Source organism: Capra hircus, chromosome 23 (genome assembly GCF_001704415.2).
Source record: "Capra hircus breed San Clemente chromosome 23, ASM170441v1, whole genome shotgun sequence".
Taxonomy (NCBI): Eukaryota; Metazoa; Chordata; class Mammalia; order Artiodactyla; family Bovidae; genus Capra; species Capra hircus.
In genome coordinates, this window is record NC_030830.1 from 31582032 (window position 1) to 31862625 (window position 280594).

The window sequence follows — 280594 nt, forward strand, 5'->3', positions numbered from 1 at the left end:
CTGTCCCTGGGATTCTCCAGGCAAGAATACCGGAGTAGGTTGCCATTTCCTTCTCCAACACATGAGTGAAAAGTGAAAGTGAAGTTGCTCAGTCGTGTCCGACTTCGCGATCCCATGGACTACAGCCCACCAGGCTCTTCCATCCATGGGATTTTCCAAGCAAGAATACTGGAGTGGGGTGCCATGGCAAATACCCATCTTACAACTGTCCTCGAGAGTTCTGGGGTGTTTTGAAGGTTTTGAGGGGGTTAAATTTGGGTTTTCCAGCTCAAGATGGCTGGGGATCTGCACACAAAGCCAACCAATACATGCAATCCCCGATCACATTAGTATTCCATCCGTTCTGGCAAATCTTACATAAGTCCGTTTTTATGTAAGTCAGAATCCCGTCAAGTCAGGAGATAAACGAAGCAGGTATCTGCCTGGCAGCAATGTAAACCCAGGGGAGCATGGAAACCTGCCCAGTGAGGGTGTCACAGCTCCCCTTGCCTGTGAACAAGGGTTATTTCAGAACGAAGGAGCAGAGAGCGTGACACATGCGTTTACACCCCATCAGCCAGTGCTCTCTTGCCAAACAAAGCTGCTGCAAAAGCTTGACTCAGGCTGAGTTTACATAAGTCAGCCTTACGTAAGTTTTCACCTATAAAGACACTGGAAGGCACAGGGAGAACTGTAAATAGCCAGGATTATGGGTGTGAGTTTAAAAGGGGGGACCCGATATTACGAGACCACTTTAAAAATCATGTAAGCATGATCAAGATGAAGCTTGGGCAGAATGCCTACTAGCGTCCAGCCCTGCGGAGGGGTTGTCAGATGATTAAGAGACGTTATGAGATGGTCCCTGCCTTAATGAAGCCTACAATCAAGTTATGGAAAGATCTAGAATCCACTAAAGCAGCTTCCATCTCCCGCTTGGCTGGCCATTCTTAATACCCCTCCCCCGCATTACTCCCTAGCCAAGCCCTCCTCTCATCCTGTCCCCCAGCTTGTCCCCACAGAGGAGTAAACCTCTCCATGTATGGGACATTCCTTGGCATGTCACTGATATTCACAGCAATGACAATGTCAAAAGGCACCCCTCTCCACGTCCCCCTCCCTCAGCTGCCCTCCTTGCCTCCCCAGTATCTTTGGTGGGGGGGCGGCAGTGTTCCTGACTCCACTCTGTCCCCAGTCACCTCTCCAAACACAGCTCAGGGGGACTCAGAATGGGAATGAGGGTGGGAGGGGAAGACAGGCCTCCACCATCTGCATGTTCTCAGCAATCAAATCAGTCCTCCCCCAACGCCTATCCCGGGCTGGGGGGGGGGGTGGGGGGGAGGCAGACAAAGGGGGGCGAGTGCTGAGTCAGGATATTCCTCACATTCCCTCCCTTCTCCTGCCATGCCACAAACCCTGCCTCCAAGCGACCGGCCTCAGCTGAGCGGCTGCTCCTGACACTGATCCCAACTCAAGACCAGCCCTCCTCCCGCACACCCAAGCGGGAGGCCACAGGAAGGACGTTGTATGGCCTACTGTCCTCTGGGGCCCTGCTAGGAGGAGGGTGGAGGGAGAAGGAGTCCCCCCTTCACTCCAATTCCATCTCCCCCACCCAGCCCCACTCACAGAATCTGCTGCCCCTGGTCAGGGAAGGACAGCGAAGATGGTGGAGGATGAGAAGGAAGACCCCTCGAAAGGCACACACAACAGGGCATCTCGTGGGGCACGGTCCCCTCTTGAGGGCAATGTCTGGAGAGCCTCCGGGGTGCAGAAGCAAGCCTGAGGGAAGCCCCAGGAGAGGCTTCCAACTCTGGGGAGCCCCCCAGTCTGAAGGGAGGTCATGCTTGTCCTCAGAAAGCCCAGAGTTTGATGAGGGAGACTCCCCAGAAAGACTCTAGGGAGGAGGCTGTGCTCTCGCTAACATATACCAATAAATAAAGACTCGGAAGTTCAAGGGCAAAGCTCTGTGAGTGAGCCTTTTGGGGAAGGGTAAAAAGCACAGAAAAGATCAGCAGGTAAAAACTGGTCTAAATAGCAAAGGAAGGCTTCCTGGTGGAAGAGATTTAGGAGACAGAAAACATTTCCAGAGGCTCAGATACGAGCAAGGACGACAAGAGGAGCGGGAGGGCCCAGGACACAGAGAAGACTTTCCAAGGTCCTGAGAATGGGCTTTGGACAGGGAGCAGGGTCCCAGGCTCCTTTCCAGGGAGCGGCAGCCGAGGCTCTGCCCCTCTCAGGCCACGGACGCCTCCTCAGCACAAGGTGGGGCTCGGCCCCAGGACCCCGAGGGCACCTCCAGCAGGGTGTGTGTTGGGCCCTCCTGCTCAGCTCAGTGCTCTGATGTCTAACAAAGGACCTGTGTTTTCCTTTTCACTGGATCCACAGATAATATTTCTGGTCTTGCCCCTCAGCCTGGAAGGTCTATTTCCTTCCCTCCTCTGGTGAAGCCCTAGTGGGGGAGAGAAGCCCAGGATGGCTGCCTGTAGGCTTGCTTCCCAGCTCCTAGAGGCTTCAAGCAGGGAGGAGGCGGGCCCCTCCACCCCACAAGGCTGCATGGCCTGAGTCCTGGCTCCCGGCACATGCAGGTCCCAGGCCTGACCCTTGGCAGCCAGCAACAGCCCGCTGAGCCCATAAATGGCCTCATCCCTTGGAGGGCCCAGCAGGATCATTTCACAACGTGTGCGCTCTACAGGGTCCGTTCTTGGAAAGCTAGGGACGGGACAGCTCAGTCCTGGGTGTGGGAAAGGCCTCAGCCCCTGGGGTCCGCACTTGCACGATAAACAACCAAGGGCCAGCTTGGGTAGGAGAGTGGGTGGGGAGAGAGCATAGCCAGTGCTCTGTGGCTGGAGGGAGACAAGGGTCCCCCGCAAGAGCTCATCACACAGCCGTTCCTGCTCAAGGGGGAGACTGCAGTCAGATGCGGGGCACGGGAAGAGGCTGGAGCTGAGGATGTGGGAAACACGTGGAAGGTGGCAGGGGAGGCTGTCGTAGTTCAGTGGGCTGAATGGACCAGTGAGCACCCGCACGGGTTTGGGAGATGAGAACTTGGGCAGTAGCTGCCCTGCCCTTGCACAGCGGGCATCAAACCACCTGAGCTGGGAAACAGAAGCAAAAGAGAAGCCGGGACCCCAGGAGGGTTCAATTTGCAGGGTACAGACTCTGTCCTAAGCCTAGTAAGAAACAGGGCAAGGAAGCTGAGCCAGGGGTCAGGCATTCTCAGAGAATGCTTCCCTGAGAAGGGGCTTGAAACAAACCTCTTTGTGACAAAGGAGAAAGAGTGGGGCTTTACACAGAATAGGGCCGAGGCTGTCCTGGCAGAGAGAAGAGCCTTTACAAAGGCCTAGAAGTGCCTGGGAAATGAAGATTCCCCCACCCCACCCGCTTCGGGTGAGAGAGGGGCGGAGCTGGGCTGATCCATGGAAAAAAAGCCCCTGATGACGGATCAGGGCCAATCCGCCTTTGATGTGCCAGTTCGAATAACTGAGGCCTGGATGCTTCTAAGAGGTGGGGGCCAGGCCGGCCTCCTGGGGGCTGCTGGAGGAGGGGGACTTAGCAGTATGACCGTCATTGCGCAGGTGCTCAATAAATGTCTTAATGAAGGCATTGATTCACAGATTGATTCACTGATTGATTGATAGGGGTAATGAGTCAGGGGTGGTGCTTTTCTGAGAGACTGGCAAGGGCCCCCTTCTAATGCCTCGGTGGAGATTATATAAATACACTGCAAATTCCACCCATGGGTTAGTGCCTCCTCCAGGCGGCCTCCTCAACTCTCCTGGCTCCTCTACTCAGAGGCATCAGCCTCTACAACAACACAAAATTAGCAAAAAGGATTTCCACGTACATATAAAATTCAAGTACATATAACAGCAATAATAATTAACATTTAGTGATCATTTACTGCGTGCCAGTTGCTTTATGTGTCTGACCTCGTAAACCTCGGAACAACCCTTGCAAGTAAACACAACTAGATGCAGGCAAAAATGTGCGTCCAAGAGGAATGTTTTTAAATTTCTTTTGGTTCTCTGACACACATTTTTCACATTTTAACATCTCTGAAATCAGGATGTGCCCTGCAATCAATAACAAGAAGGCACTGTGTCAGAGTTTAATTAGCAGTGTTCTTTTCTTCCTAACAGTGTGTAATTTGTTTGTCTTGCTTTTGATGAAATATAGATGATTACGTCCATGGTCTACATAACTGACCACCTGCCCTTTTCAGTCAAGAGCGAATGAGAGTCAGCGCCTGTTTCTAGGTTTCCGAGTCTGCTTTCTGGGGTTCGTCTCAACTCATCAGCCTGGGGGCTGCCTGAGGACAGGCTGACTTCTCTCCCCAGAGCTCCCAGCAGCCCTCAGCCCAGCACCCCCAGCTAGGGAGGCCCCTCAGACATGGCGGGGCAGAGCATGATGAGTGGGCACAGAGAATCCTGGACCTTCCAACCAAGCCCTTTTTAGGCAGCATAGAAAGAAGAGCCCCAGGAAGCTGATCTCAGCAGATCCCTGAAGGAATGGAGGTGAAAGGGAAGGAACAAGATTGCCCCACACATCTCCAGGAAGCTCCGGACCGTTGGAAACCACTCAGGCCGGCACTAGGCCATTCAAACCAGGAGCCAATTGTAAAGGCTGGCCCCGGCCTCCTCCAGCCCTTGCTCTGCTTACCTGCCAAAGTGTGTTCCTTGGCCTTCCCCTCTGCCCTGAGGCCAGATCGGAGGAAAAGCAAGAGAGGAAGGGACCGGCCCCACTGGAGAGCCGAGGAAGCCGAGGCCCCGGGGACCCCAACCTGGCTCTACACCAGCAAAGGTGCTGACTGGGTGCCTGTGCCCACCCTCCAGGCTCTCCTCAGTGGGGGATCTCCGGGAGGCAAGGGGCGAGGGGAAGGGAGAAGGATCTCTTGCCAGGGACTCTCCCACTTGGTCAGAGCAGTGCCACCACCTCCTCCTCTTTCCCTCTCTTCCCAGGACTCCTCCCCGCAGAGGCCCATCTTCTCTGTTCTCCACTTCCCAGAAGCTCCATCCCCGGGATGCTGGTGGCCCTCAGATGCCCGTTGACCGCTGGGTCAGGTGCCCAAGCCCAGCCCAGCTGGTGGCGGTGGGTGAAGGGAGGAGAAATCACTGCTTGTCCCCTTCCCTCCAGACCTGGGGATGGAGGCCTCTGAATCTGCAGCAGGGCTGGAGGATTAGAGTCTTTAATGAGGACCAGGGGCTGCCAGGGTTAGGGAGGGGGGCTTTCATCCTGGCCTGGGTGGGGGAGGGGAGCCCAGGGTTCTGTGCTGGGCTTCCCAAGCCCCCTCTTTCAGCACCTCCTCCCTACACCCCTGCCTTTGGAGGCTCACTGTTGGACCCTGCTGCAGTGCACGGGGGAGGCTGAATCATGGCCACCCCTCCTGTCCACAGCCCGCCAGAACTCTGCAGTCAGAGCCACGCATGCCCAGAATCCCCACTCACAGCTGGGGCTTAAGCTGGCCCATGCCTCCTGCCTGTCTTCTACCACACACCCTTGCAGTGGATTTCAGAGGCTCCTTCCCTCTCTCTGTGCCTCCTGGCTGTGGGCAATGGACACAGTAAATGACCTCTGGCAAAAGGGTGGGGGTGTTAGGGGCACAGACACAGGGACCCGACTGTAACCACTGCCTCAGCCACATGTGCAAGGGGAGATGGTGAAAGGGGAGCAAGTGGGGTTTAGGGCAGACACTGAGTACCTGGGTACCAAGACTGAAGCCTGGGGAACTGGGGCTGGGATCCCTGGGACCTGAATGCATCAGGACCCCATTTCTCAGGGACAGATTGCCCCACACTCCAGGAATGAAGAAGGCAAGGCCCACTTACAGGGTCTGGGCTCCCGGGAAAGAATCTCAAAGGCTCTTAGAGATGGGAGGAGCTTGGAGACCAGTAAGATCAGCTTTTCTTACAGCCTGGGAGCCTCAGACCCAGAAAGGGCCAAAGGCTAGTCAACCTGGTGCCCAGTGCTCACACCCACCAGCCTAGTGCAACCAACCCACACTAACACTGAGACCTAGAAAGGTATTAAATCACCTAATTCCTCTTATGAAGAAACTGAGACTGAGAAGCCAAATAAGTTGCTGAAAGTCACACCAGGAGTCTGTCTTTAGGTCACTGAATGGTTAATGAGAAACATCTCATGGGATGCAGGGATGCAGGAACTGAGGTCTGACCCCAAAGCTGGGGGATCTCTACTTGGCTGGGGCATAGAGCTGGTCCCTGCCCTGTCCACAGAGGAGGACGCCAGGCAGGAAAGGAGACCCGGCAACCCCATGCCCACCTGCTCACTGTTTAGTGGCAGCTCAGCTCTGCCCTCCCAGCACACGGTGGGGAGAGAGCTGCCCCTCTGTGGTCAGCTGAGCCTGGGCTCTGCTGGACCCGCACCCCTCACCCAATTCCAGCCCACGCTACAGTGATGCTGGGAGACACTGAGTGGCAAAAAGAAGGGGGGACTCTGCGAACATGAATATTAACCTAAGCACAGTGCCAGGTGCTATACGGGGCACATCTTTCACCAGAAATATCTCCAACCCCCAGCATAGTGCTGGCTTTTGAAAATACTCAGTAACTGCTGTATGAAAGGCTGAGAATAAAAGAAGGTAAAGACCTATAGAAAATAAAACCAAAATAATTAAGAAAATGGTAATAGGGTCATATATATGGATAATTACCTTAAATGTAAATGGATTAAATGCACCAACCAAAAGACACGTATGCATACATTTCCACTTACCACACCGCTCTACTTAACCCCCCAAATTGTATGTAATTTTATATTGTTAGGTTAATCCTAACCATTATGGCTTGCAATTGTGATGCTGTTTCCGTTTTTGTCTGGCTATTGGTTGTGAAAATTGGTAAGCATCTACTACTATTTTGAATTTTGCTTAATAAAATAATGGGATCATGATTGGTCAACAGAAAATAAAAAAAAAAAAAAGAAAGGCTGAGAAATACAGAGATCAACGAGGCACGGACCTGCCCTCCAAGAGGTGACAACCTGATAGAGGAATCAGTTGTGCAGATTACTAATTAATTATAACATGAGGCAAACAAAATATCGTAGAAACTCAATGGAGGGAGAGGTTAATTCCAACTGCAGGACTAGAGAAGACTTCATGGAGGAGGTGGCATTTGAGCTACATAATAAGAACAATAGTAATGATGATGATGGCTTAGATTTATTGGATTTGTTCAGCACTCTTGTCAGTGCTTGTTACACATTACTATATTTATTCTTCATACTACCATCAGATATAGATACTATTAATATACCCATTTCACAGATGATGAAACCGAGGCTCAGACAGAGTAACATGCCGTTAAGTCACACAGTTCTAATAAAAGAGCAGAACCACAGTCTGAGCCCAATTCTGACTCAAAAGGATGTTTGGGTTTCTCTCTTCGTCCATTTGACATTCATTCAACAATTACTTATTGAACTACTGCTCTGTGCCAGACAGTCAGAGGCTAACTGACCACAAAACTGACTTCTACAGGTGATTCAGCAGGACTATAAATAAACTTAACATAAAACAGGAAGTGATTCGGTTCATAAAAGACGTACAGAGGATGGAGAAAGTGCAAGGCAAGGGTAACAGAAGCTTCATGGGGGAGGAGGCCTGTGAGCTGGACTCTGAGGGATGGATAGAATTTGGGCACCCAGAGATGGCAGGGGGTATTTTAGGCCAGAAGAACAGCTTAAGCAAAGGTGCTAAGGCAGGGGTGGGAGGGACCCATACAAGAAACGGTGAACGGTGCAACTCGACCAAATAGATTGCAAACTGGCACCTGTGTGCCACATCCGAGCCTCAGACATGTTCTGTCTGGCCCACCTGCACTGGCCTCCACAGCGTCCTTGAAAAAGGTGCAGTCCATCGCCAGAGCCAGAAGGTAAACAATGAAATTGAGGGTGGAGGGAGGCGGGCTCAGTAGTCTTAAATTCCAGAAATGCAGCAACCATTGAGAAGCTGAGTGGCACACCTCCCGCCCCAGCCCAGTCCACTTCCCTTGTCCCCAGTTACCTGTCTGGCCCCTGCAGGCACTTGGGTTTGAGGACCTGGATGAGAGCCCAGGACGCCGAAGAAAGCAGCAGTGGATAACCATGGAAAGATACCTTGAGGTCTAGACACAAAGGGCCTTGAACCCTGGGCTGAAGAATACGGGCTTTATGTCGGCAATAGCTGTGTACAGCCCCTCTGCCACCAGCAGTTGGGTGAGAAGAGTGTGCGTGCACACACACACACACACACACACACACACACACACACACACTGAGGGTCTGGGGACAGTCTAAATTGATGCTCACTGTACTTGGGAAGTCCCAAGAGAAATCTTTACACATACTGTCCTGGCCTCAGTCTTAGTTTTCACAGCCCTCCTGTCCCCATGCCCAGCTCCAAAGTTGCCCTAGCTGTGCCCTCAGGAAGCTTCTCTCTTCTTTATGCAGAAGGGAGTCCCAGAGGTGTCTCCTGACCCCAGAAGCTCCCCAACCCCCAGTGCGGAGTTGGCTGGCCAGAGTGAGAATTCCGGACAGGATTTAGAACTGGAATTTCCCTCTGGGTGGGCGGGGCTGATCAGGTGAGCTGTGTTACAGGGCTGGGGGCTGAGTGGAAAAATTTGGCCTGTCCCGGCCCCTTGCCCTAGTGACTCAGGCCCTGGGTGGTGGTGAGTCTGGGGAGGGGACGAGACAGGAACCCACAGAGAAAATTTCTCTTGTCTCTGGCTCTGCCATGGCTCAGTTCCCCTCCTCCATTCCGCACACACACCCAGCCTTGCTGCTCACCACAGTCGCTGTCTGTACCTGCAGCCACAGACACAGAGCCAGCACGTCCCAGGGCTTCCCAGCCTGGCTAGGAGCAGGGTGACCAGTCCACTGGAACTTGAGCCAAGCCCACTTCCGGGCAGCCTAGGGGAGATGGTTGTCCCCATGGTGGTTGTGGGGATAGGCTCGCAGGTTTAGCAAATAGAAAGACAGGATATTCACTGTCCCACGCAATATAGTAAAAAATTATTTGTTATTTCTTCTCTCTTCTTTATGCCAAAGGGAATCCTGGAGCCAAGCACTCTGAAATTCAAATTCAACCAGGAATCCTGAATTTTACCTGGTGAAAGGCAGGGGTGGGGACCTGACACCCCCACCACTCAGGCCCAGGATCTTCTCTGCCCCGCCCCCCTGATCACATGCCCCTGCTAAGACCCCTTAGTCCCCTGCTGTAACTCACTGCGCCCCTTTCAGCCACAAGGCCTCTCTCAGATCTTCTAAGTCCCCAGGCATCAGGCCTTTTTTTTTTTCCCCAGAGTCCTGGGACCTCAACCCCCATGCCAGACAGGGAGCTGGCAAGGATGTAGGGGGTAGTTTTCCAGCATGACTATGTCTGAGGACACTTCACCTCTGCGGCATTCAGCTTCAAGTTAGGAGGACCGTGGGGAAGAGGGGTCAGCTACTCCAGGGGGCCTCTCTCTCCTCTGAGTTTCTCCCCGGCACCCAGGGTCTGGTTGAAACAGTGTTGCTCATTCCCTGTCTTCTGGACCCCACATGCCTCCCAAAACATACTTGCCCATGACCTTGTTATAGCCCCCATCCCTGCAGTATTCAGGCCCAGGCCAGGGGGCTTTGTCCAGGGAACAGAGCAGTGGGGGAGGCGGGCGGGGGGGAGAAGAGGGGGGTTGGATTTCACCAGACTCCCTGCCTGCCTGGAATAAGCACCTCCTATGTGCAGACACGGCGCTAGGCCTCAGGACAGCGGTGGCCAAGGGCTTCGAGCTGCTCCCAGCTTGCTGGCAGACAGAGGACATTCACCAGGCAGTGAAGGAGGGGCAGAGAGAGGGAGGAGAGAAGGACAGAGGACGGGGCTGCCTTTGGGGATGTCAGGAAGGACTTGTAGATTTCATAAGGCAGACGAACCTGAGCAGCCACTGCTTCTAGATTGCTGCTGCGAAGGGTCCTCCTCCCCCTCCCCTGCCCCATCCTCCTCAGGTTTAAATTGGGCTCCTGTCTGCCCCGGCCTGTACCAGCTGACTGGCTCTGACAGTAAGCTCCCTGAGGGCAGGGCCCTCAAGCTGTGTCAGATGTGCTCTGGAGATGGAGTGTTTTGACTCAGAATGAGTTGACCAATTGCTTTTTTTTTTTTTTTTGGCTGCAGCTGCCTCAGGCCATGGGATGAGGGATAGGTAGCTGCTGAAGGACCATCTCGTCCCAGAGACACACCATCTTTTTCCTGGAGACTCCCACACCCACCTGCAATAGAGAGAGGGCAGGGCCGGGACCCTTTGTCCACATGGAGAAGCCAAGTCTAAATGACTCACCTAAAGTCATGGGGCCCACGGAAGGAGGGTGGAGCCAGGAGAAGAGCCCAGGGGTCCCAGAGCACACTGCAGTGCACCCACCACCTCCCTGCCTCCATCCACCCACAACTTCGTCTGGTGATGCTGGCCAAAAGGGAAGACACTGGCTGTCACCCTAGTGAGGCCCTCTCACTCGTTCAAGCAGAGCAAGCAGAAGTCAGAGGGAGAAGAGAAGCATTTCTCTGACCTGTGGGACCCCTGCACAGTCCAGCCAAGGTCCTGACCCTCAGAAGAACTGGATCCTCAGATGCCAGGTTCTGAACTGGCTCAGTCAGTCTTCCCCTCCCACCTCCTCTGGGATCCTGACTCCCAAACCGCACGGGTCCTGCCCAGGTTGTTACCTCCATATTCATGCACACCCTCCCCACCTCTGGGGCTTGCCTTGGACAATCACATCCCAGCAGGGATCAGCCATCAGGCCTCTGTCAGTCCCCAGACTAGACAGCGCAATGGGCAGAACATGGAGCCATGAACCCAGCAGAACCACTCTGGCCACCACCCAAACCAGACACTCCCCACACAGTAGCCTCTGGTCTCGGAGTCGGGAGAGAGGGTTTTGTTGAAGACAGAGGCTGAATCTTCAGGAAGGGGCCCTCACTCCACCCCAGCCACCTTCACCAGCAAACCTGGGGACCCTCAACAGGGAGAAACAAGGAGGGGAAGAGGAAAGACCCTGAGAGGCCCACAGTGGTCCCTCAATACACAGACAGGGAAACTGAGGCTGCAGGATAAGGGAGAGAAAAATGGGCTTCCAAAGCTCTGTGGTTAACACTCTCTGCTTACACGGCAGGGGACATGGGTTCCATCCCTGGTCAGGGAACTAAGAGCCCACATGCCCTGCAGTGGGGCCAAAATTGTTTTTAAAAGAAAAAACAAAACTCTGGGTTCTAGTACTGGCTTAGCCACTGTGTGGCTCTGGGCTAGGGCCTTCCCCACGCTGTGCTCTGGGGTTCCCTCCACCTTTGCTGTCCCAGGGTTCTGGTTAAAGCACCTTGCCCAAGGAGTTCAGGTCTGACCACAGTCAGCCTCCTAAGGACGCCTCTCCTGTCTACCCCTCTAGCCCCCTACCCCAGCTGGGTCCTGGAGACTTAGGGCAGATGGGGTGGAGGGAGGGGAGGAGGGGGGTATCACCCCAGGGAGGGGCAGTAGGGAAGGGAAACTGAGTATGTCCCTGGCTTGCCCCAGCCTGTCCCCCGCATCCGGAGGAGGGTAAGAGTGACTGTCAGCTGGGGAAGGAGGGGGCGAGAGGGGCAGGCTGGGGAGGGGCAGGGAACCCCAGTCCGGACTTGTTGGGGCGGCTAGGTGCCGCTGTTTCCGGCTGATGAAAGGGCCCTGATTGATATGGCAGCAGTGACTGACTCTAACCTCCAAACCTGAGCCCTTCCCGTCCTCAACCTGGGCACACCCAGGGCCCTGCTTTAAGGATAGGCAAAAGCCAGGGATAAGGACTGCCACCAGGGACAGTACTCCAAGGAACGCGAGAGGGAAGCTTGTCTAATCTTCCTGCCCCAGCCCAGGAAGACAGGCAAGGGAAGAGGGGCAAGGGGGTTCTCCTTCCTCTCCGCATCCTGGGGTGAATACACACACGTTTGATTATTCAAATATATACACACAGAAATAGATTTTATCTCTGTAGCCTGCAGGGATGGCAGGGAGGGGAGCAGGGATTGTTGCTGAATACTCGTTTTACCGACTATCTAGCCATTTTCCTTTTGCCAGGCCCACATAGTAAGAGCTAATGTTTATTGAGCATGTCCTCCTGTGTGCAGGGCATCTTTTTAAGACCTTAAGGGGGATGAGCTCGTTGACCCCTCACCACAGCCCTATGAGGCAGATGCTATCATCACCCTTATAGATAAGGACGTAGGGGAAAAAAAAGAAAGGACGTGGAAACCCAGAGAGGTTGAGCACTTGCCAGTGGTCCACAGTGGTCAGAGGCAGACTTATGTGAACTCATTCTCCACTGTGCTACTGCCTGCAGGGAATTCACGGTGGAGACCCTGCCAAGTTGTAACCAATTTGTAAATCAATAACGACCTTACAAGTGGCAAATAAAGGTGTACAAGGTACAATGAAAGGCACAGTGGGTGAGGGTAGAGGGGAAAGGGAGAACCATACAATAAACATATTAATTGAAACTTAAAGGGTTTTTTCTACTTTAGGCTTTTGCGGGGGGTGGAGTTAGTTGTTTCTTTTTTTGTCCTTTAGGTTTTTTTGTTATGGTAAAATACACATAAAATCAAGATTGCCTGGAGAAATCAATAACCTCAGATATGCAGATGACACTACCCTTATGGCAGAAAGTGAAGAGGAACTAAAAAGCCTTTTGATGAAAGTGAAAGTGGAGAGTGAAAAAGTTGGCTTAAAGCTCAATGTTCAGAAAACGAAGATCATAGCATCTGGTCCCATCACTTCATGGGAAATAGATGGGGAAACAGTGGAAACAGTGTCAGACTTTATTTTGGGGGGCTCCAAAATCACTGCAGATGATGAGTGCAGCCATGAAATTAAAAGACGCTTACTCCTTGGAAGAAAAGTTATGACCAACCTAGATAGCATATTGAAAAGCAGAGACATTACTTTGCCAACAAAAGTCTGTTTAGTCAAGGCTATGGTTTTTCCTGTGGTCATGTATGGATGTGAGAGTTGAACTGTGAAGAAAGCTGAGCACCGAAGAACTGATGCTTTTGAAATGCGGTGTTGAAGACTCTTGAGAGTCCCTTAGCCTGCAAGGAGATCCAACCAATCCATTCTGAAGGAGATCAGCCCTGGGATTTCTTTGGCGGGAACGATGCTGAAGCTGAAATTCCAGTACTTTGGCCACCTCATGCTAAGAGTTGACTCATTAGAAAAGATGCTGATGCTGGGAGGGATTGAGGGCAGGAGGAGAAGGGGACGACAGAGGATGAGATGGCTGGATGGCATCACGGACTCGATGGACGTGAGTCTGAGTGAACTCCGGGAGATGGTGATGGACAGGGAGGCCTGGCGTGCTGTGATTCACAGGGTCGCAGAGAGTCGGACACGACTGAGCAACTGAACTGACTGAAAATACATGTAATATGAAATTTACCATTTTAACCATCTGAAGTGTACAGTTTTTTTTTTCAGTGGAAGTTTTTAACTTTGATGAAGTTCAATTAATCTCTTCTTTTAAAGAAATCATTGTCAAATCCAAAGTCTTGAAGATTTCTTTCTGTTTTCTTCTAAGACTTTTAAAGTTTCGGCTCTTAAATTTAGATCACTAATCCATTTCGTGGTAACTTTTATATGTAGTGCAAGGTAAGGTAACATTATGAAATCTGCAAACAGATAGTTTCAGTTCTTCTATTCTCGCTGGATGTCTTTTATTTCTTTTTCTTGCCTACTTGCTCAAGCTAGGATTTCCGTTACTGTGTGGAATCTTGTCTGATTGTAGGGGGAAAGCTTTCTGTCTTTCACCATTAAATATTATGTTAGCTGTTGGGGAAACAGTAGAAACAGTGTCAGACTTTATTTTTGGGGGCTCCAAAATCACTGCACATGGTGACTGCAGCCATGAAATTGAAAGACGCTTACTCCTTGGAAGAAAAGTTATGACCAACCTAGACAGTATATTCAGAAGCAGAGACATTACTTTGCCGACTAAGGTCCGTCTAGGCAAGGCTATGATTTTTTCTGTGGTCATGTGTGGATGTGAGAGTTGGACTGTGAAGAAGGCTGAGCGCCGAAGAATTGATGCTTTTGAACTGTGGTGTTGAAGAAGACTCTTGAGAGTCCCTTGGATGGCAAGGAGATCCAACCAGTCCATTCTGAAGGAGATCAACCTTGGGATTTCTTTGGAAAGAATGATGCTAAAGCTGAAACTCCAGTAATTTGGCCACCTCATGCAAAGAGATGACTCATTGGAAAAGACTCTGATGCTGGGAGGGATTGGGGGCAGGAGGAGAAGGGGACGACAGAGGATGAGATGGCTGGATGGCATCACGGACTCGATTGACGTGAGTCTGAGTGAACTCTGGGAGATGGTGATGCACAGGGAGGCCTGGCGTGCTGCAATTCATGGGGTCGCAAAGAGTCGGACACGACTGAGCGACTGAACTAAACTGAACTGAACTAGCTGTGTATTTTTCATATAGGACTTTGTCATGTTGAAGAAGGTCCCCTCTATGCCTAGCTTGAGAGTTTTTATTATGAAAGTTTTTATATTTTGTCAAATGCTTTTTCCACACCAATTGGGATGATTATATGTCTTTTTTTCCTTCACTCTTTTAATGTGGTATATTACATTGACTAATTTTCATATATTGAACTATTCTTGCATTCAGAGGTAAGTCCCAGTTGGATCATGGTGTATCATTCTTTTTAAATACTGTTTTATTTGGTTTGTTAGTATTTTGTGGAGGATTTTTTTGCACTTAGGCATTTAAGGGGTATTAGCCTGTAATTTTCTTTTCTTATAGTGTTTTTGTCTGGTTTTGATATCACGGTGATGCTGGACTCATAGAATGAGTTGGAAATGTTCCCTCCTTTTCAGTGTTTGGAAGGTTTCGAGAAGGACTCGAAGAACTAGTATTAATTCTTTACATATCTGGTAGAATTCATCAGTGAAGCCATCAATCCCTGACTTTTCTGTCGTGTTGAGAAAATTCCCTTCTGTAGCAGTTTCATTACTGGTTCAACCTTTTCCATTGTTATAGATCTATTCAGATTTTCTTTTTCTATTTAAGTCAGTTTTAGAATTTTGCGTGTTTCTAAGAATTGATTCATTTTATGTAAGCCATCCAATTTGTCAGTATATTATTTGTTGTAGTATTCACACATAATCTTTTTTATTTCTGTAAGATTGGTAGTAATGTACCCTCTTTCATTTCTGATTTTAGTAACTTTATCTTTTTTAGTAGCTTTTTTTAAAATCTGATTTTAGTAGCTTTATCTTTTTTTTCTTCCAGTCAATCTAGCTAAAGATTGTCAATTTTGTGGACCTTCACAAAGAATTTTCGGTTTTGTTTATTTCCTATATTGCTTCTCTATTCTCTACTTCATTTATCTGTATTCATATTTATTAGCTTTGCCTTCTTCTGTTAGCTTTGAGGTTACTTTGCCCTTCTTTTTCTAGTTCTTTAAGGTATACACTCAGGTTATTGATTTGATATCTTTCCTTTTTAAAGTAGGAATTTACAGCTCCAAATTTCTCTCTGAGTACTATTTTCTCTACACCCCACAGGTTTTGGCATGTTGGGTTTTCATTTTCATTCATCTCAATGTATTTTTTAATTTTCCTTATGACTTCTTTGATTCAATTGTTAAGAGTATACTGTTAGATTTCTACATATTTGTGAATTTTTCAGTTTTACTTCTGTTATTGATTTCTAGTTTCATCTCACTGCGATCAGAGAAGACCCTTTGTATGATTTCAGTATTTTTAAATTTATTAAGACATTTTGTGGCTAAGATACAGTCTGTCCTAGAGAAAGGTCCCTGTGCACTTAAGAAGAAAGTGTAGTCTGCTGTTATTAGATGGTGTGTTTTGAATATATCTGTTGTGTCTAATTGGGTTCACAGTGTTGTTCAGTCAGTCAGTTCTGTCGCTCATTTGTGTCCAGCTCTTTGCGACCCCATGGACTGCAGCACGCCAGGCCTCCCTGTCCATCACCAACTCCCAGAGCTTGCTCAAACTCATGTCTGTCTAGTCGGTGATGCCATTGTTCAGGTTCTCTATTTCTTTAATGATCTTTTGTCTAATTGTTTTATCGATTTTTGAGGGTGGTTTTCTCCAGTTGTTGGAACTATGGGAAGAGTAAACATTTTCTTTTTTTTTCTAGTGCATTCTTTACTGTTTTAATTATTTATAGTGAGAATTCATCATTTTTATAATCAGGAAAATCAATGATGCCTTTTTTGTTTTGAAGGGTAAAAAGAATAAGTAGGCATTCACTGTGGAGACAAAGTGGGGAAAGACTTTGGTCCTAGCAAGGCAGAGGAACAGCAAAGGAGAAGCGACCAGTCATCAATCCATCCTCTATTCCAGGAACTGCCAGCCATAAGGCATAGCTGTAGGGCATTGTAGGTGGCTGGAAAATGTGGCCACAGTATCAAGGGCTTCTCACATCATTAAAAAAACGAATACAGTGTTAGTTCTTGCCTCAGGGGCAGGAGATAACAGGTTTTGACTTTACATGTTAAGCAAATTAGTTAATGGGGATGGGGAAGAGCCCAGAGGCTGGAAGGCCACTGGGGAAGGTGTTGCAGTAATTAAGGAAAAAGAAGGTGGGACTGAAAGTGAGTCATGGCTTGGAAGGTAGAGAATAAAAATGGAAATACAAGATAAGTGGAGGCCAAATCAGACAAGAATTACCCATGAATGGGAAGTGGATTTGTCTGTTTCACCAGGGTCTCCAGTGCTGTAGCCTAGCCTGGCATATTACTTAATGGCAAGAAGCCAGGTCCAGGGGTGATCATGATCACAGTTATAATCACTAACATAATCATGATGAAAATAATGCTGATTCACAAGGAGGAGGAAAATTCCCATTGAAGGAGTGCTGTAGCCCCTTTACAGCTGGGAAAATCCTCTGACTTCCGTCTCCTAACATATCGCAATGTTACTCCCATTCTACAGATGAAGAAACTGAGGCCTGGAGAGGTAATGCAACTAGATCAAGACCCATACTCCTTGTTGCTAACATTTATTCATCCATTCATTTATAGCCACACAGAGGGAAGCTCTGCTATCCCCCAGCAGAGCCTGAGCAGTGACTGTGCGTTCACTTTCTACTTGTACAAATTTTACATTTACTATACCTCAGTCTCCGGCTCTATAGAATGGCAGAAATAGTACACTTCCTCATATGGTTGCTGAAAGAATTCAGTTACTTAAAGAACCTACAGCCTGGCACATAGTAAGTGCTCAGTAAATAGGTGCTCTGATTACTTTTTCTAATTATCACTAGTATCTACATAGTATCCCAGGCAGATGACCTAAAAAGAATGAAAGGAGGGGGAGAGGGAGTGGAGCCAGACTCCTAGCATCCACCAAGCCCTTTCCTTACTTCTCAAACCCTGGCTCCTATGAAGAAGACCCAGAGGTTGGAATCTGCATCTGTGGTCTCTTTCACTAGGGCTCTGGGCCTCTTTGCAGCACCCACCATTTCTGTTCCTTTCCATGCTTCTTGGTGCTAACATTTATTTATTCATTCAACAAACATGCACCAAACTCTGGGCCCATACTGAGGGCTTAGGGCTACAAAGAAAATTACAGCCTGGGCCTCCCTTCAAGAAGTTCACCATGTAGTCAATTCAACTTACCCACTCCCTCACTCACCCAGTCCCTCATTTATTCATCATTTACTAGGAGCGTCCTCTGGGCCACACACATACACTCTGTTTATATCTCCTCCTGTCTCTGGACCCAAAGCAATTATTCCAGGAGTCTGTTCCCAGGGTTTTTTTGGCTTCCAGTCTTTTTCTCATACTTTTCTTCTGTGTACCCAGATTGTGCCCACACACGAAATCACAGAAAGAAACCAAAACAGAGATCCCGGAAGAATACACTCTTCTCCCATATTTCCTGTGGCTGAAGACTTTCCACTAGTTCTTGGAGTCTGGAGGGGAGAGAAACAACAACTGAATCCTTTGGACTTTCTTCCTTTCATTCATTCGCCCATTCATTCATTTATTTATTTAGCAAACTGCTTACTGAGCACCATGTCTGGGCCAGGCCCTGTACTGGTCAGTACAGAAAACTGAAATGAATAACCAAAGAGTACACCCTCCAGGCATCTCCACTGAGTGGCTCAGAGGCTCCTTCTTTCCAGGAATATTTACTGAACACCTTCCACGCATCAAGCACCAGTTAAGACTTTGGGACTGTGGACAAGAAAGACGAAGTCCCTGCCCTCCTGGAGCTTACCGACTACACAGAGAGACAAACAATGGGCAACCCACACATAGACAGGCAATGACCCATGACCAAAGTTTAAAGAAAGTAAAACAGATTGATACGGTAGTGACTGAGGGTGAATAGCACAAGCTATTTGAATCTCAGCCGGGCACTTGCCTTCTCTGTAATTACGCCTACCTCTGCTGTCGGACACGACTGAGTGACTGAACTGAACTGAACTGCTGGGAGGAAAAATGAATTAACATATGTGAGGCCTAGCACACAATAAGCACTGTAAGTTATCTATTTTTTAAAAACAGATGCATAAATGGGTTATCAAAACACTGGCAGCCAGTGGAGGAAAGAGTGATAGAGAGGTAAGGCATTCTGAGAGCGCTGAGGAGGGGCCCCAGGGGGCCAGATGTGACCCAGCCAGGGACAGAGGTGACACACTGAACACAGAAGCTCTTCTTCCTCCTCCCCCACCCCCACCTGAGTCCTGCAGTCCCACGGCCACCCCTAAAGATGCTGGTTCTCTAAGGAGATAGAGTGGGTGGGGTGGGACAGAAGAATCGCACATGCCTCCCCTCTCCCTCAGACTGGAGAGGAGGCAGGGCTCACAGGTGTCCACTGAGGCACAGGGCAGGGGGCAGAGTGCCTGCTTTCAAGGCCAGAGCCCTACCAAGGCCCTTGGCTCTCCCAAGTGCCCATTGCTTCATCTGCTGATGCAGATGCAGGGGCAAGGGTACCCAGATGCTCAATCCACGGGAGAGTGAATGAAAGGTCAATCTCCATCCCTGGAGTCCCTCCCTAGATCCTAGGCTCCCTTCCAGCATGCCATCTTTCGGATGAGCACACAAGGGCAGAGGGAGAATACATATCATTCTTGGTCACTCCGTTCAGAAATGGCAGTGGCAGTTAAAACCTGGCCTGCCCAGCAAGCGGCTATTCCTTTTTATCTTCCTCCATTCTGCTTCTCCTCAAAGGGAGCGAGGAGCCTTTAGAAAAGACTATGGGGCGGGGGGAGTGGGGGATTGCGGCGGCTAGCAGAACCGGGAGACTCAGGAGGGCGGAGGGAGTGAGACACGAACTGAGGTGAGGGCTCCAGGATTGGGGGGGGGGGGCGGCGGCGCGTAATTACAGCCAGGAAGGGACGCAACCACAGGAGAAAGCCCCACCTGCCCCACCCCCACCACAACAGGCATCCTGGCAAACAGGATGAGGATGGAGCAAGGCCCTCCTCTCCGCACCAACCCCCCCACAACACCCGTAGCATCAGCTGACCCGGCAGCCCCATTTCAAGCCTTGTGCCCACAGGGACCAGGATGTGGGCACCCCAGGGGCGGACAAGCCCTGACGTAGACAAGTCTGCGGCCCCCCATGCCTGGCCTCCGCAGCCGCAAGCCAAATATTCCTTGTGGTTTGGGCGGGGAGCCAAGAGCCCACACCCCGGCTCACGGGACCGGGACCGCAACTTCCCTGTTGCATCAGGTTACCGAGCGCGCACACAGCCCAGAGCCTGTTACACAACCGTGGTGCGCGCCCCCGGCACCCACACACCCCGGGTGGCCCGACAGCCCCGCAAAGGAAACTGCAGCCGTGCAGGGAGGGCACAGGCCCCTCTACAAGCTCTGGTGTGGAGAGCAGTTGGGGGAGCGGTGGGGAAGACACCCAGCCGGGAGCCAGGGCTCTGCGGGCGCCGCCACCGGCTCACGGCGAAACCCCTGTAAGCCATGTCCCCTCAGAGCCTGTCTCCCCACCTAGAAAGGAAGATCTCCTTCCACCCTCATGAACCTGAGACTCCCTCCCCTCGATGCCACTCAGCACCCTCTGAAACACCACCACCATCCTCCTTCCCCCTAGGAAGATCTCTGAGAAAGGGAGGCATGAATTATGCAGGGTGGAGACAGAGGGTTAGATGTGATGACCGCTAAAAGGGCCCTTCTCAGGATAGGGCTTCCCCCTCAATAGAAGTGGGTGTGCCTTGAGGGGAACCCCATGGTCACCTCCTCCCTGGGAAGAGGGAGGGCAGTGACCAGAGCTTTTTGAAGTGACTCTAAGGATCAGGAGATGAGGGAGGTAATTTTCCTCCTTGCACTTTTATATTTTTTTTCCTTTCTCTATAACAAACATGCTGCTGCTGCTACTGCTAAGTCACTTCAGTCGTGTCCGACTCTGTGCGACCCCATAGACGGCAGCCCACCAGGCTCCCCGTCCCTGGGATTCTCCAGGCAAGAACACTGGAGGGGTCGCCTTTTCCTTCTCCAATGCGTGAAAGTGAAAAGTGAAAGTGAAGTCACTCAGTCGTGTCTGACTCTTAGCGACTCCATGGACTGCAGCCTACCAGGCTCCTCCATCCATGGGAACAAACATACGGTTGCATATTATTAATACTTTGTGATAGAAGCAGGGATGGACTTAACTTTCCCTGGGGCGTTTACCCTCCGCCCAGGATGGTGCCTGAAACCAGTGTTTCCCTAAGTGTGCCATGTGGTGAAAGGGCTGCAATCAGCATCGGAAACCTGGGCTGAACAGTCTGACACTTTTTCCTGCCTGCAGGACCTCTCTGAGCCTCTAACGTGCTAGTATGGGCTGAGACCTTCTGGGAGGAGGAGAGAGATGAGGAAACACATTTGGATGCAGAACTCTCTATAGGGAAGCATCTCCAGAGCCACTTTCTAGGGACTGTGGGAACTCAGGTCCAGCGGAGGCAGGAAGCCAGGCACACACCCAACCGTGAAGGTCTGCCATGGGAGGAGAGATGGCAGGCCCTGTAGGGCACAAGGGTGGACGCAACTACATGAGTCAAACCCCAACCCCTCTGCCCAGAGCTGGCCAGAGCACCGCATCCCAGCGATGATGGTTGCGAAGGCAGGTAGTAATGTGAGAGGGCCCTTGCGTGGCCCGGGGACCTCCCTGAGGTTACCTAGATCTGCAGTGACCCCTGCTGGCTCTGCCCAAAATCACCCCTCCCCTTATTCCTTGCCTTCCTGGTCCACCTCACTCTCCTCACCCAGTCTCTGACCCTCCAGCATCTCCCCCAGTGCTTCCACCCAGCCCTGTCGGGGTGTACTCTGCAGCTAGGATCTGGCTAGGCTGGGATCTGGCTGGGCTGTGATAGAGTGCATGAGTGAATTCTGAGCCCTGAACCAGGGAGACTCTGATGGCACAAGGAAGGGGGCTTCAAAGACTGCCTGCCTCCCTCTCGAGGGCATAGGACACCCCTAAGAACACTGTAATAATGGCAGACATTCACTGAGCACTCACCATCTTCCAGGAACACAGCTAAACCTTTATGTAGATTACTCCCTTTGAGTCTCATAAGAATCCTAAGAAGTAGGCACTATTTCTTCCTCTGACATTAACCCAGTTTCTAGAAATGAAACTGATAAGTAAAAAGGTAGCGAGCTGCAGAGCCTGGATTCAAATCCAAGTCTCTAACTTCACTTATCCATTAAGCTATTTTATTATTCTCACGTCTCCCCACCACCAGGACCACCTTCATGTTCCAGGTCTGCCCAGTACCCATTGCTTTAGGGAAATGTGCCTCCAGGGGGCCTTGGCCCCTGACCTCCAGGGATGGCCCAGGGAACCCAAATCTAACCAGTTCTTATACCGTTCCTCCTGGTGAACTGGGCTACAGATTTTGATTTCTCTGCCTAGGACCCACTCCTTCTTCTGATCATCGTGTCTAGATTTCTTCTGAGCCCTCGATAGAAATGACTTAGATGGAGATGACTCACTTCCGCCCCCATCTCCAGGGGGAGACATGTGATTCAGGCCTGGCCACTCAAGTGCCAACACGTCCTAATTGGTTCAGGAAGTCACATATGAACCAAACCAGGCCGATAGAGCCAATGCTGGGATTTTACTGAAGCCCCTGGGAAGGAGAATATTAATAGTTGTCTGCTCTGGAGTTGCTAACTGGGTGTGCGTCTGTCAGAAGCTGCCTGAGAAGGAACCCGATGCAGGGGAGCAGAGACCAGTCCTGATGACATTATTCCTGCTGTGCCAAAGACAGGTCCACTTGTGGACTCTTCAGTGACCATAAGCCAATAAGTGACTTCTTTGTTGTTCTTGTCTTGAGCAAGTATGAGTTAGGTTCCTTCCTTTAAAACAGAGATCTATCTGAGCCTCCCCCCTATGGTTAATCATTGTTAACAGCTGTGTCTCCTTCCTGCCTGTTCCTCCTATGCTTATTTAAACATACTGGACATTTTTTTTAATAAAAATTGACCCCACTGGCTACTCCTTCCTTCAAGATATATATACTCTTTTGCTTATTTTTTACGAAACTCCACTCCCCTAGTTTTCCTCTGGCCTCTCTGAAGTCCCGTCCAGCTCATTTTCCTTTGCTGGCTCCTTTTTATTTGTAAGTAACAGAAACCAACTCTGGCATTTATAAGGCTCCCCCCCCCCCTGCCTCCACCACCAATAGCATTTATTAGAAAAATATTGAGGAAGTAGCTGGGAGACTGGAAATGAGACATAAATTACTTGGCTGGATTCCAAAGGCCTCTTCCATGCTAGTGTTAGGACACTCATGATACCCGGTCGCAAGGCAGAGTCTGGTCACCTGAGCCCAGCTCACAAGGCCACCGCTAAGCTGTCCCATGCAGGTGCGAGGGAGGGTCTGACAGGACAGGCCTCTAGAAATCCTTCTAAAACTCTAGAATGAGAGGAGATTATCTGATATATCACCTACAAGATGGTAGAGAGACTATCCCCAAAGGGAAATAAGGACCAGGAGGCCACAAAATGAGGGTTCTCAGGGTTCTGCCTTAGTGCTTCCTCTTCTCACTTTTGACTGCTCGCTGGACCTTCTCATTCCCTCCCGTGATGACTGCAGTTGCCACTAACATGCCTGTGTGTGTGACCCTTTTTGCAGCCCCATGGACTGTGGCCCACCAGGTTCCTCTCTGTCCATGGAATTTTCCAGACAAGACTATGGAATGGGTTACCATTTCCTACTCCAGGGGATTTTCCCAACCCAGGGATCGAACCCACGTCTCTTGTGTCTCCTGCATCGTCGGACAGGTTCTTTACCACTAGTGCCACCTGGGAAGCCTCCAGCTGACAAGCCTACAATTTCCAATATAGACGTACAACCCAGGCTCGTCTCCTGAGGCCAGATCCATATCTCCAGGAGCCTTACTACGTAGATGATTCATAGGCCCCTCAACTCAACTGTCCAACGCTTGTGCTGATCCCCACATCTGCTCCTTTGGACTTCCCTCAAGGTCCAGTGGTTAACAATCTGCCTTTCAGTGCAGGGGATGTGGGTTCTATCCCTGGTCAAGGAACTAAAATCCCACATGGCATGGGGTAGCCGGGCCCACGCGTCACATCTACTGAGCTCTGCAATAAGAGAAGCCACTGCAACAAGAAGCCTGCCCGCTACACCTAGAGAGCAGCCCTCACTCTCCACAACTAGAAAAAGGCCGGGAGCAGCAGCCAAGACCCAGTGCAGCCATAAATAAATAAATGTTTTAAGGTAAGTGTTTGGAAGGGGGGAAAAAAGCCTGCTCCTCCTTCAGGGTCCCTCAGCTCAGCAAATGCAGCCGTCAGTCACCCGGCTGATCAGACCAGAAGCTGGGAGTCAGTGAGTCATTCTCAATGCCCTGTCCGCCTGAGTGCCTCCACACATGCAAGTCTCTCTCTCCGACACCCTTTTCAGTCTTCATTGCCCCCGTCTCTCACCCAGCTAAGACCTTGTGTCATAGACTCCTATCCATCTCTTCTTCTTTAGTATTAATAGTAGAACTGCTGATCTGTTGCGGAGGCCATGGCCATCTAGCATAAAGACAAGGTTCCTCAGCCTCGCTAAGTTAGCCTCAATGGGTCTCAGAATTCCAGCTCAACAAACAGGCTCATATATAGCTGAGAGTCTCCTCCAGCAAAGAGGAAGATGGCACTCACCAGCATCTTCCCATCAGGTATCAGCCCCAGGTAGCCATGAGAAAAAATGGGTCCACAGGCCAGGTGTGCCCCCCAGGGTCTACTGTCTCCAGTTCTTAGTGCTTGCTCCGGTGCTCCAGATTTTCTCTGACCTCCAGACTCCAGAGAATTCCCCTCTCCACTTCTGTCCTCCACCCTCGTTGATCTCCCAAACACATGAGGATGTGTCCAAGAGGTGAAGTACGGAGGGTAAGGGATGGGGGACTGGTTTGGGATTAAACCCCACTAGGCTGTGGCCTCCTTAGGGCAAGGATCAAGTTTTATCTGTCCCTTCCCTCCTACACCTGGAAGGGTACCTGGTGCAGAGTGGGCACTGAGTGAGCACCTCCAGGATAAATAGAAAGGCTCTGGGGTGTGTGGCGGGGTGGGGTGAGGAGGGTAATTTGAGATGCCGCCCACTGGGTGCTCTGAGGGCTGCAGGAGAGCATGAGATGGGAAGGGAGTGACAGCTAAGGGTCTGCCTGGTCCCTACCCCTGCCTTTGACGGGGAAGGGGACACAGTCAGGGGAGGCCAGGGGGAATCCAGGGTTGGTGGGAACTGGATCCCAGCAGACCCTCCTCACCCCCACAGCCACCCAGACGGGGTCTGTGAGTGAACAGGCACATTCGGCTATTGTCTCTGATCTGTGATGGCCCTGCTCCTCTTGATAGGGCACAATCAAAGGGGCACTGCCATGAAGCCACATAAGAGCCACACAGGGGCCTTCCCGGGCACTGTCTTCTCTCCACCCCCAGCCACTACCAGGACCAGGCTGATCCCAGGGAGGCCCCAGAAACAGGAAACGTTCCAAACAGGTAGCTCGACTCCAAATGTCACCTGGAAAAACCTTCGGGGAGCAGCAGGTTGAGTCGGATGACTGCAGAGAGCAGATGAGGAAACTGAGGCCAGAGAGCAAAGGTTTGCCCCCAGTCACAGAGGATGCTACCTGCACAATATGGTTATAGCAGTGGTTGTACTCATCTTACAGTGATGTGGGGGAGCTTCATCAGGACACATATCGAGTGCTTGGGAGGGGCCTGACACGTAGCAGGCGCTCAGTGAACACTGGCTCTCGCTACTGAATCGCCATCAGAAGGTCCCCTCGTCTTGCCAGAGTCTTTCCCAACCCAGCAAGAGCCTTCCCCTGAGGAGTGATTTGCAGGAGTGAGCCGCAGGCAGCTCCAATCACACCCACTTCCCAGGGCGTGGGGAGAGCCTGGGCCCTTCCCGAGGCTCTCACCCACCCCGCCCTCCACTCCTCGGTCTCTGGGATTCAGTGGCCCCTCGGCCTCTCCAGTCGCCAGCCTGTCTGCCCGGCTCTCACGCCTGATGCAGAGATAAACACATCCCGCGATAGTATTGTTTCCCACTTCCAGAAGCTCTCAAGTGCGATCCTAGATGGTGGGATTAGCCAGGCATTTGGGCAGTTTAGGGGCTTGGAAGGATTGAGAGGCTGTTCCCAGAACTGGCCAGCCCCGTCCTTAAAGGCAGTTGAGGTTGGCTGGGCCTGCAGACAAGAGGTGAGGGGAGCAGCTGTGACCTGAACTTCTGGAACATTCTGCCGTCCTCCCCGACCACCATACACATTTGGCCTAAGATGGCAGGAAGGGCTGCCCAGCTGAGTGGAGAAATGAGATAACTCTCTCCAATAGTCAGTTCTCTCTCTGCCCCTAGAACAGAGCCTTCTGGTCCCTCTATTTCCCCAGGTGACTGAACCACATGACCAGCCAGGGTCTCCTGGGGAAGAGAAACTCCAAGCCCATGGCAGAGAACGCCCACAGCATCCAGAGCCACTGAGGGGCAGGCAGAGGGGAGTGGAGTCTGGAGGAATGAAGTGTCAGGACTGCGTACATCAGACTCCCCTGGTGGTCCAGGGGTTAAAAGCCCACCTGCCAGTGCAGGGGACGCAGGTTCAATCCTTGGTCTGGGAAGACTCCACATGCTGTGAGGCAACTAAGCCTATAAGCCACAATACTGAGCCTGAGCTCTATGAGCTGCAACTGCTGAGTGCTCGCGCCTGGAGCCTGGGCTCCGCAACAAGTGAAGCCACCGTAATGAGAAGCCACGCACTTCGACTAGAGAGCAGTCCCCAGTTGCCACAGCTAGAGAAAGCCTACCTGCAATACAGAAGAAGCAGCACAGCCAAAAATCAAATGATAATTTAAAATATCTTTTTAATTAAAATAAAATTTTAATCTATGTGTAAAAAAATTAGAAACAGGGCTTACCTCATCATTTCTGGTAGGGTCAGCCTGAGGAGAGAGGCCTTTCTCTCCCAGCCAGGGCGGGCCCTCCTTCCCACTCCACCCCCCAGGACTCTGGGTACAGCTACTCTCATGACCTCACTATCACGGCCAGGCCAGGCAGGTGGCCGGGAGCCAGGGACCCGCCAAAATCCGCATCCTCTCGAGATGAGCACGAGCCAGGCAGGGCCGGGACGTGTCGCTCAAATAACCTCCACCCGCCTGAACCCACGCCCATGAAGACAGCCTGTGTCCCACTCCGGATTTACAGCTGCCAGGCAGGCTCACCCCCCCTCCCTGCAAGGTTGAATTTTGGGTTCCCTCCACTACCGATGCCATCTGTCAGCCGGATATATACCAAGTATACCCAAGTCCTCCCCTGCTAGGTTCGGCTGCGCTGTCCCAGCACAGGAAGTCTCCCCCGAGTCCCCTTCCTGCCCCGACCTCTCCGGTATGTCACATAGTGATCGGCCATCGTGGTGGTGATGGTGGAAGGGGTAGAGGGGAGGCGATGGAGGTGAGAACGTGGCCGTGGCTGTTGCGGTCATCCGAGCAGTCTCAGTGGTGGGGGTGGGGGTGGAGCTGGTGTTGATAGTGGTCATGGTGACGGTGCTCGCGGAGGTAGAGGTGATGGTGGTGGTGACGGAGGGCTGGCAGTGACAGCAGAAGTGATGGTGTTGCTGGGAGGTGACGACAGCAGAGGTACGATGGTGGCTGAAGCAGCGTGCAGGAGGTGGACAGGGGTGTCTCTCTTCCGTCCCTAAAGCTGGGGATGCAACCAGACCCTCAGACGTGTCCCCGAGGACTCCAGGGACAGCGGTGAGTAAAGAGTGTCCAGGACATTTAGTCACAGAGGGCCCCAGAGCAATGAGGTAATGACTCCTCGCCCAGTTCCCCCGTGAGGCATGGCGTGTTCCCCTCCTGGGCCCTGGGAGAACTTCCCTCCAACTTGAAGCATGTATCCTCGAGCCCAGAAATTGCTGAGCTTCCCTTGAGAGAAGGTGGGAAGAGGCCAGGCTTCAGAGACGGAGGATCCGATACTGGAATCCCAACTTCGTGGAACAAACTTAGGTCTGAATCTCTCTATAGAATGGGAATCAATTCTTACCGGCAGGGTCCTTGTGAAGAATGAGATAAGTATCTTCAAATGTGCCTGGCACAGGAGAGTAGTATGATGAATAACAGAGCTTTTTCATTTTTCACTCTGCTTTACACGCTTTCTTATCAACCCCTGGCCCCACCAACCCCTTTGCCATATGCTTCCTTTTATCTGTTTTCTAGAACTGCCATCACAAATTACCACAAACTTGGTGGCCTAACACAACAGATATGCGTTACATTGCCATTCTGGAGGCCAGAAGTCTGGAGGCAAGGTGTCAGCAGGGTCAGGCTCCCTCCGAAGGCTCTAGCAAGGAGTCCTCCCTTGTCTCCTCCAGGTTCCAGTGGCTTAAGGCGTTCCCTGGCTCCGGGCTTGCATCTCTGCTTCCAGCTTCATGCACTTCCTCTCGTGGCCTTCTTCTCCCTTCTCTCTCACATCTTCACATACAAACCTCCCAGGGGTTTCTGTGTGTTCATTTCTGCTTCTAAGAACACTCTCGTTGGATTTAGGGCCCAGCCTAATCCAGCATGATCTCATTTCAATCTGTACCTTAATGATATATGCAAAGACCCTATTTCCAAATAAGATCACACAGTGAGGTCTCAGGTATAGATTTGGGGGGCTGGGGGTATTACACCACTGAACCCCTCCCCAACCTCTGCCAAACCTAGCTCCCCAACCACCCTCCCACTTGGCAGGACCATGGCCCCGGTCCCCCTCTACCTCCCAGGCCAGCACGCAGACGCCCTGCCCCGCCCCCGTCCTGTGGCCAGCCCGGCCCTCAGCCCCGGCCGGGCTCCCTGGTGCCATGCCTGCCTGCCTGAGTGCATGTGCACAGACTCTCCTTTTCACTTGGCGGTGAGAAAGGGGGATTCTAGGTTTGAGTTGGAGCCCACAGGGGCCTCTCTGCTCGGAAATGCTTCTTCCTCTCCCCCTGGCAGCTGTTTGGCTTGGCGGGGGCCCAGCTGGCAGGCTCAGCAGCCAAGGAGCCCTGGGGGGCAGGGGGAGGGAATAGCGAGGGGCAGGCAGCTCCCTCTTCGGGCCCAGGCCCTGGGAGCCGGGCCAGTGGCGGGCCTTCTTGCTGGCCGGCTCCAGCCCCCTCCGTCTTGGTCCTCCTCCTCCTGTCCCCTCCATCCCACAAAGGGGAATTCTGGAGACCCTCCACCACTCCGCCCCGGCCAAAGAGAAGACGTGCAGAAGCGGAGCAGCCCTGGCAAAGCAAGAAACACACACACCAGGAGGAAGAGCGGCCAGGAGGCCCAGGGGCTTTGCTCAGAGGGCTGGGGGCACTCTGAGGGCACCTCGGGGCAACCTGGACTCCTCCCAACCTCTGGATCTCTTGTCCCCAGCCTCCTAGCCCCGCTCCCCACCCTGCTCCTCCCACGTCCTGAAATCTCCTGTTCTTCGTGCCCCTCTAGGGCCCTTGGCTTCCCCTCCCAGGGCCCCTCTGAACCCCTGAGCTGTTGCCCATTTTTCTGACAAGGTCCTCTCTTTAGGTGAGCTGGATTGAAAATGATGCAACCCAGCCCCTAACAGGTCTTGGAACCTTGCACTACTAATTGAAACATAGTAACAATAGTAACAAAAACCAGGGAGGGGCCCAGTATAATGAGCCTGGCTTTTAGGGTCTAATAGGTCTGGGTTCATGTTGACCCATGTGACCCTGGACGGTCATTCAGCCTCTCTGATCCTCAACTTCTGCTCATAAAAATGGGGGTACTCATAGTTAATTTCCAGGTTGCAAGGGTAAAATGGCACAGCTTCTGAAACAAGGTAGGTGTTTTCTGAATGGTAAAAATGTACTACATGCCAGGCACCACGTCAAGTGTTTTGCATAGATTAACTTATTCAACTCTAATAATAGCTTCATGAAACAGAAACCATTGCATGGCCAAGAGTGCTGAGCAGTGTGCCTTGGGTTCCCTAGCTGGTAAGTGGCTGAATTGGGATTCAATTCCAAGTGCTTAGAATTCAGCCCCTGATCTCTGCCTCCACCACTGGCAGTATAGCCAAGGTCGATAGTATCAGGATTAATATTAGTAGAGAAAAAGTGTGCTTATGTAAATTTTGGAAGGGAAAGTGTATCAAGAGTATAGTTTTAATCTTATTTGGGCTTCATTTTAAAACTTTTTTTAAAGCCTCAGTTATCTTATGGATTTGTTAGCTTTTGGGAAGAGATGCAAATTTGGGACCAGCCCTAGAGGCTCCATGTTTGCGTGACTGGCATTGGTCGTCATCTCGAGTCTTGCTGGAGATGAACCATAGCACCAGAGCCCATGCTTCATCGTCAGTCTCAACCCAAAGATGTCACCATTCCTAGTTACCTGTCACCACATAACCAGCATTGATTGGAAACTTTTCCCGAAATAGGATAGAACCGCTCATTTGTCTCTTCCAAGTCATTTAAGCTTAGTGATATAAATGAAGTAATAATCAGGGATTTCCCTGGTGGCTCAATGGTTAAGACTCCAAGCTCACAGTTCAGGAGCCGTGGGTTCAATCCCTGATCAGAGAACTAAGATCCTGCATGCCGCATGGTGCAGCCTAAAAACAAAATAAAGTAACAGTTGGATGTTAATTTAAAAAAATTTTAAAGGCATAGTAAGCAGCTGGGCCACAGGGGTTTTCCCTGCAGGTGCAGCACAGAAGTCTTCCTTGCCCTGCTCACATGGATTTGCATGAAGCTCTTGAGTAGGGATCTGCCCAGCTGCCTTGGCAGTCCTGAAGTCTGGGACACAGAGGCCAGCTCCTCCCAGCCTCCAGCCACGGCAGGAGGCTCCTTCGGCTCTCTCGTGCCCTGGCACATCTGGAAGCTGTTAGCCTCCATCCCTTCTCCCACCTCCCCCTCCCTGCTCCAGCTGTTCTTGGTGGCTAATTCTGGGAAAGACCCCCTCAGCCATGGATGCCTGCAGAGTGGGCGGTGGGGGAGGGGGGCCTCCCCACCGTGTGGGTGAGGTGGGAGGGAGGTGGGCAGGCTGCAAAGGGTGCATGTGTGTCACCCAGAAGAGCTGGTCTCCTCCTCCTTCAACCGTGCAGACAGTCTGCCTGCCCTCAGGGTTACTAGGGGTTGAGTAATGAGGAGAAAAGAGAGAGGGAGGAGGCAGGGGAGAGTGTGGAGGGAGACCGGGGACAGAGACGGAGAGAATGTTTCTACTGGAAGAAATCTGCAAAAAGTCATCCGATATTGTCTATCCCCCTGTTGCCTGGAGGTCATGACAGCAACCACATCATGTAGCGGACAGAGGGCAGCCTTTGTGGTTGAGCAGAGCTGGGTCACAATCCTGGCTCCTTCACTGTTGGTCCATGTGACTTTTGAGCAAGGTCCTTACCCTCACCAGGTCTAAGCAGCCCCAGCTGTGCAATGGGAGGATGGCACTGCCCTCGCCAGAGGGTTCGCTGGTTTGGTTTACACCCAAGATCACTGCCTGCCCCCTCTCTAAGAACCGCAGGAAACTGCATGGGATGCCTTCCCTGACTCCACACCCTGCCCCACTTTCTGGTCTCACTCACTGTGGCTTCATCCAGTTCACTCACTCCCCCACCTTGCCTGGACCCACTATGAAAGCCAGGCCCTGCCCAGATGGAGCCTGACCCTCCTTCCACTCTGCCCAGTTCTGCCCTCCTCACTTTCTAAACTTGCTGAAGACCTCCTGCCGAGGGAGACTGCCCCCCAAATCTCCCTCTGTCCCATAGTAAATGTGACCATGGGGAGGTTATTGAACATCTCTGAGACTCAGTTGTCCTAGGGGTTAAAAATCAGCACTGCTGCAAAGATACGACATGTCATCATCACAGAAATTCTGGAAACTATGGTTTCTTCGCCACCATTCTATAGATATGGAGAGAAGGACACATGCTGACATTCATTAAACCCCTGCCACACAACAAGCCATGTGCTGTGCCTGGAAGAAAAGCCGAGGAAATTCTGGATTCTTCTCTTAAAAGATGTGGGCTTGAAAAGGCCAAGGACTGGTTAATATCTCCTGTGGGTGCTGCTGCGTAAGGACAGCGTCCCCAGGCCACCACACAGCCTGCCCTGGCTGTCGTCATCCCGGCTGGGACACTCAGAGCTACTCAGTCCCAAGCCAAGAAACTGATGCGAGCACCTGCAGTTGGATGGCCCTACACCCACCCTTTCCTGCTGGTCGACAAGCTCCAGTCCCCCTGGAACAATGAAATCACATCCCCTCACCCCCACCCCTGGGCTCTGACCTCATTCTTAGCCTTTCCTCTCCCCACCCCTTATTCCACACCCCCTTAACCCGTTTGAAGACTGGTCCCCAGAAGCCAGGGCTTCCCTGGTGGCTCAGATGGTAAACAGTCTGCCTGCAATGCAGGAGACCCCAGGTTTGATCCCTGCATCGGGAAGATCTCCTGGAGAAGGGAATGGCTCCCCACTCCACTGTTCTTGCCTGGAGAATTCCACGGACAGAAGAGCCTGGTGGGCTACACAGTCCATAGGGTCCCACAGAGTCGGATGAGACTGAGCAGCTAACGCTTTCACTTTTCTTTCCACAGGATCCAATCCAGGTTGGCTCCTTGTTATTTTTTCACGACCATTTCATTGCTTCTTTTGTGCCAGGCGTCAGCTATCTCATTTGACCTCCCGCAGCAACCCCCCAAACGTGTATTATTTATGCCAGTCTTGCAAATGAGGAAACTAAGCCTCAGAAACAGAGCTACCCCTCACGCTGTGCAGACCTGGTCTATGGGACCAGAACCCTCTGTACCTGGAAGCAGCCTTACACAGGTGGTAAAGAGCAGACTCCAGTCAAGCCAGAGCACAGGATTCTAGACCTGAGTAATCAACTGCCTATGCATCAGCGCCCCCTAGGTGCCCTCTAGGGACTCAGGCTCAATATGTCCAAACCAAACCCCTGATCTTTCCCTCCAAAGGCACTTAACTTCACTCACAGCTTCCCCACCACAGCTAATAGCAACTCCTTCCTTCCAACGAATGGACACTTCCCTTCATCTCACCTTCAGTCATCAGGAAGTCCTGTTGGCTCTACCCTCAAAATACATTCAAGCCCTATGACTCCCAACCACCAAGCTGCCTTCCCCTCTCTCCTGGTTTACTTCAGGGACCTCTCACAGATCTCCCCCCTTCTGCTCTTGGACCCTGCAGTCTACTCTCTACACAGTCACCAGAGTTAGAGTTGATGCTTTTCAAGCCAAACTCATCCGTCCTCTGTTCAACACACACCAGTGTTACTTCCCACTTGGAGTAAAAGTCAGGGGCTCACAATGGCTTCCAGCACTCTGCCCTCTCCCTTCCCTCCTATCACCCTCCCCTTCCCTCTGCTCCAGCCACACTGGCCTCAAACACTTTTCTGCCTCAGGGCCTTTACTTCTGCTGTTTTCTTTGCCTTGAATTCTTTGCCCCCAAATATCCTTACCTCCTTCAGGTTTTGATCCTAAGTCTCACCACTCAGTTAGCCTACTTTGACCCAACAATATACTTCTGTAACCAATCTTCTATCAACACTCTTAATCTTCTCCCCTTATCCTATTCAACTCTTAATTTCCAAAGTCCTTATCAGTCTCTAATATACCCCAAAATTTACTAATTTTTGTGTTTTCTTCTTTGTCATCTCTCTTAACCACTAGAGTGCCAGTTCCATGTGGGCAGGCAAACCTATCTGTTTGTTCACTATCAAATCCCAAGTGCCTAGAACTATGCTGGGCACACAGTAGGTGCTTAATTAGTATTTCTTGAGTGAGGTGGCTGAGCTGGTACATATCCCAAAGACACCTATGGAACACATCTTGAGGGATTCAGATGAGCAACAGTAAATCTACTTTTTTGCTAAGCAGTTTTGGAAGTCTGCCATGTATCAAACCCTGTGCTGAGTCCAGGAAAGTGATCAGGGACAGACATGGTCCCTGCTTGGAAGACTTCTTACCCAGAGGAGGGCACAAGTACCATCTCCAGGAATGGGGTCAGGGCAGAGGTCATTGAAATTAATACGAATAGTAATCAATGGGCACATGTATGTGAGGACTCTTCACTAGGACACCAGTTTTATTTTGTCCTTTAATGTAGATTTCACGATTGAAAACACCTTTCTGTGCATATCTCCTGGGTCACCTGCTGTCTCACTACCATCGTATCAACCCCCAAAGCCTCCCTCTTCCCTGTCTTCCTCTATCCCTCCCTCCCTTTATTCTCTCCTTCTTTCCTTTCTGCTAAAACACTTACTGAGCACCTGTTCCATTATAATACAGCAAGGTGGGACTTCCCTGGTGGTCCAGTGGTTAAGACTTCACACTTCCACTGCAGGAGGTGTGGGTTCAGTCCCTGGTTGGAGAAGGAAACTCCCTCATGCCATGCAGCACGTGAATGTGGTATGGTAAAAACAAAAATAAAAATTACTTTTTTAAAGTGCCAGCTGATCTTGTACCTGATGAGGTACTTTAAAATGATAATAATAATAATACAGCAAAGTGTGGGTTGCAGTATACCAATGTGGTTTCAGAGTCCCAGGAAACTTAAAACTACAGTCACAGCCATTTCAATAAGAACAGCAAGCTGTTAGATAACAAACAAAGCAAGTCATAGCCCTCAAAAGCAGGTTCTTATCGTTCAGCCACTCAGTAGTGTCCGACTCTGCAACCCCATGGACCGCGCAGCACGCCAGGTTTCCCTGTCCTCCAGTATCTTCTGGAGTTTGCTCAAACTCATGTCCATTGAGCTGGTGATGCCATCCAACCAATTCATCCTCTGTCAACCCCTTCTCCGAGGCTCAACCAAAAATATAGGGCATTCCCAAGGAGAGAGTAGAGCTGAGCCAGATCTAAGAAGGGAAAAAGAAAAAAAAAAGGATTATCAGATTTTCAGATAGAAAATAAGAAAGAAAAGGATGCCAGGTGGAAGGAAGAGCTTGAACTAAGGCTGGAAGAAGAAACAGTACTGGTCATCAATCTGATTGGCGCAGCAAGGTCATCAGAGGGGTGCTGGGAGGTACTGGGTGTCTGTAATGACATGATGAGTAAGAAGGTCAGCAGTTGGACTGTGCAGCTGGCCTTGATGGCAGGCAGTAGAGCAGAGCACCCACTCTGGATTCACACGAACCTGGAACCAGATCCTGGCCAAAGCCCTGGGGCAAGTCACTTTCCTTGTATTTCTCACGTCTAAAATAGAGATAATAATTCCCAGCTCACAAAATGTTTATGAGGATTAAATGAGATGATGTATATGAAAACTTCTGGCATAGTACCTCATAGATGCTTTTTAAAAAATGTTTATTGAATCTGAGAAAATGAAGGCAGTGGGTGTGAACCACTCATTCAAGAAGCTTAGTCACGGAAAGAGGGAAACATATTGCACAATGGCCAGAGAGTGCAGAGCAGGGTCAAAGGAGGCTTTTTTTCTTTTAAGTTGAGGAAAACTGTGGGTGTTTGAAAGCTAAGGAAGATGGGTGCAGCCAAAAGATGGGTGGGCTAGTGATGGAAATGTTCTAAAACTGCTTGTGGGGATGGTTACACAACTCTGCAACTAGACTAAACCATCGAATCCTCACTTTAAGTGGGTGAATTGTGTGGTATGTGAATTACACCTCAAGAAAGTGGCTTTAAAAAAAAAAAAGCAGGCTGGATAGAAGGAAGGTGATGCTCTGCTAGGGCCAGACTTAGAGAAGCTAGGCAGACTCAGAGTTCCTCAAAAGAGACTGGCAGGCTGGTGGACTCACTTCTTGGTGCCATGGGCTTTAATGAGTGGCTTCCCAGGTGGCTTGAGTGGTAAAGAACCTACCTGCCAATGCAGGAGACGTGGGTTCAATCCCTGGGGTTGGGAAGATCCCCTGGAGGAGGGCATGGCAACCCTCTCCAGTAATCTTGTCTGGAAAATTCCATGGACAGGGAAACCTGGTGGGCTACAGTCCATGGGGTCACAAAGAATCAGACAATACTGAAGCGATTTAGCACTCACGTAGCACACAGCTAGTGCCAGGCACTATGTCAGAGGCTGGGAGGCTGAGATGCTCTCAAGGTGCTCACAGGGCCTGGGAGAGGCCAACAGGAGCCGAGCCATGGCAGGGCGTGGTGAGGGCAGGGGAGACACTGCCCTGCCCGCAGTCTTCAGCTGGAGGGGAGCTGATCTCTCTCTGAGACAGACTCACCAGTGGGCGCAACGCTGCAGCAGAGAGATGCCGGGGCTGTGACTGAGGGAGAGGAGAGGGGGTGCGAGGAACAGCAAGGAGGGGCGCTCCCTAGCCTAACTGGGACAGTTGTTGAAAGTGCCCCATTCTGAAAGAGGTCAGAGTGTCTCGATGCCATCACCCTTGATCCCCAAATCACTTTCATCAGACCTGGACAGGGAACCACCGAGAGCATTTATGGAGTCCTCACCATGTACAGTTCTCACCTGCCCGTGGTTCCTTTGTTTCCTTGAGTAACTGCCCCCGATCGGACTTCCCTGGTGGCGAAGTGGGTAAGAATCTGCCTGCCGATGCAAGGGACAAGGCTTTGATCCCTGGTCCGGGAGGATTTCACATGCTGCGGAGCAATTAAGCCTGCGTGCCACAACTAACGCACCCCTGTGCTGCAACTACGGAAAGCCCTCGCACCTAGATCCTGTGCTCCGCAACAAGAAAAGCCATCACAATGAGAGGCCTGTGCACTGCAGCTAGAGAGTAGCCCTCACTCTCCACAAGCAGAGAAAGCCCGCGTGCAGCAACGAAGACTCAGCACAGCTGGAAATAAATAAATAACAGATAAATATAGCAGTGTGCACCTCAAAATAAATTTTTAAAAATGTCCCCCACCCCCAAAACATGATGAATCCTGCTTATGTGGTAAAATGATGCTACTGATGACAGCTGGGGAGAAAGAGAGAGTTACCTGGTGGGCTTGAGGACAGGGCAAGGCATTAGTCTGGGTCACAGAAAAGCCACCAAGTGGACAAACCACAGTTGAAAGGGCACTAAGAGTCAGATAGATCTCATGAGTCCACAGCAGGGGTCTTTGGGGGCACAGCCCAGTTCAGCCTGTAACAGCAGTTTGTTTAGCACATCTCCAGACACCAGGCTGTCCCCACCACCACTGCCCAGAACAAACCGCCATCTCAGAACCACATGCCTGCTGACCCTTCCCTCACACCACCCCGCCCCACTTTGGGCTCATCAGGCAAACTGAGGCAACGTGCTAGCGGAAGGGTCCTCAATGCAGTCCTGGCTTCTAGCCCCCTAGGTTTTGCCATCAATCTGTGGTGTGACTGCCTCTCTGGGCTCTGCCCCTCACCTGTGAAGCCAGGAAACACGGGGAGGTTCAGAGCACAGACTCCAGACCGGAAGCTCCAGACTCCTAGGTTTTGATTCCCAGCTCGTCCCCCGGCAGTTACGTGAGCCTGGTGGTAAGCTTAGTGATGGAGGGCGGGGGCAAGGGCACATTCTTCATCATTTATGCCTTCATACACTTAAAATTTTGAAATACGCAAATATATTACCTACCGAGGAAAAATAAAATTTTTAAATCCAGATGACACTCATTGGAAGTTCCCTGGTGGTCTGGAGGTTAGGATTCTGTACTTTCACTGCTATGGCCCAGATTTAATCCCCTGGTTGGGGAACTGAGACCCTGCAAGCTGCATGCCATGGCCAAAATTTAAAAAATAAAATTAAAAAGATGAGATTTCATTTGACCTAGAGATGTCTTTGCTGGTCCTCACCCACTGAACCTCTGCTGGGTTGCCTCTGTGAAGCCACTTTCCTCAACATCTGATAACATGCAAAACTTTCCCTCTTGACCTCATCTTCACCTATTCAAGGCCAGGCCTGTCTCACCCAAAGGTCCCATTGCTGTATTTCCCCACAAAAGAACCACTTCCTCAAGATGAAACATAGTACATTCCTCGAAAGCAGAAAAAGTAGCTGTAGCTTCTATATTCAGTGGCCCTTTTATTTTTCTGCCAGGTCTGTTTCCCCACCAGCCTCCCATCTGGACTGTGAGTTTCTTGGGGGCGAAACCTGTCTTATTCATCCTCTGTCTCCAGCCTCATGTGTCCAGGGGATTCACAGCATCCTAAGGGCAGGAACTCCAACTTAACACATCTGTTCCTCCGTCAATGCCTGGCACAGGACGGCTCAGACCTCACACAGAGAGCACAGCAAGGAAATGTCTGTCAGATTGAATTGGTCTGGTGAGGTAAGTGTGTGGACGTGAACGACAAACAGCGAGGGTGCAAAACGGGCCAGATCTGGAACAGGAAGGCAGCGGCTGTGTAATAAGCACAGCTCATGTGAACTGAGCATTTTACGACATGCCAGGTGCTCCTCTAACAGCTTTTCATGCATTAACTCACTTAATCGCCACCACAACCTTACCATCTACCAACAACCCTGTATTATCCCCATTGTACAGACAAGGAAACTGAGGCACAGAGCCATGAAGGAACGTGCCCAACATCACAGCTAACAAGTGGCACAGCTGGGATTTGACCACCGTCTGAACCCACAGCATATGTCCCCAACTATTTGAATTGTCCCGAGGCTTCCCTGGTTGTCCAGTGGTTAGAAATCCACGCTTCCACTACAGGAGACATGGGTTCAATCTCTAGTCAAGGAACAAAGATCCCAAACGCCTCACCATGCAGCCAAAAAATAAACAGCAAAAGCCAGAAAATCCATGTATTCAGCACCTTATAAATATTCAATAAAAATTAGCTATGGTAGAAGCATGATAAGGGCTTTCCAGGTGGCTCAGTGGTAAAGAACCCGCCTGCAATGCAGGAGAGGACGGGTTCGATCCCTGGGTCAAGAAGATCCCCTGAAGGAGGACATGACAACCCACTCCAGTATTCTTGCCTGGGAAATCCCATGCTCAGAGGAGCCTGGCGGGCTGCAGTCCATGGGGTTGCAGAAGAGTCAGACGTGACTGAAGCAACTGAGCACATACACAGAGACATGATAAATGGTTATTAATGAATACAAATTTAAAAATCATTAGGATAAATAAATAACCACAATTTTTATGCTCTCTAGAGAGAGGCTGGCCTGACCACCACACAAATGAGATGGAAAGGCTCAGCCCAGCAAGAGCCTGGTGTTGAGAGGTGGAGAAAAGGCCTTAGAGAATCTCCCTCTGCAGAAGTTTTTCCAGTGAAGGGAGGACCACTCTCAGTCTAGGCCTGCATGGAGGCCAGGGGCTGGATAATATCACCTTCCAAGGTGTTCACCCTCTTCTGATCCACACCTGAGCTGAGAGCCCTAAGGGCAGAAGTCTATGTCTGGAGGTCACTCAGTGCCTACTGCTTGGAACAGCCACCCATGCCAGAGGTTAAAAGTGAGAGCGTCAGTTCCTTCATACAAGGAGAGAGACAATGATCCATCTGACCCCAAATCCCTGCCTGGCAGACAGAGGCCCCGACAAGGCTTCCAGGAAGCGGGCAGGAGACAAGAAGCCTGGGCCTTCCAGCTCCCAGACTGCCAGCCCCAGCCCAGAGTCGCCTGACCCTTCCCACCAACTACCCATGCTCCCAAATGCGTCCCAGCCCATCAGCAGGGCCCACACCCTCCCGTGGTACAGCCACTCTCAGCTTTGATGTGTACCAGTAATTACACACCCCAAGAAATCCGTTCATTTTCCTCCCACAAGTTTTCCCTGGGCTCGCCACGCTGAAAGTCCCAAGTTAAGCACCAGAGATACTGGCCCGCAAAGAAGTTGCCCATCCAGGGACTTCCCAGGCAGGCCGGTGGTTAAGACTCCACCCTTCCACTGCAGGGGACGTGGGTTCCATCCCTGGTCGGGGAACTAAGATCCCACATGCTGCGTGGCCAAAATAAAATAAAGAACTTCTTCCGAAAAAAAATGAAAAAGTTACCCATCCAGTGGGGGAAACCAGTGGTGTTTATGTGCCTTGTTGAAAGGAAGCACACGCCCTCATCAGTTAGATGCTGAGAAGGAAATACGTGAAGGATGCAGGAGTCAGTCAACGCTACTTAAAGGAGTTAATGTTTGAGCTGAACCTTGAAAGAAAATAATAAATGAGGTCGGGGGAGCAGGGGAGGGGATGGGCTTTCCAGGCAGCGCTGAGGCCATCTCATTTGTGTGGCGGCCAGGCCAGACTCTCTCTGGAGAGCATATGCTTTATACTGTGGGAGCCTGCGGGCCAGCTGGGGAGGGTAGGTCGTCTGGGGTGACTGGCTTGTGGAGCCCAAGACTAACATCTAGAGACAAGATGGAGAGGCGGGGGGAGCAGAGGGCTGGGAGCTGCTCGGGCCCCTGCAGCGTCCTGGGCTTATGCTGCTGGAGACAGAGAACCGTGGAGGGACTGTAAGCAAGGGCATGACAGGGTCTTCTTTCTGGCTTAGAAAGATCATTCTTTCAGGGAAAAAAAATAGTGATCCAAAGGGGGAACCCTTGACTGTCAACCTCATGATCTGCAGGCCCCTCTGCCCTTCACACCAAGCAAGACTCTGTTGACGTGTGTTCGAACCACACTTCGCAGGCATGTGAAGGGCAGAGAAAGGAAAAGGGCCCCACACGTGCCTGGTCTGGACGCTGTCCTAGGCCCCAAAGGTGGCAAATGCCAGGCCCAGCTGGTCGCCGTTGCTATCGACCACATCTCCCGCAGCGGCTCAGAGGAGAACAGAGAGCCTTTCATGGGGCAGGAGAGACTGAAAAATAAGGTGAGGGGTTTAAGATGACAGTAAACACTTATTGAGTGCTTAGCATATACTGGGGACTGTCTCAAGGTTTTATATATGTCAGTTCTAGGAAGTAGGTTCTACGACTGTCATCGTTTTACAGAATGAAGCAAGTCCCACAGTATCTACCAAGGGCATTCAAATCCAGAGTCAGGCTCCTTTTATTTATACTATAAATACGTACTGAGCACCTACTATGTGGATGGCACTGTCTGGACACTTAGTATGCAATGGTGGGTAAATAACAAATTTGCAAATAGTCCATGTAGTCAGCAAGTACTCCGTGCTACCTCCCTAGGGTGGGATGAACAGAAGCAAAGGTCAATCCTCCTACCTGGAGAGGATGCTCAGTGCCCCCAGGGCATCACTGGCCCAGTTGCCAAGGAGAAGGAAAAGCCCCTCTGCCAAGAAGCTGGTGGCATCTGAGGCTCATGATCCCCTCTCTGATAGCCAGGCTACAGAACAGAGGACCCAGGGCTCAGGCCCTGCGGCACTCTCACCACTGGGCAGAGTGCCCCTCCCGTGGTCTCTCTGCTCTGTACCCAATCTCTTGGCAGCCACTGGGGAGGGGGAGGGGTGAGAAGGGTAAAGGGCAGTCTGCCAGACAGACTTTACAGGAGAAACAGAGAGAGAATTTCTCCTTCCCCAAGCCTGTTCCTGACCTTACAAGGGTCTCTCTAAGGCTGGAAGTCACTCAGTCATGTCTGAGTCTCTGCGACCCCATGGGCTATAGCCTACCAGGCTCCTCCATCCATGGGATTTTCCAGCCAAGAGTACTGGAGTGGGTTGCCATTTCCTTCTCCAGCTGATCTTCCCAACCCAGGGATCTAACCTGGGTCTCCTGAATTGCAGGCAGACGCTTTACCATCTGAGCCACCAGGGAAGCCCCTAAGGCTGGAAGCAGAGCCTATAGGCTGGAGGAAATGGCAGAACACTGGGGCAACTGCCTGGGTGGTCAGCGGCTACCTCTGCGATAGTGACTCAGCAGCAGCCTCTAAAGCCAAGACAAGGGCTTTGGTGTTGCAATCTTGCACCAGCTGCTCCAGGCAGGCGGGCTAAGGGCCAGTGGTCTGGCCTCAAGGGTGTGGAAGAGGGTAGTGGTGTGTATTGGAGGGATCTTTGGGGACTTTCTCAAATTCATAAGCCAAGGGCAAGAAAGACATTGTCTAGCTTATATTCCTGCTGCAGGCTTTACAGAGCTCCAGCCATGCCCTTCTTCCAACCTGTTCGTTTCTTCCTCCCCTCTCTCCAAGAAGCTCCCTGAAATGCTGCCTCCTCCAGGTAGCCTTCCTGAACTGTCAGGAGTTAATGCTCCTCACCTGCGTAGATTGACTCAAGGTTTCTCCAGTGTTTTCCTCCAACTGTCATCCAAGTCAGGGAGTATGGCAGGCCAATGCTTCCTGACACAATGGTCAAATTTCTTTGACATCTAATCTTTTAGCTCCAAACATATGTGAGCTTTGCATTCTATTCCAGGATATAGCTATACATATCTGTTAGTATATATATTTAAATGTCTTAAGTTACTTATAAGGTGAATCATAATTTTTCTCCTAATATCTTCTAGGAAATTGATGCACCAAGAAGATACCCCATGTGTAAACTGTAACTTCGTAAACTGCCTGGGACTTCAGCACAAAAACATGAATTTCCTCCATTGCAGGACCAATGAGGCAATAAACTTCAGCTGGAAAGGCATGAGCACTTCTTGCTGACACAGAGGTATGGAGTCATGCAGTCCTTAGGGACAGCCAGACAGGTGGACAGCTGGAGTCCTCTCTGTGGTCACCTCTGGTGACATAGAACAAATACATAGAACAAATATCCTGCTTCCCTGGTGGCTCAGAAGGTAAAGAATACACCTGCAATTCAGGAGACCCGGGTTCAATCCCTGGGTAGGGAAGATCCCCTGAAGAAGTATCCCACTCCAGTATTCTTGCCTGGAGAATCCCATGGACAGAGGAGCCTGGCAGGCTATAGTCCAAGGGGTCACAAAGAGTCAGAAACACGACTGAACGATTAATACTTCACCCTATGGATATCATGATGAGACCATGGTCAGAAAGAAGTTATCTAGAACAGTGGTTCTCAAACTTGAGTGTAAATTAGAATCTTCCAAGGACCTTGTAAGAGGAGCCTGGTGGGCTACAGTCCACAGGGTCTCAAAGAGTCACACTGGCTAGTGAAAGTGAAAGTGAGGTCGCTCAGTCGTGTCTGACTCTTTGCGACCCCGTGGACTGTGGCCCACCAGGCTCCTCCATCCATGGGATTCTCCAGGCAAGAGTGCTGGAGTGGGGTGCCATTTCCTTCTCCAAACTCTGACTAAGGACCTTGTAAAAGTCCCAGTGCTCAGGCCACAGCCCATACCAATTAGATCAGCAGCATCTCTGAGGATGAAATCCAGTTAAGGGTAGTTTTTAAGGCTCTCCCAAAGGATTCCAACACGGAGTGTGTTTGAGAAGCAGGGATCTGGGCCAGCCCCTTTCTAATGCAGATAGAGATGCTGAGATGTGAATGCCCAAAGTTATGAAGCTCAGCAGTGGCCAGACCCGTCTTTCAGTGCCCAAGGCAGATGTCCTTCTGATGTGCTCCTGCCCCCATCTTCCACGTTGCTGTGGAAACCAAGCCGGCCAACTGCTACTCCCAGAGGGACCTTGGAGTTCTTGGCTCAAGGCTGGCTCAGAGGAAGAGATCCAGGACAGGCTGAAAGAGTCTGCTCACCCCAGTGTGCCCCCACCAGGCAGGCCCTGAGGCTGGACACCTTAGGGCAGGGCCCCACACAGAAATCCTTTGGGCCAGACACCACCCTGGATTTAACGGGAGCTCAGGGAGATGGGGCGGTGGGTGGGGCTTGCATCAAGGACACCAAAGGGAGATGTGCTACAGCCTGGGGGTAGAGAAGATGATGTCCCTGGACCCGCCCTATGGGGCCCCAGTACACCCCACTCCCTCCATTCCCCACCCTGCTAATGACGAACTGACCCCTGCCCTCCACTTCACTGTCTTCACCCCCAGGGAGGTGACAAAAATGCCAGCAGCCTGTGGACTATCAGCCACTGTTTTTGTTCCGGAGTCTGGCTGGGCTTGATGGGTCCGTCCCGGGCCCCGCAGGGCCCTGTATCCAGGCCATCCTCTTCGGGAGGCACACTCGCTACACAGAACTTCTAGAGGCAGGGGAGGAGGCAGCCCCAGGTTCTGAGCCACTGGACCTGGGGCATTTGTGGCCCTTGGAGGGGGCTGGGGACACAGGGGAAGACCGAGGGGCTGAAGTGGGTGGGAGTGTCTATCCTTCTTCCTCTCTCCTAACCCAGTGCTTCTCAACCCTGAGGGCATCGAGAAGCACTTGGGGAGGTTATTTCAAAGACTGATGCCTGGGTATTTGAAAGTCACTAAGACAGCAGATCTTAAAAGTCTTCATTAGAGGAAAAAAAATTATCACTTTCTGTGGAGATGGATGTTAACTAGACATATTGTGGCTATTGTTTCACATTATACACAAATATCAAATCATCATGTTGTACACTTGAAACGAATATAGTGTTACATGTCAATTATATCTCAAAAAATATTAAAATTTAAAAAAGAGGACTGATGCCTGGGGACTTCCCTGGCCGTCCAGTGGTTAGGACTTGGCGCTTTCACTGCCAGGGACCCGGTTCAATCCCTGGTCAGGGCACTAAGATCCTGCTAAGACACTGCAGCACGGCCAAGAAAAAAAAAAAAAAAACTGATGCCTAGGGGCCCGCCTGCTTTAAATCCCCACATCAGATGCTAAGGCACAGCGCAGAGGGAGAAACTGGCCTCACTGAATCCTGGGAACTGGAGGATGGATTCTCAAACTGGGCAGAGACTCAGGGAAAGTGTCAGTCCTTTCCAGGGGTGCAATGTGGGTGACATACCCTGGGCCTCCGTCTTCAGGTCCGTCATCAAGACAGTGCAGCGAAGGGTCATGGCTGGAGCACACATGGATGATGGTGCTCACTCTCCCCTTTCCTCGCCTTGGGTAAAATCACTTGGCTTTCCAGAGCCTCATGGAGAGAACTGTTGCCACCTGGGAGATACCGGTGACAATTAAGTCATTATGTCTATGCGGTTCCAAGCACACAGTAAGCAATCAATAGCAGGTAGCCTTTTATTATTTTTTTAAAAAGCTAATTTGTACACCCATGTTCAAAGCAGTCTTATTCACAACAGCTCAAACTGTTGGGAAGCAACCCAAGTGTCTGTTGAGAGAAGAACGGCTAAGCAAAAAGTGGTGTATACATACAAAAGAATATCATTCAGCCGTAACAAGGAAGAAAATTCTGCAATATGCCACAAGGTGGACACACCTTGAGGCTGCTACGCTAAGTGAAATAAGCCAGTCACGGAAAGACAAATGGTGTATGATGCTACTTATATGAGATACTTGGAAGAGTCAAATTCAGAGAGACAGAAAAGATTGGCTTGGCCAAAAAGTTGGTTCAAGTTAGTGAATACATTGTTCAAAACAGTTCTAAGTGAAAATGGAAAAGGTGTCTTTTATTTGTACTTAAAGTTGAATGAACTTTTTGGCCAACCCAACACAATGATGGTTGCCAGGGGCTGGGGAGAGAGAGGAACAGGCAATTAGTGCTTCATGGGTACAGAGTTTCATCCACAGATGAAGAGAGTTCTGGAGATGGAGGGTGGAGACGGTGGAGATGGTGGTACATTACAAATGTACGGCAGACACCTGAACTGCACACTTTAAAAAATGGTTAGGATGATAAATTTTATATTATGCATATTTGACCGCAATTTTTAAATGTGGAAAAAGTAAAAGCGCATTTTTAAAGAATTGGTGATATGACTGACCCCAGGCCTGAGCAAGGCTGTTCCCAGGAAAGGGTGGACACACGGCCCTGCCTTCGGGCCTTTTCCTCTGAGACGGTTCAGGGAGACAGATGTACAATGAATGAACTCAGGATTTACACTGCTAATAAACAGGAAATAATAGATGGGTTTAAATATTTACACGGTATGCAGGCTTCAGGGTGAGGACCTTACTGGGGCAGGCCAAGAGGAAGAAGGGGAGGAGGGGCAGGAGACACCCGGAGAACGTAAACCCTGGTAGAAAATGGAGGGGGGTGAAGCCGCCCAACTACGTGTTTCAGGCGCACCCAGGAGGAGGGGGAACCCCTGTTCAGGCCCTGGGGAGTGTGCCAGAGCCTGGGCAGCGTGTCCCTTCCTTCCACGGGAGATTCTTGTTTACCCTGCGAGGCTGGAAGAGAATGTAATCAAATTATGGCTCATTATTCTAAATCACTGCCTCCAGCGGGGCAGGCAGGGAGCCTGGAAAGGGGAAACAAGTTGTTTTCCAGGACACTGCTTGTTTGCTCATTCTCCAGCTCCCTCTGTCCCCAAGCCCTTTCCTCCCTTTCTGCCTCCCCCTTCTGGCCTCTCCCTCCTTCCTTCCTGGATTCTGCTCTCTCCCTCTTACCAGCTTCTTGGGCAGATTGAAGGGGGTAGAGTGCACAGTAGGCATTTCTTAGCAGTAGGCACCATGGGGAGGACCACAAGGAATAATCTACCACCCAGGACTACCTGACCAGCCCCTCCCCGCTCCCAACCAGAAAGCGCAAATACAAGGCCTCTTTTTCCAGATGTCAGGTCATTTGATTGACTCGGACTTTGCCTCTAACTTTCTGTGTCACTAGACGGCTCTAGGACTGGGAGGTCCTTCCAGAAAGAGGAGCTCCCTCTTCTTGCCCTTTCCTGCCTCCCAGGACTGCTGCCACCAGTTGGAGACCCTCGGCTCTGGGAGCCTGCAGGCCTGAGGTGGGGGCATGCGCAGGTCTTCAGGGACGAGACCACAGGTACGGTCTCCATGGAGATCCCAGGACCAACCTGGCCTGGAAGGGCCCCTCTAAGAGCATCCCATGCGTCGCCCGGTCTCTACTCAAGCCCACGCGCAGCTTCTCAGAGAGGAAGGTCGCGGGGACATAGATCCCTGTAAAAGATCAGATGGGCTAGAAAGGAGAAAGCAGAGAAGACATCCACCCCCACTCTGTGCCCGGGGTGCCTTTCAACAGCCCCAGGACTGAGCAGAGAGGCTGGTTTCACTACCTCCCCTGCGTTCTCACGTTCCAAGCCCTGGTGGCTTGTGGTGCTACACAGAACCGAAAATCTTCTCAGGGGTCCAAAGGAAACGGAGCCAAAGGAAAAGGTGGCCTTTTTCCAAACTTGACAGACATCTCTGCCCTCCCAGCACGCACATACACAAGAGCACACACCACGTGGTCACGAGATCTGTGTCACTGATAAAATCTAGTTTACATTCTTTTATTATTATACCCTTGACTTTAATCAATTCACCCAGAGACTGTCGGACTCAAAGTTCATCCGGAGGCTGCCACCAGCCAGGAAGGACGGCGCAGAGGGGAGGTTGTGACTGCCCGTTCCTGGCCCTGCAGTTTTCTCACTGCCTACAGCACCTTCCAACCACCACCCCACCCCCTTCTACACAAGGGCAGGTTTCCCGAAGGGCCAGCAGTGGCTTCTGTAGGGACAGCAAGGCCAGAGTGAAGGAAAAGAGGAGAAAGCTTAGCTTTCCGGCTCCCAGCCTCTCCCTTACCCATCATTGCCCCAGAACGGAGGTGCAAACGACGCACTTCAGCTCATCAAGTCAGAGATGACCTCAGAGACTCACACCCCACCTCTCAGTTTCCAGTGAGGTCACTAGGGGCTTCTCGGGTGGCTGAGTGGTAAAGAATCGACCTACAATGCAGGAGACACAGAGACACGAGTTCAGTCCTCGAGTTAGGAAGATCCCCTGGAGGAGGGCATGGCAATTCACTCCAGTATTCTTGCCTAGAGAACTCTATGGTCAGAGGAGCCTGCTGGGCTATAGTCCATGGGGCTCACAAAAAGTCGGACATGGCTGTAGAGACTGAACACACACGAGGTCACTGGAGTCCAGAGCAGCCCAGGGACGTGCCCCAGGTGCCGCAGGCAGCGGAGGGCCCAGTCCTGAGAGCCAGGGGACTTGCCTGTAAGCCGTGAACCCCCGGATTTCTCAGTTGTCTCCCTCCCCACCTCCCACTCCCATGCTGAGTAGGATACTACCACAGACTGGACGGCTTCAAAACCGGACATTTCATTCTCATGGTCCTGAAGGCTGGGCAGGCCGAGATCCAGGTGCCAACCAACAGATAGGATTCTTGGTGAGGGTCCACTTCCTGGTATGCAGACGGCCCCATTCTCACAGTAGCCCCCCAAGGCAGAGAGAAAGTTCTGACATCTCTTCTCATGAGGCTGCTAATCCCATCACTGGGGATTCACGCTCAGGACTCATCTAAGTCTAATCAACTCCTAAAGACTTTCACTTCTCATTCAGTCACATTGGGGGTTAAGGGTCCAACCTATATATTTGGGGTGGGGGGCCATGCCAACATTCAGTCTCTGACAACCACGTTTTGGCTTTTGCCAACCTCCCATCAGACCATTCCAAACAGCAGAGCTCTCCAGGGGTTCTTGCCAGTTGGTCCCTAAAGTTGCCCCTTTGTGACCTAGATGCCCATCCCTGGCCTAGGACCCAAGTGATTATGTCCTCTGATAATGTCCACAGCAGCAAAGATAAGATCGGGGGTTTATGGGAGGACCTGGGCGTGGCCTCTGGATTCAAATCAAGCCTTTGAATAGAGCTACTCCCGTATCCAATCACTCTCCACCCATCTCACCTGGTGATTCCCCAGACATCAGTTTTTACAAGAGGAGAAACTGAGGCTCAGAGACATGAACGGACTGGCCCCAAACGACCCTCCTGATCAGCGGCAACTGTGAGCCTGTAGGTCTCCCACTCAGTGACGGACTCCATGAGGCATTGTCCAGTCCCCACTTCAGGAATAAAGGGCGGATTTTTCCAGCTGCTGAGAGTGCTGCAGACAGAAATACCTGACCTGCCAACCTCTGCAGAGACTACCCACCTCCGATGGTTGATTGTCATGAGGCTGTAAAGATCAGGCCCTCCTGTCCCAGCTGGAGTCACCCTGAAGGATCACCCCAGCACTGGAACTCCTTGTGAGAGGCAGGGGCAGCTCATTGAGCCCCACCACAGCCTGACCCCTCTATCTGTCCAACCTCCCTTCCTTCCCTTTAGCAGAACAACCAAGTACTCCTAGAACACCCACTGCATACTAACCTCTGCGTCCGAGTCCACTGCTCAGGAACCCAATCTGTGACATACTCTGAACGCAGGGTGTGGGTTTCCATTGCTCTGGGAGATCTTGCATTTTATCTAAGAGGATACATTTACCCGAAGGGAGACAAAACACAGACTGCTCCATGGGGGACATGGAGGGTGGAGAGGGCACGGCTTCTGACCTGGCAGAAGTCGGAGGAGAAAGCAGATCCACCAACTGACAGTCAAGATATTAAATGAAGGCTTTGCAAGAGCAAGATGGCACAGATGCTTGGGAAGCCCCTTCTGCTTTAGGGTCAGTCTGCGGAGGAGCAGATTATGGAGTGAGGTGTCATACCAGGATGAGCGTGAGGTTAGAGGACAACAAGCCCCTCGAACCAGGCACATTCTGTCACAATCTGGGGACCTTAACAGATGTAGGGTGTTGAAATGAGGGTACCAAGAGCTCGGCTATATCTTGTAACTGGTCACACAACATCTGGGATACTGGGTCCAGCTTGCTGCTGCTGCTAAGTCGCTTCAGTCGTGTCCGACTCTGTGCGACCCCAGAGATGGCAGCCCATTAGGCTCCCCCGTCCCTGGGATTCTCCAGGCGAGAACATTGGAGTGGGCAAGAACATTGCCATTTCCTTCTCCAATGCATGAAAGTGGAAAGTGAAAGTGAAGTCGCTCAGTCGTGTCTGACTCTTCGCAACCCCATGGACTGCAGCCTTCTAGGCTCCTTCATCCATGGGATTTTCCAGGCAAGAGTACTGGAGTGGGGTGCCATCGCCTTTTCCAGGGTCCAGCTCACAGCATCTCATTTTAAGGAGAATACTGACCAGCCTCAGCTGCATACCAGAACCCTGAGGTCTGGAACCTAGGAGAGAAAAATGGAACTTAAGGATGATCAGACCAAACAGATTTGGGTGCCAGGATTGTCTTTCAACCATTTAAATGCCATAGTGTAGAAAAGGGCATCCCATTAGCAGGAAATGCCCCCTCAAAGCCCCTGGTGGACTAGGGTCATGGCACATCCACTGTCCTCTGACATCCATTCTCTCCTTCCCTTGTGTTTAACAGCACTCCTGACTCTTAGCTGTGCACATGGCTGCTCAGAATTAAGACATTTCCCAGAAGCCCATTCAGCTGTAGCCATAGAACTTATTTCTGACAATATAAGGGATGTAAGCTAAAGCATGTACAACTTCCAGAAGGTGACTTTCAAGGATAGCAGGAAGTTGGACCATCCTTTTTAAAAAATATATTTACTTATTTTGGGCCATACTGCACAGCTCCTGGGATCTTAATCCCCCAACCTGGGATTGAACCTAGGCTCTCAGCAGTGAGAGCTTGGAGTCTTAACCCCTGGACCATCAAGGAATTCCCAAATCATTCTTTGTTTCTTTCTCCTTTCTGTTCCCTAGATCATACAGGCAGAAAGGCTGGAGCTCAAGCCATCATCCAGGACTAAGAAGTGGCAGAGCAACCAGCTAGAAGGAGCTTGGTTTCAGAGTCCTTGGCCACCTTATCATCTAATAGACACTGCTGCTCGGGGTTTTCTGCAGTGCATAGCTGACCTGACTTCTAGCTAACACAGTGGTGACCATGTGTTGGCCTTTCTATCTAGTACTTTCCCTTTCTCTTTCCCTTCTTTGGGGAAACTCCTTTTTGTCTGTCCTGCAGTTTCTCCATACAGTTCCACTGGGGCCTGCCAATCTTAGTGACTCAATCCCTGCCTCAAGGCTGGGAACCACTGGCAGCCTCTCAAGGAGAGAACAAGGAGAGAATTAAGGCAAAGTGCAGAGAGAAACAGAGATAAGAGCAGGAGGGGAAGAGCCTGATGGTGGCTGAGTCTCTGGCTCCAGGTGTCCCAAGGCCCCACTGAACCCTCTCCACCCAGGGTTGCTTCTAAGGGGTAGCAAATGGGGAATTCCCTAGTGGTCCAGTAGTTAGGACTCCAGGCTCCCACTGCCGAGGACCTCCATCCCTGATCGGGGAGCTAAAATCCCACAAGCTGTGCAGCCAGAAAAAAAAAAAAAATTAAAAAGATAAAGATAAAAGGTAGGAAATGTCCTTCAAACTGGATGACTGCCACTTACATCTCAGAGAGTCCTGTCTAATGTGGAATAGCATGTACCTGACCTGCCTCTTGAGAAATCTGTATGCAGGTCAGGAAGCAACAGTTAGAACTGGACATGGAACAACAGACTGGTTCCAAATAGGAAAAGGAGTACATCAAGGCTGTATGTTGTCACCCTGCTTATTTAACTTCTATGCAGAGTACATCATGAGAAACGCTGGACTAGAAGAAACTCAAGCTGGAATCAAGATTGCTGGGAGAAATATCAATAACCTCAGATATGCAGATGACACCACCCTTATGGCAGAAAGTGAAGAGGAACTCAAAAGCCTCTTGATGAAAGTGAAAGAGGGGAGTGAAAAAGTTGGCTTAAAGCTCAACATTCAGAAAACGAAGATCATGGCATCCAGTCCCATCCCTTCATGGGAAATAGATGGGGAAACAGTGGAAACAGTCTCAGACTTTATTTTGGGGGGCTCCAAAATCACTGCACATGGTGACTGCAGCCATGAAATTAAAAGACGCTTAATCCTTGGAAGAAAAGTTATGAGCAACCTAGATAGCATATTGAAAAGCAGAGACATTCCTTTGCCAACTAAGATCCGTCTAGTCAAGGCTATGGTTTTTCCAGTAGTCATGTATGGATGTGAGAGCTGGACTGTGAAGAAGGCTGAGCACCGAAGAATTGATGCTTTTGAACTGTGGTGTTGGAGAAGACTCTTGAGAGTCGTTTGGACTGCAAGGAGATCCAGCCAGTCCATTCTGAAGGAGATCAGCCCTGGGATTTCTTTGGAAGGAATGATGCTAAAGCTGAAACTCCAGTACTTTGGCCACCTCATGCGAAGAGTTGACTCATTAGAAAAGACTCTGATGCTGGGAGGGATTGGGGGCAGGAGGAGAAGGGGACGACAGAGGATGAGATGGCTGGATAGCATCACGGACTCGATGGATGTGAGTCTGAGTGAACTCTGGGAGTTGGTGATGGACAGGGAGGCCTGGTGTGCTGCGATTCATGGGGTCGCAAAGAGTCGGACACGACTGAGCGACTGAACTGAACTGACTGAATTGAAGGAGTCAGAGGTAGAAATCAGACAAACACTAGAGCAGCAGGAAGAAAAGGGTGAGAGAGAATGCAAAAAGATCAAATGGAGGAAGTCCTGACAAAGGGGGTGAGGGGTGGGCCAGGCTCTGAAAGACGTGGGGATTCTGACTGGAAGGTGAGGGAGGGTATCCCCAAAGAGAAACATGATGGGGTGGACAAGGGAAGGAAAATGAGCAGGGGTGGGTTTTTAAAAAAATATTAATTATTTATTTGGCTGCACTGGATCTTAGTTGTGACATGAGGGATCTTTGGCCAGCTTCTGTCTGATTGTGGCCTAGGGCTTAGTGGCCCCACAGCAAGTGGGATCCTAGCTCCCCAACCAGGGATGGAACCCGAGTCCCCTGCATTGGAAGGCAGATTTCCAACCTGGGACCAGGGAAGTCCCAGGATCTCTTCTTTCGTTTCAGCATGTGGGATCTAGTTCCCCAACCAGGGATCCAACGCCATGCTCCCTGCAGTGGACATAAGGAGTCTAAGCCCCTGGACCACCAGGGAAGTCCTGAGCAGAGGTAGGTTTTGAGAGTCTGTGCGGGAGGAGAGGGAGGAAGAGTGGGGAGGGGAGGGGAGGCATATCATAGAAGGCCCCTCATGTCAACCCCTTAGTCAGCAGTTTTCAGACGTTCATCTTCCTTAAAAATGCAGATTCAGGCAGTAGCTGTGGACGATGAGACCCCATCGAGTGGGAAACTGATTGGGGTGTTTCGGGAAATCAGACAGAGGCAGCAGAGTAGACTGAAGATGGGGAAATGGATGGGCAAATTGAGGCATTAGAAGACGGTGGGAATTCAAAGGTTAAGGAAGATGAGGAAATCATGAAACAATTTTGAAATTCATGAAAGTTATGAAAGCTTTGGAAATTGGATGAAGGCAGTCAATGGTGACTATCTGAGCCACAGGAAGACCAACAGCCCCGATAGCAAGAGAAAGGCTGTCGTGGCCTTGGGCTTCCCAGGTGGCTCAGTGGTGAAGAATCTGCCTACCGATGCAGGAGACGCAGGAGACGCAGGTTCAACCCGAGTCAAGAAGATCCCCTGGAGAAGGAAATGGCAACCCACTCCAGGATTCTTGCCTAGAAAACCCATAGACAGAGGAGCCTGGCAGGATACAGTCCACATAGTCACAAAGAGTCAGACACGACCTAGCAACTGAGCGTGAGGTGGCCTTGCTTAGAGAGGGTGCTTATATAAGCTCCTTCAGAACCAAATAGAAATTTCTGCAGGCAGTTGGAGACAGAGGTTGGAGCTCAAAGGTGGGTTGCTGTGGTTAAGATTCCTCCCTTCAACTGCAGAGGATGATGGTTCAATCCCTGACATGGCCCAAAAGATTTTTTAAAAAGCATTGTCGTGGATTTTGGACTTATCAGCCTCAAGGTGAAAGCCGAGGGTGAAAGTGGGTGAGATTCTAAGAGAGCAAAGAGAGGGGTGAGGACTAAAGACTGAACTCTACCACTCTGGGTTACAAAGATAGAAGTGTTCACAGAAACAGAATCCTAGAACCAGACAAGACTCCTCACAGATGGAGAAACTGAGGTCCAGAGAGCAAGAGTACTGACTTCTGCTCGCCTGTTGGTTAGAGGAGAGCCTGGTTTTCAGCCTGAAGCTCCTTCCTTTTGCTTTTGTAGCCATCCCCAGTGCATACAGGGGACAGCATCTCCTTAGGTGTTATTTTATACTCATCAGCAAAAATGTGCCAATAAGTCCAAAGTATTCTAAATGGTTAAAAGCCTTTCTCTTATACAAGAACTGAATTGAGGCACTGGGAGAAAGAAGTTTGATGAGTTTCTCAGCTGGACAGGGACATGAAGTCCTTTTCTGATAAAGCATCCAGCCCATTGCAGAAATGCCCAGTCACAGCCAGGGCTTGCTTGGTTTGGGTGGCAACTGAGTGGAGCAGGTCTCACTGGCCCCCACCACTGGCTGAAGATGGGGTGAGGTGAATGCCAGCCAAGTGCTGGGGGTCCGGACTAGGATACACTCGCTTGGCATGTCTCCTGGCCTCAGCCTGAAGAGTGGACACAAAGGGCATTGCAAGCCCACTCTCCCTCCTCTGGCAGTTCTATTTTGGGGTTGCCTTTCTCTGGTCTCACTTTCTGGAAAGGTTCTAGGGTGCTGAAGGCCCTTAAACCTGCTTCCCACCAATCCCACTTCTCTTGGATTTCTCCCCCTATCCATATCAGGGTAGCAGCATGCCCAAGTGATCTAGCATAGAAATAAACCAGTTTTGCTTTGCAATTAATCTATTATACGGCACAGTCAAGTTTTATGTACATTTCCTGAATGTGTGTTTTATTTTATTTTTTTAAGAATTTTTGCAGGGAAGATGGGGGAAGGAAGAGAAAGCAAACAAGCCCAGGTCAACCACCCAGTTTATTACAACATACTTATCAGACAAGAACTTTTATCCTCGGAAAGTGTTCCCCTGAGGCATGTAATCATTTGTTCACAAAAGGTACATAGTAGCTGCTCAGCTGAGACTTGCTGGGAAAGCAAATCCAAGAAGGAATAAGGGGATAAGATGAATAACTTGGACACAGTAAAGTCCCAATGAGGAAATGAAACAACACTGGAAAACACTGAATGAGTGAGGACACACCCCGATGGTTCCCAGGGCCATTGCGTCAATCAGGGCACACCTGTAGGTAGAGAGGCCATCAGTGAGCAAGAGGTTCTTTGTCCAAGGTCTCTCCATCCACCCCCACCCATACCTGTTTGGAAGCAGCAGCCCAAACAAGCAAAGAAGTGCCCTTTTTTAAAGGTCATAGGAAACCGAGGTGAGCAGCCAGGCGAGCTGAAAGCCAGCAGTCCCTGGCTGGCACCCCCAGCCCCAACTAGGGTGTCATCCCTTCCCTCATCTGCACAAAGCCAGTTGGGGAGGAGGGGCAGAGGCCACAGAGGAAACCAGACCCTTGTGGGGAGGCCAGCAGCCTCAGCTCCTGGCCCGGGCAGGCCACGTGTTGTTATGGTTTGAGTTGACCAGCTGGAATCAGCGGGGGGATTTGTAAGGAAACCGCATTAATTAGGAAAAAGCAAACAGGACCATCCCTTGTCCCTCTCTCTGCCAGCCCTTTCTCCCAGTTTCTCATGCAGCCTCCTCCCACCGTTGTCTCTACCCTATCAGCTCTCTCCACTTTCCTGAGCCTTTTTGCAGCTGCTGCTTCTTCACAGCGAACATCTGTGTGGCTCTTGGCTCTGACCCCCTCTTCCTGGGCGAGGTGGGAGGAGGGCTGAAAGAGCGAGCACACTCATCCACAGCTGGGACCAGGACTTCCTCAGCCCCGAAGCCATAGACAGGCTGACCCACCCAGGGCTTCCTAACGCTTGCTTTTGCTCTGACCTGAGCCGGCTGTCCCACTGGCCAGCAGCAAGTCACTGAGACCAAACAGATCTTCTCTGCTGCAAGTTTTTCTTGGGGAAATGAACATTTTCCTGGGCTCCTCTGTTATGAATGTTTCCCTGAACATCTTCATTAGGACAGTTTACTTGGGACTTGAGTTCTCTCCAGGTCTAAGATCTAGGGTCCAAGAAGGACCCCAGAGGAAAGAAGGAGGATTTTCTTGGAAAATGGGGTGAAAGCAAGGGGGCTGGGTTCCTGGGAAGAGGAGGAAGATTGTGTCAGGATAAGGAGTTGTTCATCGGCCTCCTTTCTCTCATACATGTGCACACAGTGAGGCGTCTTGGTGGCCTGTTCCAGGGTTGCTATTGCAGCTGGAAATAGTTCCTTCCCATGCATGAGAGTGAATCTGCCAACAGCCCTCTGACTCTTGAAAGGACCTCCCCATTGGGTGGCAGCTACCATTTTGCAGCCCCCCAGAGAAGGGCCCTCACTCCATTATATCCCACAGTACAGCTGTACTTGAAAAAACAATAATGACAAAAGCCACAACCTACTCAACTGGGAACAAGGTATGTAAGACTCACTAATGAAAAACAAGATGCTAGTTTTGGAGTAGGGAGATAGGTCTTCAAAAATATGTCTGAATTAAATGCAACCTAGTGGTTCAGTGGTTAAGACTCCTCGCTCCCAATGCAGGGGGCCTGGGTTCCATCTCTGGCCAGGGAACTAGATCCTGTATGTTGCAACTGAGAGCCAGCATGCAGCAACAAAATCCTGTGTGCCACAACTAAGACCCAGCACCAGGCAGGAAAAAAAAACAACTTAAATGCCTAGTAATTGGGGATTGATTAAGCAAGTAATGGCACTTCCAGACAATGAAAAACAGAAAAAGAGACCAAACAGAGATTCCAGAAATAGATCTATATCAGATAAAATGCAGTGGGGGAAATTATAATATATTTAATAAATGATGCAAGGTCAGTTAAATATTGCCATGGGGGAAAAAATGAATCTTAATCCCAATCTCAGACCACATAATAAAAGAATTCCAGATGAGTTTAAGACCCAATGTAAAAGTGGAAGACTACATAGAACATCTTCATGACCTTGATGAGGAAAAAATTTGAATAAAAACCAAACAAGCCAACAACAAAGGAAAGAAAGCTGATAAATTATATGATGTTAAAATTTAAAACACTGCTTATCAAAAAATATACAGTTGGTGTATATATATAAATATATATATATATATACACACACACACACTCACACACACAGTTGGGGCTTCCCTGCTGGCTCAGTGGTAAAGAAGCCACCTGCCAATGCAGGAGACACAGGTTCAGTCCTGGTCCAGGAAGACTCCATGTGCGGAGCAACTAACCCCATGCAGCACAACTATTAAGCCTGGGTTCTAGAGCCTGGGAGCCACAGCTGTTGAGCCTATGTGCCGCACATACTGAAGCCTGCATGCCCTTGACGTCATGCTCCACGGCAAGAAAAGCCACCACAATGAGAAGCCTGAGCATGGCAACTGGGCTTCCCTGATAGCTCAGTTGGTAAAGAATCTGCCTGGAATGCAGGAGACCCCAGTTTGATTCCTGGGTCAGGAAGATCCCCTAGAGAAGGGATAGGCTACCCACTCCAGTATTCTTGGGCTTCCCTTGTGGCTCAGCTGGTAAAGAATCCACCTGGAATTAGAGAGTAGCCCTCACTGGCCACAGCTAGAGAGTCGACACAGAGCATCAGAGACCCAGCTCAGCCATAAATAAACATAATTATTATTTTAAAAATATAGTTGACCCTTAATAACATGGGTTTGAATTGCATAGGTTCATTCACATGCAGATTTTTTTCAATAATAAATACTATAGTACCACTCAATCCTTGGTTGGTTGGTTCCATGGATATGGAACAGTGATTATGCACAAACCTCATATAGGAGGAAGCCTGTCTACAGAGGTCCAACTACAAACTATACTCAGATTTTAAACCACATGGAGATTGGTGCCTAACCCCTGCATTGTTCAAGGGTCAACTGCAATGTAAAAGAATGAAAAGGCAACCAAAGAGAGGGAGATGACATTTGCTATACATACATCCAACAAAGGACAAGTATTCAGAGTATATAAAGAACTGCAAATCAATAAGAAAGACAACCCAACATAAAATGGGCCAAAGACTTGAACAGACACTTTACAAAAGAGGATGTCTAGATGGATTGTAAATATATGAAAAGTGACTCATCCTCATTTAGGCATCAGTTCAGTTCAGTTCAGTTCAGCCTCTCAGTCTTGTCCGACTCATTGTGACACCACGAATTGCAGCACGCCAGGCCTCCCTGTCCATCACCATCTCCCAGAGTTCACTCAAACTCACGTCCATCGAGTCGGTGATGCCATCCAGCCATCTCATCCTTTGTTGTCCCCTTTTCCTCCTACCCCCAATCCCTCCCAGCATCAGGGTCTTTTCCAATGAGTCAACCCTTAGCATAAGGTGGCCAAAGTACCAAATGTAAATTAAATACACAATGAGAACCTACTCTGTACTCACCAGAATGGCCAAGATGAAAAGTACAAAAAAAAAAAAATCAAATATTGATAAGGATGTGGAACAACCATAATCAGTAAAACTACTATGGAAAACTGGACTTCCGTGGTGATGCAGTGGATAAGAATCCGCCTGTCAGTGCAGGAGACATGGGTTTAATCCCTGGTCAGGGAAGATTCTACATGCCACAGAAAAACTAAGCCCATGGGCCACAACTATTGAGCCCTTGAGCCTTAGCTACTGAGTCTATGTGCCACAACTACTGAAGGCCATGCGCCTAGAGCCCGTGCTCTGCAACAAGAGGAGCCGCCCCAGTGACAATCCTGCACACCTCAGCTCAGTTCCCCTGCTCGCCACCAACTAGAGAAACCCCTTGCAAAGCAACAAAGAACCAACACAGCCAAAAATTTAAATTTTTAATTTAATTTAAAAAACTGTTTGACAGAATCTACTTAAGCTGAGTGTACACATACCCTATAAGCCAACAGTTCCACTCCTAGATATATTCCGAAGAGAAGTTTGCCCTTGTATTCACCAAAAATCATATAGAAGAATGGGTATCACATCACTATTTGTAACAGTCCCAACTGGAAATTCCCTAAATCCTATCAACAAAAGAAAGGATAAGTAAATTGTAGAATAATCACAATGGAACATTATATGCAATAAGAATGGACGATGATGACAATGTATAATAAAAATGTGGGTGAATCTCACAAACCTGACATTGGTGAACAGATGAAAGTAGATGGAAAGAGTACATGCTACATGAGATTCCATTTCTACAAAGTTCAAATGCAGGGGGGGAAATTTATGGTGTTAAAAGTCAGGATAATGATTATCGTGGTGGGGTGTAGGGAGTAGCGTCTGGAAGGGGACACTAGGGGAGTGCTAGTAATGTTCTACTTGTTGGTGTGGGTAATGTGTTCCCTTTGTGGAAATTCATCAACTGTAGATAACTTGTATACTTTCTTCAATAACAACTTTTTTTAGGTAAAGGCTAGTCTCTCAGCAAAATCTGGTCTCACAAAATTCTTTTTTCACATAGAAACTAATTACAAATGGATTCACAGAAAAATAAGGGACTTCCCTGTGGTCCAGTAGTTAAGACTTTGTGCTCCCAGTGCAGGAGGCCCAGGTTCAATCCCTGGTCAGGGAACTAGATTCCACATACTGCAACTAAGACCCAGCACAGTGAAATAAATAAATATGGACTTTCGTGGTGGTGCAGTGGATAACAATCTGCTTGCCAATGTAGGGGACACAGGTTTGATTTCTACTCTGGGAAGATTCCATCTGCCAAGGGGCAACTAAACCCATGTGCCAAAACTGCTGAGCCTGTGTGCTTAGAGCCTGTGCTTCGCAACAAGAGAAGCCACCACAATAAGAAGCCCTCATACCACAGTAAAGATTAGACCCCACTCACTGAAACTAGAGAACAGCCCACTCAAAAAGAAACAGAGACCCAGCACAGCCAAAGATTAATCAAAAAAAGACATTACAAGACAAAGAAAACACACAGTATTATTTCATTTTGCTGAATGCGAATAATGCTTATGTCTGAATTATGGCTATTTATTTTCTCTTCATTGTTTCATTTTTTTTTACAATGATAACATGTTACTTATTGTAGAAAACACAAGTTTATTTTTTTAAATAAACTTTGATTAAATTAGGATATGATAACAAAGAGAGTGTTAACATTCAAGTCTTTTGACTCACTGCGTCCAAAACAAACCCTGGATGGGGCTCTGTTACTGCCTTGGTCCCAGTTAATCCCCAGAAGCTGGGGGCTTGTAAAGAAACATGGGGTGTGGTACAAGCAGGAAGGGTTCAAGGTCATCTGTACAGAAGGAAAGTAGAAGCTACCAGGACAGATGAGGACTTCCTGCCCTGGCTAGAACACCTAGACACACGCACCACCAAATTCCCTGCTCCACTCCTAACCTACGTGTCTGTCTCACCTCCTAGACTGACCATTCTCTCAAGTTCCCCCTTCCTGGGGCCTGTCTTTTCCGAATGTGACATTTTAAGGAAACCCAGTGCTACATTTTTCCTTCTTCCCTCTTAGTTGATACCACTCAAGTACCCCATACAGCAGCTGCTCTGCATCATCTTAGTCCACGAATGTGACAGTCCCACCTGGAAGATTGACTCCTTCCCTCCCCTCATCAGAGAGTGTGCTCTGCCCTTTAATAAGCCTTATTTCCCCATGTGTGAATCAGACTAGGATAACTAGAAAATCCCCCTTCAAGTGTGGAAAATAATATCCTAACCACCATGTGGAAGAACTGAGGTGTAAATGGCTTTCCTTTCTTATATAGCTCTAGAGAAACATTCTGTTCATCCTGCAAATCTAAAAGATAGAAAATTGAGCTTTATTTTTGGTACTATAAATTTTGTTATTAGACATGTCAAACTTGTGAAAAGTACCTAGCACACGGTCATCTCAGTAACTGCCTTATTAATAAATTATGGTTATTGAGCACTTATGTTTTTATCTCATCTAATCTTCACAAAAGCCGTAGAAAATAGGTCCTGCTTATTCACTCAACAAATATATTTTGCACTCATTATGTGTCAAGCACTGTACTAAATGCTGGAGACATGAGCGTCAACAACAAAATCAATGTCCTTGCCTTCCTGGAGCTTACAGTTTGATGGGGAGATACATATTACACAAATTGATACAAAACTATAATTGAACAGGGTACTAAGATGGAGGGGGCTTCCCTGGTGGCTTGGTGGTAACGAATCCGCCTGTCAATCCCCAGTCTGGGAAGGTCCCCTGGAGAAGGAAATGGCAACCCATTCCAGTATTCTTGCCTGGGCGATCCCATGGACAGAGTAACCTGGCAGACTACAGGTTAACCTGGCAGACTACAGAGTAACCTGGCAGTCCACGTTGTCAAAATAGTCGGACACAACTTAACTAAGAAACCAACAACTAAGACGGAGAGATATCTGGTGCGGAGAACCAGTGACAGGGAGATTAAGAAAGACTAACATGGAAGTGAAGTTTGAGCTGAGCCCTGAGATATAAGCTTCAGTTCAGTTCAGTTCAGTTGCTCAGTCATGTCTGACTCTTTGCAACCCCATGAACTGCAGCACACCAGGCCTCTCTGTCCATCAACAACTCCCAGAGTCCACCCAAACCCATGTCCATTGAGTCGGTGATGCTATCCAACCATCTCATCCTCTGTCTTCCCTTTCTCCTCCTGCCCCCAATCCCTCCCAGCATCAGGGTCTTTTCAAATGAGTCTCGCATCAGGTGGCCAAAGTATTGGAGTTTCAGCTTCAACATCAGTCCATCCAATGAACACCCAGGACTGATCTCCTTTAGGATGGACTGGTTGGATCTCCTTGCAGTCCAAGGGACTCTCAAGAGTCTTCTCCAACACCACAGTTCAAAAGCATCAACTCTTCGGCGCTCAGCTTTCTTTATAGTCCAACTCTCACATCCATACATGACCACTGGAAAAACCATAGCCTTGACTAGATGGACCTTTGTTGGCAAAGTAATGTCTCTGCTTTTCAATATGCTATCTAGGTTGGTCATAACTTTTCTTCCAAGGAGTAAGCATCTTTTAATTTCATGGCTGCAATCACCATCTGCAGTGATTTTGGAGCCCCCTCAAAATAAAGTCAGTCACTGTTTCCACTATTTCCCCATCCATCTGCCATGAAGTGATGGGACTGGATGCCATGATCTTAGTTTTCTGAATGTTGAGCTTTAGGCCAACTTTTTCACTCTCCACTTTCACTTTCATCAAGAGGCTCTTTAGCTTTTCTTCACTTTTGCCACAAGGGCGGTGTCATCTGCATATCTGAGGTTATTGATATTTCTCCTGGCAGTCTTGATTCCAACTTGTGCTTTCTCCAGCCCAGCATTTCTCATGATGTACCCTGCATATAAGTTAAATAAGCAGGGTGACAATATACAGCCTTGACGGACTCCTTTTCCTATTTGAAAGCAGTCTGTTGTATGTCCAGTTCTAACTGTTGCTTCCTGACCTGCATACAGGTTTCTCAAGAGGCAGGTCAGGTGGTCTGGTAGTCCCATCTCCTTCAGAATTTTCCAGTTTATTGTGATCCACACAGTTAAAGGCTTTGGCATAGTCAATAAAGCAGAAATAGATGTTTTTCTGGAACTCTCTTGCTTTTTTGATGATCCAGAGGATGTTGGCAATTTGATCTCTGGTTCCTCTGCTTTTTCTAAAACCAGCTTGAACATTTGGAAGTTCACGGTTCACATATTGCTGAAGCCTGGCTTGGAGAATTTTGAGCATTACTTTACTAGCGTGTGAGATGAGTACAATTGTGCGGTAGTTTGAGCATTCTTTGGCATTGCCTTTCTTTGAGATTGGAATGAAAACTGACCTTTTCCAGTCCTGTGGCCACTGCTGAGTTTTCCAAATCTGCTGGCATTTGGGGGCAGGAGGAGAAGGGGACGACAGAGGATGAGACGGCTGAATGGCATCACGGACTCGATGAACATGAGTCTGAGTGAACTCTGGGAGATGGTGATGGACAGGGAGGCCTGGCGTGATGCGATTCATGGGGTCGCAAAGAGTCGGACACGACTGAGCGACTGAACTGAACTGAACTGAGTGCAGCACTTTCACAGCATCATCTTTCAGGATTTAGGGCAAAAGGTCAGCGTCAAGTTACCAGAATGAGGGGAGGGGAGCGCAGCTTGGAGACCATGGGGAGGGGGTGGGCTGGGGCTGGGGCGTGAGCATTAATTCTATCCTAGATCTGTGGGATACCTGATGTTCCAGAATCATTGTCCTAACCATTTCAACTTCTCTGGTACAGACTTAGGCGCAGCCTCAAGAAGCTGAAAATCCACATCTCACTTGTAAAGAAAAAGTTTTAAAGAAATAAGGACAGTGCATGTGATTTTACTGAAGTCTTCCGGGGAACGAAAGCGACCCTGGAGACTTCGAGGACTGGCCGACAGGAGCTAAAAACCTCCCCAGCCTCTCAGAATGAAAGAAGCACAGGCTTCACACATTAGCTCTGCTTTGCTCCGAGCTGTAGAGGTGAGGTAATCGAAGTAACTGATAAGAGTAACGGAGCTGGACGCTCACAAGACGCACTCTTCCTGCCCAGTATTGCGGCTGCGCGCGCGCCCCGTTCCGGAAGCGGAAGTGCACAAGAGGTCAGCGATAGTTTTCAAGATGGCGGCCCTCAATGTGCTGGTGTCCGGCTGCGGACGGTTTCTCAGAGGGCTGTTGACAGGCCCGACCGTGACCAGCTGGGCTAGGCCACCAGCCCGCTGGCTCAGGGAAGGTGAGTGCTGGGTCCTCGTGACCTCCTAGGGTTGAAGAGAAGAAACGATGGCTGCTTCTGCCCCCATGCGCCCCTCCCTCCCTTTCGCGCGATTCTGAAACGTCGGAGATGTTTGCGCTCCGGGAATGCTAGCAGTTTTCTTCCGAACCCTGCTGCTATTTCCTTGATCTCTCACCCATCGTGAGTGTCCTCATGGGTGGTGGCAGGGAGGGAGGCGAGGGGGATGAAGATCGGAGAGAAAGCCTTGCTTATTTAGGAGCAGAATAGAAACCTGTCCTAGGGTTCAGAAAAGTTTTTTGTTAAGGGCCTGGCAGTGCAAGAGACATAAGAGACATGGGTTCGATCTCTGGATCCGGAAGATCCCCTGGGGGAAGGTATGACAGTTCACTCCAGTACTCTTGCCTGGAGAATCCTATGGACAGAGGAGCCTGGCAGGCTACAGTCCATAGGGTCACAAAGAGTCGGACACGGAAGCGACTTAGCACCTACGCACGCAGGCACTGGATGTTAATTCTCTATTCCGTATTCTTCGAACCGCCGCCTCCTTCACTAAAGAATTATTGCGCGATCAGGGAAGGTCAGCTGGATACCCTCCCCTGGGCCTCCTTTTCCAGTTTCTCATCTGAAATGCTATAATCTTATGGCAGCTTTCACTGCCCGAACCCTTAGTCTGAGAGGTGGAAGGTAAGGTGGAAAGGCCATTGAACAGCTAAAACAGGCATATCCTGGATGGTGGGTTTGCTTTTCATTTAGTCTGGAAAGGCAGCCTGACATTGAACTGAGAGCTTACTTAAGGCGAAGTGCTATACTTCAAACTGTCAAGGGGTTCCTGAGAAGTTAGGTTCTAATGAGATGATGCAGTACTCTCCAATAAATACAATTTAGGTATTAGGTATTTGGGGCTTCCTCGATGGCTCAGCGGGTGAAGAATCCTGCAATGCAGGAGACACGGGTTTGATACCCGGGTCTGGGAAGATTCCCTGGAGAAGGAAATGGCATCCCGCTCCAGTATTCTTGCTTGAAAAATCCTATGCACAGAGGAGCCTGCTGGGTACAGCCCACGGGATCCTAAAAGAGATGGACATGACTTAGCGACTAAGCACATGTTCAGAGAGATTTGGTTACTGGAAACAGCAAACTGAATTGGAAGTTTTCCTGAAGGGGGTGTGTCTTTAATAGGCTCATAAAAGGATGGAATCTGGCGGAAAATGGAAAGGTCTTTTCAGTACATAACCTTCCTTTGTGCACTGCTGGAAGCATGAAAGGATAAGTGATGTGCAAAGAAGTGTTTTTGTGTGTGTGTGTTTAAGACCTGGAGTAGCATATCCTTTAACTAAAGCTGAGATATATCCAGGGGAAAATGGTGATCATTGTGCCAAGGGAAGCATAAAAGTCCAAAAAAACAAAAAGAGCCTAACAAGGGGAGCATTGGATTTGTCTCAGAAAAAGTCTTTTGTAAGTTTTCAGTAAAATGGCAGATAAGGAATCCAGTTTGGGAAAATTAAAGAGAGAATTAATGAAGAAATGGAAATAGGTGTTTGAAGAATTTAGCTATGAAGGGAAGATGGAACATTTGCTAGAAAGAAAAACAAAATCCAGGTACTGCCTCCTTACCGCTGGATGAACTAATGCACTGATAAAGAAAGATGCCGAAGAGATCACGCTGATGGTAAAAAGGACTTGGAAAGTTGTTTCATGTGTTCCTATGCTGTAAAATAGGCGTATGCCCATAGCTTTTTTTTTTTTTTTTTTTTTGACCGTGCCACTTGGCTTGTGGGATCTTAGTTCCCCAGCCAGGGATCAAACTTGGATTCTTTGCAGTGAAAGCACAGAGTCCTACTAAACACTGGGCCACCAGGGAATTTCCATGCCTGTAACATTTTTGATGGCATCTACCAAGTGTCAAACATTAACAGCTACAATGCACATATCCATTTCGAAATTAGAAGTTGAGAACATTTCTTTGCCATGTTCCCAGAGGATAGGCAAAAGGAATAGTTTTGTTTTTTTTTACAAAGGAATATTTGAGATTTGAATTTTTCAGTTGGAGAGATGGCTATATGATGAGATGAATATTTGAAGTCTTCCTCACCATGAATACCTGCTAACTTCTCTGTGTTGCTGTCAGACCTAAAAGCCAAATAATTGAATTGATGTGATCTTACTTGAAGGCATTAGCTTAGCTTATACTTTTCTTGAGAACCACCTATCTCCAAAGCCTTTAAATTAAAAACAACACCAACAACTTTCTCTTGATATTCTATCCATTATGTGTAAAGCTAAAAGAATTACACATATAGCTAATTTTGACTGGTCCTGGCTGGCATATTTGAGGAATAATATTGTATAGATTTGGAAAAGACTCTGATGCTGGGAGAGATTGGGAGCAGGAGGAGAAGGGGACGACAGAGGATGAGATGGCTGGATGGCATCACTGACTCGATGGACATGAGTTTGGGTAAACTCCGGGAGTTGGTGATGGACAGGGAGGCCTGGCGTGCTGCGATTCATGGGGTCGCAAAGAGTTGGACATGACCGAGTGACTGAACTGAACTGATTGTATACATAGAATTTAAAGTCACAGAGAGGGAGCTGGCGTCTTGCTGAAAACATTCAAGCATTTCTACTTTTCTGATACGATAGAACTCTTTAATTTTAGTCAGAGTTCTTGGGCACTCAGCACTACTGCTCCTGCCTGTAGAAGCTCTCTGTATGAAGCAGTGATTCTCAGTCAAGGGCAGATTGTTCTCTCAGGGACACTTGGCAATGTCCAGAGACATTTTTGGTCTTCACAGCTGGGTGTGTGGTGGTAGAAGCCAGGGATGCTGCTAAGCATCTTCCTGTGCACAGGACAGCCCCCCACAACAAAGAACCACCTGGCCTGAAATACCAGTCCTGCTGCTGTTGAGAAAGCCTGGTCTGATCTTTGACCAGATGGACATACAGAACCAAAAAAGATGATTATGGAAGAAGCAAGACTTAAGGGAAGGGAAAAAGTGGAAATTGTGATTTACTAAGTGCCTGCAGCAAGCACTCTGCCAGGTTTTCCACATACACTTTTCAGTCTTCTCAGCAGCCTTTAAGGGTGGGTATTACTGGCATTTTTACAAATGAAATCTGGTCCAGAGGTGTTCAGTAGCTGTGCCCAGCATCACACAGCTAGTAAGTGCTGGAGTCAGAAGTAGGGCCAGCAATCTTCCCTCTCCACCAGTGACACCACCTTGGTACTCCACAGCAGGGCTTCCCGGTGGCTCCCTTTGCTAAAAGCTCTTATCAGTTAACTTGCTGGAGTTGATTTCATGATTGGCACCGTAAGACCTAGCAGAGATAAGACCTTGTTCCTGCCTTGTCACTCTTAGAGCCGTTGTGAAGGAAAGCATTTAAAACAAGAGTAATAAACACATATGACTTTCTAAATGAGCAATAATGATCTGGCAGACCCTCAGAGCAGAGTGTGTTGAAAGAAGTAAAAGCTGAAGGGAATGTTTTTCTTCTTTTCCAGTTAGCTAAGGGAGCTTTCTGGAGGACCTAGCATTTCAGAAAAGGATGTGCCTTGCAGGATGGACAGCCCTGTAACTAAAAGCTTTGAGATAGAAGTGAGCAAGTTGGGGGCTTTAAAGAATTCAAAAGACATGGTCCAGAGTAACCTGCTAGTGGAAAGAGATTTTTGTGTAGCAGTGAGACTCCTTGTTTGAAGGATAGTGCAGAGGGAAGTTCCCCCAGGTCCAAGGGAAAAGGAAAGGGTAGGTGGTGAGAGAATCAGAAAACTTTTTTGTTGTTGTTGAGCTTTGGAGTTTATTTCTTTTTAGAAAAAAAGAGAAAATTTATAAGATGCAAAGGTCTCCCATAATGTATTATCATGGACGACTGTTCTCTTTACATCCTAACATGAGCCCTGGCCTAGCCAGTGTTGGGAAAAACATGGACAGTGTGACCGCATTTGGGACCCATCATGGACACTCAGAAATACACCACAGGGTGAAAGGAGGACTCGATGACAAGTGATGTTGGGCCAGCCTGTTCCAAAAGCAAGCCAAGAATCAGAGGTACCAACGTGGCCTTCCTGAGGGGACCCTTGGGTGTGTTCCTTGCTGCCCTGTGCATGGGGCATCTTCCCCACCCTGGCAGCACCCATCTCCTCTATTAAGCCACAGCAGCAACAAAAAATGGAATGCTCCTTTAGTGGGTTTTTTGTGTGTGTTTTTGTAGGTTCCCAGTTTCTTATTTCCATCTTCCTTTTCAGGATTCAGGTCCAAGTCTTTAAAGTAGTATAGGTGCCTAGCATCTTTCATGAATTTTTCAGGATCCAGTTCTGCCCAATGATAATGCACTGTGTCCAGCCCACCTACGGCTCCCGCTCCAAGGACACGTGCCCCTCGGCCCCACTGCTGGCGCTGCGGTCTTCCTTGCGGGGAGTGCTTCTCTCTTTGCTTGACTCAGAAGGCCCTTTGGCTCTGGTTTTTTCTTTCCTCTGCTGCTGCTTTTCAAGCTTTGACAGCTGCTTCGGGTCAGAGGCAGCAGCACCAGGGGCTGGAGACTCCAGTTCTATGGTGACAGGCCCGTCGTTCTGAATGTGAACTTGCATGTAGGCACCGAACTTGTCATCTTTGATGAGCTCCGGCCTGTAGGCCTTGCGCAGCTGCTCCAGGAAGCCCTGGTAGAAGGACTCAGCCTGCTCTGCAGGCACGGCCAGGTGGAAGTCAGGCTTGTTCCCCTTGAGGACACACTGCAGGGTGAACTGGCTGACGCACAGCACCTCGTACTGCTTGTCCATCACGCTCTTCGACCAGTGTTTCCCACCTTCATCCTCAAACACACGCAGGTTTAAGATCTTCCAGACCATGTGCTCCAGTTCCTTCTGCGTATCTTCCAAGGAAATACCCAGCAACACGCAGATGCCCCGTCCAATGGTGCTTATCTGCTCTCCTCCAACTGTGACGCTGGCCCAGGTGACGCGCTGCACCATGGCCTTCATGGCGGCAGCTGCCGAGAATCAGAAAACTTTTGTGGCAGAGTTAAAGATGAGCAGAAGGGAGCAGTGCTTGAGGGAGGAAGAAGTTTGAGAAAAGTAGTCAATGGCCACACTTGCGAAGAGTGCTGTGTAGGATTGTTGGTGCTGCCTTGTAGCCACCTTCCCATTCAGTTACTCCATCCCTTCGTGCTCTGCTTGGGACTTGATTTCCATGGAGCCTTTCCAAGAAGGACATCGGTCCTCTGGGCACTTCTTGCAGGAGTTCCCTCCAGCTCTTGTCATTCATCTCCCCTCACTTCCTCCTTTACTAAACAGTTGGGCCTTTATCCCGCCGCAGTTCTCTGTGTCTGTTTGTGTGGCCATTGAGGTCTTTTTGCCTCACTGCAATCTCACTGCAATGCTGTTTGCTCTAAACTTACAATTCAGTTATCTTGGACTCCATCCTAGGTGAGTATTTACTGAAGTACTCAAAGGACCTCTTTACGAGGCATGGACTTTATTAGAGTGAAGTTCCCATGCTTGGTTTAGTTCTCTTTTCTCCTCCAGGGCAAAGACTGTGTCTCCTCTTAGAGGGGAGCTCTCCACGGTGGGTGGAGCCCAGTCGTACACTCCACAGTTGCTTAGCAAATGCCTTGCCTCCTGTGGCACAGGTTATGTGATGTGTAAGATCTTGGCCCTTAATCTTGGTTTAGAAAACTGCTTCTTTAGTTTACTTGATCCAGCCACATCTCAGAACACAAGGGCAATTCCATCTTTTTCTAAACAAGTTTTCAGTCAGTGACTAATGGTCTCCTGTTATTCCAGCTTTTCTTAACCACCCCCACTTCTCTTGAATGGAGAGGAGGCCAGGGACAAAATGGATCTCAGGTTTTGTTTGGTTTTGACATGTTTTTGTATGCATGCTGAAAAGCAATACTGTTTTGATTCCTATCTCTGTTTTGAGAGGCCTGCAATCTACTAGGGCCTCTTCAGGCTCCAGTGGGCCCTCAGCCCCTGCACTGAGATACCGCCCTGATCAGTCTCAGATCCATATGAGTTCTCAAGTCATTCCTCCTCGTTTGACAAGTTGTCTCTATGAGATAAGCATCTGCCTATTGTTTTACCCGCTAACTTATAGTGAGATGATTCACTGGCTCAGAGTGCTGTGTGGGGAGCTTATGAATAGTGGAGCTTGCCATGGACTTTGATCTCTCTTCCAGGGGCCAGTGGGATGACTTCAGGGTTTGGTTCTTTGCCGGGAGTGATGTGTGTTTTGCTCGACTTGTTTACCTCATGGTTAGGACCCAAGTGCCTCCACAGAGAGGGGAAGCACATCTTGGTCTGCTTCACTTCAGGGCGCTGATCTCACGCCGACTCAAGTGATTCCGGAGTAGGTCTCTCCTTTTGTTTCCTATCAGGATTCTTAAAAACCTGTGCTGCCCCCCTCACCTGCTGTTACTCAGACTGGGTCATCCTCCGCCCCTCTTCCAACTTGGTTTTTGCAGATTTGCAAAGTTTCCTGGGTGCCCAGCTGGGCTAGGTCTCGGCCCTTCTGCCCCGATGCTCTTGTAAGCTGACGCAGCACAGTGACCATCCCCCTGGAGATGTGCTGGCCTCCAGACTGAGTACCAGTTGAGTCTCACCCACATCCCGTTTAGGCTGGTCTCTTGGGAACAAGTAGATCTGTACGTGGGGTGACGCATTTTGTCTTAGGGAGAGAAGCTTAGTTTGTCTTTGAGTTGATTAGTAACTATAGTGTTCTCTGGAGAAAGCCTCAGGGCCTTTCTGGCCAGTTGTCACTCCCTTGTGTGTGTGGAGTCGCAACTGAGGGGCTCTCAGGTTGGTTGTTTGGAGTAATGGGTCTTTATGAATGGCCGTGCCCAGAAAACGAATAGGGGATAGTTCCAGGCAGTCTGGGTCCAATTTGGTGTCAGTCACAGAGCCCAGTGATCACAGATGCTGCCCTGGGCCTCCAGGTGGGTTCGAGTTGCCTCACTTTTTTTTCTTAGCCTCTCTGTTTTTACTGCTTATTTTTATTGCAAAAGAAGTACATGTTTATTTTAGAAACTTTAGAAAATCACCTCCTGCCACCACTGAGGGAAAACCAGTCTTACCATTTAGGTACATAGCTGCAGGGGTCTGTGAGCTTCCTGTAATCCGTGTCTAATTGTGTGTACACCGAGGGACGTGTTTCTAGGGCGAGGTCCGTAACTTTGATTAGATTCACAAAGTTAACCTTGGGTTCTTTCTAATCTGTACTGCTTCTTTCCTTGACTAGAGCTGAGTAGAACTAATTGTGGTAGCCAAGCTGCTGTTAAAATATGGTTTTAGCATTTGGGGAGACCATTTGCAGCCTAGCTATAGCTGTGTGCACTCACATTTTCTGTTACGGTAGTTAGCAGTCAGAAGGGCATCGCGACCAATATTTTGCTCCCTAGCGTTTATGGAGCATCTGCAGTGTGCCAGTTCCTGTGCCAAAAGCCATGGCTTCTCTCTTTCCAAAGAAACTGGGCGACCATGGGAGAATCTCCAAGAACCTTCTGTTTGATTTTATTTGCCAAATGTGGGTTATGAGCTTGGTTCTCCCTTAGGATATTGTTGAAGTTGTCTTTCTGCATCCTGGTTAAATAAGAGGACATAAGTACAGCCTGACATACATGCAATGAAATTGTTTTGCCCTTGGGTTCTTTTCTGACTGCCTGTCTCCTAAATAGGCGAAGAGCTGAGCGAGTCCCTCTCAGGATGGCTCTGCAGTCCTCTCTTTGAAATTCTGCTCCAACCCCAACCCCGTACCTGCAGGCCCCTCGTTCCTGTCACTCTTCCCTCTCCAGTGTGGATAACAAAATGCATCCCTGCAGGGAGGAGAGATAGCTGCCTTTGTACAGGTTTAACACAAGGCTCTCAAGATGTTCTCAGAGTGAACTGATCTCATTATTACCCATTGTGGGGCCCCTGGGTGCTGCATCTTAGATTCAGACTGGTCAAGGTCAGGAACCACATTTGTCTGGTTTCTCTTCATGAAAGAACACATACAATGGGTACTTTTGAAGGTCTTTTTATGGCCTCTGTCCACCCCCAACCCCTCAGCTCTTAGGCCATGATTGCTAGCCACAGTAGGGCAAGATCTTGCCAAGTACCTTGGATGGAACCAAGATAAATCTTGGCTCAGAAAGGCAGAAACAGTGTGAAGACCCTTAATCTCAGAGGTGATTGATACGGGCATCTGGATTTGCCCCCACCCAGCCTGCAGGAAAAGTGAGAGTGCAAGTCGCTCAGTCCGGTCTCTTTGTGACCCCGTGGACTATACAGTCCATGGAATTCTCCAGGCCAGAATGTTAGAGTGGGTAGCGTTTCCCTTCTCTAGGGGATCTTTCCAACCCAGGGATCAAACCCAGGTCTCCCGCATTGCAGGCAGATTCTTTACCAGCTGAGCCACCAGGGAAGCCCAAGAATACTGGAATGGGTAGCCTATCCCTTCTCCAGCAGATCTTCCCAACCCAGGAATCAAATTGGGGTCTCCTGCTTTGCAGGAGCCCTTACGTTATGGGCTTCCCCAGTGTCTCAGCAGTAAAGAATCTGCCTGTAGTGCAGGAGCCACAGGAGACATGGGTTCAGTCCCTGCGTCGGGAAGATCCCCTGGAGGAGAAATGGCAACCCACTCCAGTATTCTTGCCTGGAGAATCCCCATGGACAGAGGAGCCTGGTGGGCAACAGTCCATGGGGTCGCAAAGAGTTGGACACGACTGAAGCACCTGAGCACTGCTCTGCACAGCCTGCTGGGCACAGAGCCGGGCCCTGGGCTGCAAACCCTGCACCCCCCGAGTGGAGGCCATGGGAGGCGCAGACAGAGCGCTTCATCTTCGTTCATGTGTAAGGTTTGAGCTATTGTTTAAAACGCCTGTTCCTTATTAAATGGCTGACCTAATGTTTCCCCTTTATCTCTGTAGTGGTGGAGATCCAAGAAGGGAAGACGACTATAGTAAGTATTGTCGAGCTGGCCACTTCCAACCTCTGTACCACTTGGAGCTGCCTGGCTCCTCTGAGAAGAGGGTAGGAGCCCCAACTGGAAGCTTCAGGATTTGCTCCCTCTGTGACCATAAATCCCGCATCTACTATTTTCAACCTGTGTGCGGGAGTGTGGTTAATCAGGAACAGTCGCTGTGTTGGACTGAGGCATCTGTTACTTGATTAGAGTGGTCTTTTGTATGACACGGGCTCAGAAGTATTTGCTGCTATGTTTTTTGGCGGGCAATAAGTCAGTTTTCCAAAGGGGAAACTAAGGCAATGGCAAGGCTAGAAAGAGTAAGTTGACCCCAGGCCAGGAGCCTGGATCTGTCTCTTTCCTTTCTGGCTAGAATGACTAAGCTACTCCTTCAGTGAGGCTGTGAGGAGGTGACACTTTCTGGGCCCTGGGCTCATAGCTGGCGCCCTGGCTCATCTGGTGGTGAGAAAGCTAGACGCTTTTTCATCCCCTCTACTCCTCCCCCAACCCCCACCCTTACTGGGCCCATCTCACCTCCCTTCCTCAGGGAGTCATGGGGCCTAGATTATCCTATAATCCCTAAAAGACAACGTTGTTTTCACATGGCCTTCTGTGCCTCCCAAGAAATCCTCAACCACTCCACAGAGTTCCCAGAAGCCTCTGTGGCTTCCATGTCAACCAGGGATTTAACCCTCTGGCAGCTAGCCATGCACAGCCCTCCCCAAGGCCTTCTTATCCCCAGGACAAGCCCTTAGGGTTCCCTCTTTGGGTCTTCCCCAGAAGGCTCCCTCTCAATCTTTGTACTTGAGGTTAAGACCTCAAGGCAGTTCTTTCTAGAGACTCCCATCCCTTTAAGAATAGTTCCCTTATCCCAAACTGAAACAAGCGTTCACCCTGGAAACTCCATGTTGGTGGAGAGAAACTCATTGGGTTTCTCTGTGTGCAGAGTGTTTTTCCTGTGGGGCATGAATTTGCTATTTGTGGAATGAACTCAGAGGCATGTGGTCCCATGAGAGCCCTTGGGGAGGGAGCCTAGCCATGCCTGGAGAGGCAGTGCCATGGCTGACTTTGGGTATTACTCATTGTCAGAGTCTCACTTCTTCATCAGTAAAATAAGATCATGAATCTGCCCTCACTAGGCTGTGGAGTTAAATGAGATGATCCATGTGGACCATTATCAGCACAGAGCCAGGCCTGTAGTGGGGAGTGTGTAAATGTTAGCTCTCCCCACCCAGGCCCACTTTGACCCCCTCCCAAGACCTTCCATGCACCTGCCCATTTTCCCGAGCTCTTGGCTCCATTTCTGGCATCGCTGGGGTGGCATTGCTGGAAAGGCAGTAACAGCACCCTGTGCAGCCAGCTTCTTTGCCTTTTGCCACTTCTCCCCTGGGAGAGTTGCTTCCCTCCCAAAGCCTCTCAGACTTGGCCCAGCCTCACTCTCATAATCCGTGGCCTCAATTCAGCAAGGCTGTCTAACCTCCCCCTCCTGCAATTGGAGCTGACGCCCAGGTCACTGTTTTATTGCGCTTAGTCTCTCCAAGGCTGTGTCACAGGACACAGCAGCCATGGCGGAGGTCACTTCACACGTGGCCCAAGTGGGGTGTGAAAGGTGTCATCCAGAGTGCTGAGAGGAAGCAGCCAGGGGACTGTGTCCCCCGCTCTGTGTCTTTAGAGGGGAGGAGGGTGTGTGCACACAGTTGTCTGCTCGTGTAGGCCTAGACCAGGTTTCTTAGCCCCGCACTATTGGTGTTTTAGATGGGCTGGTTCTCTGCTCTGGGGGCTTGTGCTGTCTGTCATAGGATGCTTATTAGCAGCTTCCCTGCTAGGGGCTTGTGTTAGGTCCATACCATTTCTGTCCTTTATCGAGCCCATCTTTGCATGAAATGTTCCCTTGGTATCTCTAATTTTCTTGAAGAGATCTCTAGTCTTTCCCATTCTGTTCTTTTCCTCTATTTCTTTAGATTGATCACTAAAGAAGGCTTTCTTATCTCTTCTTGCTATTCTTTGGAACTCTGCATTCAGATGCTTATATCTTTCCTTTTCTCCTTTGCTTTTCGCTTCTCTTCTTTTCACAGCTATTTGTAAGGCCTCCCCAGACAGCCATTTTGCTTTTTTTGCATTTCTTTTCCATGGGGATGGTCTTGATCCCTGTCTCCTGTACAATGTCACGAACCTCATTCCATAGTTCATCAGGCACTCTATCTATCAGATCTAGGCCCTTAAGATGGGCTCGATAAAGGACAGAAATGGTATGGACCTAAGAGAAGCAGAAGATATTAAGAAGAGATGGCAAGAATACACAGAACTGTACAAAAAAGATCTTCACGACCCAGATAATCACGATGGTGTAATCACTCATCTAGAGCCAGACATCCTCGAATGTGAAGTCAAATGGGCTTTAGAAAGCATCACTACGAACAAAGCTAGTGGAGGTGATAGAATTCCAGTTGAGCTGTTTCAAATCCTGAAAGATGATGCTATGAAAGTGCTGCACTCAGTATGCCAGCACATTTGGAAAACTCAGCAGTGGCCACAGGACTGGAAAAGGTCAGTTTTCATTCCAATCCCAAAGAAAGACAATGCCAAAGAATGCTCATACCGCACAATTGCACTCATCTCACATTCTAGTTAAGTAATTCTCAAAATTCTCCAAGCCAGGCTTCAGCAATACGTGAACCGTGAACTTCCAGATGTTCAAGCTGGTTTTAGAAAAGGCAGAGGAACCAGAGATCAAATTGCCAACATCCGCTGGATCATGGAAAAAGCAAGAGAGTTCCAGAAAAACATCTATTTCTGCTTTATTGACTATGCCAAAGCCTTTGACTGTGTGGATCACAATAAACTGTGGGAAATTCTGAAAGAGATGGAAATCCCAGACCACCTAACCTGCCTCTTGAGAAATCTGTATGCAGGTCAGGAAGCAACAGTTAGAACTGGACATGGAACAACAGACTGTTTTCAAATAGGAAAAGGAGTACATCAAGGCTGTATATTGTCACCCTGCTTATTTAACTTATATGCAGAGTACATCATGAGAAACGCTGGACTAGAAGAAACACAAGCTGGAATCAAGATTGCCGGGAGAAATATCAATAACCTCAGATATGCAGATGACACCACCCTTATGGCAGAAAGTGAAGAGGAACTAAAAAGCCTCTTGATGAAAGTGAAAGTGGAGAGTGAAAAAGTTGGCCTAAAGCTCAACATTCAGAAAACGAAGATCATGGCATCCAGTCCCATCCCTTCATGGGAAATAGATGGGGAAACAGTGGAAACAGTCTCAGACTTTATTTTGGGGGGCTCCAAAATCACTGCACATGGTGACTGCAGCCATGAAATTAAAAGACGCTTAATCCTTGGAAGAAAAGTTATGAGCAACCGAGATAGCATATTCAAAAGCAGAGACATTCCTTTGCCAACTAAGGTCCGTCTAGTCAAGGCTATGGTTTTTCCAGTGGTCATGTATGGATGTGAGAGTTGGACTGTGAAGAAAGCTGAGCACTGAAGAATTGATGCTTTTGAACTGTGGTGTTGGAGAAGACTCTTGAGAGTCCCTTGGACTGCAAGGAGATGCAACCAGTCCATTCTGAAGGAGATCAGCCCTGGGATTTCTTTGGAAGGAATGATGCTAAAGCTGAAACTCCAGTACTTTGGCCACCTCATGCGAAGAGTTGACTCATTGGAAAAGACTCTGATGCTGGGGGGGGATTGGGGGCAGGAGGATAAGGGGACGACCGAGGATGAGATGGCTGAATGGCATCACGGACTCGATGGACGTGAGTCTGAGTGAACTCTGGGAATTGGTGATGGACAGGGAGGCCTGGCGTGCTGCAATTCATGGGGTCGCAAAGAGTCGGACACAACTGAGCGACTGAACTGAACTGAACTGCTAGGAGCTAGGGACCCATCCCCACCCCACCTCACCCACGTGGGGACGATCAGAATTGTTTCATTGTCTGGTGTCCCCTGGAGGCCAAATCATGCCTGGTTGTAGACTTACCTGTGTTAGAGCTGGAAACTGCAATTTCTGCTAAGAAGGATATGCCGGATAAAGGGTGAGACTTCCTTTGGACTACACATCCCTGGGCAGTTTGAAACTTTTTACCATGTCCATGGATTACTTTTTCCCAAAGCAGGGAGAGGGAAGCATAAAGCTCTGGAGTTTTTGTCATTTTGAGGATGGAAAGCTAGCATGCAGCAGATAAAACACACCTCTCCTCTTGCCACCAGCATTAAGTTCAGTTTCTATTACCCTCACAGGTCACCAAGCCCAACTCTGTGGCCACCTGAGACCCAGTGTCCAGCAGCCGTATTCAGGCAGAGAGGCCCATTAGCTGCTCCCCCAAGGCCTCTAGAGAGGAAGCCTCACCAGCTTTTGGGGGTTCCTCAAGGATCGGGGTCTCCACACAACTCTCCCCCTCATCAGCTCTCTTTCTCTGTCTCCTAGATTGAAGGCCGAATCACAGGGACTCCCAGGGAAAGTCCAAATCCCCCCAACCCCTCTGGCCAATGCCCCATCTGCCGCTGGAACCTGAAGCACAAGTATAGCTATGAGGTGAGTCTGCGCATCTCAGAGCTCCGTTTCCCGTGGGCTTAACAGGCATCTCACGGAGCCACCAAGACAGAAGCATTGTGTCCAGCGGCTCTCAACACTGAGTCCCGGGGGAGCTTTAAAAATGCTCAGACCCCACGCCTAGATGATTCTGCTGGCTTGGGATGGAGCCCGACCATCATTATTTTTTAAAGCTCCCCAGGTGATTCTAATGTGCGCCAGGGTGAAGAGTCCCTGACTCAGTTCCTGGTCTGGTTGCAGGCAGCTCAGACCACCAGGGCCCTGGAGCCCAGTCTCGTAGGGCTGTGTTCCTGAGGGATGGAATCAGTCTGGGCTTGGTTTTCCTCCTTGTGTAATGAGGGTGTGTCTTGAGAGTCCTCACTGTGATCTGAGGGCACTTCACTCTCTTCCCACACTGGAGCTACAGGGACCCCTGTTTGTTGTAGCTCTTCCAGAGCTGTCGTTTCACGGAGAGATGATGAGAGCAAACAGTGGTAGGGGCATAATTCACTTTGTTTTCACAATATCCTGGTGAAGCAGGTACTGTTTTCCTCCTTGTTTTACAGATGAGGCAATGTGAGGCATGGCAAAGTTAATGCACTCGCCTCAGATCACATAGCTAGTAAGTATCAGAGCTGGGATGCACTCTGGGGTATGAAACCCAGGCAGAGCTGCCAGTCCCAACTGCTATTCTGCATCATATCTGGAGATGAGGCGGGCCTAGGGGATGGACACAACCCTGGAGAAATACATACTTGTCCTTCAGAGTTCTGCTGGTGACATTAAGCACCCTATTTTTAGGTTTCAGGTGATTCAGGCTTTGGGCCAGTTTGACCTGCATGTTGTCCCTGTGCCCCTCTGTGGAATGGGATGACTAAGGGCAGAGATCCCGGTCAGGTGGTGAGAGCAGGAAAGGCCACATGCCCATGGGATCTGAACAGAACAACCCAACTAATCTCCTGGGCTGGGAGCCTTGGCCTCACGCCACCCCAGGGTGGGGGGGTGGCGGTATTCTTTCACCCTATCCCCGCCCTTTTGCTGATGGCCACTTGGAGTAACAGGGAACTTGCAGGCCACAGGCAGTGCTCTCAGCTTCTTGTGACATGGAAGTTTGTAGGGTCCTGGCCATACCTAGGATCCCAGCTGTGGATGGGGAGGGGAGCCCACACCTGCCTGACCACTGCGGAGTACTCTTCCTACCAGCCGTTTCCAGGAAATGGACTTGGTTCTGTTTATCAAGCAGAAGAAATCCAATCCCCTCCAAGGTAAAGGCTGGAGAAGTTGTTTCCCTTTTCACCCCTTTCTGCTCAGGACAGCGCCACTCTGAGCTGCAGAGAGCTGTCAGCCTCCTTGGCAGCCTGCAGTGGGGGCAGCGCTGGGCCTGTGAGCCCCATGTATTATCCCCAGATAATCCAGTCCAAGTTCTTTTCATCAGATTCTGAGGATTACGAGGGTGGGAATTGGGGGCCTGGGTCCCCCTGGAACTGACCAGTGATTAAAGCAAATCTACAGTTATACAGTGAGGTGCCTGCCAGGGCAGCGAATCCATGTGAGGACCAGGACTGTGGAGGCAGGCATGTCAGGCCCCTGGGGTGGTGTGGGAGACTTTTTCTTTAACTGTTGCCATCCTGTGAGAGTTGAGAGGGGACTTGCTCTCTCTGGATGCTGTCTTTGTTTATCATTATTTCCTTGACTCATCCAAAGCAGTCTGATGGTTCAAAGGAAGCCCAAGAATCCATTCCCATCTGGGCACAGGGGGCGTAGAAGATGTGGGATTTAGCTTCACAACTTGACCTCATCCTCCTTAGCTTATTGCTACCTGGTGCTTCGTTCAGAGGGCATGGCAGAAGGTGGAGGGGCTCTCTGCATGTCTTCTGGGCTGTGGTGTGTAGGCTGTCATATGTAGACTTTGGGGGCAGAAATGGTACAGGTCTTCCCTCTTGTGTATAAAGACATAACATATCCCCTATGTCACCCAAAGAAGATAACACACTTTTCATCACCAGGAGAGATACTGTGGGCGCATGATAGCTTGTTAACCTTCTTGAAAAGTTCCCCTTCTCTCACCAAGTCTGTCGGAAGACTGTCTCATAGAGGAGCTGAGAACTCTTGGGGTTGATAACCGGGCCAGGAAATCTTGCTAAGCTGGGATTGAACTTGTTGCAGTGGAGGCAGTGGGCCTGAGTGCAGAGCTCTGTGTGGAGGGAATGGTCTCAGGTCGCTTCTCAGGGTGGCGTCAGCCCCTTACAATGCCAGCCACAACAGTCTACCCTGCAGGCCACTTGGCCCTGGCTCCCTGGCAGCCAGCACCCGTCCACACGATCCTCCTCTCCTGTCTTCCGCTTCCGCTAGGATGTTCTGTTGCTCAGTCAGTTCATCCGGCCACATGGGGGCATGCTGCCCCGGAGGGTCACCGGGCTGTGCCAAGAAGAGCACCGCAAGATAGAGGAGTGTGTGAAGATGGCCCATCGAGCAGGTAAAGGGCCCTCGGGCAGAGGGGGCAGGGGGCTGTGGGCATCATTACACCTTCCACCCCTAGTTCCTCCTGAAAGAGCAGTGTGCGTCCAGAGACTGCATTATACTCGCCCCCCAATGCCAGCCTCCCACCCCCTTGGGCTTTCTGTTCAGCCCCCGGAGCTGCAGAGGGAGTACAGAGACCATCCTCTTAAATGCTTTTCCCTCCATTCAGGTCTGCTCCCAAATCACAGACCCAAGCTTCCTGAAGGATTTGTTCCAAAGACCAGACCCCGACTCAACAGGTACACAGGCCTGGGCTGGGGAGGCCAGCTCCTGGAGCTCATCCTGCAACTCAGGAAAGCTGGAGCGCTCTGTCCCTTCCAGCCTGAGCGCCACCCCCACCACCCAGTCAGTCCCACCACGGTACACGCCTGTTACTCTCCCTCTGCCAGCCTCAGCGTCTGTCCTTGTCCCTCCCCAGCAGGGCACTTAGCCCAGGGGTAACAAGGGTAAGAAGATCTGCTGGTTGGGCATTAGAATGTGCTAATCCTCTGTTTATGACATCATACTGGGTTGCTATGGGAATGTCAGAGCAGTTCTACAAACTTTCAGTAATAGCACTGGGGTTATTAAAGGGCAAAATGAGACTTTAGAAATAGAAATGGGAGGGCTTTCTGGGGTAGGACCACATATAGAGCTGTCAGATCATATACTGTAAAACTTGAAGGCAGCATCCATGTAGACTAGATTCTGAATGTTCTCCCTAGAGTTGTACAGTTAACAACCTGCTCAGCTGCGTATGGCATCCCATGAGATCCTGAGGTTTTACGGAACAGGAGAAAAAGATTGATTCTAGAAAGATTCTAGAATCAATCAATCTGCCTTTCAGCCTGAGCAGGGTGGCCCCCTGTGGTGTAGGAACAGGTTCCTGTCTAACACTCAAACAGCTATCTCTGACATTACCACACTACACACTCCTGGAACTACAATACTGTCTTATTGAGAGTAGATCCAGGTCTGTAAAATTGATGTTGGTGTTTCTTGTTCTCTCCTATCAACGGCCCTCCCTCCTTCAGCCTGTCCTAATGCCACTAGATCTGCACTCTTCGGGTGGAGCAAGGCAAGATCCCCCACCCCCAGCAAACCTCCTAGGCTGATCCCCAACAGAACCTGGGAATGGAGGATGGAAGGCCAGGCAGATACCGGCTCTAGATTGCTGGGCCGGGGGTGCAGGGCCAGAGCTGGGTCTTCACTGACTCCTTGCCAGCACCCTGGCCCTTTGCCCATCTCCACCTGCACCTCCCGTGCTGCCAGCTGCCATCTGCCAGCAGCTGTGGGGAACAGGACATATTAACTTCCTCTTATCTTTCCCAAATATGCTGTGGACCATTTGGGAGTTGAGCCCACCCCCACTTCAACTTGTTAAGAGACAGCAGCAGGCCTGAGGATACAATCCATCCTGCCCTCAGCCTCTGAAGCAAAGCCAGGCTCCCTCCCGTATATCCGGTATCCATTAGTGTGACGCAGGATTGATGCTGTGTGGGGGCTCGTGGGGCTGCAAAAGGCCCTCCTGGGGAGGAGAGGGAGTCCTGGCTACAACTAGGGACTTGACAGTTGTCAAGCCGTGCCATCTCCTTCCCCGCCCCTTCCAGAGAGGTAGGAGGAAGGAGCTCGATTAGCAGGGAGCCTTGGTTCTTAGAGCTGGAGTAGTCCCAGAGCACTGACCGGAGGCCCCAGCCCCTCCACAGCAGCTGCTTGCTCCTTGTGGCACAAGCATCAGGCCCAGGGCCAGCCGAAGCCCAGCTTCCCAGGGTGTCTCCAGGGTGGGAGGGACAAGGCTGGGCGGAGGGGTGCAATAAGGCAGCAACCTCTGGAGAGCCTGGTGTGCTTCAGGATCTTCAATCCCAAGGAGCCTGCTTCCACATCCCACCTCCTCACCCACCCCTCTGAAGCCAGGGAGACACCAGCATAGGGCCCTGTCAGGTCCCAGCACCACCAGCCACAGCAGAGGCGGCTCTGGGGCCAGCTAACTGCACAGAGACCTCCCTGCTGGGGGGCTGACAGCCACCCAGTGGTCGTCAGAAGCCCTCTTGCCTGCCCACCTCACACGTGGCGTGTAGTCCCACAGCTTTTACTTCCTCTCAGGACTCAGAAGACGGAGGTCCAGGGGAGCTCAGTTGAAATGTATACATTAGCAGTCACTTTTTCACTCTTATCTAAAAATTTTCAGCCATGGTTATTCATTTTTTTAATTAAAACTTCTCATGGGAGGGTCTCTAGAGGCACTGGGTTGAGCCCTAACCTAGTGGAAGCAGGGGAGGATCCTGGCCTTTGCCGAGGCTGAGCTTTCAGGACGAAGGGTGGGCCTCTGGATAGGATCCCAATTTCGTTCTGAACAGAGTAAACCCCAGTCTTAGCCGGCATGAGCCACTTTTCCCGGAACTGTCAGGGCCCTGCCGTCCCCAAGGAGGCCAAAGGACAATGGGCGGCAGCCATCTTTCCCCTTCCCCGCTCATATTACATGAACCTTCCTGGCCTACGTCTGCACCCACGGGCCCTCACCCTTGGCTCCCATCATGGCCTGCTTGAGGGTCAAGGGTCAGGGGTCCTCTGCCAGTTATGGCTGCCCAGGCTTGTTCCCTGAGGGCTGGGGTGGCAGAGTGAGCCAAGTGGGGGAGAGGGAGGGATTCCTCCAGGCCCTTACATCAGCCTCTCCTCTCCCCACGACTGGGCCAGAGAGGGCCGATCTGCTCTCTGAGTAGCCTCTTCCTCTGCCTCCTCCCCCAGCAGATACACACGCACACACACTGGCAACTCATAAAGACAAGCGAGCACGTGGCCACACATGCGTGCGGCCGCCAGAGCCCAGCCCATCTGTTTACAGCACACCGGGCAGTTGCTCCCAGGAAAAGCCCCTTCTCAGGAAAGGGAAGCTGGTGAAAGTGTTTGGTTGACCAAGTGCAGCTTCGGCCCAAGGGGCCCATGCCCGTGGTCTCTGCCGCATCCTGGGCTGCCAGCCCTCATGGCTGCCTCCCATCCTCCCCTAACAGGTACCTGACCCGCTGGTCTCCCCGCTCCGTCAAGCCCATCTACAACAAAGGCCACCGCTGGAACAAGGTGCGCATGGCTGTGGGGTCCCCCCTCCTGAAGGACAACGTCTCCTACACGGGCAGGCCTTTGGTGCTGTATCACTGACTGAGAGCAGGGCCTCCTGAGAGCCTGAGCTCATCCTGCACTCCCACCCCATCCCACCAGGGCGGCCCGGCTCCTCCAGTGCAGATGGCACGGGGGGGTGGCAGGTCTGCTCCAGTGCCCAGGACCTGCACCACTACGGTGCTGGGCGCTGGCGGCAGTCAGGGCAGGCGACCCTGCGCAGCTGCGGTGGTTTCACGACTGGCCTGGGCTCAGGGCTGGGGCACCGGCCCTTTGTCTGAAGGAATATTATAAACCAGGCTTGTGCTCCCCCGCTGGGTGTGTGCTCACTGCTTGGGGAGCGCGGGGGGCTCAGCCCGTTTCTGGCCAGTCACTGCGCATTGAGTCACCGGGCTCTGGTGGTGGGCCACGTGGACACATCGAGCGGAGCTCATGGCCACACAGGTTCCCTTCCTCTCTGTTGACAGCCGTTGGCTTTTTGTTAGGCTGCCCAGCCTACGTGCAGCTCTCTTCTGAGTCCAAGAAGCTGCCCTCCTCAGAGGCCTCCTGGCTGCCACCTTCTCCCCCATGCTGTTCCCTCCCACCATTCTCTCTTGTTAGCACATTCCAGCCCTCTGCCACTTGCTCTATTTAGAGCTGGGCCTCTCCTCAGCCTGGACACCAGATGGAGGTGGAGGTGGGGGTAAGCAGCAGCACAGAACAGACTGACCAGATCCACCGCCTTTATGAAAACACTGCTCAGACTGCACACCCCCCGGGCAGCCTGCCTACAGCATGAAGGGCAGGTCTAGGTTCTTCTCGCCGGTGCCCACGTAGATGTAGCCATAGTTCTTGGTGCGAGGAGCGTGGTAGAAGGTGAGGCCGGGCCAGAGCAGGCTGCGCAGCACCACCAAGGCATTGCCTCTCTCCATCTGGACACTCCAGGACCCTGGGGGGTGGGGAAGAGGCAGCAGAGGGCAAGGCCTGGGCATCGTGGAGGCAGAGCCCGGCCGGGGGTGCGGAAACCCCAGCTCCAGGAAGCCAGGCCTGAGCGTGAAGGTTCCACTGGGAAAGGGGAAGACAATTTAATTATCCCGGCGCTTTACTCCTCTGATTGCCTTTGAGCCATTTCACTGCTCATTAAAGCCACTTCCAGAGGGAGGGCGAAGGAAATGAAAAGAGGTGGAACTCAAAGCAGTCCATTTTGTTCCTGTCAGCAAGTCCAGTGACAGGTTGCATGGGGGAGGAAGCTGGGTCACCCGTGCACAGGCGGAGCGGGGTTGGGGCTAGGCCGGGGAGACGCCAGGGTCCTCTCTTCCCTGCACTCGGGCTCGCTGGTGGCCTGCTGTCCTGGTGCACTTCACCTCTCTTGCAAAATTTTGCTCCAGGCCCAGCAACTTAACTCTGAGATGGATGAGACCTGCCCAGGCTCACATAAATGTGGCCTTTTCAGGCCTCCAGCTCAATAGCCCTTTTCTGGCAGCTGGTAGACTGAGAGCCATCCTTGGTGGGAGGGGACTTGGGCCGCAGCTAATGAGCCTTTGTCTGTCCTGGGTTCTGCCCTGGTTTTTGCTCCCCAGACGGGAGCAGCCCAGCCTGGGGCTGAGTTGTGCAGCCACGAGGACTTGGCGGGAAGGGCCTGATCCAGCTCCAGAACCAAGGGAGGGAGCCGCTGTGTGGGAGGAAGGAGCCTGGGAAAATCGCCCCTGGATGCAGATCTGGAGTTCCTATTCCCCTGCGCCGAGGCCTCTCCCAGCCCAGCCGCAGCTCTGCCCCAGCCCCTGCCAGAAAGGCAAATGCTTTGAAGGTTTTGGTGCTGGACCAGCCAGTGATGCACTGAGAACTGCGCCGAGGCCTTCATCAGCTGCCAGCCCAGCCCGGCTGCCTGGCTCCCGCTGTGCCGCTGCCCCCAGGCTGCCTCCAACCATGGCCCACCCCATCACTCCACACTGAGCCTTGGAGCTCAGGCCCCACCCACCAGAGGCCACCCTGATTTCAAGAGACCTGACCACCAGGCACCCTTTGCCCTGATGGCAGCTCAGCCCATCTCAGGGCTCCAGCACCTGCCCAGGTCAAAGCTAGAGCTTTTGGGGTATATGTAGTCTTGGTGGCCTTAACCTGCTTGGGGGGTGCCCACGCAGGGGCCACCTCAGCACTGTGCGGTGGCCTGCACCAAATGCCACCAGCCAAGGTTGAGGTGATGAAGCAGAAGCCACAGTATAGGCTTGACCCCACTCCCCCAGGCCCCCTCAGTGCCATCCAGATAACATTGAGAAAGAAGAGTGTCCCTGGGTTCCCAGAGCTCTGACTGGGGCACTACCTGGGGGGTAGGGGTGGTCAGAGAAGTGGGGAGTGTCTCCCCCAGCTCCTGCAGCTTGCCTCTCTGGATCCCTGAGATCTTCCACCTCATAAACCTGCCTGTAGGTTCTGGAGCCATAGCCTGTTGCTCTGCTAGTCATTCATTCCAGAAAACAGATGGCCTAGGGGTAACAGGAGAGGGGGTGTGACAGACCAAAGTGTTCCCTGTGCACCAGTACACCGTATGCAGCTTCAGGCCGGAACACAAACCCCCGGAAGGTAACCCCAGCCAGCTCCCCATGCCAGTCCCCGCAGCAGCATCTGGGGAGTCCCTCTGCTCCAGGAGTCCACAGCTACAGCCCCCTGGAACTGAAAAAGGTCAGGCTCTGACCACCCGGAGATGGCAGCTTACAGCCCCACCGGCCCCCACCCTGGGCCAAATGCTGCCCTGGAGAAAGAACTGGAGTCCCCCAGCCAGACACACTCAGCAGTTCTCTGTCTCCAGTGCTGTGGCATACCCTGAGCTTCTGGCTTCCCTGGTACCAACCTGCCCACCTAGGGCTTGGCCACCTCTTGCTTCTAGTGGGTGGGGGAGGGGCCAGGCTCATCAGGGGCTCCCTCTACACTGGCCAAGCAAGAGCAAGGAGAAACAGGGTTCCCCCACCAGGGTTGGGGATCTGTGCCATGCAGGCCCAGGGTGCTGGGAGAGTACAGAAGTGGTATGTACAGGGCTGGCCAGCCAATGACACTACTTCCTCCCTCCCCTTGCATTCCTGTCACACTTCTGTCCTTTCCTTGTCCCTAGCTCAGCTTGTCGCCCAGGAAACACATACTCTCAACGTGCCAGGAGTCACGTAGCATCTACCTGGGAAGCCAGGCTCTTGCTTTCACCTTCACCCACTTTTATTGCTGCAGCTGCTGGCAAGGCTGGGCCCAGCCAGCCACCACCACTGGGACTCTAGGGGAAGCAGCCTCCTGCAGCCCATGCTTCTCCCAAGTCTCCCCAGACCTCACCCTCCAGCCCCCTGGCAGCCACTCTTCTCCACAAGCTCTCTTTTCTGAGGATGTGGTGGGATACAAGCTGGTAAACGAGGAATGGGGCCTCCTGCATGAGCAGAAGTCCTCCTGGGCCTTGGGGGTCTCACCTTGCCAGTGTGGGAAGCTCAGGCTGGGAGATGCTCATCATAGTTACATTCCCCTGCCCTCCAGGAAGAAAGGCAGCCAAGTTCTGAGATTAAGTTGGAGGAGGAGAGTGGACCAGGCTGGAGTTCAGGGCTGTCCAGGGGCAGCAAATGGCTTAAATCCACTCAGACCAGCACCGCAGAACTTGTCTCACACACACAAAAATGGCCACAGGCCCCTTTTCAGAGCAACCACTCCCCGACACCAGGGCCACAGCACATGGGAGTGGGTGGGGGCGGGGACACGCCGAAGAGTTCCCAGTCTTACTGATAGGCAAAGCCAAGCCCCTTGGTGCAGAAGGCCGAGCACCTGTCACCTGAACCTCCACTAGACTGGAAGGGAGGTGCCACCTGCATACCCCCTTGAGAGAGGGCTGATCCCGGACCCTGCGTTGCCCACCCTCTCCAGTGCTGTCTCCCCTGTCCCCCACCTCTTCCCAGCCATCAGTTACTAAAAGCTGCTTTCCAGGCAGGCAGGCCCCTTGCTGCCCTCTGCTGCCTACTCTGGGCACTGTGCTGGAACCCTGGCTGCTTCGTAGCCGGCAGTCCCTGAGATCTCTGCTCCAGCCCAGAGAGAGGCGCTCTGCCCTCCACCCACGTGCTCTGCTTCCTAGGACACCTATGCGGCACCTGCTGTTTACATTGCCACTTCCCATCCTGTTTCATTTGATCTTCCCAAACGTCTGTGAGGCACGGATGGTGCCTTGTTCTCAGCAGCATCTCTGGTCCCTGGGACATACTAGCTGCTCAGTGACTATTTGCTGACAGCATAGAAGGTTAAGGAGCGTTGAACAGCAGAGTACTGCCCAGAAATCTGGCATCCTGACAGTGCTCCGTGTCTCACCTAGCAGCAGCCCAAGCTCAGTGAACTCCTGGCTGTTGCCCTGTGTCTGCCAGAAGGATGCTTCTGCTGCCAAACCCTACTCCCACAGAACTCCACAGACCCCACGGCATAGTGGGACGGTTCGGAAGGCCACAGGTGGCTCCAGGCAACATTCTTACATCCTCTCTCCAGCCGAGGGTGGTCCAGGGACCAGCTGCTGAGCACCTGGCCAATCCACGTGGCCACAGAGAGCAGGAGTCCCATGGACTGCCTGACCCATTCCTGCTCACAGGTGACACAGGGTTCCCCTCAACAGTTGCCTCAGACCCAGAAAGGAAGCTGATCCTACCTGGGCAGATCCCATACTTCCTGCCAGTCCTGGTGCCCCAGGGAACTCTTTGTTGGGACTTTGCTTCACTTAGCAACCCAGCCATTCTGGCTACTGTCTGCTTGGTGGGGGCAGCCTCCCAGCAGCTCCTTCTGCTCTTTCAGGGGCAGATACTGCAGGGAGTCTGGGAGCAGAGTCAGAGGGGCTGCTCTCCCCCAGCCAGCCACATTTCCTCCGCCATACTGCAGGCCCCACCAAACCATCCTGAGTAAAACCCGGCCAGACTTCCTGCAGGCTTTCTGGTGGTGGCTCTGGGAGAAGGGGAGCTGGAGGCCCAGAACTGTGGAGTTTCCCAAAGTCAGGCCAGGAGCATATCTCCCCTCCAGCCCTCCAACACAGGAGACTCCGGGAGTGCTTCACTCCTAAGGCTCCAGCACTAAGGACAAGGCGCTGTTGAGGCGTCAAATCATCAGTTGATCTCTCAGCCCTGAGGCCCACTGTTAGTGCAAGAAGTCTAGGTTCCGGGGGGGTGGGGAGGAGGCCCCCTTGTGTCACCCAGCGCTCTGAAGGGAGAGCCTCATCCACTGGCCCTGGGCTCCCTTCTGCCGCAGCTGAGAAGTCCTCACTGGGCAGAGCTTTCCAGCCATGCTCCGAATCGGGGAGGGGCTGCTGCCCCCAGATTAGGGGTGCTAAGAAGACTTTTCTCAGTCGACCACGCAGGCCCTGGCACTGGGTCCCACCACCAGTGTTCCTAACTCCCTTTACCAACCAGGGATGTGCAGTCCCCACGCGCCCCTAGTCAAGTGGGGAGCACAGAGTTGGAGGAGGTAATGGGAATCTGGAAAGTGTGTCTGATGGTTAAGAAATTCTCATCCTCTATAACCATCTCCCTGCCAGGTCCAGGACCTCCAGTCTATGCTCAGGGAGGCTTGACTCTGGTGCCCCCGTGTGGTGGAGGCCAGCATAGCCACTCTGCTGGCAGCCCTTAGCCACCTGTAACCCATGGCCCAGCCCCAAAACGGCCTCTAGAGCCCTGGCTTGCCCTCCGCATCCATTGATGCCGCCACTGCCTTGTTATCGCAGATCTGCCTACAAGCCACCAGCAGCTCCTACTGCCTTGGTCTACTCCTAGGGTCGCACGTGGCTCGGTGGTAAAGAATCTCCCTGCATTGCAGATGTGAGTTCGATCCCTGGGTCAGGAAGATCCCCTGGAGAAGGAAATGGTAACCCACTCCAGTATCCTTGCCTGGGAAATCCCACGGACAGGGGAGCCTGGTGGGCCACAGTCCATAGCATCACAAAGAGTCTTGACACAGCTGAGCAACTAAACCCTTCTACCCTTTGGCCCTTTAGGCCCTCCCTAGCCTGCCCAACCCCCCTCTAAGGCCTTTTTGCTACTGAAAACAGTATCAGTAATACTTATTGATTTTTACTTGAGTCCTTAATGTCTTAAGTGAAGTCGCTCAGTCGTGTGTGACTCTTTGCGACCCCATGGACTGTAGCCTATCCGGTTCCTCCATCCACGGGATTTTCCAGGCCAGAGTGCTGGAGTGGACTGCCGTTTCCTTCTCCAGGGGATCTTCCTGACCCAGGAATCGAACCCGGCTCTCCCTCATTGCAGGCAGACGCTTTACCCTCTGAGCCACCAGGGAAGCCCTCGATGTCTTAAGCACTAGCATAAATGTTTTGTGTATGTGTTGTTATTTCATTTAATTTTCATAATAACCCAATGAGGTAGAAAAGATCAATTTTCCCCTTTTAGAAATTGAGGTACAAGGGAATTGAGGGAATTGTCTGAGGTGGCCAGGTAGTACACAGCAGACACAGGATTCCAACTCAGGCTTTCTGGCTCCGGAGCCCTTGCGTGTAATGACTACTGCCGCCCCACCTCTACCCTGAGTTCCAGCCCACTTGGGTTGCTCATCACTGCTCAGAAATGTTTCCCCCTCGTGATGGGGGTGACTCCTGTCCTGCGATTCCCATCGTCCACTGAAAACACCATCTACTTGACACCACAGTTAAGGCCAGAGCCTTGGAGTCTAATGCTTTAACACATACTGTGTCCTTGGATTTAACTCTCTGAGCCTCTGGTTTTTTCATCTGTAAAATGGGGATAATGATATAATAGTATCTAACTCACAGATCAGCTGTGAAGATTAAAATGAACTAAGAAAAAAAAAAAGAGGCACGGGAAAGACTGGGTACAGCGCCTGGCACACAGTAAGCAGTGTCGTTGCCTTATGAGTAGTCCCTAGAATCATTGTCTTTGCCATCATCAGCAACAGATCCCTCCAGCTCTCAGAACACCAGGCATGGGGAAAAAAGCAGGGCTGCTGAGGCAGCGCCTCGGGTGTGGCCCCTGAATGCCCAGAGCATGGCACCTGTCCTGGGATGCAGAGCCCAGCAAGAGCATCTTCCGAGGATGTGCTCATCTCTACTGGGGGAGCCCAGGGAGGAACCGGGGTCTCTGACCCCCACCAACTGTGGCTGTGTGCCTGGGCCAGGTGGGCCTTGAAGCACAAGAAGGCCTCTGAAGTTGTATGTTTTATGATTTAAAAGCACACTTAGCAGGAGACAGACGTACAGAACTCATTTCCTTAGCAGGTGGTCCTCCACAGGTCAGTTGGCACCTACTCCCTGAGCACCAGCTGTGTGCCAAGCACTGGATCTAACCCCGAAAACCAACCGTGAAGATGTATATACGGCTGCTATTTTCAGGGATGTTTTGGTGGGGGGAAATTCCCAACTTGCCTTCATTCAAGATTGATATGAAAATCAAGAGAGACTTCCTGTCTGTGGAAGCACCTGGAAGACAATCCTTTTGTCTGCAAACATTTGAAGCTGAGCCCTGTATTGGGCCCTGGAGGAGCCTCCTACTCAAGCCCCCATATTGAACTCCCAGTTCCCACCCAGGCCATGGGTCCCACTCTTAAGAGGGAATGGCAGGTGGCATGGCCCACTGTTCTGACCTGGGGGTGGATCCAATGTCCTCCAAGTAACAGGCTGTTACCTTTGGGGATGTCGTGCTCCAGAGAGTCCATGAAGTCTAGGGATGGGTCGAGCTCAGCCTTCTCCAGCAAGGTCTTGTTCTTCAGCTCAACAGGCTCCCTGAAGTGGAAGTAAGAACTCAGCTTCTTGGCTTCGGACAAGGACAGTCCTACAAAGGGACGGCAGGTAGGAAGGGATGGTCATCGCCAAGCCCCACAATCCCCTTCCTCTCTGATTGGCGACCACATGGAGGGGCTTGCAAAGGGTTCAGTCAGCTACTGATGGGGAACTGAAGGGCGGCAAGGGACCAGCATTTTCTCAGCCAGAACTTGGCTCGGTCCCTGCAATGAGAACAGACTACGGAGGAGCAGCGTGAGGAAAGGTGGGGAGCCCAGCCGCGCACACAGCCCTGAACTCAGGCGGACAGACGCTCTCTCAATTCAGGCATAAAAGTCAGGGTCCAGTAACGCCATTCGGCAGGTCCTCCCAAGTGATGTGGCGACAGTTATTCCTTCTCTGAGAAAACAGGTAGGTTCCCCTGGACTCCCAGACGTGTATCTGACTGCGCTCGGGAAGAGAACTTACCTTCAAAGGTCCGATTGACATTGATAGGTCCAAAAGGGGTTTTAAAGAGGGCGCCTCTGGGGATGACAGCCACAGCCTTGTCGATCTGGTCAATAATGGACACCAAGCGCATCTCTTCCTTGATCTGGACCTGAGGAGACAGGAGACAAGTTATCCCGCTGGGGTGCTGTGCCCAATCAGTCACGCCTGGTGCAAGCGCCCTCTGGATGTTCATCTGACCTGGGTCATCATGTAGAGATGCCAGGTGCATGGAAATTCACCATGAGTGAATTTCTTGCCTGCCTGCCTTCTCTCCCTCCTGTCCTTTCTTAAGTTGGTAATACATACCGCTGGTGAGTACGATATTTAAAACTTTTTTTAAAAAATAATAAAAAGCAGCATCTCATCTCATTCCTGGTCCCCCAGTCGCTCTCACTGGGAGCAGACACCATTAACAGTGTTTTATATACTGGTCCAGAAACAAACCATTCTGTCATCATATTTTAATGTTGCTCATTTTGCCTTTTTAAAATATAAAAGCTATCATGCTGACTGTAGAATATCTGAGTGATACAGAAGTATTTTATAATATACCTAAGAAAATTAAAGCCATTCATAATCCTACCTCCTGAAAGTAATCGCTGATAACATTGGTATAATCCCTTCTATTCTTTTTTTCCTATGCCTATATTTAAAGGAAAATTAGAGTTACAGTTTATATAGTTTCTTGTCCTGCTCTTTGGCTTAACATCATTTCTCAAACATCACTCCATACTGTAACATGTTTACACAGATGAAATTTGGTTAGAATCAATATCAAGGGCGACCCCATCCCAAACAAAAGGACTTCATAGAGATGTTTGGGAGAAAACAACACTTGACAGGGAAAGGGTCACTGGGAGACCCCAGAGCCATTCAGCCATGTATTTCCCCTGGGCTGCTGATTGGAATTGTTTACAAAGGAGATGGAAACTAATAAGTGTCTAGGCCAGGTGCTTTAAATACATCACCTTGGGAATTCCCTGGCAGTCTAGTGGTTAAGATCCTGTGCTTCCAATGCAGGGGACGTGGGTTCAATCCCTGGTTGGGGAACTAAGATCCTGCAACCCTCGTGGCAAGGCCAAAAAAAAATGGTACCTCATTTAACTTGTACAAGTCTCAATTCTACAGAAGAGAAAACAGGATGTAGAGGTTGTCCGGCAGACAGGGGTTTGTAGCTGAAGCATCACAGACCTAGAGCCAGACATTTGGCCTCACCCAGGTTCAAGGGCAAAGGTTGGATTTTGAATCACAGGTTTGTCTATTTTCAGAAATTGGGTTATTTTCCAACCATGCAATCCCATATTTTAATGTTGCTTATTTTGCTGTTTTAAAATATAAAAGCTGTCGTGCTTACTGTAGAATATCTGGGTAATATGGAGATATTCTATAATATACCTAAGAAAATTAAAACCACTCATAATCCCATCTCCTAAAAGTAATCGCTGTTAACAGTTTCAAGTGAATGTATTATCTGTGTGTGTGTGTGTGTGTGCGCGCGCGCGCTAAGTCTCTTCAGTCATGTCGACTCTTTGCAACCCTGTCAACTGTAGCCCGCCAGGCTACTCTGTCCATGGGATTTCCAAGGCAGAAATAGTGGAGTGGGTTACCATGCCCTTCTCCAGGGGATCTTCCCAACCCAGGGATCAAACCTGCGTCTCTTATGTCTCCTGCATTGGCAGGCATGTTCTTTACCACTAGTGCCACCTGGGAAGCCTGAATGTGTTATCTAGTAAAATACAAATCTATACAAAAATATAAGCACCTGTGTAGATCCCCTGACCCCAGAGCAATGCACAGACCACTTCTTCCTAGCCCTGGCCCCATAACCCAGCTCTCCAGAGAGCTGCCCATCCCCTTGCCACCCTGTCAACATTCAGGAGTGATGTCACCCTGGGCAGGTGACTTAACAGACGTTTCCTCCTCTCCACCCCCTGGAGGCAATGCACCAGCGTCCCAGGGCACCAGGTTGGAGCGAGGGGGCTGGCACGGAGGCCCAGGGCCCGTGGCCCCAGTGGCCGTGATGATGACCGTGCTTGCTGCCACCAGTGTCCACCAGCCCAGCCCCTTGTGTTCAGGCCCTCCTCCTCTCGTCTTCACTCACCACTACTTCTTCCTCAAAGACCTTCTCGCCATCGTTCACCTTCTGCAGCTCAGTGTGTTCATACTCATGGGAGGGGTCCCCCATGAAGCGACCCTTCACCACAGATGTCTGTATCTCCATCTCCTTTGTGGCGGGAGGCAGGAGGCTCCACTCCATGCAGTTCAGGCTGCCAACAACATCCGCATGACCCCAATTCTAACTCCCCTCATTCCAGCTTCCTGTCTCTGCCCTTCTCCCAAAGGGCTGAGGCCCAAGAAAGGCTGGTGGGAGTCACACCTTTCCCCCTTAGAAGCCACAAGAGCCTGTGGTGTACCCCACCCCATATGTGATGACATACAACTTAATTTCTTAAAAGCTTCAGTCTGCCAAGATTCCAAGAGTGTCTTCCTACATATCTGGATTATGAGACCGCAGATGAGTTTCTGGAAGCTGAATTGCCTTAATTTCAGATCCCTCTGCTCCAGAGGGCCCACATCCATGCTCAGCCTGCCTGCTGAGCTGACACACAGCCATCTCCCCCACGCTTCTCCCGGCCCAGGCTCTAGGAGCTCTCCTCCTCTGAGAGCTTCAGGGGCATCGCCAGCCCAGTCACTTCTTTCTCACACCCTGCCGGGAGGGGTGTCTGCCTGCTCCTCCCTCATCTGCCCAGCACCCACATCCCCAGCCTGCTCTGTGTGCCCTCTTCACTCTCCACTGGCTCCTTCACAACATGAAGATGCCCCAGCTTTAACAGTCCTCAAATCCATGCCCCTCTGGGAAATGCCCCTTTCCTGCCCCTCCCTCCTCTTCCCCAACTCTGGACCATACTCAAGAACATTTTGCCCTGCCAGAGCCCTTCCTCCTCACCCCGCTTTCACTCTGACCACTGCACCAGGATTCCCTGGCACCGCAAGAAACTGCTCTGAAGAAGGCCAGCCATGGGACCTACAAGCCAACATGTGCATTTCCATGTCTGCTTCCTTTGACACCTCCCCTTCCCCTTCTCCAGCCTTAAGTGTTTCCGAGGATCTATTCTCACCCCTCTTTTGTCTCCAGTCTCACCTACCTGACTCCCAGAACCCCAGCTGCTCCCAAGTGGATACCCCAAATCCAGTCACCTCTCACCACCTCCACTGCTTCCACCCTCATCCAAGCCACCACCTACTCTCGCCCAATATCACAGCAGCTTCCTAACTGGTCTCCCCATGTCTGTACCTGCTCCCGCTTCAGTCTGTTCCCCACCCAACTGGGAAAACCTAAGCCGGACCGTGACTCTGCAGACTCTCCCAGTGACTTCCCACTGAGCCAAGCACTCACAGGGCCCTGCACGACTGTCTCGGCCTCGCTGACCTCATGCTGTGCAGTGGCCCCTCACTCACTCCTCTCTAGCCACACCAGCCTCTACAGGATCCCACAGGTATGCTAAGCACACACCTGCCTCGGGACCTTTGCACTTGCTGGAATGCTTTTCCCTCAGATAAACACAGCTCACTCAGTTGCCTCAGGTCTCTTCTCAAATGTTACCTCCTGAGAGAGGCCATCCCAGATCACCCTTTTTATAATAGTACCTGATCCTGTATTCCGTGTCTCCCTTAGCACTTAGCACCAATGCTAAGCGTATGCAGTATATGTGTGTGTGTTAATTGTCTGTCTTCCTTCCCACCCCCAACACACACACTAAAATGTAAACTCCATGAAGACAAGGACTTTAGCACTGAATTCCCCATGTCTAGATCAATGCCTAGCACATACTAGGTGCTGGAGAAATAAAAACTTATTGGAATACAGTGAGGTTCAAATCTCTATCTTCAGTCCAAATTTTTCTTTTGGACTCCAGATCTGTACTTTAATATGCTTCCTTACCACTCTGCCCCATGGCACCTGACAGCAAACTCGCTGGGCCTCCCCTAGTACCTCCTGAATTCTTTCCCAGTGCGTGGCACCAGCCCTTACCGAGCTACCTAAGCTAGAAGGAAGGGTCAACCTTGACCTCCTCTTCACCTTTCCCCATTTAGTCACAAGTCCTGCCACTTCTACCACTGAAATCTTTCCAAGCCCACCCCTCCATTCATTCCTCCTTTCAGTCTGCAACAGATATCCAAATGCTCGACCACTTCCAGACCCTTCTGCCCACTCAGGTCCGAGCAGACTCTTCATTTGAAGGCCTTCAGTGGCTCTGCATAGCCTATGGACAAAGTTCAAATCTCCTGGCCTCTCCATCAAGTTCAGCATTAACACCCTAGGCTGCCACTGTCCTGGTTGCCTACCCTCTGTTCTCCCAAACATCCCAAGCGAGCTCCAGCCAGCAAGGCATGCCTCTGATTGGCATGCCTTTCCCCAACTCCTTCCTGGAGAACTCCAGGCCATCTCTCAGATCTCAGTAATCTTATTAAAAATTGCTCTCCGTGTAGCATTGAAATATGTATACTACCATATGTGAAACAGATCGCCAGTCCAGGTTCGATGCCTGAGACAGGGCGCTCAGGGCTGATGCACTGGGACAACCCGAAGGGATGGAATGAGGAGGGAGGTGGGGAGGGGTTCAGAATGGGGGACACATGTACACCCATGGCTGATTCATGTGAATGTATGGCAAAACCACTACAATATTGTAAAGTAATAAGCCTCCAATTAAAATAAATAATTTACAAAAAATGCAAAAGGAATAAATAAGATCTTAAAGCTGAATCTTGAAGGCAAAAAAAGAAAAAAATGCCCTCCAGGAGAATGTTGCACCCTGCCTCCCCTTCGTGTACACCTCTGTCTTAGTTTTCAGATGCTTTGCTGTAATTGCGGGGTGTGAATAAATTGGAGATAGGGAGAGTCTTAGCCATCTTTTTAACCCCAGGTCTAGCACGGAAAACATTCAGTCAGTGTTGGATTGCTGCATGGATAGATAAATGAAGTCTCCAACTTTCTTCAGCCTGAACAGAATCCTTGTAAGATGGGGAGCTCCCCATCAACGGGGTAGTCAAAAGGAGGGTGGATGGTCCTAAATGGAGTGTACAGGAAAAGTTCCTCAATTCTAAATCCCTTTCCTTCCATTCCACATTCGTTCACTACTTCCTGGAGTGCCTCCCATGAGCCAACACCTCCACCCCAAATGCTTCAGGACCCATTTCCGAAGAGCTCCCCGCTACCCCTCAAGGCTTCTGACCCTTCTCCAAACTAAAGCCAAACTTTAGTTTGGACCCTTCTCCAAACGTTTCTCTTTGGAAAGCCAGGTCCACCGCAGGGCTTCTACTCCGGGTTTTCATTCTCCGGAAGCTTTCATCTTGCCCCTCCTCCGTTCTTGCCCTGCTTCCATTATTAAACCATCAGCCTCTAAGTTTCTTTGGCGCCCCTCCCCAGGTGTCCTCCCGGGGCTGCTCTCTCAGATCTCACCCCCTCGCTTTCTGGAACCCGCCCCTTTAGGTCCTACCTCCCACTCACCCCTTCCCGGCCCGGTAGCCCTCCCCTCAGTATCCCCCTGCGGCCTTGGCCAGCCTGGGCGCCCTCTCCACCTGTACAGGGTCTTGCGCGGTGCGAGCTGATCCTCGCTCACGCCCTGAGCGATGTAGTAATCGGCGACGAGGCCGAGGATGCGGCCCCAGAAGAGGACCCGATCGAAGCGGTAGTCGCGTTTAACCAGCATGAGAGAAGTGAGCAGCGCGGCCCGACGGTCTGGGCTAAGGCCCTGCCCACTGCCAGACGCCAACTCCAGTGACAGCAGGAGGCTTTCTGCGTCCATCGCGCCGGTGGCTCTGCTCAACGCCCGCCAGGTTGCTAGGAGAAACCGTGTCCATGGAGACCCAAAGCTCCGCCCCTCCACCCTACTGGAAGCAGGATTTCACCCACCTGATCTTCTGCAGGCTAGCCTTCTGCGGCCGCCCGCCAGCCAGCCCTTCTTGCCACAGAGCGCTTCCGAAAAGCCTGGGTGTACACACGCTCCCTCCTGCTTCCTTCCCCCGCTGGGTGATGGGAGGTGTTCAGTTGTCACGGCAACGGCATGGTTTTGCCCCAGAATAAGCAGGATACAGTGGTAGGTTGGAGGTCCCAATTTGGCCCAATTCCAGGGCTATTTTGCTTCCTCTAAAACCCCTCCACACAGTCGATATTTATTGAGTCCTCATTGTATAACATACGCAATGGGGGCTTGGGAAGAAAAATAACAGTAAGACTAGCTATATTATTTCACTTCATTCCTGTCCTTTCTTGGCCTCAGAATTTCCTAAGAAAAGAATTTCAGATCTTCCTGGTTCTAAGATTCCCAAGACAATCAATCCCCCCCAAACCAGGTCTTACAGAGTGGGGTCCATCTATTCCACTGTCTTCAGTCTTCACAGATAGCTCTTGACTTTTCCCTTTCATAGGACTGTTTCAGCTAAGTGGCAAGCAAAGACCTAGAAGGGGGAGTGGGGATGCCCCAGAGGTCCAATGGTCAGGACTCCAGTGTGTGGGGGTAGGGAGGGGCTGGCCAGGCAACGGGGCACCATATAGGGCCACACCCTGGGAAAGGAAGGTGCGAAGAGGGTTACAAAACATGTGTTTATGGGCTACACTTCCCCATCAACATTTTCATTTACAACATCAACAGCTACACGTTCCCTACCACCTACATTTACCCACCTCAGGCCCCACACCTACTGCTTTTAGGTTCAAATGGTAACAACAGATGAAAGGCCAGAACCACTGAAGCTGGGGCTCTTCACTCCCTGGGCTAGATACCATTTCTTCACATGCATCGCTGGAGTGCCCAGCCAAGGTTAAAAGACATAAACAGGCACCTCAGCAGGCTTGTTGTCAGAGGAGATGATATTTGTTGATAAAATTATTAACTGATCTTTTAATTTCTGGATTCCTTTGGAGCAGATTCATGAAATCAGAATGACCTGGGCCCCAATGCCAAGCCAAGAAGTGTCTAAATTACCTGGATAATTAACTTTGTTTTGATTGTCTAGACATTATTTGTGACAGTTTTTTAAAGCAGGACTTGAGGGATCAGACTTGCCTGAATGTCTTCTACCTCAAAAGTTTGTAACTCCCTTCTTCAAAATTCTCCCTCCCTTTAAGTCGACCCCTCAGCCTGTCCCTTTCCAAGTGAGAGATATGGCCCTATTCCTCTTCTGTAAGGTACTATCAGACACAAAAACAGTGGCGAGTCCAAGCTGGCGCAGTATGCTTCAGGTGGACACAGCACAGAAAAGAACTCAAACCTTTTGTTTGCATTGATTCTATATTTACTTAGCACCAGTAAGCGGCAGGTTCCACGTCAGGAAACACAATCTGAAGCCAGAGATGAAGTCCCACAGCTTTCCAATGCTACCAAATTCAGCACGGCAAACCCTGTTTAATCATCTCAGAGTAAAATCACACAGAATGTACAGTACACTGTAAAGCACTCAGCCTCTGGAGTCAGCTGGAATGGGTCTGAATCCAGGTTTCAACACTTATGCAAGTTATTCAGTCTCCCCAAGCCTCATCTATAAGACAGAGACAATAATATGAAATCTGTAAGGTTATTAGATAATGTATGTAAAGTGCTTAAAACCTACCATAAAATATAAACTATTTTCCATGTTTTCTTAAAATTACAAAATAGTATATATTGTACGCATACACACACACACACACCACACACCTATCCCCGACACCAGCAGAGTGAGGATTCTGCATTCAACTTGCTTCCAAGAAATAAGCAGATGTTCTCAGGGACAAAGAGCATCAGTGCTCAGTGGTCAGGACAGCACCAAGCTGGAGAGGATAACAGTAAGGATCAGGATGGCCAACCCACAGATGCTGCCGAGGAGGAATGGCCACAGGCAGGAGGGCAGGGATGGCACAAGGACAATACTGCCAACAGTAACTGCCAGCAGCCGCCATGCAACTGCAGTGGAGATGGCAGGGCGCATTCCAGAAGGGACATGTGGCCTCACGGAAGTGACTCTACAGGGCAGACCCGGTGTCTTAGCCTATGGTTCAATCAGGCTCTGCAGAGACTCTCTTGGTTTTCTTTTCTCAGGTCCCTCACACTGTGTGACCTCTGCTTTGGGTACACATACTCTAAGGGTCACAGAACCCAACATGTGGCAAGCAAAGAACATCGGGCTAGAAGTTAGCTGAAGAGGATTCTTAGTCCCAACTCTGCCATCCAACTGTTAAAGAACCTTGGCCAAGTCATTTAACTTCCCATATTGGCCCAGGAATAATGAAGAGAAAGAACTATTAAAAAACAAAGAAATCATGGAAGGCTGAAGCCTAAGAGACCAAGGGAGATTACTCTAGCCTTAAGCCTCTTCAAGCCAAAAATGTTTCAGGAAAATTTAATATGAATCCGTTCATTTTATAATATATTTAAGTCTACGAGTCACACCCACATTATGTCCCTGTTAAAAATTCTGAAAAGCCACAGCAAAAGCTAAAAAGGGTCACCTCCCTGCCCGACCCCCTCCGGGGGTGGGTGGGGAGGGGAGGGAGCCTGTCTGTGGGCCTATGTTTGCTTTCCAGCCCCCAAAAGAAACACCTGACCCAGCACCCTCTGGGAAAATCAGCCTGTGATTCAAAGAGATGCTTGTTCAATGACGACTATTACAACCCCAGCCAACCATCAGTCCACCAGAAAGTCTAAGGGGGGCAGGCAGCCAGAAGGACAGACCCTTCCTCTCACCAGGAATTAACTAGGTCCAAGCAGGAGATGGGTGATGTGGTGCCACCAGGGGAAAGATAATTTAGCCACTGTGTTCACAATGAGCATTCCCATTCATTCGTGGAAGCCTTTCAGTGTCACTGGTGCCTGGAACCAAATGTAATCCTCCCAGGTTGCAGCTGGGATGGTAGGTCGGCCACAGGACAAGGTCACAGTCAGCTTGTGGCCCCGGCTGGGCACTCTGTAGTTGAGCTTGGGTCGAAACCAATCTTCTCCACAGTCGCGGTGACCCTGTGCCATGACGATGGTGCCCATGAGTGGAGGGACCTGCAGCTCACTGAAGGCATCGGCCAGGAAAATGGCTCGGAAGAGGCGGCGCAAACAGGCTGCTGTGCTCAGGCTCGGATCCATGCTGTTGGGGGCTAATCGGGACAAGTCAAGCTCGTAGAACTCCTTGGGGCTGAGGGCATTGCCCCCAAGGAGGATCAGCACTCGAGGGACTAGTGTCCGGGCAAAGAGTCCCTCCAGGTGGCTGAGGACACTCTCCAGTTCTGCCAGGGTTTGCTGGCATTTCCTGCCACTCACCTCAGCAGTGCCCCGAGGTTTCTTCTTCACCACGTCCTCTGCCTGTGAGGACAAAGAATGGAGACAGAGAAGGTCTGCGAGGTAGACGAAAGCTAACGCCCTTTGAAGAACCCTGCTAGAACAGAGAAGACTTACGGGACTGCAGCTCCAGTTCAGTGAACCGCCACACTCAAGACCCTGGGTTTTATCACAGGGAAATGTACCAAAAAGGAAAATAGATTCTTTGTACAAAATTGTAATTCTTCCTCACTTAGAATAGCAAAGACAGTGTACTGAACCAGGAGGGCATCCAGAAATTAGCAACTAAAATACTAAAATACTCATGTGGTGGCATGGCAGGTAGTAAGCTTTTGCTGTGCTGAAAATAATGACAAGACTGAGGACTGGGGACTTTCCTGGTGGTCCAGTAGTTAAGAATCCACATTCCAACACACAGGAGGAGAGCTTGATTCCTGCTTAGGAAACTAAGATTCCCATATGCCACGGGGCAACTAGAGAGCCTGTGCTTGTCAATTATTCAGCCAAAAAAAAACCACCAAGGATTATTTGGTCTAATAAATTCTGGAATTCATCCTCCAGTTAAACATGGCATTCATGTTGAGATTTGACAGAAAACAGCAAAGTTCTGTAAAATAATTATAATTCAATAAAAAATAAATTAAACAAACAAACATGGCAAACTGATGGAAGGTAGGAAGGAAATGAAAGAGTGGGTGGGAGGGAGGAAGAAAGAGGGGAGGGAAGCAGGAAGGGAGGGGAGAGAAAGAGGACTCCCAGTGGCAAAAATAACTAAAAAACAGATGACAGTGGCTAAAGACAACAACAAATTTTTGGAAGAGAGAAAGCAGGAAGCACTCAAGAGAGCTGAATACCAAGTGCTGTCAGAGGGGACTCCCCTGAGAAGCAAAACCACACTGAAGAAGTCCGTAAAAGGCCCAGGAGTTGTTCACTTAAGCACCACAGAACACAAAAATGAACACATGGGGACTGAGTGAACACCTGTGCAAGGGCCCTAAGCGTGCATGCGCACTAAGTCACTTCAGTCATGTCCAACTCTTTGTGACCCTACAGACTGTGGCCTGCCAGGCTCCTTTGTCCATGGGATGCTCCAGGCAAGAATACTAGAGTGGGTTGCCATTCCACTCCAGGGGATCTTCCCAACTCAGGGTTCAAAGCTGCATCTCTCATGTCTCCTGCATTGGCAGGCAGATTCTTTACCACTAGTGCCACCTGGGAAGCCCAGTACCCTTCGATGGCCTGCAAGTTTCCCCCACCCAAACACAATGCTTTGGAAGTGTTCTTTCTCTCTTTCCTTCCTTCCTTCCTTCTTCTCTCATTGAGTAGTGTATCAGATGGAAGCAGAAATAAACGTGTTCAGTTTACCATGTTTAACTGAAAGATAACTCCAAAATCACCTTTATTAGAGCAAATAATCCTCTTTCCCATTATCATTACCACTTTGTTCCCACCCAATGTCCTTTAAGTCTATCAGCTAGCTCACAGGGCCAGCCTCGCACACAGAACTTTCAATGACTTATTCTTAAATATTCAGACACCAAATAAAAGCCTCAACTGTGAAAGAGACCAAAACAAATAAATAGGAAAGGAATCTGGAAGAAACAGAGACAGTGCAAGAGACAGAGGAAAACTTCAAAGACACAGTAATTAATACCCACAAGGGAAGTTCATACAGACAGGAAACAGGATATAACTAAAAAGGAACATGTGGGACTTCCCTGGTGGTCCAGTGGATAAGACTGTGAACTCCCAATGCAGGGGCCTGGGTTCCATCCCTGTTCAGGGATAGAACTAGATCATGCTTGCAGGTTGCAACTAAGACCCACCACAGTCAAAATAAATTTAAAAAATAAAAATTTTAAGAAAAAGTTCTTAAGACTGAGACTGCCAAAAAATTAAGTTTAAGAACATAAACTCAAGGAAGAAAATATAACAGAAACAAAGAAATGAGGATTTGAAGAGAAAATACACTAAAATTAGAGGATCAGTTCATAAAGTCCAAATGTAACACACAATAGGAGTTTCAGAAAAAGAAAACAAGAGAAAAAGCAAGGCTTTGAATATCCAGACTAGAGTGGGAAAGGACTGAAGCCATAGGGCTGAAACATCGTTTACAGCTGCTTATGCCGACATGTGTGAAGGTTCCTGTGACCACCCTTTCTACCTGCCACCATCTAATAGCCACAAAGTTCACTCACCAATTTTCTCCCAAAGCTTGTGCCTACCTGGGGAAAAGGTTTTCGGTAGAAGTGCTTAAGCTGTTCGTAGGGCAGAGGTAGTTGCTGGCGTTGGTACATGATATGTTTTAGAAGTTCACAAGTAAAGCGACAGCAGCCTTCCTGGCTCACAGGCCCAGGAAACACCACTGGCACCATGCAGTCTCTGGGACGAAAGGGCTCCAAAGGGTTGGAAGGTTCCTGGGTGGAGGTGGTCTCAAGTAGTTCTATCTGGGGGTCCTGGGTTTCCTCCGACTTCTCACACCACTCCAAATCTACTAGGTGCACAGAGGGACAAGAGAGAAAAACGAAAAACTTAAAAGATCTATGGACATACCACCCTGAAGCCCGATCTCCTCTGTTCTCCAAAGCTAAACAGGGTCCGGCCTGATTAGAACTTGGATGAGAAAAAGTGAAGAGGCCAGAGTCAGTCTTCCCATCCCTTGTGGGGACATCAGCCACCACAGCTGAGGCCACACGCCTACACAGGCGGATTCCCTCCGCAAACTCCCCTCTGGGAGGCCGCTCGCAGGTTCCAGATCCCACTTGTCTAAGAGACTGCAGGATTTGGGGGGGCCAGGTGGCGGGAATTTCGGAGACAGCGACTGGAGATCTGCTCAGAACGCAGAGGCCCTGATATGGGAAAATGAGTTGAGAAAGCGGTGTCAAGCAGAGCCCAGAACACGCCGCGAAAAGGAGAGTGAACCAATGGAATTCAGGGCCGCGGGAGCGATGGAGTCAAAGGGGCCAAGTCAGAGCTGGGAGGGACGACGGGAAACGGGGACAAGGAACACGGGCTAGTGAAACGACTACGGGCTAAATGACTGGGGGGAACCGTGGCAGGGAGGAAACAAACTCCTCGAGCTCCGGACTCCATATCTTACCAGGGACTGCGGCCAGGGACTGCACTTCCGGCTCCGGGGCCGCCATCACGACCTCCTCTCCGTTCTCCATTCGGTTTGAATAGGCGCCCCGCGCTGCTTCATGGGAAGCCCGCGCCTCCACTTCCTGTTCTGCTGGCCCGGAAGTGGGAGGGGCGCCGCGTCTGTGCGGCAGAGGCTTCGCTGGGTGAGGAATCGAGCGCCCTGTTAAGGAGCGCCCTCCTTAACACCCTTCGGCGAGTCCGTCGAGCCCTCCTCTCACAGAGAAACCGCAGGTTCTCAACTACTTGGCGCTGCCTTCCGAGGACACCCACTCGCTCGCATCCATTCTTTCCTGCGTCCTCTGTTCGCTACGCACCTACTTCGTGTCAGGCCCTGTCCTAGGTGCTGGAGTCTCTGCGGCGAAGAAGCCAGCGACTGGAGGGGTCCTCAAGGGGTTCAGTGCCTGTAGATTCAAGGCAGTGTGATGAATTATACAGTAAGGTGTAGAAGGGCAGTAGACGCGGAGAACAGGAGCGCATAACCTAGAGGAAGTGGGAGTGAGGCGTGGTCCAAGAGGAAATTGATCTTTAAGATGAGTAAAGGTAAAGAGGAGGGTCTGGTGGTCCTGGAGACTGTTAAAAACAAACAAGGCCCAAATGCATTCACTTCTGCTAAATCTCACCAAGACTCATTTCCTAATCTAGTAGGAGTTTCAGCTTCTCCTGGAGTGGAATTTTAAACTAACCAGTCTGGCATTTCAGCGCTAGTGAGGTAATCTGCAAGATAAGTCCCCGAACATTCCCCCTAAATGGAATTCCCCTTTCTTTTGCTAATAACCTCATTATCCTGCCTCCATTTCTATAAAAGTCTTGCATCTTGTACAGCACCTCAGAGTGCCTTTGTATTTACTCAGTGAGATACTTCCTGATTCATGAATTGTTAAATAAAGCCAATTAGATCTTCAAATCTTCAGTTGAATTTTGTTTTTAACAAGACCTTGAGATACAAGAGCATTCTCAATTCAAGAAATAAAAAGAGTTCGGCTTATGAAGTATTAAAGCTGTGGTAGAGTACTCTTGCCTGGAAAATCCCATGGACAAAGGAGCCTGGTAGGCTGCAGTCCATGGGGTCAGGAAGAGTCAGACACGACTGAGCGACTTCACTTTCACTTTTCACTTTCATGCATTGGAGAAGGAAATGGCAACCCACTCTAGTGTTCTTGCCTGGAGAATCCCAGGGATGGGGGAGCCTGGTGGGCTGCTGTCTGTGGGGTCGCACAGAGTCGGACACGACCGAACTGACTTAGCAGCAGCAGCAGCAGACAAACAGAAGCCAAATCATAGTAAGGAAGGCTTTCTAAGCCAAATTAAAAAGTTTGAACTTGTTCCTGTAAGGGGATGGAGGAACGTCTGAAAGGTTTAAGTAGGAGAGTGACATGGTTATATTTACATTTTACACTGAAAAATTTAACCTCTACACTGGCTGCAGTATGGAGATTAGATTACAGAGAGGACAAAGGAGGAGGCACAGATACTAGTCAGAGCTAGCAATTGGAATTACCCAAGTACACGGTGAGAGAGGCCTGAACTAGGGTAGTCACAGTGGAGTGGAGAGAACTGGGTGAACCCTATATATATTTAGAAGTCCAGTGAGTAAGGTGGTTGATCCCAGGAAGAAGAGGAAGAGTGAGAGACTGTCCAGAAGATAAGCAAAAAAAAAAAGCAGACTTTTTACTTCAGCAACTCTATGGCCAGTTGTGCCATTCAATGAAGGAGGGAACTCCAGAGGAAGGCCAGTTTTATTGGGAATGGGTAAGGATTAAAGATGAGTTCCATTTTTGATGGGTTGAGTTTGCTGTTCCATTGGACAGTGAAGAGATAATTTAGGGACACCATGAGGAGCAGAAATATGTATTTGAAAGTCATCAGCATGGGAGTGGATAATCACCCAGGGAGGTTGTATACAATGAAAATGAGCAAGGATCCTGAAGACACTAATGTTTGAGGATGAGCAGAAAGAAAAAGGGTCTACAGAGGAGACTGAGGAGTAGCCAGTTCAGTTCAGTTCAGTCGCTCAGTCGTGTCCGACTCTTTGCGACCCCATGAATCGCCAGGCCTCCCTGTCCATCACCAACTCCTGGAGTTTACTCAAACCCACATCCATCGAGTTGGTGATGCCATCCAGCCATCTCATCCTCTGTCGTCCCCTTCTCCTCCTGCCCCCAATCCCTCCCAGCATCAGAGTCTTTTCCAATGAGTCAACTCTTCGCATGAGGTGGCCAAAGTACTGGAGCTTCAGCTTTAGCATCATTCCCTCCAAAGAACACCCAGGGCTGATCTTCAGAATGGACTGGTTGTATCTCCTTGCAGTCCAAGGGACTCTCAGGAGTCTTCTCCAACACCACAGTTCAAAAGCATCAGTTCTTCGGTGCTCAGCTTTCTTCATAGTCCAACTCTCACATCCATACATGACCACTGGAAAAACCATAGCCTTGACCAGACGGACCTTTGTTGGCAATATCCAGGGAAGTAGTAATAAAAATAGACAAGTGTTAGGTGATAGAGACAAAAAGAACAAGTGTGTTTCAGGAAACAGGGACAAGCGATCAAAACACTCCATAAAAAGCATAATGATTAAAATACTGTGGTATTGGCTTAGGAATAAACAAAACCAAAGAGAGTCAAGAAACAGATTAATGTATCTATATATATATATATAGGTCTTAGCAATGATGAGGCTGACTCTTAAAAGCAAATAATTTGAAACAACTCCCTATGCATTTAGGAGGGGAAAAAAATTAGTTCCCATTACACATTCTACATAAAGATACATTCCAAATCAATTAAACATATAAACATAGAAATAAACCTCAAAACTCCTAGAAGAAAATACTGGAGAATAATTCATAATTTAGGAGTGGGGTTGGCCTAGACATGACACAAAACCAAGAAAATATAAAGAAAAATATTGCTAAATCTGACTTTAAAATGTATGTAAAGATACTATACATAAAGAATGAATTATGTATGTACTAATTATGTACCAGGAAAAAAAGTCTGCGTGTGTACATCCATTATTTACCCCACAGGCAACCACCTCATAAGCACCTCATAAGCAACCCCTCCAGGAAACTAAACACACAAATCACCTTCCATCTCCCAGGACCCTGATCTCCTGGGCAGACATCCCTGCTCCTCCTACTCCTCTGCCAGCCTTCACTCCTGTCTGCGGTAAGCCAGGTTGTATAAGATCGGATATCAGAATGGGCTATCCCACCCCATCTCTTAAAAGAAGGGAATTGGAAAGAATGAAGTGAAACTGTGTGGGGGACAGCTGAAAGATCTGTGATGACAAGAGCACAAGTGTTATCAGGTGACTGCAGCAGACCCTGGTTATCAAGAGAGCCCAGTGGTGGTGGTGGTGGCAATGATAATGTTGGAGGAATAGTCTTAGCTCTCGCTTCTAACCCTCATCTTTCTTCAGCTGTCTCACTCAGCCCCAAACAACAGTTTTCCTGGTGGGGTTGTGTCCCTGGCTGTCTGCAACATAACTTTCCTTTAGCTGAACAGAATACAGAAGTCACAGCTGCTTTCAACCAGTGAAGGCCCCATAATTGGTTGGGTCTGCTAAGCCCTTTTGCAGATTTTGGTCCTTCTGCTTTCACCGGTTTGGGGAGTTATGCCATGTGGACAGCATCTACCTGATCAGTAACCTGCCTTCCTCCTTGTGGTCCTGGGGGGGAAGCCATGGACTCCAGCAGGTCTGAACCTCTGCAAGGATCACCAGAGGTAAGCCACTGGTGCTAGTTTTCCAAGGAAAACTGAGGTCTGCAGGGAAGGGTTGTTTTATTTCTAGGCCGTGTTTGAGAATCTCGCTGTTTGTGAAGAGAGGGGAAGTGGACGTACAATGGGTGAGTGGTGAGTCACGAGACAGCCACGAGGCTGGGAACTGAACTCTGGCGTCCTGACTCCCAGCTCAGCAACACCAACTGCTTCTCCACTCTGCCTTTCTAGTGTGTTGTACACTGGTTTGTGTCACTGAATGTGTTTACTCTTTGCTGACTGCAAGAGCCCTAAAGAGCAAGAGAGATGACAGCTTGGCAAGAAAGTCAAAAGTCAGCAATCCCCTGGGCCCTCTGCCAAGTTTCTATTCCAGGCAACTTCCCCCGCCCTCACAGCGGCTGACGTAACCCGAGCCCCAGCCCCGCCCAAGTAGGGGCCAGGCCCCTCCTACACCCCTGGCTGCTTTAAAACCAAACTCGGTCCTCCCGGATTGGTTCTGCTTCAAAACAAAGGGGAGGCGTAATACTCGCTGCGGGGGCAGGGCTGGTTTATGGATTCCGGCCTCGTGTCGGGGCTACCGCGGTGTCTCGGGCTGCTAAAACCAGCCCCCGGAGGGTGCCAGCCTGGTAATAAAGCAGTGACTACTGTGTAAAGGTGGCATAATCATCGTAACAATAAAAGCCATAATTAGGCTAACCACCATCCGCCTCCGCCCTGGCATTGGTCCTGACTCACCCAGAAGGCACGCATGCCGTTGAGGGAGAAACTGAGGCATGGGCGGAGCCAGTAGGCTGGAGGGACAAGTCGCCCTGAATTCTTCAGCTCTCCAGGCCCAAAACATCTTGTCTGCGATCGCGTTAAGGGGCCAAATCCAGAAGCGCCTACCAGGCTAGATTCTATGTAAGTTCCCCCGACTCCAGTGACTGCCCCACCTCCAGGCCCCCGGAAAAGACCCGCTCAGCTCTCGGAGACTGGAGCCAGACTACAGCTCCCTTAGGCCTTTGCGCGCAAAGCCGCGCTCCTTGCCTACGCCCCGAAGCCACCCGCGGCCCCTTGCGCCGCGATGCCTCCTGGGAGTTGTAGGGCTGCGGCGAGCTCTTTCCAGGGAGCTCCTAGGCTTGAGAACTCTATATCCCATGGTGCTCCGCGGCTGTTTCTGATGCGACCCGGAGGCCAGGTGATGCGGAGGCGTGGCCTGCGCAGGGCCCCACCCCGCTCTCCTCTGGCTGGCCCGACTCGGCCGTGGCAGTAGGCGCGGCGGCGTCCGCGGCGTCCGCGGCGGCGGTGGCGGGGGGGAGGGGCCGGGCGGGGGGCTGGCGGCAGCGGCGGATGGACTCGCGGGTATCGGAGCTGTTCGGCGGCTGCTGCCGACCCGGAGGGGGCCCGGCCGTGGGCGGAACCCTCAAGGCTAGGGGCGCCGGCGGCAGCAGTAGCTGCGGTGGCCCGAAGGGGAAGAAAAAGAACGGAAGGAACAGAGGGAGCAAAGCCAACAACCCCCCGTACCTGCCCCCCGAGGTGAGCACCTGAGAAGTGGCGGGGTCAGAGGTAACCACTGCTTCCGGTCCTGGGACTCCAGGAAGGCGGGACAGAGAGTAGTACCCTCTTCCGGTGTCATAGACCCCCGAGAAGAGGAGAACCGTTTTTTCCGGTCCAAGGACCCCAGGGAGGAGGGCCAGAAAGACTGGGCCTCCATTCCTGTGTCAGTACCCGGGGGAGGAAGAGTTGGGAGGGCGGCGGGAATCTCCCCACTCTGATATAAGTAACTCCAGATGAAGTGGGGAAAGGAGGTCCCACCGCATCCCTTGGGAAGAGCAGAGTAGAATGCCCTAGCCCTTTTCTTGTGCAGCTGAAGGAAGGGAGACTGTATCCGGGGATGTGAGGAGTTAGTTTTCTAAACTCGTTCCAAGGAGGAGAGGAGTACCGGGAAAAGAGCAATATGTTCCCTCCCTCTCCACACACACAAACACAAGCAGAGAACACTCAGGCTAAGTCCTCCCGCCCTTTGCCTGTCCTACGAGGAAGTGTGGACAGCCTCCACCTTCCTGCTCCAGCTGTTCCCTAAGGCAGGCAATAATTGCTATTTGTCCCTCTATAGAAAAGGACACAGGGGAAGAGCCTCATCCAGTGGTTGTCAAACTTGAGCACGTTAGAGAATCACCTGGATTGCTGCTCCACCCCTAGGATTTCCGATTCAATAGGTCAAAAGTGTCCCTGATAATCTGCATTTCTTACAAGTTCCCAGGTGATGCAAATGCTGCTGGTCCTGGGACCACACTTTGAGAAACTTTAGCCTAGACCATCATCCTTGTATCAGTATTCTGAAGCCATCCATTCTAATTTTTCATCTCCAGCAAAATGATAAAAAGGAAAATCTCTGTTGATGGGGAAAGGTCTCCTTTACACTCCCATGCGATTATGGGTGAAGACCTGTAAAAGCCTGAGAGTCAAAGAGCCTTGAAGGGATGGAATGATGACAGGAAGGGGAGAAGAAAAATGAAATGGCCAGGGAGGAGGAGTGCAGAAATACAGGACTGGCAGAACAGGCAAATCTCATATCCTTTTGCACCTGAGAGGGGAAGGCTCGGGCAATGGGATACTTCTGTGTTGGGTCATCTGATATAGGGAAGGGGAGGAGGTGGTGTGATGGACTCAAGATTTTCACCTCAGCTGGGGCGCGAGGGCTAGGGGGCAGAAGGGGAAAAGCCACAGTGGTCTGGTTTGTGGTGTCTGTCTCCTTCATTATCTTTTCTGAGTTTCTTCATCTCAACCCCAGCTCTGGAGACTTGACTGTCCTTCACCTGGCTCCTCTCTCATTGGGTTTGTAGTGACCAGTGCTGAGCTCACCCTCTGGCACTGCTCCAAAACCTCTTGCAACCTCTTACTCTTGGTGTCATCAGCTGAGAGGGGCAGGCAGGAAGGAAATGGTGTCTCTCAGACCAGTAGCAAAGAACTGCCTCCGCAGCCTGGACATGGAGAAGACACAGACGTGGGGACAGCAGTTTGAGGCCCTAGAAGGAAGGAAAGAGGGTGATCTTGCATCTAAGAAGAGCATGCTGCCAGTGATCCGAAAAGAGGGACTCAGGGTTCCGTTCCTGGCTTAGATGGATGACTGACTATGTTTTTGGAGGCCTTTCCTTCAGAGAGGTCACCCTGGAGCTGAGTACAGAGCTGGTCTGCCATGGCCTTTGACAGACACCTGTCTAAACAAGTGCGGCTCAAGCTTCTTTCTCTCTTATGTTAGCTGCCTGAACCCCAGTGGGAATCAGGGAAGTAAGGGTTAGGTCTGGACAGTGTGGTAACAGCTCCCTGTTTCTTTTCAGGCTGAAGATGGAAACATCGAATATAAAGTGAGTCTTAGGCTGGGGAGGGGCAGGTTGTCCTTGGTGTGGGATGATTTCTTTATGATCCTTCTAACTTTATGCTCTATAGTCATTTAAAGATGTGGTTCAGAGTAAGGCCTCTGTACCTCATTCTGTTGGAAGAGGACTCGCTGTCCAAGGAGGTCAGGGATGAGGGTGGTTAAGAGGGAAGGGAAGGCCCTAGTCCTTGCAGCAGGACAGATGGGGAACCCTGTGGGGTCAGGAGGATCATCTCTGACTTTTCCTTCTCGTGATACTTCACCTGCCCTAAGCTGAAGCTGGTGAACCCATCCCAGTATCGTTTTGAGCACCTGGTGACACAGATGAAGTGGCGGCTCCAGGAGGGCCGTGGTGAGGCCGTCTACCAGATTGGGGTAGAGGACAATGGGCTGCTGGTGGGGCTGGCTGAGGAGGAGATGCGGGCTTCCCTCAAGACCCTGCACCGGATGGCAGAGAAGTATGCTTCCCTTCGGTCCTCCTTTCCCTAAATCCCCAGGACCCGCCTTCTCTGGACAAAGGGCTGAAGTTGGGAGGGTTACTTTTCTGGGATCCTCTGCCCTGGATCCAGCCTTTTTTGCCCCTTGACTTAAGGTTCATTTGTGTCAAGGGAGCTGTGGATGCAGGATAGATTGGAGGCGGGTAGGAAGTGGAGTGAGGTGTTGGGAGCTCTGGGGGAGGTATGAGGAGGCCATGGGTCCAGGGGGATGGGGAGTACAGGGGAGACGTGGCAGCTGTGGCCTTGCTGTGACAGAGTTGGGGCAGACATCACTGTTCTCCGAGAGCGAGAAGTGGACTATGATAGCGACACACCCCGGAAGATCACCGAGGTGCTAGTACGAAAGGTTCCTGACAACCAACAGGTGGGTCCCCACCCCTTCCTGTTTCTCACACCCCTGCTCCCTGGGAAGGTCCTGTGGTGGCAGACTCTTCCCTGGCCTGAGGCTTTGAGATTTGGTCCCCAGAGACTGCCTGTGCCTTTTTTTTCTGGTTGGACTGGGTCTTTGTTGGTGTGCACCGGCTTTCTCTAGTTGGTGAGCGGGGGCTACTCTTCATTGTGGTGCATGGGCTCCTCATTCTGGTGGCTTCTCTTGTTGCGGAACACCGGCTCTAGGTGCACAGGCTACAGTAGTTGTGGCTCCTGGGCTTCATTGCTCCACTGCATGTGCAGTCTTTCTGGACCAGGGATCAAACCCATGTCTCCTGCATTGGCAGGCAGATTCTTATCCACCACATCGCCAGGGAAGTCCCTGGTGCTGCTTTTGACCTTTCAGTGGACAGAGTTGAGGGGTTGGAACCTAACCTCTGACAATTCATCTGCAGTTCCTGGACCTCCGTGTGGCCGTCCTGGGGAATGTGGACTCAGGGAAGTCAACTCTGCTTGGAGTCCTGACCCAGGGAGAGCTGGACAATGGGCGGGGCCGGGCTCGGCTCAACCTTTTCCGCCACCTGCATGAAATTCAGTCCGGCCGAACCTCCAGCATCAGCTTCGAGATCCTGGGCTTTAACAGCAAGGGAGAGGTGCATGCAATCAACGGGACCCAGTGGGACCAGACTCTGAGGATGGGATGGTAGTGGTAAAGGACAGAGTGTGAGGGCAGAGTGTGGAGACTGTGGAGTAGTGTAGATGAAGGCCCTGAGGGCACTGAACCCGCTGTGACCTCCTTAGAAAACAAACAGGGAATCAACTGAACTAAATCCTCACTGGGGCTCAGGGTTAAGAGGCAGAGTTACCCAGGGACTGGTTTAGGTCCTGGCAGCTCCTGTAGGGTTGGGGAGGCTGGCCGGGGGCACTGAGAGCCCGGGGCTCTGGGCCAGGTGGTGAATTACAGTGACTCAAGGACGGCAGAAGAGATCTGTGAGAGCAGCTCCAAGATGATCACCTTCATCGACCTGGCAGGCCACCACAAGTACCTGCACACCACCATCTTTGGCCTCACCTCCTACTGCCCCGACTGCGCCCTGCTCCTCGTCAGTGCAAACACTGGGATCGGTAAGAGGCGTCGGTGCAGGGGCAGGGCTCACTCTTCTCCCCCGGGACCCTACACATCTGGGAGCCAGACCACCTCTCCTCTCGCTCTCTCCCCCTTCCCTCATCCTGACTCTCCCGCCTGTCTTCTCTGAGCAGCTGGCACCACACGGGAACACCTGGGGCTGGCACTGGCCCTGAAAGTGCCCTTCTTCATCGTGGTCAGCAAGGTGGACCTGTGTGCCAAGACTACCGTGGAGAGGACAGTACGCCAGCTAGAGCGGGTCCTCAAGCAGCCTGGCTGCCACAAGGTTCCCATGCTGGTCACCTCTGAGGACGATGCCGTCACTGCTGCACAGCAGTTTGCCCAGTCCCCCAAGTAAGGCTTTCCCACTCCAGAATCCTCAGGGAAGGCTGCCACAGGGCCCCGGAGCATGGGGTACCCCTCCCTTCCCTCAGACCAGACCAGTTGTGGCTCAGTTCTGTGCTTTTTCAGGTTGGGGTTGTGGGAGGGAGTCTTTGCTGAAGGCTGGATCTTTCCCCCAACCAGTTTTCCTGACCCCTGGAAGCCTGGAGGCAAAGTGCTGTGCCAGACGTTTGCCATCTCCCTGGGCTCTGGGATGGGTCTCACGTGCCAAGCTCATAGAGAGAGGCCCCAAGCTCCTGGGATGGTTACCAGATAGGAGAGGGCAGCCCTTGTCCACTCTGAGAGAGGCTTGCCTTTCCATGAAGGGGCTCCAGCCACTGCCTCCTATTGGAACTTCCCTCATCTGCCTATTCCCTGCCTCCCTCTACAGCATCACCCCTATCTTCACACTGTCCAGCGTGTCTGGAGAGAGCCTGGACCTGCTCAAAGTCTTTCTGAACATTTTGCCTCCACTCACCAATAGCAAAGAGCAGGAGGAGCTCATGCAGCAGCTGACAGAGTTCCAGGTAATTGGCCATCTGGACAGGCAGTCAGCCAGGGAACTAGGAGGGTCTAATCCTGAGCCCAGAGTCTGTTTTGAGGTTTTGGAGCTGCCAGCCCTTGATAGAATCTTCTTTGGCTTCAGGTGGATGAAATCTACACGGTACCAGAGGTGGGCACAGTTGTTGGAGGGACACTTTCCAGGTGAATTGCCTTTCTTGCTTGTTATCTACCCTACTCAGCCCTCATACACCCAAGGACCTGAAAACATCATAGCTCACAGGCCACGCTGGCAGTGAACAGATGTACTTGTTTGTAGATGAGGTTTTCACCATCAGAGGAGCTGGAGAAAGCTCATAAATTGGCTTATAAGGGAAGAAACTTACCACTTCTTAGGACCCTTCAGGCCTCTGCAGGGGGAGGTCTGGGTCTTGACCCCACGAAGACACGTAGAGTACATTCAGCTGACTTCATTGCCACCAGGGAAACGAGGACCCCTGAGACTCTGCCCAAGGGCATGATTGCATTTTCAGGAATCAGGTGGTCGGTGTTAAGCCAGCAGGTCCCTGTCTGCCAGGCTCTGCTAGTGTGAGCCTTCAGTCTGGACTGGGGCAAGGCAGTCATCTCCTTAGCTTTGAGTCACAATCTGGGGTCTCTCTCCCCGACCTGAGGGACTCAGAAGGGAATGACCTAGTAGAGAAGTAGGTGGGGGGCTTAGGCTGATGTTGTGCCTTCTGCCCTCTGGGCTGCAGTGGGATTTGCCGTGAGGGGGACCAGCTGGTGGTAGGCCCCACGGATGATGGCTGCTTCCTGGAGCTCAGAGTTTGCAGCATCCAACGCAACCGCTCTGCCTGTCGTGTGCTGCGAGCTGGTCAGGCCGCTACGCTGGCCCTCGGGGACTTTGACAGAGCTCTCCTTCGCAAGGTGAGGTGGAAGGGTGGATTGGAGAGAAAACACAAAAGGGTCTGGGAGGCTGGCTGCTTGAAGGAGAAGCATCAGAGGTGCTTCAGGGGAACTCAGAGGGAATATGGTCTCTAACCCAAGAAGGCTGTCCGGGTATGGACATATGCTGTCTGGGTATGGAGAAGGCTTAGGATACTCACAAAGCACAGATCACTAAATGTGAATCATTGTGTCACAACCCTAGTGTCCAGGACTCTGAAAATACCAAGCATTAGATGGGTTAGAGAACACAGGTGGGTAAGGGAGGGCTCCTTAAAGAGAAGGGTTTTCAGTCTTCTGAGGTCTTTGGGTTTGAAGTCCTAGAGGAAGAGGAAGCTGTAAAGGGTGTGAGGGCAGCCATGGAGGGGACACTAACGTGAGGTCTGCCCTTCCTGAGTGCGAGGGCTCTGCCTCCCCAGGGCATGGTGATGGTGAGCCCAGAGATGAATCCCACCATCTGCTCAGTGTTCGAGGCAGAGATAGTGCTGCTGTTCCATGCCACCACCTTCCGGCGAGGCTTCCAGGTGACAGTTCACGTGGGCAACGTACGCCAGACAGCAGTGGTGGAGAAGATACATGCAAAGGTGAGGGGACCCAGCCATGCCCCCATTTTCCCAGGGAACAGTCAGAATTCTGCGTCCAGAAAGGAGGGAAGCCTGTTCTCAGACTCAGAGACCTCCCTTATCCCTCCAAGGGGGCAAAGCCCCACTCAGGGTGGGTAGATGCCTGCTTAGCCCTCGAGGGTGGAGGGCCAGACTAGTAGAGACAAGAGGCATGGTCCAGGGCCAGTGACCGTGTATCTGCTGCAGGACAAGCTGCGGACAGGGGAGAAGGCAGTGGTACGTTTCCGCTTCCTGAAACACCCAGAGTACCTGAAGGTGGGCGCCAAGCTGCTGTTCCGGGAGGGTGTCACCAAGGGCATCGGCCATGTCACCGATGTGCAAGCCATTGCAGCAGGAGAGGCCCAGGCCAACATGGGCTTCTGAACTCCAAGCGGGCACAGCTCTTCTGCTGTCCCTACAATACAAAAGGTGACTTCCGGCCACGCTGCCCCCCACGTTGGCGGCTCTGTGTGTTAGTAGGGTAGAGAGAGGGGGCGCTCTCCACTGCCTGCTCCCTGCCACATTTTCTGGAGACATGCCAATCTAGGTATGACCAGGGAGGGGCAGTCAGTCGTGAGGGAGAAGACAGAATTCAGGGCAGTGCTCAGCAGCCTAGTGTTCACCTGATTGGCTCATCAAGCCTGGCAACCCTGCGGCCTGTCTACCGGAGGGAGCTGACCACCGCCCCAGCGGCCCCACTGTCAGGACTGGGCATGATCCACCGGAGTGGTCCCTGCACGTCAGGAATTGTCACAACTGCTCGGGGTGGTCCTCGAAAGCTTCCCTTTTTCTATACCTCTTCTCAAGGCCATGTAAGTTGCCCACCTCTACTTGACTGTGGACAAAAGACCTCTGCTCCAGGCCATCCGGTGGCCCAGGGTCTGAAGAAAAGGCACAGGGACAGTGAAGGCAGAGCTCCCACCCTGTGCCAAGACACAAGGCCAGCTCCTCAGCTTTCTCCCCCTTCCCTTCTTCACTCAAGGGCCACGTCCCCAGTTTCTCCTCTCAAAGGCCCCACAGGTGCTATTTGTTGTGCTGGCCCAGGTGTGGGGCCGCCAAGCTAAGACTTGGCCAACCGAAGGTCAGCTGCATGTCAATAAGTCTTGTCCCCGCCTCCACAGTGATCTGTTGATTTTAACTCTGGATCAACCAGGATGTTTTACTTTCCCCGACCACAGCTCCCCGTCCCACACCCTCGCCTCCCTTCTGGCCCCATGTGAGTCCTCTCTTGTTTTAGTAGTTTGCAGTGAGCATCCCTTTCCCTCTGTTGCAGGGAACCTGGAGGGAAGGGAAGGATGTTGCCATATTTCCTACTCTTTAGGGCATGGATTCCCTCCTTTCCCTTTGTTAGTGTCCTGGGTTCCCATGGGCTCAGGGATTTGGTTGAGGTTTCTCTGCATATATATATATATATACACACACATATATATTTAAATACACATATATATATTGTACAGAATAAAAATGTTTTATTGAATACACCGTGCTTATGTTTAAGCCCCAGGCTCATCTTCCAGAGCTGAATTCCTCTCAAGGATCAGAGAAAAGCAAATCCCTTATGGTGCTAAGTCCTGATGGACGGAAAGAACCCATCTGGCCCCTTGTTCACCCTGCGTCCTTTCCTCCCCAACACTTGCGGTCAGTGTTCCAGTGCTGTGACTCAAGTATTCTGGCTTGGTTTGCATAGTTCTTTGAGCAGAATAGAAAGTGAAACTGTCACCTTTCCAGCTAAGACAGGTACCCACCCTGTACTTGAGGAGTTGGCTACTTGCTCATGGTCACAAGGTTACATGAGGAGGCTGATGACTGCCCTGTCAGAGGGAGATAAGCATGCCAGCTATGTAGTGATGGGTAGAACTTAAAGAGACACAGCAATCTGATCCTCACTCTTTTCCTAACAATGCAAAGTGAAGTGAGGTTCATAATATAGTCTAAACTGACTTTTTGGAGCTGAAGGCTACCCACTGAAACCTGTCTTCTTACTGTTTGTGTTCAGAGTACCTGACTACCACATTCTATAGGTGGAGAAATATGGCTCAAGGTTAAAGTCCAATGTAAAAAACGGGGACTACATTTGCAGTACTGATCTTGCAAAAGAAATTTAATAATAAATGTGGCCTATGGTCCCAGGGGTATTCTTCCTTCAGAGTATGAAAGTGAGCCTCCCTACCATTCAGGCTTAGCTGCCCTTTTTGGTCACACCGCACAGCATGAAGCATCTGTTCCCTGACACCAGGGATCAAATCTGCACCCCCTGCAGGGGAAGCACAGTCCCTTGGCTGCTTTTTAAATATCGCTGGTTTAACTGGCTACTAAGAAGCCTGTGGTTGAAGAACTTCCTACTGGTGTTGGGAACTAAGAACCCTTTACTTCCTTCTGTACAGCTGCTCATAAACTGCTGTGAGGCAAGGCTGCAGTCAGCATGAAGTACTACAGCTCTTGCCCAAAACTGGCCCTTGCACATCTGTCTGCTGTCCCCTCCATGGGCTCCTCGCCAGTATGCCAGGGCAGGGCTGGCATCCCCAAGAAACCAAGGTGTGCTTCCGGTGCGGCCTTGTTGGTTCTTCACCAGTGCTCCCTCTCCCCTCCCCCCAGGACCGCTCCTGGCCTCTAGAAGGCCACTGGAACCAAAGTTTCTACCACAGTGCTTTTCTCTATGACTTCTTCCTGTCTACTGAAGTGTTAACAATTTGTTCAACTTAATTTGTACAGCACCCAGAGGAGATTTCTTCTCAAACTTCTCCCTAGATTAAGAAAGGAAGTTTTAGAAAATGATAACTGAGACATCTCCACAAACTAGTGAGGCACTCTGCATTGATACAGCACTGAGAAGGATGAAAAAGTGTATAAGTAGTCTGTACATTTTTAGTGTTAGTTCCCCTAACCCTAAAATTTTCACTCTCTATATTCATCCAGTGAATATCAAGGACCTATTGTGTGCAAAGCACTGTGAAGAATTCTTTTTTTTTTTTCCCCATTGTAAATATTTATTTGGTTGCACTGGGTCTTCATTGCAGCATATGGGATCTTTAGTTGCAGCATGTGGGATCTAGTTCCCTGACCAGGGATTGAACCCTGCGCCCCCTGCATTGGGAGCACGGGAGTCTTAGCCACTGGACCACCAGGGAAGTCTCTGTGAAGAAGTCTTGCCTTTAAGAAATCTACAGATCTAGTAAGGAAGAGCCATGTACACGGTAAGTACTGTCTTTTATTAGATACTTAACACAAAAGTGGAAAGTATTTTTGGAGGAAGAGCTAATTTGCTAGACACAGTGGTTTTCAAATGTTCCCCCCTTCAAACTATAGGTCCCCAACTTATAAATAAGCTAAAATAAGTCTGAAAGTACTGGTTTGAGTACATGTGCCTTATGCCCCCATCACTCAGTTCACCTTCAGTTGGCTTCTCTGTGTAATCAACATGTCCCACATCAGAAAAGCCACAGCCGATAGCCACACACATAAGCAGAGTAAGTATACAGTGATATAAACAGACAAGTGCAAAAAGCTACAATAATTCATTTAAAACCCCAAGCTAAATAAATATTCACACTTGAGTAGGAAAGAGCTGAACAGGGCAGTGACCCTGAAGGCCCAAGCACTTCCCTTTTAAATGTGTACTTAGGGTCTAAGGAAATGACATTGCCCAGAGGACAGTTACTATTTTCTAGATCAAATTCATTTCTCAAGTTCATTAACACAGATTCAGCAGGGGTAGGGATAAGGCTGAGATTATGTTTAACATGTTCCCTTGTGTTGCCAGTAACAAGGTCCTGGACAAGGTGACTTTCTTGAGGACATTTTCCAAGAGGCAAAGCCAGGTTTGGAACCTCCAAGGCCAGGCATTCTAAACTGACACTGCTTCCCTAAAGACTAACGATTTAAAAAACAGTTATCTGAAAGATGAGTTTTTACATCCTTTCAGGAGTAGGATTTGAATCCATGCCTGTAAAGAGATGGGAGCCTTAACTCAAGATCTGGATTATTTTTCTTATTAAAAATTTCATGAAGTTACAAGTCTCCTCGAAGTGAACTTATTCCCACCTCCCAGGTTACAGATAAAATATTACCACCCTGCAGCAAGCCTGAGGGCAGCACTAGTGTGTTAATGGTTTAAAGAATGATTCCAGTGTCTGCATGCCCTCAGGCCTGGGCCGTTTATTATTTGAAGCCAGAGGGCTCTTGGGATTTCTTTTGCTTTGAGGAGAACTGGGAGGAACAACCTGCAGGTTTGAGGAGTGGGGCTGCAAAAAGGAGTTCTGTAACTCCAATGCAAAATGATAGTCCGAGTGTTCTGGCATGTCCCACACAGGTACCAGAGAGCCACACTTCTCGCAGGGCACTTGGTCCTCAGCAGCCAGAAGACTGGAGGTCATAGTTGCCTTTTGAGCCACCTCCAGAGCAGATGTGGAAGTTAAAGAAGCAAGGTTGTTGAGGCTGTTCTGGGCCAAATCCATCTCTGTGGGAGTTGTTTTGGGGGATCCTAGCTTCAACATCTTTTCACAGTCAGGGGCACAATCTGGATTCTCTGTTGGAAAATAGTTTGGTAACTCTTTAGGACTGGGCTTCTGTGGAGGGAAGAAAACTGAAGGATCAGTGAGCTGCTTCTGCTTTAGAAGCAGACTTTTCTGCTTAAAGAAGGGCTCGGTTCCTATAGTATGACTGCTTTGAAAAGCTAATGAGGGCTTGGATGGTGGGCTCATGGGGGCCTGTGTAGCGGCAGTAGGAGAAGAAAGTGAAGCTTCTTTGACTTTCTGCTTTTCTGCAGCTTTCTGGAAGAATGATTCCAGAGAAGTAGTTGCTTTCTTAGGGGTTGTCACCGCTGGGCCACTTCCCTGGGTCGTGGCTTCTGAACTGGTGATTGGCACTTTTGGCAGAGAACTTGGGTCACTGCTCAAGAAGGTGGTGATGTCTGGGCCAGGTGAAGGGGTAGAGGAACAGAATTTGGTAGCACAGAGGAAAAGCATTATAAGGGGAGGGAACCTGTATAGAAAGTAAAAGAATAGATTAGCAGCAGGTCACAGATTAAGTTTCTAAATGACTGGGACTCTGGTTCTGCCACAGAAGGAAATTATCACTATCTCAAACTTTGGGGTATATTGGGTTAATACAGATTCAGCGGACCTGGGATGGGTGGAGAATCTGCCATTCTAACAAGTTCTCAGGTGATGCTGATGCGGCGGTCTAGGACCACACCCTGAGAACCTCTAGTGAACACCCAGCAAGTAGGATGTGTAAGTTGGCTCCCCTGACAAGTGGGTTTACTATTTGCATGATACTGCTGCACAGCTGCTGAAATTCACAGTTGAGGCAAGACACTATCTAAAGCTACAAAAAAGTTTTTAAATAGACTGGAAAGACGAAAAAAAAAAAAATGCTCTATGCAGTTTTTAAACAGAACCTGAACTCTCATTTTCAACTCTGGAATTTATCTAGAGAATGAAATTTCACAACTGCTTTTGATTACCTAGCCTAGTCTCAGAAATATTTCAAGAAATTTGTCATAAAGTTCCTCTTTATGTCTCATTACACAAATACATTTTCACATAAGTTGAATTTCAGAAGATGAAAATGTGCTTTTATATACAGATTTAGTCCCTCGATGAGATAAAGGGTAAATGCTATTTTAAGATTATTATGACAGTATCTCACTATTCTCTTTCATGCTTTGGGACAGTCTTATCAGATACTATTATGCTTCCCTGCCAATATAATATTTTATACTCTTGGTGAAATTTGTTATAATCTGCCAGTTTATAAGGTTTAATGTGAACACAGTATCACAATTATCATTTGGTTCAGTAAAATCACTCAATATTTGAAAATAAATAGTCTTCATTCTTTACTTAGAATAATTTACTTCTTGTTAGTCTTTGTAAATAACAAGTATACCAAGTAAGTAAGTATTCTTCAAGTAAGTCAGTCTTCTAAGTATTACAAAGACTCTAACTTTAGAAAGTAATATATTCAGATAAGCAATAACTTAAGATGGCTAACTAAACTTTTCTTTTTTAATCTCTAATGTAGATCTATATTAAACAACCAGTTTATCTTTCTCACATATTATTAACATATTTACCTTGTGAATTTGGAATACTTTTAGAACGTAAGAGGCTATGTTAAATAATGATAGGATTCCAATACTAAAAATCATTACTATCTGAACAGTAAATGAACACACTCCCATATAGAGCTGATTATTTTTAATGGCCAGCTGAAGTGAAATTTATTATTAAGGAGGATGATTTTAAAATATAATAATCAGACAGTTGAGAGAGAAGTTCTCTGAAACTTAGGAGTTCTGCATTCCCAAGTACACCTGGTCGATCCCCTGACTATAACAACTTAGTATCAGAAAGGGTAGTGTTGGTTCAGTCTGCCTCTGAAACCTACCCCTGGGCACTGGATGGCACCCAATGTAGACAAAGAGGCTGAGCCATGTTTCTGGTATTTCTCCTGGGTTCTCTCCCTTAATGCATGACCACCCCTCTCTGTAACAGGTCATGCTACAAAGAACCTACCCTAACTGGAAAGCTTATATACTAATTTTAAATAAAGACAGGGTATGAGTCTCAAATGAAGATGAGCTAGAAGGAAACTCACCATTCAGTCTGGGTTCCTGAAGTGTTACAGTTCCTGATGGTAGCAAATGCATCATGGCTCATCTTGTGAGCATCATAGTGGGTGAGGGCACAGCAGCGTCGCAAGCTGCTGAGACGTCTGTCTCCTTGTATACGCATGCTCACAACCAGCTGAGTGGCCACCCTGTCGTTCTGTGGGTGTAAGAGGATTGAGACAGAACTAAAGTTACCTTGAGCAGCTGGATTCTAATACTGAACTCTGTGAGAGAAAAGAATCAGGGTGGCATAATGGTTTGGAAATAAGGTTTCATTTTTAAAATATTTGTGCTGTTTCTGCATATAAGTAACTGGAGAAGACATAATTTGGGTGGAGTATTAGAATATCTAGGATATTTTGACAGAATAAATGAAAATGGTTTCTCCTAAATGTTCTTCTGTGGTATCCATGCAGGAAGATTATACAAAGGTCTACAGTACTATATTCTGTGACTGAAGGAAGAGTTCATGTAAGTCATTGAAAGGGGGTCAGGATTGAGTAGTGGATCTCTTCTTAACCTCTCTGGTGCTCTGATGCTCAAGAAGAGAAGTTTCTACTAGCATCTCCTTACAGCCCATCTATAGAAGATACACAGGTAGTGAGCTGCCTCTAGAAAGCAAGATCACTGACTCACTTTTCGGTGAAATCTAAGTATATGAATCCTGTTGATGCAAAGCAAACTAAGAAAATAAGGCCAAGAGGCAATAAGGTGACAAGTATACACAGGGACCTCTCAAAATCAAAAGATTCTAGTGAGAAGAAATATACTTAAGACAAATAAACCAAAAGTAGCAACTAATTTTTAGGTAAAAATACATTTTGTATTTTTGTGCATTTTGTAAATACAGCTTATTCAGGTTTGTATATATCTCGAGAGATACATAAGTACAAAGAAGTTCTTGTTGACTAAAACCAGTTACCTATAACTGTATCAGGCACTATCAAGAGATAAAGGAGAGAACAAAATAAAGTCCAGGCTCTGGAAGATCTTATCTTGTAGTAGGGGCTACATATAATAAACAAGTAGGCTTGTAATAGAAATGACTACACAGTGCAATGGAAAAAAGCAGAGTAAGGCAGAGAGTGACGGAGGCTGCTGATATGATAGAGGAACTGGGGAGGAAGTGAAGGCGAAATTTACTTGGTGTGTTAAATAAATGGGGAAGAGGCCAGCAGAGTGGAGGCTGTTAGTGGACTAGGTGAGGGGGAAATGACAGGACATGAGGTCAGACTATCAGAGGATAGAGAGATGAGAACGGAGCGACACCTAGTGGGCAACATCAAATAAGCCCACAGCACAACCTCTTTATGTTACCTACTGAAGAACAAAGACCAAACTGCCAACCTTTGTTAGATCACAGAGAAAGCAAGGGAATTCCAGAAAAAACACCTACTTCTGCTTTACTGACTAAAGCTTAGACTGTGTAGATCATAACAAACTGGAAAATTCTTCCAGAGATGGGAAATACCAGACCACCTTACCTGCCTCCGGTGAAATCTGTATGCAGGTCAAGAAGCAACAGTTAAAACCAGACATGGAACAATGGACTGGTTCAAAATTGGGAAAGGAGTACATCAAGGCTGTATATTGTCACCTTGCTTTTATGCAAAGTACATCATGCGAAATGCCAGGCTGGATGAAGCACAAGCTGGAATCAAGATTGCCAGGAGAAATAACAACATATGCAGATGATACCACTCTAATGGCAGAAAGTGAAGAGGAACTAAAGAGCCTCTTGATGAGGGTGAAAGAGGAGAGTGCAAAAAGTTGGCTTAAAACTCAGCATTCAAAAAACTAAAATCATGGCATCCAGTCCCATCACTTCATGGCAAATAGATGAGTAAAAAGTGGAAGAAGTGATAGATTTTATTTTCTTGTGCTCCAAAATCACTGCAGACGGTGACTGCTGCCATGAAATTCAAAGATGCTTGCTTCCTGGAAGGCAAGCTATGACAAACCTAGACAGCATATTAAAAAGCAGAGACATGACTTTGCCAACAAAGATCTGTATAGTCAAGGCTATGGTTTTTCCATTAGTCATGTAGAGATGTGACAGTTGGACCATAAAGAAGGCTAAGCACTGAAGAATTGATACTTTTGAATTGTGGTGCTGGAGAAGACTCTTGAGAGTTCCTTGGATAGCAAGGAGATCAAACCAGTCAATCCTGAATATTCATTGGAAGTACTGATGTTAAAGCTGAAGCTCCAATACTTTGGCCACCTGACACAAAGAGCTGACTCACTGGAAAAAGACCCTAATGCTGGGAAAGCCTGAAGACAAAAGGAGAGGAGAGTGGCAGAGGATGAAATGGTGAGATAGCATCACTGATTCAGTGGAGATGAATGTGAGTAAACTCTGGGAGATAGCGGAGGACGGAGGAGCCTGGCATGCTACAGCCCATGTGTTGCAAAGTCGGATATGACTTAGTGACTAAACAAAAACAACCAAAGAGCAAACATTTACTACCAATTCTGCTAAAAAGGGGCAGACAGTTAATTACAGATGATTTTTGATAGTATTCAGTTGATGTTTCAACAGGAGAGGACACATCAAGCAATACCATCAGGAAAATGAAAATCCACAGGGAGAAAATATTTGTATATTATATATTTGACAAGGGATTTGTATCCAGAACACATAAAGAACTTTTAAAACTCAATATAAAGAGACAACTCATTTCAAAAATGGCAAAGGATCTCAACAGGTATTTCTCCAAATAAAATCAGAAAATAGTCAACATGCACCTGAAAACCACTTTATACCTAGTGACTAAACAACAAAGACATAGAGAAATTACAAGCCTCTGACATTGCTGGGAGTATAAAATAGTGCTGCGACAGCCTGACGTGCTAACATAGAGTTAGCATGTGACTCAGTATTCTACTCCTAGGTATATAAGGGAAGTGAACACATGTCTACAGAGAAATCTGTACATGAATGTTCACAGCAACATTACTTATAATAGCCAAAAAGTGGAAACAACTCAAATATCCATTCACTAATGAACTGATAAAATAAAATGTGATATATCCTTTCAGTAGAATATTATTGTCATAAAAAGGAATAAAGGACTGATAGATGCTACAATATGAATAAACCTTGGAAACATGTTAAAGATTTCAAGCCAGTCACAAAAGGCCACATATAAGATTATTGCACAGATATGAAATGTCCAGAATAGTAAATCTATACGGACAGAAAGCAGACTAGAACTGCCTAGGGCTTGCAGAACAACTATTAGTGAGTACAGGATTTCTTTTTGGGTTATGGAAATGTCCTTAAATTTATTATGGAATAGTTAACTCTGAAATATATGAAAACTACTGAACTTTATACTGTAAATGGGTGAATTTTATGGTATGTAAATATATATATGTGTCAAGTTTTTTTTTAAGAGAGAAGATAAACTAATCATATATTTAATCTTTGCCTTAAGACTGTCTCTAAAACTGAATACTTCTTTGTCACATGGACTGTGTTAAAGCTGAATAATTTACACTCTAATCCCTAAATGTCCTGCTTAACAGTTCTGTACTCTGATGAAGATCCACTGTGTATTCAGAGTTGGAGTAGGATTTAGATAATATACAAAAATGTAAAAGCAAATGGTAATGAGGGAGACAGGAGTAGTCAGGTCTTCACAGATCTAGTAGTCAGTAGTTCACAGATTTAGGTTTTTGAAAATCATATTGAGTTTTACGGCAGTTTTATGGGAAAAGATAAAAGATTTCTTAACATTTTGTAGCTGGTATCTTTTTGTATCTTTTTTCTACTCCATACTGATACTTATATTCCAAAGCTCATCCAAGCAATAAAGAAAATCTTACAGCATTTCGGTCCTTGGTGAGTCTCTCCTCTAGTTCCTGGGCTAATTGCAAAAGCCACCATTGCACCTAAAAAGAGTATTGATATTTTAATCTTTCATTTAAAGACTCTAGGTTTATTATAGAACTCTCAGGTAGCGCTAGTGGTAAAGAACCCGCCCGTTTAAGAGACATGGGTTTGATCCCTGAGCTGGGAAGATACTGGGAGGCATGGCAACCCTCTCCAGTATTATTGCCTGGAGAATCCCTTGGACAGAGGAGCCTGGCTGGCTACAGTCCATAGGGTCGCAGACATGACTTAAGCGACTTAGCACACACAAATGGTCATTTTGTTCGGTTCTCCCCAAAATGGAAGTGTGCAACAGTCTCCCCCATAAGGATCACCAGATGACAGAAATCTTCAGAACTCTGACCTGCCCTAATCTAAGAGTTTTCACTTTCTTTTCTTGCTGGCATGCTATCAGGTAAACTTCAGGCATGTTCCAGCTCTGAGAAAAAAGACACAAACTTGAGGCACAATGTCCTGGCTTCCTAAGTTTTCATCTACCAAAAAATGAGTAATTCCATTTCAAACTTCAGTCAGTTCCATTCTGTTTCTTTTTGGATGAAGAAAGAAAATAATAATAATAAAAATCCCAAGTGAAATTCATCAATTTTCAACACAAAACCCCTTCGGTTTCCTGTGTATTTTACAGCATAAAGGTTCCATCTAAGTTTCCACAGCTACCAAAACCTACCCACCAGTTCCCTTAAAAGAGACAATGTTCTGTCAAGAATGTCTGCCTACCTGAAACCGAGTAGATAGAGCTGTTTTTCCTGGGAAGTTCTTGCTGCAGCCAATGGTTTTGGTTATTGGCCTGGGTTTAACTGGATCATGTTCAATCCCCCGGCACATGGCATATAGCCAAGATCTAATAAAACCAACACAAAAGTTTAAGGTGAAAGCAAATGACTATCCTTGTTAAAACAAAATACCTATATTATACTAAACCTTTTATCCTTTTCATGAAAAAGGAAAAATCTATTCAAAATTAAGTTCATCACAGAATCTTGCCCTTCCCTATGAATTCCAGTACAATAAACTGCTCAGGAGAAGAATACCGATTATGCTTTCTAAGGTCAAGTCATCATTTATATTTTGGAAAAGTACCAACCAAGCTACAGGATTTTACATCCCCAAGCTTTTTTGGTACTTACTAAGCCTAAATACAAGGATCTTAAAGAAATAACAGCATCTTTGTACACGTATATAACCAAGCTTCAAAGTTGCGTTCCTTTCTACCAACCTAATTAGTTAGGTACATGGGGCGGGGGGGGGAACTAGACTGATAGGCTATAGTGACCTAATATTTTAAAGCAAAAGGATCAATGCAGTTACCTCAAGGAGTGAATATTAACCTAATAGGTCTAGATTTTACCTGATGCTTTTGTCTACATTTGAATTTAACATATCCATAAAAGTTATGACTGAACAGTATCAGGAATCACTTACCCATTCCTCTCCCCAAAATGACTCTGGAGCTGGGATTCAGAGAACTGGGTCAGCTCTCCCATGTATTCTACCCCCAGGATTTCAATGACAGAGGCCCCTAGTTTTCCTCCAAGATTACGGCTAACAACAACAAAAGACAATACATTTGTAAGTAACATCATCAATACCTAGTTAGCAAATAGATACAAAACATTTTATCTATGTAAGCAGCTCTCCAGAAGATTCAGGGAAAAGGATAACACACAGTGGTCCTGTAAATTATTGATTTTCTAGAATAAGACTAGATGACTGGGAATTCAATACTCTGAGAGTTAGGGCCTAGGAATAGGAGTAACCATAGCATAAACACAAAGGTAAATTCATTAAGTGGTTATCAAATCAACTATATAAAATTTTTAATTATATAGAATCTACTGTCCCATTTATGGATTCAAATTCCACCTCCCAAAACAAACCCCTTCAATAGTACAACCTTTTGTATTTAAGAATATAGTAATTCTTCAGCCTAGCCTTTGAGATGTCTAATAATCTGTCCTTAACCTATCTGTTCAGTCCTTTTTCCATTACTTATTTTCCTCAATATGGTCCTAGGTCATGTCCTGTTCACTGAAAATACCTTATACTTTCTCCCTTTTTGTGTTCAAAACATTCTCCAAATTGGTATTTCTCTTATCTTCTCATCTGACTCCAAACTGTGCCAAATCTGAAAACGAAATCCCATGCCCTTTTTATAAGTCCTTCTCCAGTGACTTTTATGAACTTTGGTGACTCCCTGTACAATTCATTTAGCAGTTCCACACAGTCTTGATTACGGAACTTTCATTATTGCTTTGAACAGTTATATTTTGTCCCTTCAACAATATTATAAGCCGTTGGTCAAGGACACACAATTGGTATGCACAGCCTAGTTATTAATTTTATTTGGGAACAGTTCAGTAGCCCTGAATGGCTTGCTACGATATTAGAAAAAAGGAAAGAATTAAAGTTCCTATTTGTTATTTAGTAATAGGTTTTAATAAAAAACCTAGAAGGAAGTTAAACGTATGGCCAAAAATCAGTTCATTTTTTAAAATTCAGGATTAAGTATCTTCCACAGATAATCTGGAATTGGAGGTTCATTAAGAAAAGGAATCTCAGTGTGTTTGCAGAATTTTCTATGTTTTCTCCCTCCTGTCTCCATGGTACCTGTTTTCCTTGGCTCCAATTCTTAGGGAACAGAAGAAGCTACAACTAGAGAGGGCCTTCACATAGACAGAGGAGTGGAAGGTTAGGTGCTCCCTGAGTACTCACACTTTGTTAATGGGCACTTGGTTGAAGAGCTGTGGGACTGACCCATGTGAGACCAGGGTCTGCCGGTTGGGCTTGTTTAATCCACAGGCCAGTTTTGCCAGAACCTGGAGCATGGGAAGCATAAAAGCCTCATTACTGTCAACACCCACACATGGTGAATATTAATATATACACATACCCACATTCACACACAAGGCACAGCTTAAGGGCTGTAACTAGTGGTTTCCACATTAAAAACGAAAACAGAGCCAGAAACTCAAGACATCTCCAAACCTGGGTGTCCAACAACATCCACAGTGGAAACATGACCCACTATCATTATCCTCATTGTTCTTCCCACATCTTCCATTGTGTTTTCCTTTAGTAGTTTTTTCCACCCTCATCTGTTCCTTAAGGTTCTCCTACTTCAAGAGGGTAAAGAACAAAGAAGCTACAGAAGAAACTTAAGAGGCATTTCTTAGTGTGTCCATATGAATATGCTAAAACAAACTCATTTTGCCCTACCCCACTTACAGACATTTCTTGATTAATGGTCAGTCCATTTTAAGTCCCAGTTTAATACAGATTACCATCATTTAGTATCTGTGACAAAGACTGGGCTCAAAATCATCATCCAGTAGCAAACATCTTGTACTAAATAAGACTTCAAAATGAAAAACACCCATGAGAAGTCTTTTCAAAGAACAAGGTACTTCAGTGGTATCAATTCACAAATTATAATTGGTAGGAAAAAATATAAAATTACTTCACATTCATGGGAGAGATTCTCTGAAACTTCTACTAGGTCATAATTAGTTTAAATTACTACACTGAGATTTTTGTTTCCTCTCTCTCCACCTAACCAGGAAAAAACTTCCCCAAACTCTACTGGGTAATTTGGTAACTTTCCTCTTTTTGGAAATTCCCTGGTAGTCCAGTGGTTAAGACTCAGTGCTTTCACTGCTGAGGGCCTGGGTTCAGTTCCTGGTCAGGGAACTAAGATCCCGCAAGCTACACAGTGCCAAACTTTTCTCTTCTTGAGGAAGGGAGAGAAGGTAGTAACCAGGGAAAATCAGCTACCACCCTATGACTAAGCCTAGACCAAAGGGGATGAAGATCCCAGGGCCAAACTGTACTTTAATTAGAAAGAATAGAAAAAAAGCAGAGACTACCTAGGTCACACCACAGAAGTGAGATAATACTAGAATATTCAGCAAGTGAAAAGGAATAGGTTCATATATAAAATTAAAAGACTAGCCTGTTGTTTTTTTTTGGCTACACTGCCTGGCTTGTAGGATCTTAGTTCCCCCAACCAGGGATTGAACCCAGGCCCCGGGCAGTGACAGTGCCGAGTTCTAACCACTGGATCACCAAGGAATTCCCACTTCCTCCTTTCTTTGGATAGTTCAATCATTAAGGAAATATTGTGGCTACAACTATATAACCATTTCCAGCAAAATTTTCAGCCTGTTTCCTAGGAAAGTACATGTGCAATGTCAATTCTCATGTTGAAAGAATTACTTAGGTTTTTGTCTTCAATGTGAAGTTTAAAGAGGAACCCATTTCAAAGATGTGTAATGGTTTAAATGCCCCATGCAGGGACTTCCCCTGGAGGTCCAGTGGTTAAGACTTCTTCCAACACGGGATGTGGGTTTGATCCCTGGTCAGGGAGCTAAGATCCTACATACCTCAAAGTCAAAAAAAAGAAAAACATAAAACAGAAACAATATTATAAGAAATTCAATAAAGACTATTAAATAGTCCACATAAAAAAAAATCTTAAATGCCCCACTCATACCTATCCCGTCTATGCTTTATTGTTATTGTTTTGTAAAGTTTGTGTTTGTTTCTATCCCTGTGTTTAACTATAGATGTATCTGTTTCTCTTTGAAATCTATTAGCCTTCACCTTATTGTGTGAAATCCCAGCAGAACACTGAAAACCGGTCTGCCTCTCGATGGCTGCTCGCATTTCTTCCACAATCACTGCTCCCATAGTGAGCTGTAGGTCTGGAGAGCTGGTGCTTTCAGTCTGAAGAGAATCAAGCCATTGCAATAAGCCTTGTTTTCGCCTTTCCTCTGAAAAAGTTGAGAGGTCCCAGGTAGACATTTTTTTAAAATCAGGGTTTTATTTAATTGTGTTATCAAATGCAGAATGCTTAGATTTCAGGTACTTTAGATATGTTTTTAGAAGACTACTCAGTATCACAACAGAGATCAATTTCTCATACCAAGTCCAGCAGCCTTCATTTCCAGCCTAGGCTGAACCTTATAAGCTTCAATAACCAACAAATATTTTGTATTATCTTTTATGAGCAATGATTTTAAAGTACTTCTGTTTTCTCTCTCCAGTTTTGAACTTTCTTCCTCCAACTTCCCTTGCATGCCACCAAGAATTCTATTAAGTTACTCAATTAGAAATTATTCAGAATTATCTCACGCTTCAGTATAAACTTAAGTTAGCACTTCAGTATTTTTAGAGGTTGGTTCCAGTTGAATAGCTTAAATCTAATCAGCACCACTAGAAGATTTATTCTCTTGACAAAGTATTTAAATTAGATGTAGCTTTGTACTTATGGCCTTGAAAATATCTTATTACCCAATTTAGGACTAGTCAGTTTTGGAAAAGCATTTTAAAATCATATAACAAGAAAGTTAAGAAGAAATATACATGCTGGTTTAAAGAGGCTTAAGTGAGAGCTTCCCTGATGGCTCAGTGTTAAAGAATCTGCCTGCAGTCAGGAGACACAGGTGATGTGGGAAATGTGGGTTTGGTCCCTGAGTTAGGAAGATCCTCTGGAGCAGAAAATGGCAATTCACTCCAATATTCTTGCCTGAAAAATCCCATGGACAGAGAGGCCTGGCAGGCTGCAGTCCAAAGGGTTGCAAAGAGTTGGACACGACTGAGCACACACACACACAAATGAGCTATGACAAGGCAAGAAAATACAGAGTATCTTGAAGAGATAGAGTAAAGGTTCGTATATACGAGAGGAGGAGGAAGATGAACACATAGAAAGTATTTTCCAACTGCTGTTTCTCTCCTTTGCTAACCTGTCTTCCTCCTCTAATGCCCTAACTGTGGATACTGAGCAACATTCTTCTCTGTGTAGATACCTTTCTCTCGGTGAACTGGTACTGGCTTATGTTTCAATTTGCTTATGCTGAGTACATGCAAATCTTAAGCTCCTGCCCCAAATTCTTAAACTTTAATCCCTTATTTCTACCTCCCTACAGAAAATTTTTCATTAAATTTTTGAATTTTTCATTAAAGTATCAAACAAAATGCTACTGAAGTCAATCTTTATGTCTTCCTCCCCAAAGGTTCTCTTTCCCAAACAACTTCCTGTTTCTCTTAAAGGTTTAAAATCTAATATTGCCTTCTTTTCTTTTGCTCCCCTTCACTGTAGTTATCTATGGAGAAGGAAATGGCGACTCATTCCAGTATTCTTGCCTGGAGAATACCATGGACCTCTAGAGGAGCCTGGTGGACTACAGTCCATGGAGTCGCAAACACTCAGACAAGACTGAGCAGCTAACACAATTGCAGTTATCTAGTTACCAAGGCCACTTCAGCATATTCCACATATCCATTGCAACTCACTCTATTTTACTCATACTTCTTCCATTCTTGCCTGTGCCACTTTGACTTTTGTTTTTGGCCACACCAGGGATCAAACCCGTACCCCCTGCTTTGGAAGCACAAAGTCTTAAACACTGGATCACTAGGAAGTACCCATAAATTTATAGTTAGCTCTTAAAATCAGGTAGTGTGAAGTTTTACAAATTAGTTTTTTCCTAAAATTGTTTGACTATTCCACATCCTTTGCGTTTCCATGTAAATTTTAGAATCAATTTGTCAATTTCTATAAAATCCTGCTGGGATTTTGGTGAAAATGCAATGAATCTGTAGATTAGCTTGGGGCTTGACCTGCATATATCTTGAACTGTTTTTTCCACATATATTGTTAGATATATTTCTGATTTCATGGTTTTAATGCTATTGCAAAAATGCCATTGCTTTTTAAATTTCAACTTCCCATTTTAGATTTTAATATATAGAAGTATTACAAATTCTTGCACATTGACGTTGTCCCCTGCAACCCTGCTAAACTCAATTATTTAGTGGGAGTGGGGGGAGGTAGATTCCTTAGGATTTTCTATAAACATGGCCATATCTCCTATTTCATTCTTCCTTCACATCTTTTATTTCTTCTCTTGTACTGACTGCATCATCTTGAACCTCTAATACAATGTTGACTAGAACTGTCATAAGAGTGAGCACTGGTAATTTGTGCCAAAACTTCAGGATTAAACTGATAAACTCTAGCTATGGTCCACAATTCTAGGATCCATAACTAATACAAAAGAGAAGTCCTTATACTGATAACTGGTATACCTTCTTCTGTGCCATGAGCTGAGTAGTACCTTCCAAGCTCTGGTGGCTCAGATGGTAAAGAATCTGCCTACAATGCAAGAGACCGGTTTGATCCCTGGGTCGGGAAGATGTCCTAGAGAAGGGAATGGCTACCCACTCCAGTATTCTGGCCTGGAGAATTCCATGGACAGAGGAGCCTGGAGGGCTACAGTTCATGGGAGTTGCAAAGAGTTGGACATGACTGAGCAACTAGTACTTTCACTTTCAAGCTCCCTCTGGTTGTTCACAGAATTTATCATCTTGCGGCTGTAGGACTGAGGTCCTCCTTTCTTGCTTGCTGTCAATAGAGGGCAGCTCTCAGAGCATAGACATGGGGGCTTCTCCAAAGGCCCTCTTGCAATATGGCAGCTTCCTTCTTCAAAGCCTGCAAGGAGTCTATCCCAACTCCTACAGCTCTCAACTTTGGCAGCTGATTTTTTTTAAGTTTTTAAATATTAATTTATTTTTATCTTCTTTTTGTTTCTTTTTGGCTGAGCTGGGTAGCACATGGGCCAGGGGATAGAACCCATAGCCCCTGTAATGTAAGCATGGAGTCTTAACCACTGGACTGCCAGGGAAGTCCCTGAAAGTTGATTTATAATTTTTTTATATTAATACAGCTACACAACTGTTTCTTGTTATACACATTCACATGTTCAATATTTGCTTAGAAAGAAATGAATTAAGAGGAAACAAAGGAGAAAACAAAGGAGTTCTTTAGCTAACACAAACCAGTTACAAAGAGGCCCCAAAGGGAAAGTTTTCACTCTGGCAGTTTTTGAGTATTAAGTAATCATACTACTTAAACTTCACACACACATAACTATTTCAGAAACAGAAAACCCAGAGTTGCAAATGGGTAAATAGGACCCATTAAGAGGCAGGATGGTCAAGTTGAATGGGAACTTTAGTATCAAAACATCACAGACATCTGGATTCTTTTCCTAGCTTTGAAATATATGTCATATTCATGAAAAATAATTTCTGGGAGAATATATACACTTAGATCAGCTCATTTCTGTTAACAGATTTTTTTTCTGGCTACACACATCATGTGAAGACTCAGGAATATGATATGAAATATCACCATAAATCATTTCCTAGACATTGTATTATTCTGAACACTCTAAATAATAAGATGTTATCACTGCATCTGGAAGCTTAAAATTTAAACTGGACACAATAAAGCAACTTGTTCCTTCATATACAAATACCTTTTATTTCCTCATACAGAAATAAGACTTCTTTAAAACACTGGCAAACAACCATTTGAGTTGAAGTAACATTTGACCACCAACAGAGGTATGCACCATCATCTTCATCAGAGAGCTCTTCAACAATGAGTTGCCTCCCACAAAACCAATGTAATGTGTAATAGTTTTTATTCTGAACTATGTAGGTTTTGAGAGGGTCTGCAAATCTCCTGAAAACTGCATGCAAAATTGTCTTATATGTGAGTATCTATTTTTCTGAGACAAGCAAGGGTCCATAGCTTTCAACAGGTTTAAAAGGGCATACAGTCTTAAAAAAAACTTAAACAACAAATTATTTTAAGTATTATAAAAACAAAACACAACCACACAAAATCTGAGATACAGCAAAAGGAGTCCCCAAAAGGAAGTTCATAGCAATACAGGCCTTCCTCAAAAAGAGAAGAAAAGTCTCAAGACTTCTCTGGCAGTCCAGTGGTTAAGATTCTGGGCTTTCACTACTGGGGGCACAGATTCGATCCCTGGGCAGGGAACTAAGATCCTGCATGTCACTTGGCATGGGCAAAAAATTTTTAAAAAGAGAAAAGTCACAAACCATAAGATGCTGCAATATATATATTTGATAATGATTCATATCCAGAATACATAAAGAAGTCCTATAGATGAATGAGATAAGACAACCAAGAAAAATGAGCAAGTGCTTATATCGACACTTCATGAAAGAACGGTCATCACTTACAAAAAGATGTTCAATCTCATTAACACCAGGAACATGCAAACTAAAACCATAACATGATATCACCATATATGATATCACAATCATCAAAACGGTTAAAACACAAGAGGGAAAAGCAAGGGTTGACAAAGATGTGGCACGACTAGAACTCTCATATACTGCTAGTGGAATTATAAATCAGTACAACCATTCTGGAAAACTTTTGGGGGTATCTACTAACACTGAGTACAGACAAACTAAAGCTGAATACAGGCAAACCCTACAACTGAGCACGTCAGTCACATGCTCAACAGAATGTATACACTTGTTCACCGAAAGATATTTACAAAAATGTTCATAGCAACTCTGTTATTAGTGGTCCAAAACTGGAAAAAAAAACCCACAAAATATCCATGGGTAAATTGTAATATATTCATACAATGTAATACTACACAAACCCAACTATATACAACAGAATGGATGAATCTCACAAAGACAATATTGAATGAATGAAGCCGGACTCAAGTATATACTGCATAATTTCAATTTTAGAAACTTCAAAAATAAGTTAAATAGAAATCAGGACAGTTGTTATATAGGAGAGAGGGAAGAGGGACAGAGAACAACTGGGAGGGCAAGCAAATGTGGCTTCTAGAGTTCTGATGTTTTTTGATCTGGGTTCTGTTTATACAAGTGGGTTTACTTTGTGAAAATCAGTCAAGTGTACACCTAATTTACACACTTTATGTATATTATATCAAAGTTTAAATGAGCAAGAAAAAGGGAAACCTACTGGATTCCAGATTTCAGAAGCAGCAGAAATAATCATATCATAAAAATTATAATTTAAAAATTACTAAAAGGTATGTGGAGTCTAAAGTAGGACACAAATGAACTATCTATAAAACAGAAACAGACTTACAAAACAGAGAACAGACCTGTGGTTGCCAAGGGCAGCAGGGAGGGATGGATTGGGAGTTTGCAATTAGCAGATACAAACTATTACAATACATAGAATGGATAAAACAACACAGTCCTTCTGTATAGCACAGAGAACTATATCAATATCCTGTGACAAACTATGATGGAAAAAATATGAAAAAGAATTATATATATGTGTGTCTTAAAGAATCACTTTGCTGTATGGCAGAAATTAACACATTGTAAATCAACTATACTTCAACAGGGCTTCCCTGGTAGCTCAGTGGTGAAGAACCCGCCTGCCAATGTGGGAGACACAGGTTCAATCCCTGGTTGGTCAGAAGCAGCTAGGACCATGTGCCACAGCTACTGAGACTGTGCTCTAGAGTCTAGGAACCACAACTACTGAAGCCCATGCGCCTTAGATCCTGTGCTCTGTAACAAGAAGCTACCGCAATAAGAAGCCTGTATACCGCAACTGTAGAGTAGCCCCCACTGGCCGCAACTAAAGAGCCCACACAGTAACAAAGACCCAGCAAGGTCAGAAATTTTAAAATACTACATTTCATCAAAATGTATTTTAAAAAATAAATAAAAATCACTAAAAGGTACATTAAGTGAAGACCTAAAAAGCTGGTGAAATGTTTATAGATGGGATAGTTTAAGATACCATCTTTTTTAAAAATGTGAATTAAGGGACTTCCCAGGTAGTCCAATGGCTAAGACTCTGAGCTCCCAATTCAGGGGACCAGGTTTGAGCCCTAGTCAGGGAACTAGATCCCACACATGTCACAACTAAGACCCAGTGCACCTAACTAAATAAATATTTTTTTAAATAACTAAAAATGTGAATTCAATGTAACTTCCAGAATTTTCTGAGGAATTCAAGTAATGCATTCTAAAATATATACCAAACAATAAAGGTCCATAAATAGCCAAGACAATTTTGAAAAACAAAAGTAGAGGGGAGTCCTTATCAAATATTATAATATACCACAAACTAATAAAAACAATGTGTTTCTGAAACAAAAGGAGACCCTAATGGGCTATTATAGAATAACTGATATATGAGAAGTTGAGAAAAATGGATTATTAATAAATAACTGTTGGGGAAAACTGACTCACTAAAAGATTAATAATTAAGGTGGCTCCCTACTTTAAATCAAATATAATGGTCAACTCCATATAGTTGAAATACCTAAAAATAAGCTATAAGGCAAATTGAAGAAAATGTAGAAAAATGTCTTTAGGAACATCTGGTAGAAATGAATGTCTAACATGAGATTTAAAATGCACAAACCATAAAGTGAAAAATGGAAGGACTAAAAGAATTCATTCAACAAAGTACAGTATAAATAAAGTTAATGGATGACAGACCTGGGAAATGATGTTTGAAGTGTCAAAAACAGACAAGGAACCAACAATTAGGATACAGGAGACTTCTCCCCTGACAAAAAAGGGAGGAAATCCAATGGAAAATTGGGTGATTATAAATAAGCAAACTCATAAAAGTGGAAACTCAACTGGCTAACAAGTATATGAAAAAGCTCAACTTCAATTAGTAAATAGAGAAATATAAGCTAAAACAAGCCCCAAAATATAAAGTACACCTTTATAGCCATTACATTTTAAAATATTAGATAATACCAATTGCTGGTGAGGATAGGGAGGAAATGGGAACTCTTGTGTACTGTCAGTGGTCAGGCAAATTGTTAGAGCAGTTCTGGAAACCAATTTGGCAATATTTAGTGAAACCAAGTATATGTGTATACCCTATGATCTAGCAGTCCACTCCTGAAAATACTCAGAGAAACCCCTGCGTAGGTCCAAAAGAGGATTAATAAGGACATTGATCATATAAACAGAAGGGTCTGTAAACATAGTAGATCCATACCATAGATTGCACTGCAATTAAAAGCAACCAACTGGGCTTCCCTGGTGGCTCAGTGGTAAAGAATCTGCCTGCCAATGCAGGGGACATGGGTTCGATCCCTGGTCCAGGAAGATCCCACATGCTGCAGAGCAACTAAGCCCATGCACAACTACTGAGCCTGTGCTCTAGAGGCAGGAAGCCGCAACTACTGAGCACACATGCCCCAACTACTGAGGCCTGTGCACCCTAGAGCCCATTCTCCACAACAGGAGATGCCTCTTCACTGAGAAGCTCGTGCACCACAACTAGAGAGCAGCCCCCGCTCGCTGCAACTAGAGAAAAGCTCGTGCAGCAATGAAGACCCAGCGCCTCCCCCAAAATAAATGATTTTTTAAAAAGCAATCAATTACACATAAATATAGCTACATGGATAGATCTATAAAACCACCAATGAAAGAAAATTAAAAAGAATGAGATCTATAATACCATAACATGATCTTGTAATTAAGAAGCACAAGTTTTTCTTTTAACATTGTTTCACGGCAAATTAATGCAGTTTATACTCAACTGCATCTTTTTAAAAAAAATTTATTGGAGTATAGGTGATGTACAAAGTTGTATTAGTTTCAGGTATACAGCAAAGTGAATCAGTTATACATGCATCAATACCTATATCCACTTTTTAAAATTTTTCTTCCATAGAGGCCATAACAGAATACCAAGTAGAGTTCCCTGTGCTACACAGCACGTTCTTGTCATCTATTTTATATATAGTAGTGTATATATGTCAGTTACAATCTCCCAATTTATTCCTCCCTTCCTTATCCCCTCGTAACCACAAGTTTGTTTTCTACATCAGCTCTACTTGTTTTGTAGATAAGTTCATTTGTACCTCATCCATGCTGCTACAAATGGCATTGTTTTGTTCTTTTTTATGCCTGAGTAATACTGCACTGTACATATGTACCACATCTTCTTTACCCATTCCTCTACTGATGGGCATTTAAGTTGCTTTCACGTCCTGGCTATTGTAAACAGTACTGCAATGAACACTAGGGTGCATGCATCTTTTTGAATTATGGTTTTCTCTGGGTATATAACCCAGAAGTAGGATTGATGGGTTATATGGTAGTTCTGCTTTTAGTTTTTTAAAGAACCTCCAAAACTTTTTTTCCATAGTGGCTGTACCAATTTACATTCCCACCAACAGTGTACAAGGGTTCCCTTTTCTCCACATCCTCTCCAGCATTTTTATTTGGAAATTTTTTGGATGATGGCCCTTCTGACTGGTGTGAGGTGATACCTCATTGTATTTCTGATTTGCATTTCTCTACTAATTATTGATGTTGAACATCTTTTCACTTATATAATGTGTGCTTTTAAAACTCTAGCACAAGTTTTAAAAGAACAAATTATATAAAAAGCACAAGTTTTAAAAGTACACATTAAGTCAGAGAAAGACAAATACTGCATGTTATCACTTATATGTGGAATCTAAAATATAAACAAATGAATACAACAAAACTGAAACAGACTCACAGATATAGAGAGCAAACTAGTTGTTACTGTGAGGAAAGGGAAGAAGGGGCAAGTTAGGCGCAGGGGTTTCAGAGTTACAAACTATTGTATATAAAATAAATAAATGGATACAGCACAGGGAAATATAGTCACTATTTTATAATAACTTTAAATAGAATATAATCTATAAAAATATTGAATCACTATGTTGTACACCTGAAACTAATAGAAAAATTGACTACACTTCAAAAAATAAAAAAAAATGATAATTATCAAGTAAAATAATTAAATAAACAAAAATAATTAAAAGCACAAGTACAAAGCAACATTGTATAATCTGTAAAGACATATACATATTTAAGAAGATCTATGTCAGTGAGTGCCAGAGAGTTTGTGGGGTAGGAAGGGAGTGAGGGGAATCACTATGAAGGGAAAAGGAGTAAAATAAGTCAAATAAAATACGAGGCCTTGAGCAGCTCACTGATGACATCATCCTGTGAGTACGTCAACTCCCTGTTTTTGAGGTCCCCTTAAAAAAGCTCACCCTTCTTATGAACCAAGTTATACATTAACCTACAAATAATGGAAGCGCTCAGTCAGCCTTCTACTGATAACTTTAACCTGCCCTAGTTATGCTTAAGGAGAAACTTGATTTTACAGATTTCACAGCTTCTCAATATCCATATACCTGGAAAGATAAGAGAATTTGTATATCCTTCCATGTGAGTCCTTGAGATTCATTCACGTTGTAGGTTAAGTTTCGTTTCACTGAATCCAAGAAGGAGCAGTGTGACCAAGCAAAGCAGGTTCCAAAGGCAGGAAGCAGAAGCAATACTGATGCTATGGAAGTACCTTTCTCAACAGTCCCTTCTGTTGTAGGCCCTTGGGGAAACCCTTCAATGCAGGTGGTTGGCAACAAGTCTGCTGAGATACGCTGATTTTGGAGCTTTTGTAGTCTCTCTTGCACAGCACTGGTCAGGTCTAAATAAGCCTCATCAATGCTGCCACGTTCCATTACAGCAAAACGAGACATTATCTCCATCACTTCCATACTGGCTTCCCGGTACCTAAGAGCATGATAGCATAATATACTCACATACATACAGACCAAGGAAAGGATGCTCTTTCGCAGTAGCTGGTGTTCCTTCACAGACTTGAGTAAATTACTCCAAGGTATTTTTACAAATACTTGAAAAACTTAGTGTGTGTATGTGTGTATATATATACATATATACATATATATATGTATATATGTATATATATATGTTTCTGCAAATCATATTTTTATTTTTATGTGGCATCTCAAGTTAACTATTAAAATAATTTTAAATTATCTAGGTCTTAATAACTTTTTGGTCTATAAACATATTCTTAAATTTTTAAAAACTGCCTTTGTTTGTTACTTGATGAAGATTTTAAGGGTAAAATAAATGATCCAGTATAAAGTTGGTGGCATGTGGCTTTTCAAAATCACACTCTGAAGTCAACTATATTTCTGGGACATGACACTGTCTTTCCCAGCCAGCATAAAATTCTATTCAATGCAATGTAACATATGTCCATTAGTTAAATTAATTCTACTTTAGAGTAACAGTATTAATCTTCAGTTAAATCTGTCTTCATTTCTGGCAATAATTCCAATGTGAGGTTGGCTATGACACTCCACTTTTAGACTTCTGACAGGTGAATTCAGGAATATCTCAAGTCCCAAGTCAAAGCATGATCCCTACACACACCACCACATACAGTATAGTGTACTGTGAGAACGTGGGGATCTGAAAAAGAGTTGAATCCTCAGTCTTCTGCTTCTTAGCTGTGTGAACTTAAATTATTTAACCTCTAAACTTACCCCTTGTGTGTGTGTGTGGGTGTGTGTAGGAATGAGTGGGGAGGGGGTGGGGTGGATAATACTAGAATTTACCTTATAACGATGTGAGATTTAAGAGACACTGCCAATGAAAAATTTCACACAGTGCCCGGCATATGACATATGTTCAATATGTTTATTAGCTATTAGGATTATTATAATGGTGGGGGCTTGTACCTACCTCTAATTTGGCTATGCCTATATTAATGTCTTCTATTCTGAGGCTAACTTTCTAAAATCTGGGGGGAGAGAGCGCAGTTCAAAACAGAAAAAGTCAGCACCTTTGAATCCGTTCAATTCTGGCAAATAATTCTAGATATTGCACTAGAATGTGAATCTGACTCAACTTTCTCTGAGAAAACTCTTTTTAAGTTTCACAATCAATTTAATAACTTCAAACACTTCAGACTTTTGGCCTGAGAACATGGGAACTGGTATTAAGTTTTAATTACAATAACTAATTTTTAAACATTTAAGGAACTGAAAAGGTATTAAGGGTAGATATTATTATAGGTAATGATTCTCAACTGTTCCTAAAATATAATATTAAAATCTATTTTCATTTCACACTGAAAAGTTGGCTGACTGAAGGGAACCTTTTCAGATGTCATTTACACAAAACAAATTAGAAAACATCAGTTCCTAGCCTCATGAAATGATTCCAACTCCTCTACTCCCCTTAAACCATCTTCTCTTCTTACTTGGCGAGGTTAGCTTTTCCATGGAGCTCACGAACTTGTGCCAGTAGAAGATCTGGACATAACTTCTTAGCATCATCTGCCCACATATTTCTAGTAACCCCAAATGCACGAGCTTCGTAACTTACTGCAACTATTCTAAAGTTAGGAAAAAAAGGGGAGCAAAAACATTATATGATCATAAGCAAAAGTAATTAAAATTCAGCATGATGAATACGTTATAAACATAATAGAAACTTTTTGATCACAGATGCTACTATTTTTTTTCCTTAATTTCTTGGCCACAGAGCAAAAATATTACATGATCATAAAAATTTCACATGATCATAAAATTTCACATGACAACTAGATTATAAACACAATAGTAGAAACTTTTTGGCCACTGATGCTACTACTATTTTTTTAAAACTTTTTAGCCACACAACAGCATATGGGATCTTAGTTCCCTGACCAGGGATGGAACCCATACCCCCTGGAGTGAAGTCTTAACCTCTGGACTGCCAGGAAGTCCCATTGATACCACTATTCATTCTCAAACACAGCAGTTCAGAACTCTCAAAAATAGGACCTAGCATAGTGCCATGTATTCTCAGAGATTAAAACAGCAGTTTAGAGTTATAAGAATAACTATGATACATACCCACCACCCTTCCATGATGTGTACTGTACAACTGCACAAGGTTTATTCCTCAAATGAGGATTTTGCCGCTGTTCCACTTGAACGAAAAAACAGTCCATGTCCACTAGAGCAACTACCCGGTCTCTTCCATCAGTCATTTTTCTGTAAGACAATATATTATGAACAGTTAGGAAGGACATTGAATCTAAATCACCAAAGAAAACTACTTCCATTCTTTCACTGTCGAATTACCATCAGCATGGGAGCATGGAAACTAACAAGAATGAAACAGGCATTTTCATATACTGCTGGCAGGAGAATAACAAATTGATACACCTTTAGAAGGATAATAATAATAAAAGCTTTGAAAAATACCCATTTCCCCCCAAAGAACTGAACACTTTACAAAAGATATTCAGATAGTCAACAGGCATATGAAAATGGGCTCAATGTCATTAGGCATAGGGAAATGCAAATTACATGTACATCAATGCAAACTGCATGTACAAATGCAAATTACAATGTACATCAATGGTGGGATAAAGCCAACAGTTAGAATCTAATGGACAGACAAATTTCAAATATAAGTTCAGGGTAAAGAGAAGCACAAAATAATATATAGTATCAAAGCATTCATGTGAATTTCAAAACTTTCTTTGAAAAACTTCTAGGGTTACAGAAAAGTCACAAACATAGTAGGGTTCCCCCATACCCAGTTTCCCCTAGTGCTACATTTTACACAGCACAATTATCAAAGCTAAAAAATGAACATGAGCATAATATTCACACTACAAACTTTACTTGAATTTTACCAGTTACTCCCATTAATGTCCATTTTTGGTTCCAGAATCCAGCTTAAGATCCAGTCTTAGTCATCACATCTCCTTAGTCTTCTCCAATCAGTGCCACTCCATGTTTCTCATGACCTTGACAGTTTCACAGGGAACTACTCAGTTGCTTTGAGAACATCTCTCAGTTTAGGTTTGTCTGATGTTCCCCCTGCCCTTTTTAAAAATGAATTCTTAAAAAAAATTTTTTATTTATTTTTGGCTGTGCTGGGTCTTTACTGTTGCTTACACTTTTCTCTAGTTGTTGTGAGTGGGGCCTACTGTCTAGTTGCAATGAGCAGGCTTTGCACTGCAGTGCTTCTCTTATTGAGGAGAACAGCCTCTTGGTGCATGGACTTTAGAAGCTGCAACTCCCGGGCTCTAGGGCACCAGCCTAATTGCTCTGAGGCATGTGGGATCTTCCTGGGTCAGGAATCAAACCTGTGTCTCCTGCATTGCCAGGTAGCTTCCTTACAACTGAGCCATCAGGGAAGCCCTGATGTTTTCTCTTGATAAGACTGAGGTTATGCATTCCAGGCAAGAACATTGTGGAAGTGTTCTGCTTTTCTCGAGTAATGTATCATGTTTGGAGTTACACGACGTCACTATGTCTTAATACTAGTGATGGTAAACATATCATTGAATAGTGACAGTGTTTGCTAGGTTTCTCACTGTAAGGTTACTATTTTTTCCTTTCGTAGAAGAGATACTTTGAGACTATGCACATATCCCATTTCTCTTCAAATTTTGAACTTCTGAGCACCCATCAGCGGATCTGGCCTGTAACAATTACTTTGTAGTGTTCTACTGCTGATTTTCTATCTATTCGTGTTCAACTTTTGAAGACAAAAAGAAAACAACAAAAAAAAGAAAATACTACACACTATTTGTAGACAGACATACGTAAACGTATGGGTGCTAGACTGAAAGAACAAACCTTATAAACCATTGATAGAGGTAAATGTTTTCATTTAACATTGTTAGAAATCTGAAAGAAGGCTTTATAAACGAAAGCAGTGGCTCCCAAACTTTACTACAGATTGGAATAACCTAGGAACCTTTAAACACTATTGATTTCTGGCTTCTACTACCAGACATCTAACTTAATTAGAATGGGTGTGACCTGGGCATCGCAATTTTTATAAGTCTTCTCTAATGCGCAGCAGAGATTGGAAACCACTGACCTAACGTAAACAAGGTATTTAAATATGAGAGAACACAGGTTTTACAGTTGAGTAAGCACTCAACTGTACTTTTTTTAAGTGTCAAAAATTAACGTTCACCTTGAAAAAAGTGTCATGCTACTACAAAGCTGAAAGATTAGAGGGGAAAATGATGACTTCAAAAAACCAGAGTAGTCAAGGCATTGCTGTTGTTGCTGTTAAGTCGCTTCAGTCGTGTCCAACTCTGTGCGACACCACAGACGGCAGCCCACCCGGCTCCCCCAACCCTGGGATTCTCCAGGCAATCCACTGGAGTGGGTTGCCATTTCCTTCTCCAATGCATGAAAGTGAACAGTGAAACTGAAGTCACTCAGTCTTGTGTGACTCTTGGCGACCCCATGGACTGCAGCCTACCAGGCTCAACTGCAGCCTACCAGGCTCAACTGCAGCCTACCAGGCTCCTCCGTCCAGGGGATTTTCCAGGCAAGAGTACTGGAATGGGGTGCCATTGCCTTCTCCAAGTCAAGGCATTAATTCCTTACAAATTCCACTCACTGAAAACAGGCAGAATGTAATACTTTAAACCATAACATACCAGAAATCACTTTGCCCTGAAGTGGCTTTTGTGTAGTCTTCAAATAGATTAATATTGGATTAAAAAACAGTAAATGCATTGACTCATACACACACACACAGACTTATATCGGATTAAAAACAGTAAATGTAATGCCTCTCTCTCACACACACACACACATGCACACACAGACTTACACTGGATTAAAAATAGTAAATGCATTGTCACACACACACCCCTAACTACCATATTAGATACAAATACTAGAAGTGGAGTAGGAACAGGGAGCAGTGATTTAAGTACAGCAAACATTTCCTAAATACTCAACCACCAAAAACGGATATTTAGATTTTAACTGTTTTAGTTTTCAGTTTACGTATTTTGCTGGAGAAAGCAACAGCTTTTTAAAGATAAAAAGTGAAACACGCTCTATGTTAAAACTTTCCTTTGGGAATAAGGATTAGGCTACACCTCAAATGACCAAACACCTCAAATGACCAAAACTGTACAAACCTTCGGTATTTGCAATTCCTCATCTTTAACGATCTCAAGTTACCAAGATCTGTACAAAACACATTTAGTGACTATCAGGTGGTAACACAGCCAAGGAAAACCAGTACAAGTGAAGAGGGAAGTTTAAAAGCTACCATTTTTCCCCACAAGAAAAATTCTCTTAAAAGGCAATACGAGGGCCTTTTCTGTAAGCAATGCTTTCTACTTTATTGTTATTTCGGGCCAATGTTGTCCTCAATCACTGCTATATTATATAACCAATAGCCAAGGCAACATGAAAAGTCTAAAAACAGATACAGAACGGTTCTAAATTCTCTTACCAACGTGACGACACTTGGCAAAACCGCCACCCGCGGACGCCGTCGAGACTGGGCTAGGTGTCCACTGGAAGGACGTTAAAGCGGTCTTGAATATTTGCCCCCTTTCTGGGAACGGATCAGTCGGTTTCGAGACAGATTTGTTCCCTGGAACAACGGAGAAAAGAACCGAGGGTCGCAGACGGCCCTCGCCTAGGCAGCTGCTAGCACAGTCGGGCGGGTCCAACCTTGGCCAGCGCGACCGGCACACCGTCTTCCTGACAATCACACAGCGCGCGCGCCGCCGGGGACCGTTGACGCGCCTGCGTACCGCGGCCCCAAAGTCTCTCGCTCCGCCCACCAAGGAGCAACCGTCATAAGGGAGCCGCCACTTCCGCGGGCGCATGCGCACTGGGACGTCGGGCGCGTGCGCAGCGCCGGCTCTTTCCCGGCTGGATCTTCGGCGGCTCACGCTCCTCCTCCTGCTCCTCACCGCCCCGCCTCGGCCCGCCGCGGCCCGGTACCAGCGTGTGGTCCCGCCAACGGAGCCGTCCGTGCCTCGTGCTCCCAGGACTGCGGTGCTGCGCGCTCGTGGTGCGTGGCACTACTCATGGCGATGGATCGAGTGAACACGCTGTGCGAGCAGCTGGTGAAAGCGGTGACGATCATGATGGACCCCAGCTCCACCCAGCGTTACCGGCTAGAAGCCCTCAAGGTATCTGAGTTCTGGCGACCCGGGCCTGCCCCGAGACCCTCCCCCAGCCTCAGCCGTCCCGGCGCAGCCCACGACGCTGGCCGTCTCCCGCCCACGCGGCCCCTGGACCTCGGTCCCAACCCCGGGGGGCCCTCCCCCTTGCAGCTCTCCGCGCCTCTTCCCACTCCCCGCCTTCTTTGCTCGCCGCGCCTACCCTTTTCCCGGGACGCTCTGGTCCCTGCCTCACTGTAGCAGTCTCTTCTCACCGACACTCCCCACTGCCCTCTCCTCCCCCTCTCCCCGCTTCTATTTACTCTTCTCCGCACCACGATCCCCTCCACAGCTGGCTGAACCCACTTTATTCCCCTAACCCCCACATTCCTGCATCCCATCTCCTTCCCGTGGAGCACGTGTCCAACCCGTCCCCAACATCGGCCACATTCTGTATAGTCTCCCTCACTAAACGTTTTCCTGCTGACACACTCTCCTGACTCTCCCTAACCGAGCTCCAGCCTCTCCAGTGCCCTTTTACTTACATCCCTACACTTCTCCCTAACCCACTTTTGTGTCTTGGATATTTCTGGCTTAATTCTCAACCCCCCACCCCCATGTTTTTTTACTGTGTGATATTCTTAGACTATTTTGCGCAAAGGTGAACTTCTACCACTTATTTTGCATTTTAGCAAGGGCTTTTTGGTTTCCTGAAAGTAGTTTTCTTGACTGCCAGATTTTCTGCTACTGAGACTGATTCTTGTGTAAATTGGGAAAGCAAATACAAAACAAATGGGGATGCTAATACGATTTGAGTTTATTCCCCCATCGAGCAGTGTATGTGGGCAATGAGAAATGACCACTGGAACAGGACTGTGTGTGTTTTAAGAGATGTAACTTCATGAAGTAGAGTGAGCATCACTTGGAGGAAGTTTTACAATGTATAGATGTATGTCATAGGATTTGGAATCAAATATTTGGGTTCTGTTTGTTGTTTTACTGTGAAATAGCATAAGTAGAATGCTATAATGATCTTGTGTATACCTGTCACCTAAACTCAGCAGTTGTAAAGACTTCCACATTTGGTTTATTCCTCCCCCAACCAAAGATTTTTAATCCTAGTAATTGTCGTTTCACCCCTATGTGCTTCATGGATTTATCTCTAACAGTTTTTTACTCATATAGGTCACATTATTTTTTCCAACACTAATTGGCCATTGCATGGGAAATCTGGAACTATCAAAGTGAAAATAATCCTTTATATAATATTTATCTAACTTTTGTCACTTAAAACAATAGCTCAGATTGGAGTTTTGTTTTTTTTCTAGTCCCACTTTCTCTTGGCTCCTAAGGGAAACACTAACTTTCCTCTTCTTCAGTTTTGTGAGGAGTTTAAAGAAAAGTGCCCTGTCTGTGTTCCCTGTGGTTTGCGGTTGGCTGAGAAAACACAAATTGCCATCGTCAGACATTTTGGCCTTCAGATCCTGGAACACGTTGTCAAGTACGTGAGAGAGCAAATCTTTTTTTCTTATATAGCTGTTAGAGATAGTCTTTAGGTAAGTAGAAAAGAGTAATCCCCAGGGAGAAAGGAATGCTTCCTAGAGGTCATCACAGCCTCATGGGAGCTCTCATTCAGAACTTAACCTTTCCCTAGTTTCTTCATCCGTGTAAAGTGCATGGTACATACTAAGTACTCTGCAAATATTAGCTCACATCACTTAGCTAGTATTTATTGAGCTCCTAATATATGCCCACCAACCTCAGAGTTTTTACAATAATGCAGTGTACAGGTAAATAAATACCTGATTAGACACTAGAAAAACACTGCCGTTAATTTCTTTTTCCTTAAGTTTTGAGTGTGCATGGCCGGATTCTAACCAGGATTATATGAGAATAACTAAAAACCTGTTCTAACTTGAGTCTCCTACCCCTACTGTCTATTTGAAGAATCCATCAGCTTTTAAGATTTAGTCACAGTTTTTCTGGAATTGTGCTGTTATTACCTTCTAAGCCTAAGATGGCTAGATAGCATCACTGACTCAATGGGCATGAATTTGAGCAAACTCCGGGAGATGAAGGATAGGGAAACCTGGTGTGCTGCAGTCCACGGAGTCGCAAAGAGTCAGACACAACTTAGTGACTGAACAAAGCAAGTCTAGAAAGGGAGTTAGTACTATCAGATTCTAGTTTCTGAAAACCAACTACATTGTTGTAGTTGTCCCAGATATGTATTTGCTTATGGTCTGTCAATAAAACCAAGGGGGAAAGCTCATCTGTGCACAGATCCTACCTGGATTCTAATTAATGGGTCACTGTCTGTATTAAACTCTTTTTGCTTTTAGTATTTTGATTAAATGTGGACTGTTTCTGCCATTTGTTGAAGGATACAAAATCCAGAGTATAATTTCTGAATAATATCACCAGCATAATTTTAACATAGGAATCAAAGCTAATCTCTTCTGAAGAGAAGGCTTCTAATGTTGTTCTGTTGACTTTATGCATTTTGGTGGCCAGGTTTCGTTGGAACAACATGTCTCGATTGGAGAAGGTCTATCTGAAGAACAGTGTCATGGAGCTGATCGCAAATGTAAGGAATGGTTGATTGGAAGACTTGCGTTTACGAGGTAGTTTTAGACAAAGTGTGACTTTTCCAGTGTAGCATTTGTGTAAAAATTCACTGGTTCTACATAGGTCAAACAACTTTATGTAATATTAAATGTTACCTTCAAATTAAAAAGAACCACCATCACTGGAAATCACAGTTCATCCCATTTACTTGGTTTAATTAATCCTTTATGTGTTGACTTCTATTTTTAAAATTATGAAGACAAAGTAGAGATAGGTAAACATTTTTAACAAATGAATAAGTGTCTTAGATTAATCAGTTCTAGATTAGATTGCACTTTGCTGTTTCCTTTTATTTTAAACTGAATTATGTTACTAGCAATAAAAAAATAGGCTAAATGAGTTTGTTTGGGGAGTTCGACTATAACTTTATAAACACATTTAGAATCCACAGCCTTAATGTTCTTTTTCACAAAGAACATAAAAAGGAGAATTCATGCCCCTTTTCATCCCCAAAGTCGAGTGTCTTTGATAGAAAAAAAAAAATCGCCTTCAAAATTATTAACTTAGCTAGTTAGGATTTATATTTTGTTAGTTCTGGGGAGATGTGATAGAAATCTTAATCCATTAAACTTGATACCAGACTTGAGAAGAGAGTCCCAATAATGGTCTTCTGTGTCTTCTAAACCTAGAACTGTTAGGAAGATATTCAGTTGCTCCTGAATCTCTCACTTTATTAGCCTTTCAATGTATTCCTTATTTCCATGCTCTTCTACTCTGGCCCTCATACAAAATGAAACAATATGAAAGTCTCTTCGGTTTGTAAAGAAGAACAGTGATGTCCTCCTTGCTCTATGTGACAGCCATTTTATTAGCTGATGCAACCCTCTGTTAAGCTTTAAGAGGGAAGAATGATTAGTGAGAATGCAGGACAGGTGACTCAGACATGGAGAACAGGTTGGTTGGTTTAGTTTGAAAGTAGGCCTGCTCCTAAGTTTTCTACACTCTTACAGCCCAGTTTTTTCCTTTGAATTCAGTCTTGCAAACCTCTTGATGTCACTTATTCTTTTGCAGGGAACTCTGAACATTTTGGAAGAGGAGAACCATATTAAAGATGTTCTGTCTCGAATTGTTGTAGAAATGATCAAGCGGGAGTGGCCACAGCACTGGCCTGACATGCTAATAGAATTGGACACTCTTTCCAAACAAGGGGTATGCAGTACAGCTGTATCAGTTCAGAGTTTTGTTTTTGTTTGCTCTTCCGAGTTTTTCTGGTTTGTTTGACTGTCCTTTCAGCAGAAAAGAGCCCTTGGTCATATTTATAATGCAAAACATGTTTTCACAATATTGTAAATCAACTATCATACCCCAGTTTTTTAAAAAAGCATATTTAACTACCTTCTTTCTATTGGTGTAGGAAACACAGACTGAATTAGTGATGTTCATTCTTTTGCGGCTGGCAGAGGATGTAGTGACCTTTCAGACACTACCCCCTCAAAGACGAAGGGATATCCAGCAAACATTAACCCAGAACATGGAAAGAATCTTCAGTTTTCTCCTTAACACACTTCAAGAAAATGTAAACAAGTACCAGCAAGTGGTAAGGGATACCGATTATACCCCCCACCTTTCATCAAGTTCTGTTTTCTGATATGAGTGGGTTTGTGTGTGTTTTGAAGTTAATCCTGCAGCAAGGAACTAGGGTGTTCAGGTCAGTAAAAGAAAAGGCTGTTTTATAAGCAGAACAGAAAGATGACAGGAAAAACTGGAATTAATTTTCTAGGAGGTTCAATTCAGTGAGTTCTGAACATACTAGAAAAAATAATTCCCTTTTTAGTAAGAGAATTCCTGAGATAGTGTAAAAATGAAGCTAAATTTTTAAAAATTTAGTACAGTGGTTCTCAGTGGGAGGGCAATTTTGCCTTCCAGGTTGTCACACCTAGGGGCTGCTACTGACATCTAGTGAGTAGAGGCCAGGCATGCTGCTGAATATCCTATAGTACCCAGAAAAGTTTTCCACAATAAAGAATTATCTGTCCCAAAATGTCAATGGGATTGAGGTTTCAGAACCCTAATCTAGACTCCTCATACATGTTTATTTCACACAAATAGCATTCATTAAGGTTTATTATTTTTTCTGCCCTCAGCGGCTTCCTTAAGTTTATTTTTAGAGCTCTAGAATACTAACACAAATGATAAGACAAAGTATTGTTAGCTGTCAGGGTAGGGAGACACAATGAGTATCTAATATTATGCTGTATACTTTTTCATGCTTTACATGTTATTTTAATCCTCAAAACAATCCTGAGTCCAAAACTATTGTCTCCATATTATGGATGACGAAACCAATTTTCAGAGAGTATTTATTGAAGATCCCCTGATAATGATTATGAGGAATTCAAACCCCATCCTTTTTACTAGAATGAACTCTTTCCCCCAAAATACCTCCCCAGGATTTTTCAAAAGAAAATATTAAAAGTATTTTAATTGAAAAAACCTATGTGTATTGAGGGTGAAAGAGGTATTTTTATTTTCCCCTAGGAGATTTAATCCCTGAGAGAAATGAACAAATTAGGAATGCTTTGATACCCTAGACATCTAGCCAGTATGCTAGAGCAGGGTGACACAAGTTAGAAAAACATCCACTGATGTTTTTCTTTAGCCTCAGTTTCTGTTTTCTCCATCTGTTAAACCAGGCTCCCAGGACCAGAGCATACCAAGGGACATTTCTTGTACCTGCAACTTCTTAGTTTCCTCATAGTTCCTTCTCTGCTTCCATCCTTTCCCCTTCCCTGGGCAGTAGGCTGAATGGTAAACTAGAATGGGATGTGTCGGCTCCCCGTCTAGCCCCTGGCTCCTGCACTCGTTCCAGGGGCAGAAGAATAGGATCTGAATGGGAATGCAGGCTTGTTGGAGTAGAGGGTCAAGGCTGGACTGGGCTGTTGTTGCCTAGATCCCTTTTCCTTCTTGGGCAGCATCAGTAGATACTGGTGAAAGGGTTCTACTCATCTCTGTCCCGTTAACCCCCCTCCTTGATCACCACTGGTGAAGGCTTAATACTTGTTCTTTGTTAGAAAAAATACCTTTTGAAAGTTGAAAAAAAGAATTACAAAACAAATCTTTTATGATGCTAATGGTGGTAAGTTTTCAAGTACTTCAGGAGTTGCTACTCCTGCTTAAAAAATTATAAATTGTTTAATTTACTGAACAGACATTATTTTGGTGTGTTTAGCATTTAATATTCTTTGTGCATGTGGTTTTCCTACAGTTATGTCCATATATACATGGTCATAAATTGTACTCATTTTAATTTTGCTTCTTGTTTTTTCCACTAACACTACATCATTTCAGTATACCTTTGCCAGTTATAATTTGTCTTTATTTTAATATGGAAAAATTGCTAATACCTGAATTTTAACTTTCTTTTCATCAATAGCAGTGTTGAGTCTGCTTCCATTGTTCATTTGTTAGTTTTATTTCTTTGTAAACTGCGCTTTGAAATTGTCTTTTTGGATCTTAATGTTCTAATAAATTTATGTAAGCTCTTTAAATATTAACCTTCTGTTGTATTACTAAAACTAAAATAACCTGTCCTCCTCTGGAGAGTATCAGTTATGTAGTTATGTGTTCTTAGTAAAGTTGTCTTCTGTTCCAAAATTAAAAGTTAAGTCTATTTGAAAATAGTTGAGGGCCTAGATTATGGGGGTGGAAGGTTATTACACAGCCTTTTGTTCATTAAAAACATTCGATCCTTATACTTCTTTTCTTTCAGAAGACAGATAATTCTCAGGAGTCAAAGGTAAGAGCTCTCTGTGGAGCTGGAAGGAGGCTTTTTTTGAGACTTTTGGGTACGGGGATGCATACACCTGATGGAGGGTGACCTCAGCCTTGTTTCATTTTGTTTGTTTTTGGCCATGCTGTGCGGCTTGTAGGAGCTTCAGTTCCCCTACCGGGGATCAAGCCCATGCCCTCAGCATTGAACCCACAGAGTTTTAACCACTGGACCACCAAGGAATTCCCTCAGCCTTGGTTTATTTGATCACTGAGCTGTGGTGAAAGGGAGTTAAAATTATAACATCTGAGATTTCTTGAAGGACGTAAAATGACCACACATGCCAATGTGGTCGTATTAGCGGACATGAGGCACCGTTGTTTGAGAAATGATTGTGTATCAGAAAAAACCTTTGAGTTGCCTATCAATAATTTGCATGAGCAATTTCTTTTCCATTGTTTTCTTTTTAGAATTAGAAAACAAAAGGAGGTCGGATATAACCACAGCTTTCTTACCTGTTAGTGAGGACTTAACGGTTAAGTTATTTCTTTTCATGCAGGCCCAAGCAAACTGTCGAGTAGGAGTCGCAGCATTGAACACTCTGGCAGGCTACATTGACTGGGTGCCCATGAGTCACATTACTGCTGAGAACTGCAAACTTTTGGAGGTGCTGTGCCTGCTCCTGAACGAACAGGAACTTCAGCTGGGAGCAGCTGAGTGTCTTCTTATTGCAGTTAGCAGGAAAGTAAGTTACCGCTTCAGGCTGACTTGGATCCTCAGCCTCTGAGGGATGCCTGTATGTGTTCCATTCCATGTGTGGTGAAAGACATTTAAAGGTTTAGGTGTTTTCTTTTGTTTTGTTTGTTTTACTTGACTCCAACCTTTTGGACAACAGTTTGCCGGTATTCCAGGAATCCACTGGCAGGATATACAGAGATGTGTAGGGCTAGGTGGGTCTTGAAACATTTGTGGATTTTGGTGCTTCGCATTTAAAAAACTATATAAATGGCATGTTAAAACTCACATAGTATTATGTCAAAGAATTGTAGAAGGTGACTGAACTGACTTTATAGCTGATTTGGCTAACAAATGAGATCATGACTTTTCTCCATGAAGAATGTTTTTAGATGTAATTTGCTTTCATATCATCATTATTACCCAGCATATTTAATTTTTATTCATTTATTTAATTGGCGTACCAACACATTTTAAAATACGTCTTATCCAGATTTCAATTTAAAGAGTTGACCTTTTTCCAGTGTTCAGTTAGCCCCAGGGCTGTGTGAAAATTAGGAAGTCAGTATGTTTGATTATATAGGCGTAGAAGTTGTTAGTACTTAGAAGTCTTTAGTAACATAGTTTGTATTACCTGTGTTTCCCTAAAATTGGGTCTAGGGCAAGTTGGAAGACCGGAAGCCCTTGATGGTCTTATTTGGAGATGTTGCCATGCATTATATACTCTCCGCTGCACAGTGAGTGTCTCCTTTTCTATGTGATCTCTAATTTCTTTGTCATTTTTGTATCTTATTTGGATATATCCAAAGTTCCTGTCTGACTGTTGGCAGTCAGTCAACTGTTTTTTTGGTTTTTGTTTTAAGTTTGAGCTTTATTCTAAGGACAGTGTGAAGCTCTTATGGTTTATTTTGCTGTGGGCGTGTGTGTGTGTGTGTGTGTGTGTGTGTGTGTGTGCTGGGTTTGCTGCATCTGCACTGCAGTGTGCACACTTCTCTGGCTGCAGTGTATGTGGGCTGTCTAGTCGAGGTACACAGGCTTAGTTGCATGTGGGATCTTAGTTCCCCAACCAGGAAAGGAATCCGTGTCCCCTGCATTGGAAGGCAGATTCTTAATCACGGGACCACCAGGAATTCCCTGTATTTTTAGAAGAAAAATCAGGCACTCTTAAAGGGACCGTTTTGCCTTTTTGAAGACTTTCTGCTGGCAATAAGTTGTGGCTGTTGATTTAGCACCCACTCACATTCCACCAACCTGTAAACACATTCGAGGTCCTGAAATAGTGGCTTGTGCTTATTTTCTTCTAATTCCTCTGGAAAATATTAAAGCATTTCCTGATATGTGTTTCTTACCCAGGAGTCAGATAGAACTGTGTATTATAAGTAGTTGAAAGTGTCACAACACCCACTTTGCTTCCATACTCTTCACTTTTGGTGCCAAGGACAAATGAAAAGATGTGAGACACATATATATTACTTGAACTCTCTCACTGTCCATTCTAACACAGATTTTCTGATGGCTTTCTTTCCTGTGGAAATGAATAATGTGTCTTTTGGGTAGCCACTTTAGTTACTGTTTCCAAGTCCCATTTCTTAGTTCCCTAAAGATTATGACATTCCCATTGAGGTATCCCATCCCCATTAGTGCCACTGGTATTGGTTAGTAAAGCTGTAATTCTAACCAGGTGGTCAGACTTGAGAGCCAGTACCAGAAACTATGGTGCCACACTGCCTTTCAGCATCACTAGCACCTACCTTGGAGAAGGTGATGGCACTCCACTCCAGTGCTCTTGCCTGGAAAATCCCAAGAACGGAGGAGCCTGGTAGTCTTCAGTCCCTGGGGTTGCTGAGGGTCAGACACGACTGAGCGACTTCACTTTCACTTTTCACTTTCATGCATTGGAGAAGGAAATGGCAACCCACTCCAGCGTTCTTGCCTGGAGAATCCCAGGGACGGGGGAGCCTGGTGGACTGCCGTCTATGGGGTCGCACAGAGTTGGACACAACTGGAGTGACTTAGCAGCAGCAGCAGCAGCTACCGAGGTCTTTCTTAGCCCGAGGCCCATGCTTTTTGCTTTATAGTGTACTGCCTCCATGGCTGCTGTCCACACCAATCCTGATTAATTCTTGTTAGTGTGAATTGTGCTACATCATTTTAGGTCAGGTTTTGCCACTAAATAAAACTCTTTTTAATTTAAAGAGATATTTGCGCTCTAAAATGGCACCTAAGTGTTTATTCATCTGAACTAAATGACTTGGAGAAATGATACACCAAGTTAATGTTTTTAATACAGTCTTTTAAAAAAAGATTTTATGTTTTTTGAGCAGTTTAAGGTTCACAGAAAAATTCAGGGGAAGGTACAGAGATTTCCCATATGCTCCCTGCCCCCACACACGCACAGCCTCTCCTTTATAGACCTCCCCCCACAGCAGTGATAGATTTGTTAGAGTTGATGAACTTCAGTTCAGTTCAGTCTTTCAGTCGTGTCTGACTCTTTGTGACCCCATGGACTGCAGCACACCAGGCTTCCCTGTCCATCACCAACTCTTGGAGCTTGCTCAAACTCATGTCCGTTGAGTCATGATGCCACCCAACCATCTCATCCTCTGTCTTCCCTTTCTCCTCCTGCCCTCAATCTTTACTAGCAGCAGGGTCTTTTCAAATGAATCATTTCTTTGCATCAGGTGGCCAGACTATTGGAGTTTTAGCTTCAGCATCAGTCCTTCTAATGAATATTCAGGACTGGTTTCCTTTCGGATTGACTGGTTGGATCTCCTTGCAGTCCAAGAGACTCTCAAGAGTCTTTTCCAACACCACAGTTAAAAAGCATCAATTCTTCGGTGCTCAGCTTATACATGACTACTGGAAAAACCATAGCTTGAACTACATGGACCTTTGTCAGCAAAGTAGTGTCTCTGCTTTTTAATACACTGTCTAGGTTTGTCAGAGCTTTTCTTCTGAGAAGCAAGCCTCTTTTAATTTCATGGCTGCAGTCACCATCTGCAGTGAGCCCAAGAAAATAAAGTCTTTCACTGTTTCCATTGTTTCCCCATCTATTTACCATGAATGATGGGACTGGATGCCATGATCTTCGTTTTCTGACTGTTGAGTTTTAAGCTAGCTTTTTCACTCTCCTCTTTCACCTTCATCAAGAGGCTCTTTAGTTCCTCTTTGCTTTCTGCCAGAAGGGTGGTGTCATCTGCCTTTCTGAGGTTATTGATATTTTTCCCGTCAGTCTTGACTCCAGCTTGTGCTTCATCCAGCCCAACATTTCACTTGATGTACTCTGCATATAAGCAAGGTGACAACATACAGCCTTGATGTACTCCTTTCCCAGTTTGGAACCAGTCTGTCTGTTCCATGTCCGGTTCTAACTGTTGCTTCTTGACCTACATACAGGTTTCTCAGGAGGCAGGTAAGGTGGTCTGGTATTCCCATCTCTTTCAGAATTTTCCAGTTTGTTGTGATCCACACAGTCAAAGTCTCTGGCATAGTCAATAAAGCAGAAGTAGATGTTTTCTGGAACTCTGTTTTTTCTATGATCTGACGGATGTTACAACAGATGAGGAACTTACAATGACACACAATGTGTTATACATTATATTACACATATTATGTTCTACCTTTTATGGGTACATGCTGTGGGTTTCAGCTTTATCATTATAGTATCCTACAGAGTTTCTTCACTGCCCTTAAAATCTTCTATGCTCTGCCTGTTTTTTCCTCTCCCACCCAAATCCCTGGCAACCACTGATCTTTTTACTTTCTCCATAATTTTGCCTTTTCTAGGATGTTGTATTGTGGTTGTTCAGTCGCTGAGTTGTATCCGACTCTTGGCAACCCCATGGGCTGCAGCACACCAGGCTTCCCTGTCCTTCACCAACTCCTAGATCTTGCTCAAACTCATATCCACCAAGTTGGTGATGCCGTCCAACCATCTCACCCTCTGTCGTCCCCTTTTCCTCCTGCCTTCAGTCTTTCCCAGCATCAGGGTCTTTTCTAATGAGTCGGCTCTTTGCATCAGGTGGCCAAAGTATTGGAGTTTCAGCATCAGGCCGTCCAGTGAATATTTGGGGTTGATTTCCTTTAGGATTGACTAATTTGATCTCCTTGCAGTCCAAGGGACTGTCAGAAGTCTTGTGTGTTACCTTTGCAAGTTGTTTTTTTCACTCAGGATCATGTAATTAGAGTTCCTCCATGGCTTTGATGACTTGTCAGCTTATTCCTTTTTACCACTGAATAATATTCTGTTGTGTGGATGTACCAAAGTTTATCCATTCTCCTAATAAAGAGCATCTTGGTTGCTTCCAAGTTTTTGCAGTTATGAATAAGGCTTCTGTGAATATCTATATGTAGATTTTTGTATAGAGATGTTTTCAGCTCCTTCGGGTAGTTAGCAAGGAGTGTGATTACTGAATCATATGGTAAGAGTATGTTTAGTTTTATAAGAAACTGTCAAACTGTCTTCCAAAGTGGCTGAACTGTTTTGCATTCCCACCAGCAATGAATGAGAGTTCCTGTTGGTCTTTATCCTCCCCAGCATTTGGTGTTCTCAGACTTACAAATTTGGGCCATTCTGATAGGTGTGTAGTGCTATCTCATTTTTGTATTTGCAATTCCCTGATAGCAAATTTGATGGGGAGCTTCTTTTCATATGTTTATTTCCAATCTTTGATCAGGTGTCTGTTGGCCCATTTTTTTAATCAGAGTTTTTTAATTGGTTTTTAAGAGTTCTTGTGTATATTGTATAATAGTCTGTCAAATGTGTCTTTTGTAAATATTTTCGCCCAGCCTATCACTTATCTTTTCATTCTGTCTCTATAATAATTATTTATTATTTATTTATTCTTGGCTGTACTTGGACCTCCATTGCTGTGTGTGGGCTTTCTCTAGTTGTGGCAAGCCGGGGCTACTCTTCATTGCAATGCACAGGCTTCTCATTGCAGTGGTTTCTCTTGTTGCTTTGTAGCATATGGAATCTTCCCAGAACCAGGGATTGAACCTTTATCCCCCGCATTGGCAGGTGGATTCCCATCTACTGTAGCACCAGGGAAGTCCCTCATTCTCTCGATTATAGTCCTTTTGATTCTGTCAGTGGTATAAGGAATCACTACATGCTTCCCTAGGGGTCCAAGTCCTTCCTCGGTATCACTGTCTTCTCGTGCAGTTTCTTATATGCATTGTTTTGTGGAGTCATGCTTAGAGTTTACATTACTATTCCAAAATACCCCCAGTACCATATAATACCCCAAATTAGGGTGCCTCTTAAAGGATGAGATTGCATTGAACCCTCTTCCTCATCGATCTTTCAGTGTTTGGTTGGAGGTCTGGGGGTTGATTTTTTTTTTTTTTCTTTTCAACAGTAACAGTCACCTGAAATTTGAATATTGGAGCACAGACCACATACAGTCCATTCCAGGGGAATATCTGTGGTGCTCTTGAAGTGCTGTTAATCTCACTGTTTTCTCATCTCACAGGACCGCTGACGGAGGAGGCTTAGTCGAAAAACACTATGTCTTCCTGAAGAGACTCTGTCAGGTGCTGCGTGCCCTGGGCAATCAGCTGTGTGCATTGTTGGTGAGCACTTTCTGGAGAGTTTCAAGGCCATCTGAGGAGAGGATTTAGAAAGTTGTATTTGTGTAAGGGGTAACACGTGCCCTTGACTTTAGCCTGAGGAAACATTACCCTACAGATTATTTCTTATAATTCTGTGGGTTAAATTATCTTAATTGAATTTGAATGCTATAGATTTATTTAATATCAGTTATTAATATCTATAGTAAATGTTCATATCTGTTATTCCATAAAATCAATGTTGTTTCTCTTCATTTTGGTACTTGTAAAACTTCAGTCTACCTGTTGCCTTACCCTTGAAAGTCCTATTAGATCATGAACCATGGATTCGAGTAAAGAACCCTTTTCCCAAGTTAAAGGATATATTATTGAATCATTAAAAAAAAATCTTTAGTCTGATTGACCTGAAAATAACTCTATTACACGTTAAAAGATCGAATGTTGGTACAAACTTTTGTACTTGATATCAGTGCCTATTTTGGTGGCTTGAGGGGATAGAACTTCAGGCATAAGATGTGTACCATCGAGGGATTATTTAATAGGTTGAATCACAGAAATGTGACTAGACCAGGTCTGAAGAAACAGGTGATTTCTGAAATGAATATTCTTTTTTTAAAAAAAAACTTTTACTCATTTACTTGTGGCTGTGCTGGGTCTTCTCTAGGTGCAGCGCGCGGGGCTACTCTCCATTGCGGTAGTCTCTCTTGTTGCAGAGCACAGGCTCTAGGCGAGTGGGCTCAGTAGTTGTGGTGCATGGGTTTAGTTGCCCTGAGGCATGTAGAATCTTCTTGGACCGGGGATCGAACCTGTGTCCCCTGCACTGGCAGGTGGATTCTGAACCACCAGGAAGTCCATGAAGGCTCTTTTGTTTCACTGTTTGATCACAGAATAGATGTTAATGATGACTGAGGTAAAGCAGCTTTTCTGGGTTTTTGCCCTTGAAATGATGTCTTCCTTAGGCCACAAAGAAGTACAATAAAGCCCTTTCAAAACTGAAAGTTTTGAGGATATAAGTTGTCTTAACTCCACTCTCCACCTTGACCTCCCCATCAGCATTATTAATATAACAGCCTTTTTGTCCTACAGGGTGTGGATTCTGATGTAGAAATACCAGCAAACTTTGGAAAATACCTGGAATCTTTTCTTGCTTTCACAACTCATCCAAGTCAGGTAAACTTTATGGCAATAACTAATCAAAATTTCAATTAGTAAATTAAAATCAAGTGCTATCACCTGAAATAATTAGCAGCTCACATATAAAATGTGACTCTTAAGATCCTGGGGAATTACTCTAGTGGGATTTCATTAAGAGAATTGCTGCATCTTCTTCCCAAGTTAGCTTTTGCAGTCTAGATCAGCAATTACCCCTCAGGTAATACCATTCTAATAATGACCAATCAGATGTGAAGTGTTTCTGTAGTAATTTGCTACTAAACATACTTTAAATAAGAAAGTCTGATTAATTGTGTTATTATAAAATTAATTTCATCCAATCCAAGATTTTCCTTGCAGTATCATCCTGAGGTATCTGTATGCTTTCTTGCATAAAAGAGAAAGTGGTAGAGTTCAGCTCATTCTCTGGGTATTGCACATGACCCACAGTCTGTCTTACTTTTACCGTATGGTATGTAGTGACCAGTCATTGCTGATGTACTCCAGTATGGGCAGTTTCAGTCAAAGTATTACAGAGCTTTATTTCCATGGAAAAATATAGCGGATAATTGCTGAGCTAAGTAATAGTCTTGGTTATATAAAACTTAAATCCTTAAACCTAGTGTTTTTCTTTTTTTCCTTTAGTTTTTGCGCTCTTCAACTCAGATGACTTGGGGAGCCCTCTTTCGACATGAGATCCTATCCCGAGACCCTTTACTATTAGCAATAATACCAAAATATCTGCGTGCTTCTATGACTAACTTGGTCAAGGTATGCAGTGGGACCCTAAAGTGGAATGTAGGTGAATACACATCTTAAGACGTAGCTGGCACCATTGACAGCCCTGTGTTGGTCACTGAGATCCTTTCCTTAGGCATATTAGTCTTTGATTCCTTAAAAAGAAAACTCGTTACTGTGTCTACTCATCCCTGTGTCTACTCTTTCGTATTTGCAGGCACTTATGCGCCAAGTGCTGGGAAAAAAGTGATAGGATGAGAGCAGCGACTATGACCATAAAATGTGATCACTGCTTTTCAGAAGCTAAAAGCAGAACGGAGGGTGGAGTCAGGGGGATGCCAAAAGGAAGTAAATATCTGACTTTCTGAAGGCCAAACGAGAGTCAGGAACGTGGATGAGAAGAAAGGGAGAGCGGAAGCAGACTGCCCACTGCCTCAGTCAAGAGTTGCTTATGAACACTCGGAGGTCTCCTCGAGGCTCTTGGCAACTGACAGCTACTTATTCTTGATTTATAACATCAGAGGATGGGACCTATTCAAGGATTCTCTTATTTCCTCAGGGGTTCAGGTAGCACACTGTCGTCTAGATCTCTGCCCCTTGTGGTCTTTGGTACTTTCTGAATGAAACACAAAGTCCCATGCTTATTCCCAGGGTTCAACATTTAAGAAGACAAATAGTCTCAATTCTACTTATTGTTTGTTTATTGTATTAACACTTTATTTTGAGACATTTTTATACTCAAAGACCTTAAACTGATTTTAGAATTTAATTTTCCATAAGAAACTTGAAAGAGAGTATCAAATAAAAATGTTCTCTTTCTGCAACTCCAGGACTGTTCCAACTGAGAACAAATTGTGGATTTGGTGTAGACCAGAAGCAGTTATTTATCATAAAAGCCTTAACTCATGTAAACTCTTAGCTCTTCTCAAATAAAAGGTCTCTGAGCTCCTAAAATTGAAAACTCTTTCAGTGGGTCCATTTTCATTCCCTCCCCCAATTATCTTTCTGTTTCCAGATGGGCTTTCCTTCTAAAACTGACAGCCCTAGCTGTGAATACTCTCGATTTGATTTTGATAGCGATGAGGACTTCAATGCTTTCTTCAACTGTGAGTGAACTGGCCTGAAATTTTCCCAGCAGTCTCAGCACGGCATCTAGCGTTGAGTCATGGTGCATGTGCTGGGCTTCTATATTATAGAGCCCCAAGTCTGGATGTTGTCATTGTTCTTTAGTCACCAGGTCGTGTGTCTGACTCTTTTGCGACCACGTGGACTATAGCCCGCCAGGCTTCCCTGTCCATGGGATTTCCCAGGCAAGAATACTGGAGTGGGTTGCCATTTCCTTCTGCAGGGGATCTTCCCAACCCAGGGATTAAACGTGTGTCTCCTGCTTGGCAGGTGGATTCTTTACCGCTTAGCCATCTGGGAAGTCCCCCCTCCCCAAGTGTGTACGGCAGTCTGTTTAATCTCCAGTTACACATTGCAGAGGGCGCTGGGGTTGCACTCATTCCAGGCTTGGTGTTCTCTCTTAAAACACGTACATGCACACTTTCTTTGGACGTTGATGTTTAGAGATGGCAGCCATACGTAAGGCACTTTGATTTCTTAAACATGTTAGAATTAAGTACCATGTTACTTTGTAAGTCTTTTTTACTGAAGGAGAGAAGGAAAGCTCACAATTCCTAATTCTGTTCTAGGTTTTCCATAGCTTGGTTCTACACCTCCTCTCCCCACCTTTTTTCAATAACAACTTTTCTGAGATAATTCATTCATCATACAGTTCACCCGTTTATAGTATACAATGCAGTGGAGGTTTTTTTGTGTATTTTCAGAGTTTTACAACCACAGTCCATGTTAAGACATTTTTTGAGCTCACGCAACCCCGTAACCGTTAGCAGTCATCTCCCAACCCTCGTACCCCTCTGGAAAACCACCCATTTACTTTTCTTTATTAAACCTATTCTGAACATCTGATATAAATGGAATCATACAGTGTATTGTCTTGATAACTGCTGTCTTTCTCTTAGTGTAATATTTTAACAATTGATCTGTTGTAATGTTTATCATTTCTTTTATTGCCAATAATATTTCATTATATGAATATACCACATTTTATTGATCCATTGATAGATACTTGAGTTGTTTTCACTTCTTGGCTTTAAGAATCATGTTGTAACATTTGTGTACAAGTTTTTAAGTTAACGTATATTTTTGTTTTTCTAGGGTATATGCCTAGGAAGGGAATTACTAGATCATATGGTAATTCCATGTTTAATGTTTTGAGAAATTGCCAAACCATTTTCTTCGGCAGCCATACCATTTTACATCTGTACCAACTTGATCTTTTAATTCCAACAGAAAGGGGAGTTTCTGTTTGGTTTGCAGCTTAGAGGATTTAGCTGGTGTGACAGCTTCTTAGAATTTATTTTGGAAAATTTCTAGATTTGTTAACAAAGCTTTAGTGAACATTTGTTAGATTCTTTCTTCAAAACAGAATCTTTTTGATTATTTTTCTCTTGGGGTGGATAAATGAATAAACATTACCTAAGTAGTCTACGATACGCTGATCCTTGCTTCATGTCTTTCTCTTGGCAGCTTCTCGGGCCCAACAAGGAGAGGTAATAAGGTTAGCATGTCGTTTGGATCCCAAGACTAGCTTCCAGATGGCTGGGGAGTGGCTGAAATATCAGCTCTCAACTTCTATTGACCCTGGCTCCATGAACTGTAAGACTTTTTTTGTTTTTCCCCCCCAAACATTAGTGAAGTATTTTATCAAAACTGCATAGAAATAAACCTCTGAGCTCCATCCATATCAATACATTATGATAGTAGTGTTCAGAAATAGCTTTGCTCACTACCCACTTCCATCCTAGAGAGTGAGCCTTTTCATTGGAAAACACAAGCAGAGAAGACAGATGTAATGCCAGATTTTAATTCTGTTTTAATTAGGGCAAAACCAGGACCCTATCAGTTTTGCCTTCATTTTTCTTTTCTAACAGAGTCAACCAGTTGTTTATTGTTTATTTTACTATTTCACCTCAGGCACCGTCTTAACAGCTGTCTCAACCTAACTTTTTAAAGCTTTTCAACCAAGTTCTTGCATAGCATTTCTCTTAAACTGGAAAAGAATGGCTTGTTAACATTCAGCAGGAGCAGTACAGGGGTTTCCCATATTGCTCAACTCCCCTCCAAGTCTTTGGGAAATGTCACTTTATGTAAAATCAAAATAAGCCCCCTCTACCCAAAAGCGTAGGCCAGATAACTTTTCTGTATCTTCTGTCTGTCATCTTATGAATGCATGCAGCGGGTGAGAGGATTTTTTTTTCCCAAGGATTTTAATTAATTTATGTATTTTTTAATTTAAGGGAAGGGTTAAAGTCACTGCTTTGGAAAAGCTCCATGCTGTGATCAGTTAGCAGGTACACTAGTTACTTGACATTCATGGGACATTCAGTTTTGTGTATTCACAATTTATTCTGAAGGTCCCTGGTATCTGTTAGTAGCTTCAGTATTCATGGAGGTCTGAATAGGTTGTGTACCAAGATGAAGCTAGTAAATGTGAGCACTATACAGTAGCAAGAAAAGTAATTTGTGATTCCTTTGGCTTGTGCCTTGCATTTAGATTCCCATGGACAGATTATAAAGGGGAAGGAAGGGGAAATTAATATTTCTCAATTGTCTAATTGGCCAGGCACTGGTTTTGATGATTACGTGTGTATTCTCATTCAATAGTTGAACTGGTTTTGCAGACAAGGCTCACAGAGGTAAATCCAGATAGCTCATTTTTGGAGGTGGAGGCAGGATAAGGACCCCTTTCTGCTGTTCATCGTTTTCTCTTCCCTGGCTAAGCAGGGTTAGATTATCCTGTTCCTTCAACTGTGAAATTACCTAGTGGTTTCTGAGGCCCCACTGGCTCGATGTCTTCTGTGATCCTATAGTGCTTATGTGTGTGTGTGTATATGTGTCTTTAAAATCCTGTTCTCCCACAGCTGGAACTGGAGAAAGCAGCCTCTGCTCCATATTCTCACCATCATTTGTGCAGTGGGAAGCCATGACCTTTTTTTTGGAAAGTGTGATCAACCAGATGTTTCGAACTCTAGACAAAGAAGTAAGTGCTTGTTTCTCATTGCTGGTTGCGTAATAATTTTGATCTTTTTAAAGCTGGTAGGGAGATAGGGAAATATGTGAAAGTGCATTTCACAGAAGAAGAAACTGAGATTCAGAGGTGAATAACATATTCAAGATCAAATAGTTAATAAATAGCAGAGTTGGGACCCAGGTGGGTCTCTCTGACTCTTAAGCCCTGCAGGGTTTAGTATTAATTTTTACATAATAAGATGAGCCTGATAGTACAGTGAACCACAAGCAGGATAACAATTATAGGGAGGACAGTGATAGATACCTTGAATCGGAAAATCTGGAGAGATAATTACCCTTAAGATTTATGGTAATTACCTTTTCAGTTTATGGCAGATTGGCCAGAATATTCATGATGGCTGATCTGCCTCCCTCTTTGCTAAGTAATCTGACTAAGTAGATCTTGCTTTTCTATACTTCATGTCACCTATCACCCGTATCTTATAATGTTAAAGGTAATTATGTAATTATCTGGATAACAGCATATACTGTATTAACTATGTTAATAAGATTAAAATAATTGGATCACTTGTTTGAGGGGTAATCATCTTAGTGTATTCCAGGTTAGTAGTCAAAAGAATCTGAGTCCCTTGATAATAAGTGAGATTTATTGCTTTTTCACATAAGTGGCATATTAACAAATTGGATGTTAGGATCATTGACTTCATCTGCTTTTACATCACTTCAGTTAGAAGTGACGGCGTTCTGAGTTTGTTCAGTTTCCAGTAGTAGGTGGTGCTGCAGCCCTAATAATGGCGGCATCACTTATGAAAATTTTAATAACGTGGTGTGATGCTTAGATTGTTTTAAGGGTTAATAAGCAATATATAAAACCATATTTGGTGGCCATAATTATAGAGTGTGAAGGGAATTTAACAGAAGCAGTTTCAGTTCTTGCAGCCTTCTCTAATGTCTGCATCCAGGAAATTCCTGTTACTGATGGAGTAGAGCTATTGCAGATGGCTCTGAGCTTTGACACCAAGGACCCCCTCATCCTGTCCTGCGTCCTCACTAACGTCTCGGCACTGTTTCCATTTGTCACCTACAGACCAGAGTTCCTGCCCCAGGTCTTCTCTAAGGTAAACTCCCCCTCCTTTGTAAACTTTATTTTGGCATTTCTAAGCTAAGTATTTTTCATAACTGTTTGTATAAATATATGAGATAAGCTAATAAACAGTTGTTTTTTCAATTGTCAAATATTTACTCTGTACTTACGGTGGAGCAGGAACCATGCTAGGAGGAAAGCCTTGTCCATAAGCACCTCTCTGTTTGGAGAGGAAATGCACATAGACAGGTGTGGTACCTCCGTGGCATCGCAGTTAGTGGACGTGTACACTGGGGAATGGAAGAGCACCTGAAGGAGGAGGTGTCAGCGTGTGCTGGCAGGCTGGGAGGAGATTTGTACGAGGAAAGTTTCCAGGGTCCAGTTTAGGTGATTAGTGAGAGTTGGAGTCCCACCTGAGTGAGAGTATTGGACCAGGAGGAGGGTAGGAGTGAGGAAAAGAAGGGGTGAGCTCTGTTTTGCAAGACTAGGTTTGAAGTATACATACAGTTTCAAGGTGGAGATGTGTCGCCCCGAATTGGCTGTTTGAGATTAGGTCTAGACTCAAAAAATTAATGAGATAAAATTAAGGCATAGCCGTGATAGAAATGCCAACAGTATAGACAGTGTGTGTGTGCTTAGTCCCTCAGTTGTGTCTGACTCTTTGCAACCCCATGGACTGCAGCCCACCAGGCTCCTCTGTCCATGGGAATTCTCTAGGCAAGAATATTGGAGTGGGTTGCCGTGCCCTCCTCCACAGTGGAGATTAAGCTTTAGCAGGAGATGTATGTGGAGTTGGACATGGGCTAAAGCAGAGAATCCTGGGGATCACCATCAGTGAGGGAGGAGCCCTCAAAGAAGAAGAAAGGGATGACCAGAGAGAATGTGTGTTACCAAGTCCAGGAGAACTTTAGACTTCAAAACAGACTCATTTGTTGCTGTGGAAATTCTCTAAGAATTGGAAAATGTCCATTGAGTTCCTCGATCAGACCTTTGTTGGAGTATTACTCCATTACAGTGACTAGGGCAGCAGTTCCACCACACTGGATTAAGTGGGAAGTTGTGAGATGGATCAGGGAGAGTAGACCACTCAACTTTTAATAAAAAGTGGAGCGATGTTACCCTGGCTGAGTGTTTCGGTAATGGCCTGGTTTGTTCAGGGGTTCTGTGAACTTTTTATTTGTAAAATATTCAATGTTAAAATTAATAACTATCAAGCCTCTTCCAGTTATCTGAGGAAGGGAACACCTGAAACATTGTAAAGCCAGTTGAAAACCCTTTAGCTACCATATTATTCGCACTTTGGGGATTTTGTTGAAATTTTTATAACTATTACTTTAAAATACTTTATGCATTTGGTACTGATGAATGACTTTTTTTCTTTCCCTTAGCTGTTTTCATCAGTCACTTTTGAAATTGTTGAAGAAAGTAAGGTAAGACCATTCATTCAACCTACAAATTATAACTTCTTCAGAACAAAAATGTAAACACCCAGCACTTAGTCTAGCTTTTTTCTATAAGCAAAAGGGGTTGATAAAGGCAGGAGACAGATAGTCATATAATGTGGTGTCGGGCACTAGAGACACTCTAGGGCAGGCAGCAAATGCGTGGGTTCCTTCGTGCTAAGTAGAGTGCCATTTCATCATGCTCCTGCAGCTATGAGAGTTGTGTTTGCCTCTGAAGGAGATACGCACATGATTCTCTGCAGCATCTGTAAATTATATTTAAAGTGGCTCTAAGGTGATTGAATATCTCCTCCCAGGCTCCCAGGACCCGGGCGGTGAGGAATGTGAGGAGACACGCGTGTTCCTCCATCATCAAGATGTGTCGTGACTACCCCCAGCTCGTGCTGGTAAGCCCTGACTCTGGTCAAGGAGCCACTGATACATGCCCAGTTTGCGAACGTTTCCCTGTAAATCCACCCCTAATTTACCTCACATTAGGGGAAAACTAGGAACTTGAGCTTTGCTAAGAAAAAGTATTAGTATACGTGTTCTGGAGTTGGTGTCTTCTTCGTCTCATGCTTGCGGTGGTGGTGATGTTTAGTCACTGAGTTGTATCCAATGCTTTGTGACCGCGTGGACTATAGCCCGCCAGGCTCCTCTGTCCGTGGGATTTTCCAGGCAAGAATACTGGAGTGGGTTGCCATTTCCTTCTCTAGTGATCTTCCCAACCCAGGGATCTAACCTGGGTCTCCCGCATTGTAGGCAATGCTATATAAAACAAACTGATCTTTGTCCATAGTTCAGTGGCTCAGTTGTGTCCTACTCCTTGCAACCCCATGAACCGCAGCACACCAGGCCTCCCTGTCCGTCACCAACTCCCAGAGTTCACTCAAACTCATGTCCATTGAGTTGGTGATGCCATCCAGCCATCTCATCCTCTGTCATCCCCTTCTCCTCCTGCTCTCAGTCTTTCCCATCAGCAGGGTCTTTTCCAATGAGTCAGCTCTTCGCATCAGGTGGCCAAAGTATTGGAGTTTCAGCTTCAACATCAGTCCTTCCGATGAACACCCGGGACTGATCTCCTTTAGGATGTACTGATTGGATCTCCTTGCAGTCCAAGGGACTCTCAAAAGTATTCTCCAGCACCACCAGTTCATCGCTCAGCTTTCTTTATAGTCCAACTGTCACATCCATACATGACCACTGGAAAAAAACCATAGCCTTGACTAGATGGACCTTTGTTGACAAAGTAATGTCTCTGCTTTTTAATATGCTGTCTAGGTTGGTCATAACATTCCTTCCAAGGAGTAAGCATCTTTTAATTTCATGGCTGCAGTCACCATCTGCAGTGATTTTGAAGCCCAAAAATATAAAGTGTCTCACTGTTTCCCCATCTATTTGCCATGAAGTGATGGGACTGGATGCCATGATCTTCATTTTCTGAATGTTGAGCTTTAAGCCAACTTTTTCACTCTCCTCTTTCACTTTCATCAAGAGGCTTTTTAGTTCTTCTTCACTTTCTGCCATAAGGGTGGTGTCATCTGCATATCTGAGGTTATTGATATTTCTCCCGGCAATCTTGATTCCAGCTTGTGCTTCTTCCAGCCCAGCGTTTCTCATGATGTACTCTGCGTCTAAGTTAAATAGCGGGGTGACAGTATACAGCCTTGATGTACTCCTTTTCCTATTTGGAACAGTTCTAACTGTTGCTTCCTGGCCTGCATACAGGTTTCTCAAGAGGCAGGTCAGGTGGTCTGGTATTCCCATCTCTTTCAGAATTTTCCACAGTTTGTTGTGATCCACACAGTCAAAGGCTTTGGCATAGTCAATAAAGCAGAAATAGATGTTTTTCTGGAACTCTCTTGCTTTTTCCGTGATCCAGCAGATGTTGGCAATTTGATCTCTGGTTCCTCTGCCTTTTCTAAAACCAGCTTGAACATCTAGAAGTTCACGGTTCACATATTGCTAAAGCCCGGCTTGGAGAATTTTGAGCATTACTTTACTAGCGTGTGAGATGAGTGCAGTTGTGCAGTAGTTGGAGCATTCTTTGGCATTGCCTTTCTTTGGGATTGGAATGAAAACTGACCTTTTCCAGTCCTGTGGCCGCTGCTGAGTTTTCCAAATTTGCCGGCATATTGAGTACAGCACTTTCACAGCATTATCTTTTAGGATTTGAAATAGCTCAACTGGAATTCCATCACCTCCACTAGCTTTGTTCATAGTGATGCTTCCTAAGGCCCACTTGACTTCACATTCGAGGATGTCTGGCTCTAGGTGAGTGATCACACCATCATGATTATCTGGGTCGTAAAGATCTTTTTTGTACAGTTCTTCTGTGTATTCTTGCCACCTCTTCTTAATATCTTCTGCTTCTATTAGGTCCATACCATTCCTGTCCTTTATCGAGCCCATCTTTGCATGAAATGTTCCCTTGGTATCTCTAATTTTCTTGATGAGATCTCTAGTCTTTCCCATTCTATTGTTTTCCTCTATTTCTTTGCATTAATCGCCGAGGAAGGCTTTCTTGTCTCTCCTTGCTATTCTTTGGAACTCTGCATTCAAATGGGTATACTTTCCTTTTCTTTGTCTATGAAGATACTATAAAAGTTAATATGGAAAAAAAAAAAGAGAGACAGATGGTTTTCCTAGTTATAGACGAGGAAAGCACAGTTCCCCAAATACTGAAGCCTAAATTTCCTTGCCTGTTCAGGCAAAAGAAGAGTGTTGTAATTAAGTTATCAAGTGACAGTCTTATTGGCCTGACTATTCTGGGAATGTCTTCGTCCTCATTTTACCTTCCTTGAGTGACCCACACTCACTGAAAATCAGACCTTCGCCACCTCTGGGTTTCTCTCTCTCTGATATACAGCCCAGTTTTGACATGCTGTACAACCATGTGAAGCAGCTCCTCTCCAACGAGCTGCTGCTGACACAGATGGAGAAGTGTGCCCTCATGGAAGCCCTGGTTCTCATCAGCAACCAGTTCAAGAACTACGAGCGTCAGAAGGTGTTCCTCGAGGAGCTGATGGCACCTGTAGCCAGCATCTGGCTTTCTGAAAACATGCACAGGTAGAGGAGAGCCTTTGCTCTTGACCTTCACTGCATTTGAACACCACGCTCTTCCAAGAGCTGTGCCTGGGGTCGGGGCATAGGATACGGAGGTGTCGTGGCAGCAGTGTGCTTCGATGTGTGTGGGTGGCTTGCTTATTCTCATTGCTCTCAGTGATACCTGAAGGTGTCTAAACGCAGTCTTGGAGTGAAGTGCTGAAAGTACCACCTTGCTCTGCAGAGGTAGAGGAACAGAGAGGAAATGAATAAAGATGGAGAGGGTGGGGCAGAAGGCCCTAGAGGGAGGTCTGCGGCGGTGTCAGGCTACAGCCCCAGCACATATAAAGTGGGAGCAGCTGGTGGCGGCTGTGCAGGTAGGAGCAGCACAGAGACCCCTCTGCCCACATAGCATTTTGAAGTTTGCATCCTCTGTGATTCCTCAAGTGTCACCAGTCACATTTAGAAGGGGGAAGAGAAGTTTAATGAATCCTCACATGACAGCTGACAGTGAGTATGATCAGACTCCTCTCACTGCAACAACTGCTCTTTGGGGTTCAAGTAATACAGCTTCTTATCTCTCGAGGAAGCAACTGTCTTTGGTTAACATCATGGTGTAACTTGTCTTTCCCTCCTGTAGAGTGCTCTCAGATGTTGATGCTTTTATTGCCTATGTGGGGGCCGATCGGAAAAACTGTGACCCGGGCCTGGAGGATCCCTGTGGCTTAAACCGAGCACGAGTAAGTAAGCTTCTCCTGGGAGTGGGAAGGTGTGTTAGCCTTGGATAGAAGTAGGGTATTGTCATTCATCCAGGTTTGTGGAGATTTTTTGTATACGACCGAAAAATCTGGGAGCCTCTGCTTCCCTGAATGTCCTTTCTTTTCTTTGGTCTTGAATTCTTGAGTTAGTTCTCACAGCACAGCTGGTGGCCTTTTTATGAAGCCGTTATTTTGATTTTAAGGCTCTAAGTAGCTCAGAGGACTAAAAGTGTAATGAGGAAGCAGGTCAGAACTTGGTCAGCAGGGTGGATTCTCCGTGCCTTTGCTCTCTGGCATGTAAAGTCCTGGTCTTCCCAGGTGATAAAGTGGTGCAGAATCTGCCTGCCAATGCAGGAGACACAAGTCCGGTCCTTGGGTCAGGAAGATCCCTTGGAGAAGGAAATGGAAAGCCATTCCAGTATTCTTGCCTGCAAAGTTCTGTGGACAGAGAAGCCTGGTGGGCTATAGAACGTGGGGTTGCAAATAATTGGACATGACTGAACACAAAAACACAACATAGCGTAAAGTCCTAAATGGTGGCCTGACTTGCAAACCTGAGATTTTCCAGGCCTTTGCTATTCAAATGAGCATTGTTCCTAGCTCCATTATAGCAAAAAGTCTTATTAGTTAACCTGGCAAGTTGTCAGTTGGTAGAAAGTACTATGAGTGAGGATTAAGGCAAACCAATGAAGGCCTAAACTGGAGGGTGCAAGACCAACTCAAAACCAATATGAAATGTTGTTAGGGTAAACACAGTTTTGAAGCATGTCCAGTCTACCGCCATTCCACCCTGAATGTGCCCAGTCTCGTCTGAAGCATGTCCAGGCCACCTTTGGGTCCTCAAGAGGGTCACCACAGCCTCTAGGACATCCTCGTGAAAGGGACGCTTCTGGAACCTACCACTGGTCTTGAAGATGGCATTGAATGGGTCCCTTCTGGACTTGACCTTAAAGAAAGAAACAAGAATGGTTGGGGGTGGGAAGCATCTTTCCCTTCTCTCCAACTTTTATATCACTTTCACCATAATCTTGCAAAGATCTAATAGCCCTGTGGCCTTTTCTTCCCCTTTTATGTTTACTTCTCATGTTCTGTTTTTCTGTAGATGAGCTTTTGTGTTTATAGCATCCTGGGTGTTATGAAACGAACTTGCTGGCCCACTGACCTAGAAGAGGCCAAAGCTGGGGGATTTGTGGTGGCTTATACGCCCACTGGGAACCCAATATTCCGTAACCCCTGCACAGAACAGATCCTGAAACTTCTTGACAATTTGCTTGCCCTTATAAGGTGAGTCAGACTAAGGGTTTTTCTCTGTTGTATTTAAGACTTTACCTGACAAATCTCCAAAGCTTAATTTGTGTATGTTTCTTCAGACCATTTGGTGGTAAATGAGAGATTAAGTCTTGGTTCTTTTCTAGAAGGGCTCTTCTTTTTGAAAATAACATTGGCTTTCCCTTGTCTGAGTCCTGCATTCCAAGTGAACGCATCCGTGGGTGCTAATCTCAAAATGGCTTTTCTCATTTTGAGCGCCCCCTGAGTTCTTTTACTTCCTTTAAATTTCATTCCCTACCAAGTTTTCTTTAGTCTAAAATGTTGCCACTAAGGGAATTTTTCTTTGGGAGCAGGGCAGTTGCTTTCTGTGGTGGTGCTTTTCTGGGTTAGATGTTCAGATGTGCTCATCTGGATTTATTAGTAGTGACTATGCTCTCAAGTGGACCAGTCATGCCAAAGGAAGGCATGGCACCTCTTCCACGGCAGGGTCCTCGGTTTTTATTTCTCAAAGCTGAGTCCTTAGACCAGCAGCATCAGCAGTCATCTGAGAGCTTGGTTAAAATGTAGAATTAGGGTTTCACCCCAGACACGCTAAATCTAGACTTACTGATTACGCGATATATGTTTGATGATCCAGGAATAGATAGTCTCTGCAGTGCAAGAGAGCTTCTGGAGAGAAGCAATTCTTACTGACCAAAGCAAAATTTGATTGCTTTTTTACACGTTATAGTGTTTTTGAGTTCAGATGAGAGCTCTGTTCCTCTGCATTTTGGCCTCTCACCCTGTGGTGTAAGACCACAGTCACAATTGGGCAAACCAAATTACTCATGTGTTAGGGATGCTTTGCTGTCAACAGAATCCAAGGTTTTAAGTTAATGTTGACCAAATTGGAGGGCTGGAGTGTCTGAACAAGTTGTCATTGTGGACATGGCTGTGGAAATAGACAATATTTTGCTCTGATTTCAAAAGGAGAAAAAAGATTTCAAAGAAGTATGGCTTGCAAGTTGAGAGGGTGGTGGAATATTTAGTCAAGGAAAGGTTTGTTACTATGTGTATGTTTCTAAGACCAGAAGCATCTTCTATGGCTTAGAGAAATAAGAACGTGATGAAGTCAGGCGGCAGGAGACTCACTGACTTTTTAGGCCTGTGGCCAGAGTCCGTGTGGTGGGAACCTAACCTGAAAACAGGGGGCACCCCTGCTCGGGCAAGGAGACGGGACAGTTGTCAGAGAGTTCAGTGCTCCTGGAAAATCCCAAAGTCAGTCAAAAGGTATTTTGAAAAATGTGACTGTAGTCACGAAGTAGTTAGATTGCTTGAGGAGTGTGCCACTGGAGCTGTTAAAAGTTTTGCCTTATTTTTGTAATAAATTTTATCTTGAAGTATAATGTTAAGGGTACAGATACACATAAGAAAAGGACACGAATTGTGAGTGCAGGCAGATGAATTTTACAAGGTGGACACCTTCGTGTAATCAGCACCTACATCAATAAACAACCTTACCCAGTGCCTCTCAGTCCTTCCCTGCCCCTCCAGGGTGACCACTGTTCCGACTTCTAACTAACACTTGATCTGGTTTTGGGAGCTTTAATAAATGGAGTCAGAAGCATGCAGTCTTTTGTGTCTTGGCTTCTCTTGCTCAGTATTGTTTGTGGGGGCATCCGTGTTATTGCATGTAGTTGCGGCTTGTTCATTTCCATGGCTGGTATGGTATTCCATTGTGTGAATATGCTCTAATTCATTGATCCACTTAGTGTTGATGGACTTTTGGGTAGTTTCCAGCATTTTTTTTTATTACAAAGAATGTAATAAATCTTTTTTTTATTACAAAGAACATTTATTACCATTAATGTTCTTCTTACAAATGTCTTTTTATGTTGGGTAGGAATAGACTCCTACATATAGGAATGGAGTTCCTGGTTTATAAGGTGTGAGTATTTTCAGCTTTCATAGAGTGAATCAAATAGTTTTCAAAAGTTGTACTAATTTACATTTCTGCCAGTTTCTGTATTAACTCCTTGTTAGAAGATTCCTGTTTAAATTCCTTATCAACTGATAATCAAGGGTGTTAGAGCTGCACTGCCTAGTGTGGTAGCCATTAGCCACATAGCTGGCAACTGAGCACTTAAAATATGGCTTGTCTGAATTGAGATAAACTGTAGGTATGAGAGCCACACCACATTTCAGAAATTTAGTACAAAAAGAATTTAAAATACCTCATTAATTTTTATATTGCTAACACTGAAATGATCTTTTTATGTGTCAGGTTAAATAACAATATCATTAAGCTATTTCTTTTCACTTTTCAAGTTTGGCCGGCTAGAAAATTTTAAATGGCTTACGTGGCTTACATTTTATTTCCACCAGACAGTGTTGTTCTTAGTGTGTTGGATGGAAGATAGATGTGGGGGATAGAATTTTCTGGTTCTCAAAAGGTTCATTATCATTGGCTATCTATTAGGATAACAACTTTTCTGATAAACTTGAAGTTTGTTACATTGTTTCCATGTATCTGCGATGTTTTATTGAAATCTTTGTATGTGGGAAGCCCTGGTTAGCCTAGTGATTATACTTTTTTGTTTGTTTATTTGATATATGTATATATTTTGAAATGTTAACACAGTAGATTTAGTTATCATCATCACCTCATGTGGTTACACATTTTTTATCCTCTGTGATCTCTTTTGTAAGATCTCTCTTTCAAACACATCACACAGGATTGTTAGCTATAGTCACTGTGTTGTATATATTACCTCTCCAGAACATGCTTATCTTTTTAATGGAAGTTTGTACCTCTGACCACCTTCACCCATATTTTGCCCCAAACGGTGTCTCCGTCTGGCACCAATCAAACTGGTTCTGTTTCTCTGAGTTTGGGTTTTCTGATTCCATACGTAAGATCACACTGTATTTGTCTTTCCGTGTCTGATGTATTTCATGTACATAATGCCCTCAAGGTCCATCATGTCACAGAGAGCAAGATTTTCTCCTCTGTTGTGGCTGAATAATATACACCTGTGTGTATGATGGCTGCATTCTTAGCTGATGACAATAAGAATATTTCAGATAGGTACAGATGATGCACAACTTGAAATTTTTATCACTTGCTCGTCTTTTTCTTTGCCAAACAATAACCAGTTCCTCTTAATAGTGGACGCATAGTGCTCTAACTTGCCAGTGTGTCAGGAAAGGCGATATTTTAGGAATCTGAATATTACTAGGGCTTGTTGGACACCCTGCTTATGAACACCTGATCTGGGGTCAGAGACACCAGAGCAGTATGTTCTGAGTCCTTCTTCCACTGCATGTGAGTTAGAAGTGCAGTCCCATGGTGCCACTCCTTAGTGAGAAGTTGTTCAACTTAAAAATATGCATCAGCATAGTAAAACCATACTAACAGAAAAAGGGGGCGACCCAGTTGATCATCTTAGTTGACATAGAAAAGGCATTTGACAAAATCCAATACCCTCTCATGATAAATCCAACACTCTCTCAACAATGTTGTTTTGCAACAGCAAACTAGGACTAGAAGGAAAGTTTCTCAACATGAAAATGATTTTGACGAAAAATCCATAGGTTACATTAATACTCAGTGGTGACAGATATAAAGCTTTTCCTCTGTCATCAGGAACATGAGAAGATGTCCACTTTCACCACTGTTGTTTAACATTGTGTGCTAGAAGTCCCATATACAACAATTAGATAAGAAATAGAAATAAAGGTGTCCAAATTGGAAAAGAAGCAAAACTATCTGTATGCACAAATGATGATCCTCCCATTTCATGGAAGATCCCCCCCCAAAAAAACAAACAAAACAAAACAAAAACTACTACTGCTAATAAATAAATTCAGCCAAGTTATAGAATACAAGATCAACATACAAAAATCAGTTGTGTTTTTATACACCAGCAATGAATGATCCCCAAAGGAAATTAAGAACTTAATTATATTTGTAATAGCATTCAGAAGAATAAAGTATCTAGGAATAAATTTAACCAAGGGATATGCAAGACATATTGTGAAAACTAAAAACCATTCCTGGAATTAAAGATGACCTAAAGGGAAAGACATCCTGTATTCATGGATTGGAAGACTCAAGTTCATTAAGATGGAATATTACCCATCTGAAAAGCAGTCTGAATGTTGAATGCAGTCCCTATTGAAATTCCAACAGTGGGAATTCCCTGGCAGTCCAGTGGTCAGGATTGCATCCCCTCTACTGCAGGGGGCACAGGATTGATCTCTGGTCAGGGAAATAAGGTCCCCCAGGCTGAGCAGCAAACAAACAAATTTCCAACAGTGTTTTGTTTTGCAGAAAGCTGATCCTCAGATTCATATGGAATTGCAAGGAGCCCCCAAAAGCCAAAACAGTTTTGAAAAAGAAGCACCAAATTGGGAGACTCAGATGTCTCAATTTCAAAACTTATTGCAGAGCTAGAGAAGTTAAAATAGTTTGTAACTGAGAAGGATAGTGATGGTGCTTTAGTCACTAAGTTGTATCCGACTGACTCTTCGTGATGCTATGGACTGTAGCCTGCCAGGCTCCCCTGTCCATGAGATTTTCCAGGCAAGAATACTGGAGTGGGTTGCCGTTTCCTCCTCCAGGGGATCTTCCCAACACAGAGATTTAACCCGCGTCTCTTGCTTGGCAGGCCTATTCTTTACCATTGAGCCACCTGAGAAGCCCACTGAGAAGGGTGGACATACAGAAACAGATAATCTCATCAAAATGAGCAAAAGGCTTGAATAGACTTGTCTCTAAAGAAGATGTACAAATGGCCAATATGGCTATGAAAAGATGCTGAACATCTTTAGTCATTAGAGAAATGCAAATCAAAACTAAAATAAACCTCACATCCATTAGGATGGCAGCTATCCAAAAATCAGAAAATAAGTGTTAGGAAGTATGTGGAGAAATTGGGACTCTTATACACTGTTGGTAGGAATGTAAAATAGTACACCTGCTGTGCAAAACATCTTGGCAGTTCCTCAAAAATTAAAAATAGTGGGAATCCCTGGTGGTCCACAGCTTAGGACTCTCTGCTTCCACTGCAGGGGGGCCAGTTTCAATCCCTGATCAGAGAACTAAGATCCTGCAGTACAGCACACCCCACCCCCCCAAAAAAGAAAATTTAATTAAACAATTAAAAATTGAAAACAGAATTACCATGTTAAGCAGCAATTCCAGCTCAAGGTATATACTCAAAAGAATTAAAAGTGGGTCTTAAAGAACTATTTATACATCCATGTTCATAGCAGTATTACTTGCGATAGCATATAAAACCTGGAAGCAACCAGAGTGCTCATCAGTGGATGAGTAGATAAGCAAAATGTGATCTGTACAATGGAATATCATTCAGCCTTAAAAAGGAGGGAGTTTTTGCAACATGCTACAGTATGGGTAATCCTTGACTTTATGCTAAGCGGAGTAAGCCAATCACAAAAACGCAGTTTGAAGGAGTGTAGTGATGAATGCACATGGTTAGGTTTTTTAAAAATTATTGAAGGTTTTCAAAAAATAAGCATGGTCTAAAGTAATCATGTCCATCCTTTGTAAAGTTATCTGTTTATTTATCTATTTGGCTGTGTCGGGTCCTAATTGCAGTGTGCAGAATCTCGGTTGCAGCACACAGACTCTAGTTATGCTCAGGCTTAGTTGCTCCATCACATACGGGATTAGTTCCTCAACCAGAGATCGAACCCGAGTCCCCTGCAACGCACAACGGATTTCTAACCACTGGACCACCAGGGAAGTCCCTCAGTGTTCATCTTAAATATTTAATCTGCCTGGTCCCATTTTATATTCTAGAATTTCCTGTACATTTGAAAGTTTTATAATTAACCTTTAAAAGAAAAATAGGTAGCTGTGCCTCTGGCTATCATGTTCAGGGGTGCCGTTGCTGTGGAAGACAGATTAGGTCTGTACTTTAACAAAGATGATAACTATTCAGGTGAGTCATTTTTGGTGAGGAAGAAATGCTCATGTTAGGAATTGCATAGGTGCCTCTAGGAGGCTAAACAGCTGTCAGAACATTGTTGGGTCCACCCTGTTGGATCAGAGACAAAAAAATCCTAAAGATGGGGGTATATTACTACCTGCTGTCTATTCCTGCCTGTGTTCCTGCACCACAACGCCTCTGACATTTCGGCAGTCAGAAAACAGAGCGCCTAGGCACTGTCTCAGATTTGAAAGAATTTTGCTTTCCAGCTTTATACTGAAATGTTGTCCAGCTGTCTCAGAATTCAGTTCTTGTGGTTGATTGCTGTTAGGTGTTGTATACCATACAGATAAACTTAATAGCTTCAAGTGTAACCCCTTCTCCAGGGAGACATTTAAATTCTTCTGCCAAGAATAGTGCTGACAGGAAGATGTCTGTGTGGAAATGCAACATCATTGAATTGTAAGGTAAAATCCATTCTTTCCTTCTGCAGCAGGCTAAGAAAGTTCACACAGCATTCTTATTTTTTTCAGAACTCACAATACATTATATGCACCAGAAATGCTAGCCAAAATGGCAGAACCTTTCACAAGGGCTCTGGATATGCTTGAAGTGGAAAAATCTGCTATTTTAGGTAAGAAGTTGAACCTTTTTTTTTTTTCTTGAAGTTCAGCTTATCCCTAATGCAGCTTCATTGTGCCTTGTGTCCCTTTCTCCTCACCTGGCAGTACCTTGACCACTAGTTTGTTCAGAAATGCTCAAATGGAATTCCTCCAGGCTCTCTGGAAACAAACACATTCACTTCATTATCTTAACATGCAGAGGTCTCCAGAAGCAAACACACCCGACATTAACCCCTCTTCTGCTTTAGCTACCAGCTGGTGGTACATGTTAGAGTGTTTCGATTGTAAATCATGGTTTTTTTGACCTGAAGGATGTTAGCTTACTTTCCTGTCTTTTGTATGGGGGGCAGGAGGAAGGGGGAAAGTAATCAAACAATTAAGCTTAAATAGCTTTACAGTAAAATATTATATTTATTATTAAATTTTTAAAGGAATAGTTTCTATGTCAAGTTTCTCAAGTTTTGCCTTTATCGGAATGTTGCTTTAACTCATATTTACCATTAGCAAATAACTCTACAGTCATAATCACGATATGCGCTGTGTAGAAAAGTGACTGGGAGAGAGGGTTTATTGGAAGACCCAACCCAGTCATGGAGAGGAGTCACAAGATTGCCTCTGAGTGGAGACTTGGGATGCACAGGAACCAACCAGACTGGGGGGCAAAAGGAGATGCTGAGCATTCTACACAGACGAGAGTGGCAGATGCCAGAATCCCAGGCATGAGGCAGAAGGTGAAGGTGAAGTCGCTCAGTCGTGTCCGACTCTTTGTGACCCCGTGGACCGTAACCTACTAGGCTTCTCCATCCATGGGATTCTCCAGGCAAGAATACTGGAGTGGATTGCCATTTCCTTCTCCAGGGGATCTTCCCAACCCAGGGATCGAACCCAGGTCTCCCACGTTGGAGGCAGACGCTTTAACCTCAGTATATCCAGGGAAGAGGAGGCGACTCGTGGCTGGAGCACAGAGAGCAGGGTGATCGGTTAGAAGTTGGAACTGGAGACAACAGAGTTGTCTAAACTGTGTGCTGATCTCTGAAAGTTCAGGCTGGCTCTCCATCACAGCCCCCCCAGTGTTTCTTGCCCCGGCTGTCACCTCTGCCTGGCCCTGACCATTATTAAGCAATCTAATGTGCGTGCCTCAGCCATGACTTAATGACAAGAAGACTGTTGCTTTCCCTTTCCAGGGCCCATCTGTCTTGACCTAAATGATCCTGGGCCATTTCCTTTGGCACCACTACTTAAGTTCCCTGTTTCAGACATCAGTAAAGATAGAACATCCAAGAAATGTCTTACTGTTAGTATAAAAAGTAGGTTTTGCTTCACCGCCTATTCCTCTTCCATCCCCCTTCCGTTATTCAAATTAAGCCAGGAACTCGTGCTGTAGAAATGTATGACCAACCAAAACATAGTAGAATGGGTAAACAATTCCCTCTGGCAGCTGCCAAGCAGAAGCAAGGCTGGAGACAAAATTGCCTCTGATGAGAAGTACAGATCTTCGACGGCAGCTCTTATACTGAGATAAATGGGCTTCATTTTGATCTGCCATATATCTCGGCCCTTGGCATAAATTTTTGCTTGAAAAAGAGATTCTGTGACTTAAAAGGGAAGGGGTACATTCCAAGTGCTTTATGGAGAGATCATTTGGGGCTGTCATTGGTGCTTCAGTACAAGTTCCATCTGGAGAAACCCAGGCGAAAGTTGGAGTCCTCACACCTGGACACTTAAATGGCTTTCACCTTTGCTTGCAAAGACAGTGTAATAATCCCTTCAGGGAAGCTATTAGCTTCTCCTGCTGGTAGAAGACTTGGTTAGCTGCTTTGCATTTATAGCACCCCATCCCACCCCCACTCCCGAAACCACCTCTGCCTGCGAAAGGTGCTGGTAGGTTGAGAGCCCTCAGCAGTGGAGCAGCAGGTTCCTGACCCATCTTTGTCTGTAGGATTACCTCAGCCCCTCCTGGAACTGAATGACTCTCCTGTCTACAAAACGGTCTTGGAAAGAATGCAGCGTTTCTTCTGCACCCTCTATGAAAACTGGTAAGGAAGCCATGCTGCCTTTTCATGTTCTCCTAGAGATGCCCTGTGTAGGAATGGCCTTGGGTTTTATATCTGATCCAGCATTCTAGTGTACAGGTAATATGAAGACAGAATTTGACAAATGATTCTAGTGTCAAATCAAAATGAACAGGCTGATTTCCTCCTTTTTCTTTTTTTTTAAATTGTCACATGTGCCTTTAATCCTAGCCATGACTTGATATTTTAATGCCCACCTTGTCTATTTCCAGTGCATATAATGATGAGATCAGAGTAGAAGATACAGTGATGGGGATGCATGTTCTCAGACCCCTTACTACTTTGCATGGGACACTAGAAGGTGGCGGCTATGTTTGGTGGCCTGGGGTCCTGGTTGTGGTATCTGGGGCGGGGGAATAACTGGCTCTGCTGTCAACAAGTTTCCTTAAAAGTGGTGGGGGCTGGTATTTTCACTTCTGATAGAAGATTAAGTCCACATCTTCAAAGGATGCTGATTAAACTGAAGTTCTCTTAAGAAGGAAATACAATCAATTGCTTTTCTAGCTGAGAAGTCGTTTCATAGACAAGAGATTCCCAGGGGAGTCAGGGATGGTGGTGACAGATGATGGGTTTGATTTTGTCCATGATTTTCCCTTGCAGTTTCCATATCCTCGGGAAGGCAGGCCCTTCCATGCAGCAGGACTTCTACACCGTGGAGCACCTGGCCACCCAGCTCCTCAGCTCTGCCTTCGTCAACTTGAACAATATTCCTGACTACCGACTCCGACCCATGCTTCATATCCTTTCGAAAGTCCCTGGAAAACCCCCAAAGGGCCAGAAGGTTAAGACAAGAACTGTTCACAGGCACTAGAGGAGGCAGAGCTGAGCTGCGTGAAACAGATGGCGTCATTTCTATTCAGTATCCAGTAACCACATTAAAAGGACAAGAAGATTGAAGTAAACAGCAGGGACAACCTGGAAGCAGTTCAGGGGGTCTTGAAAGCTCTTTCTCCTTAGAGATAGATATCTTTACCCTCCCACTGCTTGGAAAGATGGAAGATGAAGCTCTTATCCCTTTTCTGTACTTTGTCGGGTGCCTCTCTTTGAAGACACACTCTCATACTGCATTCTCAGTCAGATTCTTTGTTTTCATTTGTTTGTTTTGGGGAGTGTCTTTCTTCCCTGAAGTTACAGTATAAGGAAAGTGGTGAAGGAGAGCTTATTATAGTTCCAGCCTCAGAGGGGAGCAGTGCTTTAGAACAACAGGGTGTGCGCTCGTATGCTAAGGCTCCTTAACCTGCCTCGGCATGGGTCTTTGTGAAGCCTCTGGTGCTCTTCTGTCCCCCGGAGCACTATGAAGCCCTGGTGTCTCCCATCCTTGGACCTCTTTTCACCTACCTCCACGTGGTAAGAGATCAGTCAGGAAAGGGTAGCACAGAGACCTCTTAGAGTGGGTGGGCCTCTTGTGAGTGTCACAAGAGCTCCCAGAAGTGGTGTCTCTTCGCCCTGCCAGGACAACTGCACATCCGCCCCACCCTACCCCCCGCCCCCACCCTGCTCTGGATAGAGCAGCTCACCCAAGAACCAGACTGGTGCCATTGCCCACCGAGCACATGCAGACTCGGATTCTGCTCCTATCCTGTTAGCTGAGGAAAGGTAGTCAGCAGCATGCTCCTCTGGAGTTCTGTTTCCCCAACTCTGGAATTAAGCAGGGAGACCAGCGGGGCAGAGGATTAGGTGTGTCCAGAAGAGACTCAGGAATTAGAAAATGCTCTTGATCTTTGCCAAGCAAAGAAATGTTTGATATGCTGCCCTTCACTCGGGTTTGGGAGAGGATGCTGTTCCGTTGCTGAGTCATGTCTAACACTCTTCAACCCCATGGACTGTAGCCCACCAGGCTCCTCTGTGGGATTTTCCAGGCAAGAACATTGGAGTGGGCTGCCATTTCCTTCTCCAGGGGATCTTCCCAGACCAGGGATCAAATCCGTGTTTCCTGCATTGTCAGGTGGATTCTTTACCACTGAGCCACCTTGGGAGAGGTTACAGAAACCATACCTGGTTTTTTAACCTTGTGGGATTTCCTAAGGCTCTGCAGTTGTTACCTGGACTCATCCTCAGCTAATTCTAACCACAAAGTGGCCCTTTGATGTTATCTTTTCCAGCCTCGCCCCCAGTGTAGCGCTTATTTCTGTTTTGTTTTCCCAGAGGCTTTCCCAAAAATGGCAAGTCATCAACCAGAGGAGCCTGCTTTGGTAAGGGAGTATCTCTTCTCCTCGATGGATGAACTGGCAGCCAGGTTTGGGGTGAGAGAAGGCAGCCATGGGGTAGGAAGGATTCTACCATCCCAGGTCTAGAAGAGTACTGGGTTATTGTCATGCTTAGCCTAAATAGTAGAAGGAAGGATTCTACCATCCCAGGGCTAGAATAGTGGGTTATAGTTATGCTCAGCCGAAATGGTAGATGGCGACAGGCAGACTCGGCTCAAGCTTTCATTGGGGGTACCTTCAGCTGCCTTAGGTGAATGCTGAGACATTTTTACCACTTAGGATTTTGATCTAGTCCCCTCGAGCCAACTGGATAGTCACAAGTGTTATAATGGTGCCCCTCAGTGATCACTGCTGCTGCATACAGGCTCTCTGCAGCTGTGGAGAGCAGAGGTCACCCTTTGTTACGGTGCCTGGGCTTCTCACTGCAGTGGCTTCTCTTGCGGAGCGTGGGCTCGAGGGTGTGTAAGCTCAGCAGTTGTGACACGTGGGCTTAGTTTCCCTGTGGCATGTGGGCTCTTCCCGGACCAGGGAGCGAGCCCATGTCCCCTGGGTTGGCAGGTGGATTCTTAACCACTGGAAGTCCACCGCTGCCCATTCCTAACGTCCGAGTGGAATGCAGGCCAGGGAAGTCAGGAGGAGGAAGTGGGCACAGAGGGCCTGTGCTGCTTTTGCGTCCCCTGAGACTTGGTCCCTGATTTCCTGCAGTGGAGAAGATGAGACAACAGATGAAAACCCAGAGTCTCAAGAGATGCTGGAGGAACAACTGGTGAGGATGTTAACCCGAGAAGTCATGGACCTGATCAGTAAGTGGCGTGGGAACCAGGGGTAGAAGACAAGCCTTTTTCTGGAAAAACAGCTGGTCACTTACCTAACATGTTTGCAGCAACACTGACAGACTGATAAGAAATAATGAACTAAATAGAAACTAGGTAGCCCTTAAGTCAACTTAAAGACACGTTATGAATTGTGAACTGAATTGTCATTGTTCATACTAAGGCCAGTACGTGAAGAAATGGTTCAAATGGCAGGAGGAATTTGGATTAATGGTAGGAGTGACTTCCTAGCTTTGTCAAATGGGCAAACTTTTAATTCTTGGACATGCAGGTGGTTATATTTCTTTTTTACTTTTTGATTAGTTCATTTGTTTGACATCCAAAGTAGACCAATTAAACCTGAGACCTCCACTCCCAGTCAGTTACTCTTAGGTCATTCTGTAATTTCCCTCCAGTTGATTGAACTTGAAGAGGGACCAGAACACGGTCTGGTTAAATGCTTCGGTTTCTGTTGGTGAAGCTGACTTTGTGCCTGGACGGTCCTCTACCTTCCCCCGTCCTCGCCTGCCCAGAGACAGTTTGGGATCCACTGGCCTGAGATGGCTGTTGTCTGGTGATAATCAGCCCAGTAACCCTGCTTTCTTGCTTTAGCTGTGTGCTGTGTTTCAAAGAAAGGTGCTGACCATACTACTGCTCCCCCTGCAGATGGAGATGGTAAGTGAGGCTGTTGCAGCCCTTGGAGGTCAGCCTTTAAGCTCCTCCTAAATACTGTTGCTTCTGTAACCAGGTCAGTTCCCATGGAAAGCATGTCCCTAGCAGGCTGGTGTGGAAGAGTCTTTGTACACATACATGTAGCTTTCCCCCATCCTGGCCCCCTTGCTGTATTCTCCAAGAGCCTCTGCACCAAGAGCACCAACAGCCTCTGCACTTGGTGATCTCTCTATCCAGATTCTGGATCAATCTATCCAGAATGATTGTTCTCCCAGCTATATGCTGGACCATCCCAGGATATTGTTGCTTTGATTCAGGTCTCTGCTCAGATGTCACTTCTGAGGGGTGTCTTTTATGTCTGTCTTATCAAAAACAGCAACGCCAGCCTCTGGTCTCCTCCTCTGCTCTGTCTTACCAGCACTGATCACTACCTGACATCATGTTTTACTTATAGTTTGTCAGTTACTTCTCTCCCTCACTAGAACTTAACTCTGAACAAGAAAGGGATTTTGTCCTATTTCTGTTATATCCCCAGTAAAGTAACTCAGTGTCTGCTACAGTGGGTGCTCAAATACTGGTTCAGTGATAAAAGAGCCTCAGCATTTGTGGCTTTTTCAGTAACTGTCCTGAAAAAATTGTTTCGCAAGTGTACAGTTAGGTGTATCCCCAGATCTGCCGTGGGCCAGGGCTTCTACACCCTCTCATGCGCCTAAGGGGATGTCCCAGTACCTAGAACTACCTGTCAGCCCAGGATCCTCACTCCGCTTTATTCCAGGCTTTTGTCAGAAAGGACAGCCTCTGTTCTGAAAGGATGAACCTTCACATTCTGCTCTCTACTTACAGATGAAGAGATGATGGCCACAGAGGTAGCCCCCTCGGCCATGGCGGAGCTTACAGACCTGGGGAAATGCCTGATGAAGCATGAGGTGGGTGGAGGGGCAGTTGAGGTTCTCTCCTTGCCCTGCTGGGGAGCCCGCATCCACTTTACTCACTTTCTGGTACCACCGGGAGGGTATTTTAGTAATATTCCTTCACATGGGAAAGGCACAAGGCCCCGGTGTTGCCATGCTGGCGTGGGTCAAGGCTCAGATAAACACCCAGGCACGTCGCCACCAGGCGCGTGTTCAGCTTCCCCGAGCCTGGGTGCGGTCTCCTTCCTGCACAGGTTTTCTTTTCTATACTGATTGGTTCCTGTTTTTGATGGCCTGATAGACATAGCAGAAATAAACTCACATCTCTTCAGTAGCTGCCTTTATCATTTTCCTGCTTACCTATTGAAACCCTAGCTCCTGATGCATAACACAGAGAACACTGTGCTTGAGTTCTCATTGTATTCCTTCATCCCTTTCCCTTAGGATGTTTGTACAGCGCTGTTAATTACGGCCTTCAACTCCCTGGCCTGGAAGGACACTCTGTCCTGCCAGAGGACGACCACACAGCTCTGCTGGCCTCTCCTCAAACAAGTATGGTTCCTCATCCCTCCTCCTCACCTCTAATGAAACGCTGGGGTCATGGGGATTGAATCAGTCGGACGAACCCGGGTGCTGGGGCCTTCAGAGAGTTCCCCCTTCGCCCTGAGCACAGCTGTCTCCCCAGGTGCTGTCAGGGACACTGCTCGCAGATGCTGTTACATGGCTGTTCACCAGCGTGCTGAAGGGCTTACAGACACATGGGCAGCACGACGGCTGCATGGCTTCCCTGGTCCACCTGGCCTTCCAGATATATGAGGCGCTGGTGAGTGGAGAAAGCCTTCAGGCAGGATGGCTGCAGCTTGGTCCCTCACAGGCCGCTTCCAGTCACTTGGGCCTTAATAATTCAATGCAGGCAGTTGCCAAGTTGCTAGTGCTGCCTCTGCGATGTGGGTGTGGCAGGGCCCAGACCCATGCCATTGAGTGGGTTTATCCCTACTTCTCAGCGGCCCAGGTACCTGGAGATAAGAGCTGTGATGGAGCAGATTCCGGAAATTCAGAAGGACTGTCTGGACCAGTTTGACTGCAAGCTGTTGAACCCCTCTCTGCAGAAAGTGGCTGACAAGCGCCGGAAGGACCAATTCAAGCGCCTCATTGCTGGGTGCATTGGGGTAGGTCTCACGTTTTCTTTAGTGCTCCCAACCACCTCTGCAGTCGCCTCAGAAACCAGCTGTGGTCATGCCCATTACGGTAAGATAATCCTTAAAGTAACCCACCACTCAAGCCCCAGCATTAGTTCTTTCTCTTTGTCTTCCACAGAAACCCCTGGGCGAGCAATTCCGGAAAGAAGTTCACATTAAGAATCTTCCCTCACTTTTCAAAAAACCAAAGCCAATGCCAGAGACAGATGCGCTGGATGAGGAGGGTGGCCTAGCCACCATCTTTGAACCCTAAATCAAGCTGTTGCGCATCCTTCCTTGACCTTTATTGTCATCTCTTCTTCCCCTGTGTAGCTGATCTCTAGGCCCCTCTCCACTGCCACCTCACTTTCCACCGTCGTCAGCCTGGAGAGAGATCCAGGGCTGGAGCTGGAGAGAGCGGGCCCTGTTTAGGGCTGGAAGTCATTGTGCTCAAGTATCAAGAGAGGGAGTCAGGGCTTACACCATTCTGTCTAGATTTCCCAGGTATATCTCATCCTCTTTGGAGTTTTGCCTTTTCCCAGAGAAAAGCTAGAGCAGAGCGGCCCTTCCCCCCAAGCCCTCCCGTGCCCAGGCAGCCATACACCTGTGCAGAGTGGTAACTAGGGGCGCTACACCCAATGCTGTGACCAGCCAGACTTGCGGCAAGGGCTCAGCCCTGAACTACTTGTGCCAGAGTTTCTCCTGGGTTGTTGCGAGTTCCACTGAGCCCCCTTGCTGCCGGGCTGACAAGAACCTTCCCCATTCTCCAGGGGCGTATCTGGGTCAGGTGCTGAACTGAATCTGGCCAGTTCCCACTTTGAGCAAGAATCTGGTCGCCTGAGGAGATCCGTGGTATGAGCCACTGATAAGCTCTGGGTACAGTATCAAACATCCGTCCCTTCAGGGGCCAGGGTCTGTAGTGCTCTAACACCCCTTAGAGCTCACGTATTTTGTCCCGCCACGAATCCTCAGTGTTGTCTCCCCAGCCCCCAGGGTCCACTCAGACACAAGAGCCACAGTACCCTATCTAGTGTCATGTGATGTCACTGGCATTCAAGGATAAATCCAGACCAACTAGGCTATATCTGTGACAAGCAGCTAGCCACTGGTCTCCTCTCCTAGGACTAGCTGAGTCCAGGTGCCTTCAAAAATCTCATGGTCTTTTTTGGGTCCTGGTCACTTCCCTCATGGGCCATTTGCAGAAGAGAAAAACATGCCTTCCCGTCAGAGCCTATATTGTGAGTCTCCAGTCTCTTCTAGACATCACTGGATGGCCCTATAAGCAGAGGGGACATGGGTGTGGGAATTAAGTTAATCTCCACAGTGTTCATGTGCTCCCCACAGAGGCCTGGCATCAGTCCAATCCACTGACCAGGCTTTTCAGTGAGAGCCAGAGAGAGTGCATGGACTGAAGCTGCAGCTTTTAGCTGGTATGGCCCCAGGTCAGGTGGGGGCAAAAGAGGTGAAGCTGGAAAAGACTTGGGAGTCCACGTAGCACCCTCTGTGGCACAGGCTGGATCCGTCCCCTCTTCCTGGGTGGTGCTTTGGGCTTCCTGTCCACTGTGAAGGCCATCTCCGCATGTTTCCCTCCAGACTTATCAGCTGCCTGCTCTTCTCTGGTGGGGCTGTGGAGGGTATAGTTGTATTTATTGTGTTGTAATATTTTTAACATCCAGTGACTTCATGCTAGAAGTTTTCTATTGTTTATATAACCTTTTTGTAGAAACATTTAACTGAAGCACATCTGCATGTCAGTAAAAATCTCAGTTTCATACAGAAAGGGCCCCATCTGCCTTTTTCAAACCAGTGACACACTCCAGGGTCGCTGTTCCTCACAAGCATCTTGCCAACGGGGCTAGACAGGAGGAACTGCCTAGGAGACCTGCTCCACCAGGCCCTCCCTCTGAACTAAGATAGCATGCCAGCCGGGGGATTTCTCTCCACAACATGTAGGCCAGGTAGTCCTTGCATCCTCTCAAGTGTTTCCACTGGTGGCCGCTGGACCTAACCCAGAGGGGCTGTCCAAAGAGCACTGTTCTTCCTACCTGTGTCTTGATGGCCCTGTGACTCGACTGCCATGGAACACCCTCTTCTCTCAGGAACGTCCTCGTATCCAGGAAATAGGTGAGCAGCACACGCTGTTTTCCTGCGGTCTGCTTGTGCCCCCATTTGGCATTCTCTTGGGGCTTCAGAGGTACTTGGCCCAGAAGCTGCAGTCATGTCTGAGCCCAAAATTCCTAACTGCTAAATAATGCCAAATCTCTTCTGAGGTGGGGCCCCGTGTTTCTGGATGGAAACTGAAGAAATGGTCTCCAAGAAAGGGATTTTTGTCTGGATGTGAATTTATTTACACCAAGGCCTTACAAAGGCATAAAAGTCACATTTTGTGGCACATTTAACAAAATGTATTGACTGAAAATAAAGCTGGAATTGCCCCAGAAAACCCAGGCCCCCTAGTCTCTCTGGGCTCCCAGTAGCAGTACTGCAGGGGCAGGGCAGAACCTGAAGTCTTCAGCTTGCCTCAGGAATATCCGATCCTGGCCATACCATCCAGCGTGGCCTTAGTCCATCTGAACCGCATCCAGTTCGTCCAGGAACCGCTGACACTTCCCCATCAGCACCTTGATGGCTTCACTCACCAGCACATCTGGTGGCAACACCCCTGTGGACTCAACAGAAACTGGGGACCAGAGAGAAACGCGCCTTAACACATATGCTAGATTCCACATCTGACCTCCAGCAAACTGCGGCATCAAAAAACCACCACCGCCCCACCCTCAACTTGAAACTCACAGATATAATGGTCTCGAACACGCGCAAGCCGTACAACCTTCTTTAGCTTCTCATTCCGGAAGACTTCCCTGCTAAAGGTATCTAGCCGGGGATTGGCAACTCTGGCCACCTTTTTACCTAATGAAAACAAACCATATTATAAATACATGAGCCCACAGCTTGAATTTCTCTCTGCTATCTTCAAAGGAAATATGCTTTAGGGCCGGGCTTACACACCACCCCAAATCCCATACCTTGGATTTCTTGCACCTCAATAACACCAGGTGAGAAGCAGCGGCTCAGCTCTTCCGCCGCCTCCCCTTCCACAGGCTCCAGCAGGGTGATATCTGGCAGGAGCCTGTAACTGGCTGTTGCCACAGGTGAAAACTTGGCATGATCTTTGCCTGGAGGAAAGAGGGCACTCAGAGCCTGGGAGGAGACCCTTCTTCACATTCCCTAAAATACTGAGTGAAGGGCCAGTGGCTTTCTGCCTGTTGGGAGTATCTCAGCTGAGTTCCTGTCATGTCTCACTGACAGTGTAGTCAAAAGGTCTCACCGATGCCCTTGACACAGTGCATGAGCAGGTCAATCTCCTGGCCAGGCCGCAGCTGCGCAATGAGGATGTCGTCGTGCACTGGGCGGATGGCGCCCTCCGGGAAGAGGTCGGCCTGGTTCCCCAGGGGCACCCACGTCATGTGCCTGGTGTACACTGCGGGGGGAGCACATCACACCCAAGTCCCTGAAATGCGCCCACCAGGGAGCGAGCTCCCCTCCCCCCGCAGCCCCCGGCGCGCACCTCTGTGGTTGACATAGAGCTCATTGGGGTCAGAGGAGTCTTTAGCAGCGTGGGGGTTCCGCGTGCACCTGACCTGCAGCCGGAACTGCAGGGTGTCGATCTCTGTGCCGCCTTCGTCTCCTGCACAAAGGGGGAAGGTGGGGTGCTCACAGCGCTGACGGAGACATCAGCACCGGGCACCACGCCGCCCGCTTGGCACATTTCTCTCATTCTCTTGGCAAACACAGAAAGGGCAAGGGTAAGTGTTCTCACAGAGAAGAGCATGGATGCACCCCAAGATGGGTAATGGGCCCAGGGTCCCAAGGTAGATAATAGAGGATTCGAACACAGGCAGTCTGATTCCAGAACCCCTTTCAGAGGAGGACGGCCCCCCTTCTCCCAAAATGTCATTTTCTCAAACCCTCACCTTGGTTCCGATATTCAAAAAGACGGGGGTCGGCATGAATGGGGATGAGGCCCAGGCGGTGGGCGAGGATCTCATCCTGGACGATGGACGTGTTGTTGTACACCAGGACCTTCTCCACAGCCATGGTCGGCACCTGCCCAAGGAAAGAGACCCTGAAGTGCCCCCAGCAACTCCCCCATGTCCAGATACAGGGAGACCGAGACCTCATTCTAGGATACTTAATGAAAAGTTTACAAAGAATGAGCAGGAGGAATGCTCAGCAACACTGCAAGAACACTGCTTGAGACAATTCCCCAAGTGAGGTCCCCCCCACAACCCCACCTTTGCCACCGTGCCCACCGATACCTCAGCTAACAGAATGCGCCGAAACGCATTGGCGATGGCTGCATCAATTCCCACCATGTCAAACTCCAATGAGTTTTCATCCATGTGTACCACATCCACACGGAAATTCTAAAGGGGTAGGAGAGACACTAAATGAAGCCTGTTTCTGTATATGCAATACCTCCCCACCTGACATTCCCATCAAAAACCTCCCTTTGCCCAGATGTCCCTCATTAGACCTTACTTTCTCCCCCAATCCTTCATTTGATTTTGGAAAAGCCTTCATTTTTATCTTCCACTCATTTAAAACCCTCTGCAGGGACTTCCCTGGTGGTCCAGTGGTTAATGCAGGAGGGACACAGGTTCGATCCCTGGTCCAGGAATATCCCACGCACCATGGAGCAACTAAGCCCATGAACCACAACTATTGAGCCAGCACTCTAGAGCCCATGCCCCACAGGAAGAAGGCCCTGCAGTAAGAAGCCACTCACTGCACCTAGAGAAAGCCCAGGCCCATTAAAGACCAAGCACAACCAGAAATGAAATTTTCTTACAAATTCCTCAAAAAGTAAAAAAACCTTCTGCAATATGGCTTCCAGCCACATTCACAGAGGCTATGTTACTAAGAACAGGCTCACATACTGCTCACCCAGTTGACACTACTCAACTTTTATCTTACTATACACCTCTGCTACACCTGGGACTGTTGAGAGAAGCCTGTTTCCAAACTCGGCTGCCTTGATTTCAGAGCATCAATCTCCTCCTCCTGGTCTGATCAATCCTAAATCCACAGTCTTCTACCTACTATATAAATGTTAGTTTCCCAAGTTTTTGTCTCTCTCCAGCGTGACCTCACAGAGAAGGCAATGGCACCACACTCCAGTACTCTTGCCTAGAAAATCCCATGGACGGAGCTTGGTGGGCTGCCGTCCACGGGGTCTCGAAGAGTCCATCTCGACTGAGCGACTTCACTTCCATGCACTGGAGAAGGAAACGGCAACCCACTCCAGTGTTCTTGCCTTGAGAAACCCAGGGACGGAGGAGCCTGGTGGGCTACCGTCTATTTGGTCACACGGAGTCAGACATGAACTGAAGTGACTTAGCAGTAGCAGCAGGGTGACCTCAACCCTGCTTGTGATTTCAGCAATAATCTGTATGAACAACTCATATATATATATATATATATATATATATATATAAAATCAGTTTGCTGGACTTCACTCACAGGAAACTGAATGCCCCAACAGTCCCCTTCCCCAGACTGATTTCTTATCGCTAAATGACCACCACCCATCAGAGCAGTAATTTTACACTCCCCCCAATAGCCCATATCCAAGCAACCACCAAATTTACCTTTCGTCTCCCCTGTGCTCTATTTCATCATCACAATCTTCATTTCTGCCTTCAGCCTCAACTTCCCTATGCAACTGTCACAAATTGTGCACACCCCACAGGACAAGCCTCAAATCCTCTCTCTACCTCTAAGCTTGCAGATATGATCCTACTTGCTTAAGAACTCTTCCAGAGCTCCCTATCACCTCCGGTGCCTAAAATGCACTTCAATCTTGCCTACCACTGAGCTGCTTGGACACTCCTCAGCCTCTGCTCCTTGTTCAAGGCTGAACTTAGATGTCACCTCCTTCAGGAAATCTTCCATACCTCTGCTCCCCATTCCCATTCTGGATTAAGTGTCTGTGTGGGATACCCCCCAAAAAATCCCAACCTCCACCCTACCCCCATCATCTTTTTTTGCTTTCAGCTGCCTTTGCCGCATTACACTGGAGTCATTTGTTTATGTTGGCCTCATCATACACAGACATTAGGCAAAAGGCAAAGCCACCTCTCCTTGTTTTGCACTGAATGAGATGAAGCATGGAGAAGTGGCATCAGCAATAGGAATTAAACCTTGATTAAACTTTGTGACACCTGTATAGGAAACCCTGACTAGTAACCCAACAGAGCTTGGCCAAGCATGCGCAATAAAGGTTCTATACAACCTGGTGTTTCACTCCAAGGGAAAATTAAAGGGGGGAAAGCTCTTAGTGTGGTGGCTTTAGGAGACAGATGCACAAGAGAAGCTGTTATAACCAAGTGCAATCAAGATCCCACCCATCCTCCCAATAGTAAATAGACCGTCCCTAATCAAAGAAGTCAAGTGGGCCTTAAGAAGCATTACTATGAGCAAGGCTAGTGGAGGTGATGGAATTCCAGTTGAACTATTTAAAAGCCTAAAAGATGATGCTGTTAAAGTACAGCACTCAATATGCCAGCAAATTTGGAAAACTAAGCAGTGACCACAAGACTGGAAAAGGTCAGTTTTCATTCCAATCCCAAAGAAAGGCAATGCCAAAGAATGTCCAAACTACTGCACAACTGCAGTCGTTTCACATGCCAGCAAAATTATGCTCAAAATTCCCCAAGCTAAGCTTCAATGGTATGTGAACCAAGAACTTCCAGATGTTCAAGCTGGATTTAGAAAAGGCAGAGGAACTAGAGGCCAAATTGCCAACATCCTCTGGATGATAGAAAAAGCAAGAGAAGTCCAGAAAAACATTTACTTCTGCTTCAATGACTAAGCTAAAGCCTCTGACTGTGTGGATCACAACTGTGGAAAATTAAAGTGATGAGAATACCAGACCACATTGCCTGCCTCCTGAAAAACCTGTATGCAGATCCAGAAGCAACAGTCAGAACTGGAGATGGAACAGTGGACTGGTTCAAAATTGGGGAAGGAGGACGTCAAGGCTGTGTATTGTCACCCTGCTTATTTAACTTATATGCAGAGTACTAGATGAAGCACAAGCTGCAGTCAAGATTGCTGGGAGAAATATCAATAACCTCAGATACGTGGGTGACACGATCCTAACGGCAGAAACCGAAGAAGAACTAAAGAGCCTCTTGATGAAAGTGAAAGAGAAGAGTGAAAAAGCTGGCTTAAAACTCAACATTCAAAAAACTAAGATCATAGCATCTGAACCATCATTTCATGACAAACAAACGGGGAAAAAATGGTAACAGTGACAGACTTCATTTTCTTGGGCTCCAAAGTTACTGCAGACGGTGACTGCAGCCTTGAAAGACACTTGCTCCTTGGAAGAAAAGCTATGACAAAGCTAGACAGCACATTAAAAAGCAGAGACATCACTTTGCTGACAAAGGTCCATATAGTCACAGCTATGGTTTTTCCAGTAGCCGTGCATGGATGTGAGAGAAGGCTGAGTGCCAAAGAATTGATGCCTTCAAATTGTGGTGCTGGAGAAAACTCTTGAGAGTTCCTTAGACAACAAGGAGATCAAATGATCAAACCAGTCAATCCTAAAAGAAATAAACCCTGAACATTCATTGAAGGACTGAGGCTGAAGCTGAAGCTCCAATACTTTGGCGACGCAATGCCAAGAGCTGACTCATTGCAAATGAGTGATGCTGGGAAAGATTGAGGGCAAGAGGAGAAGTGGGTGACAGAGGATGAGATGGTTGGATGGTATCACTGACTCAATGGACATGAGTTTGAGCAAACTCCAGGAGATACTGAACGACAGGGAAGCTTGGCGTGCTGCATTCCCTGGGGTCACAAAGTCAGACCCAACTGAGCAACTGAAGAACAACAACAAAGAAACCTGCACCCATTCAAGGAATTAAAATAAAGGAGTGGGGCTAGAAAGACCCTCAGGTGGGCTCCTCACTCGTGTGGACACCCGTATTCTTCTGTGAGTGCCTACTTTCCTTTCTCCTTAATAATTGCTTCTTTGTTCTCTCTACACCTCAGTTTCTCTGTGTGACATTTTTTTGCACTTTGGACAGGTAGAATAAGAACCTGGACCTTTACTTTAGCCTGTCCCACATCACAAGTATGGTTGGAGACAGACAGGCTCCAGCTGAGGAATTTCCTATCAGCCTCCTGTTTGCCCTCCAGAAACGAAGAGAGAACAGAAACAGAGTCACCAGTCTTTGTCTCTTGTAAATATCTTGAAGAAATAATTACAGCAAGAACAAAGCAAGGCGAAATCCCTCGTCTGAGTAAGGATTAAGGGATCTCCGCTTCCCCCTTTTTAGGATAAGGAAGATACATCACAAGTGCAGAAAGGCTACTTGGGGTCAAAAGTCAGAGGATAATTCAGGCCATAACCAGTCCTGCTCTTCCCAGAAGCCTTCACTTCCAGGTCCATCTTGGCTAAGAGGTGAGTGTGCATCCCACGGGAGGGTCCTGCCCGTGTGCCTTTCTGCATGTACTTCTCTTTTCAATCAACTTCGTACTTTACTCTGTACCTTCTGCTCCTCGCCTGAATTCGTTCTTGACTAGGCAGACAAGGACTAGGGACTCTAGCCCTAACTGCTGGCTCCTGTGGTCGTAGTTAGGACTACCGGTGGGGGAAACTACAACCCTGCTTCCAGCTACCGCCCTCTGCCCCTTGCTGCAAGCTGCCCTTTTCTGCTGCGCCTTGGAAATTACAAGGACAGCTTCTAAGGCACAGGTTGCTCATATCACAAAGTCCGATCCCACAGTTTCAGCTCCACCTACCTTCTCAAAGCGGTCCTGGTCCCAGGCATCATCGTAGCCGCAATAGTTACCGGGAAAGTCAGTGGTATGAACCTAGAGCAAAGAGAGACGAGAATGTCTGCGAAGGGGCAGCGAGGCCAAGCCCGTCCCCACTCTGACGCCAACTCATCCCTGATTCACTCTGCTCCCGAGCTGAAGGCCCCAAGACTTACATTGCGAACCCCAAACTCCCCTAGAACCACGCGGGTCCTCATTTCCTCCACAGCCTGGGCCGCCGCCATCTTCAACTCCTCCACGTGACCAGAGTACCTAACTGATGCGTGCGCACTAGTCTTCCGCCTCCGTTTCTGTAGCAACGCACCACCTCCTAGAATCTTAAATATCGCGAGACTGTGCCTTGCCTCCGTCCACGTCCCCAGCTACCGGAAGTTGGTTTGAGCCAAACATCCGGGTTTCTCCTTTTTTTGCATTCCGACCCGTCGTACCTTTTTTTCTTGTCCCTAGACCTGTCCCTTTCTCAGGCCCGCATCTCTCCCACTCCTCCTCCGCTCGCGGGACAAGCACGGGCTTCAGCGACGGGAGCCCTCGAGGGACATGGCAACTTCGGCGGCGCCGGCTGGCGGCGCCCGAAACGGGGCCGGCCCGGAATGGGGAGGGTTCGAAGAAAACATCCAGGTAATGGCCCCACGGCTCCGGCTGCCCGCAGCCCCTGGGCCGTCAGCCGCTCTGAAGTGTCCCTCAGAGCCTGGAAGTCTGGTCCATTTGCAACACTTTTTATCTTCTTTTGAGTCTTCGTGCACAAGAAAGGCAGTGGGGCTAGTGCTGGTCTTAAAGCTCCAGACTGGTACTCCAGCCAGGGGCCTTAGGTATCTGGGCCCAATTGCTTTTGCTTTCCACAAGTTTAGGAAAGTCAGTCGGAGACAGGCATGGCGGGAGTGGGCTTGGGGGTGGATGGGATTCACTAGCCAAAACCACATTTGGTGCCCATAGCTTTGTTTTGGGGTTGGGAGAGATGAAGGAAATGGGCACTTTGCAGCCCTTTGGGGCCTTGGTAGGGAAGGTAGGAAAAAGCCGTGTATGGAAGACAGGGACTAGGTTCCCCAGACTAGAACAGAGAACCAAACAAGCAGGGGTTTTGAGACCAAATGAGGAGAAGAGAGTGGCGTCATCTGTGGCGATTTCAAGTCCCCTAGCCCCAAACCATGTGGTGAACAGAGAAGGACTCAACTGGACAGAGCAGAAAGGTCCTGCACTCTAGGGTCTGTTGTCTTCACAGGGTGGGGGCTCAGCAGTGATTGACATGGAGAACATGGATGATACCTCAGGCTCCAGCTTCGAGGACATGGGTGAGCTGCATCAGCGCCTGCGTGAGGAAGAAGTGGATGCTGATGCAGCTGCTGCTGAAGAAGAGGATGGGGAGTTCCTGGGGATGAAGGGCTTTAAGGGACAGCTGAGCCGGCAGGTGGCTGATCAGGTAAGCACAGTTGGCTCCCTGACAGGTGGAAAAGTATACCGAGGAGACCTCTGGTTCTGGAGTTGGTGAAGTCCACCCCAGGTTGTCCAGTTCAAACCATGTTGAAATCAGATAAAAAGTAAGTAACATAGAGCCAAGAGTTTGACAGTACCCTTTTACCCCACCCATCTTCCTTGCTATAGATGTGGCAGGCAGGGAAGAGACAAGCCTCCAGAGCCTTCAGCTTGTATGCCAACATCGACATCCTGAGACCCTACTTTGATGTGGAGCCGGCGCAGGTGCGAAGCAGGTGAGGCTCCTCCTCCTGACAGAAACTGCCCTCCTAACACCCAGTCCTTCATCCAAACTACAACCGGGCATCAAACCCTTAGACTCGCCTTGTTATGACCCAGCCACACCATTCCTCTTGTCATAGAACAGGGCATAGTGATAACACACTGCCTTCCTCCTCTTCTCCATCTAATAAACTGTTCATCTTCCCTCAAAGCTTGGCTCAAATGTCACTTCCTTTGCTCCCCATACCCGGTTTGTCCTTTCCTCGTGCTCCAGCAGGGCTCTCTGCACTTCTCACAGGTAACATGTCAGCAGTGCTGTACTTCCTTATTCCTGGGTCTCTCTTTCCAAAGACTTCCTCAGAAGCAGGCTCTGTTTTGTTTACTTTTAAATTCTCAGGACCAGAACAGCCTCTGAATCTGAATATCAGTACATAGCTGTTGAATGACTTCAAGAACTGGATTTAATCTTGGCTTGGTTCTTTGTTCATCCTTTAATTCGACTAGTGCTTATCAAATACCCACTACCACTTAGCAAGTATTTACTAACTTTGGCTGTGCATCAGGCGCTGTAGTAGTTGTGTCTGGGAGCCTTAGATGTAAGATGGGATGCCTAACTCAAGGGCAGCCCTCAAGCACTCATTTGCCATGAAGGGACACACCCAGGAGGGACCCCTGACCCAGGGTTGGCTGGAGGGTTGGACAGGGCGCTTTCTCAGAAGTAAAATCCAGTCAGGATCTAAGGTACTACTAGGAGCTACTCACTTAAGAAGTGGGGAAGTTTTGGGTACTTCTGTTTGTCTTGCCTGGAATTTTAATACCACTTCAAATATATTTCTCAAGAAAATGCTCAGTGTGGTATCTGGAGGGATAAGTAGAAAGAGGCTGGGGGCACCCTGGTTCTCGCAAGTGACAACTTTCCTCCTAAACATTTCCCAGGGGTTTATCTTTGCATCTCTGCTGAGGTTTGCATGTCTTTTAAAGGGGAACAGGTCACATAGGTAAACGGCCAAGCCCTCCCAAAGGCCCAGGGGTCTCTCTGGATTCCCCGTGTCACTGCTGCGTGAGTTGGCACAGCGTCAGGGCTGTTCTTCCTGAAAGCATTTTCAGGGGCAGGGTAGTGATTTCCTCGCTCATCTGTCTTTACTACCCTCTTCTTCCTTAACAACCGGCATGTTCTCTTCAGTTAGTGAGATGAGGAAGATTCAGGCTTTCCAGAACCTCAGGGCCTGGTGCTGCCTCTGCTCTCATCTGCTCTCCTCTCCCCTCTCCCCTCCCAGGCTCCTGGAATCCATGATCCCTATCAAGATGGTCAGCTTCCCCCAGGTGAGTAGAGGGGTGTAGCTTGTCTGGAAGAGCCGGGGGAGGAACTGGGGCAGGGGGTGGAGCCACCAGGCAAAGCCCAGGAAGACATCAACAGAAGAGCCATTGTACCCCCCAGCCTGAATGAGTTGGTATATTGACAGAAAATCGCAGGTGAGCTCTACGGACCTCTTATGCTTGTCTTCACGCTGGTGGCCATCCTCCTCCATGGGATGAAGACATCTGACACCATTATCGTAAGCAGGACTGAGGACTTTGCGGGGGGTGACTGAAATGAGTTGAAAGCTGCCCACAGAGACATGGTGGATAGAAGCAGGCCCTGAGGGAGGAGGCCCTGGGTGAGACTGAGACCAGAGGCCTCACAGAACTAATTAGAGCTTTCACCCCACAGCGGGAGGGCACCCTGATGGGCACAGCCATTGGCACCTGCTTCGGCTACTGGCTAGGTGTCTCGTCCTTCATTTACTTCCTCGCCTATCTGTGCAACGCACAGATCACCATGCTCCAGATGCTGGCACTGCTGGTAAGGAATCCAGCACAGTGGTGGGCAAGTGTGATCTAAAGGAGTAACCAGGCTCTGGTCTGCACCTGTCTTAGGGCCCCAGGGTCTGGAATGGGGTGAGCTGGCCAGTGAACCATTCATTTTTCAAGGTCCCCACGAGGCCAGCTCAGTCTGAGCGACTTTCCTCTCCACCATCCTCCTTCCTAGGGCTACGGCCTCTTCGGACACTGCATTGTCTTGTTCGTCACCTATAACATCCACCTCCATGCCCTCTTCTACCTCTTCTGGCTGCTAGTGGGTGGGTTGTCCACCCTGCGCATGGTAAGCTGGGCAGCAGGTTTCTAGGGGTGGGCTGCCCTACCAGGGAGTTGGGAAAACAGCTCAAAGCTCAAGTCCAATCCCACAAAGAGTTTTTGCTCTGGGTAAGAGTGGCTTCCTCACACCACTTGCTTGGAGCAGGCCTCTGAGCTCTATTCCTGTTGCCCAAGGTGGCAGTGTTGGTGTCACGGACCGTGGGCCCCACACAGCGGCTGCTCCTCTGCGGCACCCTGGCTACCCTGCACATGCTCTTCCTACTCTATCTGCATTTTGCCTACCACAAGGTGGTAGAGGGTGAGTGGCAGGAGGGCCTGGCTGCGGGGAGGGGAAGGACAGCTGCCCAGGGCAGGACCCTGCCAACCCTCACTCACTTTGCATCCTCCTCCTTTCAGGGATCCTGGACACGCTGGAGGGCCCCAACATCCCGCCCATACAGAGGGTCCCCAGAGACATCCCCGCCGCACTCCCTGCTGCCAGGCTTCCCACCACGGTGCTCAACGCCACAGCCAGGGCTGTCGCCGTGACCCTGCAGTCACACTGACCCCACCTGAAATCCCTGGCCGGCCCCTTTCCCCCAGCGGTGAAGCGGAGGAAGATTAGAGGACAGTACTGATGACATGTGTCTCTTTGATGGGGTCTACAGCTGCCACAGAGCTGTAGCCACTTAAGTATCTCCTCGATGCCTGTCGGGCTTCTGGGGGCACAAGGCCAGGAACTCCTGGCCAGGACTGCAGGGCTCTGCAGCCAGTGCAGAAAGTGGGTCAGCTCCTCGGAGGCCCTCTCACCACCTACCCCTTCCTTCCTCTTTATCTCTCCCACATTGTCTTGCTAAATATAGACTTGGTAATTAAAATATTGATTGAAGTCTGTGCCTGCAGCTACCCATTCTAGTGTCCTCCCTGCCACCCCTCTTCCTGCGCACTTCCCTATTCTGTCAGTGGTGGTCATGTCACATGTTCCTCCCTGAAGTATACCCCTGTGCAAGCAGAAGGAAAGTCAGACAGCCCAGGGACTTCCCCTGGCAGACCAGTGGTTAAGACTCTGCACTTCCACTGCAGGGGACCTGGGTTCAGTCCCTGGTCAGGGAACTGAGATTCCACAGGCCAATGGCATAGCCAAAAATACTGATACTAGAGTGGGGCAGTCCAGACTACACCGGACTGCATTGAAGACTGCCTGTCCCCAAGGCAGAGGGAATGAGAATCCGTGCAGCATCACGGAGGCCTTAGCTCAAGAACCAGGAATCTGATGGAACAGTGCACCCGACTTGACTCTGGCCTCCATGTCACTCTTGGGATGCCTATGGAGCAGTGACAATTGGACACAACTTTCCAGATGCAACCCCGTGTCACAACAAGGTCCTTCAGCACCTGGGTCATTGTGTAAGGATAATCTTCCTGTGAGAGTTCACACCTGAAGTCAAACTTGGCTTTGCCCTGGTTATATGGGGCCAGAGCAACAAAGCTTTCTTCAGTTCTCAGTCTTTTCTCTTAAAAGCAATAACCACCGGGAGCAGAGCACATCCACCCCCACTAGCCGTTTAATCTGTTCCACCTAAGGAGTTACTTAGGGTGGTTAATGGAAGGAACAGGATCCTTGGCCTCTCTTCACTACTTTGTATGATTCATTTTTTAAAAATTAATTACCCTAGTAAATCTGGGTCAGCATTTCTCCTTTCTAATAAGGGAACTAAAAAACACATGCCTAGGGTTTGCCCTATACGACCATATGGGAGTGGACCAAGTTGTAAGTGCACTGCCTGTGTTAAGCAGTGTACCCTTACTGAAAGCTCCAGCCACCATCCACGGCCGCAAAACCACTCCAGGCGGCCATCCTGGCACGCCTTTCATTTTGGCTACTCCAGTCTCCACGGGTACTGAGAACGTCAGAGCATCAGCAGCGCCCTGATCACCTGGGAAAGGAGCCGCACCAGCACCTTGCGTCTACCCGCGGCTCACCTGCTCCAAGGACCCTTTGAGGGTTCCACTGGGCCTGTCAACTCAGGCCGTCTCAGCCAGGACGAGACCCTGGGGGCCGCAGCTGCGCCGCAGCCATCATGGCAAGGGGCACGCGGCTGGAATCCCCACGCACGCGGCGCCTCTCGTCGCCGTGGCGGGGCGAGGCGCAGATTAAAGGGCCCTAGGGACCTCGAAACTGGATGGCGGAGCCGGTAGGCGGCAGGGATCCCGCCTTGGAGAGAGAGGCGTGCCTTGGATCCCGGCGAAGGCACGACGAAAAAATGAGCAAAAGGACCCGGTACACTAATAGTCCCAAACGCCATCTCCACGTGACGTGCCTCTATTCTCCTCTCCCCATCCCCTTCCCGACCCAGGCTTCCACCCGGCTACCTACTCTTCACCTGTCGTCTGGCCCCACACCCAGGGGAAGGGAGTCCACACCTGAAGGCCGGGTGTGCGCAAACCTCGCGGGCCCGCGTGGCCTAGGCCGGGCAGGGGGCGGGGCGAGCGGTGGTGACGCGGCCGTTGCCATGGGAACCCGCCGCCCGCTCCGGCTCCGCAGCTTCAGCCGGAGCTGCAGTCCGCCGCCCTCTGCCCGCCTGCCGGCCCGCCGGCCTGGCCGCCTCGGGCTCTCCCTACGAGGCGGTAGGGGGAGCGGGGCTGGAGGAAGGGAGAGAGCAGATGCGGCCTCCGAGTGGAGACTGGTCCCGCGCGTCCTAAGCTGAGGTCCCTGAGCCGCCGCCGCAACCGCGAGGGACGAGGAGCGTTCCCGACCCCGGAACGCGCCCCCCGGCCCGTCACCCAGACACGGACCCCACGGTCCGTCCCAGCTCCAGCGCCGCGCGGTCTCAGCCCGGCCGGCGACTTCGGCGGCTCCGCAATCCCGGCCGGCCCCGGCGCCCCTCTCCGCCGCCGCCGCCGCCGCCGCCGCCGCCGCCGCCACCGCCACCTCCACCGCCGCCGCCGCCTCCTGCGCCTCTGCCGCCCCCGCTACCCCCTCTGCGTCCGCGACCCGAGCCCGGGCCCCGACCCCAGCCCCGACCCCGCCCGCGGCCCCGCCAACCTCGGCCGCGGCCCGGGCCCCGGCCCCGGCGGCCCAGCCGTGGGTACGATGCTGCCCAGCTCCATCCAGATTTCGGGGGAGCCTCTGTCAGGCGCCGAGGTGCGGGACATCTGCCGCGGCCTGCGCGACAACGCCGTGCGCCTGCTCTCACTGCGCGGCTGCCGTCTCTGCGACCGCGACTTCGGCCGGATCTGCCGGGCCCTGGCCGGGGCCACGTCCCTGGCGCAGCTCAACCTTAACCTGGGCGTCGTGTCCAGTCCCAACCGCATCAAGCAGCTGGCGGAGGCGCTGCGGACCAACCGCTCCATCCAGTCCCTCTTGTGAGTGTGCTCTCTCGAAAGGGGGTCCTGGGCACCACACCCCTTCCTCTCACTCCTCTTGCCACCTCCTGTTCCTTCCCACACCTCCTTTGACCTGTCTTTGCACTTGACCTACCTTCTCACCCCTTATTCACACACCTTTCCTCTCTGACCATACCTCCACCACACCCTCCAAGCTCCTGAACATCAGCCCCACCCCAAGTGAGACAGGATACCCACCCCCTCCCTGGCAGGGTCCTTGTACCTCCCAACCCCGATCACCCCAGTGGCTTCTCCTGGGCAGCTGCTCGGTCCCCAGAGAAGGAATCCTCCCCTGAGGACTAGATCCCTGCCCATACATTATGTCCAAAATACCATCCCCACACACCCCTTCTCTGTGTTCTGATCTGGGGCCTAGTCCCTGCCCCCCAAAAGAAGCCACAGTCTTCTTTTAACTGCATTCTTTCAGAATCTAGAACTTTCTTCCTTCCCAGGGCCTCTCCCATGTGCTGTGACCAAATGTCTTGCTCACCTCTAGGGCTCACCATCAGGGAGGGTGCGCCTTCCTGCTTACAGACAGGGCTGATGATGGCAGTAACCTTTGCTCTCTGCTCTTACCCCTCAAGTCTGCATGGGAGCCCTCTGACGGACGCGGGGCTGGCCTTGTTGAATCCAGCCCTGGCCCTCCACCCTGCCCTTGTGGCACTGGACCTGGGGGACTGCATGCTGGGTGATGAAGCCATCAACCTCATCTGTGGCCTCCTCCCGCCTGATGGGGCCAAGTCTGGTGAGCAAGGGCCCTGCTGAGGGCAAGGGCTGATGTGGCCTTGATGAAAAGCAAAAAACTAAGTGCAGAGGGGAGGGGGCCCGGCCCGGAGAAGAGGGCTCTAACTGTGTGGGTGAGAATGGTTTTCAGATCCTTTCAAGGAGAGAGAGTTGGAGCTGAGCAGGAATGGAGACACAGGAATCCAGGCTACAGCAGGCAGGAAGGGCATGGGGCTCTAATGTCCCTGAAGCTCTGTGGAGGGGGTGGCGTGGCTCTCAGTCACTAGGGACACCCCAAAGATCCCCAGGTGGGGGAGGGGTTGGAGAAGGGCCTGACCTTCCCCATCCTGGCTTCTCACTGTGATGCTGCCCAGGCCTGAAGGAGCTGACACTGAGCGCTAATCCCGGCATCACCCCTAAGGGCTGGAGCCGCCTCGCCATTGCCGTGGCCCACAGCTCCCAGGTCCGCGTCCTCAATCTGGACTACAACCCCCTGGGTGAGGCTCGCAAAAGTCCCTTTTGATTCTCAGCACGCCCCTCACCCCAGCTCCAAGAACCTGGGATCATCAGTTGCCATGGTAACCACTACACTGGAGAAGGAAAGGAAAAAGAGGGTTGTGGGTGGAAGTACAGGAGCCACCGGTGTGGAGGACCAGCTGACCAACAGTTAGATGAGAGCATCCATCACCACCCCTGGGGCCTGGCTGGCTTCATCCATTCACTGGCCAGTCACAATGCTCCCCTCCTGGCCATCTACCAATTGCCAGCCTGTCCTGGCCTGGGGTGGGATCTCAGGTGTTTAGGGTGATGGGGGAGCTGTGGGAAAGTTAGTAGGCCTGCAAATGACTGCAGGTGAGTGTGTGTGTGCTGTCTCCCCAGGTGACCACGTGGCAGGGATGCTGGCTGTAGCTGTGGCCTCCAGCCGCACCTTAGAGGTCCTAGACTTGGAGGGCACAGGCCTCACCAACCAGTCAGCTCAGGTGAGAAGTCTTCACTTTGGGGAATGGACCAGAGGTTGAGGTTAGCCTCAACATACGTCCTGTGGACATACCAGAGGGGTGGCAGCTTGGAGCCTGAGGAGCCGCGTTAACTGCATTCACTCTTTCCCATATCCTTTCCCACTGCAGACCCTGCTGGACATGGTAGAAAATTACCCTACAGCTCTGCGGAGTCTGGTGTTGGCTGAGAACAGCATTAGCCCGGAGCTGCAGCAGCAGATCTGTGACCTCCTCTCTGAGGGGGAGGAGGAGGAGGAGGTGGCAGGAGGGCCTGGCGACACCCAGGAACGACAGCGAGCACGGGAGCCTGCTGCCCACCAGAGGGGCAGCAGCTCCTGGACGGGCCCCAGTGGTAAGAGCCCCCAGAGGTTGATTGGAGGCTTCAGACCAGGGAGACAGGGTGTGGGAAACTTAGGCCACTTGTTTGTGGTCCCCAGAGGAGGGATGCCTGGTGGTCTGAACACCCCTCCGCCTTCCACAGATCCCAGCTCTCAGATGGTGCTAATGACATCAGGACTAGGGGACAGTCTGTTGGCTGAGACTGAGATGTGACTTTCCGTTTCTGCGCATCATGACATTTGTGTCTCCAGCACTTTGCCCCAGATGTCAGGGTCAGACCCTGGGGCTTGGGGATGAGGGGTGGTGGTGCCTGGGGCTCTGGCAGCTCCTGGCAGTGTGGTGGGAGGCTCTGGAGGCTGTGACTCAACAAAATCCTCGGGGGCGCTGGAACCCAAGGCAATGCTTCTGGACTTGTTGGCAGCCCTGGCTGCAGACCGCTGGCTCGGAAGAGATTTTATGAACTCTATATCCTGGTGTGTGGCTCTGGTCACTGGGGGACGGCAGTAGGGGAGGAACTGGAAATACCTCTAGACATCACTAGGTGGCAGTGCTACCCTATGGCCCAAGCTCCAGGCAGTATCCACTGGCCCCAAATGTCTCAAGCAGGTCTGGCTCAGGTCTGACTTCTAGGACCTGGGTTTTGGGGGTGACACCTTACACAGACCCTGTAAGGGCCGTGAGGTGAAGTGCCCCCAAAACTTGGCTGGACCCTACCCCAAGGAGACTCAGGAGCCCTGCCAAGGTTAATTGAGGGATACTCTCTCCCCACCTGATGCTCTGTGCCTAAGGAAGCCCCAGGCAGAGTGAAGGCAGGGGCAGTCAGGAGCAAAGACTAGGACATGACTAGGACTGGGGATACTCAAGAATGGGGAGAAGACTGGAGAAGGAAGGTCAGTAAAACAAATGAGGCCATTCCAGTAAAATAGTTTAATTTTAAAATAGTTACCGATGTGAAAATTTCCCAGTGCTGGGAGTAACAGTCTAGAGCCAAGGTTGGGAGTGGGGCCAGGCTTCACCTAGAGCCCAGTTTAAGGCCCCTGAATCCCACCCTCTACTCCCTTCCAGAGGGAGGAGGAACATCTGAGGAGCCCTGAGTCAGTCCTCTCCCACACCCCGGAGGGCCTGCTGTGCTAGGCCCCTTGAAGGCAACAGCTCGTGCGAGGATTGAAGGAGAGGGAAACAGGTCAAAAACTAGAATTTAGAGGTTAATAATCCCAATGACCCCCACACTCTGGGGGAAGAAAGGAAACTGGTGTCTGTGAAAGGAGAATGGAGGATAAACACTGATGTAATAATCGCCTCAGCTCCCCAGAACAGACCGATTTGGGCTGACTGGAAGAAAGGTCATGAGCCCCAGCTGCACGTTACCATTGGAGAATAAATATTCCAGGAGGGAAAAACCATGAGGCCAGCTGGTGCCAGTTACAGTCAGTGCAGCTGGAAGGCCTGGTGTGGCCTGGCCCTGTTCGCGCAGGAAGCAGAGGCCAAGGGCTTGGGCTGGGTGGAGACCCTGAGCTGCAAGGGCAGGGGTGCCCTGCGATCCCAGTGCGGTGGCGGCGGGAAGGCGAGCCGGGCGCTAGTGCAGCAGAGTGCCCTGCTCCTGGGCCTGAGTCAGGCTGTCCTTGCGGTGCAGGTGGTGCACCCCCATCCTCTTGGGGCTGCGCTGGGGGCGGCTGGGGCTGGGCAGTGCCCACACCCTGCCCTCGGCGCGAGGCGCGCTGGGCCCCTCCTCAGTGCCAGCATCGCTGGGCAGCAGGCTCTGGCGCTCCTCCTCCGGGCTGATGGGCAGATTCAGCTCTTCCTCGTCCTCCTCCCTGGGAAAGCCAAGGTCAGCTTCGTGCAGCAGCAGAAGCCCGCTTTCACCAGGCGGGGACGACGGTGCCTGCACCTCATCTCCACCAGCAGGCCCAAGGGCGAAGTGGCGCTGCAGTTCAGGGAGCGCATCCCGGCCGAAGGCTGTGCGCTGGGCCGCAGCAGCTGGGGGCGGAGCGCGGTCCACAAACACCCGCTGCCAGCTGGCCAGCAGGTCCTCCTCGGAGCTGGCAGAGCTGGCCGGGGCACTGAGCGCTGGTGGGGCAGGGCGGGGCTGGTGCTGGGGGGAGGCCTGGGCCGAGGCAGGGCTGCTAGGCACCGGGCTGGGGCGGGCCCGCTCACTGCCCTCCTCCACCAAGCTCAGGGAGATGGCCTGGCGGGTGGCATATGTGCAGTTGGGCAGCGGGCTGTTGCGGGGGATCCGCACCTTATCCTCAGAGAACTCGATCACCCTGCGGCCAGGATACAGTGGGTGTGGCGGAGATGGGGTTGGGTAGGGGCTCAGCTTCTCAAAGGCCGGCAGGGGCAGCTCCTCCTCTGGGGAGCCCCCAGCAGTGCCCAGGGAGTGGCACTGCCCGTTGGGTTGGAGGCTGGGGCTGCTCGGGGCTGGGGGGCTAGCTGAGTCACCCGGGTCACCCCCACTCATATCCACATGCACGAAGACATCCTCAGCCAAGGGGTGCCCGGCGCTGCCTGACTGGGCTGAATTGAGCAGGAGAGACTCCGGCTTCTCCAGCACGCGGGCAATGACCGAGGTGGGCACCACAGCCCCAGGGGCCAGGCTGGGGGCAGGCCCGGGGCTGGAGGCCTCCTGACCACTGTGCAGGTGTTTCCGAACCATGTCCTGTAGCTCACAGGGCAGCTGGGGTACAGGAACGAGAGAAGGAAAGAGACATGAAGGATCCCAGCCTAAGACAGCTTGCTGCTGCTAAGTCGCTTCAGTCATGTCCGACTCTGTGCGACCTCATGGACTGCAGCCTACCAGGTTCCTCCATCCATGGGATTCTCCAGGCAAGAACACTGGAGTGGGTTGCCATTTCCTTCTCCAAAGCGTGAAAGTAAAAAGTGAAAGTGAAGTCGCTCAGTCGTGTCCTACTCTTAGCGACCTCATGGACTGCAACCTACCAGGCTCCTCTGTCCATGGGATTTTCCAGGCAAGAGTACTGGAGTGGGATGCCATCACCTTCTCCAGGGCAAAAATAAAGGCTGCCGTGTGCAAGGCTCCCTCCTTACAGTGTGCGGGGCACTTTGCTATCAGCTGTTCTCACAGCACACCGAGGTATGTGCTCATTTTGCAGTGAAATGACTTGAAGCTTTTGATTAATACAGCCAGGATCTGACCCCAGAACTGGTGCTAAGGCCTACTTCTGTCGACCCTATCAGCCCTAAGCCGCAGCTCTGGAGTCTAGAGCTTCCCCTTGGAGCAAGGGGCTCTCTCAATTATCTTATGGCTCATACTTCTGGCATCCCCCTCCTTCCTGCATCAGATCTGGAAACTGAGACCCTCTCCCCATCTCTGTTCCAGAAATACCCATAGGGCCAGTCCTCACCCTGCCCCTAGTGATGGCCCTTGAGAGCATGTAGGACACCAACCAGAGGCTGAGCTGCCTGGCTTGATGGGAAACAGGAAGGCGAGGGGAAGGCAAAGCAGAAAGCAGGGGAGCCAGAGGTGCAAGGACAGGACAGAGAGGCATAGAAACTGGAGCTGGAGGGGTCCTAGAAAGGGTGGGCGGGCACTGGCTGGGAGGGCATGCTACTCACATCAGCGAACTTGTGGTTACGGAAGTGGGACTTGTTGCACTTGAGCAGCTGCACAGCCAGGTTGCAGTCCAGCCGGTACCGCTCCTGCAGACACAGATGCAGTTCAGAGCCCAGCCCCGCTTGGGGAGTGGGGTGGGGACAGAGTGGCACAGGCAGGGAGGCCCCAAGATGCCGTACATTGAGCTCCTCCAGCTTGTTGATGGTGTTCCTGGCATCCAGCAGCTTGTTGGTCAGCTCCACAATCTCCCAGTCCAGCGTCTTCCTGTCCATCTCAGCCTTCTTGATCTGAGGCACGAGACTCACAGTGAACCCAGCCCGGGCCCCAGCCAGCCCTTCCTCCCCTCCTCCCAGCCCAGAGACACAGGAAGCCACAGGTGCTAGGGCAGCCAAGGCACATGGAGCAGAGACAGATGACGGACAGACAGAAGGAGACGGGACACTTCTCCTGCAGTGCAGGCGGGCTGTGGGGCAGGGGCTTTCTGAGCATGACCGACAGTGGCCCGGGCCCAGAGCAGTCTAAGAGCTGCCCAACCTTGGAGGGTGCTCAAGGAGCTCTACATACCAGGGGAGGGAGCTTCTACCCTGAGAGGCAAGAACTGCAAACCCAGGGGCTCAGGCCTATGCTGCATGGAGCTGTTTCCAGGATCAGGCCATTGGGTGGGGGGAGGAGGCTGGGCACGGAGCGGGGCTGGGTGGCAGCTGGGGGCACCTGGGAGATTATCTAGTCAAGCAGGGAGGGAGCTACAGTCTTCTGATCTTCAGCTCAGGGACTGGATCCACAGGCCCCCTTCCTCCAAGTGGCGGGGCTAGCTGCCACTGCAGCTGAGAGGCTGTGAGTGTTCAGTGGTGACATCAATCAGTACCTCTGCCCAAGCCAAGAACAGGCTCCCCACCTGTCCCCCAGGAGTGAGGCACTGACTGCTGACCAGGCCTCCCATGAGGAAGAGGAAAGGAGTGGGCAGAGGGCAAGGGCCAGGCCCCAGCCATCCCAGATCTCAGCTGAGCAGGAGGCAAGGGCAAGGGAGAAAACACACAAACTCAGACGCAACTGCAAAAATCCAGCTGTGGCTAAGAGAGGCCTGAGAGAAGAGTACAGCAGCGGCGGTGGCAGCGTGAGGGGAAGACGAGAGAAGAGAAACAGTGTGAACGTTAAGACAATCCTGACTCGCACAGCACACGGCAGGCCCCTCCCCACTACAGCCACCCCCTCCCAAGCCCAGGGCAGGACAGGGGCCCCCTCCAAGTCCCAGCCCCGTGCTGTGCTGTGAGTGCAACACCTGCCAAGCTGCCCTCCTGGACAGATTACCAGCGTGTGCAGCTTGTCCTCCAGCTCCTGATTGGTCCTCTGGGAAGCCGTGTAGCTGTTCTGCAGCCTGTAGAGGACACAAGGCAGACCCCTGGGTCAAGACGCCATTCTTCAGACCCTGCTCAGTCCCTTCTTGGTGTGGGATCTTGGGCAGGGGCCCCTCCCAGAACTTCAGTTTTCACATCAGAATTGGACCACCTCTGAGGCCACGCCTGGCTAACAACCCCCTGTGAACGGGGAGATGCATGCATGCGTGTCCCAGCCCCCGGTCCCACACCTGCGGAACTTGTCCTTAAACTTGTCCAGCTCCTCCCGGCTCTGGCCCAACTCCAACTCCAGGCAGTCCTGCCCGATCTCCAGCTCGCGCTCCAGAGCCTCCGTGCGCCTGGTGGCCGAGGCCAGGCGCCGACGAAGCTCTTCATTTTCCTGCTGCAAAAGCCTAGGAGGATGAGGGGTCAAGGGCAGAGGGGCATCAGAGGTGGAAGGGCCACCTGGAATCCCAGGCTGGATTCAGGAAGGAAGAAGGGGTGACAGAAGGACAGGCAGCTGTGGGCAGGGGACTCCCTGAGGCTCAGCCTGAGTCCAGGGAAGCGTATCCCATAGGCCTGTTGCCCCTGAGAACACGGCTGGGCCTGGAGGGTGGGGGAGGCAGAGGGGATGGAGGGGGACAGTCGGCCCCCCTCACTGGAGAAGACAGAATTGCAGGGGCCACAGTTGCCATCTGTCTCTCGTTACAACCCAAGCCAGGCGGCCCCCAGCTCCAGTTTCTCCACTGCACAGTCAAGCTGCTCCATTATTCAGCTCGTGGAAACCCAGCCCAGGAGGGCCCTGCTCTGCAGAGGCCTCACGGAGCTGACAGAAAGGGCTGCGAGACAGCTGGCAAGGGAGGCGGGAGCTGGGGACTCGCCCGAGCAGCCCCTCAGAGCCGCTCGCCTCCCCAACGCTCTCATCAGACAGATGCTTTTCCAGGAGGAATATCCAAACATCAAGCTGCCTTCCAGAGTCCCTAAAATCCCCAACCTTTACCTCTACCTAATCCAAGGAAAAGCCCAACGGTACCAACAGCCTGGGGCTGAGGGGACCAAGCTGAGGCGGGGAGGCTCTTAGGCACCAGGTACTCACTTCATCCTCTCTGCATCAGTCAGCGGCTCCTGTGCACGAAAGAACAGAAGCGTGAGGCTTGGCTCTGGACCACTTGCCTCCTGCTCACTCCCACCTCCTCCAAAGCCTCAGAGAGGCTCATGTCTGCAGCATACGTGTCTGGCACAAGTGGGCTGCAGGGCCCCACAGAGATGGAGGCCGTCTAGTAACTTCTGGACCAGCCGAGACTACCCTCGCCCATGCCGCCAGACTCCAACCCTGCCCTTCCCCACACCAGCTCCAAGCCCTCTGAGTCCTAGAGGCCATGCCACCTCTCCCTGCGCTAGACAGCCTCTCAGCTGTTCACTGGGCTCCTAGTGGGCCCTGCAGGCAAGGCTGAAGACTTTCCAGGGAAGTGACAAAGCCAGGTGGGATGGAGTAGGGTCTGGAGCTCTGATGAAGCCCTGCGGGCCCCCTGGGCCACACTGGGCCCTCCCAGAGGCTTGGGAGGCATGAGTGCAGGACAGCCTCTGGGGTAACCCAGACGGAGAGGAGTGAATCGTCTCAACCTATTTTCTCCCTCCTGCAGCATCCTCCTCAAGCCCCGACACAGGTCACGAGCCCAAGGGCCAGAACTCAGCCAACCACAAGGCAGAGCCAGCCCGTGCCATGGCAAGAGGGAAATGTTGAGTGGCATTCGACTGGCCTCACAGCTTCAGGACACTCATCACAGGCAGGACAATAAGGTGCGTGGCCCAGACTATGGCCCTGGGAGCCACTGACACCTGGACTGGTTACATTAATCTTGATGAACCCTAGAGACCACGTCTACAAAACTGGTGTGTGTGTGGGGGGTGGTGCCCAGAGGGCAGCACCTTGCACAGTATCTGGCCTTTTAATGTTTCCTGAATTGAAAATGGGCAAGTCGTGGATGGCACTTCTGCCCTGGGCGCTTGGCACATGCTGGCCACCTCTCAAGTTCTCTAAATGTGCTCCATGAATTTCAACAGGGTAGAGACACAGTATCAGGGAGAATAAACTCTCCTCCTCCTGCAGGAGCTTAATGAGAGAGGAACAGCGATCTGGAGAATGTTTGGCGGTTGCCTGAAGAAGGCCTCCTAGGAATCTAATGCGGTTCCTTAGCAGGGAGCACATATTTGATAAATGTCAGCCAGACAAAGCAAAGCTGGACGAAGGGCAGCCTTTCGGGGACAGTGGAGAATAGCTAGGCTGAGGGTAAGCAGCTGGAGCTCCCTAAAGGTGCCCAGAGGGGCCGCAGGTTGCACAGCTCTGCTCCACCAGCGGAGGGCCAGAGTCCCAGGCTCCGGGCAGGCCAGACACCTCTGTCTGATGCACGGCCTCTCACATCAAGAATAATACTGCACAGACCACTGAGGCTGCGCTACAGACTTGGGGCTCCTGGATGTGTGGACGTGTCACAGCCGTCCCCCATTAGTCTGCATGGCCCCCCACGAGCATGGCGGCAGCTGAGAGCCCAAGCGGGTACCAGCAACACCACACCCGCACCCCAACTGGGGGAACCAGATGCCCCCTCAGGACAGCCAGGCCCCGCCTCAGGGGTCTGCAGCTGCCAGCTGGAGCAAGGGGACCACTCTTGCTGACCTCCTGCTCGGGCCGGGAGCCAGGGCTTTCCAGCCGCAGCTCACGATGCTCGGGTGGTGCCTTACGGTAGGGCTTCTTAGCAGGGGCAGCACTGGTCATTCTGGGAGGCGAGAGCTCTTCAACCTGCTGAGGGAAATAAGGAGGGAGGAGGCTTAGAGACGTGGCAAGAAGCCTCTGAATTGAGGGAAAAGGGGGACAGGTAGGAGCCACCAGGCAGGCAGATAGGCCTGGGCCACTCCCAGGGTTATCTGAAGTGCTCAGCTCTGCTGTGCCACTGCCTGTGGGTCAGTGGTGAACAGGAGAGGGGTCCAGGGCCAGTGGGAACACATGAGGGGAAAGGCAGGGCCCAGGGCCTGGGCACAGGGAGCTTGGGTTGGGCTGGAGGAGTGACCCACCCCTGGCCCCTGCGGGCGTGGGAGGGCCACCGCAGAGGGAAGAGCAACTCTCCAAACACCAGTTTCCTCAACTCCAAACTGGGTTGAGTTTCAACAACCAATTTCTTTGGGTTGTTGTAATGACTATGGAAAGCACCATCAACAGAAGCTGGCACTCAGATGCTCAACTAATGTTAGCTAAGAAAGTAAGGGCTTGAGATGTACGCCCAGCCTGGACCCCTCGGGGCAGGGCGTCACCAGGTTTGGGGGCCCTGAAGGTCAAGCCTCTCTGGCCTCCACCACTCTCTTCACCAGCCCCCACCAAGAGGGGCCACCTACTGCCCCCTCACTCGCCAGCCTTCCCAGGAAGGGGCCAAGTGGGGGGCGCAGGCCTCACCAACATACCGTCCGTCCGTTGGCAGCACTCTCTGTTCTGCTGTCCGGGAGTCAGCCTGTGGCTCTCTGCATCCCACGGCCCGGCCACTTCCTCTGGCCAACAGCTCCTGAAACCGGAGACGGGAAGAAAACAGAACCCAGGTGTCAAGGCCTGTCTGTCAGTGCCCACAGGAGAGCTACGCAGGAGAGCCATGGAGGCGGGACCGGAGCGGAAGCACTGGGCTCCCCATGAACGGCGTCCCGGGCCCAGGGAGACACAGGTGTGTCTGTGTGACCATGCTCTTGGCTTACCACACACCTGATTCCAGAAGAGGCCTGGTCCTGTCTTGTCCCTATCCTGCCCCATATCTGTCCTGTTCATCTCCAGGGCCTCTCAGAGTCTAGAAACAACAACTCAGAGATTTGGGGGATGTGGGTTGCAGAAGAAAACACCAGGAAAAAGCCTAGGAGAGGCCCAAGAAGATGCTGGGGGGAAAAAAGAAAAAGCTCCTCATGATTCCAGAGGAGCCCAAACACCAGTTCTGTGGGCAACAGCGGTGAACAGGCCGAGAGGTGGAAGGGAAAGTCCCGGCGAGAGAACTGGAGAAGGCAGCACGTTAGAGCAATGATGCTTCTCAACCACAGTGATTTGGGTCTTCCCCAGCCCCCTCCTTTCCCCGCCCCTGGTATCTGGCAAATATCTGAAGGCATTTTTGCTTGTCACACCAGGGGTGGGTGGTACTGGCATCTAATGTGTAGAGGCCAGGCATGCTGCTCAACATCCTATAAAGCATGGTGCAGCCTCCCACGACAAGGAATTACTGGCACACAGTGTTGATATTCCCGGGCTGGGAAAGTCTGTGCAGGAAGCCCCAGTCTGGAGAGCTGAAACACCTGGCTTCCGGGCTCGGTGCTGCTTCTGACACACGATGTGGCCCTGGGTAAGTCCCTGCCTCACTGGATAAGCTTGTCTCTCATCTGCAGAGAGGTGGCTGGAATGAGTGGCCTGTGAGGTCCCCTCCAAGTTCTTGGGGTTCCGACCTCTCCCCCACCTGTAATGAGCTGGGCTGCAGCATGGGGGCAGCAGCTACCACAGGGACCGGTGGAGGCACCAACCTCAGGTGGCCTTCCGGGCATCAACAATGTGCCTCCGCCATCCACCTAACCAGAGCTGGGGGCTGAGGGAAGCCTTGCGGGCTGAAGCGTGTGTTCCTGCTGTCGGGACATGCCCTGGCCACGACTCCTGTCACATTCCAACAGGGCCTGAGGCGGGAGGCACAGTGAGGGGGTGGGGAGGGCGGGAAGAGGAGTGGCCTCCCCACTCTGTCTGGGCAGCCTGGCCTCTGGCGTGGGGTTCTGGGGTGTGGCAGCAGGCACGAGCCGCCAACCTCTAGCCCTTTGATGGCGAGGCAGAACGTGTCCCCACAGGGCACACGCAGCGGGCTGTGTCAGGCTGACTCCCTGTTCAGGAATCTGGGCAGGCCTGAAGGGACAGCACATTCCTGAGGTGTGTGGGAGCAAACAAATCACCCCCACAGTTCCCTGGGGCTACCCCTTCAGTGGGGCCCTGGGTGGAAGCTCCTCTGGCCTGGGGAACAGGCCCAGAAAGTGCCAAGCAGCCCAGGCACCTGGGTTCTGATACTCGGAGGGTCTAAGTTGGGGTCGGGGGCGGGGTGTGTGTGTATATGTTAGAAAAGGAAGTCAGACGGCAGGAGTGAGAGACACTGGTAGCCAGGCGCGCCTGTGAAGTCCAGAGCCGGCCTCTGCCTTCCCCCCTCCTCCCTATTCCTGCCAGCGCCCACGCTGCCCTCCAAGCTCTGGGACACTGGTGTGGTTGGTGGGCGGAGGACACCGCTGTGCCCGGGTATCTAATCATCCTACCCGTGAGGAGAGGCAGCGGCCTCACTCCACATCCCGCTGCCCCAGCTCGAGCTGTCACATGTCCTACGAGCTCATCTTGCCCTGTCTCAACCTCATGGCCCCACAGCACATATTCCTGGGGCTTTCATGCCCAGATAATCTGGCCTGCTGAGGGGACAGGTAGCGTGGATATGGCTAGTAGTGAGACGGGTCAAAGTGCAGACTAGGACTCTCAGATGAACAACAGTGGTTTTGGAGGTTCTTTCCCCCAGCCAGAGGTGCCCTTTTCATACATATCGGAGTCACATGGAGGGACATGGCTCCCGACTGGGGAAGCAGAAGGCCACACCCTGCTAGGGAGGACAGTCCACCAGGGAGCCGCAGTGATCCCAATACAAGTCCAGGAGGGAGACTCCGTGCCACTCCCTGCCCCATATCCCTAAATTCCAGTGCACGCTGGGGCCCTGGTTCCAACTCCTGAGGTCTGTTAAGGGCCCCAGATCCAGCCTGGAGGGGACCACAGTTCCAGCACTGAACAGGCACACACAGGCCTGGCAGGCTGCTGGCACTGCAGGGAAGGTCAGCCCCAGGGGTGAGCGTGACGCCAGGCCTACTGGAGAACACAGGGAGCAGCAGCCGGGCAGCAGGGCCACGGGAGGGGAGGAGAGGCAGGTTACGAAGCAGCAGAGCAGCCCCTCCAGGAAGACCCAGCTCCTGGAGGCCGCCTCCCTGGCACACAGCTTGCACCCAGAGATCGCCAAGCTGCTTTGGAGTGTTTCAACCCGAGGTCGACTCCTAATCCCACAGCAAGAAAAAGAGCCCCCCAGGGAAGGCTGGACAAATCCAAATGGGCCACAGGCCACGGGGAGCGGGCAGACAGCCCTTGAGGTCTCAGCCTCTGGATGCTGCGCTGGCTCCAGGGCACCTCCACGAGAAGGGTCTTCTAGAAAGTCTAGAAACTGACAAGGAAGAATTCCACTCCCACCCCTCACCACAAACTACCTGAGCTTCAAGGAACTGGAAGCAGAAGACTCAGGATGTGGGCTACCACATCTCAGGCTGGGTTTGTGCGACAACAGCTGTGCTCCGGGAGAAAAGTGCAAGTGGCTCGGTGGTGTCCAACTCTTTGCGACCCCCACGGACTATACAGTCCATGGCATTCTCTAGGCCAGAATACGGGAGTGGGTAGCCTATCCCTTCTCCGGGGATCTTCCCAACCCAGCAATCAAACTGGGGTCTCCTGCATTGCAGGTAGATTCCCTACCAGCCGAGCTATGAGGGAAGCCCTTCTGGGAGAAAGGCTGAGACCTGAGTCAATCCCCTCAGCTGACCTGGTCTGGGGCTCTTGGGGCTGCACCCGCAGGCACTGCTGAGGGAGACACCCCACCCCGCCCCCCGCATCACGGAGGTGAGGTGAGAAAGGAAAGCAGCTCTCTCACAGCCCCCACCCCACCTAACCCGCCTCCTCCTCCCTCTCCTGCAGAGTATTCATTCTTCACTCACTCAGGAGCAGTTCAGAGGACTCAACCATATCTGCGGGGTGGAGGGAGGGGGTGATAGCCTCGTAATTGCCATGTTGCAATCTGCCAGTCGGCGCAGGCCCCTGTTGCCGCCTGCCCTGTATTAAACACCTTCTCCCTGATGGCAGCCCACGGGCACGATTAGCTGCCTCCAGAGAACAAAGTCTGCTTTCATTAGAGATGGGGCTCGGCACGCACAGCGAACCTGCGCTCTGAACCCGCTGAACAGCTGAGCAGAGCGTGTATCAGAGGCAGACATAAGGAGCAATATATCCCAGGAGCCGGCTAAGCAGTGTCCTTCAGTCAAAGGACAAAAAATCCGCCTGTCTCCTCTCTCGAACCAGGGGACGGCTCTCTGACTCACTCCCCTTTGCGGACAGGGAGCATGTGTGGATGTGACCAGGGCACCCCCCCCCAACCCGCCCCCGAGGTCAGTCCTGACACTGCTGGAGACAGAGCAGGATGAGGAGGAGCCCTCTTCAGAATCTGATTCTCTCCAAACCGCTATCCTTTCTCCTCCTCCCTGCAAACACCCGCAGAGGCAACAGTGAAAGGTTCAATTCCAAGAGCCAAGGACACTCTCTTACTTCCCTCTGCCGTCCTTTCTGTGCATCTGCCCAAGGCCCAGGGCAAAGTCAAAGGTGCAGGAGAGGAAGGGAGCTCCCAGCATCCAGCTTTCTCTCTGCTCAGGGCTTAGAGGTTACCCCCTCAACACTGGCTGAGCAGAGGGAGACGACTGACTCCAAACAGGTGTGGCTCAAACTCTGCCCTCCCCCGCACCCCCCAGGTCTCTTCTAGCCCCCAAGTTCTGTACCACACCCCTGCTCCCTACCCAGTTCAGCTGCCTACCCAAAGAAAGTGCCTGCCTCCGCAACTTCCATCACCCACAGTCTCTTTAAGAAATGATGACCCCAGCAGTTTACCTGGGCTCAGCATTTCTGTACTTACTGATGTCTCTGTCCCCAGCTGTCACTGAAATCAAGCAAGTGAAGGACCCTGAGGGGCCAATGAACCCAATCTTCTGAATCAGGGAAGGCACACACATCACAAAAATCATTAACTAATGCTCTTCTTTCATAATTCACCCAAAGAAAGTCAAATGGAAGATAGCAGGCATTGCTGCTTTTAAAATGAAAGGAAAACTGGCCCCTTTTCAGAATACCCCAGCTGTGCTGTATGCTGCCTTACCCCAGCAGGATATAAATTAATAATAAAACCAAATATGGGCCCTTCCTAAAGCCGCCGATGAACCACTAAACAGGAGCGTGTGGTCACAGGGATGAGTGTCTCCCCTGTGGGAATGGTCCTCAGCTGTGAAGTGGTCCCTGAACCCTGCAGGCCTGGAGGAAGCTGCACCTTGGGGGGTGGGGTGGGGTGGGGGGCAAAACACACTCCTATAATGCAAGCCCAACTGCTTCTCAGGCCTCTGAAATCCGGGCTCTGGCTCCAACTAAGGACCAAGAAACACAAACCTCCACCCTGCAAGTGCCAGCCCCTAACCAGGTGGGCCAGCAGGGGGCCCGGAGACTGCCCTGTCCACCCCTAATCAGGAAGGCTCCTATCCCCCTTGGCTGTCAGTGAACAGCCGCACAGAGCCGATCCCACTGAGGCAGCCTGGGTTCAGTCCTCCCAGCACTGGGGCCCCGGTTTCCGGCGCAGCTGTTCCTGAGATACCTGAGCAAAGCCCTGAGCGATCCTGGGCGCGTGGCAGGCAAGCAGCCAGCAGAACACGGGTGGGGCCCAGGCAGGCTCTCCTCCGGGCCGATGACAAGGCTGGAAGATGCCAGTCTGTGTCCAGACCAGCCCCACTGCTCCTCCCCCAGGCAGGCCTGCCACCCCTCTGGGAAAGCACAACCTCACCCTTTTGGGACATGCTGCCTGCGGCCCTAACCTGGCCCCCTACCCACTCTAAGCGGAACAAACTACAGGTATTTAAAAAACCAGAATGGGTGGGAATATTCCACCCCAGAGTCATCCTGAGGTCTCAGAACTAGTGCTGGTGGCCTGTGAGAGCTCACCTGGCTCCCGCCAGAGCAAATACCTCAAGTCTATCCACCCGGCCTTGCTCAAGCCAACACTTGACAGGAGGAAAGGGGCTGAAGACTGCTGATGAGCCAAGCAAACCAACCCCAACCCAAAGGGGGTGCTCAAAAGTCCCCAGATCAGAAGCAGCACTTGACCTTCATCCCCATCCTGCCCCTCGGGAAGAAGCAACCCTCCACTCCTCGCCCCTTCTGCTCTCCTGGTCAGAGCCAAGCCACAGGCCCCTCCAGCCCGGGGCCGCTCAGCTGCTCAGTCGTGTCTGACTCTTTGCGACCCCATGGACCGCAGCACGCCAGGCTTCCCTGTCCATCACCACCTCCCAGAGTTTGCTCAAACTCATGTCCACTGAGTTGGTGACGCCATCCAACCATCTCATCCTCTGTCGTCCCCTTCTCCTCCTGCCCTCAACCTTTCCCTCCAGCTTGCTAACTCTCTATTCAGGGTCCACACCATCCGCGGAGCCCCTACACCCTCCCTTGTTTATACACTCCCACTCTGTGGACGCCGGCAGCTTCCTGCCCTCTGCCTCCTGGCTCAAGGGAAACAGAGGCAGCTTAGAGGGCCTCCAGGTCTCAGGTCCCCCTATCTAGCGCACCACACTCAGCCCCCCTCCCCGGGCACTGCCCCCAGAATCAGCAGACAGGATCTGTCTAGTTACCTGTGCAGACCACCAGGGCACCCTGCGTAGTCAGCCTTCCTGCAACCTCTGGACCCCCCTTCTCCTTTCCCAGCCTGGAGGGAGGAGGGAGCCTGTTGGGAGCTTCTCCATGGCAAGCTGAGGCCAACGCCTCCCCTCAGGCCGACCGTGGAGTCCAGAGCCAGGTCCTGCCCCCTCTAGCTAAGGCGCCCTTCCCAGCTCCTTTCGGTTAAAGTCCACCTGAAGCTCCAGACGTGGAAGGCGGGGGGGACCAAGTCCTCCCACTCCACCTCCCAGTGCAACAGTCACCAATGGGAGCTACATCTCAGATGGGTATCCGGTTCTGGGCTCCAACTTTCAGACAGCGCTTCACTCCTCTGTCCAGGCCATTTCTCACAGCCAGGCCAAGGTTTTCCTCAACCTCCCAGTCCCCAAGAAGAACCTGCAATTTCAAATCTTATCCTGGGATGGGAATAATGGAGACATCATCTTCTCCTTCTTCCTTCCGGCTATGTCCATGAGAGATCTTAGTTCCCTGACCAGGGATTGAACCTGGGCCCTTGGCAGTGACAGCACTGAGTCCTAACCACTGGACTGCCACAGGGATTTCCATCATCATCCCCTCTTGATAAAGGGAGGAAACTATCCAGTCTAGCAGAAAATTCCCTTCCTACTCTCCTTCCATCTGTCTCTGCGGCATGAAACCAACAGCACCATGACTGAGGGATGCTCTCAAACTCCATGGTGCTAAAAGCAGATTAAAGAGACATGCTGTTCTAAGGGAGAACTGAGCGGCTCATACTGACTGAGGGGAGGGATGGGGGCAGAGCCCAGCAGCTGGCTGGCAGGTGGACAGGCACCTGTGCACAGCCCCACATACGGCAAGGAGACCGGGCAAACGGAGGGAACCCGGGGGTAAGGACAAGCGCGCAGAGGAGATAGCTTGGTATAAGCAGAGGGAAGGAGGCCAGGGGCAGGAAGGGAGGCGAGAGGCTTGGCTGGAGGCACCTTCAGGGTGGGTTAGCTGGCCCGGGTCAGACTCACAGGGTTAGTGTCTTCTCCCCAACCAGCCAGCTCTCCCGGTTAGCACAGTTAGCAACAGACTCGTGGCAGACGCCCTCCAGGCACTCCATACAAACAGACAGCCTGGTCTGTGAGCAGCCCAACTCCGGAGCTGCAAAGAGAGCAGAAGGAAAGCCAGGCTGCAGGATGCCCGAGGGTACACACTGCCCTCTCCTGACAGGGACGCTCCTCTGGACTTACCGCCAGACCCTGCGGGGCCTCTCCCCTCTGGCAGACAGGCCACATGGAAGTACAGCACCCACCCTGCCAAGCAGTGAGCCCGGCTGGTGACCCCAGGGAGCAAGGCTCTCTGGCTGTCAACAGAAAGAGAGCATCGCCGTGGTGGAAGGGGGCACTGCTACCAGGGGGCAGCTCTCCTGTCTCACCTATTCCCGGAACACCGCTGCCAGGCTGGACCACAGCCCTGAAAGCTGCTTCTAAGAACAAAGCCACCCACAGCTGCAGCTGCCACCTCGCCCAAGCCTGTGCCAGCAGAGTCCACCCCGCCCCCTCCCACGGGCTCCAAGGAAAGGCGCGGGGAGAGAGCTGGCCCAGGGACCGGAGGCTGCAACAAGAGCTGCATGGAGAGCACAGCACAATGGGGCAGTGTGCGCCCGGCCGAGGCACGCCAGCCCAGGGAACGGGTGGCGCACCGCCACCGTCAGCTTCAGGAAGGCCCAGGGGACGGTGTTGCCCAGGGAGCTGGCCCCAAAGGAGCCCACGGGGCAAGGGTAAGGGCGAGGCCACAGCCAGGCTCCCCAGACCCGGAGGGCCTCCCCCACTCCCTCAGAATGACAAAGCCCAGAAAGGCTAAGGTTCTCACACAGCTAGCCCAGAGAACACTCTTCCCTGAAGCCTCCAGAATCACCCAGGGAAAGTGACACACCCTGGCTTGGAGATCTCCAGGAAAATGTGCCACAGCAGTGGGGTCCCAGAGACCCCCTGCCCTGTCCAAGATGCGACCCCTGGGGAGGCAGGACAAGAAAGTTACAGCACAGACATCAGCAAATACTGCCTGTGATTCACGGAGAAGGGCTGGCAGGGAAAAAGCAGGAGAATGACCCCCATTCAGTCTGATGATATGACGACTCGGGGTAGGAAGGGGAAAACAGAGACCACCCTGGCCGCACACATAGGCCTGGCTTCTCCCGAGCCCAGGCCAACGCTGAACACGAGCAAGAGAAGCTCCAACAGGCTTCCCAACTGGCCCCCCGCTGGGCTCCCCACCTTGCTCTGATAGCCCTGGAGGTCCAAAGGCCGAGGCCTGACCAGGAAGGGTGAGCTAGCCATCTAGCAGAGAAGACGCCAACTCCTCCTGTGGGCTCTGACCGCTTCCCTGGACTGGCAAGGAAGCATGGCTATGGGCAGACTGTCTTCTGAATCCTTGACACAGACATACTAATAAATAAACAAACATGCACCAGTTGGGTCTGGCGTGTTTTTCAAATGGGGAGCAACAAGTGACCTAGTTAATCCAAGGTTTCAGACAGCAGGGGTTGAGAAATCAGGGAAGTCTCCGCCCTTTCCAGCCAGAGAGGAAAGAAGAGTGAAGGAGAGAGACACGCGTGAGCCGGGGGTGCTGGCGCCCCCATCATGCCCGCACCCACCCTGATTCCCACCCCAGGGCACTCCCACCAGAACACTTCATCCCAGCATAAAAGACAATCCCTCAGAGGTAAGCAGGGGGTCTGCTGTGGCAAGAACCGCTGGGAAAGCTGCTCCAGCCCTCCCAAGGAGCCAGCCAGCCCCCCAGGAACACACCAAGCTGGGCGGGAGGCTGCAGCCTGGGCTCCTCGAAGGCTCCAGCAGGGACTAATTGCCCCCGTCCCCGCCCCATCCAGGGTTAATTGTTAGGAGGGCAGAACAAGCTGAAGAACAATATGTATTACTATTGAGTTGTGTTTATTTTACAGGCAATACATGATGGGGAATGTCTGGAAGTATTAATACATTAGAATGATTAGAAGGATACAGGATAAATGGTTAACAGTATTCCCTGTCTTTGGAAAAGGGCTTAGACAGGAGCAGTGGGGCAAGAAAGGGAAGGTCTTTTTACTTTATTTTTAATTTTGTGTATTTTCCTGTATGGCTGGTATTTTCAATGAGGTGATACACCATGTTTATGATGAAAACGCACTGCTTCCTGACAAATGGACAAAACCACTCCATCTGCACTGTGCTGTACCCTTCCAGAAGCGCTTCCCCTTCAACTGTGTTTCCTTTGGTCCTTGCAGCTCAGTGAGGCCAGGGAACAGGTGGAGTTCTCCCATCCTGAAGTGACACAGAGGATAAAGGACTTGCCCAAGGCCACAGACACACGGGGACAGAGCCCTCCACTTCCAATTCCAGGTCAAAGCCTGGAAAGCTGTCTTCTGCCGGGAGCCAAGGAAAACGATGACAATTCTGCCCTGAGGTAAAGCCCTTCCAAGACATCTGAGACCGAATTCCCCATCTGGCTCACCTGGAAAGGGGCAAAGAGGCCACTGCTCAGCACCCAAGGTGATAAGTGCAGAGTTCTATCCCGCTGGTGAGCTTAATGGAAGCCCAGGGCTTTCGGGTCTAGGCTGACTCTTCACAAGGCAGTCCCCCCATCAGGGAGTTCTCTGCCAGTTTACCATGAGAACATAAAAGCGCTTCACAAACAGGGGGCCGTGTCCTTGATAGATCCCAATGTCACCTAGTGGACAGCTGGCACTTACAAGAGAGACGGAACAAAGGAAGTCTCACTCTTCTACTCATGGACCCTCACCAGACTCAGTCCTCTGAGGCCTAAAAGCACACAACACAATCCAGTCCAGCTGGCTCACCCGATCTCCTCTCAAATCTGCTTAACGTACAGCGCAGCTTATCACTCCTGCCAAGATGCCATCATGAGGACGGGCCACATTGCAGTGCGCACCCCACACCAAGGGATGAGGGCAGAGCCCAGGGAAAACGCCTTCAGTCCACCTCCAACTACCGGTTTCATCCTGTGGTTCTCCTAGGCGTGAACAAGGCTGTACCAAGATGTCTTGGCTGTGAGCGTGGAGCACACCAAGGTAGGACCAGCGATACCACAGAAAAGCCAGCAGACGACTGCGGGCACTAAAAGGAGCTCGATGAATAATAAGGCGGGTGCCGGCAGCCAAAGCCTTTTTAAGATGCTAATTAAGCAAGAAAATACACCTGTGTGTACTTCGGTGCCTCCTTTAACTCCTTCCGGCTGGCTTAGGGATGTGTGGTTAGAATACAAGGCTGAAGAGGGAGACAGCTGAAGCCAAGCACCTAGATCATTTAACCGCATTAACTCAACCCTGGAAAATAATTAGTAATGCGATTGTTAATACTATCACCTTTTGTTTATGCAGGACCTTCCTTCCTGAGAGTTCAAAGAGTTTCAGCAGATAGATTTTATCTGCTTTAGTCTAAGAAGGGACTAGACTGGGAACAGGACTGCTCAGCACCTCCAATGTAGGGGCTAACTAAACGCTCAGCCTTCAATAAATGACCTTGCCCCTAAGAAGCTTCAGAGAAAGATCCCTAGGTGGGGAGAGACAGGTTAACAGCCCCCCTGCATCACAGTGTGGTGAGTGCTCTCAGAGCAAACAGGAGAGGCATCTGGCTGGGGCAGGGAGTTAAACACCAGACAGAAAGATTGCCCTCCCAAGAACCAGACGAATCTTCCTGTGATTGCAAACTCCCATTGGAGTGCGGCCCGGTATTATACAATTAAGAGGTCTAGACTTCTGGAAACAAACTTCTCTGGCGCTTGTTCAGAACTGGTGCTGAAGAATTATTCCCATCAGCTATACTGAAAACAAAAAGTCAAAGAATGGACAGCAACCCTCAGCCTCCCACCCCATTTCTGGGGAGCACCTGAGTTCATCAGCCTGTTCTGTGACTCATGATCATCAAAGCCCACCCCCACAATAAACAAACAAACAAAAAAAAACTGGCACAAGAAGTCTGGCTTTCTCAAAGCCTAGACCACCAGCTTTACCCAACATTTTTTCAGTCCACAAAACACCAGGGAACATGGATCCTTAAACAGCCCATCCAATACATGCACATGTATGGCTGAGTCCCTTTGCTGTCCACATGAAACTATCATAACATTTTAACTGGCCATACTCCAATAGAAGTTTAATAAAAGAACAACAACAGCAAAAACCCACCCCATTTAGTCATCTCCGGCCTTAACTACGTAACAAATCCGCCACCTACTCACTCCCATGTGTATCCACCAAAGTCATTGCTAATTTCACATGCTTGTCACAATCCATCAAAGGAAGCATTTCAACGTAAAAGATGGGAAGAAGCATCAACAAACTTCCTTTGCACACTGACACTGTTCCCCAGTCTCACCTGCTTTTGTTGCTCAGTGAAAGAGACAGACAGGTAAACAGGTAGATAAGTGTCAGAACAGAGGTTCAAAGTGCTGTAGGGACCAAGAGGAAGAAAGGAAAACAGAGAAGTCTTCTCATCCAGGGTGACAGAGAAGCTGGGTCTCAGGAGGTCAGCAGAGTTTCAGAGACAAAGGTGAGCATGATGCAGAGAGTAAAATGCACAAGTAAGAAAAAAAAAGTAAACAAATGTTCAGAAAAGGTTCCGGAGCAGTAGGAAACTCAGGAGCAAGGAGACACAGGACAGATGAAACACAGTGGCAGTAACTCAGGCTAGAGAGTGGAGTTTGGGCCTCCGGGCACACAAGGCTGAAGGTTGTGGACTCTATCCCAAACAAGAGAGAAACCATGGCCTCAAGGGAAAAGATAATATATTTTTTATAGGAAAGTAAATTTTTACAGCAGCATGGAAGATAGAGTAGGGAGAGACTGCCCATCACATTTCTTTCACTCTATATGCAGCACAGCATTATAAAGCACCTCTTACGTACCCTGCACTAACTCAAACGCTAGAATACAACAGTAAGACAGTGTCTGTTCTCAGGGCACTTGCAGTCTCATGAGAGCCAGACAAATAGACAGGCAATTACAATATAGCCCAAGTGTTAAAACAGAAGTAAGCACAGGACAGTAAAGGGCAGTGGGATCCCAAAGGAAGTGACATTTAAAATGAGACCACGAGAGCAATAAGGAAGGTAAAGGGAGTCTGGAATGCAGCACAACCAGCGTGTACAAAGACCCAGAAGCTAGAGAGCGAGGAGTTTAAAGAGCTGTTAAGGGATTTCCCTGGTGGTACAGTGGATAAGAATCTGCCTACCAATGCAGGGGACATGGGATCAATCCCTGATCTGAGAAGATTCCACATGCCACAGGGCAACTAAGCCCGTGTCCCACAACAACAGAAGCCACCTCAATGAGAAGCCCATGCACCAAAACGAAGCGTAGCCCCCACTCCCCGCAACTAGAGAAAGCCCTTGCAAAGCAACAAAGACCCCGTGCAACCAAAACTAATCATACAATTTTAAAATAAATTTTTTTTTTTTAAAGAGCTGTTAAGAGGCTGAATCCTACTGGAGAAATGAAGGCCCAGTTTACTCACAGGACTTGGCACTCAAAATATGATAGCGAAAAGGAGGTGAAGGAATTTGATTCAAAGATAACAAATGAATACAGGGTGTTATGAAAACAAGCTGATTAAGACAACAACAAAAAGAGAATGGTAACAGGGGAGAACTGGCTCAAAATCCATCAGCCTTCACCCTGAAGTTCAATCGTTTCCTAAAATGTGACCTGAATCTAGGAAGTCAGGGAACTTCTACCAAAACACAAACACGTACTCTCTGGAGATAACACGTTTCAGCATGCTGACTGCAGCACAAGTCAAGATAAAGCACACCATCCTGAGGCCTGTGGCGCCTCTGTTGATGGAGGAGGGGAGCAGAGACTGATAGATGCTCTCAGAAGCACATGCGCTATGCAACAACAGACAGAAAATTTCATCACGGGGCAAGTCCTAGGTCCTGAGTCCCCGACACCATGAGCCCAGGCGTGTGCCTGCCCTGATGGCAGAGTGAAGAGTCATTTACTAAAGAAAAAGATGGGCCCTGAGGGCATGTATTAAATAGACAGGGCATGACTCAGATGGAGGGAAAGGGTGAGTCTTGAATACTGGGCAAAGGAAAGCCAGTCGTCAGTCAATCCTTACACGTACTCTGCCTCCTGCCTGGCTTAAAGGAAAGAGACCTGGGCGTGGCACCAGGGCCTTCCTCTACAACACAAGCTTCAGCAGAAGCACATTTATTTTCCAACTTCCTCTCATGTTAATACCACAGTTTTTCCCCTTCTGTAGTTTGCTGTTTTTAAAGAAAGATGCATGTAAACTGTCTATGAGTTTAACACTATGGTTCCTTCAACGGTTCATGTCAGTAACCACAGTCAGAAATGAGCCTATATTTACATCTACATTAACTAACACAAACACCGACACATTCAATGCACACTAAGAATGGAGCTCTATGTCCTTCTGTCTGCTCACCCCACCCAGCTCAAAGTTCTCCAAAGAGCAGTCACCAAGTTGAATCATGATGACAGAGTTTAGATTGGGCGAACATGGCACAGGGCACTCCCACACCAGTCCCCGTGTGTGTGCTAAGGCACTTGAGTCGTGTCTGACTTTTTTCAACCCTATGGACTATAGCCCGCCAGACTCCTCTATCCATGGGATTCTCCAGACAAGAATACTGGAGTGGGTTGCCATGCCCTCCTCCAGGGTTCTTCCCGACCCAGGGATCGAACCCAGGTCTCTTCCATTGCAGGCAGATTCTTTACCACTGAGCCACCAGGGAAGTCCCACCAGTGCCTGCAACGGTTATTAACTCTGAGAGGAAGGGGAGAGCTGAGATAAGAGCTCAACTTCTAAAACATTTTTTAAACAATCAAAAAAACGTTCACTACAATATGGGTTCACATCTAACCGTCATGACAAGCAAACAAGAGACACAAATTGCCAGTAGGCATATTTAAAAGTTAACTTCATACCAAATGCAAAAAAAAAGCTCAACTGCTTAAGCCTGATTGCCTAGCTTCAAATCCCAGCTCTGCCACTTACTATCTGGGTGATACTGAGCAGATTACTTAACAATGCTGCACCTCTATTTACTCTTCTGTAAGATGGGGATACTAACAGTATTAAACTACTAATCCACTTACAAAAGTGCCAAGCATACAGAACGTGCTCAGTAAGCACTATTATTATCTTCATCACTTGATGGTAAATTGATAATTCTACAGCCTCACAGTTTCAAACAGGAAATCACTGGCATTTTAATATCACTTTAAATAGTTTAATGAGGATATTCTCACTATATGTAAAATCCATACTGTCCTCTTCTCACACCAGGAGAGCAGCTCAAACCAGTACAGGTCTGCCACAGAGAGACACCAAGTTCAATCATGAATCAGAAATTAGGGCTGAGATCTGGCTAGCATAACAACAACAAATATATGTACTGAATGTCAGGCACTGTTCTAAATGCACTAATGTACTACCTTATTTGACCTTCGCACCACTCTGTGAGATAGGTACTCCAACCATCTCCATTTGACTGATGAGAAAGCTAAGGCAGAGAGCTGTGCAGTATCTAAAGGTCACAGAGTCACAAACGGCAAGGTCTAGGTTTGGACAGGCAATCTAGCTCCAGAGTCAGTGCTCTTAATCTCTGTGCTGACTCACCACACTGTCCTTGCTGGTTACAATCTCCTAGAGGCATCCACAAATTGTTCTCAGAAAGAGAAGTTTTTCAACCTTCTAGGAATGAAGTCACAGCTCAATAACACCAGTTCTTCAGACACCTGAGGGTACTGAAGCTAGTCTAGTGACGGTGACTTAGGCTGGTCTGCCTGGAGTAAGATTTTTGGGGGCACGGATGGGTTGACAGTAGGGAGCAGAAGATGGTTAGTAAGGAGTCCTAGATCAAATCAGACTTGCTGATCCAACCATGGAGAAGATGTTTCAGTAGATGCGGAAACAGGTTCCAGTAAGAAGCATGCTCCTAATTCTGGCTTAGGCATAACCAAAGGGCATCAAAGAAGTGGGAACCACACTCACTGCGCTCTCTGCCTCCAAACCCCTTCTCTTTCCTCCAAACCCAAATCCACTATCTCTAAAGTCATGGTTAGTTTTGCTAATAAAACTAATTTTTTTTTTTTTTTTGCCACACCACATAGCCTGTGGGTCCTAAGTTCCCCGACCAGGGATTGAACCCATGACCCCTGCATTGGAAGCACGGAGTCTTAACCACTGCATCACCAGGGAAATCCCCAAAACAAAAAAAAAATTTTTTTTAATGTGGTTTGATAGGAAGATATAAAGGAAGAGGAAAAAACTACCAGAAGAGAAAAAGGCAAGTTCTACAAGCCTTTCCTTGCATCACACTGCTCCAGGTTGTAAAGCAACTCTCAAATATCAGGGGTCTCAGGGACAGAATGATGTGAAAAACATGTGCAGAGCTTTGCACCAGTCAGCCTGACCTCTTACCATAAACTGATCTGGGTTTCTCCTCCCTCATCCCAACTTGCCTGCCTCACTCCTCTGACCCAACCTCGGCACCAAATCCACATCCCCAAATAACAGGGGCCCAAATAAATGAGCCCTTCTTACCAAAAGAAAAGATCAAAAGAGGCAGACATGTGGCAAGAATGAATTCAGGAATCAGCGACAGCAGGTGCCTAAATGGTTAATGGACACCAACCAGAAGTTTGTTTCCTTAGGCTGCCCACCATCTGTCACCCACAAATCTCCACTTTGGGCAGGAGACCAAACTGAAGATGTGATGGGGAGATCAAAGAAAATACAGTGACCGTGAAGGAAACTGCTTGTGACGGGGATGTGTTAAAACATTTTCAGTCTGATCTCTAGGCTCTTGCCCACGTTCGCCTGCACAGGTGAAGGCATACAAGGCTCAGTACTACACCCAACTCTTAACAAAACAGCGTGAGATCTAAGCAGAAGACTAACTTAGGGACCACAGGCAAAAGGCAGCCTCTAGAGAAGAGCACCCTTCTCAGAATAAACGATTTTCAGCATCACTCGGAGCCCATGCATCCTGCTTCCAGGGAGCATGCCAGCCTGTCAACGGAGGCCACCTTACCCGCTCTGGGGTTGAGCTGGGGCAAGTCGCTACCTCTTCTTCTTTCCAAGCAGGCACTGTGATTTCTTCCAATCCCTGGGGCCCCTGAGTCTTCAGCTGAAATTGGGGCAGATGCTGCTATAAGAACTGTGGAAAGGCTGATCTAAGTCTAGAAGAGGGTCATTTGTTTGGCTTTAGTTCTCTCTTTCCTTCAGGTCTCTCTTCCTCCGTTCCCTACTATTCTCCTCCATGGAAAAGACCCCTTTTCCTCTCTCACCAGCCTGCGCTAGGGCCTCCATTCCACGCTCCGGGCTTTTTACTCTTGGCTAAGAAGTTCCGCTCCAATTCGTGACTCTGCTTCTTTCTCCCTGCACACCTACTTCTGGCTCCCCGCCTGGAATCCCCTCCCCGCAAGGCTACCACTGGAATCTAGGCCCCCTCCGCTCCATCCCTATCTCATTTTTTTCTCTGCCTCCAACCTTCCACCACTCCACTTCCTCTTCTCAACCCGAGCTACTCCCTCCGCCCCAACTCCCCGTTGGCATCCTCACGATCCCCTACAAGTATAGACTCCCAGCCCGACTAATCCAATCCCACAACAAACTTTCTGCCGCTGCCCACTGCCTTCAGACCGCCATCTTGCCGCGGGGCAGGCCGGGTAGTGGCCACGGCCGCGGGAATCCCCACGCACCAGGCGCCGCGCGTCATCGGGGGGCGTGGCCATGGGGGTGTGGCCTCCGACTGGGGCACAGGGGTGCGGGACCCGGAGGAAAGCCGCGGATCTTGTAAAAGCAGGATTTTGTGGGCTGGCTGCAGAAGAAGGAAGGTGGTGTCTTGTCAGGACTAGGGAGATAGCGAGAAGGGTGAGGAAAGAGTCTGGTATGCAAAAAGAAAAACAAAAAAGAATGGGAGGAAAACAGCACAAAAATGTAGTGATAGTTGTAGCAATGGTTCCCCATCACTCAAAGGATAAAAGGCAGCTTCTCAGCTTGTCACGTGGAAATCGGTAAGACCTAGCTTCTTCGCCCCTTCACCAGCCTCATCTTCCACCTCTGCCGGGGACTTCCTGTTCGCCATTGCAAGTCCTGTCCTCCCCTTGCATTGTGAATTCCTGCTCCTCCTTCAGCCCTCAAGTCAGATTATCACCTCCTCCAGGAAGCCTTCCCCAATTTCCTAGATTGGATTTGGTGCTCTTTTGCTGGTTATCTCTAGCCACTTACACTTCATTGTAGCTACCCTATGCTGTAATTATTTTGGAGAAGGCAATTGCACCCCACTCCAGTACTCTTGCCTGGAAAATCCCATGGACGGAGGAGCCTGGTAGGCTGCAGTCCATAGGGTCACTAAGAGTCGGACACGACTGAGCGGCTTCACTTTGGCTTTTCACTTTCATGCATTGGAGAAGGAAATGGCAACCCACTCCAGTATTCTTGCCTAGAGAATCCCAGGGATGGGGGAGCCAGGTGGGCTGCCGTCTATGGAGTCGCACAGAGTTGGACACGACTGAAGCAACTTAGCAGTAGCAGTAACAGCAGCTGTAATTATTTATTTGCACTTTGTGTCCCTTGCTAAACTTACTGCTCCTTCAGGGCAAAGCCTGAATCTGATTATATCTTCATACCCTAGCAGGTGTGTGGCTCACAACAAATGTGTAACAAATAAATAGCATAACATCCCATGAGCTAAGCATATATCTGCCTCAGGACTTCTAGGTTTACTGTTCCCTGTGCCTGTGACGGGCTGCTTCCAGACAGTCCCACCCATTTGTGTCTCTGCTCAAATTTACCACCTCAGAGAAGCCTTCCCTGGCCACTCTGTCTAAGACAACATCCCCAATCACTCCCCCCTTGGGGCTTCCCTGTAGCTCAGATGGTAAAGAATCTGCCTGCAGTGCAAGAGACTGGGGTTCAATCCTTGGGTTGGGAAGATCCCCTGGAGAAGAGCATGGCAACACACTCCAGTATTCTTGCCTGGAGAATCCTGTGGACAGAGGAGCCTGGCGGGCTACAGTCCATGGGGTTGCAAAGAGTCAGACATAATTGAGTGACTAACACTACTCTGATTTATGGGGTTGCAAAGAGTTGGACACGACTGAGTGACTGAACTGAACACTACACCACACTACTACACCACACCACACTACTACACCACACCTCACCACTACTACTACTGCTCCCTTACCCTGCTTACTATTATGACATATTTTTCTTTGTTTGTTGATCATCTCCCACTATACTGCAAACTTCAGAGCTCTAGGACTTTATCTCATTCATTACTGTATCCCCAGGATCTAAAATAATGCCTGGCATAGTAGATACTCAGTAAATGTCTATTTTATTTATTTTATTTGGCTACACTGCATGGCATGCAGCATTTTAGTTCCCTGACCAGGAATCGAACCTGTGCCCCCTACATTGGAACCATGGAGCCCTAACCACTGGACTACCAGGAAACTCCTCACAATAAATGTTTGTGGAATGCATAAATAGCATGGAAAGAAGTGATGGAGGAATTTCGGAATGTAGTGACGGGGAGAAGAGGTTGAAAATACTGTAAAATAGAGAAATGCATAAATAGAAGGTACAGGTCCCCAAGGCCAGACTTGGCCACATCAGGTATGGGAGTGAAGACAGAATCCAGACTAAGGAAGGAAGGGAGGGAGCAGGATGAGAGCCAGGTAGAACTTTGGAGCAGGGTCCTCAGGGAGTAGAGCTCTCCTGGGAAAGTTCCAGTTTAGGTCGAGGAAATAGGATGGGCTGGAGGCTGAGGCGTTTACTCAGATCTAAAGATAATATCCAGCCCAAGCCCAGGCCTCTTTTGGCCAGATGGTGCTAGAGGAGCCTAGGCATCTGTTCCTCTGTAAATTATCCATGCTGCCTCCTGTCTCTCTTCTCTGGTGACAGCCGGAACAATTGTCCAGGAATTCCATCTGCTCCCCTGTCCTTCTCCCCTCCACAGCTCATCAACATTTCAGAGTGGAGAGGTGTCCTCTTTCCCTGGGCTCGAGGGGTGGGAGTCGGGTTTGTCCCTTGGTGGAACTGGCCTCAAGCACTCACTCCTCGAACAACACAACAAATAAAACTTCAGCAAAGATTCCCAGGCCCCTGGAAGGAGAGGTCAGCCATCTTTATTTCTCATTCTGTCAATGTTTTTCAATCCCATGCAACTTTGTATTGTTATTAATTTAATAAACTTATACTCAATGAATCAATTATATTGGTTCTTACAGAGCTTTTCAAATAAGGGTTCCCAATCATTGTACATTTCTTTTTTTATTATTTTTTTTAATTGGAGGCTAATTACTTTACAATATTGTGGTGGTTTTTGCCATACATCACTGTACAGTCCTGCATGTGTGTGTCCTCAGTCACTCAGTCATGTCTGACTCTATGAGACCCTATGGGCCATAGCTCTCTGGGCTCCCCTGTCCATGGGATTTTCCAGGCAAGAATACTGGAGTGGGTTGCCATTTCCTTCTCCAGGGGATCTTCCTGACCCAGAGTTCAAATCCACGTCTCCTGCATTGCAGGTAGATTCTTTACCACTAAGCCACCTGGGAAGCCACATTTCTGCATGTTTCCCTTTAAATTGCCCTTACAGGGACTTCCTTGTGGTTCAGTGGCTAAGGCTCCTTCCTCCCAATGCAGGGGGCCTGGGTTTGATCCCTGATCAAGGACCTAAATCCCACATGCCACAACTAAGAGTTTGCACGCCACAGGAAAGATGGAAGATCCCACAGGCTGCAACAAAGACCCAGCACAGCCAAATAAATAAATATTTCTTTAAAAATAATTTTAAAATTACCCATACAGTACTTTCAAAATGTGACATTTGTTGTGATATAAGAAGACCACAACAGATTATTTTGAAATGACTTTTACTATTTTCTGAAAGGAATCTGCCTGAAGGAAGAAAGAGAAAAGAAAGATCATCTCTCTACCTTTCCCAAAATTGTCTTGGGATCCATAGGGAGAGGAAAGTCCATGAACTGTCAGGTAAACAAATTTAGTGTAAATAAATCTGAAAAACTATTTAAGTTTATATTTTGTAAGCAGGGAAAGTGGCAGTAAACATAAACATATCTTTGAAAAGAAAGGAAGTCAGTCCTCCAGAGTTTTTAACTTTTAGCATATGCAAGATAAACTTATTTTTACTATGAAGGAGCTGGTTGACATCATCACTCCTCTTCTTGTGGATGTGCAAATGTACAAGTGTGTGTGGCTTTTTGAAAATGTTTATTTATTTGGCTGCACCGAGTCTTAGTTGGCGGCTTGCAAGATCTTCCATCTTCGCTGTGGCATGCAAACTCTTAGTTGGGGTATGTGGGATCTGGTCCCCTGACCAAGGTTCAAACCCAGAGCCGCTACATTGGGAGCATGGGGTCTTAGCCACTGGGCCACCATCATGGGAAGTCCCTATTATGTTAGCTTGCAGGACCTTAAACCATATTCAGTCATTTGAGTTGCAGCTGTCTTTATCTACTAATAGTTTAGGAGGCTGTCTTCTTGTTTGTGACCTGATTAGACCTGCTGAACTCCATTTACATGTTTTTTCTGACAATGCTTTCAAAACCTCAAGAGGTGATAACTTAGTCTGCTTCCCTAGATTTAAGTTATACACATTTCATAATTCTTCTATCTATTAATAGAATACCACAGCTGCCACCCTGGTGGATAAGCTTTTATTACATTTAAATGTCTTTTTTCCTATCTCGGGATGTTGAATTTGGTGTAAGGCTAAGAAATGTAATTTTAAAGACCTTGGAACTGGATAGGATCTTGTATTCTTTAATATTCTTAAAGCCTCTTAACTGTTAAAGATAGGATTATGACAACAGCCAAAAGGTGGAAGCAACCCAATTGTAAAGGATAAATGGATTAACAAAATGTGGCATATACATACAATGGAATACTTTTTAGCCATTAAAAGGAAATTCTGACACACGCTACAACACGGATGCACCTTGAAGACACTGCAATATGTGCAATAAACCAGTCACAAAAGGACGAATACTCCATGATTCCACTCTTATGAGAGGCCTAGAGTATTCAGGTTCTTAGAGACAGAAAATAGAACGGTGGTTGCCAGGTGCTGGGGAAGGGGGGAGTTAGTGTTTAGTGGGTATAGAGTTTCAGTTTGGGAAGATGAAAAATTCTGGAGCTGGATAGTGGTGATTGTACAACAAGGTGAATGTTGGCAATCAGTGTTAATGCCACTGAACTGTACACTTAAAATTAGCTAAAGGGACCTCCCTGGTGGTCCAGTGGCTAAGACTCTGAGCTCCCAATGCAAGGGGCCCAGGTTCAATGCCTGGTCAGGGAACTAGATCCCACGTGCCATAACTAAGAGCTCATATGCACGACTAAAGGTCCTGTGTGTTGCAACTAAGACCTGGCACAGCCAAATAAATATATACATAGTTTTAAATAAATTTCTGTGCTCTGTTTATTCATCTCCCCCACTCCCACTTCTACCAGCAACCAATCTCTAATCTTTAAAAATACAGTTGGCTAAAATGGAAAATGTCATATATATTCTACCACAATAAAAACATTTCCAGTAAAAAGTTATTTTTAAATACACAACCCATACATTTTTATATGATACTGAGTTTTGTGTTCTGACTTCTGGTGGAGTCCCACCACAGTCAGCTCTAAGGCTGGGACTCCTTAAGGGCAGGAGTTATCTCCCACCTTCAGACTTCCGGCAAATGCTTCCCTTCTCAAACTTCAGTTTTGAGTCCTGGGGAAGCTCAAAAAGGTGCAGAAGCAACAGCTTATCTCCCTTTCTGGACCACACTGGGGCCCATTCATTAGGCCCTACTTCACTCTGACCCATTATCAGCTGGGTAGTTCTGCCACCCCCTGTCTCTTTGCCAAATCACAAGGGCTTCCATCCATCCCAGGTGTGCATTGACACTCGGCCTCGAATGTATGCTGTCCTACAGATCAGGTGACTGGGGCTTGTACATGAAATGTGAAAAGAGGGGCCCAGCTCCCAGAGGCTTCAAGGAAAACTCTGGGGATGGCTCCTTTAGCAGCTGCTGGAGGGGCTAGAGCAGGACCTGCCTGGGCTATGGCCTCCCCCACCCCCTCATGGGCACTGGGTGCTGTGTGAACACTTGGTACCACTGAGCTTTGCACTCAGAGTTCTGGATGTAGGTGAGCCTCTTGTCCTTCCGGGCTTGTGCACAAGAACTGCACACTCTCATGGCTCCAAATAGAGGCACCCCCTCTCTTGACATGTGGACATGAGCCATGTGACTGCACTTAGCTCATCAGCAGGCAAAGCATCTCGCTCTGCCACTTCTCAACTAACCCCGAGGCCCACAGTCAGCATCAACCCTAGTCCAGCTTCCTCCCTTTCCCTGAGCAGGTATCCCAGTTACCCCAAGCATGGCATCTGGGGCCTGAGTCTTGGCACTCCATCCCCTGAGGCACATAATAAGCCCTCCCCCCCTCCCCCACAGTCAAACAATGCCAAAAGGAGGGGCACAATAGCTGGTTTAGTTTTCAGGCCTTGAGCAGCTGCCTCCACTCCTGCTCTGAGGGAGAGGTAGGGGTGGAGGACAGGAAGCAACCAGAGCGGGAGGGCATTTGTGCAGGGCCTTGGGCTGGCAGAAAGCCCCAGCGAAGGGTGGGACAACACAAACACGCCTGACTCCCTGCCTGCACAACTCAGCTTCCACCTACAGCCCCCACTCGGTGGACTGGCCAGAACTGGCTTGGGGAAGCAGTAGCAGGAAGGAACAAGCGGGCAGATGATTGTCCCTTACCTGGTGAGGACAAGGGTCAGGCCTGCATGCCCCTGGGTCTCCATGAGGTCCTAACCCTATAGGTGTACCTGGACCCCTGTTTACACGGAGCGTGTGGGTGGTGAGTGGGGGTGCCTGCCCTACTAGACTGTCAGCTACTTGAGGTCAAGGCCCAGTATCTGTTTTCATTCGTATTAATTCATGCATACATTTGACTGATGCTTACTGAGTGTGTGGGGTCCTTTCCCAGCTCCTGACCACATGCTAGGCTCTGACAGGGAGAAAGAGAAATATCTGTGGGTGGGTCCATGAATGTGCAAATAAATGAGGCTCTCCTCTTGTTCCCCATTCTCTTGTCTCTGCATCCTCATTTGGTGTTGGTATATACAAAACTTTTGGTTTGAAAGGAGGTTAGGGAGAGAGGAAGGGGACTTGGAGACCTGCCCCCAAGGTGATAGGTGGGAAGGCCAAGAAAGATGAATCCACATGGTTGGGGGCCCTGGAGGAGAGGTTAACTGGCTGGTACTCAGAAAGGAAATGCTCAGGAAAGTGGGGAATCCAGAAGGTTGGAAGACTGGGGTGTTCTAAAGCAGTAGTTACTGGTAGGGTCTGGGATCAAAGCCAGAAATGAACCTTAGATGTCTACTGGCACCCTTCTAAAACAGGCCACTCACTAATCAGGCAGGCTTAGGAGAACCCCAAAGTCATCACGTTTTTAGCCTAACTGTTCCCAAAGTCTTCCAAAGAGTAGCCACTAAGTTGTATTGTGAAGCAGAAATCAAAGCCAAGAGTTGATTAGCACCAGATAGCCCATACCAGTCAGTTTTCACAAGGATAAGAGCAGGGCTGTGATGGACTTCCCTGGTGGTCCAATGGGAGCTCAGTCCCTGGTTGGGGAACTAAGATTCCATATGTCACAAGGTGCAGGCAAAAAAGAAAAAAGAAAATCAAAGTCCTTGCCCTCACAGTGTTTATAATCTAATGGAAGGAGCCAGCCAATATACAAATGTGCTAATAGATGTATAGGCCAGGTGGGGATAAGAATTATGGAGAAAAATTAAGTAGGGGAATGGGAATATGCCTGGGGTAGAAATGGGGTTATTCTATAGTGTAACTGGGGAGGGCCTCTTTACTAAAATGAAATTTGAACAGAGGACTGAATGAAATGAAGGAGTGAACTATGAAAATATCTGAGTAAGAGCATTCCAGGCAGAAGGAACAGCTAGTGCAAAGGTCCTGAGGCAGAGAACATGCTTAATGTGTTCAAATACCAACACAGAGGCCAATTTAGCTGGAGCAGAGCAAGGATGGGGAAGGTAGGGGAAAAGGTCAAACGAGATCCACTGGAAGGGTTTGAGCAGAGATGTGACAATCTGACCTCTACCTTTTAAATAAACTTTTTAAGGACTTCCCTGGCAGTCCAGAGGTTAAGACTTCACACTTCCAATGCAGGGGATGTGGGTTCAATGTCTGGTTGGGGAACTAAGATCCCACATGCTTCAGGACATGACCAAAAAAACCCAAACTTTTTATTTTGAGTAATTTGCAATTTACAGGACATTGTAAAGTGAGTTCCCATATAGCATTCACCCAGTTTATCCTAGTATTAACATACATTCAGTTCAGTTCAGTCGCTCAGTCATGTCTGACTCTTTGTGAGCCCATGAATCGCAGTATGCCAGGCCTCCCTGTCCATCACCAGCTCCCAGAGTTCACTCAGACTCACGTCCATCGAGTCCGTGATGCCATCCAACCATCTCATCCTCTGTCGTCCCCTTCTCCTCCTGCCCCCAACCCCTCCCAGCATCAGAGTCTTTTCCAATGAGTCAACTGTTCGCATGAGGTGGCCAAAGTCCTGGAGTTTCAGCTTTAGCATCATTCCTTCCAAAGAAATCCCAGGGTTGATCTCCTTCAGAATGGACTGGTTGGATCTCCTTGCAGTCCAAGGGACCTTCAAGAGTCTTGTCCAACACCACAGTTCAAAAGCATCAATTCTTCGGCGCTCAGCCTTCTTCACAGTCCAACTCTCACATCCATACATGACCACAGGAAAAACCATAGCCTTGACTAGACGGACCTTAGTCGGCAAAGTAATGTCTCTGCTTTTGAATATGCTATCTAGGTTGGTCATAACTTTTCTTCCAAGGAGTAAGTGTCTTTTAATTTCATGGCTGCAGTCACCATCTGCAGTGATTTTGGAGCCCCGAAAAATAAAGTCTGACACTGTTTCCACTTTTCCCTTCTATTTCCCATGGAGTGATGGGACTGGATGCCATGATCCATTACTGTGGTACATTTGTTCCCATGGAGTGATGGGACCGGACGCCGTGACCCATTACTGTGGTGCATTTGTCAAAACCATGAAGTCAGGGCTTCCCCAGTGGCTCAGTGGTAAAGAATCCCCCTGGCAGTGCAGGAGACACGGGTTTGATCCCTGGTCCAGGAAGATCCCACAGGCTGCGGGGCAACTAAGCCTGTATACCACAGCTATTGAGGCCGGGAGCCACAACTACTGAGCCCACAAGCCCCAGCTGCTGAAGCCTGCAACCTCTACAGCTTGTGCTCTGAAACAAAAGAAGCCACGACAATGAGAAGCCTGCTCACCACAGCTAGAGAATAGCCCCCACTGGCTGCAACAAGAGAAAAGCCTGTGCAGCAATGAAGACCCAAAATAAATAAATAAAATTATCGTTTAAAAATTAGGAAACCAGCACTGGTACTTTGTGCAAACTAAACTCCAGCCTTTATCCAGGCTTCACCAGTTTTTCCACTAATGATTTGTTTTTCTATTTCAAGATTCAATTTAGAAACCACATGGCGTTTTCCCGGCTTTCACTTTATCAGGATCACCACGGCTGCTACGCGATAATAGAAGACCCATTAGGAAGCTGTTGCGGTCATCCAGGCAGTAAATAGTGGTGCTTGACCCAAGTGTTAGAGGTCAGATTGTGGAAAGTGAACAAATTCTCAGTTGAAGGCAGAGTCAACAGGATTTGCAGGACATGGGATGTGAGAGAAAGAGGAGAGTTAATATGATGCCAAGGATTTTAGCCTAAAACACTTGGCCATTCACTGATAGAGGTGAGACTGACATAGGAAGCCATCTGGGACTGAAATCAGGACTCCGTCTTTGGGCATGCTAACTCTGAGTCGCCTATTGGAGAATCCCAGCTGGAGATGTCAATCGAGTAGGCAGTTGGATACATGAGCCTGGATTTTAAGGATACATCTTAAGTTGGAAATATAAACTTGGGAATGATTAGCTTACAGCTAGTATTTAAAGTCATTAGGCTGGAAAGGAGTGGGTGCAGCTGGAAAAGAGAAGAGGTCTGAGCATGGAGCCCTGGGGCTGTGGAAGAAATTAGAAAGATGAAGCAAAGGGGACTAAGGAGGGGCAGCCGTTGCGGTAGGTAGGAAAGCTTGCGAGATCGACCCTAGAGACCTGGGGAGCCACCATGTCCAAGGCAGCTCACAGAGCCACCAAGATGAGGACTGAGAAGCAACCCTTGGCAATGGCGATAGAATCGGTGACCTTGACAAGGGGAATTCTGGTGGAGTGGTGGGGCGAGTGTGGGTCCAAGAGATCATGGGGGGAAATGAGGTGAAGACAGGTGTTGACAAATGTTTTTGAAGAATTTTCAGTAAAGAGGAGCCAAAAAACATAGCTGGAAGAGAATACGGAATTGGAGAGAGGTTGCTGACTCTTTGAAAAAGACCCTGATGCTGGGAGAGATAGAAAACAGGAGAAGAGGGCAACAGAGGATGAGACGGCTGGATGGCATCACTGATTCAATGGACGTGAACTTGGCCAAACTTTGGAAGATGGTGAGGGACGGGGAAACCCAGAGTACTGCAGTCCATGGGGTCGAAAAGAGTAGGACTTGACTTGGTCACTGAACAACCACATTTATTTTAAGATGGGAGACAGGATGATGAAAATGAGTTCACAGAGAGCAGACTGATGATGCAGAGGGGATGAGAACTGCTGTGGCCCCTGAGGGACACAGGTAAGAAGGGATGGGGAACTAGTGCCCAGGTGGGGGGAGGGGTTCACCTGGGTAAGAGAACTGGCATCGCATCAATGGTAACAGATGCGAGTATATGGAGACAGATGCAGGTAGGCGGAGGAAGCACGCGGAAATTCTCTTCAGGCTGCTTCTATTTTCTTCGTGAAGTTGGAAGCGAGACCACCAGCAGGGGGAGGAGGAACCAAGGGGCTGGCAGTTGGGAGGAGAAAGGAGCAAAAATAACCACGAGGAGGCTGAGAGTGCACAACACTGCGGAAAAGCAGAAGCACGAGTGTTCAACACAAAGAGTGCTTGAGGGTATGAAATTAAGTGACACCAGACAGCCTAGATATGTGTTATTTTCAGCCACATTCAGCTGCTTGGGTGTTGGCTGTAGAACATACCATGGTGGGGTTTTACCAGATGAATATGATGGGACAGAGGGGCCAGGGAGTTGGGAGTTGGTATAGACAAGGCGCTGATTATCATGATAGATCGTGGAATCAAAGCTGGGTAAGGAGGGAAGGGTGGATGTGATGGGGGTAGGGGCTGCTGAAAAGAAGGTGAGATCAATGGTTGAGAGACAGGGCCAGCTTATCCACAGGAGGCACAGTGCCAAAGGCCTGCAATACTTTTAGGGGCCAAAAAATATTTTAATTTTTCTTCTGTAAAATCAGAAGAAAAAAGTGAATATAATAAAAATGAAAATATAATAATGAATCCAGCCTGGATTAAATTTATCTTGATACCAAGGCAATCATAAAATATAACATTTAATATTCTTTCATGGAGGAAGAGGCCCATGCAGGCGAAGTGTCTAGGGCCCACTAAGGTTGTAATGTAGCCCTTATGAGTGATCCCTGTAGATCCAAATTCAATATTTGTTGAATGCATGTATTTTAAAAATATTAATTTATGTATTTGGGGCTGCACTGGGTCTTTGTTGCTGTGAGTGGGCTTTCTCTAGCTGCAGCGAGTAGGGGCTACTCTTCATTTCGGTGCTCGAACTTAGCACAAAGGCTTCAGTAGCTGTGGCTCCTGGGCTTAGTTGCGGAATCTTCCTAGACCAGGGACTGAACCCATGTTCCCTGCACTGGTAGGTGGATTCTTAACCACTGGACCACCAGGGAAGTCCCTGTTGAATGCATTTATAATGGCAAAAAGAGTAAACACAACCCAAGTATCAAAAGTACCTGTTTGAGTCCAGGTACTATGGGCTGAAAAGAGAGGATCTGGTTATAGGAAAGTGTAATACTTAAAATTATGGACTGTGTGAAACAACCGGTAGTAACAAGATTCGGGTGGGAACATCCTTCTCATTGGTGGAGAGGAAGAAATCAAGGGAATGGGAAGCTGGTTTTATCAGTTTGGCCACCTGTTGTGAAGAGTCGACTCATTAGAAAAGACCCTGATGCTGGGAAAGATTGAAGGCAGGAGGAGAAGGCGATGACAGAAGACAAAGTGGTTGGATGGCATCACAGACTCAGTGGACATGAGTTTGAGCAAGCTCTGGGAGATGGTGAAGGACAGGGAAGCCTGGCGTGCTGCAGTCTATGGGGTCACAAAGAGTTGGACATGACTGAGCGACTGAACAGCAGCATTGCTATAGTAACAACATCCCAAAACAGGGTGGCTTAAAACACCCACCATTTAACTGCTCATCCACTGTTTATCCGGTAATATGGCTGGACTCTGCTGAGCAGTTCTTGTTAGCCTTGCCAGGGCTCATTCATGAGCTAGAGTCATCTGGAAGCTTGACTGAGGCAGTTAACAGGACCTCCTATATTGTGGATATTGACCAGGGCATCTCAGGTCTCCTTCATGGGGCTTCTTGTCTTCCAGCGTGCCAGATCAAACTTCTTTACATGATATTGGAAGTTTTCTGAGGGAGCAAACAGAAGCTGCAACGGTTTTTGGGACCCAGACTGGGGACTCACATAATGTCACTTCCACCATATTCTATTAGTCAAAACAAGTCCTAAGACCAGTCCAGATTCAAGAGCCTAAGAAATAGGTTTCCATCTTTCGCTGGGAGAAGCAGCAAAACCATTGCTAAAGGTCATGTGGGACAGGAGGAAGTGTAGTGGCCATCTTTGCAAACAGACTATCACGCTTATTGGAAAATTTGCCTATGTGGTACTGAATCAAGAATCACCAAGAGGGACTGCCCTAGTGGTCCAGTGGTTAAGACTTCGTCTTCCAATGCAGGGGGTACAGGCTTGATCCCTGGTTGGGAAGCTAAGATCCCATATGCCTCAAGGCCAAAAAAACCAAAACATGAAACAGAAGCAGTATTGTAACAAATTCAATAAAGACTTTAAATATGATCCACATTTTAAAAAGTCTTTTAAAAAAATCACCAAGAATTTGGCAGAAGGAAGGGTGAAGAGAGTGACATGCCAGGTGCTAAAATCTTCAAAACATGAAGTAAGTGATACAATCTGATGCCATCAACTTCCAAAGCTTCAAGTATCTTTATTGTTTCATCAGCGATTGCCAGTGAATTTCATTCATGGAAAGCAACTATTTATTTTTCACAAATTCTTTGAGGCAGTCACTCATCAATTCAGACTCCATCTTAAGGAAGGAATCTAATAGATGGGAAAAAAACTGTATGAAAATCTGTAGCACTACTATTTATCTTGGAGTTGTAGCTCAGTGTCTAGGATGATGTCTGGCATGGAGTAGTAGCACATACGTGCTGCATGAGTGCTGTGTGCTAAGTCGCTTCAGTTGTGTCTGACTCTTTGCCGCCTTATGGACTGTAGCCCACCAGGCTCCTCTGTCCATGGGATTCTCTAGCAGCAGAGAGGTGCTCAGTAAAAATTTGTTGAATGAATTTATAATGATGAAAAGCAAATACAGCCTAAGTATCTAGTAATGAAGGCTGGGTTAAATAAATTGTGTGTGCTCAGTCACTCAGTTGAGTCTGACTCTTTGCGACCTCATGGACTGTAGCCCATAAAGCTCCTCTGTCCATGGAATTTTCCAGGCAAGAATACTGGAGCAGGTTGCCATTTCCTACTCCAGGGGATCTTCCTGACCCAGGGATTGAACCTGTGTCTCTTGTGTCTTCTGCATTGGCAGGCAGATTTGTTACCACTGCGCCAGGTTAAATAAATTAGGGTGGGAATCCCAGGTTAAATAAATTAGGGTATATCTATTTAACAGGCTATCATGCAGTCATAAAAATTATGCTTTTAATTAATTTATTTTAAAAATTTTCATTGGTGTATAGTTGCCTTAAAATGTTGCGTTTGTTTCTACTGTACATCAAAGTGAATCAGCTACACATAATATTCCCTCTTTTTCGGATTTCCTTTCCATTTAGTCACCAGAGAGCACTGAGTAGAGTTTCCTGTGCTGTAAAGTAGGTTCTCATTAGTTGTATTTTTATACATTGTATCCATCGTGTAGCTTTTGAAAACTATTGATATATGATGCAGTGAAAAAAAAAAACACACCAGGATATAACATTACAGGTTCTGGATAAAAACAGCTGGATAGGAAAAGGCGTCAAACAACAACAGTGGTTTTATCAAGCAAATAGGATCATGGGTGATTTTTAAATTTTTATTTTATTCATTTATTTCTTGGTTGCACAGAGAAGCTTGTGGGATCTTAGTTCCTCAACCAGGGATTGAACTTGGGACAGGACGGTGAAAGTGCCGAGTCCTAACCACAGGACCACCAGGAAATTCCCCCAATTTTTACTTTATTCTAAAAGTTCTTTAATGTTATTGAATTTCTTTTACAATAAGAAAAAGTTAAACATGCTCATTCTGGGAAAACGAGAAATGTTGAAAAGCATCAATAAGAAAAAATTACCTGTAATTCCATCATCTGGGGAAAAAAATCACTGTCAACATTGAGACACATTCTGTTTCTTGTTTTTTTCCCTCCGCCTAATATATTCTTAGCTTTAAAAAAAATCTTTAGACTTCCCAAAGGTGACTTTCAGTAGTCACATAGTGTGTTGGTATACCATAATTTGTTTACAATCATTTTGGACAGTATAGGTTGTTTGCAATTTTTCAGTAAAAAAAAAAAAAGTAAAACATATGGTCAGAGCTATGGCATTGTTCAACTCAAATTTAGAAAGCTCTGGAGGAAAGAGGGGATCAGTGTTTTGGGGAAGATGGCTAGGCAGATGGGGTGGGTGTGGCTACGTTTAATGAAGAATGCAAGAAAAACTAGTTCAGGGCTCCGACCTGTGGGGGTTGTCTGTAGAAAGCTGCTCTGCACAGGCTAGGGACTACTTCTTACCACGAATCTAAGGATGGTGAAACCAAATCTTGATTTGAAGGACTAGAGATGGGGCAGGTGGTCCTGATTTCTGCTCTCTTGCCTTGGGCAAACAAGAATCGGTTTCCTGTTCGTTCCTGGGACAGAAGTCTCTGAGCCATTAGCCTGGAGGCACAGAGCTTCCTCACAACACTCAGTCTAGCTCTGGGTTTGGACAGTAGACGATTAGCCTGAGGTCAAGAATGGAGGTGATCCGGGGTACAGAGGAGGGAACTTGGGGTGCACATTTACAGAGCCGGGGGCGTTCCCAGTGCACGGAACCTTCCCAGTAGTGGTAGCGGAACGCAGAGATAGGAAAGACAGAGGTGGCGGGAGGAGGGATGGAGGGGTGGGTGAGTGGGCCACGCTAATACCTAGGCAGGGATCGACCCTGGAAGGCTGTTGATGGCCGCGAGGGGAGAAAGAAGCGGACGGCGGGGAAGAGGAGAGTAGCGGACAGATTAAGCAGGTGATGTAGGATTTACAAATAGAGGAGGCGTGGGCTGGTGACAGGAGGAGGGCCGGGAGCGTCAAGTGTGCCCTGAGCGTGCGCGAGATTTATCTGAGAGGCGTGATGGGCGGCGGACTGGGGAGAGCAGAGGTGGGGCGCGGGGTGAGCGGCTCGGGTCGCGAAGGCGGAGATGCGAGATGGAGAATGACGGCTGCGCACACTTGGCCGACCCTTTACAGTCGGCTCCCACTTAGCCTCCCGTAATTTCCTCCTTGCAGCGGAGAAGGCGAGGTTCGGAGAGGTCGGGTGACTGCGGCGGGCGGGGGCCCAGGGGAGCGCGAGGCCGCGAGGAAGGAGTGACCGCTGGGGGTGGGAGCGCCGGGCGCGGGCGGGTGGGGGGCGGGCCGGCGGCGGCAGCCTGGGAGCGGAGGGGGGAGGCGGGCTCCGCCGGCACACGCCGCCCCTGGCAGGCGGCCTGAGCGCGTGCGAGGAGCCGCCGCAGCCGCTCGGGGTCGCCTCGAGGCCCAGATTCCCCAGCGCTCGGCTCGCATGGCAGCCGCCTGGGTGCCCGGCCCCGCGACCCGCTAGGGGCGGCCCCGCTCCGTGGTCTGGCCCTTCGGCGGAGTCCGTCGGATCCCGCCTCGCTCTGCGCCCCGCGGCGCGCCGCCTCCCAGCCAGAGGTGAGGACCGCGGGACAGAGCCGGGCTGGGGGCGCGCTGGGTATCCGAAGCCCCGCGCCGCGGCCGAGCCCAGCGCGGCGGAGACAGGAGGGGGACGTGCGGAGTCAGAGGCGGGGGCAGAGACTGCGCGCCGCCGGGCCCCCGTGTCGCCTCTCGGCGGTATCCCAGTACCCCTCCGTCCCGACTGCGTTCCCAGCCCCGGCCCTGCCCGCGTCCTGACCTCTCTCGCGCTGTCCATCCTTCACCTCCTTTCCACGGAGCCGGCTCCGCGTTTCTGTCTCCAATCCCCTCGCCTGCTCACACCTTCCTCGCCCCCGCCCTCTCGCTGCACCACTCCCCCCGCTTTTTTTTTCTCTGGACCCCCCTCTCCCCCTCGACTCCTGTCACTCGGAACCGAACCGGAATCCTCGCCGCTATCTCCACGTCCGGCCGCCTCTCAGCCCATGTCATCCCACAGGTGTCTGCACGTCCGGCGATCCATCCGTCTGTCCGTCCCGGGGCCGGCGCTGACCATGCCCAGCGGCTGCCGCTGCCTACATCTCGTTTGCCTGTTGTGCATCCTGGGGGCACCCGTAAAGCCAGCCAGAGGTGAGCGCTCCCCCGGGGGGCTGTGGTCGCGGCCCTGTCCGGCCGTCCCTCGCTCGCACGTTGACCTCTGCCGGCCGGAGATGGCACTGCAAGCCGCTCCGACCGCGGGCTTGGCGACAGCCAGTACCTCCCTTTGGAATGCAATTAGTCTGTTCTACCTTGCCCCAGAGCTGGGCCCCTCCAGTTACCGGGACCCTGCATCCTTTCCCTGGCCCGGCATCTCAGGCAGCCGAACCCTGACCTCCGGGCTCACCCCTCCCACATCAATCTCTTGCAGGCAATGACTGCAGCTCCCTCTGTGACCTGGCTCACGGCTGCTGCGCGCCTGACGGCTCTTGCAGGTACCTCTCGGTAGAGCTCGGTGCTCCCAAACCCTTTGCTCCGCATTTCCCAGGCCTCCATACCCACAACCGAGTCAAGCCCCAGGCTTGATCCAGAACGTCTAGGGCTCCCCGCATCCCCTCAAAGCCGTGGCACACAGGGCAGATGGGCGGCCCAGCACCATGCCCAACCCTTCCCCCTTCCACTTTGCCTTGCCTCTCCTTTGCCTGTTCTAACTACGGCTTCCCACTTTACTCTCCCAACTCTGGTCCAGGAACTCTAAAACTTTCCTCTTCAAGATACCAGGAGAAAGATCTGAAGCTTGAGGGAGTGTGGAGAGTGGGAGCCATGAAGCAAGGGGGAGGAGATAAAGATAAGACAGACGGCTTAGCCTGGAAAAGAGGCTTTGCCAGGGTTCTTGGGGAGATGCTCTTATTCAAGGGGGTCTTTCTTTGATGAATTTAAGTAACTGACACACTGGGGTAGGGGTCAGGTAAATTCTGCAGCAGGAGGAGTGTGTCTGGATGTGAAAACATGAGCTGACAGGCAAGCTGCTGGAGGGGCTGGGGGTGTTGGGGACTCTCTAAAGCAGGCCTTGCCCTGGAATCAGAGTAGGAAGATAGTCCTGATGACCTTTCAAGGTCACTCTTCTTTCAAAAATGTTTCTAAGCACCTCAGATATACCAGAAATGGTGCTAGGGGCACTTAACAGACATCATCTTAATGTCTTTTCTTTTTAAAAATTATCTTTGTTGTTGGCTGTGCAGGCTCTTCAGGCTGCACATGGACTTTCTCTAGTTGCCTCAAGTAGGGGCTACTCTTCATTGCAGTCCTCAGGCTTCTCATTGAGGGGTCTTCTCATTGAGGGGTCTTCTCTTGCTAGGGAGCACAGACTCTAGGGTGCACGGGCTCAGTTTGCAGCACATGGGTTTAGTTGCTCCTCATCATGTGGGATCTTCCTGGGCCAGGGATTGAACCTGTGTCCCCTTCATGGGCAGGTGGATTCTTAACCACTGGACCACTAGGGAAGCCCCTCATCTTCATTTCTTCCTCAACACATCCCTGCCAGATGTCACCCCAGGTTACAGATGAGAAAACTGAGGCTTGGAAAGGTTGGACAGAGTGCAGAACCAGAACGCCAGCGCTGGTGCCTGGTGGCCTGGCGGCCTGGCGCAGCTCTCTATCCACCCGGGATAGGCCTGCTTTCCCTTAGGGGCTGTCCTGTTTGTCTCCTGTTTCCTGGAAGCTCTGAGCTTGCCTCCTCCCTGTCTTCGCCTCCTCCTACCGAGCCCTGACCCTGTGCTTCCCCCCGTCAGGTGTGACCCCGGCTGGGAGGGGCTGCACTGTGAGCGCTGTGTGAGAATGCCTGGCTGCCAGCACGGCGCCTGCCACCAGCCCTGGCAGTGCATCTGTCACCCCGGCTGGGCAGGCAAGTTCTGTGACAAAGGTAGGGAGTAGGAAGGGTAGCTGTTGGACTGGGGGCCCCACGTGTCTTGGGAGAAACATGCATCCTTATTTATTGAGTGCCTCTTGTGTCTGGCTCAAACCCTCAAATACGTACTATTTTATATACAGTCCATAGAATTCTCCAGGCCAGAATACTGGAATGGGTAGCCTTTCCCTTCTCCAGGGAATCTTCCCAACCCAGGAATCGAACCCAGGTCTCCCACATTGCAGGCAGATTCTTTACCAGCTGAGCCACAAGGGAAGCCTGTAGTATTTTATAGTTGTAGACTTTATACCTATCTGTTATCTGAACTGGTCCTCAACACATCCCTCTGTGGTAGGTAAGACACCTGCGGGAAACTGTCCTCATATCACAGATGAGGAAACTGAGATACACAAATGAGATACAACTTACCCAAAGGCACGTTGAGACAGACTGACAGGGCTAGGACTAGGCGCCTCCTGACTCCAAATTCAGTGTTGTTTTCCATCCAGGTCGGGACTATAGTATGAGCCAGCCCCACAGAGTTCTGGGTGGGGCCTGGGCAGGTCTGGGTGCCACGTGCGAGGGGCTGTCCTAGAACCCTCCCGGTCTCCTCTGCAGATGAACACATCTGTACCACGCAGTCCCCCTGCCGGAACGGAGGCCAGTGCGTGTATGACGGGGGCGGTGAGTACCACTGTGTGTGCCCACCAGGCTTCCACGGGCGTGATTGTGAGCGCAAGGCCGGACCCTGTGAGCAGGCAGGGTGAGTGCTGGCCCCGGGGTTAGGTGAGAATCTGCTGACAGAGGAGAGAGGACTGTGGAGGGGGGTGGCGGGGCAGTGTTAGGGCTGAGGGTCCAAAGTCCCACATGGGGACACTCAAGGATAAAACCCCAGTCTGCGGGAGTATCCTAGGGGCTTCTCAGCTTTTTTTTACACCATCTGAACCATTTTTCCAATGACAAAAATTGACAGGGGCTGGAGGTATAACTCATCACTGCGTGATTTCCCTGGTTGGGGAGGCTGTGGGCCTAGGACCCCCCTCATCCTCCCAGGAAAGCTGGCGTGCAGCCCCTGAAGTTGTCCCATGCGGCAGCCTAGGCCTCATGGTGAAAGGAGACAGCCTGTGGGGCTGGACTTGTCCTCATTCCCGCCTCGGGCCTGAGAGTCTAAGAGGACACGAACAGTATACTCGCCTTGCTCTTGACCCTGGGGCAGGCCCTCTGCTACCTGCTTGACCTCGATCATCTCATTTAACCCTCACAACCTGGGAAGCCGGGTACTGCTCTGATCCCATTTTTAAAGAAGGCATTTGAGGCTCAGAGAGAGTGGCTCGAGGGGACAGAGCTAGAGAGGGGTGGTGGTAGCAGGGATCCGGATGTCGACCTGGTCTACCCTGCAGGTGGCAGTTGATAAAACACCCTCCCTGCCTCCCCCACCAGCTCCCCGTGCCGGAACGGTGGGCAGTGCCAGGACGACCAAGGCTTTGCCCTCAACTTCACCTGCCGCTGCCTGGCGGGCTTCGTGGGTGCCCGCTGTGAGGTAAACGTGGATGACTGTCTGATGCGGCCTTGTGCTAACGGCGCCACATGCCTGGACGGCATCAACCGCTTCTCCTGCCTCTGCCCCGAAGGCTTCACTGGGCGTTTCTGCACCATCAACCTGGACGACTGTGCCAGCCGCCCCTGCCAGAGAGGGGCCCGCTGTCGGGACCGGGTCCACGACTTTGACTGTCTCTGCCCCAGCGGCTATGGTGGCAAGACTTGTGAGCTAGTGTTGCCCATCCTGAGTCCTGCCGCCACAGTGGACAGCCCCCCAGGGCCCACCTTGGCTGTGCTGGTACCCGCCACAGGGCCCATCCCTCACAGCGTGGGTGCCGGCCTGCTGCGCATCTCTGTGAAGGAGGTGGTGCGGCGGCAAGAGGCCGGGCTGGGCGAGCCCAGCCTGGTGGCCGTGGTGGTGTTTGGGGCCGTCACTGCCGCCCTGGTCCTGTCCACGGTGTTGCTGACCCTGAGGGCCTGGCGCCGGGGCTTCTGCCCCCCTGGACCCTGCTGCTACCCTGCCCCACACTACGCCCCAGCACGCCAGGACCAGGAGTGTCAGGTTAGCATGCTGCCAGCAGGGTTCCCTCTGCTGCCTGACCTGCCCCCCGAGCCTGGGAAGACCACTGCTCTGTGATGGAGGTGGGGGCTTTCTGGGCCCCTCCTTCACCTCCTAGGGCGCATGGACTGGAGTGGCCCTTTCTCGCCACCCCTCAGCTGGGGTACACACACTGAGGGACCTCAGCCTCATGCCACAAATATTATTTTTTTAATACACAGAATGTAAAAATGGGAATTTTATCAAATAAAACTACGGAAGTGCACGTGGGCTCCTTTGCCAGAAAAAGTCCACTTGGAGTCCCAGATGCCGGAGCGCCAGAGCAGAGGCCTGCCTCTGGGGAAGCCACGGGACTCTGCCCACACACAGAGTGGCTTGTGAAGAGGAGCCCAGGGCGCCCTTTCCCCTCTGTGGAGGAGGGGGAGAGGTAGAGACACGGAGGAGTGTAAACCATTGGCAGTGGGGGCTGGGCCCTCACGGAGAGGAGCGTGCTCCCCGCGGGCTGCTCTGCAGCAGCTGCTGGAACAGCGAGTGGGGCTGGGTGCGCAGGGCGGCAGGGGAGCCCAGCTCTGCCACTCTCCCTGCATGCAGCACCAGCACCCGGTCGGAGTTCAGGATCGTGTTGAGCCTGCACGGGAAGGGGTGGTCAATGCGGGGATGGAAGACAGCACCCTAGAGAAGGCTGACCTCCTTTTCCTCCTCTTCCCTCCTGGACAGCAGCCCCCTGCCCCACAGGCTTCAGCCCCTGGGCTCTGAGCTAGGGAAGGGGCTGCATGTTCCCTGAGACCGCGCCCTCCAAGGAGCCTGGTGAGAGCCTAGAGAATGAGGAGCTGAGAGTCACAGGGGTTAGAATTTCCAGAGCCCTGACTCCAGGGTCCCTGAAAGGAAGCGAGGCTCTGGGTCCATGACACCCCGATTTAGATTCTCACTCTGGATGCCACACACCTGTGGGCGATGGTCAGCACTGTCTTGTTGGCAAACCGTTTGCTGATGGTTTGCTGGAGCAGCTGGTCTGTCTTCTGGTCCACGCTTGCTGTGGCCTCATCAATGCACAAGATCTGGAACATGTTGGGAGGGTTAGGAGAGGGGAGAAGAGGGTTAGCTGAGGCTGCTACCCAAGCCTCCAAGCCCCCACCTCCTGGTCTGGCCCAGGCCAGCCCACAGCTCCCCACCTCCAGCTCTAAAAGGAAAATGAACTCGGTCCCTTGAGACCTCTCCCCAGTCTTCTTCCTCAGCCCTCACCTGTCCCCTGCCTTCTTCCTGGCCCTCTCGAATGGCCCTCCCTCTTGTCTTACCTTGGCATCTGTGAGGAGAGCCCTGGCCAGACACAGCAGCTGCCTCTGCCCCAGAGATAAGCGCCGGCCCCCCTCGCCCAGCTCACCATCCAGACCACCTGCAAAGCACAGCATCTTCACCCTGGGGTTCCAAGCCTCCTCCAGCCCTTCTCTGCTTGCTCCTCCTGCCACCACGCAGGACAGGACACTCACCCATAGACTCGATCACCTCACTCAGGTGGCACTGCTCCAGCGCCTGCCATAGGGCCCCATCCTCATACAGGCCCCGGGGATCCAGGTTTTCCCGAACAGTCCCGCTGAACAAAAAGGGCTCCTGGGGGATGATCGCCAGCTGGGATCTGGGGGGACAGGGGTTGAGGCTCGAGATGTGACCACTTCTGCTCCCAGCACAGGTCTCAGTTATAGGTCTAGCCCTTCAGGAGAGCATGGGGTAAGACTTGATCACAGTCCCCATCCTGCTCCCTGCTTGGTCAGCCATGCACCTAGAATTGTGCTGGTGCTATGAGGAACACCAAGGAAACCAAAGGCCTGAGGGGCAAAAACAGAACAAGCATAAGCCAAACTGTGTGGCACTGACGCCAGGGTCATGGGGCAGCAGTGGATGGCAAGGAACAGCCAGAGAGTGTGACTGGGTAGGGCACGCTTCCACATTGAAAGCAGGCCTGAAATCCGGTCCTGAGGAGCTCTCTGGTCAAGCCATAAGGGGAGGCCAGCACAGGTTACAAGAGAAGGCAGGAAGGACAGGGCCAGGGCCTGCGGTCAGTAATGGCTTTAGGACAGCACTTCCCCCTACCTTTTCCCATATCATGGAACTAAGAGAAAATTATAACAGAGTAACGTGGTTGGGGGAATGTTTGGCTCCAGATGAAGCCACTTGTGGCCAGGGGCTACTGGCCCAGGTCACCAGCTGTCCCAAGCCCCAGGGCACGGCACCTGGGAGGCTCTGATTCAGGAGACAGTGACCGGTGGTCTAGAGTGGAAGGCATCATGTGCTGGGAAGTCCAAGATGAAGCTGGGAAGGTGAAAGACTTAAGGCCGCAGCTTTGAATCCAGGCCTGAGTGCAGAGAGTTCACTATTCTAGCCTGCTTGTCCCACCCTCTGTCTCACCTCCTGATCCACCCTGGCTGCTCTGTGTTTATATAAAGCCTTCCTGGCTGGGCCTTCCTCTCTCTACCAGCAGCCGTGTCCCCTCTTCTCACTCCCCCACACCTGAGCTCGGCCAGCTCCAGCTGGCTGGTGTCCACGCCGTCCAGCAGCACTCGCCCGGAACTGGGCTCCAGCAGCCGGAAGAGCACCAACAACAGGGAAGACTTGCCGGAGCCCGTGCGGCCCACGATGCCCAGCTTCTCTCCAGGCTGCACGCGGAAGGTCACCCCATCCAGGGCGTTGGGCAGCCCAGGCCGGTACACCAGCACCACATCCTGGAACTCCACGCTCCCCTGGCTCAACCAGCCGATGCCCAGCTGGTGGGGTCCATGCATGGGAGAGGGCGGGAGACGGGTGAGACGGCGGGGAAGGGTGGAGGAACGGGTTGAAGAGTGGAAGGGAGGGACGGATGGTGTGAGAGGAGAGGTGGGGAGAGTTAGGAGGGATGGGGGACAGGCACGTAGAATGGGGAGATCACAAGGGACACTACAGGAGTGGAGAAACGTTGGTGAGGGGCACAAGGAGAGGAACTGGGGGCGCCTTCAGGGTGCCAGTGCCCAGGCTGGCGCTACCTGTGGCTGCTGGCCCCGGGGCTCCTGGGGCAGGTCACAGGAGTACTCCTCCAGCCGCTCGACGCTCACCAGCATGGCTTCTGTCTGCGTGAAGCTGCTCACTAACCCTGAGAGCAGGCCTGTCAGGGACAGGGCATAGGACAGCGACAGGCCCACCAGTCCTGGGGGAGGAGACAGAGGACAGAGTGCTAGGGCAGGCTTGGACACTGGGATGCATGTAGGGAGGGGGTGGGCAGAATGGCCGAACCCTAAGCTGTGGACCGTGGGCATTTAAAGGAAGCTAGCACTGAAGCGGGAAGATGCAGGCGCCAGGCCAGGCCCACGGGAGGCTGGATGCAAGGGAGAGGGTGGGCCTGGAAAGGCTACGCAGGGGGACAGGGAGAAGGCAGGTGGACTGGGGTGGGGTAGTAGGCACTGAGGACGGGGTGAGCAGGCGCAGGTGGTGATCAGAAGACCTGTTTAGCCCCAGACCCACCACTACCCGGCAAGGGACTCCTCGAGACTCAGCATCCCCAACTCTGAAACGGGGGTCTTGAGAATGACAACATCCTCACAGGGAATCCTGGTCAAGAGGTGAAAATCCTTGGCGGTAAAGGGAGACGTCATGGTAGTCGGGGTGGGGGGGGACGAGGACTAACAGGCTTCTGAGGTGAGACTGAAGGGCCCCGGGGTGGCACCTGGGTTGGCGAGGCCCTGCTGGTGCTGCACCAGAGCGATGCCCGCGATGGCGCTGACCGCTGCGGCCCCCATGAGCTGTAGCCGGATGTCCAGCCACTGCATCGTGGCACTGGCAGCAAACTGGCACCTCTGGTTGAGCTCCAGGAGCCTCTGGTTCTCCTCCTCAAACCTGGAGGAGGCCACGCGGTGGCTGCATTGGCCCGCCCAGACTTCCTCCCTGCAGAACACCCCCTCCTTGGCGCTGGCCCGCCTGCCCACAGGCCGCACCTCAGAGCTACGGAGGAATCAGTGCGCTCTTTTACAGGGGGGCTTCTCGGCCTCACTAACCTGTTTTTTCCGTTTCCTTCCTCTCTCCCCTAGTGCCATCATCCACCTTTCTCTTCTCAGGGGACCTGAGATCCACCACCAATCCCCTCCACCAACTTCACCCCGACCATCCCAGCATCTCACGCCTGTGGCTCTGGCTGGAAGAGGCACTCACACACCTGTAGGTGGCCCCGGCGGCCCGGAGCACAGGGAGGCCGGCCAAGGTGTCGGCCAGGTGGGTATAGAGGGGAGACAGGCTGAGGCTGCCGAGGCGCCGCAGCTCCCGCGAGGAGGCCCTGTAGTGGCTCTGCACGCGATAGTAGATGACGCTCAGAGGCGGCAGCAGCAGCAGCAGCCAGGGCAGGCTGAAGCCCAGCACAGCCAGGAGCCCCAGCAGGCCTGCTGCGTTGGCCAGCAGGATGTTGAGGATGAAGGGCAGGCTGTCATCCGCACAGGCCACGTCAGAGGAGAAGCGGTTGAGGACCCGGCCCGTGGGTGTGGAGTCAAAGAAAGTCACCGGAGCCTGGGAGAAGAGATGTGGTTGGACCAGGGTAGGACAAGGCAGAAAAGCCGCGGAGGCCGCCCCCGGGGAGGTGGGCTGGGGGGAAAGGCCCAAGGCAGAGGACAGGAAAGCAGTAAAGTGTTCCCAGAGTTCAGGGCACCAAGGAGGGGCTGAAAGAGCTTAGAACAATACCCCAGGGTGGGCAAGAGAGGGGCTCTCTGTCCCTCTGGCTGGTGGGGACCCTGAGAGGCCAGGCTGGCCACCCCTCTACCCCTATGCTACGCGTGCCTACTCAGCTTTTGAGGGCAGGGAGCTAATCCCATTCCAGAAGGTGGAGACCTCAGGCCATGTTGAGTACAATTTCAACGTCAGGAGGAACACCCTGACTGCCTGTGGCTGGACAGAGTGGTGAGGACAGCGGTCAAGTCAATACTGTCTCATGGTCAAGGGCTCAGGCTCTGGAATCAGACTGCCCCTTGGATTCCAGCCCTGATGCTTATCAGATGTGAGACCCCAGCCAAGGGGGCTTTCTTTCCTCAAGGCCCCCATCCTTCATCTCCAAAAGTGGTAATGGATGTGTGGTAATGGAACCACACATCCTGGAGCTGATTGCATAGACAGCAGCCAGGGGCTCAGCGGAGCCTGCCTGCCACAGAGCAGGGGCTCAGGAGCTATTTAGACTACTCATTACTGGGAGGTACCGTCTCAAAGACAACCCTTTTCCTTTCCCCGCCTTCCCTGTCTCCCAACTCTCTGCCTTTACTGGGAGAACAGTCCTTCTTAAGGCAGGGAACTAGGTCAAAGGGACTTGCGAATGTCACCCCTAATGTCAGCTTATGATAAAATCAATTCCTTCACAGCCTGAAGATGTGAGCAGACAGTGGGCAGCTGCTTCCTGAGAGGCAAGGGAAAGACCCACACAGTCCTGGGTTCATGGCCACAGGACTAGCTTGCCCAGGTCACATGCACTCTCAGAGCCTGTTTCCTCATCTGTAAAAAGAGGATAACAGTACTCACTTCACAGGGTTATAAGGAAGCCCTAATAAGATACCAGACAAAAAAGAGCTCTGTAATAATAACATTGTTAATAATAATTGCTAATTGAGCACGCAGTATATGCCAGGCACTATGCTAAGTGCTTTCCATGTACTGATGAATCCTCATAATGTACTATAGGGTACGCAACAGACAACATACACACACAGCAACAGGCATGGATCTTAAAATGAGCTCTAAATAAAGCCGGAAAGGACAGAATGTCATTTATAAAACTGCTGCTGCTGCTGCTAAGTCACATCAGTCGTGTCCAACTCTATGTGACCCCATAGACAGCAGCCCACCAGGCTCCCCCGTCCCTGGGATTCTCCAGGCAAGACCATTGGAGTGGGTTGCCATCTCTTTCTCCAGTGCACGAAAGTGAAAAGGGAAAGTGAAGTCGCTCAGTTGTGTCCGACTCTTAGCGACCCCATGAACTGCAGCCCACCAGGCTCCTCCATCCGTGGGATTTTCCAGGCAAGAGTACTGGAGTGAGGTGCCATTGCCTTCTCTGCACATGAACTAAGGGGTGGTTAACTCAGTCCTCTGAGCTTGAAGTCCAACTGGAAATGACTCAGGAAGAGTCTCTTCTCCTCACGTTACAGACGAGAAACCCATAGGCTTAAGTAACTGGATTTGAACCCAAGCAGCTGCACTGCTCTCAGTCTCTCCAGGTCTCAAGGTGTCAAGTGCTGCACCCATCTGAGAGGAGCTGATTTCTCCTGAGGACTGGGGGATGTGACGGGCCCCCCAGTGGAACCCAGGTACTGGGAGGGGCCCCCGAGGCCACCTCCACCCTCCCGTCCCCTCACCATGAGGACTCGACCCAGGAGGCGGCGATGCAGGGTGGCGGCTGCTCGGAGGGTGCCCGCCGCGAAGAGTATAGCCCGGAGAAGGGTGCAGAGGGAGTTGACACCAGCGATGGTCGCGTACACGGTGAGGTAGAAACGGAGGTCTGAGGAGCCGTTGGGGGCAGCTTTGGGCAGTGGGAACACTGAGGTGCTGGGTGGTGGGGAGGGGGCTGTGGGTAACCAAAAGTGGGGCCACTCAGGGTTCCCTTCCCCGCCCCCACGCCACCTCTCCCCACCTTCCAGAAGACACAGCCCCTGTAACGGCAGCCCCCAGCTCACTCCCTGCCCAGGAACCAATGAGAGCCCCAGACCTGTGCCCCAGCCACTCACTAGAGGCTCCCGGGGGAGAAGAGGAGCAGCTGGGCAGACAGCGGCCCCGCAGAGCCCAGCCTGGTGGGGGCTGGCGCCTCCTGGGAGCTATTCTTGGCTGCCTTCAGCTCAGAGATCCAGTGGGAGAGCCACCAGTCGGCCGTGTTCCTGGTGGCTGGGGGGATGGGAGAGAGAAAGCTGCCAGACAGACTCACCTTCCTCATTCCATTCAGACACCCTCTTCTGCCCTTGACTCTGGTTTCTACCCTCCTTGGCCCCCAGCCCTCCCTACCTTGCCACCACCCCGTGTCCTCCCTAGTGCACGTGTCTTTCCCGGGCCAGTCACCCTTCGGCTCTGGGGAGAGTGTGATCTTAAATCTGCAGAATGGGAAGTCAGCCTTGCGGGCAAGTCAGAAGATGGCTACGGAGCCCAGCCTCCCTACCCCTCGCCAGTCACGGGACTCTCAGAATTAGGGATGTGCCTCTGGTCCCAGCTGCTGCCCACGCCTGGTGGGTCTCTGGGCTTTCTCATGATTAGCACAAGGTGAGGCGAGTGACAGGGACCTAGGCAACAGGGCGAGTGGGGGAATGAAGGCCTGCAGAGATTGCTCCTACCTTGCATGAGAAGCAGAGAGAAGAGGATGGCGAGAGCCATGCCCCAGCCCACGGCCCTCCAGTAGGCACGGTACACATGGAAGGCCACGGCGCCCTCCTTCTTGCTTTCCTCCTGCCGCAGCTGGCCAGATGCGCTCTCCTCCACCTCCAGCCCCTCCTTTGTCTTCTTTGGGTTCTCCATGGACCAGGCTGTGGCTGCGAGGATCAGAGAGGTGGCGGGGTGGGGAATTCAGCTTATAGAATGATAGCCGAAAACCTCAGTGTTTTCAGGGGCAGGCAAACTTCCTAGAAACCTGTCTCTACAAGCGTGGTGGGGAAGAGCAGGCCCTTTCCTCTCACCCCCAGACCGTACCTGGGTCAGACTCTTGTCCATCCTCAGCCCAGGCTCTGGGGGCAGCTTGTACCAATGGCAGGATCTCAGAGGGAGGCCCTGGAAGGCAGCAGGAGAGATTAGGAGGGGGCTCTTTGGGGTGCAGTCTATGTGTTTCTAAACGTGTCAGCCAGTCCACCTTCCATGCTCTTTGGAACCCCTACCTGACTTCCCCTAGCAGGCCTCTGCCCTGGATCCCCAGACCCTGAGCAGAACCATCAAGTTCGGCCCTCCTTCTGTGTCTGGAGCCTGATCAGCAGAGACAGAAAAGGTCCACCCCTGGGAGGAGAGTTATGGCCACGTGTGAGCACCCAGTCCTGTCACTACCGCTGGGCTTTCTCCTCATACTTCCTGCAACTCCTAACACTGCCGGAGCTTCATTTCCTCCTGCTTCTATCTAGTGAACCTGCAGATGGTCATTTCCCTCTGGATAATAATCCATCAGAGTTTCTGTGTATCTATTTGTAAATAAAATGACGGTTCTAAACCTGACTCTTTCTTCTCTGAGGACATCAGACTGCTCTCAGAGATCCTGGTACTCTAGGTTTCCCCAAGCCCCGAGTCCCAGATCCACGGCTCCTTTCCCTCCTGTTCTCCATCCTTCATGCCAGTTCTGTGGCCCATGTTACCGGCCCGGACGAGGCGCCCGGCCTCCAGCAGCAGCACCATGTCAGCCTGCTCCAGGTACTCAGTGCGGTGGGTGCACAGCAGCCGCGTGGTGTGGCTCAGCACTCCCAGGATGCACCTGTGCAGCAGGTGGGTGGCCACGTCTGCATCCACGGCAGCCAGAGGGTCATCGAGGAGGTACAGCTCCTTTTCCTGGGGAGGGGGGTGGGGACACCATGGGAGCCAGGTCCTCTAGCCAGAACCCAGACCTCTCCAAGCACGTGATCTTGAGGCCGTCATGCAGGAGGGTTGAGGGCTATCCCTATAGCAGTAAAGAAGGAAGTGAGACCAGAGGGTGGACTTGCCTCCAGTAAAGTGAGGCCAGTGCTCAATTGTGCTGGTTCTAGTGCCTCAGGCCACATAATGTTTTTTCCAAAGGGTCTTTAATGCTGCCTTGAATCAGCAAAAGGAGGATGGGATGGCCAAAGGACCAACACCTTAGCAGCACAGAGGAGGGAGGGAAGAAACCGGATGCTGATGGAAATATCCCCACACCACCCCCTCTCCCCACACCACCCCCTCACCCCTCAGCCAAGCTTCTGAGTCCCGAGGCTCCAGACACCTCTTGTCTTCAACTTACCTGGTAGACAGCACGAGCCAGGGCAATCCGGGCCCGCTGTCCCCCGCTGAGGGTCACGCCTTTCTCCCCCACCTCCGTCTGGTCCCCAGCAGGCAGGATCTGACAGGACAGGCCTCCCGGTGTTGGTCAGCGAGCTCCCAGTACCTTCTGCCCCATTTCCCATCCCTCCATTGGGAAGAAATGGCGGGGGTGAGAGAGCCAGGGAGTTTGAGGAGACTGAACTTAAATTTGGGGTGTCGGAGCCAGAGGGGGCAAACCACAACTCCAGCAGCAACAAGCATGTGTTGGACACTTTCTATTTTCCTATTTTGGCCATCCCTTGTGGCATGAGAGATCTTAGTTCCCCAACCATGGATCAAACCTGTGTCTCCTGCAGTGGAAGCACAGAGCGTTAAACACTGGACGGCCAGGGAACCCCGTTGAACACCTTCTACGTGCTGAGCAGTTTACATGCATCCTCTCACCCAACCCCACAGCAACCTTCTGATGTTGATACTATCTCATTTCACAGGTAAGACCAAAGCTCAGGGTACATACGCTGTCCAAGGTCATTCCATAGCAAGTAAAGGGCGGGACACGAATGCAGATTCTTAACCACACTCACTACCCTGACTACAGGTAGTCACACTCACTACCCTGCCTTTTTCACAGGCAAGGATGAAGATGGGCAAATTCGAAGTGAAACTTCCCTAGGCTTTTAGAGGAGGAAGGTACCTGAGCCTCCCTGTGGCCTGGGGAGTGGTCTCCTTTGCTAAGGGGTCCTCATGCCAGAGGAAGCACTTGTGGTCCACCAGACAGTGGCTCCCCTGAGGGAAAAGCTTTGTGATTCACCTCTTTTTCTTAGTGCTCAGAGCAGTTCCCTGCACCCAGGAGACATGTGGGAAATGTCTCCGAGGTAGAAGCAAATGAGAAGTGGACAGAGGATGTCCCATGGTCAGTCAGAGGTCTTCCTTTCCAGGGATGTTCCACATCTACCTGGACAGGGTAGTGCTGACCACAGTCCTGCCGGGGAAAAGTCAGGGGACAAAGCTGGTCTCTCATTCCCCCTAAATTCTGGATGTGGGGATTCTAGTGGCTTGCCAGACTTCTCTAGAATGACCATGACTCTTTCAGGGGGAGGTGGGGGAAGCCCTCTTGAATCAGAACCATTAGCCAGATCTGCAGAGAGCTAAACCTCATGGGAAACCCGCCCCTAGTCTCAGAGACCCACAGAGTCCCCCGGCTGCTGTGTGGAGTACCTGGTCACCAGCCCCTACACTTGCCAGGTGCTGCGCAGACGCGGGACACTCTGTGAGGACCATAGCCTGGCGGCCAGTCCTGGATAAATGACGCCCGAGTACAAGCAACCCCTTCCCAGAGAAGCAAGTCTCTGACCTGCGGTGTCAGGGACAAAGGGAAGCAGGAGGCCAGGCACTCACACTGAGGTCCTCATTGAGGGCGCAGGCCTCCAGCACTTCCTTGTACAGCTGGGCGTCAAATGTCTTCCCAAAGAGAATGTTGTCTCGGATGGTGGCAAACTGGATCCAGGGCTCCTGGGTGGCCAGGCCGAAGCCTTTGGACAGTCCCCACACTGCCACCTGCCCACAGAGCCTGCAGAGACCAAGGCCAGCAGTGTGGGGCCGGCTCCCTGCTGGTCCCCTCCCGGCTCAGCCCCTGCCTCTCAGAAGCCTCTCCTGATGGCTGTCTTTTGCACGGGGGCCCCTTTCATGTCACATGGCTCTCTGGATTGGCAGCCACTGAGGTAAAGGGGTCCTAAGGAGGCTGGAGGCCCCCTGTGGACCGGTAGGGCAGAAACTGCTCTTTGACTGCAGTCAAACAGCTGTCAAGGTCAAGGTGCTCAGAAAAGAGTGTGGCCAGCACCCCGCACACATTCACTCTCACAGTGAAACAAGCAGGCCCTCCCTCACTTCTGTTCCTCTCTGGATCCCTTCTGACACTCTCTGAGAGCAGCTGATGCCAGGTGTTTCCATTTATTTCTTCACTCATTGTTACAGTACTTCTAACACTCTGCAGTGATGGTTATGCTGCTGCTGCTAAGTCGCTTCAGTCGTGTCCGACTCCCTGCAGCCCCATAGATGGCAGCCCACCAGGCTCCTCCGTCCCTGGGATTCTCCAGGCAAGAACACTGGAATGGGTTGCCATTTCCTTCTCCAGTGATGGTTATGAGAATCCACTTCCTTGACTGCCTTTCCCTTTCCAGACTGAAAACTATCCCAAGAAAGGGACCAGGTCTTGCTCATCTGGGCATCTCTGGCCCCTAAAACAGTGTCTACCACGAGCGGGGGCCAGGGAGGCGCTGGCGAAGGGCAGAACTAAGGATGGGGGTGCCGGCAAGTTGCTTACCTGTGCAGCTCCCCGGTGATGGCGGCCAGCAGCGAGCTCTTCCCGCAGCCCACCTTCCCCACGATGCCCACCAGCATTCCCTGCGAGCAAGCCACAAGCATGAGTGTCAGGCCTCCCTCCAGAGGCCCTGGGCTGCCAGTCACCCCACAGCTTCTCTCTAGGCCCCAGTTAAGCCTGAAGGGAAAGATTTCCCCAGCCCACAGACTAAGGTGTGCTTCAGTGACTGATGCGATGCTGGCCCCAGGGGAGCAGTGTTTTATTCTCCACTCAGAGAAGCATCAGTTTCACTGTGTGAAGAGCCTCTGGAGAGGAACAGTGTGCCAGAGAGATGGGAGGAAAACTGTCCTTGAACTTTCCAGGAAAGCACTGAGGCAGGCAACTCAGGATGGGGACAGGGGAAGGAAGGACTGCAGGCTTTGGGGCCTGCATAGTGGGCTGGCTAAGTCCACCTGCAGCCAGACTTCTAAAGACTCAGGACAAAAAGCAATGTTTACACAAATGCTCATTTCTGTGACCTGCAGTTTAAAATTTTCTGTGCTCCCTTCCTTGCTTGGCTGTAACATACATTCACGGAGCTATCTGTGTGTATGTCTGTGTGTTCAGTAGTGTCCCCCTCTTTGGGATCCCATGGACTGTAGCCCACCAGGCTTCTCTGTCCACGGGATTTTCCAGGCAAGAATACTGGAGTGGGTTCACAAAGGAAAACAATTCCTTCTCTAGAAAAAGGTGGGATCCTAGCAGCTGTCTGTGGTGCCCACCCTGGCAGCCAGGGTGAGCCTGTCTTTGAGTGGGTACCAGACCAATCTAAGACCTAGCCCTGGGAACCCCCCTCCTTCTGTCCAGGGCCTATAAGTGGAAGGGCTCTCTGCAGGCCTACTTCTGTTTAGGGGAGAGCAGATCCAGAGAGGAAAGGAGGCAGATCTAGAAGGAGCGAACAGAAGGACCAGCTCGGCAAGTCGAGGCCTGGCTCCGAGCTGCGGCCGAGATCTGCCCAGGTGCTTGACTGTGGATTCTGCAATTCATCCCTATATCCGTCTTACAAAGTCTTGTTGGCTTAAGCTAGCTCCAGCGGCTTTCTATGACTTTAATCCAAAAAAACCCCAACTGACACGTTAGTAAAATTCCTTTGAAAAATTCCAGCCTTGTCTTGCCTGAACTAAGACGAAAAACAAAACATGTAGCCCAAGCCAGAAATGTGAGCCAAATGTGGTTGAGGTGGTTCAGGAACAGCTAGAGAACACCGGGTTGAGCTGTGGGGCAAAGGGTTGGACACGGGTCAGGGGAGAGTGAAAACTTAGGACTTGGTGAGCAGGAGTTGCCGTCTTGCCAGGAACGTTCTTACAAGTGCTCCTTTGACGATGTATGCCCTGGTGTGAGTCACAGGGTGTGATGCCTTTTCACCAGGCTAAATAGAGGATTATCTAAACCATTTGCAATATCCTTCTGAGAAGGGGCTGCTGGGGCTCCCCAGCCTGGGGAAGATGCTGGACAAGTTATGGGGTCTGTTCTGAACTCGACAGCCCCCGCAGGACAGAGAGAGACAAATGCAATTGCTGGTCTGGACTAGGCGGACATGAGCGGTCTGGCGACCAGGGATGGATGTGACTGCTCTGAAGCAGCTAGGTGTTAGAAAAATGCCATCCTGAGATAAAATCTCATCACCTCTCCAATTCAAGCCTGCCCACCAAAACCTCTCTGTTCTTCCTCTCGGTAATAAGAGCCACAGGGACCGCTGCTATGACTGGCTCTGTCCTGGTCTATCAGTCACTGAGCTCCCATGTCTTTCTTTAGTCTGGAGACTCTCCTAGGGCGTTTGACCAACGAACCTTTTTCACTTCGAGGTGACTGATGAAGGTTTCCTGGCTGGTTCCAACTGGGTCCCAGGAGAACAGAGCTTCGTGTAGCTCCAGGGCTGCAGATGGCTCTGTCGGGGGATCTGTACAAGGAAGAGGCCACTCACCTTGGGCTTCTAGTCCACAACCTACCTGCCCAGGGATAGTCTGGCCTCGGTCTTGGTCTGAGGATTCTCCCTGGGGAAATGACCACCTGCCCCACCTAGACTCTGCTCCTCTGGCTTCTCTTGGCAGCATCTGTGTACTGCAACTGAAGGACTACAGATCTCTGCTCCCCTGTGCCAGGTTCTTCCCACCAGCTTCCCATTACCTGGGCTGTAGTAGGCCTGGGGGTCATGGTTGGGAAGGTCGAGGAAATGCTGGATCCGGTCCAGGGACACTTTGGCCTCAAGGAGGCCGTTGATCACCCAAGGGAAGTTGTTGAGGGGAAGAATGAGCATGCGCACCAGTGCCAGGGCAGTGAACACCTAAGTGGGGTCAGAGGTGGGGGGGAGGGGTTGAAGCATCACCTAAAGCTTAGGAATTATCTGAAGGCCTGCTCTATGGGTGGCCCTGCAAACACGTCTGTGGAGGGGAGAACAGGCAGCAGCAGAACTGAGGGCTTAGCTGGTTGATATTTGGGTTACAGATGGTAGAGGTGGCCACTCTAAGAATATCAGAAATCCCAGATACCCTCCAGGGACTCAGGTCACTCCCTGATAAACACACATGCCCAACTCACGCTGAGACCTTCTCAGAATTTCTAAGGGGCAACATCTCCTGGCTAGACCCAGCACTCGATCCATCCTGCACTAGATCATGAATTTTTCCCCCAGGGCCATCAGAATGAGGCTAAGGGGACCCAACCAGAAGTTGGAGAGGAAGAGGTGGGGAAAAGAAGTAATTCCTTCGCAGAGGGAAGGGTCATATATCCGAGGCCCCAGATGAAAGGTCCCTTCAGAGAACTTCCCCTCAGTAGGGGAAGGAGAAGGCAGACAGGGGCCCTCCACTCCATCCCAGCAGCACGAGACCCCCGGCCCACGCCCCACTCCATTGCGGTCTCTGTGCTGCTGCTTCCGTCTCACATCTCCCTGCAGCCACGCCCCCCGCTCCTGCCTTCCTGGTCCTCACCTTGGTGGCAGTGAGCTGGTGCCCCGTGAGGACATAGGTGATAAAGATGACGATGGAGATGACGACCGGCAGGGCAGCCCACAGGTACACACAGGCCGCATCCAGGTACTTGATGACCCGGAGTCGCCCCAGCTCTCGAGCTCGGCAGGCCTCCACGCGGGCCCCCAGCGCCTGCTCCCACCCGAAGAACTTGATGACACGCATGCCACTCAACAGCTCTGTCACGAGCTAGGGACAGGGACAAGAGAGCAGGGCGAAGTGGAGACACTGCTCACGTGTTCTCCTCTGCCCAGCCTCCCCCAGGCTCCCGGCATGGGGTGTCAAGGACTTGGAGCTCCCCTATGCCCCAGCTGGGGGCAGGCTGGAGCTGGAATCCCCCCACCTTCTCAGCAGATGAAGTGGTGGAAAGTACGAGGGCAGTGGGGGGAGGTCACCACACTGGGGTAAAGGCACTCCTTCCATTAGATGAGGGACTAAGAACCATTCCCAAAGCCAGAAGATGTGGGCTTCAGGGGCTGGTCACCAGTCTGGCCCCACAGGGGGGTATAGAAACCATTCCTGTAGGAGTACACACCACAGCCCAGGGTTGGGCAGGCTGATAGACCCAGGTAAGATGGGCAAGGGCCAGAGAAGCTCCTTGGATCCTAACATTCAAACATCTCCCGCCTGCAAGCCAGGGAGGCACTGGGAGCCTTCCCAGGAGGCCCTAGAGACTGGTCAGTAGCTGTCATGGGTAGGGGAAAAGGCCATGCCATAACCAGCTATCAGGGACACCCCCTCACCATTAGCACTCGGAGCTATGCCAGTGAGAGATGGACAACTGTGCTATATGGACCCGAAGCCCACCATCCCCTCTGAAAAGGTACCACAATCACTGTACATTGCAGAACTGACTCAGCCAGACCCTCACACCTAGAGTTGGCCCAGGCAGGGGAGATGGCTGCTCCTTTCCCCATAGCCCATCCCAAAGAGGCAGCTGGGGTTCTCCTAGGCCTCCACATGTGGCTACGGGGCCCTCCATGCCTGAGATGAGGAGGAGGCTGGAGACTTGGATCCTGGCTCTAACACTAAAATCCCATTTGGCCCCAGACAGCTCAGTTCCCACCTCTCTCAGGGTTGCAATTAGGGTTGCAGAAGCTGATTCTATAACATTACTAAAGGCCACATTAACTTAGTGCTTACTTTGTAGCTGGCACCGTGATAAGCAGCGTCTTGCACGATCCTCCCAACTGTGCTATGAGGCAAGCTATGATTACCCTCATTTCACAGATGAGGAAACAGGAGTCTCAACGAGGTGAAGTGACTTGTCTGAAGTGATTGAACTAGTAAGTGGTAGAATCAAGATGTGAACCCCATCTGTCTTTCTCTGGTCTGAGCTCCTAACTTTTAGAGCACACACTCACTCTCTCAGGTATTGTGCATGGGAGACCTGGGCACCAGAAGGCTGGGTGGGGTCTCTGGAAGGCTGAGGGACCCCAGGCAGCCCCTCACCTTAACCCGTGCGTCTTTGTGCTGTAGCATCTCCTGGTTGCTGGCCATGATGCGGGTGGCAATCACTTTGTTGACGGGTACCAGCAGCAGCGCCAGGATCAGACCACCCACGAAGGCCACACCCACCTGCTGGTACAGCAGATAGAGGGTGATGGCCAGTTGCAGGGGCAGGCCCCAGGCCTCATGAAAGCTCCCAGCAAAGTTGAGCAGCCGCTCAGAGTCGGTGCCTAGTAAGTTCAGGACCTCCCCGGCAGGAGGGCGTCTGGGCCCCAGCTGTAAAGCCTTTCGGTACAGGATGTTCAGCACAGACCCCCGTGCCTGAAGAGCCACCTTCCGAACTTCATACCCATACTGATTCTGCAGCACGGCTCCCAGAATGGCTCCTCCGGTAAGCCCCAGGGCATATAGCAGGCCGTGGTTTAGTGGCTCTTGCCCTTCCTCCAGGAAGCCCACCAGGAGGGACAGCAACAAGGGCCCTGAGAATCCCAGCATGGTCCCCACCAGCTTGAGCAGTCCAAGAGCCAGGTAGCAGTGCCCAAAGGCCCCATACAGGGTCCTCCACAGCCGGGCCCCCTCCTGCCACTGCACCTGGAAGACACGGGCTAGGTAGGTCGGGTGCAGCCTGCGGGGGAGGTGGCAAGTGTCCTGGGGCTGCCGGAGCTCTCCCCGGGCCCCGCGGGCCAGCAACGGTGCCAGCCAGGCATAGGAAAAGCGGGACAGCCAGCTCTCCCCATCTTCAGCCACCTCGGGCTCCTGGCCCTCAGAGAGGAGGGGCTCATGGGCCCAGGGTTCCCGTGGCCGCCCGGGGACTGCCCAGCCCAGTCCATAGGCCAAGAGAGCAGCCAGTTGCAGGATGAGGAGACACAGGCGGGAGAGGGGCCCTGCGAGAAGCGGTGGCAGGAGTGTGCCTCGCTGGCAGTGCCACAGCAGGGTCAGCACCAGGGCTGGGGCCGGCAGGAAGGCAGCCAGAGCCAAGGCCAGGGGCCCCCGGGAGCGGCCATATGGGGCATGAGCCAACACCCACAGGGCCAGGCTGTGGCTGACCCAGGCCACGGCCGCCACGCCCCCTGCCAGCACCTCAAGCCCTGTGGGCCCTGGGCCTGCCCCTGGTGGCAAAATGACTGGAAGCAGGTCGAGCAGTGGAAAGACGGCGAGCAGAACAGAGGCTGCGAGTCGGAGGCGCCAGCCGGGACTGCAGTGTGGGGCGTAATCTGGATTCCTGGGGACAACAGGGGGAAAGAGAAAAGAAGGCAGGCACATCACAGCTGACTCAGGGCCCAGAGAGACTTCCAGCAACTCACTCACGGAGAGAGTCAATTCCCTTTCCTGCTTTGTATACCTTTTCATCCCATTTTATCCTGGAACTCATGGTCTTTTCTCCCAGGAAATCTTCCTGGATTAACCTAATCCATTTTCTCATTTCTATACCATTTCTGATCATTCTTTCACCACAGAAATAAAAACAATTCTGAGATAAGGTTGTACTGAACATGAAGACCCTAATTACAAAACAAACAAATAAAACACACACACATGTCACCTCAACCTAAATTTCCTACAGATAATCTCTATGGGGTGAGTTTTCACTTTTACCAAAGTATCTACTCAAAAGAGCCCTTTTGCAGCCATGAAATTAAAAGATGCTTGCTCCTTGGAAGAAAAACTATGACAAACCTAGACAATGTATAAAAAAGCAGAGACATCACTTTGCCGACAAAGGTCTGTCCAGTCAAAGCTATGGTTTTTCCAGTAGTCATGTATGGATGTGAGAGTTGGACTGTGAAGAAAGCTGAGTGCCTCAGAATTAATGCTTTTGAACTGCGGTGTTGGAAAAGACTCTTGAGAGTCCCTTGGACAGGAAGGAGATCAAACCAGTCCATCCTAAGGAAATCAGTCCTGAATATTCATTGGAAGGACTGATGCTGACGCTGAAGCTCCAATACTTTGGCCACCTGATGCGAAGAGCTGACTCACTGGAAAAGACCCTGATGCTGGGAAAGACTGAAGGCAGGAGGAGAAGGGGACGACAGAGGATGAGATGGTTGGATGGCATCACCGACTTGATGGACATGAGGTTGAGAAAGCTCCAGGAGTTGGTGATGGACAGGGAAGCCTGGCATGCTGCAGTCCATGGGTCGCAAAGAGTCAGACTTGACTGAGCAACTCAATTTAACTGAAAAAGAGCCCTTAAATTCACCTGAAGCACTATTAGATGAATAAAAATTTGATTTACACACAGCGTCTGTACTCTATTAGTATAGGTTAAACTTGCTGAAGCCTCAGGATATTCCACTCTCTGTCTCTCTTATGGTTGTAGAAAACGGTGTGGATCATTTTTGCAGCTCCATTAGCTGAAGAAAAACATCTTTTGAGTTTTGTCTGTATCTTCTAGGCTTGCAAAACATGTTTTTAAGAAACAAGAGTGAACTACTTGCATTAAAAAACACTCCCTTTGTTGTTGGCAGGGCTGGGTGACTGAAAATTTTAATTGTAGAGTAAAATGCTTGGAGTTTCCTTTAAAAAGTTCAATGATCACAGTTATACAAAAGGGTTTATATTTGAGTAAAAGTCAGTCTTTCATAATTCTATTTCTTAAGATGCAGGGCAGAATAAGAAACATTGTGAACCCTTGGAGGCTGGTACACTGGCTCCAAGCCTGGTCATTAACCAGGTTTACGAACATGGGCAAGCCGCTTCTTCTCTGCATCTCATTTTTCTTATCAGCACAGTGAACAGTGAGGAGTCTGGACCCAAAGCCCTCTGAGATTCTTTTCTGTCTGAGATTCTGGATCTCTCTTACCCGTTTGAACAACTTGCAAAGAGTTTGTTAAGTGAAGTGAGAGAAACATACTTTCTATGGATTACATGTTGGTCTTTCTTGCCTTTTCCTTACACTGTGAGTTCTGAAGGGGCTATGCCCATTTTAAAAAGATACTTGTCTCAGCACAGTTGGTCTCCCTTTGTGCCATCTCCAGACTTGTGTCTCTGCATAAGGGACAAAGCAGGATTCCTCCAAGACCAAGCAGATCTGAAGCTTCTACTCAAGGAAGGGATTTGCCATCTCTGTAACTCATCTTAAGTAAGGACGCGTTTGTCCGTTAGACTAGACAAGTTAGACTTTCCTCCTGCCTTATCAGTAGCCAAAGTGAGATTAATTTTACCATATCCAGCTATACAGGGACTAAGCACAAAATCAAGGCGAGTTCGGCACCTGCATCTTATAGCCCCAAATGGAGGCAGGATTAAGGTTCTAATTTAGCTCTTCTCTTCTACCTACTGCTTCCTGTCCAGATGAGTACCTATGCTTTTCTTGGCCTAGAAACACTGAAGCTTCCTAGATGGCAGGGGTGAGAAACTGGTCCAACAGCTTCAGCACACATTAACCTTTTTGTCTTAAAAACACTGTTCACCCACTTTCGTCTCCAATTCATGACAAATGCGGTTGGGCATCTGATAATCTACAAAAGTGATGATTGCTACCATGCATTGGGCGTTTAAAAATGTGCCAGACTCTGCATTATATGCTTAAATGCATTATCTAATTTAAGTTTCTCAACAGTGCTATGAGGCGCAAGGAAAACAGGTTAACTTGCCCTCAAACAGACACAATGCTGCAAAGTGGTAATGGCCACATTTTATTCTCCTTTTTCCCTAGAGACCTCACTATTTAGGGTACACTTCCGCGGAGACGTAGGTTTCGAGTGAAGTCTGCAGGCATACACGGACAGATGTCTGCACCTGTCTCTACTCACCTCGGGTGGCCCCAGTGGCAAGCACTGAGCACGGCCAGGAGCGTGTGGGGAAGGGCGCTGAGCACCAGCTGCGTGAAGCAGTGGCCGGTGGTGTCCCCCTCCCACACTGGGAGCGGCTGCAACTCGCTGGTGCCGCACAACCGGGCCAGGAACCTCTCCATCGAGGCCTCACCTGCGGGGAGAGCCGAGGGTGAGGGAGGGAAGGTCTCTTCCAGAAGGAGGGAAACCCGCGTTCCCAAGGACCCAGCTCAGCCTGGGAACCTGCACCCGAGCGGGCGGGACGCCGACCAGGAAGCGGGGTGGAGCCAGAGTGACAGCGCGAACCCTGACTGACCTCGCCGCCTCCAACCCCGCCCACGACCCCCACGCCCACCCCGCCCCGGGGCCTTCCCTTGCTTCAGCCCGGAATCTGGACCCGGCAGTTCTTGCGTTACCTCAGCGGTAGAAAGCGAGTTGCTTAGGCTCCCAGAAGCTGGCGGCTTTCTGTACTGGCCCCCTAGCCGGGTTCCGCTTTTCCCCACTCCTTGTGTCCCCATCCCCAGAGATCCGGAACGTTTACCTTGAGGAAAACTGGTTTCCACCGGATCCTGAAATCCCGAACACTGGTGGAAGCGAAAGAGCCTGCGGCCGACGTGGGACCCTGGCTCGGCTCGCTTAGCACCCCCTAGAGGCGGGATGACCTCCCAAGTGCGCACCGACCCTCCCATTCTCAGGCCTTCTGTGCGCGTGCGCCCCGCTCTCTCTGGGGGTTCTCTATAAGGAGGCGCACTGATGCAGGTCTCACGGTTATACTGCTGTTTACGTGCGCTTCTGCTGCCTCGCTTGCAAATGGGCTGATCTCAGCTCTAGTGCAGCGTCAGCCATACTCTCTCACTTGGAGTACTCGCTCCCATCTGTTTACTGTTTACTAGCAGGCACATGCATTTCATAGTAATTCTGAAAGCTTCCAGCCATGCGAAGCTAGACGGGCGAGCTAAGTGCCGCTTTTTGTTGTTCTTTAGTCCGTAAGTCGTGTCCGACTCTTCGCGACACTATGGTCTGTTGCCCTCCAGGCCCCTCAGTCCGTGGGATTTCCCAGGCAAGAATACTGGAGTGGGTTGCCATTTCCTTCCCCAGGGAATTTTCCAGACACAGGGATGGAACCCGCGCCACTTAGGGACACTTAAACCATTTCCTTCCTTACACCAAGGCTGATGGCCTTTGGGAAGTTACCTAACCTCTGTGAACCTCAGCTTCTTTATCATTAAAAGGGGGCAATAATATCACTACCAAAGTACTGTTGACAGAGTTGAATAACTTAGAGTGCTACTGGGCAAGTGTCTTGCTTCGAGTAGTAACACAAGAAATGAATCTTTTAAGGAAGCAGTGGAAAAACAAGTTTTATAGTTCAATGGATCTGAGCTTGAATCCTGAGCCCACCAACGTTTAGTAGAGTGATCTTGGCCAGGTTACTTCTGTATCTTAGTTTTAGTATTTGTTTAAGTGGCATTCCCTGGTGGCTCAGCTGGTAAAGAAGCCACCTGCAATGTGGGAGACCTGGGTTTGATCCTTGGGTTGGGAAGATCCCCTGGAGAAGGGAAGGGCTACCCACTCCAGTATTCTGGCCTAGAGAATTCCATGGACTGTATAGTCCATCAGATGGCAAAGAGTTGGACACGACTCAGCGACTTTCACTTAAGGGGTATGGTATCCGTAAACATCTCACACAAGTATGTGCGGCACCCAAAGAAAAGTAGCTCAACAGATAACTAAGATTATCCCTTTGAATCTCAGCGAGAAGCTTAGAATTTCTAATGTCAGCAATTAATGCTCCTAACACAACACTGTAAGTCAACTATAAATTAATAAAAAATTTTAAGTGAAATCAATGGTCCTATTTTTACAAATTAAGATGTGAGAGTGTGCATTTCACACCCTCTAATAATTTATGGATCATTTAGGCATTGATCATCAATGGCTGCTAACTCACAAAAGGAGAGATACCCAGAGGTTGTGCACCTCCTTACCAAAAATAAAATATTTTTGCCAAAAAAAAAATCTTGAATTGACCAAGACACAGACTCTAATTATGTAGTTTCAAGAAATATAGGACACAGCTAAACAATACTACAGAGCTACATGCAAGTTTACATTAATCACTGTAAACAAATATGTCATCCTAGACAAGGATAAATGTTTTTCATTGCATGGGTATGAGCAGGCTGGTGTGAAGTTGATTGTGGGGAATCTAAGAATCAGAGGACAGGAGGGCTGTTTAGAGAGGCCACTTCTGGATAGAGGGGCAGTTAATGTTAGGGGCATTTCTGTTAAAGATCACTCTTCCTCCTTTACCACTTTTTACTGCCAGCCATGGCCAGCTTGATGCTCAAGCACATCTGAAAGGCTCTAGTTCCCACTGACCATCCAGAGAAGGTAGTGCAGAGTGTGGTCCCCTCATTTTCATAACCCTCCAGGGTCCTAATTTTCAGTAAGAATTTTGGCCAAGGAGTCATACAACCAATAGGATCCTTTCTGACTGCCACAAACAAGCAATTTACATTTTCCCAAATAGAGGGGGAATGAAGAAGGCGATGGCACTCACTCCAGTACTCTTGCCTGGAAAATCCCATGGATGGAGGAGCCTGGTAGGCTGCAGCCCATGGGGTCACTACAAGTAGGACATGACTGAGCGACTTCACTTTCACTTTCCTCTTTCATGCATTGGAGAAGGAAATGGCACGCCACTCCAGTGTTCTTGCCTGGAGAATCCCAGGGACAGAGGAGCCTGGTGGGCTGCCGTCTATGGGGTTGCACAGAGTCAGACACGACTGAAGCAACTTAGCAGCAGCAGCAGCAGATAGAGGAGCAAAGATAATTTGAAACCAATAATTCCTCCAATTAATATCATTTGGCAGACTTCCCTGTGGTTAAGAATCTGCCACAGCTACTGAGCCCGTGCCCCCTAGAGCCCACGCTCCACAACAAGAGAAGTCACCACAATGAGAAGGTGGCACATCGCAACTTGAGAATAGTCCCTGCTTGCTGCAACTAGAGAAAGCCCACACGCAGCAACGAAGACCTAGCACAACCAAAAGAAATTATATACATATCTATAAATTCAGCCCCTTAGTTCCACCCAGTTTTCTGGAGAAATTTTACACCATGGTTTCTAAAAATGAGCACAAAGGTACAATTTTGTCTCCTTCCTTCCACTTTGGGGAACTGTTGGAGTAACAGCTAGGTAACAAGAGGAGAGCTGAAGAGGGAGAGGAGGAAATCATTGGTCACTAGATGATTTGCAGTCTACAGAGTGGAAGGATGGCCAACTTTTCTAAGACCTGAATGGCCAAAGAAAGACTCTACAACTTTGCAAACTGACTTCAGTTTTGAGACTGATGTAAGCTGAGCACACCAGACGCTCCTGGAGCTGGTGGGAGTGGTGGTGGGCAAAGGCAGCTGAGTGCCCGGGAGGAGGCAGGGAAAGGAGGGCAGTGGAGGAGCTCTGAGGAGTGAAGAAGAGTTCTCCTAGGTGTTCATTTTCCAAGGCTGTAGGTTCTGTTGCGGGGGCTTCCCTGGTGGCTCAGTTGGTAAAGAATGCACCTGCAATACAGGAGGCCCAGGTTCAATCCCTGTTGGGAAGATCCCCTGGAGAAGGAAATGGCAATCCGCTGCAGTATTCTGGCCTGGGAAACCCCATGGACAGAGGAGCCTGATGGGCTCCAGTCCGTGGAGTCACAAGAGTCGGACACGACTTAGTGACTAAACCACCACCACCACCAAGCTCGGTCTTGCTAGTTCACTTTTGGCTCACTTTCTCTTTTCTGCCTGCACTTTGCTCCATGATTATCAGCAAGATAATTTGCTGGAGGGCAAGGGGGCAAGTGTGGTTAGGACTGAACCTGGGCAAGGCCCCTGATACACCCAGGCTTTGTTCTGCCCACATCATCTCACTGCCAGGTCACCGTGTAAGTGATCGCCTGGAGCGGTTCTAGTCTCAAGGTTGGGAAGGGAACAGAAACTAGGCCTGCCCACACCACCTGTCATCTGCTTTTCTTTCCCCAAAACCGCGTTTCATATAAATGGGGTCATACAACAAGTGACCTTTTTTTGTCTGACTTCTTTCACTTAGCACAATGCTTTTTCGTTTCGTTTTGTTTTTAATTTATGTATTTGGCTGCCCTGGGCCTTAGCTGTGGCACTTGAGATCTTCAAACTTCTTTACAGCATGTGGGATCTTTAGCTGTAGCAAGTGGAATCTAATTCCCTGACCAGGGATCAAACCCAGGCCCCCTGCATTGGGAGCCCAGAGTCTTAGCCACTGGACCACCACGGAAGTCCCCAGAAGAATGTTTTTGAGATTTACCAATGCTGTAGCATATATCAATAGTTTGTTCCTCTTTTTCGAAAAACAGCTCTAGTGAGCGATAATTCACATAAACAGTTCACCCACTTCAACGGTCTGTACTGTGTATTCATAGATACATTCAACCATCATCACAGTCAACTTTGGAACATTTTCATCACCTCAAAGTGGCACTTTCACTCGGGTGGTGGCCCCAGGTTCAATCCCTGGTCAGGGAACTAATACCCTGCAAGCTGTCCAGCACAGTTAAAAGAAAGAAACCTTTGTACCTTAGCTATCGGGCTTCCCAAGTGGCGCTCGTGGTAAAGAACCTGCCTGCCAGGACAGGAGATGTAAGAGCCTCAGCTTGGATCCCTGGGTGGAGAAGACCCCTTGGAGGAGGGCTTGGCAACCCACTCCAGTATTCTTGCCTGGAGAATCCCATGGACAGAGGAGTCTGGAGGGACAGTCCATAGGGTAGCACAGCGCCGGACACAACTGAAGTGACTTAGCATGTGTGCCCCTTAGCTACCAGTCTTTTATTTCCCCTCCCCCCTTCATTTCTCCCCTAGTCTGTCTCTATAGATTTCCTTATTTTAGCCTTCCATGTGAATGTGTGTGTGTTAGTCACTCAGCTGTGTCTGACTTTGCAACCCCATGGACTGTGTCCTGCCAGGCTCCTCTGTCCATGGAATTCTCCAGGCAAGAATACTGGAGTGGGTTGCCATTCCCTTCTCCAGGGCATCTTCCAGGTCTCCTGCATTTCAGGCAGATTCTTTACCATCTGAGTCACCAGGGAATTTTCATGTGAATGCAGTCGTATAATATGAGGACTTTGGGGGTTTTTTGGCTATGCAGTTCGTGGGATCTTAGTTCCGTGTCCAGGGATTGACTCTGGGGCCACAGTGATGAAAACGCCGTCTTAACCGCTGCACCACCGGGGAACTTCCTCTGTGGACTTCTGTGATTGGTTTCTTTCGCTTAGCGTAATGTTTACAAATTGTTGTAGCATGTGTCTGTACTTCATTCGTTTTTTATTTTTATTGTGATAAAATAAACATAACATAAAAGTTACCATTTTAAATGTGTTAAGTGTACGGTTCAGGGGTATTAAATACATTCCCTTACATAACCACTATCCAGTGACAGTACATTTTCCATCTTCTCAAACTGAAACTCTAGACCCATTAAATACTTACTCTCCATTCTACCCCCTCTCTCCAAACCCTTGCAACCACCATTCTTTCTGTTTAAATGCATTTAACTAGTCTAGGTATTTCATATTAAGTGGAATCATACAATATTTGTCTTTTTGAGACTGGCCTATTTCACTTTTGTAAAACGTCTGTCTACAATGAGGGAGACCCGGGTTCAATCCCTGGGTCGGGAAGATCCCCTGGAGAAGGAAATGGCAACCCACTCCAGTACTCTTGCCTGGAAAATCCCACGGATGGAGAAGCCTGGTAGGCTATAGCCCATGGGATCGCAAAGAGTCAGACACGACTGAGCAACTTCACTTATTTCACTTTTTCATAGATATTTACTTTCATCTGGATTGTTCTGTACAGGAGTATAAAAATAAAATTGATTTTTTGTAGTGATCTTGTGTCCTGTAACCTTGCTGAACTTGTTTATTAGTTATGATAATTCTAGTGGATTTCTTATACACAAGATGATGTCATCTGTAAATAGAAATAGTTTTACTTTTTTCTTTTCCAATTGGGATGCCTTTTTTTCTTTTAAAAATACCTTATTAGCTTTATCCAACAATTCATGAATCAGGCAGCATACAACCTAGCAGACAGAAGCACACTCCGAGGGGCTGTACAAAATGAGACTTTTATTGGCCAAATGAAGCGGATCAAGGAAGTTATGCTATACCAAAAAGCAGGTTTGTTATCGCACGGTCGCTTTTCCTGTAGAGGATGGTGGGGGTCTATTAGGCAAAATGATGTCAAAATCTTTTCTCTCTGTGTTCCGATGCCAAACAGAAATATGGAGACAGAGTTATGGAGGAGAAATAAACAGTGGTTTTATTTCTTTGTCAGGCAGAGTGGGAGTACAGGAGACTAGCACCTCAAGAACTATGCCTCCCCCCTTTTATTTCTTTTTCTTGCCTAAATCAGCCTGGGTAGAGCCTCCATTACTATGTTAACTAGAAGTGGTGAGATTAGATATCTTGTCTTCTTCCTGATCTTAGAAGGAAAGCATTCAGTCTTTCACCATTAAGTATGATGTTAGCTGTTTATTTTTCATAGATGTCCCTTATCAGATTGAAGAAGTTTCTATTCCTAATTTGTTGAGTTTTTTTTTTTTATCATGAAAGGGTGTTGGGTTTTGTAAAATACATCTTTTGTCTATTGAGATGATCATGTAAATTTTGTTTTTTATTCTATTGGTAAAATGTATTACATTAATTGATTTTCAGATATTGAACCAATCTTGCATCCCAGTTCTTTCCTTTTGATTCCTGAATAGTATTACATTGAATGAATATATCACATTTTGCACATCTGTTCATCTGCTGGAAGAAATCTGGGCTGTTTCCAGTTTTGGCTATTATGAATAACACTAATATAAATATTCTTGTAAAAGTGTTTGTGTGAACATTGGTTTTCACTTCTCTACTCTGCATGCGTGCTAAGTCACTTCAGTTGTGTCTGACTGTTTACAACTGTATGAATGGTAGTATGTCAGGCTCCTCTGTCCATGGGATTCTCCAGGCAAGAATGCTGGAGCGGGTTGCCATGCCCTGCTCCAGGGCATCTTCCTGACCCAGGGATCCAACCCTAGTCTCTTATGTCTCCTGCACTGGCAGGCGGGTGTTTTCACCACAGTGGCCCCCCACTCCAGCACTCTTGCCTGGAAAATCCATGGACGGAGGAGCCTGGTAGGCCGCAGCCCATGGGGTCACTAAGAGTTTGACACAACTGAGCGACTTCACTTTCACTTTTTACTTTCATGCATTGGAGAAGGAAATGACAACCCAGTCCAGCGTTCTTGCCTGGAGAATCCCAGGGACGGGGAAGCCTGGTGGGCTGCCGTCTATGGGGTCGCACAGAGTTGGACATGACTGAAGCGACTTAGCAGCAGCAGCAGCAGCAGCAGCCACCTGGGAAGCCCCTTCATTTCTCTAGGGTAAATACCTAATTATGACATTGCTAAGTATTATGGTAAATTTATGTTTATCTTTTTTAAAAACTGATAAACTGTTTTCCAAAGTTGCTGTACCATTTTACATTCCTAGTGTCTAAGATTTCCTATTTCCTCACATCCTGGACAACATTTGTTATTTTCTTTCTTTTTTTATTTTAGCCATACTAATGGGTGTGAGATGGTATCTCATTTTGGTTTTAATTTGCATTTCCCTGGTGGATAATAAGGGGCTTCCCTGGTGGCTCTAATGTTGAACAGGAGAGAGGGCCTAGCATATCCATGGCCCTTATATGGATTTCCATGGGAAAGGCAAGGAAGAGCAAGATAAACAGTTTAAGATTGGCTAGTTTGAATAATTTTGGTGTGCGGTAAGCTGTAGGATTAGTCTCCAGTTAGCTTGCATTTAGACCTGACATGATTTAGGGTAGGGGAAATATTGGTTTGGTGTGTGAGAGTTAGATAAGAAGGTAACTGAGGATATAAACCCTGGATTAATTGGTTTGCATATGAAAGGCGTGCTTGTAAGCAAGTTATTTGTTGTTATTCAGTTGCCAAGTCACGTCTGACTCTTTTGCAACCCCATGGACTGTGTGGCCTGCCAGGTTCCTCTGTCTATGGAATTTTCCAAGGCAAGAATTCTGGAGTGGATTGCCATTTCCTTCTCCAGTGGATCTTCCTGACCCAGGAATCGAACCCAGGTTTCCTGCTTTGAAGGTGAATTCTTGACCACTGAGCCACCTGGGAACCCCAGGCAAGTTATTATCTTGCTGGGGCAGTTTCTCCCAGCAAGATAGTCTATTTTAAAGATGTAAAACCATCATAATATACTGAACAATTTAAATATTTACATTACAATGTGTTTATCTTTATATATATATATATATATATATATATATATATATACTTGTCTTTATATGTGGGTCCTTGGCAGTGAATGCGTGAAGTCCTAACCACTGGACCGCTGGGGAATTCCCTGACACATGTTAAACATACATTTTTTTTTGGTCCAGATCTTGTAGTGTACTTTTAAACTCATTGAATATACTGGCAAAGGCAGTTCCCTTTGTCAAATAGTTCACCTTCCAATTAAAATAAGCAAGTTAATTGGGCTTCCCTGGTGGCCCAGTGTGTAAAAACCCACCTGTCAATGCAAGGACACGGGCTGGGTCCCTGATCCGGGAAGATGCCACATGCCGAAAGGGCAACTAAGCCTCTGCTCCACAACTACTGCGCCCTCACTCTCTAGAGCCCACGAGCCACAACTAGTGACGCCTGGGCATCCGGAGCTTATGCTCCACAGCACGAGAAGCCACCATGTTGAGAAGTCCGCACACCGCAGCTAGAGAGCAGCCCCAGCTCGCCGCAGCTAGAGAAAGCCCAAGCACAGCAATGAAGATCCAGCACAGCCAATAGCAGAATAAACAAAAATCAATGAATCTTAAACAAATAAAATACACAGATTAGTAATGGCCTTGTGATGACAACACCTCACTCTGAAGTTTAATGCTGAATAGATTGAGAATATATGCCCTCTTGCCATGAATTTACTCTTGAATGAAATGAGGTGACGTCATCTGCTGTGTTTCTTGCCTACATTCTCTTTGTTCTGTTCTCACAGGACCTCCACTTTGGAGGGTCTTTGATGGTAGTCAGGGAGCAGAAGAGGGGAGATGGGTGGGTAAAAATTACCATCCGTGCAACCACACTCCACAACATATCTGAATTTAGAACACCTCACCATGGGCCAAAATACCCTGTTCGTAATCATGCTTGCCCATGACAGAAACAAATGCAATCATCCCTCTCATCTGCAGGGCATTGGTTCCAGGATCGCCATGGATTCTAAAACCCAAGGAGGCCCAAGTCCCTGGTATAAAATGGCATTGTGCCCTCAGCCCTCTGTATCTGGGGTTTGGCATATGTGGATACATAGCGCCTACTGTATAAGTCAGAAAGAGGCAGCAAGTCCAACCTAGAACCCTGAGTAAACAGGACGCTTTTGTTCTTGTTCCACAAAGTTTTACACACTAGGGAATTAAATCATGTTTTTCTGTTGTTTTTTTTCAATTTTTTATTTTGAAATAATTATAGATTCACAAGATGTTGCAAAGGATATACAGAGAAATCCCCTGTATCCTTCATTCAGTTCTCCCACCCCCACGGCTACATTTTCCATAACTATAGTACAATATCAAAACCAGGAAACAGGTTGGTACTATATGCATGTAAAGTTTCATATCATTTTATCAAGTGTAGATTTGTGTAACCAGCTTTGCAACCAAGATACAAAACCACTTACTTATCAAAAAGATATCTCTCCTGATACTCTTTATAGTCACTGCACCCCCAATTGCTGTCCTTAATTTCTGGTAATTAACTTTCTACCTCTGTAATTTTGTCATTTTGAGAATGTTTTACAAATGAAGTCATGTGACATTTTGAGATTGTTTTCTTTTTAATTCAGCATAGTGCCCTTGAGATCCACCCAAGCTATTTTATGTATCATTTGTCCCTTTTTAATGTTGAGTAGTACTCCATGCTATGGATGTACCACGGTTTGTTTTACCATTCACCTACAGGGGGACATCTGAGTTGTTTTCAGTTTTTGGCTGTTACAAATGAAGCTGCTATGAACGTTCATGCATCAGTTTTACGTGGGTGAAAATTGCAATTTGGGAGGGATAAACATATAGGAGTGTGATTGCTGTATTATATGGGGTGTGTGTGTGTGCATGTGTGTGTGTGTTCAGTCGCTAGTCGTATCCCACTCTGCAACCCCATGGATTGCAGCCTTCTAGACTCCTCTGTCCATGGAATTTTCCAGGCAAGAATACTTCAGTGTGTTGCCATTTTCTACTCCAGGGGATCTTTCTGACCCAGGGACCAAACCCCTGTCTCCTGCGTCTGCAGCTTTGTCAGGTGAATTCTTTACCACTGCACTACCTGGGAAGCCTGTGTTATATGGTAAATACATGCTTTGTTTTTTTGAATAACTGCCAAACTATTTTCCAGAGTGACTATACCATTTTATTTTCTCATTAACAATGTATGAGACATTTGGAAATGCAGTTTTTCTGCATCATCACTAGTGTTAGGAATTGTCATTAAAAAAAAATTAGCTGTTCTAACAGGCCCAATTTTTTTTTTTTTTTGGTCACATTGTGTGGCTTGGAGGATCTTAGTTCCCTAAACAAGGAACCCCTTGCCCCCTGCAGCGGAAGGGTGGAGTCCTAACCACTGAACCACCAGGGATTTCCCTCTCCTCTCATGAGAGTCTTAATTTGCATTTCCTTGTTGGCTAGTGATGTTGAACATTTTTTCTGATATACTTGTCACCTGTATATCCTCTTTGGTGAAACAGCTGCTCATGCTTTCTGCCCACTTTCTAGTGGGTTATTTGTTTTTTACTGTACAGTTCAGTTCAGTCACTCACTCATGTCCGACTCTTTCTGACCCCATGGACTGCAGCATGCCAGGCCTCCCTGTCCGTCACCAACTCCCAGAGTTTACTCAAACCCATGTCCATTGAGTCGGTGATGCCATCCAACCATCTCATCCTCTGTCGTCCCCTTCTCCTCCCGCCTTCAATCTTTCCCAGCATCGGGGTCTTTTCAAATGAGTCAGCTAGTTATATATTTTAGATAGTAGTATTTTTTGTAAGATATGTGGTTTGCAAATATTTCCTCCCAGCTTGTTTTCTCATTCTCTCGACGGCTTTTCACAGAGCAAAAGTTTTTAAATTGATGAATTCCAATTTATCAATCTTTTGTCTTTGCGGAGCACGTTTTTGGTATCAAGTTTAACAACTCTTCTCCAGGCCCTAGGACCCAAAGATTTTCTCCTGTGCTTTCTTCTAGAAGTTTATTAATTTCATATTCTACCTTTAAATCTGTGATACATTTTGAGTCAATTTTGGTTTAAAGTGTGAGATTTATATTGAGATTCAATTTTTACTTTTTTCCCTATGTATATCCAGTCGCTCCAGCATTGTTTGTTGAAAAACTGTCCTTCTGGATTTCCCTGGTGGTCCAGTGGTTAAGACTCTGTGATTCCACTACAGGGTGACATGGGCTCAGTCCCTGGTCAGGGAACTAAAGTCCTGCACGCTGCTTGGCAAGGCCAAAACATATGCATATGTACCTGTATGTACGTATGTGTGTATACATGTATGTATGTGTGTGTGTCAGCACGCATGCGTGCGCATGTGCTCAGTCATGTCTGATTCTTTGCAACCTCATGAGCTGTAGCCCGCCAGGCCCCAATGTCCATGGAATTCTCCAGGCAAGAATACTGGAGCGGGTTGCCATTTTCTTCTCCTATACACAAATATATAGTAAAAGAAAGCCTTTAGAAAAAGACTGTCCTGTTGATACCACACATTCTTGATAACTGTGGCTATATAATATGTCTTGAAGTAGAGTGATTCCTTCCAATTATTCTCCTTTCTCAAAATTATTTTAACTATTCTAATCCCTTTGCCCTTCCATATGAGTTTTAGAATACTCTTGTATACATTAAAAAATATTTGCTTTTTGGTGAGAATTATGTTAAACTTGTATACCAGTTTGGGAAGAATTGACATCTTTACTACGTTAAGTCTTCTAACCCATGAAAACAGTACATCTCTCCATTCATTTAGATCTTCTTTGATCTCTTTTGTCAGTGTTTTAGAGTATTTAGCATACAAGTCCTGTACATGTTATGTTAGACTTCAGTTCAGTTTAGTCGCTCAGTCGTGTCCAACTCTTTGTGACCCCATGGACTGCAGCACGCCAGGCCTCCCTGTCCATCACCAACTCCCGGAGTTCACTCAAACTCACGTCCATCGAGTCGGTGATGCCATCCAGCCATCTTATCCTCTGTCGTCCTCCT

General features: G+C 48.8%; 12 protein-coding genes and 1 pseudogene across 29 annotated transcripts; 6 read left to right on the forward strand and 7 right to left on the reverse strand.

Moving 5' to 3' along the window:
• On the forward strand, window positions 62467-82015 carry MRPS18A (mitochondrial ribosomal protein S18A). 3 transcript variants are annotated; one of them, XM_005696347.2, is made up of 6 exons: window positions 62467-62607; window positions 71506-71537; window positions 75988-76095; window positions 78445-78568; window positions 78782-78851; window positions 81600-82015. In XM_005696347.2, the coding sequence occupies exons 1-6, from the start codon at window positions 62496-62498 to the stop codon at window positions 81742-81744; spliced, it is 591 nt and encodes a 196-aa protein (XP_005696404.1). In that variant the 5' UTR covers window positions 62467-62495; the 3' UTR covers window positions 81745-82015. The 3 variants fall into 3 exon arrangements, with proteins under 3 accessions (XP_005696404.1, XP_005696406.1, XP_005696405.1); XM_005696349.2 differs by lacking the exon at window positions 78782-78851 and having other exon boundaries at window positions 62470-62607; XM_005696348.3 differs by lacking the exons at window positions 62467-62607; window positions 71506-71537; window positions 75988-76095 and adding an exon at window positions 76674-77357.
• On the reverse strand, window positions 66466-67885 carry LOC102177763 (annotated as a pseudogene). The gene has a single exon (XR_001297164.2). The product of XR_001297164.2 is annotated as a D-tyrosyl-tRNA(Tyr) deacylase 1 pseudogene (transcript).
• On the reverse strand, window positions 82408-95778 carry RSPH9 (radial spoke head 9 homolog). The gene is made up of 5 exons (XM_005696350.3): window positions 95489-95778; window positions 92007-92172; window positions 89885-90014; window positions 89322-89468; window positions 82408-82630 (listed from the first exon to the last, which is right to left on the reverse strand). Exons 1-5 carry the CDS (start codon window positions 95713-95715, stop codon window positions 82470-82472), a joined length of 831 nt encoding a protein of 276 aa, XP_005696407.1. The 5' UTR covers window positions 95716-95778; the 3' UTR covers window positions 82408-82469.
• MAD2L1BP (MAD2L1 binding protein) lies at window positions 97182-103249 on the reverse strand. 3 transcript variants are annotated; one of them, XR_001297163.2, is made up of 4 exons: window positions 102314-103249; window positions 101439-101707; window positions 98632-99237; window positions 97182-97447 (listed from the first exon to the last, which is right to left on the reverse strand). XR_001297163.2 is itself a non-coding variant. In XM_005696341.3 (3 exons), the coding sequence occupies exons 1-3, from the start codon at window positions 102381-102383 to the stop codon at window positions 98725-98727; spliced, it is 849 nt and encodes a 282-aa protein (XP_005696398.1). In that variant the 5' UTR covers window positions 102384-103249; the 3' UTR covers window positions 97182-98724. The 3 variants fall into 3 exon arrangements, 2 of the variants coding, with proteins under 2 accessions (XP_005696398.1, XP_013829251.1); XM_005696341.3 differs by having other exon boundaries at window positions 97182-99237; window positions 101439-101704; XM_013973797.2 differs by having other exon boundaries at window positions 97182-99237.
• Window positions 105477-115340, forward strand: GTPBP2 (GTP binding protein 2). Of its 3 annotated transcripts, none has more exons than XM_018038714.1 (12): window positions 105477-106080; window positions 109395-109421; window positions 109706-109890; window positions 110185-110293; window positions 110754-110951; window positions 111249-111423; window positions 111559-111778; window positions 112197-112332; window positions 112452-112510; window positions 113059-113230; window positions 113668-113832; window positions 114058-115340. In XM_018038714.1, the coding sequence occupies exons 1-12, from the start codon at window positions 106039-106041 to the stop codon at window positions 114232-114234; spliced, it is 1665 nt and encodes a 554-aa protein (XP_017894203.1). In that variant the 5' UTR covers window positions 105477-106038; the 3' UTR covers window positions 114235-115340. The 3 variants fall into 3 exon arrangements, with proteins under 3 accessions (XP_017894203.1, XP_017894202.1, XP_017894204.1); XM_018038713.1 differs by lacking the exon at window positions 105477-106080 and adding an exon at window positions 107313-107589; XM_018038715.1 differs by lacking the exon at window positions 105477-106080 and adding an exon at window positions 108765-109282.
• On the reverse strand, window positions 117041-144492 carry POLH (DNA polymerase eta). The gene is made up of 11 exons (XM_005696339.3): window positions 144288-144492; window positions 140912-141052; window positions 140275-140409; window positions 138559-138773; window positions 128961-129130; window positions 127074-127177; window positions 125784-125903; window positions 125079-125202; window positions 124295-124360; window positions 120451-120620; window positions 117041-118830 (listed from the first exon to the last, which is right to left on the reverse strand). Exons 2-11 carry the CDS (start codon window positions 141046-141048, stop codon window positions 117945-117947), a joined length of 2127 nt encoding a protein of 708 aa, XP_005696396.1. The 5' UTR covers window positions 141049-141052; window positions 144288-144492; the 3' UTR covers window positions 117041-117944.
• On the forward strand, window positions 144709-186653 carry XPO5 (exportin 5). The gene is made up of 32 exons (XM_018038716.1): window positions 144709-144978; window positions 146328-146449; window positions 147463-147535; window positions 148588-148725; window positions 148931-149113; window positions 151286-151312; window positions 151845-152030; window positions 152681-152757; window positions 157495-157594; window positions 158678-158761; window positions 159389-159514; window positions 160497-160587; window positions 162074-162202; window positions 163468-163586; window positions 164539-164694; window positions 166049-166090; window positions 166420-166509; window positions 168972-169171; window positions 169788-169887; window positions 171008-171189; window positions 177644-177744; window positions 179673-179769; window positions 180406-180542; window positions 181055-181152; window positions 181951-181997; window positions 182718-182815; window positions 183437-183499; window positions 184340-184422; window positions 184852-184959; window positions 185093-185230; window positions 185412-185576; window positions 185725-186653. The coding sequence occupies exons 1-32, from the start codon at window positions 144874-144876 to the stop codon at window positions 185857-185859; spliced, it is 3600 nt and encodes a 1199-aa protein (XP_017894205.1). The 5' UTR covers window positions 144709-144873; the 3' UTR covers window positions 185860-186653.
• POLR1C (RNA polymerase I subunit C) lies at window positions 187910-194742 on the reverse strand. The gene is made up of 9 exons (XM_005696338.3): window positions 194594-194742; window positions 194403-194474; window positions 189905-190012; window positions 189560-189692; window positions 189154-189273; window positions 188914-189066; window positions 188612-188761; window positions 188379-188495; window positions 187910-188265 (listed from the first exon to the last, which is right to left on the reverse strand). The coding sequence occupies exons 1-9, from the start codon at window positions 194660-194662 to the stop codon at window positions 188147-188149; spliced, it is 1041 nt and encodes a 346-aa protein (XP_005696395.1). The 5' UTR covers window positions 194663-194742; the 3' UTR covers window positions 187910-188146.
• Window positions 194787-199139, forward strand: YIPF3 (Yip1 domain family member 3). Its single transcript, XM_005696337.2, has 9 exons — window positions 194787-195056; window positions 195658-195855; window positions 196038-196144; window positions 197408-197453; window positions 197594-197686; window positions 197842-197973; window positions 198160-198273; window positions 198441-198564; window positions 198663-199139. The coding sequence occupies exons 1-9, from the start codon at window positions 194976-194978 to the stop codon at window positions 198809-198811; spliced, it is 1044 nt and encodes a 347-aa protein (XP_005696394.2). The 5' UTR covers window positions 194787-194975; the 3' UTR covers window positions 198812-199139.
• On the forward strand, window positions 201242-204158 carry LRRC73 (leucine rich repeat containing 73). 2 transcript variants are annotated; one of them, XM_013973884.2, is made up of 6 exons: window positions 201242-201611; window positions 202217-202377; window positions 202730-202852; window positions 203235-203335; window positions 203483-203705; window positions 203835-204158. In XM_013973884.2, exons 1-6 carry the CDS (start codon window positions 201340-201342, stop codon window positions 203903-203905), a joined length of 951 nt encoding a protein of 316 aa, XP_013829338.1. In that variant the 5' UTR covers window positions 201242-201339; the 3' UTR covers window positions 203906-204158. The 2 variants fall into 2 exon arrangements, with proteins under 2 accessions (XP_013829338.1, XP_017894629.1); XM_018039140.1 differs by lacking the exon at window positions 202730-202852 and having other exon boundaries at window positions 201258-201611.
• Window positions 204601-228835, reverse strand: TJAP1 (tight junction associated protein 1). Of its 5 annotated transcripts, XM_018039137.1 has the most exons (11): window positions 228760-228835; window positions 228177-228272; window positions 219128-219257; window positions 212054-212151; window positions 211275-211400; window positions 209694-209722; window positions 208849-209010; window positions 208572-208638; window positions 207443-207550; window positions 207266-207349; window positions 204601-206366 (listed from the first exon to the last, which is right to left on the reverse strand). In XM_018039137.1, exons 5-11 carry the CDS (start codon window positions 211371-211373, stop codon window positions 205269-205271), a joined length of 1647 nt encoding a protein of 548 aa, XP_017894626.1. In that variant the 5' UTR covers window positions 211374-211400; window positions 212054-212151; window positions 219128-219257; window positions 228177-228272; window positions 228760-228835; the 3' UTR covers window positions 204601-205268. The 5 variants fall into 5 exon arrangements, with proteins under 5 accessions (XP_017894626.1, XP_017894625.1, XP_017894624.1 ...); XM_018039136.1 differs by lacking the exon at window positions 219128-219257 and having other exon boundaries at window positions 211275-211397; XM_018039135.1 differs by lacking the exon at window positions 219128-219257.
• Window positions 243691-249035, forward strand: DLK2 (delta like non-canonical Notch ligand 2). Of its 3 annotated transcripts, none has more exons than XM_018039111.1 (6): window positions 243691-243952; window positions 244789-244919; window positions 245197-245260; window positions 246557-246687; window positions 247291-247435; window positions 248113-249033. In XM_018039111.1, exons 2-6 carry the CDS (start codon window positions 244844-244846, stop codon window positions 248846-248848), a joined length of 1152 nt encoding a protein of 383 aa, XP_017894600.1. In that variant the 5' UTR covers window positions 243691-243952; window positions 244789-244843; the 3' UTR covers window positions 248849-249033. The 3 variants fall into 3 exon arrangements, with proteins under 3 accessions (XP_017894600.1, XP_017894598.1, XP_017894599.1); XM_018039109.1 differs by having other exon boundaries at window positions 243693-243942; XM_018039110.1 differs by lacking the exon at window positions 243691-243952 and adding an exon at window positions 244122-244331 and having other exon boundaries at window positions 248113-249035.
• ABCC10 (ATP binding cassette subfamily C member 10) lies at window positions 248964-268797 on the reverse strand. 4 transcript variants are annotated; one of them, XR_001297176.2, is made up of 22 exons: window positions 268680-268796; window positions 268246-268417; window positions 264494-265712; window positions 263003-263230; window positions 262203-262359; window positions 261866-261975; window positions 260040-260119; window positions 259115-259286; window positions 257697-257795; window positions 257080-257269; window positions 256433-256510; window positions 256081-256275; window positions 255487-255640; window positions 255118-255307; window positions 252948-253291; window positions 252462-252631; window positions 251785-251945; window positions 251276-251529; window positions 250258-250403; window positions 250066-250179; window positions 249716-249828; window positions 248964-249398 (listed from the first exon to the last, which is right to left on the reverse strand). XR_001297176.2 is itself a non-coding variant. In XM_005696334.3 (22 exons), exons 2-22 carry the CDS (start codon window positions 268404-268406, stop codon window positions 249245-249247), a joined length of 4473 nt encoding a protein of 1490 aa, XP_005696391.1. In that variant the 5' UTR covers window positions 268407-268417; window positions 268680-268796; the 3' UTR covers window positions 248964-249244. The 4 variants fall into 4 exon arrangements, 3 of the variants coding, with proteins under 3 accessions (XP_005696391.1, XP_017894596.1, XP_017894597.1); XM_005696334.3 differs by having other exon boundaries at window positions 250066-250163; XM_018039107.1 differs by lacking the exon at window positions 268680-268796 and having other exon boundaries at window positions 250066-250163; window positions 268246-268526.

Coding starts and splice junctions, on each gene's coding strand:
- MRPS18A (XM_005696347.2), top strand. CDS start 62,496: ATGGCGGCCCTCAATGTGCTGGTGTCCGGCTGCGGACGGTTTCTCAGA. Junction 76,096..78,444: donor AGCACAAGTATAGCTATGAG/GTGAGTCTGCGC, acceptor CGCTTCCGCTAG/GATGTTCTGTTGCTCAGTCA. Junction 78,569..78,781: donor GAAGATGGCCCATCGAGCAG/GTAAAGGGCCCT, acceptor CCCTCCATTCAG/GTCTGCTCCCAAATCACAGA.
- RSPH9 (XM_005696350.3), bottom strand. CDS start 95,715: ATGGACGCAGAAAGCCTCCTGCTGTCACTGGAGTTGGCGTCTGGCAGT. Junction 89,469..89,884: donor TGTCAATCGGACCTTTGAAG/GTAAGTTCTCTT, acceptor GTCCCTTTGTAG/GACTGTCCTTGTCCGAAGCC. Junction 82,631..89,321: donor GGAGCACGACATCCCCAAAG/GTAACAGCCTGT, acceptor CCCACCCCCCAG/GGTCCTGGAGTGTCCAGATG.
- MAD2L1BP (XM_013973797.2), bottom strand. CDS start 102,383: ATGGAGAACGGAGAGGAGGTCGTGATGGCGGCCCCGGAGCCGGAAGTG. Junction 101,708..102,313: donor GTCCCTGGCCGCAGTCCCTG/GTAAGATATGGA, acceptor CTGTGCACCTAG/TAGATTTGGAGTGGTGTGAG. Junction 99,238..101,438: donor ACCGAAAACCTTTTCCCCAG/GTAGGCACAAGC, acceptor TTGTCCTCACAG/GCAGAGGACGTGGTGAAGAA.
- GTPBP2 (XM_018038713.1), top strand. CDS start 107,404: ATGGACTCGCGGGTATCGGAGCTGTTCGGCGGCTGCTGCCGACCCGGA. Junction 111,779..112,196: donor CAGTTTGCCCAGTCCCCCAA/GTAAGGCTTTCC, acceptor CTCCCTCTACAG/CATCACCCCTATCTTCACAC. Junction 112,511..113,058: donor GTTGGAGGGACACTTTCCAG/GTGAATTGCCTT, acceptor TCTGGGCTGCAG/TGGGATTTGCCGTGAGGGGG.
- POLH (XM_005696339.3), bottom strand. CDS start 141,048: ATGACTGATGGAAGAGACCGGGTAGTTGCTCTAGTGGACATGGACTGT. Junction 129,131..138,558: donor AGAAGGGACTGTTGAGAAAG/GTACTTCCATAG, acceptor CAACTTTTTCAG/AGGAAAGGCGAAAACAAGGC. Junction 125,904..127,073: donor CAAGTGCCCATTAACAAAGT/GTGAGTACTCAG, acceptor TGTTGTTGTTAG/CCGTAATCTTGGAGGAAAAC.
- XPO5 (XM_018038716.1), top strand. CDS start 144,874: ATGGCGATGGATCGAGTGAACACGCTGTGCGAGCAGCTGGTGAAAGCG. Junction 163,587..164,538: donor TTCGAACTCTAGACAAAGAA/GTAAGTGCTTGT, acceptor GTCTGCATCCAG/GAAATTCCTGTTACTGATGG. Junction 169,888..171,007: donor GTGGCTTAAACCGAGCACGA/GTAAGTAAGCTT, acceptor GTTTTTCTGTAG/ATGAGCTTTTGTGTTTATAG.
- POLR1C (XM_005696338.3), bottom strand. CDS start 194,662: ATGGCGGCGGCCCAGGCTGTGGAGGAAATGAGGACCCGCGTGGTTCTA. Junction 189,693..189,904: donor GGCGCATTCTGTTAGCTGAG/GTATCGGTGGGC, acceptor TTCCTTGGGCAG/GTGCCGACCATGGCTGTGGA. Junction 189,067..189,153: donor GCTCTATGTCAACCACAGAG/GTGCGCGCCGGG, acceptor CTCCCCCCGCAG/TGTACACCAGGCACATGACG.
- YIPF3 (XM_005696337.2), top strand. CDS start 194,976: ATGGCAACTTCGGCGGCGCCGGCTGGCGGCGCCCGAAACGGGGCCGGC. Junction 195,856..196,037: donor GCCGGCAGGTGGCTGATCAG/GTAAGCACAGTT, acceptor TCCTTGCTATAG/ATGTGGCAGGCAGGGAAGAG. Junction 197,454..197,593: donor AGATGGTCAGCTTCCCCCAG/GTGAGTAGAGGG, acceptor GTATATTGACAG/AAAATCGCAGGTGAGCTCTA.
- LRRC73 (XM_013973884.2), top strand. CDS start 201,340: ATGCTGCCCAGCTCCATCCAGATTTCGGGGGAGCCTCTGTCAGGCGCC. Junction 201,612..202,216: donor CGCTCCATCCAGTCCCTCTT/GTGAGTGTGCTC, acceptor TTACCCCTCAAG/TCTGCATGGGAGCCCTCTGA. Junction 203,336..203,482: donor TCACCAACCAGTCAGCTCAG/GTGAGAAGTCTT, acceptor TTCCCACTGCAG/ACCCTGCTGGACATGGTAGA.
- TJAP1 (XM_018039136.1), bottom strand. CDS start 211,373: ATGACCAGTGCTGCCCCTGCTAAGAAGCCCTACCGTAAGGCACCACCC. Junction 209,723..211,274: donor GCTCCCGGCCCGAGCAGGAG/GTCAGCAAGAGT, acceptor TTTCGTGCACAG/GAGCCGCTGACTGATGCAGA. Junction 206,367..207,265: donor GTAACCACAAGTTCGCTGAT/GTGAGTAGCATG, acceptor CCTGTACCCCAG/CTGCCCTGTGAGCTACAGGA.
- DLK2 (XM_018039111.1), top strand. CDS start 244,844: ATGCCCAGCGGCTGCCGCTGCCTACATCTCGTTTGCCTGTTGTGCATC. Junction 244,920..245,196: donor ACCCGTAAAGCCAGCCAGAG/GTGAGCGCTCCC, acceptor AATCTCTTGCAG/GCAATGACTGCAGCTCCCTC. Junction 245,261..246,556: donor GCGCCTGACGGCTCTTGCAG/GTACCTCTCGGT, acceptor TCCCCCCGTCAG/GTGTGACCCCGGCTGGGAGG.
- ABCC10 (XM_005696334.3), bottom strand. CDS start 268,406: ATGGAGAGGTTCCTGGCCCGGTTGTGCGGCACCAGCGAGTTGCAGCCG. Junction 256,276..256,432: donor TGGACAAGAGTCTGACCCAG/GTACGGTCTGGG, acceptor TGATCCTCGCAG/CCACAGCCTGGTCCATGGAG. Junction 250,164..250,257: donor TGAGGTGATCGAGTCTATGG/GTGAGTGTCCTG, acceptor TGTGCTTTGCAG/GTGGTCTGGATGGTGAGCTG.